Source organism: Nuphar pumila, chromosome 2, assembly GCF_984573655.1.
Source record: "Nuphar pumila chromosome 2, dmNupPumi1.hap1.1, whole genome shotgun sequence".
Lineage (NCBI taxonomy): Eukaryota > Viridiplantae > Streptophyta > Magnoliopsida > Nymphaeales > Nymphaeaceae > Nuphar > Nuphar pumila.
The window spans coordinates 128,480,358-128,707,582 of NC_143250.1; the positions used below are offsets into that span (position 1 = coordinate 128,480,358).

Here is a 227,225-nt window from a genome sequence, read left to right on the forward strand (position 1 = left end):
ATTTTTTGCAAAACAATATATGTTCTCAGATCTGTATTTCTCTGTTTTAATGTCAAAAATGTACGTTTTTATAGTCATTGAAAAGCTGAGACACAACCTTATGACTTTCATGTTTTGAGTCAGAACTGAAAACCCTTTCAGGGTATCTGTTTATGAGTTAAAAAATCAGAATAGAAACATACTTTAAAGACTGAAACAACCGAATAATTGGTAGTTTCAGAGGACGTTTAAACCTAGTAAATGAATGATACCGAAAAAATATAAAAATAAACAAAAAAGCTAAACAAAATTACATTTTCAATGATTCCTGATTTGCTAAAAAACAATGAAGAAGCACTGAGATACAACTCTATCAGCATTCTTAAAACTTGAGAAAGTCCGCATAAAATAAGTGTTTACTTTCTCAAGTCTGCATATATTTGAGGAAGTTTGCACATATTTTATGCGAACTTCCTCAAGTCCTCTTATATTTTATGCTGACTTGAGGAAGTTCACACATATTTTATGTGCACTTCTTCAAGTTTGCATATATATGCAAACTTGAGGAAGTCCACACATATTTTATGCTAACTTTCTTAAGTTTTAGGAATATTGCCTTTTATCATTTTTCAGCAAATCAAGTATCGTTGAAAATATATTTTTGTCTAGTTTCTTTGTTCTTTTTTGTATTTTTTTAGAATATTTCATTTTTGGGTTGAAACGTTATCTAAAAATACCAATTATTCGGTTGTTCCGGTCTCCATAACATGTTTCTATTTCAATTTTGGACTCAGAAACAAAAATCTTAAGGAGTTTTTGGTTCTGACTCAAAACATGAAAGTTATAAAGTTGTCTCAACTTTTCAACAACTATAAAAATACAATTTTTTGACATCGGATTGAAGAGATACAAATCTAATAACAGATACTGTTCTGCAAAAAAAAGTCACATATTTGAGAGAAAGTTCACATATATAGGAGGAAGTTCACATGTGCAAAGGGTACAAAGATCTTTTTAAATCTAGATATTTGTGATTTTGGATATGTGTATAAAAAAATTATAGGATTTTTTTTAAAAATATGTCAAATTAGTCGTACAGTACAATCATTTTTGAACGCGTGAGTCTAGCTAATTGCCATTTTATCCAACCCACTGTTCATCTATTTCTACCAAATATCTCCTGTTTCCAATCCCCCTGCTGTCCAAAACATGCAAAGAATTTGGTCAGTCCCTCCAAATTTCTTAGAACCAACCAGTCTTGAAGAGGGGCGGTAATTCCTGGCAAGACTGAACAGAGACATTTCTCACACAAAGCTACTCAAGTGATACATTGTTGCACTTCAAATATTGCAAGCGGTTCCTCAATACCAGCATTGCGCTCTAACCAAGTTGCTCACCATGTCGTGATCTGCCAACATCGCCACACGACCCTCCACAGTTTCGAAGCACAAACGGCCTGTGGGCAAGCAAGATCTCACACAAAAGATGCCTCACGCACTAGCAGGGGTGGTGTCACCCAGGAGGCATTTGAGCATTTGCTGGAAGTATTCGCAAGCCTTGAATATATGTGCTGCAAACTCCTCTGTGTGAAAGCACATAGGGCACAAGGATGCCAGATACCATCCCCTCTTGCCGAGGTTACTTTGCGTCAAAACACCAACGTGGAGAATGAGACAAGGGAGCACCTGGGATCTTGGAGTGGAGCCAGATGCGGAGATGAGAGAGCTGGGAATGATATCCATTATAGAACAATTAAACAGAACTCACCACTGGTATTGCAAATCCAACGTAACAGTATCATTCCGTGAAGGGATTGTTTTAAGAACCTCCAAGCATGTGATAAGCTCTAATAGCTCAATTTATTCCCCATTCAGTGAGAGGCCTCTCAAAAGAGATTTGCCAACCACCTTCCACCGACCAGAAAGCACACACAACTACCCCAGGGTGAGAGGCTGCCATGAAGAGAGATGGGAGCCACTCAGCAGAGGCAGCATTGCCCACCCAACATCCTGCCAAAATCGAATGTCTCGACTCCTACCACCAGCCTAATGAAGGCTTTTGAAGTAGGACCATACCTAAAACAAACCAGACCAAATAAAGGAATGAGAAGGTGTGGCATGTGATGCCAAAGCCATGGAGCCGAGAGAATGCAGTACTTGGCTTTGAGGAACGAGATCGGAATCAGACAGAACCATTCGTTAAGGTAGCCAACGTTTACCATTTATTGGGTGCTATTTGGCCCAGGTCAATCTTCAATCCTTAGAGAACAACCGGATCTGATACTTATTTTACAGGCGGACCTCTCATCAGCCAACTTGTAAATTAATGAATTTTTCGTTTTTCAAAAAAACAAAAACAAAACAAGCGGATGACTAAAACTAGGAATGAGACCCGGGTCAGAAAGACGTCTCAGTTACACATGCCAACATTGGATTAAGGCTTTGGTTAACCCTTAACATAATGCTCCAATGTCACCAAATTTGTTAAAAGAAGCTTTCACATTTTTGATAGACAACTCGTGTTATTTTGCCATATTATTTGCATTAAAAGGGGTATACACTTCATAAGTTGTCATTAGCATCTATATGCAACGAATACTTAATGTTTCCAATCGTACAATAAGTGACGCCCTACAAAGAATAGGTGTGCGGTATGTACAAATTGAGGACGCAACTGTAAGATGCATCATCGGTTGCCATCAGCCTATGCCCTTGAAAGGGGGATCACTGTTGTACCTTAAAGAAACAAGGTACCTTCATCCCATGCATTTGCCCTTCTGACGTTCAGGTAATTACAAAAGGCAGCAGCTACCAACTACGAGGATAATCGTGTGAGAAGACTTCACCAACAAAAAAAGTCCTGAAATGCACATTCTCCTGCACCATCTTTGCTTCCATTTCCATCCCACATGGAAATCTATCTAACAGCCATGGCACAAATATTAATAGAGAAGGCACTTTCATAGCAATAACTCATTTACTACTCTGCACCAAAATAGCGATCATAAATTGAAAGCTGATCAAACGCATCAAAGTTTGCCTTCAAACCAACAAACTGGCTTCCGAGCTGCGCACATCCAGCATCAGGCCATCTGCAACCTTCTGGAGTCCGAAACGGGCATAGATTTTCACATGCCTGCTTGAAAAGATTGGCAGGGACACCACTGTCTGCCACAACTGATATAGCGACAGAAAGATCACTGGAAGTTTCTGTCAGTTTCTCATCACGATCTAATTCTTTTTGGGATGTACGGATGGCCCTTTGCTTCACTTCCTGCTCGGGGCTTACTATGCTCAAAGTACAGTCACCATTGCTTGAGAACTGCACCTTGCATCCAAGAGATTGCATTGCCCGTTTTATGGCAAGATTCTCCCTGCAGATTTGTGCTGTATAATTCATTGCTGAGCTCCTGAGCTGCTTTTCCTTCATCAATTCTGCTGTCAATGACTCCACACTCATCATGACACCATTCACCTTCTCTTCTGCCCGCTCTTTGGCCTGCACAATCCACAAGAACCGAGATTCAGAGGCACTACTGAAAAGAGATCCAACTCAACAGCATTTTCCAGTTGCCTGTCTGGTCTTACAACTCTAATAAGAGGAATTATCCTTAATGCTGAGAAATTCGATGCTGAAAGCAAGAGTAAGAAAACACTAAACATGGATAAAAGCTACACACACATTAAGTTGAAATACCTAATGCAGAAACAGGTGGAAACTCCCAAACAGTAAGGATAGCGGTTGACCAATCAAGGGCATTTTAAATTGAAGATGGATTATTTCATCAATGACACTATTCTAATTTATATTCCTTACCGGAATATGGCCTTAATATAAATGAGATTTCTAATGTGCATTGGGGACTAAGGGCATCTATGCAATTCCTCTCTCTTCTTCAATATTGAAATCATTAGTTTTTTATCATTACCAAAAGCCTCCTGTTCACTCTTTTTAATTTGTTCATCCTTTTTTTGTTTCCTTCTTTCATTTCTTTACCCCATTTTGCTTACTTTCTTGAATCTCCCTTTTTCATCAATATTTGATTGCTCTTTTGATCCTCACTACATTATACTCGCAGTAAAAAATATTGCCAACTTTTTGAAGATAGCGTGTGATAAAATTGGATGTTTTCAAAAGGCAATATTATACTGAGAAAAGAGAAATGTTTTAAAAATATCACCTGTTTCACAAAAACACCCTTCTAGCCCTTTATATTTCCAGATCGTTTAGGTGCAATATACCTATATTATTTTCTAATATTTTTTGCAGTAAAAAAGGAAAAAATCTGTACTGATGACTGTGTTGGTGCTGATTGTTAAGTGTGCATATATAGGTTTTATTTGTATTTCTAGCTTTTTATTTTCTTTCATTTTTTACTTCATAAAGCACAATAGGGGCAATTTAGTCCTTTTGTTTCTAGCTGTAGGCTAGCTAACGGTTAGTCTACCTAGTTAGATTGGCCTAATGGCTAGCTCAACTAGCCGTATGCCCATCTAACAGCTAGTCGATCTCTTGGTTCTCCCTGAAATGAAATGGGGATCTTCGAAACACGAGCTTTGATTAACAAGAGCAAGTGTCAAGAATGACACTAAAGCATAACCCTTAAAAAGGGTATAACTGGAAACAAAATAAAAATAAAAATGTATTCTTTATTGATATGAAAAACCAATTGCTTAAGAAGCATTGGAGTGAAATACAAGAGGGGCTGCACCCCTTTATATACACAGCTGAAAGAGGACTCAATAGAGCTGTTGGGCACAGTCCAACAGCTCTATTTAGAGCTGTTGGAATGTGTCAGTCCAACAGCTCTATTGCTAGTCAAGTCTGGACAGGACTTGACTAGCAACAGTCATTCTAGTTCAAACTGAACTAGATGACATAAAGACAAAAAATAAAAATAAAGGAAAAAAAATACAGAAAAGAAAGAAATTAAAAATGTATTTATATATATATAATAATATAATATTATTATATATACATATATGTACAGTTTTACATTTTAACACTCCCCCTCAAACTTACGGTACAATGAGCGAAAGTTTGTCTAAGAGAAAGTGAAATCGGGGAGCAGCGAGAGGCTTTGTAAAGAGGTCTGCTAACTGATATTCTGAAGTGACATATGGCAGATCAATTATCCCGTGTAGATATTCCTCTCTGACGTAGTGACAATCCATTTCGATGTGTTTGGTGCGTTCGTGGAATGTTCTGTTACTGGCAATGTAGATCGCACTTTTGTTGTCACAACACATTTGTGAAGCCTTTGTTGCTTCAACTCCCATGTCAGCAAGCAGTCGTCGGAGCCAAACTACTTCCATGGTCGTGGTTGCCATGGCTCTGTATTCAGCTTCGGTGGATGAGAGAGATACCTTCTGCTGCTTTTTACACCTCCACGAGATCAATGATTCTCCTAAAAAGACACAAAAGCCAGTGGTTGAGTGTCTGTTATTGGGATCACCTCCCCAATCAGCATCAGTATATGCAATTAAATCAAGAGAAGAGGAGGAAGATAAGAAAAGTCCTCGTGAAAGAGAGGACTTGATGTATCTGATAATACGCATGACTGCTCCCATATGAACAGAAGTAGGAGCATGTTGAAATTGACTTGCTGTATGAACAACATGTGCTATATCTGGTCTGGTAATGGATAGATAGGAAAGTGCCCCGACAAGCTGTCTGTAAGGAGTAGGGTCTGCAAGAAGTTCTCCATCATCAATCTTCATTTTAACATTAACAACTTCTGGAGTGTCAACTTTCTTATCATCAGTAATACCAGACCTGAAAACAATATCAAAAGCAAATTTAGTCTGAGATAATAAATATCCTCTAGGAGAATAAGCAACTTCAATGCCTAAAAAATATCTCAACAAGCCCAATTCAGTCATTTCAAAATGAGATTTAAGAAGTGTTTTGATTGTTTCAACTCCCTGTTTATCGCTTCCGGTGATGATCATATCATCCACATAGAGAAGAAGCACAATGATCCCTGCATCAGAATTCTTAATAGACAAAGCAGTGTCAGTTAAACAGAATTGAAAACCAATATCAATCATAACACGACTAAACCTATCATACCAAGCTTTTGGTGCTTGTTTAAGTCCATAAAGAGCTTTTTCTAAGCGAAGGACTTTACCCTTAGGAATACTTAGACCAGGAGGGGGTTCCATATATACTTCTTCAACTAGCTTTCCATTTAAAAAAGCATTTTTGACATCCATTTGAAAAATAGACCATTTTTTGATAGAAGCTAAGGCAATTAAGGTTCGGACAGTAGTCATACGAGCCACCGGAGCAAAGGTTTCTTCATAATCAATCCCATATTCTTGGGCATAACCTTTGGCTACTAAACGGGCTCTATATCTTTCAAGAGTACCATCACTCTTGGTTTTAATTTTATAAACCCATCGACATCCTATAGTTTTCTTCCCTGGAGGAAGATCTTGAATATTCCATGTAGAAGCCTTTTCAAGTGCATCTAATTCAACTTTCATGGCTTCTATCCATTTGATATCATTTTTTGCTTGAAAATATGTGGATGGTTCTTCATATGAGTGAATTAATGCAATAACTGCCCTATATGTGGGTGAGAAAGACTCGTATGATACAAACTTTTCTGGAGGCCTCGAGATTCGGGATGATTGTCTAGTTGGAATGTTAGAATATTTCTCAAGTGCACATGGAGTATTAGACTCTTGTCGCCTGGAATATTGAATACTAGTATCTCTATGAACTTCTTCATTTTCAACATTTAGATCAATAATTCTTGGATCATCATCAAAGTTACAATCAAGGTCATATTCATCAGATGTTGATGTTAGATCTAGCAAAAAGGAGTACTCAGTGACGTCTTTTAATTTTCTAAAATCAAAGAAGCTCTCCTTTTCAAGAAAGGAAACATTTCTAGACACATATAGTTTATTATTTTTGAAGTCAAAACATCTATAACCTTTCTGGTTTTCAGCATATCCTAAAAAGGCACAGGGAATCGCACGAGGGGAAAGTTTATCATTTTTGTCAGTAAATATGAAACATTTGCACCCAAATATTCTTAATCTAGAGTAGTCTGGAGAAATGTTCATAAGTTTTTCAATGGGAGTGATATTTTGTAACGAAGAAGATGGCATCCTATTAATGAGATAGGTGGCAGTTAAGGCAGCTTCTGCCCAAAAGTCTTTAGGGACTTGATTTGCTATTAATAAAGTTCTAGTGGTTTCTATAATATGGCGATGTTTTCGTTCTGCCAGTCCATTTTGTTGAGGTGTATAAGGACAAGATCTTTGATGTGTGATGCCATGCAATTTAAGATAATTTTGAAAATCTGTGGATAAAAACTCTCCCCCTGAATCTGTGCGAAAAATAGTAATATCATTTTGAAATTTGTTTTTAACCATATTATGAAAAGTTTGAAAGTATGAAAATACTTCAGACTTATGTTTGAGAAAGTACATCCACGTATGTCGGGAGAAATCATCGACAAAAATAACATAGTAAACAAATCCTCCTTTAGAAATTACTGGTGCAGGACCCCAAACATCCGAGTGTATTAATTCAAGTGGTCTTGAAGAGAAAAAGGTTCTGTTCTGAAATGGTAATCTTTTCATTTTGCCGAGAATACAATCTTTACAATCAAATGATTCAGAGTTACAAAATTTCCCTAGATTTGGAAAATGTTGGATTTTGGCTATATGTGGGTGACCAAGTCTCTTATGCCACAGTTTCAACTCTATTTTTTGAATATTATAACAAAAAGCTTTCTTCGGCATTTCCAAAAAATCCATGTAATAGAGTCCTCCTTCTCTATGGCCTTCCCCAATCAGCTTGCCTGATTGGCGATCCTGTACCCAACAACCATGAGAAGAAAAAGAAATATTACACCCATAATCAGAAATTTGAGATACAGATAAAAGATTTAAATTTAATTTGGGAACATGTCTAATTTCTGGAATAAAAAAATTTTTTGTTTTATAAATTTTTTCAAAATCTCCTATTCCTTCTATTTCAAGAGAAGTCCCATCAGCAGTAAAGACCTTTGACACACTTGTTTTATTTTTAACACATTTGGATAGACTTTGATTATTTGGGGTCATATGAAAAGATGCACCAGAGTCAAGAAGCCAAGAAATTTTACCTAAATCAGAAAAAGATGAGGCTGCTGCGCCGGTTGAAGCTTCAGATGAGGAAGAGGCACCTTTGATGAGAGGCTGAAGGATCTCCATTAGTTGGGCCAGGGAAACTGGTGCATCCTGATCTTTAGGCTCCGATCCAGCAATTGCAGTTCTTTTTTCTCTCAGCTCCTTAAGTTTGGGACATTGTGGCCTGTAGTGTCCCGGTTCATGACAGTGATGACAAATAACTTTCTTCTTATCATAGTCACCATTTTGTCGGTTAAAGTGAGGAGGCCTATATGATCGAACATGATTCCCTGGTCTAGACACGGCTAAAACGGAATCATCTTCAATTTTTAAAGAACCTTTCCGGAGACGATTTTCTTCCATTGTTAACTCTTCAATAGTTTCAACAATAGAAGGAATTTTTCCCCGGTGAAGTAGGGCCGATTTAGTGGTTTCAAATTCCGGCCTTAATCCAGTGATAAACTGGTAAAAATGTTCAACATCGAGTTGTTTCTGACGAAGCTCGATGTCTTCGGCACAATGCCACTTTGGTTCTAAAAGGGAAAGTTCTTCCCAAAGTTCGGACAACCCATTGTAATATTCACGAATAGTTTTGTCTCCTTGTGTCATCATTCGAACTTTTTCTTGGAGGTTGCACACGTGTGCAATATCTTTAAGGGAATACATATTCTTAAGGTATTCCCATGCCTTATCGACATGATCAAATTTGGCAAGACTTGAGCATTTTTTAATGTCAACGCTATTGATAAGCCATGACATTATCTTCGCATGAGATATTCTCCATTCTTTCCATTTCTTCTCGTATGAGGCAATAACCTTGATTTTCTCTTCTTCCGATAGAGGGACGTCTTTATCTCCCTCCTTTTTAGTAAGAGATAGCTTAGGTTCCGAATCGGAACCATCCACAATCCCCCATAAGCCTTTTCCCCATATATGGTGCTTCATGATTGAAGCCCATGTTACATAGTTCGTATCACTTAGTTTCATAGGCATGATGGTGACTTTATCATTGTCATCCATCGATTACAAGGAGAGAAAGAATAGGGATAGAAGAGAAACAAGAAGGAAAATGAGAAAGAAAGAAAAAAAAACAATACAACAAGATGTGAAATCTTCTCCAATGAAGTGATAAAACACTTCTCTTCAAGTGGCGAATACTTTTGCAAACGGGCACAGAAACCGAGGCAGCTTTTCCTCAAGATTTAGTACTTCCGCGGCTCTGATACCATGAAATGAAATGGGGATCTTCGAAACACGAGCTTTGATTAACAAGAGCAAGTGTCAAGAATGACACTAAAGCATAACCCTTAAAAAGGGTATAACTGGAAACAAAATAAAAATAAAAATGTATTCTTTATTGATATGAAAAACCAATTGCTTAAGAAGCATTGGAGTGAAATACAAGAGGGGCTGCACCCCTTTATATACACAGCTGAAAGAGGACTCAATAGAGTTAGAGCTGTTGGACTGTGTCAGTCCAACAGCTCTATTGCTAGTCAAGTCTGGACAGGACTTGACTAGCAACAGTCATTCTAGTTCAAACTGAACTAGATGACATAAAGACAAAAAATAAAAATAAAGGAAAAAAAATACAGAAAAGAAAGAAATTAAAAATGTATTTATATATATATATATATAATAATATAATATTATTATATATACATATATGTACAGTTTTACATTTTAACACTCCCTTGTGTGTGTGTGTGTATATATATGTGTATGTGCGGGTGTGTGTGTATTCTTCCTCTTTCTAAAGTATGCTTCTCTTGAGCATTTCATTTGTTGAAGGATGGATGAGAAGCACCGAACCTTGGGTAGAGGAAAAGAGAGAGAGAGAGAGAGAGAGAGAGAGAGAGAGAGAGAGAGAGAGACGGCTGCACAGAAAGTAAACTTCGTATCTTTTTAGGGCAGCTACTCTCTATGTTAAATAGAGAGAAGCCAAAAAGAAGAAATTACATCTAAGTCCATTATTAAATAAAATTTCAAATAACCTCTAATTTAATAAGGCTTAAACTTAAAACCACCTATTCTCAACACTCCCCCTCAAGCTGGAGCATAGATATCGATCATGCTCAGCTTGTCACAACAATGAAAGAAACTAGGCCTCGCAAGGGCCTTGGTAAAGACATCAGCAACTTGATCTTCGGAAGATACATGATCTGTGCAAATATAACCAGCCTGAATCAAGTCACGTACATAGTGACAATCAACTTCAATATGTTTAGTCCTTTCATGAAACACTGGGTTGTTGGCAATATATGTAGCAGCCCTATTGTCACACATCATCAACATAGGTAGGGATACTTTCTCCTGAAGCTCGGTCAAGACTGATTTTACCCACATAACCTCAGCTGCAGTCTGGGCCATTGCTCGGTATTCAGATTCAGCACTCGACCTGGCTACAACAGTTTGTTTCTTACTCCTCCAGGTAACAAGATTTCCTCCTACAAACACACAGAATCCAGATGTTGACTTCCTATCTTCAACCGATCCTGCATAATCGGCGTCAGTGTACGCAACAATGTCCAAAGATGGATTTCGTTTAAACAACAGACCTTTACCAGAAGATGCCTTTAAGTACCGAAGAACCATCATAGCTGCATCCCAGTGAACTTTTGTAGGTTTGTCCATGAACTGACTGATTTTACTCACAGCTAATGAAATGTCAGGTCTAGTAACAGTCACATATAGCAACTTACCCACCAAGGATCTAAAGCTGACACTGTCCACATACTCAGACTTCTCATCGAACATGTGAGTTTTGGGATCCATTGGAATATTAGTTGGCTTAGCTCCTAGCATTCCAGTCTCTTTTAATAAGTCCAACACATACTTTCTTTGAGACAACACTAAGCCCTCTTTGTTTCTTGCAGCTTTGATACCCAGAAAATATCGAAGGTGACCAAGATCTTTAGTAACAAAGTGTTTCTGAAGATGATCTTTTGTGACAGAAATATCTTGGGCACTGCTCCCTGTTAATATGATGTCATCGACATATACCACCATAACAACAATTCCAGCACTGGTTTTCTTGATAAACAAGGAGTGATCTGAAGCTCACCTGACAAAGCCAAAACTCGACATTACCTCAAATAATTTGTGAAACCATGCCCTTGGACTCTGCTTCAGACCATAAATAGCCTTCTTCAACTTGCACACCTTCTTACACTCCCCCTGAACCTCGAAGCCTGGGGGTTGTTGCATGTAGACAGTTTCATGCAAATCCCCATAAAAAAGGCATTCTTGACATCCAACTGAAACAAGGGTCATCCATGGTGCACAGCAACAGAAAGAACAAGACAAATAGTGCCAAGATGAGCAACTGGGGAGAAAGTTTCAAAAAAGTCAACACCGTAAGTCTGAGTATATCCTTTTGCAACCAACTGGGTTTTGTACCGTTCAATTGACCCATCTGAGTTATATTTAATGTTATATACCCATTTGCAGCCAACAATATCTGCATCAGTAGGAGGATCAACCAAGTCCCAAGTGCCCCTAGAACATAGGGCATCCATCTCATCCTGCATAGCCTGCATCAATTTGGAGTCGAATAGAGCCTGATTGTGATGAAGCGGAACAAAGGAGGCAGACAAAGCCGAGATAAAATTCTTCATAGAAGCCCCAAGATTAACTTCAGAAACAAACTGAGAAATGGGACGAAGGGTGCACTGTCTTTTCCCTTTTCGCAGAGCAATAGGAAGATCCTCATCAAGAGCAGAAACTTCAGTATGCTCAGAGATACTTGCCTCAAGAGAAGGAGATAATGGGGGCATGGAGGTAGGCGGTAACCTGTGAGTATACACTATAGGAGGGTTTCTGTATCGAGACTCCCCAGAGGATGGAGCCACAGGCTTTAGAGTGAACGAGTCTAAAGGAAAAGGGGGAATTGGCAGAGGAAGGCCATCACCCTGACTCTCCTGTACCCTTGGAGTAGTACTCAAAAAATAAGAAATAGACTCAAAGAAGGTAACGTCTGCACTGACATACTCTTTATGAGATATAGGGTCATAGCAACAATATCCTTTTTGGTTCTTAGGATACCCAAGGAAAACACATTTAATAGACTGCGCAGCAAGTTTATCTCGATCAGGACCCAGCTTATGCACAAAACACACACATCCAAAAACTTTAGAGGGGATAGGAAAGAGAGGAGCCTCTGGATGGAGAATTTGAATTGGGATCTGGTCTTCTACAGAACTTGACAACATGCGATTTATAAGAAACCCGACTGTCAAAACCGCATCGCCCCAGTATGTAGCAGGCATATTGGATTGAATCATAAGGCACCGAGCAACATTAAGGATTTGTCTATGTTTCCTCTCAGCCACCCCATTTGGCTGGGAGGTATGGGGACATGTAAATTGAGGTTGAATCCCATTAATAGAGTAGAATTCAAGTAAGCCTTTGGATTTGAACTCAAGAGCATTATCAGTGCGAACAATTTTAACACATATGTCAAATTGAGTTTTTATCTCTGCAATTAAAGATTTAAGAATGACAGGACCTTGAGAGCGATCTTTTAACAGGAACACCCACGATAGTCTCGAGAAGTCATCAACAATAACTAGATAATAACGACACTGAGACCTATTCGGAATTCTACTCGGACCCCACACATCTACATGAAGAAGATCAAACAATCCTTGACTTGATGGACTCTGATTGGAGGGAAAAGAGCTTCGACGATGTTTTCCCAATTGGCATGTTTCACACTGAAAAGAAACTGAGGGAGGTATATGAGGAATGACACGACGAAGTTTTGTCACTGGAAGGTGACCCAAACGATGATGCCACAATAGAGGACTTGAGGATGATGTAACAGCAGAATAGGCTGAAATCTCTAGTTCGTGCAGGTAATACAGACCACCTTCCTCATAGCCGCCACCAATCCTTCTCCCCGTCAGCAAGTCCTGAAAGGTGCATCCCATAGGATAAAAAATCACTCTACAATTCAACTCTTTTGTCATTCGACTGACGGATAATAAATTCTGTGGAAACGAAGGAGCATGAAGAACATGTGACAATTGAAGAGTAGGGGTAATAGTCATGTTTCCCTTCCCTACAATTGGGGAAGAGCTACCATCAGCAAGACGTACCCCTTTTTGACCTGTCACAGGTTTTAAACTCAAAAAATTGCTCGAATTTCCGCACAAGTGACCAGAGGCTCCAGAATCAATGATCCACCTACCACCTTGACCAGATAGGCCATCACCTGCCGAGCACATAACCTCCGCAACAGAAGACTTCGAATTGGATGATCGTAAAGCAAGGAGCTCGTCATATTCAGCCCTGCTAAGAGTTACATAATCATTGGAGGAATCTGCATCTGATTTAACCACTTGAGCCATAATATAAACTAATGAGCTTAATTCACACAATGCAGAAGCAACCACACGCACATACCCACAATCAACTACGAGCCCGACTATATCAAGTTTTGACTTCACCAATGAAATCTGAGAAACACAACCTTCGACTGTTCAGATCCAAACTTCAAATATAATTTTAAAGAAACTTGACCAAAACCTACCACCTCACCCAAGGATGGCTATAGGTTGCAAATCAAGATCACACATCCAACACGACTTAGCGTGTGTTACCATCACACATCCGCCACTACGACAACCAGTAGCATTACTCAACTTAGACTCCCACATCAAAAGACAAGGATCCCACAAACTGAATATTTTTCAACACCGCAGGGAATCACGCCTGCTGATTCCAAAAAAAAATATATTAACATGTTGCTTTCGTGTTGGATGTGAAATCAGTCAGATCTAATTCTTTCTCCCCACGCTTGCTGCTTGCACGACATGAGCACAACCAAAACTAACATGTATCTTTCACAAAAAAAATTACGACAGCATGGATGGTAGGAGCTGTCAATGCAGTCTCCTTGTGGTGATACATTAGCAGGTTCAAAACTCAGAGGTACGTTGAATAAAAACTGGTAAGGGCCTGCCTAACTTAGCTTTCAAAGAAAATCACAAAAAAAAAATCATGACCCAGCAGGTAATCACGACGAGTGCTGAAATCACGACAAAAGCTGAACTTATGACAACTGTAAATCATGACAGTTGCTGCTGAAATCATATAGGTAGATGTTGTAACTCACGCCAGCATGAAAAAAAAATTTCACGACCTTGCAGAAATCACGGTAGATGCTGAAATCACGACAGATGAAGAAGGAAGATCATTTCTTCAAGGGACACGATACAAAATCACGGCAGCAGCACATACAATCTGTTATAAGCTGCCACACCCAACAATCACGGCATGGCTCAAGGGTTACGGCTGCCAGATCTGAAGCCACACTCCCACGATGCTCCCTTAGATCTGATGACACATCTTAAAAGAAAACTGACCTGATTTGAATATAGATCAATCGTAGATTGTTCACGATCGATCACGCTCCCACGATCGACTGCATTGATACCATGTTGAAGGATGGATGAGAAGCACCGAACCTTGGGTAGAGGAAAAGAGAGAGAGAGAGAGAGAGAGAGAGAGACGGCTGCACAGAAAGTAAACTTCGTATCTTTTTAGGGCAGCTACTCTCTATGTTAAATAGAGAGAAGCCAAAAAGAAGAAATTACATCTAAGTCCATTATTAAATAAAATTTCAAATAACCTCTAATTTAATAAGGCTTAAACTTAAAACCACCTATTCTCAACATCATTATTAATAAAATATTAACTTTTGTGCCCTTAGTGGTTTGTGATTGTGTTTAATTTGTGCCTTTGTAAGTGCCCTTAGTGGCTTGTGTGATTTGCCTTGAGTGGCATTGTAACTTCGCATTCTTGAAGACATCTTCATCACATGGTGTCAAAGCAATTGGCTCTTTGATCCATGGTTGCCAGTTGAGGAAGCGGGAGCGAGAAGCGATACGGGAAGCGAGGCACTTTCAAAATTTTAGGAAGCGGGAAGCGTGGGACCACTTAGGAGCGAGTCGGGAATCGTCTCGGAAGCGAACCAGAAGCGACCTAGGAAGCGAGGGGGAAGCAAAAAAAAACAACAAAAAATACAAAAAATTTGAAAAAAATTGGGAAAGCGTGATGGGAAGCGCGCTTCCCATTAAAGGGAAGCGTGTTTCCCATTAAAGGGAAGGGAAGCACGCTTCCCATTTAAAAGTGGCACTTCCCCGCATGCTTCGGAAGAGCGACGTTTCGCGCTTCCGAAGCGCGCTTCCCCTTTTACCTAGGCGCTTACGGTAACTCTGCTTTGATCCTCTCTCTTAAGAATCATTCTTTGAACGTGGTTCATGGTTCGTGTGCATAAAAGTTCTCCATCTTATTCATTGTTTACGGATAGCAGTTCGTGGTGCCAACTCTTTATCTTCACTCATCCTTTCTTGTCCTCTCTTCAAACTCAACAGCTTCAACTACTTGATGTGGGCAAACCACTTCAAGAGAAGGAAGCTTTAAGGATATATTAAAAAGGTTGTAAGTATCGTATCATTACCCATATCATTCGGGCCCAAAAAAAGATACATATCATAAAAAAATATAATTTTTAATAAAATTTTAAAAAAAAACTAAAAAAATAAATAAAAAAAAACTAAAAAAATCAGAAAAAATGACAAATTTTAAAAATAATAATACCACATGAAACATTGATGAATTGCACAAAATACAACCATAAAAACACATATGAAGCATTTATGTCTCTATGAGTTGCATAAGACATCATCAAACATCAACTATCTCACAACAATGCAAAATATTAAATATCTTGCAATTAAGAACATGCCACAAGGCTCATACTTTCATATTACATAAACAAAAATATTATGGCAATAGTTGCAATCGATTTTCAATTGGTTTTCACTCATTACTTGGTTTCTACTCATTACTTAGAGTGTGAAGCCTGATTTCTACTTTGATATAAATCTTTAATTTTCGCGAACCCACTTGACTAAAAAAATGGTGAAAATACACTTTTACTTTAGCAAACCGCAAAAGCCCTCTCCCTTGGGCACAGATCGACCCCCCAAATCGCTTGCACGAATCCTAGGGTGTATGGATACCTCTCTAATGGTTTCTACACAAATGAGGGAGTTGACGCTAAAGAGATCTTTAAAACTCCAAACTGAGAAATTATGATTTGACTCATTTTAAGTGTGTTGACCATGTATCATACGATATACCCTGTATCGCACGATATGGGCCTGTATCATACGATACATACGATACGCACTTGTATCGCAATCGAGTGCGTATTGTATCAATATTCCTTATAGTAACAATATGTATCATATGATATGGTAAGATAAGTACAACCTTGTATATTAGTGCTATGTCACATGGATACAGATTTAGGAACGAGAAAGGATTTGGATATACTTGGTACGATAAGCTAATTTTAAAAAATTAGGACATGAGAATATGAATGTACACATATAGATGCATGTATGTGTGTGTGTGAAACAACAATTTCGCGTGTCTAACGTTTGCATCAAGTACGTGGAGCACAATCAGTAACAACCTGCAACAATTGTTTGCACAATCAAATGCCCCCGAAAAGAATATATACTCTAAAGGATTTGGCTCGACAATATACTTACAAGACAAAATTTGCACTAAAACGCAAGGCGACAAGAGTGTGCAAGATTACTATAGTGTTTTGTCCCTTTGCGGGATGAATTGACCCTTCATAAACATAAATGAGAAGGGTCAACCATTAGGATGAGGCAAAGAAAAATAGAAAGAGCAATTCTTCCAATTTCTCCATGGTCTTTGCCCCGAGTTCGAGAAAGTTAGGCCCTTATACATCATTCCCCACCTCCTCTCAATAAAACTCCTGCCAAGATTTGCCAAGAAAAAACATATCTTGGCATGACAAAAGGAGGCGATGAGGTTCTTGTTGTATCTGGACTGAAAAATAATGTGAAGACATACAAGCCTCCATGCCTCCAGATTTTGGAAGACAAACAATAGAAGGAAAAGAAAATTTGTTTGTCATTTTTGTAATAAATTGGGTACATCAAACAAGAGTGTGTTAAATTAAAGAAAAAGGAAGCTTCCATTCGAGACAACTCTACCAAGAAGGAAGATGAAGCAAGTAAAAAGAATGGTGATCTTAAAGATATGTCGATTTCCCAATAGGTAGAGTTTCTTCAACAATTTTTGAAGTCATTCACATCAACCACTAGTGTCATAGTCTCCACATCTTCCTCTCTCGGTATGTCTTATTGGATTTTTTATTCAAGGTCCTCTTTTCACATGACATTTAATGAATCTCTCAACACATTTTTCTAGCGTTTCCACCGTTGATGGAACATCTTTGGAAATTAAAAGCATTAGAAATTTAGAAAATATTTTAAAAGATTCTAAAATATTTTGTGTTCTAGAAGTTAGAGTTATTCCTAAACTAAATTTGAATTTGCTTTTGTTTTCTCAAATATCGGACCATAGGTGCGAGATCTTCTTTTCATCTAAGAGTTAAGTGCAGGATCGCCAGTCAGAGAAGTTGATTGAGAAGGCTATAGAAAAGGTTGTTGAAACCACGATTGAGTACGTAGGAACCGATAGAGAGCGAGAGAGAGAGAGAGCGAGAGAAAGAGAGAGAGTCTATCTCTCTATTAGGGTTTAATTTCTACTTAAATAGCAAATTACAAAAATAACCCTCACACAATATATAATAACACGTAAACCCAAAATGCCCTTATAGCATGTCTCAACACTCCCCCTCAAGCTGGAGCATAGATATCAATCATGCTCAGCTTGTCACAACAATGAGAGAAACTTGGCCTCGCCAGAGCCTTGGTAAAGACATCAGCTACTTGATCTTCGGAAGATACATGATCGGTGCATATATACCCAGCCTGAACCAAGTCGCAAACATAGTGACAATCAACTTCAATATGTATAGTCCTTTCATAAAACACTGGGTTGTTGGCAATATATGTAACAATCCTATTGTCACACATCATCAACATAGGTAGGGTTAATATCCTTGGTGGGTAAGTTGTTATATGTGACTATTACTAGACCTGACATTTCATTAGCCGTGAGTAAAATCAGTCAGTTCATGGACAAACCTACCAAAGTTCACTGGGATGCAACTATGATGGTTCTCAGGTACTTAAGTCATCTCCTAGTAAAGGTCTGTTGTTTAAACAAAATCCCTCCTTGGACGTTGTTGCTTACACTGACGCAGATTATGCGGGGTCCGTTGAAGATAAGAAGTCAACATCTGGATTTTGTGTGTTTGTGGGAGGAAATCTTGTTTTCTGGAGGAGTAAGAAACAAACCGTTGTAGCCAGGTCAAGTGCTGAATCTGAATACCGAGCGATGGCCCATACTGCAGTTGAGATTATGTGGGTAAAATCAGTTTTAGCTAATACTATCCACATAGTCAGACTTCTCATCGAACATGTGAGTTTTGGGATCCATTGGAATGTTAGCTGGCTTAACTCCTAGCATTCCAGTCTCTTTTAATAAATCCAACACATACTTTCTTAGCGACAAAACTAAACCCTCTTTGTTTCTTGCAACCTCGATACCCATAAAATATCGAAGGTGACCAAGATCTTTAGTAACAAAGTGTTTCTGAAGATGATCCTTTGTTGCAAAAACTAAGCACTGCTCCCTATTAATATGATGTCATCGACATATACCACCATAACAATTCCAGCATTGGTTTTCTTGATAAACAAGGAGTGATCTGAAGCTAACCTGACAAATCCAAAATTCCATATTACCTCAAATAATTTGTGAAACCATGCCCGAGGGCTCTGCTTCAGGCCATAAATAGCCTTCTTTAACTTGCAGACCTTTTGACACTCTCCCTGAACTTCGTATGGGGGTTGTTGCATGTAGACACTTTCATGTAAATCCCCATACAAAAAAACATTCTTGACATCCAACTGAAATAGGGGCCATCCATGGTGCACAACAACAAAAAGAACGAGACAAATAGTGCCAAGACGAGCAACTAGGAAAAAAGTTTCAAAAAAGTCAACCCCATAAGTCTGAGTATAGCCTTTTGCAACCAACCGGGCTTTGTACCGTTCAATTGACCCATCCGAGTTATATTTAATGCTATATACCCATTTGCAGCCTACAATATCTGCATCAGTGGGAGGATCAACCAAGTCCCAAGTGCCTCGAGACCATAGGGCATCTATCTCATCACGCATAGCCTGCATCCATTTGGAGTCGAGTAGAGCGTGACTGTGATGAAGCGGAACAGAGGAGGCAGACAGAGCTGAAATAAAATTCTTCATAGATGCCCCAAGGTTAACTTCTGAAACAAATTGCGAGATGGGGTGGAGAGTGCATTGTCTCTTTCCTTTGCGCAAAGCAATGGGAAGATCATCATCAGAAGCAGAAACTGCAGTATGCTCAGAAATACTTACCTCAGGAGAAGGAGATAACAGAGGCATGGAGGTAGGTGGTACCCTGTGAGAGTATACTATGATAGGGTTTCGATAGTGAGACATCCCATACAATGGAGCCAAGGACTGAGGAGGAAGCGACTCTAACGAAAAGGGAAGAATTGGCAAGGGAAGGGAATCACCAAGGCTCTCCTGTAATCTTAGAGTAGTACTCAAAAAGTATGGAATAGACTCAAAGAAGGTAATGTCTGCACTGACATACTCTTTATGAGATATAGGGTCATAGCAACGATATCCTTTTTGGTTTTTAGGATACCAAAGGAAAACACATTTAATAGATTGTGCAGCAAATTTATCTCGATCAGGACCCAGCTTATGCACAAAACACACACATCCAAAAACTTTAGGGGGGATAGGAAAGAGAGGAGCCTCCGGTTGAAGCATTCGAATTGGGATCTAGTCTTCTACAGAACTTGAAGGCATACGATTTATAAGAAAGCCGGAAGTCAAAACCGCATCGCCGTAGTATGAAGCAGGCATATTGGATTGAATCATTAGGTACCGAGCAACATTGAGGATTTGTCTATGTTTCCTCTCAGCCACACCAGTTTGTTGGGAGGTACGGGGACATGTAAATTGAGGTTGAATCCCATTAGCAGAATAGTATTGAAGCAAGTCTTTGGATTTGAACTCAAGAGCATTATCAATGCGAACAATTTTAACACACACGTCAAATTGAGTTTTTATCTCAGCAATTAAAGATTTAAGAATGACAGGACCTTGAGACCGATCTTTTAACAGGAACACCCACGATAACCTTGACAAGTCATCAATAATAACTAGATAATAACGACACTGAGTTCTACTCGGAATCCTACTCGGACCCCACACATCGACATGAAGAAGACCAAATAATCCTTGACTTGACGGACTCTGACTGGAGGGAAAAGAACTTCGGCAATGTTTTCCCAATTGACATGTTTCACACTGAAAGGAAACTGAAGGAGGTATATGAGGAATGACACGACGAAGTTTTGTCACTGGAAGGTGACCCAGACGATGATGCCACAATAGAGGACTTGAGGATGATGAAACAACAGAATAGGCCGAAACCTCTGGTTGATGTAGTTAGTACAAACCACCTTCCTCATAGCCGCTACCAATCCTTTTCCCCGTCAGCAAGTCCTGAACTGTGCACCCTATTAAGATTAATGGTCATATTGAGGTTTTAAGCTTAAGTTTTCTTAAAAGGTAGGTTATTGGATATTTCATAAATAAGGAGGGACTTGTAAGTAATTTTTTATATTGGCTTCTCTCTATTTAACTTAGAAGAGATTAGCCCTAATTGAATTAACGTGTTCTCTCCTCTCACAGCTGATCTCTCTCTCTCTGCCTCGATTCTGGTGCACCTTATTAAGGTTTTCACATGGTATCAGAGTGGTGGATCTCAGGAGCGTGAGCACGTGATTGATCGACATAAAAAAGGCTGAAAAAAAATAAACAGTGTCGATCTACATCAAAAAAGGCCCAAAAAATTAAACCGTAAACAGGTGTGTGTATCCTTGTTTGTCTTCTAATTGCAATAGATCTGATCACATATCTGATGTCTGACTAATGTCATGACACAAATCTATAATCAGATCTGAAGGTCACGGTGATACATATGTTAACTGGATCGGGTTGCGACAGAGTTGGGTGTTGCGAGCAAATAAATTTTTTTATGTAAATCCTGTTTTGTGGGAGCAATTTTTTATGTCGTGGGATTACTGTGGAAGTACAACTGCACATAATGGATGTCGAGTTTGATTCTGTTCTAGTTTTTCAGATCTACGTTTTTTATTTTTATTATTGGTTCTCATGTGGGTTGAATAACCCAATGAGATCGTGAAAAACACTGTCTCTGCTGGCATGAATTCGATTCTGATGTGGTGAAATAGCCTTGTGTGGTCGTGAAAGTGGCTGTTGCGTGATCATAAAACACACGGTTCTTGTATCAGCTGAAAGTGTGTGGTTGATGAACATGCTGTTCCTGTATCAGTTGAAACTGTTAATTCAGCACTGAAGTCGTGAAATAGTCGTGTGTGGTTGATAAACATCCCAGATTCAGAATCTGAGAGATTAATACAGTTAATTTCTTTTGGTTAATTACAGTTGTATCACCGTGTGAGTAATCTTCATTATGGGTGAAGTTTCGAAATTTGATTCAAAAATTGAAACTAGTGGGGAATATAAGGCATTTGCAAACCCCTTCTTGTATGGTTCTTCTGTGAGATTGAATGAAACAAACTATGCCAGGTGGTCCAGAACTTTTATGATGTCGGTATCTGGACATCGTAGAAAACACATTTTGTTGGAAACTGAACCTAATGAAAAGGTGGGAAAATCTATTACTTGGGACGAAGATAATGACATAGTTATGTCATGGATCATGAACAGTGTCGAACCTCAGACTGCAGATTGATTAATTTACTATAATACAGCCAAACAGATGTGGGAAAATCTTCGAGATACGTACTCTCACGAGACTAATGTGAGTCGTATCCTGCAAGTCGAACAAGAGATATACAATTTGCAGCAAGGAGATCAGACCTTGGCTCAGTATTATGCCTCAGTAAAAGCAACATTTGAAAGACTCAATGCCCACATCCCTCTTTGTTGTTCGCAGCAAAAGGATCATCAGGAACAAACTATGGTTGCTCGGTTTCTCACAGGTTTATCTTCAGAATTCTTTGTTGCAAAAGTCCAAATGTTAATTGAATCCGATGTACCTACTCTTGCTGATGCATACAATCGTCTGAGTAGACTTGTGATTTCTCTTCCACAATCTCAACCTATGTCCCAGTCATCTGCTCTAGCTATCCCATCTGGTTATGAACGTGGAAATTTTCATAATATTAGAGGACGAGGACGTGGAAGAGGTATGGGAGGCAGAGGCAAACTTCAATGTACTTTTTGTGAAAAATCTAGACATTTAGAAGATCGTTGCTGGGATAAGCATGGACGACCAACCTCTTCTGCATCAAAGTCTAATGTTCCAAAAGCTAATGTTACTACAATAGATATAGCAAATGTGAATGATAACACTTCTGCAAATGACAATATCATCCTTAGTCGAGCAAAATATGATGAGCTGATAGCTCGTCGTCCTTTAAGCTCCTCTTCTCCTGTAGCTGGTGTGGCCTACTCAATAGGAGATCACCTTCATCTGAATGATAATAAGTGGATTATTGACTCTGGTGCATCCAGACATCTGTGTGGGAATTCACTTTTCTTTTCAGATCTAAAGGATATTATTGTTCATCGAGGAGTCTCATTAGCAAATGGGAGTTCCTCACCTGTTGTTGGTCAGGGAAATATTTCTATATCCTCTTCCTTGCAGTTAAAAAATGTTCTTCATGCTCCCTCATTCCCTCAAAGTTTACTCTCTGTTAGTTGTCTTACTAAAGAACTAAACTGTAGAGTGATATTTGACCCGATGGGTTGTTATTTTCAGGATTTGCTGACGGGGAAGAAGATTGGTGGAGGCTATGAGAAAATGGAGTCTACTACCTACATCATCCAGTGGGCAATGTTTATGCTGCAGTAGAACACTCATCCAGCCCTGTTCAGTGGCATCGTTGTCTTGGTCATCCTTCATTGTCAAAGCTTTGTTATGTCTTCCCTCAAATTCCTTCTACTACATCATTTCAGTGTGAAGCATGTCAGTTGGGCAAGCATCATCGTAGTGCGTTCCCTTCTAGTCAGAGTCAGCCTAGTCATAAGGTTTTTGAACTTCTTCGTGCAGATGTATAGGGTCCTAGTAAGATTCCTACCAGGACTCAGTGTCGTTATTATCTTGTTATTGTTGATGATTTCTCGAAGTTGTCATGAGTGTTTTTATTAAAAGAAATATCTGAAGTTTCAAGTATTATCAAATCCTTAATTCTTGAAATAAAAACTCAGTTTGAATCTGCTGTCAAGATTGTTCGCACTGATAATGCTCTTGAGTTCAAAACAAAAGCCTTGTTGCAATTTTATCAAGACCATGGCATTCTACCCCAAACTATTTGTGCCTATTTCTCTCAACAAAATGGTGTGGCTGAGCGAAAACACAGGCACCTTCTTGATGTCGCATGTACCCTTATGATTCAATCCAATGTTCCTGCATTATATTGGGGTGATGCGGTTATCACTGCTTGTTATTTGATCAACCACATGCCTTCATCTTCCGTAGGAGATCAAATTCCGCTACATATCCTAAATCCTAATGCCCCACTCTTCTCTTTCTCTCCTAAAATATTTGGGTGTGTTTGTTTGGTGCACAAACTTGTACCTGACCGTGATAAATTATCTGCTCAAGCTACAAAATGCATGTTTATAGGTTATCCAAAAAATCAAAAGGGGTATAGATGTTATGATCCAATTTCTCGGCGAGAGTATGTCAGTCCGGATGTATCTTTCTTGGAATTCATTCCATATTACTCTAGTACCGGCACTCAGATGCAAGTTAATCCAGCTGATTCTTTTCCACTTCGTGTACCTCCTTTTCCTTTGGAATCTGAGCCCCCATTACCGAACCAAACTTTATCTTCCTCACGGTTTCATAATCCTCCATTAGTATATGTGCGTAGAGCTCTACCTCCTCCAGTGCCTTCATCTTCTTCTTCTCCTGAGGTAAGTGCTACTGATAACAGATACCTTCATGATGATGATAACAGACCAATTGCTCTACAGAAGGGGACACAACAATGTACCTTATATCCCATATCTCATTTTGTGTCCGATGCCAAAATTTGAAATCAGATGAAAGCATTTATTCCAGCCTTATCAGCTGAAACTATTCCTCTAAACTATCAACAGGCAGAGCTTGATAACAGGTGGAAGCAGGCTATGCAAGAAGAAATGGATGCCTTATTGTCTCAACATACATGGGATCTAGTTGATTCCCCAGTGGATGCTGACATTGTTGAATGCAAGTGGGTATATACAATAAAGTACAAATCAAATGGTTCTATTGAAAGGTACAAGGCCAGATTAGTAGCAAAAGGGTATACTCAGACTTATGGTATTGATTACTTTGAAACTTTTTCTCCTGTTGCACAAATGGGTACCATTCGTCTTTTTCTCTCCGTTGTTGTTCACCACGGATGGAGTTTGTGTCAATTAGATGTGAAAAATGCATTTCTATATGGAGATCTATCTGAGACACTATACATGCAACAACCTCCTGGATTCGAGGTTGAGGGGGAGTGTTAGGTTTCAAAAGTTGTTTAAAGTGATGTCAAGTTTTGGCTTCAATAGGTCGGTGGCAGACCATACTCTATTTATTAAGAAAACTAAATCAGGTATTGTTGTTATGGTGGTATATGTGAATGGCATCATTCTTACAGGAGATGATATGAAAGATATTGAAGCTACAAAGACTTATCTCATAAACATTTTGTTATAAAAGACCTTGGTTCACTTAGATATTTTCTGGGTATAGAAGTTGCCAGGAGCCGTGAAGGGATGGTTTTGTCTCAACGGAAGTATGTTCTTGACTTATTAAAAGGGACTAGAATGTTAGGAGCTAAACCAACAAATATTCCCATGGACCATAGAGTTCAGTTGTTTAAAGAAGGGTCGAAACATATTGATAGCAAAAGCTATCACTCACTGGTAGGGAAACTATTATATGTAACTGTGAACAAACCTGATATCTCTTTAGCAGTAAGCAAGGTTAGCCAATTTATGGATAAACCTACTGAGGTACACTGAAATGTAGCAATAATGATTCTCAGGTACTTAAAATCTTCTCCTGAAAAAGGGTTATTATTCAAGAAAGGTGGAACCCTGGAAACAGTGGCTTACTCTGATGCTAACTATGCAGGATCTGTAGTGGATAGAAAATCTACCACAGGATTCTATGTGTTTATGGGAGATAACCAAATTTCATGGAGAAGTAAGAAGCAAAATGTGATTGCTACGTCGAGTGCAGAATCTGAATATAGAGCTATGGCCCAAATAACTGCTGAATTAATGTGGGTTCGAACAATACTAAATGATCTTCAGGTGAAGGTTTCATCTCTTATGACAATGATGTGTGATAACAAAGCAGCCACATATATAGCGAACAATCCAGTCTTCCATGAGAGGACAAAACATATTGAGGTTGATTGCCACTATGTAAGAGATATGGTTCAAGCTGGTCATATTGCTACCAAATATCTAAAGTCGAAGGACCAAGTTGCAGATATGTTTACACCAAATTTCGCAAAATGTTGTGACAAGCTGAGCATGATTGATATCTATGCTCCAACTTAAGGGGGAGTATTAAGATTAATGGTCTTATTGAGGTTTTAAGCTTAAGTTTTCTTAAAAGGTAGGTTATTGGATATTTCATAAATAAGGAGGGACTTGTAAGTAATTTTTTATATTGCCTTCTCTTTATTTAACTTAGAAGAGATTAGCCCCTAATTGAATTAACGTGTTCTCTCCTCTCACAGCCGATCTCTCTCTCTCTCTCTGCCTCGGTTCTTGTGCACCTTATTAAGGTTTTCACACACCCCATAGGATAAAAAATCATCCTACAATTAACTCTTTTGTCATTCGACTGACGGATAATAAATTATGTGGAAACGAAAGAGCATGAAGAACATGCGACAATTGAAGGGTAGGGGAAATAGATATGTTTCCCTGCCCTACAATTGGGGAATAGCTCCCATCAGCAAGAACTATCCCTTTTTTATCAGTCACAGGATTTAAACTTAAAAAGTTACTCGAATTTCCGCATAAGTGTTTGGATGCTCCAAAATCAATGATCTATTAGAAATCCACCCGTACCTGCATTGAGAAAGAGAGAGAGAGAGAGAGAGAGAGAGAGGCGAAAGCAAGAAGGGGTCTGCGGTTGTCACAATTTATGTATGAAATCGTGACCTAAAACAATGCATTTATAACTTTACATGATATGGATCCGGGTCTGGTGTATCTAGACCCGATTAAAGGTAAATGTATACTCTGTACACAATCTTTACATGGATCGGGTCGACTCGGGTCGGATCCTTTTTCACCTTTTTCATGATCCACCTACCACCTTGGCCAGATAGGCCATCACTTGCCAAGCACGCAACCTTCGCAACAGAAGACTTCGAAGAGGATGAGCATAAAGCAAGAAGCTTGTTATATTCAGCCCGGCTAAGAGTTACATAATCATTGGAGTAATTTGCATCTAATTTAACCACTTGAGCCATAAGGAAAAGTAATGGGTTAAAAACGAACAGGTACAATCACACGCGCACACCAACAACCAACTATGAAACCGACTATATCTCGATTGGATTTTAATAATGAAATATGAGATACACGATTGCCGCCTGTTTAGATCCACACTTCAAGTATAAGTTTAAAGGAACTTGACCAAAACCTTCCACCTCAACAAAGGATTGCTATAGAATGTATATCAATACCACACATCCAACATGATAAAGATGTGTTTGGTTCATATCTGAAACTGTGACACTTCCAGCTGACAATGGTAGACTCAACTCTCCACCACAACAGTCAATCTGATGTAAACTCAGATCAGATCCACAACAATAGACTGAATATCATGACCCATTTCATAACTGAATAATACGAATCCGAACTGATCTACTCAGCAGTTGCTACCATAGACAATACCAAGACCGTGATGCGACTGGTTCATGACGAGCAGACTTGTTCGACATCCACGCTACCACCATAGATATGATCAGAAGATGCAGACAACTAAACCCCTTTCTGGATGATCCCATCAAAACTATTGAGATGCTTATACTCCAGCAAATCAATATTTGAGCAAGCATATCAAGTTGGGAACCTAGGTGTTGGTCTGCAGTAGACGACTTCAATTACACCAAAAACAAATATCAGATATGAATATGATCTGACTTAACATCACCACGTCAACCCACATGAACAACAACCCACGTCAACTCAGAGACAGTTGATCGCCAGCACCACAACGATATTAACAGCAACAACTCACGACCACACCAGATCAGATCTGATCACAACATCTTTAACACACCTGCAATGAAAACCGATCTGGTCCACACCATGCGACAGGCTCAAAATCACCACCAACTGCAACCTCGTCAATGCCACGACTTCAACACACAGATATCAACCTGCTGCTCCAGCTTGCCAAATCACGACGATCCATATCTTTATACAAATATGTGTGGATCTTATGCCCACAACTACCTTACCAATCAATCAGACCCACACCACATTCAGATCAATGACATATGTGAGTCATGCCACTGCAAAGTCAGATCTGCGACCAAATCTAATTCACTTCTACACTTTTCAGATCAGCGACAAGACCTTTTCACGACCACACAACTCACGACTACTGCACTAGGATCTGAGACTAGATCCACGACTTCAACCTCAACCACAAGATTCAGATTAGATGTCAGATCTGAATCACATCCACAACATCAACTTTCAGATCTGCGACAAGCCAGATCTGTATTAGGTCCACAACGTTGACGGCGGGTGCAACTTTGATGTTCTCCAGACGCCACCCATGATGATCTTCAGCTACCCAGAGATTGTTAGTTTTGGATCATGGATTCGACCCGCACCACATTCCAAGGATCCATCTTGGGATGCGTGGGCGGTGGCATGTTTGTAATTAGTTTTTACTTCTTGTGTAATGTCATACTATGTACAACACTTATAAATATTAAGTAAAAGAGGGAAAACCTTATTGCCGCCAACCCCTCTCTTCTCTCTCTTCTCTCTATACCTCATCTCTAACCCTTGCAGGTGGATATTTCTGACATGGTATCAGAGCACAGGCGTGGAAATCAATCATCTAGAAGGCCTCTAAAGACCAACACGTGTTGATAAAGAACGTAGGTTTATTTCTGTCCCTTCTTCCTTAATCAGTTTTGCTTCTTTCCTCCTTTTCCTTATAAATCTTTCACGTCATTCCAGTTTTTATTTTTTGGTTCTTCTCATTCTCAATATTTCTGGTACGCACGTCTTAACATCTTGTTTCAGTCTGCCGAGTTTTTGTTTTCTCCCCAAAATATTTCTGTTTCTTTCCCTTTTTCTGGTTCGCACGTTACTATTCTCTGTGTAACGTGTGTGCTGATATCTTTTTCAGCACACAGTAGCATTGCTGCTTCCTTTTCTCTGAGTAACGTGTGTGCTGATATCATTTTCAGCACACAGCAGCATTGCTGCTTCTTTTTCTCTGTGTAACGTGTGTGCTGGTACCATTTTCAGCACACAGCAGCATTGCTGTTTTCCTCTTTCTCTGAATAACGTGTGTGCTGATATTATTTTCAGCACACAGCATTGATGTCTCCTCTTCAATACACTGTTAGAACAATTTTGGCTTCTCATTCTTCATATAATCCATGGATTCCAAGTTGAACCCTAGTTTTCTTACTCACCTCATGACCCACAAGTTATCTCATGATAACTACTTACTTTGGAAACGTCAGATTGTGCCCTTTATTCGCAGTCATGGTCTTTATGGGCATCTAGATGGGCGATCACCCGCCCCACCTACACATATCATGCAAGAAATAACAGGTGAAGATGAGAAGGTGAGTCAACTTCGAACCACCAATCCTGCTTATGACATATGGGTACAACGGGATCAGACATTAGTTGCTTACATAACTTCCACACTTTCTGATCGTGTTTTACAAACTATTTCTGATGATCAATCTGCTGCCGAGTTGTGGAATGGACTAGCTCATTCCTTTTCTCAGGTTTCTGAATCTCGGGCTTTGCAACTCAAGTGGCAATTCCAATCCATGCGAAAAGAAAACAAATCTATTACAGAGTTCATGGGGGATGTCAGGGTTATTACAGATCAGTTAGCTGCCATTGGAAGTCCTGTATCAGATAAGAACATGGTACAACAGGTATTAGGTAGCCTTGGACCTGAATATCACATGTTTTGCACAACACTTCAGGTTGTCTCAGTTCTTCCATGTTTTGATGATCTTCAATCTAAGCTTTTGCAATATGAGGTCAGTTTAAATCAAGAACATGTGTCAGATGATACTCATCCTGTGATGATGGCACATACGCTTATTCAAACAGGAGCCTTATTTACTCCTCCTCGTCCAAATGGAACAACTATAAACAAAGGAGGATTACTACCTACACCAGCTGGAGGAGGCCTTGGCTCAGGCAGTATACCACGAGGGGGACGTGTTCCTACTTGTTTTCTATGCAACAAGCGGGGACATGTTAAAGCAAATTGCTGGTACAATCCTCAGAACCGGAACAAAACAGAGAGGCCAGGGCAGAGGGCAACTCAGACGTTTGCACGCACTCCTCAAGGACAGGTTCTTCCACAGGACGTACAAAATATCCTTATGACTACTTTCAATCAGATGAACTTGCGTCAAAATGATGATGGTATATGGTATATTGATTCAGGGGCAGCAACACATGTTACTTCTGATGCAGGTAAATTTTCTCACTTGACTCCTTACACTGGAAATGACACTATAGTCAAAGGAGATGGATTTCACCACCCCATCTCTCACACTGGAAATGTCTCCCTTTCTTTGCCTGAATCTCAATTACCCTTGTCAAATGTCTTACTCACACCTGCTATTCAAAAGAATATTCTATGTGTCTAAATTAGTTGATGAAACAAATTCTTCCGTTGAATTTACTCATTCTTCTGTTTATCTTGAGGATCTTCACACCAAGAAGACGCTCGCTAAAGGTGAACGGCGCGGGAACATGTACGTCTTTGAAGAATCTAATGTGCCTTTGAAGACGTCGTCTTCCGTAGCCGTGGCTTCTTCAGCTCCTTCCTTTCCAACATTTTTGAGTCGATCCACAGATCATAGTTCTTCATCTAGAGTCTTGAAACTTAATAAGCCAGACTTATGGCATCTTTGTTTGGGTCATTGTAGTCAAGTTTTTCTTGACAAGTTGTTTGCTAAAGGTCTAATACCCGCAGTCAGTTTAGAGTCAAAATGTCCAAGTTGTCATTTATGCAAAAGTCATGTACTTCCTTTTCATAGTATCAATAAAAGAGCAACAAAACCATTTGAGATTATATGCTCAGATGTTTGGGGTCCTGTAACCACTGCCTCTCTTTCTGGATCTCGATACTATGTACTCTTTCTTGATTCTTACACTCGTTTTAATTGGATTTACTTCATGAAAAACAAACATGAAGTTTTCAAGTTGTTCAAACAGTTTCATGCACTAGTCCAAAACCAATTCAATACCGATGTTGTATATTTCCAGTGTGATGGGGGGGGAGGGGGGGAGAGAATACATATCCCATGATTTTAGTGAATATTTGAAGGAGCATGGCATTATACGTAACATTTCTTGCCCTCATACCCCTCAACAAAATGGAGTAGCTGAGAGAAAACACATGCATATTGTAGAGACAGCCTTGAGCATGATGCACATGTGGGTATTCCCTTCTCTCTTTGGACCGAGGCTTTCCATACAGCTGTTTATGGTATCAACAGGTTGCCCATGACCATCCTTGAAGATAATTCTCCATACTTTGTTCTTTATAATTGTCATCCATCATATGAAGAACTACATCCTTTTGGTTATGTATGTTATGTTCACGTTGATCATTCATTGAGAAATAAGTTTCAAGACAGAGTTGTACAGTGCAAGTTTCTTGGGTATGCAAATGAATATAAGGGATACAGGTGTTATGATCCTCATACAGGCAAAATTCGGGTATCTAGAAATGTTTTTTATGATGAAAATTTTGACACTCTGGGTTCGTCTTCCACAGATACACAGGACAGTTATGATCCTTGGCTCAGTGACTCACTTTTATATGACGCGTTGCCTTATGAGGATTCATCTTTATTGATAGACAATGAACCCTATGCTTTCGATGTGGAACCGCATATGGAAGACATTCCTCCTACAACAACATCCTCACGTTTTTCTGGTCTTGTTTATTCTCGTAGAGCCCATCATGTCAATGATGAGACTCCTCTACGACGTTCCACTCGGATTAGACATCCTATAGATCGCTGGGTAAGTTATAATAATTTCTCTTTGGATTTTCAAACATTTCTAACCAGAGTGTCCAAAGAAACAGAACCTTCATCTTTTCATGATGTTGTACATTCCCGTGCCTGGGTAGAGGCGATGAATGAGGAAATGGAAGCATTGCATGAATGCAATACATGGAAAATTGTACCAAGGCCAGATAACAAGAATGTTGTAGGGTCCAAATGGGTGTACAAGATCAAGCACAAACCGGATGGTAGTGTTGAGCGCTATAAAGCTCGTCTGGTCGCACGAGGCTTCACACAGCAGTATGGGCAGGACTACGATGAAACGTTCAACCCAGTCGTAAAATTGGGCACCGTCAGGATTATCATTGCATTGGCATTACAACATGGATGGTCACTCAGTCAACTTGATGTTAAAAATGCCTTTTTGCATGGTGAACTAAAGGAAGAAGTTTACATGGAGCAACCAGCTGGTTATAGTATGCATGATTCATCCAATTGGGTATGTAAACTTCGACGCTCTCTTTATGGCTTGAAACAAGCTTCTCGATCTTGGTTTGAGAGTTTTTCCACGGAGATCCAGCATCATGGGTTCACTAAAAGTGTCCTAGATCATTCATTGTTCATATTCAAAAGTGATTCAGCGATTGTTTGGGTGATTATATATGTTGATGACATCATTATTACCGGGAGTGATGAAGTTCACATATCTTGGGTTAAGTCCATGCTGATGGCTAAATTCAAGATGAAAGACTTGGGTCCCTTGCGATATTTTTTGGGTGTGGAAGTTGATAGTCGACATGAGACTATTACATTGAGCCAACATAAGTACACCATTGATATTTTACTTGCTACAGGGATGGAGAATTGTAAACCAATTAGCACACCTTGCCTTCTAAATCATAAGCTAAGTGCAAAAGAAGGCACTACTTATCATGATCCTACTTTGTATCGTCGAGTTGTAGGGATGTTACAATACTTAACATTCACTAGGCCTGACATAGCATACTCTGTCAATCAGGCTTCACAGTTTATGCATGCTCCTACAGATGTACATATGGAAGGAGTAAAAAGGATCCTTCGGTATTTAAAGGGTACGATTGGAGATGGCTTGATGTACACCAAGGACACAACTTATATGTCAGGGCATCGACTATTCACCTACACAAGCGCGAACTGGGCGGGTGATCCTGACGAGCGAAGATCAGTTTCGGGGTATTGCATTCTTATCGGCAATAATATTGTAACATGGAGTAGCAAGAAGCAAAAGGCAGTGGCGCGATCTAGTACTGAAGCAGAATATCGTGCAATGGCAGCAGGAACAACCAATGTTACATGGGTGAGACATCTACTGCAAGAATTACAAGAACTAATCTCGTCCTCTATGCTTCTTTGCGATAATCAGAGTGCTATTAATATTGCCTTCAATCCCATCCTTCATTGTCGCACGAAGCATATCGAGATCGATCAACATTTTGTTAGGCAAAAGGTGGAAGAAAAAGAAATTGAACCTGCATATGTTCGGTCAAATATGCAAGTTGCTGACATCTTTACCAAGGGATTATCTACTCATCAGTTTTGGGCACTCAAAGGCAAGTTGAGCATGATCAAAGACCATACTCAACTTGAGGGAGGCTGTTAGTTTTGGATCATGGATCCGACCCACACCACATTCCAAGGATCCATCTTGGGATGCGTGGGCGGTGGCATGTTTGTAATTAGTTTTTACTTCTTGTGTAATGTCATACTATGTACAACACTTATAAATATTAAGTAAAAGAGGGAAAACCCTATTGCCGCCAACTCCTCTCTTCTCTCTCTTCTCTCTTTACCTCATCTCTAACCCTTGCAGGTGGATATTTCTGACAGAGATATGCCAGGCTTTGATACCATGTTGAAACCACGATTGAGTACGCAGGAACCGAGAGAGAGAGAGAGAGAAGGGGGGGGGGGGGGGGGGGGGAGTCTATCTCTCTATTAGGGTTTAATCTCTACTTAAAAAGAGATTAAACAAGAGCACCAAATTACAAAAATAACCCTCACACAATATATAATAACACGTAAACCCAAAATGCCCTTATAGGATGTCTCAATAAAGGTGATCTATAATACATGGATTTTTGTATATTCCTAGTGTTATATATATATATATATATATATATATATATATATATATATATATATATATATATAATGTAACTAGGAATAGTTTCTTTTAGTTTCTTTATTTTTTTGGTTGAATGTGAACTAGTCAACACATGTTGACTAGTCAACAAAGGGAACCCTTAGGGTCCCAACGACTCTCTATGGCCTCCTTCAATTGTGTATAAATATGGGGCAAAGTCCCACTACAATGTAATGTATCTTGCATATGTTAAGATAAATAAAATCATTATTTTTATCTCTTGTTTTTATTTCCATTTAGTGGGTGTTTGTGAGTGAACCCATTTGGGGTTCTTTGAGTGTTCATTTTGGTATTTTGGTGGAACTCTCTTGAGTGTCCACTCTTGGTGATTGAGTGAACATCTTTGAAGGAACTCATTTCCTTACATGGTATCAAAGCTTCATGATCAAGCTGAAATTGTTTTTGGTATATTGGAAAGTGTGTTACTCCAAATTTAAAAGTGTTGAAACTCTCTTGCAATTCATATTCAAGTGTTACTAAGATCGTAATTGTTTTTCAAGTAACAGATTGGTGGTACTTGCGTGGAAAAGGAGTGTCTGTGCTCTTGATCGGTGGTGTTTACTTGGTGGTGGAGTGATCGTGATTTCCACCCTTGCTCTTGTTCTTTCCTCTATACTTTCTTTCCTTCTCTCTAGTCTTTTTTCTTTATTTTTACCCTTGTAAAATGAATGACAATAAAAATGTTACCATAAAACCCATCAAGCTCAATTAGTCAAACTATGTAACATAGGCTTCAATTATGAAACATCTTATATAGGGAAAAGGGTTATGGGGATTAGTGGATGAGACCGATCTGGAATCCAAACTAATCCTTACCAAAGTAGAATGTGAGAAAGAGGTACTTCTTACGGAGGTTGAGAAAAATAAGGCAATTGACACTTACGAGAAAAAGTGAAAGGAATGGAGAATAGGACAATGCCAAGATTATGTCTTGGCTCATTAGTATTGAAGTCTATGTATTATGTTGTTTTACTTTAAGTAATGTGATACCCCTTTGTATTAGGACCTAATGTATATAACCTAATATTTGGGGGTAATTTAGAAAGTTCATTAATTTCATTTTGTTTGTACACAAGGGGGGTCGACCCCTTTATTACTCTTGAGAGGATACCGTCTTATGATAGTCTTTATTGAATACAAGCCTACGATAACTTGTGTGCTTCACTCTTGTCTTCTCCTTTGTGCCCCATGTAAAATACCTTAACCCTAGACCAGACTTGAGTTTCAACATGACTCAAGAAGGATTAGAGAAGAGTTGAAGCTGGTGTTATTCGTGGGTTGGCTGCCAAGCTGACATCAGCTTTTGGAGGGGTGAGTCGTATGGTCACCTCAAGTTATCGTAGATTTGAATTGGGGGTTTGTTAGTATGTGATTTTAGAAATCTTTTGAATAGAAAATCATGATCATTAGAGCAGTGTGGGATTTGTTACGATTTTTCTCAAATTTTTCTGAAATAGCGATGAACAGTGTTCTGTTTTGATTCCTATGCCTATTCTGATCTTATCGGTAGGCTTTTTTGTTTGGGTTTTGTTCCATTTTGGTCATTTTTGTATAGAGAACCTATCAGAACTTGGTTTTTGGCCTGATTTGTTGATTTGATGGAGTTTTGAAGCTTATTTGGTTGCATAGAGGTGACGGTAACAGTGATTTTGGGTGTCAATAGTGTTGTATCGTGCCTATATGTGATGTTTGCAGCATTAATCTTCTTGTGTGGGTGTTGTTAAGCTTTTGGATTGCTCTTCGAATGTCTTGGAGTAAAGATTGGGTCTTTGACACAGAGATTGTGACTCTTAATATTGTGTTGATTGAGTTTTGCTTATTAGGATTGTTGGGTCATTATTGGGTATTACTGTTATCTCGTGTGAGGGTCATTAGAACCTAATCTTGACGTTTCCTGCAAGGAGTTGTGAGAGGTTGATTGGGTATTCCTTAGTAGGCTATATTGGAGTTTCGGTTGCGGTTGAGCATTGGAGTGTGAGACTGCTTTTCAAGTTTTTTTTTTGAAACATGATTTTCAGACCAGATTTCACAAATCTTGAAAATCTGATCTGTTTCTCATTTTTGGGTGCTTGGTTCGCATCAACTAGTAGTTGAGTTTGTGCATACTCTCCCTCTGTTTGGCTCTTGTCTTGTTGTGCTTGTTGTCTTTGTGTAGCACTTGATATTGTAGTTGGAGGTTGTTGTAAGAATGGAGAAGAGTGATCCTATTCAAATTATTCCAATAAAATTGAATGAAACTAATCACGCATATTAGGCTGACTTCATGGAAGCTAATTGTGGGGAAAGGATTGGGAGGCTACTTGAATGGCTTGAAGATAAAACCCAAGGCTTCAGATGAAGAGAATTTGATAAATCTATAGAAGAATGGGTCATAAAAAATGCGAGAGTCAAGGCATGTATTCTCGAGTCTGTGGAACAACGAATTGCCATGAATATTTTAAAATTTCATGAGGCAAAGGAAGCTTGGGGGTACCTCAGGCAAGTCTATAGACAAGAAAATTGAGCAAGGCACTATCAACTCACTCAAGAGTTGAGGAGCAGGCACCAAGGGAGCAAGTCGATTGAAGAATTTTATTATGGAATGCAGAGAATCTGGCATGCTCTGGCTCTTATGGAGGGTCAGAAGAAGTGTGAGAAATGTACTAAGTGTGAATCTTGTACATCATAACAAACCTGTCTGGGGCTTCTTGATCGGCACAAGGAAACTGACAGTTATTGAGTTTCTTATACTCTTAGACCTGAGTTTGATGTAAGAAGGAATGTTATTCTGCATCGCTCCCACTTACCATATGTGACCCAAGTCATTGCAAAATTAATTGTAGAAGAGACTAAGATAAAGCCTCCTAGATTATAGCCATCTGAGGATAATGCTATGGTTGTGCCTAGGCAAATGGGTGGCAGAGGTGATGGTAGGACAGAAGGGCGAGAAGATTTGGGTTTTGGTGGAAGAGGTGAGTTTAGTTCTGTTCAGTGCCATTATTGTAAGAACTTTGGGCATATGAAAAATTATTGTTCAGTTCTTAAGAGAAAGAGAAGTGGGGCATATGCAACTTCTTTTGAGAACGAAGGTGTAATATCCAATGATGCAGTTGGCCTATCGCCTGCTGGTAGTGAGGCATTAGGTGGTGGGAAGCTTCAAAGGCTAAAACAAGTTCAACATAAGATTCAACAACCGAGTAACTAAAACTTCTTGCTCAGTCAATCATTGTCCCCTCTTCTTCGTTCACTCCTGCCTACTCATCCGGTACTGCTTTCTTAGGTATCTTAGATAATTCCTCTAGTTGGCTAATAGATTTTAAGGATTCATGTCATATGACACCTTATGAGTCTGTTCTAGCAAATTGTTGACCCTGTCGTGGTAATTTCCACATTGCGAATGGTTCTTCTATGTATGTCTCCTAAGTATGATCGATTACTTGTGATTCTTATTTTGATAGAAAATTTAATCTCTCAAGTGTATCATGGTCTGTCTCTTTCTATAAATCTTATTTATGTTGGTCAACTTACCAAACTTAACTGTAATGTTATCTTCTCTCCTGTTGGTTGTGTTGTACATGAACTGTTTGTAAAAGTATCTTCAACAATATACTAATAGCAATATTACAATATTCTTGGAAACAAATGTGTACACATACACACAACAAGAACACTTGAAACACTTGTGCACACAAAGTACAACACAAACTCACAAATGCGCAAAAGCATACCCAAGAGTCATAAGATTGAAGAAGTGCATGGGCTATAATCCCAAAAGCATGAGAATACACAAGGGGACAGCCCCTTTAAATAGAGGAGGTGGAGTCCTTGGAGAGGACTCCACCTATAGCCATTGGAGCCCCTCCAACAGTCACAAATGTGACCGTTGGAAGGGGCCCAACGACTAGATGGTGGGCCCCTCCAAGGTACTTTCTACCTTTTACAAAAAGAACAAAAAATAAATAATAAAAATAAAAAGAAAAAGAATTACAAAACATATTCCGAAAAGACTATGTGTAAAAAGACTAAACTACCCCTATGGCTAAACAAATAGAAATATATATTTTATATATAATAAGTAGATACATATACATATATATTAATATATGTATATGTATTACCTTATATATATATAATATATATATAACATTACATGATTGATTACATAATTTAACACCCCCCCTCAAACTTAGGGAGGTATGACCGAGAGTTTGCCAAGAAGAAAGTTGAAGCGCGGAGCACACAAAGCTTTGGTGAAGAAATCCGTCAACTGATATTCTGACGTGACATATGGAAGGTCAATGACTCCTTTGAGGTAAGCCTCACAAACATAGTGACAATTCATCTCTATGTGTTTGGTCCGCTCATGAAAAGTGTGATTCTTAGCAATATAAATTGCACTTTTGTTGTCACAGCATAGCTTGGTAGGTCCTTCGATTGTGATCCTCATATCTTCCAACAACTGATGAATCCATACAATTTCTATGGTAGTAGTTGCCATGACACGATATTCGGCTTCAGTTGATGATAGAGACACTTTTTGCTGCTTCTTGCATCTCCATGAAATTAGCGAATCTCCTAAGAACACACAAAAATCAGTGGTGGAGTGACAGTTATTTGGGTCACCTCCCCAATCAGAGTCAGTATAAGCAATTAACTTTAAATCAGACGAAGAGGATAGAAAAACTCCCTTGTTTAGAGTACCTCTAATGTATCTTACGATTCGTAAGATAGCACTCAAATGGACGGATGTTGTTGCATACTGAAACTGACTTGCAGTATGCACTGCATGAGAGATATCTGGTCTGGTAATACTCAGATACATCAATGATCCTACAAGCTGTCTATAGGGAGTAGGATCTAAAAGAGGAACACCATTATCAATCTTCATTTTAGTTCTCACTATAGCAGGAGTTTCACAAACCCTTTCATCTGTAATACCTGACCTGTCAATGATCTCAGAAGCAAGCTTAGTTTAAGATAAAAAATACCCTCTATGAGAGTATGCTACTTCAATTCCCAAAAAATGAGTTAGAAAACCCAAGTCAGACATTTCAAATTTATCTTTTAAAATTGATTTTATACCCTTAACCCCATTAGAATCACTTCCGATGATGAGCATATCATCCACATACAACAGCAAAATCACAATCCCTGCATTGGATTTTCTAACAAACAAAGCAGTGTCAATAAAGCAAGAAAAACCATTTTCCAACATTACTGAATTAAACCTATCATACCAAGCCTTAGGACATTGTTTTAGGCCATAGAGCGTCTTCCTAAGACGAAGCACTTTTCCTTTTGGAGTCTCCATTCCAGGTGGAGCATCCATATAAACTTCCTCATTCAAATCACCATTCAGAAAGGCATTCTTAACATCCATTTGATAGATGTTCCAATTGTTAATTGATGCAACAGTGATGAGACATCGAACTGTGATCATTCGGGCCACAGACGCAAAAGTTTCTTCATAGTCAATCTCATACTCTTGACTATAACCCTTGGCAACCAATCGAGCCTTATATCTCTCAAGAGATTCATCGCTCTTAGTTTTAACTTTAAAAACTCATCTACACACTATTGTTTTCTTACACTTAGGAAGAACTTGAAATTCCATGTCTTAGCTTTTTTTAGAGCTCCGACTTCATTTTCCATCGCAACTAGCTTCCGCAAAGTTTCATGGTTCTACGTAGGAGTGAATGGCACTAAAACATGTTTTATATCTAGGTGAAAAAGAATCATATGATATAAACCTAGAGGGAGCTTTTCTGTGTCTTTCGGTTCTACGAAGATTTTCCTCACCTTGAGGAATAGTCTGACTATCATCATATCTTTCAAGAGCACTTCTAAAAGTGCTTCTATCTCTATGAGTATAGGTGATGGGATCTCTAGATGGCCCTTCATCAATAGGTTGGTGAGAGGAGTGAAGCAGAGAAATGATTTCCTCAATGTCAATATCACTTGAGTCATTCTGATTTGACTCATCATCACTAGAATCATCATCTTTGGCTAATAGTTCAAACAAAAAAGAATAATCAACATTTTCATTTGTGCACTTTACGTGCATGTGTTCTTCGCTCTTTGTTTGTCTCTTTCAAAGAGATCCTTTGATTATTGGTGCTTCCGCTATTTTCATTACAATGATCATCACTGGAAGTGATAAACAAAGAATTGAACACATTAAAAAGCATCTCAAAACACATTTTGAAATTACTGATTTGAGTTTTTTAAAAAAAAATCTTGGTATAGACGTTTCTTATTCTTCTAGAGGTCATCTGTTGACTCAATCTAAGTTTCCTTTAGATATTATTGCCAGGTTTGGTATCTCAGATGATAAAAAAAGGTTGATACTCCCGAAGTTGCCAATGTCAAAACGAAGATTGATGATGGGGAACCACTTGAAAATCCAATACCATACAGGCAACTTATTGAGGCACTGTCAAATCTCTCAATTACGAGACCTGACATTACGCATGCAGTTTACACAACAAGTCAGTTTCAGCATGCACTTACAACTGTTCATATGAGAGCAACTTTGCATATTATTAGATATATAAAAACTTCTATTTTTTGAGGACTTTTCTTGTTTGCTTCATCCTTAGATTTAGTTGCTTATATTGATGCTGACTGGGGTGGTGATCCAAAAAACCTACACTCAACCACAGTTTTTTGTGCATTTTTAGGTGAATCGTTGATTTCTTTGAAGTGTAAGATGCAACAGAAAGTTTATCTCCCTTCAACTGAAGCAGAATACCGAGCCATGAATGCAACCACTATGAAAGTGTCTGGCTAAGGAGATTGTTGGCTGACATGGGTGTTCAAAGTAAAGAAACATCACGACTATGTTGTGACAAAAAAAGTTTCATCTACATTGCCAGCAATTGGGCCTTCCACAAACGAAGCAAATATATTGAGATGGACTGTCACTATATACAAGAGAAATTCCTTTACGACACTATTGATCTTCCCTATGTTACTTCAAAATATCAATTGGTGGATTTTTTCACCAAACCACTCGTTGCTCCTAAATTTCACTCTCTTGGATAAACTTTTGATTATCCAACCATAAGTTTGAGGAAGAGTGTTAAAAATATACATAAATATATATATATATATATATATATATATATAATATATATAAAGTAACTGGGAATAGTTTCTTTATTTTTTTGGTTGAATGTGAACTTGGACTCCTTGAATTGTGTATAAATATGGGGCAAAGCCCCACTACAATGTAATGTATCGTGCATATGTTGAGATATAAAATCATTATTTTTTATCGCTTGTTTTTATTTTCCTTTAGTAGGTGTTTGTAAGTGAATCCATTTGTGGTTCTTTGAGTGTTCATTTTTGTATTTTGGCAAAAATCTCTTGAGTGTCCACTCTTGGTGATTGAGTGAACATCTTCGAAGGAACTCATTTCCTTACACCTAGAAAATCCTTTTGTAACTATGCCCAAGAAAAGGACATTGAACTTTGGCATAGAAGGGCATCCAAGTGTATCTAAATTGCCACTTTTTTCGTTTTTGGAAAAAATTTGTAACAAAAAATGTCATGATTGTATTTATGAAAAAAAATGAAATCCTTTCCTTTTTCTCTAGGACATATGAAACCAAGAAATCTTTTGAGTTGGTGTCGGTCATGTCAAAAGGGGGATTCTCATATTATGTGACGTCTATGTTACATAGGTGCGGGTGCGGGTGCGGATATGGCACTTTAAAAAAACTTGGGTGCAAGGGTGTGGGGAGGGTATATATATAATTTTTAACAATTTAAAGTTAACACCAATGAAATAAAAACAATTATCATACCATCAATTCACCATGCATGAATTCATGCAATAAATCAAATTAACAATCTACAATTGATATTCCTCATCAATAAAAAAAATAACACCATTGGTGCGGAGGTACGAATACATACATATATGTATGTATGTATACCTGTATGTGTGTGCATTTATGTATTTATAAATATAATATAGATAAAACTGGACTTGGTTAGGGTTAACTGAATCTACTTTTGGACGAAAATGGACCTCAATGGAGTTGACTTCACCTAACACAAAGGAATTTGTGTCCAAGTGTCGCACTGACATGGGTTCGGGTGTGACGTGGGTGCGGTGCCCTGTTAGAAGAGTCTGTGTTACATAGTGTGACGTTTATAGATGACTTTACTAAATATACATGTACTTATTTCCTTAAGACTTAAATCTAAGGTTTTCTAATATTTTAAGGTTTTCTTAAGTTCAATATTTAACCCACCAGATCTGAAAATTGAGTGAGGAAAGAAAAACTTGATTGCTTTAGTTGTTTGCTTTTTTCATGATATTCATAGTGTCATTCCAATGACTAAATCCTCATCTCCAGCACAACCATCACTTGGCCTATTTCTTCTCCATCCATTGTAAGCCCCTTCTATATTTCATTTAAAAGAGAAAATATTAAACTTCTTCCAACTACATAGTTTCGATCAAGAAAAGGTGGAAGCTAGAGGTTTATGACCTCAATCTGGCTTATGATCAACACTTAGTGAGGGACAAGGGATTGATGAGGGTGGTTAAACTCAACCCTAAGTATGTCTTCAAGTTGTAAATCTACTCACGAATACGATGGTTGGCAAGAATTATCAAATTTACACTCAAAAATTGCAGTGCATCATGATGCACTTGCACTGTGCCTTGACGAATTGCAACAAAGGAGATATAGACCTATGTCACAATAAGTTGCTCAGATCAAAGGGTATATGTTATGAACTGGCTATGATAACATAGCATAATATCGCGTATTTTCACACTTAGTCATTTTGAGATTTTTCGAAAATTTGGCTAAGTATAGAAGAAAAATCAGTAGATTCTTGATTTCAGGCTGTTGCTTTTGAGTCTGGGCATGGCCCAAGTCTCATCGACAAGGCCTAAATGAGCCACTTAAAACGTGAGAAAAAGTTTTATTTTCAACCTTTAAATTCAAGCGAAATTCAGGCTATTTTCGGGCGAAATTCGAGTTATATATCATTGGATGCGTCTCAAAATTATGAGCGTAACGGTATTTTACTTTTCTAAATTCGGGCTACGATTGACCTGAAAATTGCATTTTTTTAAAAAAAGGACTGCCTCGACGGGCCGAGCCCATAATTGAATCGGATTGGATCCAATGGATTTGATCCAAATTAATATGGATCCAGACTCTATCCAAGACCCATATTAATCTGGATTTGATCCAGACCTAGACTCATTTAGATTTTTGGATCTTGAATTTGGATCCAGATCCAAATCCATGCCCAACGAAATTCCAACTTTAAATTCATTAGATACCTTTAAATTGAAGTTAATTAATGTTAACAAGTCTCCTAAGTTAATATGGTAACTTTTGAAAGCTTCTAGATATTTATTTATTATTTAATATTAATTAATTAATTTTATTTAATTCTGAAATTTTATTTTGGTATTTGTTTAGGACTCTTAGTAGAGTCCTTAAACACTTGTGAAGAGCTAAGAAGGTTTTAAAAAGTCTATTTAAAATGAAATTTTGAAAAAGTCAACTTAAGAGTCCGAAAATTTTTGAAACTCTAAAGAGAGAAAATAGTCCATCATGAGGAGAGTTCCCTCTCTCCAGCCCATTTAGAAGGGGCTGGAGAAGAGGGGAGCGTCACCCCTACTCCTCTATATACATAAAAAAAAGAGAGAAAAAGAATGAGAAGAAAAAGAGAGAGAGAGAGAGGAGATCATCTTTCTCCAGTCATCCGACGTTCCACTATCAAATTCATGTCTTTTCGATCGACACGTATGGTACGGGTTTCCTCTCTTGATTCAAGTGAGAAATTGAATATAGATTGGAATTCCATGCAATGTTTTGGTGGAAATTCATGGAAAAAGAGTAAATCTAGATGTTTACTCTAAAGTACATGGATAAGGATTTATGAATCCTCTTTTATGGATGCATTTTTTATTTTATACATCTCACCAAAAATAACTTTCTGTATATGTTTATTTTCATAATAAAACAAAAATTTTATTTATCATAAAAGTTGCTTATTAAGTGTGTGCTCTATGATAAAAATCATTTTCCATGATTAGTCTAAAGAATGGATCGTTGGAGGCATGAAAGCATATGAAAGAAATTTAGTATCATGCATGTTTCAAAAAAAATCATGACACAAGTATAATAAAATTTGGTGCAAATCTGGTCAGACTTAGTGCATGTGAAATCTTGATATCTTAATGCAAAAATCATGGGATGCCTGTATGCTGGCGTGGAAACAAAAAAAAAAGATTTCCGGTATAGGCATGTTGTTTAGTTTTATAAATCTGAGTAGACCTGAATGAAGCCTTATTTATGCATGCACAATTGAGACATGGAATCTTAAAAGGATGTATATCTGAATTCGCCACACACTTGAATGTTCGATTTATTTTTCAGCACCCTCATGTTAACTTCTTTTTTTTCGCTGGTTTACCTTACGGTTCGCCGAGCTGTGCTCAACTGGACAAGTCCAGTTACCTGTCCAACCTAGCCGACTGGCTTTGCAGGGTAGGACTGGCAGATCTGCCAACCATCCGAGTGGGTCCTGGCAGGTAGGTTAAAAAAAAAGTTAATAAATAAGTTTTGGTGGGCTGGTTGCCAGACCAGCCAAACCATGTTTGGCTGGCCTGACTTGCCAGGCCCCACCAGGTTCGGCTGGGGTCTGGTCGGACCAGACCAGACCCGGCCAAATTCTGGTTGGACAGTCGGCAGCCCAGCCGAGTGGCTCGGTTGGGCAGGCTGGGCCCTGTCAGGCCCAGTCCAGCTCTCGGTTGGACTGGTGCAGGCCCGACAGCCCCCTGTCAGGCCCTGGTAGGCTGCCGAGCAGTCGGTTGGGTAGGTACCTTTCAAATATATATATATATATATATATATATATATATATATATATATATATATATATATATATATATATATATATATATATATATATATATATATATATATATATATATACACGTTATACATACATATACGTTATGTGTTTTTTGAACAAAAGTTCAGTTATACTCGTTAACTTCCAGATTTGTTATTTGAATTAAATTTGGCTCTATGAATGCAAAAGAATGAAATATTCGCATGCTTGCACTTAGTATATTATGTGTAATCAAAGTATTATTGCATAGATGCTTTCATGTGCATGTGCATGTGCATGTGCATACATGAGATAGATATGTTTTGCATGAAAATGATTGCATGAGTGTTCACATGTTTGATTAAAATGATTCATGAATGAAAGCATGCATTTGACATGAATATGTGTATTGAATGAAAGCATGAACGTGTGAACTCATGCACATGCATACGAATATTGTTGTTTCATGCACATCTCTAAATTGGCATATACGAATGTGCATTGAGAAGCATTTGAAAGGAATGCATAGTGGCATGTAATTCATGATTTTTGCATATGAATGCATAGATGATCAAAATGGATCATCATGAGCCGTGTGAGCCTTGAGCATGTGATGCTCTTTTTTTTAGTTATTTATGCATTGTAAAAATCAAACTTAATGTTATTATTTTAAATGCATTGTTCTGTGTTGCCACAGGCGGTAGTCCCATGAAAAGCTTCACATGTTGATTTGCGAGCATGTGTTATTAATTCTGCATGTTGAATTGCAAATTAAAGAAGATAAATTAATAACAAGATAAAAGAAATTCAAAAGAAGAGTGTAATATACGCTTCCTTGATGTCCCTTCTATAATATGAGAATCTTAAACATTGCAATTTTAGAGAACAGTAAGGATACTAAAACTTCGTGTGCGTTGTTGTTACCCCTTGAACACGATATTGAGGTTTTTCTCCTGGCCACGGTTTTAGGGAGAATATGCTACTTTACTTGACGGTGGTATGTAGACACAGTTGTTGTTTTGGTATACTAAGAAAGTGTTACCTGTGGATGTAGATGTTCCTAATGTCCCAACATTAGATGTGGATTTTTAATGTTCTGAAGGTTATTTCGGTCGAGGGCTAAGTTTAGAACCCAGTAATAAAATACAAATTGTGTGGTAAACTACAATTGAGAACCGACTTGACCTCGAAAAATTTTACCCATTTGGATTATCCGCGGGCAACGATAATCAAAAGAGGAACTTAAATTGTGTATATTTAACAGCGACATGCATATGAAAAGAAAACTCTGATAAAATATAATAATTTATTCATGCATGTGCGTTGAAATCATGTATATTCTTGTTATGCATTAGATCATGCATATTTAATTATTCTCTTATTTGTGGTTTATTAGTGATTGCATAATAATTGCTCCCTATTGCATGATAAATGTCTTTATTGCATAATTGATGTTTCCTAGTGATAATAATTGTTCACTTTTGTTTACCAATTGATCCTTATTCCTTAAATGATTATTTGAATTATGAATTTGTCATGACTGCATCCCTCTAAAATATTGTATGAATTTTATTTTTGTTTTTTTTACTTATTTGTTTTATTAAAGGGATTCGTACACAGAATTCTTTAGATTCTGACACCCCTGCTTTTGTGTTTTTACAGTCTCTGAGGCCCAATGAAGGGATTTGCTTTGCGAGGAGCTACGAGGGTTATGCGACTACTTGGTAGGCTCTTCTTTTTATTTTATTATTATTTTATTTTGCGTATGTCTCATACTCTATGCACTTTACAACAACAACAACAACGCCTTCATCCCAAAACAATTGGGGTCGGCGATATGAACCAACAAAGAAAATCATTCTGGGTCTTCCACATGAATCCTTCTCCTCCATTCATTTCTATCCAATGCCATGTCCTCGGTGAGGTTCAAAGCATTCATATCCTTTCCTATCACCTCCATCCATGTCTTCCTAGGCCTACCTCGACCTCTTTTAACTAATATATTTTCTCATTTCTCCATCCTTCTAACTGGAGCATCATTAGGCCTTCGGCGAATATGTTCAAACCACCGTAAACGATTCTCTATCTTATTTTCAATGGGTGCAACGCCTACCTTATTACGTATCTCCTCGTTCTGAATCTTATCTTTTATTGTATTTCTATCATCTTATTTTCAATGGGTGCAACGCCTACCTTCTTACGTATCTCCTCGTTCTGAATCTTATCTTTTATTGTATTTCCACAGATCCATCTCAGCATACGCATCTCAACTACACTCATTTTTTTAATATGATGTCTCTTGACAGCCCAACATTTCGTACTATATAGTAAAGCGGGCCTAATAGTCGTCCTATAAAACTTTCCCTTCAACCGCAATGGCATTCTACGATCGCACAACACTCCAGTTGCACTCTTCCATTTCATCCACCCAACCTTTATCCTATGATTTACATCTCCATCAATTTCTCCATACTTTTGAATGATAGATCCCAAATATTTGAAAGAATCATCCACCGGTATTTCTTGCTCACCAAGCTTCACTACACTCTCACCAAGCTTCACTATACTCTATGCACTTTAATAAATAAAATTTGTATTTGTTTGGATGATGGGTATAAGATCCCTTGTGGTGGTGGTTGTGTTTAAACTGTAAAAGCCTTAGGTTTCTGGGAATGTTTCTGCAATTGTTTTAAAAAAATGTCACTTTTTCACGGGTACGAGTTGGGGTCGTTACACATAGCAAGCAAGTGATGCTGATAAAGTGTATTACACTCTTAGAGACTTTGGAGAACAAAGCAAAAAAATTTGTGGTGAGAATTACTAACAAACCACCTTATCCTATATTCGAGAATTCTTCCCCTTAACAACTCAATTTTAAAGCGCTTTTTCCATATAAGAAAATCTGATGGATGTGCTTTATGTTGGAAAAGTAGGGGACAATAAAAATGTTCAAGAGGACGAGGACAGCAAAGAGAAGGTGGCAACAAGTTGGTTGCGGCATCCTCCTACTTTGGATTATTCAAACAATGTCGTGACACACACTGAAAGGGTCTAAATACGGGTTTATCATACCATATCATGTCCTACCATATGATACACACAAAAAAAGAAATCTGAAATTGAAAAAAAAATAAAAATAAAAACAATTACTACAAAGGAACCGAAAAGGGTGAAGTGGTTTAGAATTACAGGCCAACCAAATATTTAATCATTGTATTTGTTAAACTTTTAAATTAAACAAAAACTCATGCTTCTCACCCACTTCCCTATGTTGGAAGAATACATGAAATTTCTAACAAACAATTTTTATTTTGCTTTATCAGGAGACCAAACTTCGTGGAGATGCAATCCCACTAAAAAACATGCCCTAAGAGAATCTAGTTGCTAAAACCCAACTAAGAAACTAAAAGTCCCCAAAATCGAAATGCATAATATAAAGTACCAAAACAAAAAGAGAGGAGAGTAAGAAGAAATCAAAGATCCCAAGCTCTTAAAGCAAAATGAGCAATACCTTTTGAGTTTCTGACAACTTTTGTGCCATGTTGCGGCAATGAGCTTCAAGTTCCCCAGCTTGTGACTCTTGTGGACATGCCCAGCGCAAATGAAACTGTGGCCAAAGAATAGGAGCTAATGCTGCTGCAGGAGGCAAGAGTGGACCGTCATGTTTAGTTCTATCATAGAAGAGATTATAATGTCCATGAGAGAATCCTTCAGACACACGGAAATCCTTCAAGTAGACCCAGATGCATCCACTGACATCGACAACTCCAGATAGTTGCCTTTCCTTCTCACTGTTGCATGCCAAAATACAATGACAGAAGGTTTAGGGTTATGCATAAATATTATAGTATCAGATCATCAACTTTAAGGAAGATATTACACCATGTGAAGGACGAAAACAAGCATACTTTATGCATACAATGATCCTGTAACTAGGGGTGTAAAAACCTTGTCGAAATTTAGATTCTTCTCAGTAAGTATTGATGATGCATATCCTTTTCACTTTTCCATTAGTCATTTATGTGATAGAATAATTAAGCATGGCTTTTCATGTAAAGAGAACTTCAATGGAAGACAGCATTTAACTATAAGATGTGACACCTCTATTGGAAGAACCTAGAGCTGATCGGTTCCACCACATGCCTAGAATGATGGCTTTCAAAAAAAAAAAGTAATAGTAATGAATATCCACATCAAGATAAAGTCAAAGGAGAACATCTTAGAATAACAAAAAAAACAAAGGCTTTTCGCAAAATGTCTTGGTTTTGTGAAAAAACAGTGAAAAGATGTGGTTGTATAAAATCACTAACATTGTGAAGATAATATTTTATTTTTAAACATCATAATAATGTAATAGATTCACTTTCCATTAATACTTGCACCACATTTGTTTTCTCACAAGTACTGAACTATTCGTGTTAAAAACACTGGCATGATAAATCACAATTTATTTTTAAATATCATAATAATCTACTATATTCACTTTCCATTAATACTTGCACTACATTTATTTATCCACAAGCACTAAACTGCTCGTGATAAAAATGCAGACATGATAATCAGAATACATTGATAAAATGCATACTAAAGTCCGTGAATCTTTTAACTTGCAAACACTTTGCAAATAATGCGGCCCCACAAATTAACAGAAGAATTTCTGCAAATCTGAGTGTTTTGGGTGCTTAAACTACCAGACCCCATAAAGTTGGCACCCCAATTTTGTATATAGGGAGAAATAAATAAGCAGTGGAGAAAGTAAAAAATTAAAACAAAAAGAAGAAGATGATGATGATGTTGAGGTGGAGAAAACTAGCAAATAAAACAGGAACAAAAAAGAAGAAAGAAAGGGGAAATTAGATAAGTGTGTAAAGAATGCAGAAAACAAGAAAAAAAAAGAGAAACAAGACAAAAGTAGAACTAATCTTCTTTTTTTTTCTTTTTCTAAGGAAACAATGATTGAATTTTCACAAGAAATCTGATGCTGACAAATATCTAAGTAAAAACAGTTACAGGAGACAGGCATGGACCAAAATAGTCACTTTTTCAGAACGAGCACACTGAATAAGAACAGTTAAATTTGCACAACCTAACCATCATGGAGAAAACACTTTCCGCCTTGAGAATCACATGGGACTAGAAGCCAAATATATAAATAAAAACAAAAAAATGCTGCATCATTAATTAAAATATAAATAGAAACAAAATATAAAACATGGAGAGTGGGAACAATGTAAATATTTACAAAGTTTATTTGTAAGAAAACAAATCACCTGTTGCATAAAAAGTTTCCAAAGCGGCAGGAAAGCATGCAGTCAAGGAAATCAACTAGGAATGCCTGGTCCATCACAGTATACAAAGAGAGTAATAAATCCATCAAAAAAAGAAGACAAGGTTTGTGGAGAAAAGGCAGTGGACGAACACTAACAAGGATAACAGTTCAACTAAAACTCTTACCGAGGAAAACTCAAATGCACAGGGATACATCCGAAGTAACTGGGAAACACAATCGATCCACTGCAGGAAATTTGAACAAGTATGACATTACAGATGTAGCACAAAGAAAAATCGAGGTTACAAATACATCTACTGACATGCACACTCAAAGATAACCATTCAATCACTAGTACAGTAATTCAGAACAACAGGTTCCTGTCAGATCCATATCCTTTTAAGGAACCACTTGCCAACACACCCCAACATGCAAACTATTCTGAATTCATTTGTTCAAGTCTCCAGGAAAAGATCATCCTGCTCAGGAAAAAGTAGAGAAGCAGTAGTGTGAACATGTATATTCTCCACATCCATATTATGTGTCACATGGACACTCTATTGTCACTCCTGGACCACATTGTTAAATATATATATATATATATATATATATATATATATATATATATATATATATATATATATATATATATATATATATATATATATTGTAATAGTTTGCCAGGGCAAGGGCATTTTAGTCTGTTCGCATGTAATTATAGCTGTTTATTAGAAACAGTTATATTTTTATTTTACTTATTTTCTTATTTTTTTCCTTTTTTTTATTTTACCATGCCACTGGGGGTCCACTCCATAGAGTGGTTGGCGCCCCAACGGTCATAAATATGACCATTGGGAGGTCCCCAAAGTCTCTATGAAGGTAGCTCCCAATGGCCTCCCTCATGGCTTGTTCTATATAAATAGAGAAGTGTTACCCTTATATTTTTCAACGCTTTTTCAAGCATATTATTAATAACATCCTATAATTTTACTTGTTGGCGTTGCCCTTTGTTGGCGCTTTGTATTGTCCCATAGTGGACTTTTGCTTATGCACTTTTGTGCTCGTATTGTGCCTTTGTAATTGTCCACTCTTAGACTTGTATGTGCTTTTCTGCATACTTCATTAGACACATCTCCATGGGCACTGTTCCTAATGGAGAACTCCAGAAAAGCAGCCATATCTTGTATCCAGTGTGACAAAAATCAGCTATAATTTGAAATTATCACAAAAATATGTGATATTTATAGAAAAAAACTCTGTGATGTTACATCTAGAAGAAAATTATGTGATATTTACAATCATGTCAGCAAAAATGATCCTTTTTCATATTTTTATTTCATTATCTTTTCTAATTTTAAAATTTATTTATTTTTACAGTAAAAACATGAGAAAACAAATAATTTTCATTTCTAGCAAGAACTTAGCTGCAATTATTTTGACACTTAAAACTTTGTTACAATGGTTGCATTTTATGGCTGCATCTATGTGACAGCCCATCAATGCCGTGAATGGAACAATATATTTAAGCATAAAATGATTACGCAAATAACGCAGTTAAGATACTGAAGAAGATAAATCTTGTAAATCAAAATCAGATCAACAAGATCTAACCGTAAGATATCACAAATCCGTGGCAATTTCTTAACCATTTAGTTGTCAACAATCAGCTAGGTTATTGCTGTATGGTCAACAAGGATTGTACCTGCAAGAATATTGGTGAGTAGTTGTTTGATATCTGTGCATGTGATGAACCACTGACAGAAGCAGTAAGTGGGGATCCGGAAGGTACTCGAACTGGTGAAGGTATGTTTCCACTTGAAGACTGTCTTGATAACTCGCTCATGCCAGTTATCCCAGGAGCAGTTGGCATCCCCATACGATCCGAAAATGGATGCCCAAATGCAAGCCAATCTTTTTCAACAAGTGCCTGTGTTGGAGACAATTTGCATGATGAAGAACCACTCTTGCGATATCTGATGGTCAAATGCAGCCGTACAAACTTATGGCAGCAAAAGCTTCAAATAACTCTAATATTCCATAACACAACCATGTAAATTGTGCCTTACACCTTATCTTATATGAGTAGAATGAGGAAAATTAAAACAGATTCTATTCCAGGGAGAAGCTCGTGTATAAAAAAATCCCAGTTAGACAATCAAATTGACTGCAGAATAGACATTTGGCAAGTGTCAGCCTGATCATGATGTAAAGGATATTCAGGATTTTGCATTCTGGCATTATTAACAGAGAGGATTACCACACAGACTGAGGCACCCAAAGCACTGATTTGCTTTAGATAAGATAGGTCAATTCGAGCTTAAGTAGCATTTTCATTTTTTCTCCACATCAACTAGCTATTTAAGCAATTTTTACAACTATGAGTCAACATTAATGGCCGAGTTCCCCCACTATCACTAGAGACACCATATGACATCAACCCTATGGGTGATTGGAAAAGAAAAGAGAAGAAAACAGCAATAACAAAGTTCGGTGGCATAAACTTCATGAACTTACTGGTATGCCATGTTCTGCAGTAAATGTTAGGAAAAGCATGTATTTCAGACATAGCACAGATACTCTTAAATGACGTGTAATACATAATGCTATAGAAATAAAGGAAATTTGTCTAGATTATAGCAAATGGCTAAATCACCCTTGATACCCAATAAAACACATACTAAAAGTCTAAAACAGTCAAATCACACAAGCATCTAACAGTTGCCATCATTAAAAATCTCTTCTGCGGGGAAAAACAACACATGAGTGGAAGATTGCGGAAGTTTAGCATCAACACAAATTAGAGCATTTCCTTGTAACAAGGAGGAACTTCCTCCTTACATGACGCCTACTTGAATGAATCAAATATAATAAAACCTTCATATCTTGCAGCACAAACACATCTGACACCTAGCCAATAGCACATATTTCAATCAGAGTTTTATCACATACATAAATATATGCAAGATCCTAGGAATATAATGCTGGATTCATTTTGCTGCCGAACATCTAAAACATGAAAAATTTCTCATATGTTTCTTCTTGCATGTTTGCATGCCTAAATTGTAAAGAAGCAAAATAAACTTCATAAAAACAGTAGTTATTTTTAAAGCTTAATACTTGGGAAAACTTAAACAGAAGCAAATTATCCAACTTGTGTTTCAAAAAATGCTAGTCAAATATGATGTCAATCAATAAAAGGATATAAGGAAAAGTAAAGCAAGTAGATGAACATTTCAACTTAAAGAAACTATTCATTGAGTACCTGAAACCCATCAAATGTCCGATAGTGTGGATCAAGCAACAAACTAGCTAATGAGACAAGTTGAGTAGTTCTATCCCAACCATCACTACATGAAAGAAAGAAGATAACAGATATTGATAACACACCCTAGCACAGGCATGACAAAAACAAAAAAGTATGCGGAAGTGTCATGATACATTGTAACAAAGCAAATGTAATAATAAAAGCATATTAAAGAAATTATATGAAGTTATAAACAAGCCTACTTGCAACTGTGACTGACACTGAACAAACAGGTGCAGACCATATGACACAGAAAGAGTATTTGAAACAAGGTCAATGTCATTAGGCAGAGTCTTATGCAAATAAGAAAATCTTGAATCCTGTACAGACTGATTCATTCATATAGAAGCCAAAAAATAAGCATTAAATCACAATATATTCAAAATATCACTCTAAACTTAATTGTCCACGTTTTTATCATATTTATTTAACAACAAATTATAAATCTATGTTGCACTTTTAATGTCAGTAATAAACGTCAAATGTCACACTGTGCTTTCCATTATGACTCACTAAATAGATCAAGGCTAAGTACTGATCAAAGAGAGGGAGACCCTTTCTATAAACAAAGGATGGGTCTTTCCTCCCTTCTCCCACAGACTATGTTACCTTGACACTTCTGGAGGGCCAACGTGTCAATGTCTGACACTTAGTCAACCACATCGACACTCCTAAACGCTTCATGGACACTTCATTTTTCAACAGAAAAGGGCCCAAGGACGAAATGGACACTCTGTGTTGTGTGTTCAACACTTTTGAGTGTCTTAATCAAGAAGTGTTCGATGTCAGACACTTTGTGTCAACCTTGTTTAAATGCCTATTTTCTCTCTATATTTTTTATTGGGTATTAACTCCACGAAAATGAGTAGGCAGCTCCACAGTTCAGCACACCCAAATATGCTAAAGAGCTACTGTCACATGTATTCTCATAAGAATTTCAATAAAACTCTCAAAAATCACTTACACTTCACCCAAGGCCACTACAACCAAGCTTCTTGGTAAAAAACGAACCAAATACAAGTAAATGGCACAATCAAAACCTGCATATATGATTGAAATAGGGAACTTTCAAAAATCTGGACAGAAGAGGATGCTTAAACCAGAAAATATCGGAAATTTCGTAGAAAATCCAATATTTCACCAAATCTCACGATTCCTGATTTGACAATCTTCAAAAATCAAGAACTAACAAATCTCCAACACAAACCAATCAAAATCCACCAACTCGGCCGGATGACTGTGGCATTGATGACATCAGCAGCACACAATCCACGGCAAGGTTCTGGCTGGTACAGAATGAAGCCTTCTTCATGCCGATAGCCCTCCTTTAATATCTCCTTCAGACTTGGTGTGGCTCTGATACCATATCAGAAACCCTAACATCCAAGAAGAGAAAGCAAGAAAGAAGATGAAAGAGGAATACTTCATTCCATTAGCTAAAAAACTATGTCACATAGGTGCGGATTCGGGGAGGGTATATATATATATATACAACAACAACAACAACTACGCCTTCATCCCAAAACAATTGAGGTCGGCGATATGAACCAACAAAGAAAATCATTCTGGGTCTTCCACATGAATCCTTCTCCTCCATTCATTTCTATCCAATGCCATGTCCTCGGTGAGGTTCAAAGCATTCATATCCTTTCCTATCACCTCCATCCATGTCTTCCTAGGCCTACCCCGACCTCTTTTAACTAATATATTTTCCCATTTCTCCATCCTTCTAACTGGAGCATCATTAGGCCTTCGTCGAATATGTCCAAACCACCGTAAACGATTCTCTCTCATATTATTTTCAATGGGTGCAACGTCTACCTTCTTACGTATCTCCTCGTTCCGAATCTTATCTTTTATTGTATTTCCACACATCCATCTCAGCATACGCATCTCAGCTACACTCATTTTTTGAATATGATGTCTCTTGGCAGCCCAACATTCCGTACCATATAGTAAAGCGGGCCTAATAGTCGTCCTATAAAACTTTCCCTTCAACCGCAATGGCATTCTACGATCGCACAACACTCCAGTTGCACTCTTCCATTTCATCCACCCAACCTTTATCCTATGATTTACATCTCCATCAATTTCTCCATACTTTTGAATGATAGATCCCAAATATTTGAAAGAATCATCCACCGGTATTTCTTGCTCACCAAGCTTCACTACACTCCCATCTCAATTTCGTTGCTTACTAAATCGGCATTCCATATATAGATATAATTTTTAACAGTTTTAAGTTAACACTACGTGTATGTGTGTGCATTTATGCATTTATATATATAATATAGATAAAAATGGACTTGATTAGGGTTAAGTGAATCTACTTTTGGATAGAAATGGGCCTCAGTATGGTTGACTTCAACTAACACAAAGGAAGTTGTGTCCAAGTGTCGCACTCACTTGGGTGCGGGTGCGGTGCCCTGTTAGAAGAGTCCGTATGACATAGCTAGCAAAGGGAGAATACAAGATATATGGGGGTCGATGTGAACACCCCAAATTTTTCAAAAAAATGTAAAATTTTCCTTTTTGCCCCTAGCCCCCATTTTCTGAATAATTGAGTCAGTTTCAATCAAAATTCCAGTTATTTCTCGGATTTTACTGGGATCAAGTCCATTTTCTATATCCGACTCAATTTCGGATATGGATCCAGTATTAAAATCCAATTCTGAGCCTCGTTATCCAATTTTTAAATTGAAATACCCAAAATACTTTCTGAATGGCTCAGACAGTCCATCTGGTATCCGTTTAGATCCACTGCTCTGTATTTCTTGATTCCCAAAACTTGAATATTTTCTCAAAATTCCGGATCCAAACCCGTTTTCTGAAGAAATTTTCAAAGAATAGCTCTGAATTCTTAGACCCCCCCCCTCACTTTTTGTAAATATTTTCAATTTTTTACAAAAAATAGTTTAAAATCCCTTGATTTCCCATAGTTTTAGAATTTTTATGTCAAAAACACAAAAAAATATAGAAAATGCAAAGAAAAGAACAAAAAAAAGTAGAAAATATAATTCAGAAAAAGATAGCCTAGAAACCTCTTTTTGAAAACCTTTTTCGTAGATAAAACCCCTTTTTAGAAAAAGTTTTATCAAAAGGAGCCCTGTTTTTGAAAAACTTCAAACCTTCAAAGGACCCCTGTTGCAAAAATTTGCGACGGTTTTCCCTTGTAAAACCGTTGCAAAGGGTCGAAGGGCGATCACCGCTGCTTCTGCTTCTTCCTTTACGGATCCTTCTTCTCCTTCCTATATAAGCAAGCATCGAGAGGCAAAAGATCATCCATCTTCACCCCCGCACCCTTCTCTCTCCTTTCACACATCCATTAGCCTCTCCTTTTCCCTCTCAATCCGCTCTTCTTCAATAGTAGAAAATCCCTACCACAGAAGGAAGGGAGGCCTCCTCTCCTTCTCCAGAATCCCTGAAAGCTACGGTCAGAGATTCTCTTCCCCTTTTCTTTTTATTTTGTTTGCTCTCTCTGGTTTATTTTCAGTTTTTCTTGTTTTGAGCCTCGTAGATGCACCATTGATGGTGTTGAGTTGCCTATAGCAACCTCAACACCTCTCTGTGCGATATTAACGGAATGCTTGCATTCCAACATTGCCTTTGATTGTGCGTTTTTCCAATTTATTTTCTGATTTCTTGTTTCGCATTCGTATTTTAATAATGTACAAATTTCATCTCTCTCTATTGTTCGTAATATTTAGTTCATTTTAATTGTACCTGGGTCTTATTATGGCGTTGTATTTCAGTTTTCATCATCCGATCCATGGGATCGTCATCATATGTTTCCTGCATCACATTCCATCTCCTTTCCTTATCTCAAACTTTGATGTTTTGTTTTACTCTGATTTCTTGGTTAGGATTAATTTCTTGTTTTGGATGTTCCGGATGGCATTCTCATATCTATTTTTCTGATTATTCGGCATTTGGTATCTGTTTTTATCGTCATTTTTTGCTCTGCATTTCGTTTCCAACATTCTCTTACCTTTCTATGCATTCTCTCTTTAACGATGAGCTCGATAGGCCTTTCATGTGATTGGTTTCTGTCCATCGCTTTCTGAAAAGCATGAAAGCAGTAGAGATCGATCTGCTTCACAAGTAGATACGGTATTTGGTGATCTGAGATCAGATCACATAAGTGGTTATGATTCTCTCTTGTTCAGTTTTTGAACTAAAAAAAAAGAAGGGAGAATATGGTTATTAGTTGAGGATCTTCAGAAGGTTCCCAAAGATCTGAAGCCATTCGCTCTGGACCACACGATTGTTGCCGGGATTAAAAATAATATGATAATTAGATTGAGGGGGTTATCAGAGTTGTAATATCTTCAAGAGTTCTAAGGGTTGTTTTTTTAGGGGACAGGGATTGGTATGGACATCGGTATCGGACCAAGCGAGCATAGGCACCTCGTTTTCCCTGATAACATTGGTTGTTGTGTGGCCTAAAGGTAAGTAGCGCCAGGGCCGGGGGTTATGTTCTATAAAGTGTCTATATTCTTTTGTTTAATTAGCAACACCTTTCTTTTGTTAGTTCAATCCTTCGTTCAGCATTAATATAGAATCAATAGTCGACTAAAGCTTGAAGTCGGAATCACTATTTTTTCATATACACTAGTGCTAGCTCCAACCACTGCATCTACAAGGATTTGCATCTTATCATCTTTGGTCTCATTACCTTGTCATACATCCCATTTCATCGATACTGCATGTTGTTTGATCCCGATTATTGATCTGAGTTCCTGTATTTAGCTTACATTTATTTAATCTTTCATATGCTTTGACATTACATCATATTGTTGCCAGACAGTTTCTTTTCATTACACTTTTTTTTTCTTTCCATGTAGCATTAGTTCTTATGTTTTTTTTTTGTGCCGCATTGAAATTTTCCTGTAAATGTCTTGGCTTATTTTGGATCTCTGTTTGTATTTTTGCATGATCTCTGTTCCCCCACATGCTTCTATCTGTTTTCCCAGTGTCATACCACTGTTTACAATTGCCATTTCCACTAATCGGTCCCATCATATATCGTTTTGACATTCCTTGATTGGCATCTCTGATTTTATTTACTGCATCTCATGGCAATTCTTGGTTGGATCCATCATATGGCATCCTGCATCATGCATTTCAGTCTATTAATTAGTCTATTCATCCGTCAATTAACTGGGTTTTTGATGATTTGCACTATACATCCTTTTTGCCTTGTCCTCCGCCTCATATTCACCACCTTTGACCCTGTCACACACGTGCACCATATTATAACACCCTCATTTCCACACATTCCAGCATATGCTCCATCATTGCTATACCCACCTTCATCACTGTTCACTATCATCCACTTCGCATTTAACATGTCACCAGTCAATTGTTGCACTTCATCACACATACGGCACCAACTAACACCCCCCACCCCCACTTATCACCTTTCCACATTCACATTCTACGGCATATGCCACTATTTACACGCACCTACATTACCACCTGTGCATAACCTCCAGCATCTACCTACCATCACAGCATCTAGGCCATTCCCCTGTGTCTTCCACCCACCTGTACACAGCCCCTCCTTCACTTAGTTCCCATCATACTTACTATAGTCATAGCATTATTACAGCATTAATTCCTTTGTCACACCTCTACCACCTGCTGCAAATTGCAGCACACACCTGCAACTTAACCTCACCTTCCACCATCTGCAAAAGTCACTATTCATACAATGTCTGTCATCTCCATTTCACCACTCTAGTACAGCAGCCCAACAGGCTGCAGTAGTCCCTCCAGCTCCTCCAATCACAATCACACTGTTACCCACACTATCTCTGTAGCACCCACCATTTACAGCACCTTCCTCCACTTAGCTTATCCTTTCCAGCATTGCATACCATCATTACCTTGCAGGAATCTTCTGCAAATATCACCTCTCTCATTACATCACCTCACTGCACCAATTACCATTTCACTACTCACTGTCACATACTTAGGTGCATAGCAACTACCATGCCTTGTCACAAAACACCAGCCGTTTGCATGCTGGTTCAGCATAGTATCACATCACCATCCCCTGCACCCTGTTACCTGGTTTTCCCTGCCGTTGTGACACCTTCAGCGCACATATATATCACACTACACTCCATTAACACCTTCCTCATCTCTTACCATATTTCCACATCTCAATCACACCATCACCATTGCATTCATATTCCATCTTCAGTGTAATTCATAGTTCCACGTTGATAGTGCATTCGCATAGTCATTTAGTACTTCTCCATCTTACCTTTGCATAACCTCCTATTTGACATTTCTAGGTTATGTATATATTATCATCATGCTTGCATTTCCATGAGTATACATATATCACATATATCACATATATCTTAGTTCCAATATAACACCTTAATATTTAGCATATTGTTCTATGCTAACCCTGTTTTGCAGGAAAAATGTAAATTGTTGAATTTCTTTTTTAGAATAGGAATTTGAATTTCAATGCAATTTCAAGGATATAATAGCTAGATATTAATGAGAACTTTCTATTTCCAGCTTTAGATTAGAATGTATGAGCATGTAAATATCATGAATTGTTTGTTTCATACAATTTTCCTCTTATTTCAAAAACTCCACAAATGGTGAAACACGAATAGCAAGTGCATCATTCTAATAAGAGGTAACTAATCCTAAGCAAATGATGCACATTGATGGCCATAGTCAAAATGTGAACAATGCTTACGATTTTTATCTTTTATAGAATAACATTGAATCCACATTAGATCTCTTTCAAAAATCATCATATTTTCTGAATTTTTCTTCCTTTATCAGGGTTTAACTTGAAATTAACTTAAAATATATATATATATATATATATATATATATATATATATATATATATCAATGGTCATAGTCAGGACATATTGAGATTTAATTTCATTTCAAACTCTATGCACCAAAATGTGTTTTATTCTTCATCTGAATTTAAATATAGATTATCTTATAATACATTTTATGATCATAGTCAGGAATGTATTATATCTTTAATCTTATTTCAATTCATTTAAATAATGAAATATGTTTTTCAATATCCAATTTTCAAAATTCGTTAATTCATTCATCATTTAGGATAGAATTAAATCATATTTTTTAAATTATTTCAAATTTCTTTAAAAAATCCAAGTGATTTTGAGATGATTCTTCAAATATTTTCTTCATTTCTCAAATCAATCTACAATTCCTAAATCCCAATTCATCTTTCTATTTCTTCTTATTTTCAAAAATTCAAACTTCAATATCCCAATTTGGAATTTTCATATTCATTTCCAAGATTCAAAAGTTCAATTTCAAAATCAATTCAAATCAAATTTCAAAGTTCAAATTTAACTTTGAAGTTCATCTCCTTATCAAGTTTTCTATTCTTCACTTCAAGTTCTCAAAATATCCCAGTTCTTTCTGAAATCTTTTGAGTTTCTAATCTTCAAATCACTTTGAAAGTAAGGATCGAAATTCTAAAGATTAGTGTTGTAACGCCCAAAAATTTTAATCCAAATTTTGAGGACTTTTTTTTATAATAGCGGAAACAAGAAATACTATAGGGCTAAGCATTTCGGAACATTACATTGGAGAGAAAACCCAACACATTTATTTCATTCTCTTTATCAATGAAAATCATCAGAGTTTTAAATGATATGAACAATTAAAAATTACAATAAACCCAAGTGATCCCTGGAACAGTAAATCCAAAATCTCGATCTGATGCCTCATCCTGCGGTCGATCGTACTTTCGATTGTTCGCCTGAAAACAGTAAATTTATAGGAATTAGACTACAATTGTCTAAGTAGGAATTACTGTAATTTTTAATGCATGTATATCATGAATCCAGTATGAGATGTGGGTGTCATGGGTGATTTTTAGCATATACATAAGCAAGTAAGCAGCAACAGTAATCAACAGTCATATACATGAGCAGGTAAACAGTTATGCAATAACAATAACTGAGCAGGTAAAGCATAGTATGCAACATTAATAAGCAAGTGAGGTAGGTTATACAACAGCAATAACAATAACATGCATAACTTTCATGTAATAGTTCAATCATCCTGTATCTACCCATTTCAGAATTTCAGTTCATTACAATTTCAAAATATAAAGCATGCTGAAAGAATATACAAATGTCTCTTTAATAACTCCACTCATTGTGATACCTAACTGTTCTATAGAGTGATTATTTTATCTTATCCCGTGGGTACACACAGGCCAAGGCAACCATCCCAGAAGAGAACGTTCGGGGTATATTATTCAAGGGTATTTTATTAACCCGAATATTCTAACTGAGACTGAAAATCCTAAAGGAGCGGCCAGTGACCGAGAGAACATCTCAAAGGCCAAAACCAAAAACAGGATGCATCCCTAACTTCTACAGAAGACGTGAAACTACCACCTATGACACATAAGTAGTCTGGGTCCCTGACTCCGAGGACGGGGGACCAACGAATCGCTTTACGCTCGAAACCAAAACACAAGTCTTCGAAGTTTTGTACCACCTACTCTCTCCAAGGTAGGCCCAAAACTGAGTGGGTTAATCTTTTCATTTAATTAATTTCTCGAAATACAGGGGCATTTCCCCAACCTCCTTCCACTACCATAGCAGTAGAGTTCCCAACATTAGTCATTTTACCAAGGTGTATAAAACAATCTCAATCCTTTGTCATATTGATTTTATAAACCCACTCAGAGTGCTCTGGTGCCTTTAAACCAGTCAAGCACACAAGCCCTGGTACCTTTAAACCAGTCAGGCCACAGAAATTAAATTTAAGTTTTTCATCAGTGTTATGATCATTGTCCTGAATGCTTCGATACTTTTAAATTGTCAAGCACACAACATTTACCATTAAGTTTTCATCATTTTATTGCCATAGTACATAGCTAATAGCCCAAGTACCTCTATCGGGTAATTCATTCATATTGCCCATTAGGCAAAGCACAAATTCATATGTCACTAAGTACACCATCATATGTTTGGAACCAATCTAACAACCTCATTCCTTAAACACAATTAACATGACGCATACGAACAATTCAAATCATACACTTTCTGACGAGAAGCAGTGCAGTTTAAGCATGTGGTATTTCATGTAAATTAGTCACAATACTAGAGAAAAACGCAACTTAAAGAACTCTATAAAGTCCAACCCACAACAAGGTACAACACATTGAACCGCACATGTTGTTTACATGAGTAAAAATGAATTGGCTAGAGAATATAGAGCAGTACAATTAAGGGAAGCAAGCATATCATAGCATCTCAATAGTAAGCACAAAAAGAAACAGTATACATCAAATTAATAAAATCTAAACATAAACAAAAGGCATAATATAGAGTGCAGCATATAAGTAGGATATCTTTTCCTTTTTCTTCAGGCTAACATAAGAAAAATTAGATCAATCAGTATCATCAAACATAATTGCTAGTTTGACAGCAGCATGAATTTTTAAAAGGATTCAACTTAACTTTGCATACACATGGATCAATGTTGCTCCTGCACATGACGTGTATATACAAAAACAAATCATGAAGGTCCAGCAAACCAAGTCCTTTGCAACTATGATATTAATCAAGAAAGCCAACCAAGTGCTACACAACTATGATATTACACAAATACACAGTAGCATAGGAATTTCCTAACCTAGCATAGGAAAAATGGGGTTCTACAATATCGTGCTATTCTGTAAAACATGATTGTTCAACACAGAATGCAGATTAAACCTAGACTAACTTCAAAATTTGTTTAAACAAATATCTATTTCTAATGCAAGATTTAAACTATTCTTAAAGAAAGTAACTGCAATCTGATAACAGCAGAAATATATGAATATCTGACTCTTCCATGAATTGGAGTAGCTTCTTACACAGGAATATCATCAACCAACAAGAACAACCGTCAATATAAAAAGAAACTAAAGACCAATCAAGAAAGTATGCATATTACAGATTCTTTATATATATATATGGTTAGGTAAAGCAAATCAGAAATTACCAGTCGACATTATGTTTTATGAAGCTAATCAAGAAAACCTGTCTGATATAGTTTCATTATATGTTTTTCTTTTCTAAAAAAAATAGGTAAGACAAAACCAAAATCTGAAGTTAACGTTTCTTGCTAGCTATATGAGGAATCGAGAATCTGATATAAGTTTACATGAGGTAAAAAGAACAAGTGCAGGCTCAAGAAATGGGATTTTTATCAAGAAAAACTCCCAAACTTCCAAGAATGATTATTTCTATTAGTTTTGAGCTTAAGGAATCTTTTAACTTCAAATAATCAGTGCAACCAATAACAGAACAATGAATGAACAAGACAGGTATGAGAAATATTTATACAACTTACATCCTAACCCATGTTTAAATCTCAGATTATAGATCATTAATACCTTTACGTGCACTTTAAAACTTTACGCATTAAGCCATCATGAAAGCAGCAATTCCAGGCCAGATCATTTCAATCAATATGGAGTTGAAACATAAAATCATAAAGCACACAATTTTTGTCAAGAAGCAAAAAGAACACACCATGTGTGTTAATCTTTCACCAATTTTCTCTAGCAAAAAAAAAAACTCAATCCAAACAACATAACAGGTCTAGAAAAGCCAATGAGAATTGAAACATGGATAAATCTACCAACCAATGGCAACAGATGTGATTCTTGCTAGCTAAAAGGTAATTTAGAGAATACCCTAATTCAGCATACGCTATCAAAAGCAAATAAAACACAGCAGCCATCCACATAATCAAGGTTAAGGCCAGATCACAGAAAGATCACAAGGTTCAATAAATAAAAAAAATGGCATAAATCCCAGACGCAATCAATACCACATAAAAACAAAAGGGCAGAAACTCTACACCCCATGTTGGACTCAAGACCCACCAACCAAGAACTCTCTCAGCATACCCTTTGCTCAGATGTCATAGTTACCGGAAACCCCTACTCACGGACTTGGGTTTTCCGGCAGCCGAGAATCCAGGCAGATACTCGTTGCTTGCACAGATCAGGGTCTTTTTTTTTCCTGCGTGACTAACCCAACCACACCTGGACTCAATCCATGGCCTAGCAAGAAGAATCACAAAATCCCTACTTGTTTCAGCGCTCAGAAGCTGTTGTCACAGAAGGAGGGTTGCCGGCGGCATTGGTTGTTGCTGACGGCGGCAGCAAGTGGTCGGAGTCGTCGACCGGGAAGAGAGTGAGAGATGAGGCAGTAGGAGGAAAAGGGAGATGAGAGACGGTGGGGGTGAAGCAAAGAGGGAGGCGAGAGCAGGAGGTGGAGAGGCGAGGTCCTCTCCCCCTTTTAACGAGAGGCGACCCCCGGCGGCTGCACTCCGGCCCACCCCCTCCCATGCGATATGAGTTAGGGTTCACATTGAACCCTAACTTCTTTTTTTTCTGCTTTTATCGGGCAACCCATATCGGGTTACCTTTTCTTCTTCGTTTTTTTTTCATTATGCAAAGTGCGGGCCGGGACTGGGTCCGAACCGCGACCCGCGACGCTGGATCCGATCGCGACTTGGATCCGGATGTTTAGAAATGTGGATCCGGGTCGCGTAAATAACAGAGGATCCATAGGTTGGATCCATTTGGGTCCAACTGTGGATTCGATAAATTGATTTATTATTATTTCCTTATAATAATTAATCTTATTTATTTATTTAGTATTATTATTATATATATACTTTAATACCCATTTATATATTTCTTTTGGATTCGGGTAACGGATCCTAGGCCAAATCACGTTAATTATAAAATATATATATATAAAATTTCTAGGTAACTGCATAAAATTTGCGGTTATTACAAGTGCTAAATCCAAATCCATCTTCAAGTTCTATCTAGATTTCTTGAATCCAATTCCAAATTCTATCTGGATTTCCAAAATCCAGATCTATCTTCAAATCCCATCTGGATTTCCATGGATCAGGTTCATCTTCAGATCTCATCAAGATTTCTCAATATCCAAATCCATCTTCTAATTCCATATCGGATTCCAGAATTCAAATTCAATTTCATCTTGGATTCCAGATTGCAAAATCCAAATCCATCTAGGATTCCAGATTTCAATTCCAAATTTTTCAAATTTCATCTAGGATTCCAGAATTTCAAATCCAATTCCATCGTGGATTCCAGATTTTCAAATCCAATTTCACCTTGGATTCAGATTTCAAATCCAAATTCATCTTGGATTCCAGATTGCAAAATCCAAATTCATCTAGGATCCCAGATTTCAATTCAAAATTTTTCAAATTCCATCTAGGATTCCAGATTTGATTCCATATTTTCAAATCCAATTCCACCTTGGATTCAGATTTTTGAAATCCAGTTCCATTTTCCAATTTGATTTCCAATTCCAAACTCAAATCCATTTTCAAATCTCATCTGGATTTCAAGATTCCAGTTTCAATTTCTATTTTCCAAAACCACTTTTAAATCTATTTCTCCAAGTCCAAATTCAATTTCCAAATCAAAAATTCCTATTTCAGGTTCTGAATTTAGAATTCAAAACCAAAGATCCCTTTTCAAAATCAATTCTTGAAAATCGATCCAAATTCAAAGTTCATCTTGACTTTGAAATTTCATTCTTACTTCAAAATTCTAATTTCGAATTCCAATTTTCCTTTTCTCTTCATCCAAGATTTATTTTCCAAGCTCTGATTATTCCAGGACTTAGAATTTCAAAGTCTCTTCTTCCAGATCCATTGTTCAAAGTTCTAACTTAGATTCAAAAGCTAGCTTTTCAAACCAATTTTCAAACCAATTTCAAAAGCTCTGATCATTTCTCCAAGTATCTTCAAATTTATTTCAAAAATCACTTGGATAAATCCCAAAAGGTTCTAAAATTATTCTTCTCAAAAGCATACATCTTTTGCCTTTGCATTACACAAGTATGATTTTTTGTGCATTTTTAGACTTAGAATAATTTCTTAGACAATATTTAGGCAAAGCAAAAGGCATAAGTTCGATCCTTGGTAAGGTGCCAGGAACGGTCGAACCTCGTACCGACGAGCGAATCCCGTCTCTCCATTTTCCCGCAAATTTTTCAAAAACAGAGGCGAGTAATTTCAAAATATTTTCAAAAAATTAAGGTCAAGTGAAATCTTTGCAAAAGAGTTTCTCTCTCTTCTTTTCTATCTTTTATTCCCCTTAAAAAAGAGAATGGAGGCTAGAAAGGGACAGAGAAGGAAAAGAGGAACGAGAGGAAAAATTTTGCAATGATCACAGTCGACCCCTCAAGGCACAAAAAGACAAAACTTGTTGACTCTTTACAACTAACTATTGTACAAGGATGAAAATACCCCTATAAATATGTACATAAGAGAGGGCTATACCAAGAATGAATGTAAAGACACATATGACATAATACATTTCAACACTTCCTATAAAAGGCTCTATGGATTAGAACAACCAAATATGTGTGAATTAAAATTTGATGTGTTTGTATGACTCTGAATTTTTTTTTTGTGGATCAATCCTAAGGGGGTAGGGTTGAACAGGGTACAAATTTTCTAATAACTCTTCATGCTATAAACGTATACACGTGCCCACGCTTCTTCTTCTGACGCTCCAGCTAACTGGCAGGAGCAGAGAGACTTTCTCAGGAATGCTCTCAACACTCTTGCGGCAACGGTGACTACACACGTCCAGGCACAGCAGACAACATGTGTCCATCCCGCCGAAATTACCAGAACCCCAACATAGTAACGTTCGAGAAGTTCTGCCAACCTTCTCAAAAAAGGACGACCGAGAGGCAGGTGAGAGCTGGATCAAAGAGATAGAGAGAGATTCTCGCGTCCTGTCTGTGTTTGAGGACAGGCAGACTGATTTTGGCACGTACCGACCGAAGGATGATGCGAAAACGTTGTGGACACCCTGCGACGGGTGAAGTACGCAGGTGTGGAGGACATCCCCTGGGAGACGTTCAAGGAGTTCCTAAATGCATATTTTTCAGCTTATGCCCGAGAGCGCATGCAGTAGCAGTTCCTCGAATTGGTTCAGGGAAACATGAGTTTGGTGGACTACACCATATTCCGGAGTTTGGAGCGCTACTGCTTGAACCTATTCGTCGATGATAAGGTGAGGGCAGCGAAGTACGTTTATAGCCTGAAGGACGGTCTCCGGGTTCATGTGATGATACAAAACCCACGTAAAAAAAAAATCGGACCCGGTTGAAAATATGCATGATTTCAATTCCATAGATGTTGATTTTTCTTGATTTGAAAACTGAACATGCATGTAATACATGTTAATGATTGTTTTTCCTGCTTATGCTTACCGAGTACATACATACATACACATGTATATATATATGTGTGTGTGTGTGTGTGTGTGTGCAGGTCGGTTTTCGTGAGTTTTCGATGCTCATGCAAATCCCAATATCTATTCAGGTATGTAGAGCTTTCTTGCTCACTCAAGTTGAATATATATATATATATATATATATATATATTCATGATGGATGACTTCTTAAAGCTGGACATATATGTGTGTGTTTAAGTTTTAACGAGTTGTATGTTCATATTCAGTTTTTGTTGTGTCTTATGTTCATGCCATGGAATTTGCCTATTTCAAACCAGATTTGTCGAGCTATATATGTATTCGAAAATCTGATTATATTTAAATTGATTTAGGTTGTCGAGATCATATGCATACAGTTGATCCTGTTTTGTTGTCTTTGATTTGTTGCTTCGCATATACATGTATCTGAAAAATATGTTCTATTTTCAGATTTATTGAATTATATTTTCATGTACCTGAATATCTTGATTTTGGATCTGTCAGCATGCTGTTTCGGATCAGATCTGCCGATCAGTATGCATGTGATGTTCGAATCAGATCTACCAAACAGCAGTCACATGTCAGTTTCTCAAACATGACAGATCTGGTTCAGATCTGCCATGTTTGCAATGGTCGATGAATATCCTTTATCATGTTCCTGAATGTAGTTATAGGTCAGATTTGTTTGCTCATGCATGTAGACAGACTTGGGCAGATCTGCCGACTTGCATATGTTGACAAATCAGACTAGATCTGTCGTGTGCATAAGTGCACAAATCTGGTCAAATCAAATCTACTAAGTGGATACTGTAATGAAATATGCGGAAAAATAAAGAGTGTGATAAGCACTTACAATACCCACTAATGAACAAACAAAAGAGGTAACACCCAGACCCACAAGAGACAACAACATAAAAATATAAATGTCTCTTATTGAAAGAGAGAGAGAGCTCTCAAGTGTGAAAAATACAAGAGGGGTTCGCCCCTATATATACACAAAAGAAGGAGAGGAGGGATGGCCTTAAAAGAAGAGCCACCTAGGGGCTCCCCATGGAGTCGTTGGGAGCCCCCAACGGTCACACCCTTTTATGTGAGCAAAAAACAAAAAATAAAAATAAAACAAAAATAAATGAAAAAGAACAAGTACCCCTATCGGGTACTTGTGAAATGACTAAAATACCCCTATTGGGTATTTTAGACAATACATATATATACAAACATATATATATATGAATTACATGTATTTTAACACCCTCCCTCAAGCTTTACGGGGATATAACGGAAAGCTTGTTAAGGAGAAACAAAAAACGAGGAGCAGCAAGGGCCTTAGTGAAGAAGTCCGTCAACTGGTACTCAGATGTGACGTAAGGTAGTGCTATGGTTCCTCTTAGGTATTCATCACGTACGTAATGGCAGTCCATCTCAATATGCTTAGTACGCTCATGGAAGGTGTGATTGCTTGCAATATAAATTGCGCTTTTGTTGTCACAACACATCTTCGAAGGAGTAGAGATGACAATGCCTATATCACTGAGGAGACTTCTTAGCCATACAAGTTCTATGGTTGTAGTGGTTATAGCATGATATTCCGCTTCCGTTGAGGACAATGATACTTTGTGCTGCTTCTTGCATCTCCGAGAAATCATAGTCACCTAAGAAAACACAAAATCCCGTAGTTGAGACTCGGTCATTGGGATTTCTTCCCCAATCAGCATCAGTATAAGCAATTAAGTCAAGTGATGAGGAGGAGGAAAGAAAAACTCTCTTAGTTATGGTGTTTTTGATATATCTGACGATCCTTAAGATTGCACTCATGTGCACGGTTGTAGGTGCATGTTGAAACTGACTGACAGAGTGGACGGCATGAGCTATGTCTGGTCGAGTGATGGATAAGTAGGTTAGAGACCCAACAAGTTGCCGGTAGGTAGTAAGATCCTCGAGAGGTGTTCAGCGCATGACTTTGTTTTTAGTGTAATGAAAAGAGGTGGAAGCACCAATAGAGCAAAAAGCACTCTTTACGAGTGACCACAAGAGCCAAGAACACAAACACTAAAAGTGCACACACAAAACTCTTAAAAGTAGAAAATGACTTAAAGTCATAAGTTGGATATTATTGAAGAAAGAAAGAGAAGGGTGAAAACCAATACATTTACAAGGGGGAGCCTCCTCTATATATAGAGGAGGAGAGCTAAAGGAGGACCATAAAGGGGGGCTCCCTTCTAGTCGTTGAGAGCCCCAACGGTCATAAATATGATCGTTGGGGCCCCAACGACTAGATAGGTGGGGCCCCTTATGGTCCTTCAAAAGTAAAACTAAAAAAATAAAAAGAAAAAGAAAAAAGGGGAAAAAGAAAGAAAAAGGAAAAAAGGAAAAAATACATGTGGATTTACCAAAACACCCCTATCGGGTTTTTGGTTTGTACAGAAAAAGAAAAAGAAAAAGAAATATATTATGTATATATACATATATACTTATATATATACGAATGTATATATATAAGTATATGTATATATATATTTATATATACATAATTTAACATGCCCCCTCAAACTTTACGGGGAGAAGACCGAAAGTTTGCTAACAAGAAACATGAATCGTGGAGTTGGGAGCGCCTTGGTGAAGAAGTCAGTCAGTTGATATTCTGAAGTGACATATGGTAATGTGATGGTCCTCCCTCTGAGATATTCATCTCGAACATAATGGCAATCCATTTCGATATGCTTGGTCCGCTCATACAAGGTGTAATTGCTGGCAATGTATATCGCACTTTTGTTATCACAACAGAGCTTGGTGGGAGTGGAAATGGGAACGCCCATGTCACCAAGGAGACTTCTGAGCTATACGATTTTCATAGTTGTCATTGCCATAGCCCGATATTCAGCTTCAGTAGATGATAGTGAGACCTTCTGCTGCTTCTTGCATCTCCACGAAATCAGAGATTCACCTAAAAAAATGCAAAGACCCGTAATTGAGATACGATCATTGGGATTTTCTCCCCAGTCAGCATCAGTAAAAGCAATTAATTCAAGAGATAAGGAAGAGGATAAGAAGAGTCCCTTGGAGATGGTATTTTTGATGTATCGCACAATTCTCATTACGGCCGCCATATGAATCGAAGTAGGTGCATGTTGAAACTGGCTTGCTGCATGAACCGCATGAGCTATATCTGGACGTGTGATGGATAGATAGGTGAGGGATCCGATTAATTGACGGTAGGGGGTTGGATCCTCAAGAAGAACACCATCTTCAAGTCTCAGTTTCGCATTGATAACTTCGGGAGTCTCAACTTTTTTTTCATCAGATATTCCTGATTTGGTACAAATTTCTGCAGCTAATTTCATTTGAGATAGGATGTATCCTCGCGCGGAATAAGCCACTTCAATTCCTAAAAAATATCTCAAATATCCAAGATCAGACATATCAAAAGTTTCTTTTAACATAGACTTTACATCATTTACTCCCTTTTTGTCATTCCCAGTGATGATCATATCATCAACATACAGTAGAAGCATAATAATGGAGTCACCTGTCCTTTTAACAAAAAGAGCAGTGTCAGTATAGCAAGAAGAAAATCCTAAATTTATTAATACATTACTAAACCTGTCATACCAAGCTTTAGGAGCTTGCTTAAGTCCATATAAGGCCTTTTTTAATTTCAAAATTTTTCCATTTAAATTCATACCTGGAGGCGGTTCCATATAAACTTCTTCATTTAAATTACCATTCAAAAAGGCATTTTTGACATCAAGTTGAAAGATTGGTCATTTTTTAACAGAGGCTATAGCAATAAGAGCTCGAACACTAGTCATTCGAGCAACTGAGGCAAAAGTTTCATCATAATCTACCTCATACTTTTGGGTATATCCTTTGGCTACCAACCTAGCCTTATATCTTTCTAATGAACCATCACTCTTAGTTTTTACTTTAAAAACCCATCTACATCCAATGGGTTTCTTGCCATTGGGAGGATCAATGATTTCCCAAGTTTGCGCCCTTTTAAGAGCATTAAGTTTTAGTTTCATAGCTTCATTCCAATGAGCATATTGTTTAGCATCATTGTAATGAGATGGTTCATGAAAGGAGTGAAGAGCAAGTAGGCATGCTCGAAAGTTAGGAGAAAAAGAATCATAAGAAACAAATCTATTTGGTATTTTGGAAATACAATTTGATTTTTTTAAAGAGGTCTCTTCGATCGACTCACTTTGAGAGAATTTTTCAAGGGCACAAGGAGGATTTCTTTCATTCCTTCTAGAGTAGACTTGTATTTGTCTTGAAACATTTTCTTCTAAGTTTTGATCATCATTTGGATGTTCAAAATGATCTTCACTAAGAGGTTCACTAGGATCAATATGATCATCTATGATGTTTTCTTGAGGCAACAAGTCAAATAAAAAGGAATAATCAATATTTTCATTTGGTTGGTGCGAAAAACCATTTTCTTCTTTTAGGATTGTGACATCTTTTGAGATATAAAGTTTGTTCTTAAGCATGTCAAAACATTGATAACCTTTTTGTTTTTCGCCATATCCCAAGAAAATACATTCAATAGCCCTAGTAGAAAGTTTATCATTTTTGTGAGTTAGAACAAAACATTTACTTTTAGAAAGTGACTTGGAATACATTGGGTTCAATAATGAACCCATACTTATGCACGTGGAGTGCAAATATACCCATTAAAGGGAAACAACATAAGCACATAATGTGCTAACACATAAAACCCATAAAAAGGGAAAAATATGACATAAAGTCATAAGTTGCATATCATTGAAGAATAATGGAGAAGGGGTAAAAACCCCATTACAATGGAGCATAAGCTCCCTCAAGAATTAAGAAATACAAAGGGGAGAGCCCCTATTTATAACAACAAAAAGGAGCCTTGGAGGGGCTCCACTCATAGACGTTGGATACCCCTCCAACGGTCACAAATGTGACCGTTGGAAGGGGCCCAACGTCTATTTGAGTGGGCCCCCCAAGGTACCTTTTAGTAATTGAGAAAAAAGAAATAAAAAATAAAAGAAAAAGAAAAATAAAATAAATTACAATCACATTCATAAAGTGAATGTGCGTAAAACAGAGGAAAAGACTAAAATACCCCTACGGCTAAACAAAAGGAAAATATATATTTTATATATATAAATAGGAGGATACATATACATATATACCATATATGTATATGTATCATCTTTTATATATATAATATGTCTAATTACAACAATTGATGGGTACATTTTAACATTTACATCCAAAAATTCTTAGTCTTTTATAATCGGGAGACATATTGTAAAGTTTTTCAAATGGAGAAAGATTTTTCAAAGAGGATGAAGGGGTTCTATTGATAAGATATGTTGAGGTTAGAACCGCTTCGGCCCAAAAGGATTTTGGGATATTTTTTGAAATTAATAACGTTCTTGTAGTTTCTATTATGTGTCTATGCTTTCTTTCCGCAAGACCATTTTGTTGCGGAGTGTTGGGACAATAACGTTGATGACAAATTCCATTTTCTTTTAAATAGCTTTGAAAATCATTGGACATATATTCGCTTCCTAAATCGGACCTAAGAATAGATAAATTTCCCAAAAATTGTTTTTTAACCATTGCATGAAATTCTTTAAAGGAGAAAACTTTGGATTTGCGACTTAGGAAGTAAATCCACGTAAATCGAGTGAAGTCATCAATAAATACCACATAATACGAAAATCCACCTTTAGACAAAATAGGGGAAGGTCCCCACACATCGGAATGAACAAGTTCAAATGGCCGAGTGGTAAAGTAACTTCTTTGAGGAAATGAAGTAGCTTTAAATTTCCCAAAAATGCAATCTTTACAAGTCATGTGATTGTCTTTACAAGTATTGTTCAAAAACGGAAAAAGAGACATTTTTACAAAATTTGGATGACCAAGTCTCTCATGCCAAATTCCAATACTTTTGTCTTTTACAAGATTGCAAGATGACTTAGATGGAAGTCAAAAAGTCCATAAAATAGAGATCACCCCTTCTATGGCCTTGCCCAATCAGCTTCCCTGACTGGAGATCCTACACGGTGCAATCTTTAGGTGAGAAAGAGACTTGGCATCCATGATCGGTGATTTGAGAAACGGAAAAAAGATTTAAATTAATTTTTGGAACGATTCTTACTTTAGGAACGAAAAAGTTTTGAGAATTTTTAAAATCAAGTGTTCCACTACTTTCAATTTTCAATGATGTTCCATCGGCCATTGAAACATAAGAGAATATGGGTTCAGAAAAAACAGTTGGAAGAGAGTTTTTATGAGATGTCATATGAAAAGAAGCAACGGAGTCTAGTATCCATATACCTGGAGGTGATGAAGAATAGGCGATGGTGGCTCCGGATGTTGAAAAAGAAGTTTTGAGAAGATGTTGGAGAACTTCGGAGATATGATTAAGAGTTTCTTTGATATCTCCCTCTTTTGCACTTTCTTCTTCCTTCTTTGGAGAATTTTCTCCAACCGCGGCTATTTTTCCCTTAAGTTTGGGACAAACCGGTCTAATGTGTCTCGGTTCATTACAATAATGGCATATTACTCTCTTTCTAGGCCCATTACTATTTTTGTTAAAGTGAGGAGGTCTATATGCTTTAACATTTGATCCGGGCCTAGTAATGGCCAAAACTTCATCACTCTTAACACTTAAGCCAAGTCGAGTTTCCTCTTTGCATATTTCGGCAAGGGCGTCTTCAATAGGTAGGCCTTTGCTTCTATGGAGAAGATATGCCCTAACTTCTTCAAATTTCGGGCGAAGACCATAAAGAAATTGAAAAAAATGTTCTTTTTCAATTTGTTCCCTTCTTAACTCAATATCTTCCGGAGCCACCCATTTAGGTTCAAGAAGAGCAAGTTCATCCCAAAGAGGGGTTAGAGAGCTAAAATAGTCCCGGACACTCATATCCATTTGTTTGGTGAAACGGATTTTTTCTTGACAAAAAAATTGTCGAGCAAGATCCTTTTGGGTATACATACCCTTAAGGAAAAATCATGCCTCATTGGCCTTTCTAAATTTGGCAATATTAGCACAATTTTTAAGGTCTACATTGTTTATAAACCATGCCAAAATTTTGGCATGGTTACTTTCCCAATCCTCAACTTTGGATTGATGGTCATTGATAGCTTTGATGCGCTCATTGCCATCTAAAGCTTTTTCAACCTCATTTTCGATTTTAGTGAGAACAAGAGAGGGTTCGGGAGTAGTTCTCATAACAAAACCCCAAAGTTTCTTACCTCTTAGATGATTTTCCATAGCGGAGGCCCACATGAGATAGTTGGACCCATTTAGCTTAAAAGAAAGCTCCACTTTAGAATCACGTTCCATCGGCACCAAATATCCTTCTTTTCTTCAAAATTTTGAGAGGCACACGTTCCAAGATAACAAAGAGAAGCCCAATCACCAACCATGCTCTGATACCATGTAATGAAAAGAGGCGGAAGCACCAATAGAGCAAAAAGCACTCTTTAAGAGTGACCACAAGAGCCAAGAACACAAACACTAAAAGTGCACACACAAAACTCTTAAAAGTAGAAAATGACTTAAAGTCATAAGTTGGATATTATTGAAGAAAGGAAGAGAAGGGTGAAAACCCAATACATTTACAAGGGGGAGCTTCCTCTATATATACAGGAGGAGAGCTAAAGGAGGACCATAAAGGGGGGCTCCCTTCTAGTCGTTGGGAGCCCCAACGGTCATAAATATGATCGTTGGGGCCCCAACGACTAGATAGGTAGGGCCCCTTATGATCCTTCAAAAGTAAAACTAAAAAAATAAATAGAAAAAGAAAAAAGGGGAAAAAGAAAGAAAAAAGAAAAAAGGAAAAAATACATGTGGATTTACCAAAACACCCCTATCGGGTTTTTGGTTTGTACAGAAAAAGAAAAAGAAATATATTATGTATATATACATATACACATATATATACTTATATATATACGAATGTATATATAAAAGTATATGTATATATATTTATATATATATACATAATTTAACACTTCCAACCTTAATTTTGCATTGATGACTTCAGGGGTTTCTGTCTTCTTATCATCAGAGATACCAGATTTGGGACAAATGTCAGCAACAAGTTTCATCTGAGAGAGAATGTACCCTCGAGGAGAGTACGCCACTTCAATTCCTAAAAAATATCTTAAGAAACCAAGATCAGACATGTCAAAATTTTCTTTTAAAATAATTCCTTGCTCATCTCTTCCAGTGATGATCATATCATCAACATAAAGTAGTAAAATAACTACTGAAGACCCTGCACTTTTCACAAACAAAGCAGTGTCAGTATAACATGAACGAAAATTCAAACTTATCATTACATTACTAAATCTATTATGCCAAGCCTTTGGGGCTTGTTTCAAACTATATAATGCCTTTTTAAGTTTGAGAATTTTATCTTTACCAATACATACTCATGGTGGAGGATCCATGTAAACTTCTTCATTTAATTCACCATTTAGGAATGCATTCTTAACATCTAGTTGATAGATAGGCCATTTTTTGACTGACGCCACGGCGATAAGAGTCCTAACATTGGTCATCCTAGCTACGGGTGCAAAAGTTTCTTCATAATCTATATCGTATTCATGAGCATATCCTTTTGCTACTAATCGTGCTTTATAGCGTTCTAATGAATCATCACTTTTAGTTTTAATTTTGCAGACCCATCTACATCCAATCGATCTCTTTTCAGTGGGTAATGAAGTTATTTCCCAAGTTTTTGCCTTTTGAAGGGCACTAAGTTCTAAGTTCATGGCTTCAACCCATTGCGGAATGTTTTTGGCTTCATTATAATGTGAAGGTTCATGAAATGAGTGTAATGCAATTAGACACGCTCTATACCTTGGAGTTAGAGACTCATAGGAAACGAACCTATTAGGAGGATTGGAGATTCGGTCGGATCTCCTTAAAGAAGTTTCTTCTATGTTGGACCCTTGAGAGTATTTTTCTAAGGCGCTCATTTAATCTTGTTGACCACGCCTAACATAGGTTTGGATTGGTCTATCACTTTCATCTTCAACATTGTCAAGAGGAATATCCTCTAGGTCATTTAACGACTCATTAGAGATTTCCTCTTCTTGAGGAGTCTCATCTTCTTGGGAGAGAAGATCAAATAAGAAAGCATATTCACTTTCGTCAATATCTTTAGTTTTCATAAAACCATTTTCATTTTCCAAAAAGGTTACATCTTTGGATATATAGAGTATGTTATTTTTCAAGTCAAAACATCTAAAACCCTTTTGATTTTCTCCATATCCTAAGAAAACACATTCAATAGCTTTAGGAGATAATTTGTCTCTTTTATGTGTAAGGACAAAACATTTACACCCAAAAATTCTTAATCTATTGAAATCGGGTGTTCTTTCAAATAGTTTTTCATATGGAGATGTATTTTGTAAGGATGAAGATATCATTCTATTTATCAAATAAGTTGAGGTTAAGGCCGCTTCGGCCCAAAAACTCTTTGGAATTTCTTTGGAAATAAGGAGTGTCTTAGTGGTTTTCATGATGTGTCTATGTTTTCTTTCGGCTAAACCATTTTGTTGAGGAGTCCTAAGACACGATCTTTGATGACAAATTCCATTTATTTCTAAATAATTTTGAAATTCATTTGATAGATATTCTCCACCTGAATCGGATCTAAGAGTAGAGATATTACTTGAAAATTGATTTTTGACTATCATATGAAATTTCTTGAAGTCAAAAACTTCGGATTTTAAATTGAGAAAGTAGATCCACACATATCTAGTGTAGTCATCAATGAAAGTAACGTAATAGGAGTATCCTCCTTTAGACATGACTGGGGAAGGATCCCAAACATCCAAATGGACTAACTCAAAAGGTCTTTTGGACACAAATGTTCGATTTGGAAAAGTGGTGGATTTCATTTTGCCAAAAATACAACTCTTGCAAACAAAATGTTTCTTATTACAAAATTTCTTTCCAAATGGAAAGGAGTACATTTTTTAGAAACTTGGATGTCCAAGTCTTTGATGCCAAATTTCAATATTTTTATCTTGGACATGGTTACAAAAAGAGTTATTAGGAAGTTTCAAATTGCTCATGTAATAGAGATCTCCCCTCCTTTGGCCTTGCCCAATCTGCTTCCCGGACCGGAGATCCTGTATAGAGCAATCCGTAGTTGAGAAGGAGATTTCACATCCATGATCACATATTTGAGCAACAGAGAAGAGATTTAAATTAAGTTGAGGTACCACTCTCACGTTTGGCACAAAGAAATCTTTAGAAAAATTTAAGGTTCCAAAACTTTTTACTTGTAAAGATGTACCATCGGCAGTTGAAAGATAGGAGTTTTTAGAGTTATTACACAAATCGGAAAGCTCATTTTCAAGAGGGGTCATATGAAAGGAAGCTCCAGAATCAAGGATCCAAGAAGACATACCTGGAGGAGAGGAAGAAGCTATGGTGGCACCCGAGGTTGATGGAATCTTGAGTAGAGTTTGTAGTGCTTCCGATAGTTGAGCAAGAGAAAAAGACTCCTTCCCTTTGATAGTTTCCTCCTTCTTTTGAGTAGCTTCTTCAACGGAGGCAACCTTGTTTTTAGGTGCTTCATTCAACTTAGGGCAATTAGGTCTTATGTGACCCGGTTCTTGGCCATGATGGCAAATGGCTTTTCTATAGTTGCCATTATAATTATTTTGCCTTCCAATGTGTGGAGGCTTATAGGCTTTTACATGGTTGTCGGGTTTAGATACGGCCAAAACATCATCTCCGCCTTTAATCAATGCCAAGACGAGTTTCTTCTTGGCATATTTCGGCTATGGCATCTTCCAAGGGAAGAGGCTTAGATCTATGAAGAAGGGAAAATCTAACTTGTTCATATTCGGGCCTAAGCCCATGTAGAAATTGGAAAAAGTGTTCTTTTTCCATTTGTTCTCTTCTTAATTCCACATCCACACTAGAAACCCACTTTGGTTCTAGTAAAGATAGCTCATTCCATAAGGGTCCAAGAGTACTATAGTTTTTTCTTGAAGAAAGAATTGACGAGCAAGGTCTTTTTGAGTAAACATACATTTCATAAAGAACCATGCTTCATTAGCCATCCGAAACTTAGCAATGTTGGCGCAAATCTTGAGCTCCACATTGTTCATGAACCAAGCAAGAATCTTCGCATGCTTACTTTCTCAATCTTCCACTTTAGATTGGTGATATTCAATGGCCTTCATGTGTGCATTTCCTTCAAGAGCTTTCTCTTGATCACCATCCATCTTAGTAAGTTGGAGTTGTGGTTCCGAAATGGTGCACATAACGTATCCCCAAAGTTTTTTACCTTTGAGGTTGTTTTCCATGACAGCGGCCCACATCATGTAGTTGGAGCCATTGAGCTTGAAGAAGAGATCAATCTTTTGTTCCCCTTCCATTTAATCACTCACAAGAGGACAAACGAAGAGAGATACAAAAAAAACAATAATATAATTACTCAACTAGCTATATTAAGAAAAAGAGCATACACAAGGCTTTGATACCATGTAATGAAATATGCGGAAAAATAAAGAGTGCGATAAGCACTTACAATACCGACTAATGAACAAACAAAAGAGGTAACACCCAAACCCACAAAAGACAACACAACATAAAAATATAAATCTCTTATTGAAAAAGAGAGAGAGCTCTCAAGTGTGAAAAATACAAGAGGGGTTCACCCCTATATATACACAAAAGAAGGAGAGGGGGGATGGCCTTATGGCCTTAAAAGAAGAGCCACCTAGGGGCTCCCCATGGAGTCGTTGGGAGCCCCCAACGGTCACAAATGTGACCGTTGGGGGGCCCATCGACTCCATGGTGGGGCCCCTTTTATGTGAGCAAAAAACAAAAAATAAAAATAAAACAAAAATAAATGAAAAAGAACAAGTACCCCTATCGGGTACTTGTGAAATGACTAAAATACCCCTATTGGGTAATTTAGACAATACATATATATATAAGCATATATATATATATATGAATTACATGTATTTTAACAGATACTTGGACAGGTGGCAGATCCGGTCCAGATCTGCCGAGTACATGTTCTTTCAACTTTTGATTCAAACTTGTCTAGTTATATGCATATACAAGTGAATATTTTTGGTCTTGATTCAGACTTGGTTGATTATGTTCATGCATCGGAATACCATGTTTTTGAATTGCATGCTCATGCATTTGCATAGTGCTATTGGTTTAGTTTCATTAGTGTTTATATGCAGCCAATATGTTATACAAGCTGATATGTGCATGCTTTATGGTCTAGTCGACCCATGCACATGCTCCCATGCGCATGCTCTTGAGCATGCACATGGATCAGCCAGCACCTGGTAAAGGCTGTTATGAACATAATCTTGAGTTTGGCTGACCCATGTACATGATTGTGATCATGTACATGGATCAGCCAGCATGCTGAAAATATGTATTTTCAGCATTGGCCGACCCATGTACATGAATTTGATCATGTACATGGATCAGCCCCAGTTGTTGGCTCGATAAAAGACTTCTACATAGTTGATTTAAGACATGAATTTGGTCATGTACACCTTTAATATTAATGTATGCATTCTTTCTGAAATGATACATAAACATGATTTTGATTTGATCCACTTCCAGTTGTGTAAATCATAAGTGATCATGCATATTTTAAGCATATTTGTATATATTCTTATGCATGATCTTGTGCATATTTAATGTTAAAACACCCATGTTTAGTTGTTTTACGTGTGTTTTCTGGTAGGGAAGCCTTTGTTTGAATTTCGCGAGAAATGAAGCTAAAACAAGCAATTTGGAGCAGTTTAAAGGTATTTGGATCAAATCCCGAATTAAGTATCAATCCAAATCCATAATTCGGGATCTGATCCATTCTTTAGAGGGCCTAAAATACTCAAATACCCCTAGTAGGGCGTCAACCACTTTTTAGAATTAGTGTAAATTCTAACCTTGTTTTAGAAAATAGTTGTTAAATTTAGGTGTTTTGTAAATTTTAAAAAACAAGACTCTTTAATAATTTTACAAAACCTCTCATCTAACCCTAGAATGACATATTTAAGCATTAGTAGGGCGTGTGAGAGCTTGTCTTTTACCTCATTGGAATTGCCACCCCCTCCTTCCTCTTCCTCCTTTTTACCCAAGGCCCTACCTCAATCGTAGTGCCATCGGAGCCTCTTTTCCAGCTTTTATGCTGCCATGATACTGGCCGAACCCTTTATCTCTAGCCAGCAACATCATCTTTTCACCCGCACACTTCTCCCACATCCATTGCTCGGCAAAGAAGGCCATACGCAAGTGAGGGAACAGCAAACCTTAGGGATTTCAACTCGAAAGGAAGGCAGCCACGTGCGTCAACAGGTATAGACCGCTCTCTTCTCCTCCAAGCTCCTCAAAGAAGCTGAAAGGTACACTCTTTCCTACCCTTTCTTTATTTTAGAGTGATTTATTTTTGCTTTTCTTCTTGCTGCATATACATTAGGCATTGTTCTATTTATTTTAGCATTAAAAAAATCAGTTTTATTTTGGTCAAAATCTGTTTTTGAAAACCGACAGCTAGGGCAGCCAGTCGGCCCAACCCAATCTGCCAGCCAGGGCTGGTCAGTCACAAACGGTCAGCCAAACCTGTTTGTGTTGATTTTTTTTATTAGTTTTAGGGGTTGATTGTTAACTTTATTAAGCTTTTATATTAGGTTAGCGTGTTAGTTAGCGGTCGGCAGGTTAGGGTAGCAGTTTTGCAAAAGATTCACGCGAGTTTAAGGATAAAAATCTGGTTCTGCACATATCCTATAAAATCAAGTTTCGTGTGTGTTCCGAAACTGTGTTTCACGTGCTTTATAAAAGCAGTTTTTTAGCAAAACCATGTCCGTGTCTGTGTCTTGGCCGTGTCCTTACCGTGTCTGTGTCCTAGCTTTGACATGACTGTCTGTCCTAGTCGTGTCCTAGTGAGAGTTATTTCTTTTCTTAAATTTAATTGCAGCAACCCGTTATAATTAGGTTTATTTCAAGTATTTGTTTCACTTGGACTAGCTAGGGTAGATAGATTAGCTTGCCTTCATATTTTTTTGTGTGTTTTGTGTTTTGCATGAGGTGTTGTGGGCTGATTGAGTTTAGGCCCTACGAGTGGGCTGCAGTGGACATACCAAGGCACGCTCGTACCAACGAGGACAACGGGAGCGAGTTCGCGAACAGACAAAGACTTGCTATTTGTTTAATTTCTTTATTATTAGGGCATTAGGCCAATTATTTATTCTAGATTGTAATAATTTTTATTTTCGCTTGAACATTTGTAATAGGTTTAATTATATATTTGTTTATTCCCAAGGCAATAAAGAATGTGTTTGTGTGGAGTACAAGGCTTTGACTCATTTCCCTGTGTTCGACCCGGACTTCACCACTAGTGTGAACCGGTTATTTATAATTTGATGCATAGTTTACACTGATAATTTTTATTAAAAAATCTTTCAAAAATACTGTTGAGAAGAGTTGCGTCAATAAGCATGAATTTGTAGTTATTTTGATATTTGCAGAAATATAATCATGTGTATGTTTGGATGTTTATGCATGAAATGGATCATGATAATGTATGTTGCAAGCATTTGTTCGCATGCGTATGCTTGGCTTCACGTGCAATCATGTTGTGTGATTGAATATGCATTGTGGACATGTGTTGAAACAAGGTGTTTGCATGTTCACTAAAATTTTGTAAAAGATGCAGAAATCACGTTGAGATGCTTTTGTAGTTAGATGTAAACAACTACGTCTGTGTGGGCCTGAAGCAGGTGTCGCTCCCATGTTGTTTATTTAATTTAGGCATTGCAAAATTTATTTTTGAAAATTACTGGTTTTCCTAAATTAATTGCACTGATAAAAATGTGGTGGGCCAAGGCCCGAGATTGGTTTTGCATGTGAATTTGCAAAACGGTTTTTATGTAAAGAACTTGAAATTGTTTAAAATGGTAAAAGAGACCAAATAGTGTAATTAATATCTTCTTCGATGTCCCTTTCACAGCATGAGAATCTTGGATAGCGGTCATGGGGGACCGTAAAGATACTAAAATTTTGTATGTGATTATGCCACAGAACCCGATGTGGTGGTTTACCTCCTGGCCACGGTTTTAGGAAGATTCAGTCACTTTGCGTAGAAGTGGTGTTATTGACTCAGCTGTAGTTTTGGTATACCAAGAAAGAGACATCAATAGTTGAGGATTTCATTGATGTCCCGACATTAGGTGAGGATTCCTAATGTTTCGATGGAATGTGAGGATTCCTGATATCGATCGAGGAACAAGTGTCGAACCCAATAATAAAATATAAATTTTGGTGTTAAGCTATAACTGAGAACCTAACTTGGACTTCGGAAAGGTTGTGCCCGTCTTGAGTATCCACGGGTTTAAGAAAAAGTTGAAACTAATATTATAGGCATTTAATAGAAACATGCATATAAAAACAACTTTGATAAATAACTTAATAAGTTATTCATGCATGTGCATTGAATCATGCATATTTATTGTTCTGCATTATCTCATGCATTCATATTTATTTTGTCTCGCATGATATTTGTTATTGCATGATACTATTTTAAATGCTTGAATAGTAAGTTGATTATAAAAATTGTTGTTATATTCCTCTGAAATTATACATAAATTTGGTTTATGTTATTTCGTTATTGTTTGAATTTTTAGAGGAATTCGTAAAAAGCACTTTGGTTCTTACCTATTTTCAAAACTGTTTTACAGGATCTGAGTATACAGTGATGGGATGACTTGCTATATGAAAACTGCGAGCTTTGCATGATATGTTTTGGGTTCTTGACAGAGTGGCTCATTATGACAGACTATTTCATTGTTTCTACTTATATAACATTTATTCAAGTGATTATTCTTCGTTGATTCAATGCACTATCTCTTATGATTTGGTATATATTAAATTTGTGAGACCCCGAATCCTTGGGTTTGTTTCCACAATTGTTTTAAAAAAAATTACTTTTTACGAGGATAAGTTGGGGTCGTTACAGGTTCTCTACTATCTGTTCTCATTTTCGCATTATGACCTCTGGCGTGTCCACCCTCTTTTCATCTGTAAGGCCTGGCCTTTCAACTATCTCGACTGCATATTTAGTCTTAAACAAAAAATAGCCTCGGGTGAGTAAACAACTTCTAGCCCAAAAAAATATAGAACAAAACAAAGATCTGTCATATCAAAGTTCTTTTTTAGAACATCCTTGATATGACATAACCGGTGTCGGTCCCCATACATTCAAATGTATTAACTCAAAAGTTCTTTATTGTGTGTTTTTCATAGTTTTAAATTCTGAATTTCTAAAATTTTGGCTAAGTGTTTTATAAAGTTGATAAAAATCATAAAAAATATCCTCAATTATAGGTGGCGTCAGCTGGGTCTAGGCATCACCCAGGGCCCCTGACAAGACCAAAATGAGGCAAATGCTATTTGTAAAACTTTTTGTTTTTAACCTTTAAATTTGAGTGAAAATCAAGCGAAATTCAGGTTAAAATCAGGCAAAATTCGAAAGCAAAAATCAGGCAAGTATACCGTTAGATGCATCTCGTAATTCTGATTGATATTTCATTTTTCTGAAATCGGGTTACGGTCGGCCCAAAAATTGCACTTTTCAAAAAAGACCCACCTCTATTTTTTATCATTTTCTGGATTGGATCGGATCGGATCTGTTTGATCCGAATTGATATGGATTTGGACCCAATCCAAAACCCATATTAACTAGGATCTGGTCCAGATTGGGATCCATATGGATTTTGGATATAGATTTGAATCTTGGATCTTGGATTTAAATCCAGATCCAAAATCCAAGAGTGACTAATTTAAATCTTTAAAATCAATTTAAAGGTTAAATTGAGTAAGAATTCTGCTATGAGAAGACTTCCAGAGGGAGAGACACTCTCTGGAATATTCTAAAAATTAATTATTTGATAATTTAATATTAAATAATTAATAAAAATATTAATTAATTAAATTTAGAAATTATATTTATTAGATAAGGTGGAGTTCTACGTGGAGTTGAACTCTACCTAGATAGTTGTTCTAGATAGATCTCTAATTAAAAAAATATTATATATATAAAATATAAGAGATAATAAGAGGATAAGTAGTAGTTAGAGAGAGAATTCTACATTTTGTAGAACTCTATCCTCTATAGAAAGGACTCTAGAAGACTCTCTATCCTCTAGAGAAAGGACCAGTGTTATTAAAAGTGCGCCTCAAGGCGCAAAAAGCGTGCCTCGTCTCAAGGCGAGGGCCTTTATGCCTTGAGGCGCAGCATAAAAGCGTAAATACCCTAAAGCGTACGCCTCATACGCTTTGAGGTGTACGCCTCGGGGCGAGGCGCGCCTCAAAGTGAGGCGTACATGCCTCAATTTTTTGGTCAAATGGGGGTCAAAGCCCCCATTTGACTGAAAATTAGGGTTAATATTGAGGGCCCTCATTCTCTGCTCGTCTCTCTGTGAGGCAAACAGTCCGCGTAAGCTCACCCAACAGGGTGGCATTTGGCCAATCCCTTCCGCCTGGCTTGTGGCAGCAGCAACAGGGTAGCTGCAGTTGTCGCCAGCAGAAAAAAAAAGAAAAGTAGAAGAAGAAGAAGGGGAGGAGGGGACTCACCTGCGCAGTGGGCGGCGATGACGACGCTCTTGGTGGTGGTAGTGGAGTAGGCAGAGCAGAGGGAGAGAGAGAGGGATCTGAGAGGGAGCATGGGGGGTAAACATAGAGAGGAGTGAACGAGAGAGAGACTCTCATGAAGAGGAAGAGTCGGGAGTGGAGAACGGCTAGTTTGTGGTCCACAGGAAAGGGGGGCAGATCAGGTCCTGTTGAACATGAGCGTTTTTGCTCATGCGGACCGTTTGTTTGCATTTTGGATGAATGCCACATGGTTTTGTTGACTTTTGAGCTTTTTAAAATGCAAATTGAATGGCCACGATGTCGACATGACCTGATCTGCTTCCCAAATTGAGTGTGTATGTATAGTTTGGCGAGTACTAATATATTCACCCAGACCTGTCTTTGATTGCGGATGGAAAGTGAGAAAGGAAATCCCATCCATCCACCGTCCTTTGGTATTAATGCATATCGTACCCATTTCTGCTCGTAAGTATAAAATGAGTGGCTCTCCATTCACTACCACTGCGAACTTAGGGGCAGACACACATTGCTTAGGGGCTCTCCATTCAGCATGACCCGATCTGCTCCCCTTATTAGACTATCCAGTTAAGCGGGTCTGGTTTATAATGGATCCAAGGTCCAACCAGATATAAGTTAATCGGGTCCATGTCCAAGTCCAGGCACAAATGAAATATATACATGAGGGAAAATGTTTGTTATCCTTTGTTGGTTCCAAACCCCTTAGTTGAAGCTCATACGGCGAAGGTCATGTTGGCCAAATATGATTCCATGGATGTGTTCAACATAGTCAAAATAATAAGAATAGACTCTTATATATTATATTTTAATATAAAATTTATGATTTTTTAAAAAAAAAATTTGAGGCTTACGCCTCGACTCAGATTTTGGTGGAGCGCCTTGCTACACCTCAACGCTTTTCACAACACTGGAAAGGACTCTAAAAAAATATATAAAAGGGTCTAACTCATCTCTCTCTAGATTTCGTTTTCTAGAGAGTGAAGGAAAAATGGAAAAGAAAGAAAGAGAAAAAGAGGGGGAAAAAGGAGGAAGATCCGTCATTTTCACCCGACGATTTTTCTAATCTATTTTCATTTTTAATCCAAGGTATGGGTTCATCTCTAGATTCGTATAGGAAGAGAGGGTTTTAAATCAAGTTCATGTAAAACATTAGATGAAAAAGGGAAATCTGACCTAAAAGAATATATATATAAAGTGACGATTTTATATATATATATATATATATATATATATATATATATATTCATGCATATATTTAATTTTTTTGAGATTTGTCGATTCTCCTAGAATATTAAATTCTGAAAATATATATGATTCTGGTTCTATAGATGCTGATTTCTTGATTTGAGATCGAACATGCATGTAATACATGTCAATGATTATTTTTTCATGCTTATGCTTGCCGAGAATATATATATATATATATATATATATATATATATATATATATATATATATATATATATATATATATATATTCAGGCTTGCAAAGCTTTCTTGCTCACGCAAGCTGAATATATATACATATATATATAACTAAATTTTGGGATGGTCGATTTCCATAAAGATGGACATATATGTCCGTGCTTTAGTTTCAATGTGTTGCATGCTCATATTCAGTTTGTGTTATGTATTATGTCCATGCATTGGAATATGCCTATTTCAAACCAGATTTCTCGAGCTATATATGTATTCGAAAATCTGATTATATTTAATAGATTTAGGTCGTCAAAATTCACATGCATAGAGCTGATCCTGTTCTGTTGTCTTTGATTGTTTGCCTTACATATACATGCGTCTGACATTTTTTTTTATGATTTCAGATTCATTGAATTTTATTTTCGTATACCTGAATATCTGGATTTTGGATTTGTGCATTTGCTGTTTCAGATCAGATTTACTGAACAGCATGCAGATGTTGTTTCGGATCAGATTTGCCGAATAGTATGCACATGCTGTTTCAGACTAGATCTATTGAACATGTAGACATGCTGTTATGGATCATATTTTGCCGAACAGCTTGAACATGTGCTGTTCCGGACTGATCTGCAATTTTTTTTTTTCACATGTGAACAGATCTGGACAGATCTACCGATTTGCATATGTTGGCAATTCTGTCCAGATCTGTCAAGTACATGTTTTTTTCAACTATTAATTCAAACCTGTCTGGTTACATGCATATATAGCTGAATATTTTGATCTTAGTTTAGACTTGGTTGATTATGTTCATGCATCATAATACCATGTTTTTGTTAGAATACAATGGTTTGAATTACATGCTCATGCATTAGGATGCAATGGTTTGATTTATTTGTTCATGCATCTCCATATTATCATTGGTTAAGTTTTAATAATGTATATATGATGTGCAAGCTAATATATACATGCTCGATGGTCTGGTTGACCCATGCACAAGCTCTTGAGCATGTACATGGATCAGCCAGCACCTGCTACAGGCTATTATGAGCAAAATTTTGGGTTTGGCCGACCCATGTACATGATATTGATCATGTACATATATCAGCCAGCGTGCTGAAATTATGTGTTTTCAGCATTGGCTGACCTATGTACATTAATTCGATCATGTACATGGATCAGCTCCAGTTGTTGACTCGATGAGAAATTTCTGCATAGTTGAGTTAGCACATAAATTTGATCATGTACTCATTTAAGATTGATGTATGCAATCTTTCGGAATTGATACATAAACGTGATTTTGATTTGATCATGTTTGCATAAATATAATGAATATGATTATGGGCATGTTTCAGAGCTTATGCATAAATTGGATCATGTTAATGAATGTTGCAAGCATCTCTTCGCATGCGTATGAAAATTGTTTTATATGTGCATTTTTGTGGTGTGTGATGGAATGTGCAGTGTGGATATGTTTTGAAAAAGTGTGTGCATGTTCACTAAGAATTTTGCATAAGATGCATATATCACTTGAGATGCTTTTGTGGTCAAAAGCACTAGCGGAGCCAGGGGTGGGCATGGGTGGGCGGTCGCCCACCCCAGAATTAGAAACCAGATTTTTTTTTTCTTCTAACGATGTTAAAGAAAAAATATGTGTCCATGTGTGTTTTCTTCAGACGATGGTAGTGCTAATCTTTTCCCTTAATTTTTTTCACCTTATTGAATTGTGTAAAAACCGCAGAAGAGACAGGTTATTAGAACGAAGATCTGTGTGTTTTTTTTCCCAGCTTCTTCTTTTATCATTTGTTCTTTGTGAAACCGTGTAACCTACGTTTATGGGGAACCCGGCTCCACTCATCCCTATATCATCCTCTGTGGTCATAACTCCATTTGGGATCTCATTGGTACTAAGTTGTTTTGATCAATCTGGCCCTATCGATGGGTTCAGCACGGTTGATTTAATAGAAATCAATCTTTTGATAGTGTTCTTTAACCAAAAAAAAACATGATTTTCAATTTATTTTGACAGTGTTCTTTAACAAAAAAAACCATGTTTTTATTAATGGTTATTGATTTTTGAATCAGCAAAAAGTCCTCCACATAAGTCGGATTTTGTCTATTCAAATGTCGATCTTCACTAAATGGATGATGTAGATCACATACACAATGTCCAATTTGATGAAAACAACTTGGATCGGTGAGGTCCTAATGACAGGAATGGCGATATGGATGACTGAAACCTAAATGTGGTTATGGGTGCCATGCAAAACACTATGTTTGCTTCACTACATGGAGGAAAAGAGGGATTGAAAGTGTGTTGTTATAGCCTAGCCGCGGGCAGGCCAATGTCATGAAGGCCCTGAGAATGATGAAACCAGATGGTACCATAAACTTGATGGCCATCACCTTCTCCGGCCAGGGAGGCCGCTTCTAGAAGAGCACGTCAGCTCTACCACGCACAACCAAATTTTCTTCTGACGATGGGTGGGCAAAAAAATTTTGGCTCCGCCACTGGTCTGAATAAATGGATCATCCCTCAAGACCATAGCATTGTCCCCGAGACTCGAAGTCTGCCCACCCAACGAAAAACTTCTGGCTTCGCCACTGGTCAGAAGTGAACCACTCCATGCCATATGGGTCAGTTGTAATATCGTGTATTTTCATACTTAGTTAAAATTCAAAGATTGATGAAATTTGGCTAAGTATTGTTGAAATATAGGAAAACTCTCGATATTAGGATATGATATTTGAGTTTGGGCTTCGCCCAGGTCTCATCAACAAGACCTAAACAAGCCAATTAAAAGGCAATAAAAAGTTTTATTTTCAACCCTTAAATTCAAGGGAAATTCGGGTTAAATCCAAGCGAATTTCAAAAGTGAAATTCGAATTATATACTGTTAGATGCGTCTCAGAATTCTGAGCCCAACGGTATCCTACTTTTCTGAAATTGGGAGACGGTTGGCCCGAAAATCGTAATTTTTCAAACAAGGCCCACCTCGACGGGCTGAGTCTGGATTTGGATGGGACTGGATCTGATCCATATAATTCAAATTAATATGGATCTGGACTCAGTCTAAAACCCATATTAATTAGGATCTGATCCAACTTAAAATCCAAATGGATTTTTTATAAGAATTTAGATCTTAGATCAGGATCCAGATCCAAAATCCAGATCGAACTAAATTAAAGCTTTAAATTCATTACACAAGTTAAATTAAAACAATTTTAAAGTTAAAAAGACTCTCAAAGGGATAAGGTATCCTCTGAAAGCCTTTGTATAATTATTTAATAATTAATTAATTAAATTAATATTAAATAATAATTAATTTCGAATTTCAGAACTTACCTAATGGTGGGCCTCTAGAAGAGTCCACAATTGCCATGTGACGAGAACAAAAAGAAGGTAAGTAAACAAAAATAGAATTCTATGGAATTAAGAAAGGAATTTTTGAAAAGTCAAAGATAGAACTTTTTCGAAATTGGAAAAAAGGGTGGAGGTCTCTAGCACTCTTTAGAAGATGCTGGAAAGGGGGGGGAGTGTCGTCACCCCCTATACTCATTATGTAAGCTCAAAAAAAAAAAAGAGAAAGACAGAAAGAAAGAGAGAGAGAGAGAGAGGAAAAGAGAGAAAGAAAAGAGAAGGGGAAGAGAAGAAAAGAAGGGGGATTCATCCTCTTTTCCGGTCTTCCGAAGCTTTTTTCAGTATTTTTCGAACTTCATAACAAGGTACAGGTTCATTCTTTTGATTCGAATAGGGAAAAAGACTATAAATCTGATTAAGATAATATTTTTTACGGGAACCATGAATCTGGTTCAATTTTCCGTGTTAGGAAGAATCGATATATTCATGATGGATTCTTTTATTTCAGAATTTGAATCCGATTCCGCATTGAAAAGCATATTTTAGTTCAGATTTATGCATAACTGCGTACATATATATATATATATGAACAGATCTGTCCCATAAGACGTGTGGTCAGATCTGACCAGCACAACAAGGGATAGATCTGTCGCATATGCTGTCCGATCTGGACAGATCTGTCCACTGCAATGGTGGACAGATCAGAAGAGGCGGTTTAATACTTGAAAATGAATGAATATAAATCAAAGAAACAAAAAAAAATCTGTTTTGAATCTATGGTTCTAGTCACTATTCAAGTACGTTTTGAAAATTTATTTTGCATTAAACAAAAAAATTTGTATATATGTTGGGCCCAGCTGACTGTTGGCTGGGCAGGCATCGTGTCAAGAGCACAGCTGACAGTCGGCTGGACAGTTCTCTAAAACTGTCAAAAATAAAAAAAAACTGGGCAGGTAGATGGCCTGCCAGGCCGAGCCGATTCTAGGTTCGGCTGGACAGGTGTGCAATCTGTCAGGCTCAGCCGAACTCGGATCGGCTGAGCATACTTAAAAAAAAAAAAGATGTTTATGTCTTATTTTATTTTTTGAGATAGAACAGGGGACTGTTCAGCCCAAGCTGACACAGTCAGCTGGGCAGAACAGTGCACTGTTCAGTCCCAGCCGACTGATTCGGTTGGGGCTGAAGCTCGGTAAAAAAAAAATGGGCACTGATTTTTGGGCTGAACATCTGGAAAAAAAAATTATATATATTTTTTTGGGACAGTGCTGTCCGGTCCCAGCTGACGTAGTCGGCTGGGACAGAACAGCATGCTGTCCAGTCCAAGCCAACTGGTTCGGCTGGGGCTAGGTCCCTGTCAAAACAGAAAAAAAAAAAAGAGTTTATTCGGGTAGGTTTAAAACAAAAAAAAATGTATGTATAGTAAACAGAAAATTTCTAGACAGATATTCAAAGAAAACATATCACGAATATGTCATGTATATTCAGATTTACATGCAATACATATCCAGAATTACATGTGATGAATATTCAGAACTTCATTAATGTACAGATTCACTTGGAATGAATGGGTAAACTTTACCTGTTACATAGGCTGATTCTTACGTACTTTTGTTTATGTCTCGAATTACATGCATGTTCAGGTTTACATATGTGCTAGGACGAACAGGTATGATTAGACCTACATATTCATACGCATGTACCGAACTTACATGTTTACATGTATAGATCTAATGTTCATGTTTAGACATGGTTGTGTCCATTATTCATACATGTTAAATGCCCCCCAAATTGGTCCAGATTCGCATATGTAAAATGTTCATGTTGTTTCCAGCTTTACATATGGTAAAAGTTAAGCTTTCATGCATGCAAATGTATAGGTTTATGCATACATTATATGCAGTTTTGCATGACTGTACATGTGCAGATTTTTACATGATCATTACTGGGTTGTTATGCATATTTCATGAGAATATGTGAAAGTGTTCTTGTGCCTACCAATGCTGTCCCGTGTGCGGACAGCATGGTTTGGACTCGGTGGGTGGGTGTTGTACCCCGAGTTGGACAAAATGGCAAAAGAATTTCGGTTATGCATGATTTTGACATGCAAAGCGTTGTTTACCTACATATGCATGAAATGAAAATATGAATCTTGAGACTTGGGTCTTTGTTGTTGCACTTGCCTAATCGCATGAATGTTTGCACACCGATTATGAGATGTATCATGAAAAGGAAGTTGTATTTTTGCAATCATGTGATCATATGCATGTGAAATTTGTTATTCGTGTAAATTCTTGTTTAGTGTGTATGAATGTGCATTTGAGAGCATGTTAAATGATTGTATAAGTGGCGTGTTAATTATGGCTTTTGCATTAGATGCATTGGTGGTCAAAAGTGAACCACTGTAAGCCGTTTGGGCCTCGAGCAAGTGTTGTGCCATGTTTAGTTTTCCTGCATCGCAAAAATCGATTTGATATTCTTTGAATTAAATTACATTGTTTCATGTTGTAACGGACTGAGGTCCCGTGATGAGTTTCACATGTTGATTTGTGAAACGAATGTTGTGTTTTACATGTTGATTTGCAAAACTGGTATTGTGAAATAAATCATTTTTATGATAAAAAGATAAAAGGATAAAATAGTGTAATTAATGTATTTTCTAAATATGTCTCTTCCATAGTGTGAGAATTCTGGACTACAATTTTGAGAAACTGTAAGGATACTAAAACTTCATGTATGTTTATGCCCCTGAACCTAATTAGGTGGTTCCCCTATCGACCACGGTTTTATGAAGATTTTGTCAATTTGCCTGGAGGTGGTACGTAGACACAGCTGTTGTTATTGGTATACCAAGAAAGTGTCATTAGTGGATGTTGATTTTCCTAATGTCCCAACATTAAATATTTATTTTTAAATTTTCAATGGATGGTGTTGATTCCTGATATCGGTCGAGGGCCAAGTGAAACCTAATAATAAAATACAAATTGTGTTAAGCTACAACTGGGAGTCTAACTTGAACTCGAGAACTTGTTGTGCCTATTTTTTAGCATCTGCGGGTTTTAATGAAAGTGAAACTAAAATTCTATGCATTTAATAGGAACATGCATACAAAAAAAAACTCTGATAATAATTTAACAAGTCATTCATGCATGTGCATTGATTCCATGCATATCGATTGTTCTGCATTAGATCATACATTTTTACTGCTTTCCTACATGTGATATATTCTTGTTGCATGATTCATGTTCTTAAAATGCATGAATGATTATTTGAAGAATGACATGGTTGTTATATTTCCTCTAAACATGTTGCTTGAATCTAATTTCTATTCCTTTTACTTATTTGAATCATTAGAGGAATTTGTATGCAAAATCTATGATTCTGACACCCTACATTTTATGTTTTTCACAGCCTCTGAGGTCCAGTGATGAGATCAGACGCTTTGAGGAACTACGAGGACTGTGTGATTTCCTTGGACATAGTGGCTCCATTTAGTTTTATTTGACATTCATTGTTATTGTTCTTAGACTTTCATTAATAATGAATAAAGTTGTTTTTTGTTTGTATGATGATGGTGTAAGATCCCTTGTGGTTGTGGATGTCGTTATGACGGTAAGACCTCGGACCTTTGGGATTGTTTCCGCAATTGTTTAAAAAAAAAAAGATTTTTACTTTTCAACGGGGAAGAGTTGGGGTCGTTACACCATGAGCGTGTATTGTTCCAAAATTTGTTTTTATGCATTGCAAAATTCATTTTAGAATTATTAGCTTTCTAATTTAATTGCACTGTTAAAAATGGTAGTGGGCCAAGTCCCGAGTTGAGTTTCGCATGTTAATTTGCAAAATGGTTCTTGTGTAAAGAACATGATTTTGTTTAAAAGTTAAAAGAGACAAACAGTGTAATTAATTTTTTTCCTGAATGTCCCTTCCACAGTGTGAGAATCCAGGATGGCGGTTTTGAAAAAACCGTGAGGATACTAAAACTCCGTGTGCGATTGTGCCCGATGTGGTGGTTCACCACTCAGCTACGGTTTTAGGAAGATTTCAGTCACTTTGACTGGGATGGTGGTATTGACACAGTTATTGTTATTCGTATACCAAGAAAGTGGTATCAGTAGATGCTAATTTCCCTAATATTTTGGCATTAGATGTTGATTTCTAATGTTCTGATGGATGGTGTTGATTCCTGATATCAATCGAAGAACAAGTGTGGAACCCAGTAATAAAATACAAATTATGTATTAAGCTACAGTTGGGAACCTAACTTGGACTTTGGGAATTGTTGTATTTGTTTTGAGTATCTACAAGTTTAATGAAAAGTGGAATTAAAATTGTGTGCATTTAATAGGGACATGCATGCAAAAGAAAACTCTGACAATAACTTAATAAGTTATTCATGCATGTGCATTGAATCATGCATCTTTACTGTTCTGCATTAGTTTATACATTCATACTTATTTTGTCTCCTATGAAACTTGTTATTGCTTGATACTTGTTTTAAATGCTTGAATGGTAAATTAATTATAAAACTGTTATTGTTATATTCTTATGAATGTATGCATTAATTTAGTTTATGCTCTTTGGATTTTTAAAAGAATTCGTACAAAGAACTCTGGTTCTTACCATGTATTTCAAAATGTTTTTTCGGACTAGAAGCTCAGTGATGGGGGTGACTGCTATATGGAGTCTGCGAGTTTGTGTGACATGATTTTGATGTTCTTGACAGAGTGGGTCTATATTGCATACTATTTATTTATTTATGTTTCTATAACATTCATTATATTGGCTAATAAAATTGATTATTCCTTCGATTGATTCAATGCACTATCTCTTGTGGTTTGATAATTATTAAATTTGTGAGACCCCGGATCCTTGGGTTTGGTTTCCGTAATTGTTTAAAAAAACCACTTTTCATGAGGATAAGTCAGGGTCGTTACATTGGCTATTTTCAAAAGGTAGAGATTTCATTTTTTCAAGTACGCAATCTTCACAAATCAAATCCTTTTCATTACACTCTTCAAGAAAAGGAAAAAAATACATTTTTTATATACTTGGATGTCCTAATCTCTTATGCCAATGTTCAATACTTTTCTTTTCAACAAAACTACACAAATTTTGATTTAATAGTTCTAAGTTATCCATGTAGTAGAGGTCTTCTCTTCTATGGCATCACCTAATCGGCTTCTTGGATTGGAGATTTTGTATTAAGCAATCATTAGATGAAAATGTGACTTCACACCCATGGTCAGCAATTTGAGAAACCGATAAGAGATTTAAGTCAAGTTTGGGTACCACTCCAATGTTTGGAACATAAAAATTTTGATTATTTTTAGAAAAAAATTCAAAAGTACCCACGCTTTTAATTTTTAAAGATGCTTCATCGGCGGTTGAAACATAAGAATCATTTGAGTTAATTAAACATTTGAATAGTATGGACTCATTTGGAGTCATATAGAAAGAATCAACAGAATAAAAAATCTAAGAGTTCTTACCAGGGTCCACGCATGTTGATACAATCACACCGAGGAGAGGAATATTGACCTTTGATTAGTAGTTGAAGGATTTCCATGAGTTTAGCAAAGGAGACGTTCTTGGAACCTTCATCTACGCCACTCTTTTCGCTTGATGCTCCCATAGATGCCACATTCTTATCATTTCTCTTTTTGGGGCAAAATGGCTTGATGTGGTCGGGTTCTTTGCAAAAGTGACATATTATCTTACCACTTCTCTTGTACTCGTAGTCACTAGAATTTCTTTCAGTCATTTGAGCTCTTCTCATAATCACTTGAGCTCTTTACAGTCATTTTGACATCTTCCAAAGTGAGGAGGCCTATATGCTTTTGTATGCTTCCCGAGTCTTGACATAGCAAGCAATGATTCCTCATCTTTGATAGAGGAGGTTTTCTTCAATCTATTTTCTTACATAGTTAGTTCTTCTAAAGTTTCTACTATAGAAGGAACACCTCCTCTATGAAGAATGGCCGATTTTGCTCCTTCAAATTCATGCCTAAGCCCATTTATAAAATGGCAAAAATGCTCTGAGTTGATTTGCTTTTCTCGTAGTTCAATGTCAAGTTGGCAATGCCACTTAGCATCCAAGAGAGCCAATTAATCCCAAAGGAGAGAGAGCATTGTAATATTCTCCTATGCTCATATCTCCTTGGGTCATTGATCTTTCTTTCTTTTGGAGATTACATATATAAGCTACATATCTTAAAGAATACATATCTTGGAGATATTTTAAAGCATCACTAGCAAATTCAAACTTAACTAAGATAGAACACTTCTTTATTTCAACATTATTGATGAGTCATCCCATGATTTTGGGATGACCCATCTTCCACTCCTTCCATTTCTTTTCATAGTTGACAATGGCCTTATTCATCTCATCTCCTTGAAGCGCAATTTCTTTGGCGTTTTCATGATTGATGAGCAGGACTTTCGGTTCCTTCTCGGATCCATCCACCAAACCCCATAGGCCTTTTTCCTAAATCTTATGTTTCACTATGGATGCTCACATCACATAGTTTATGTCATTGAGTCTCACGAGTATGGTGGTGAATACTTCTCGTTCATCCTCCATAGGTAGGAGAGAGAGAGAAATAGAGAGGAAGAAGAGAATAAAGGCGGAATTCTTTTGGGCACCACGAGTCTACGACAATACAATCCACAATCTCACAAGCATGCTTTTACCACGATCAAAATAGCAATGACTCTGATACCATGTAATGAAATCAAGGGTTCCTCACACACCTCAAACAAGAGGTCAATACAAATCCCATAAAGAGGGCAAAACACAATAGCCACTTACAAGCTTAGAAGAACATGCATAACAATAAAAAATAATGTTTATTCACTTACAAATGCACACAAAATGCATGGAATTACAAGGGGCTCAAGGACCATATTTATATACAAAGAGGAGTGAAGCTCCAAGGAAATAGCGGTTGAGGGCTCTCCAACGGCTAGAAATCTAGTCATTGGAAGCTCCCAACAGCTATGATTGTTGTATCTGTACAACAACAACAACAAACAACAACAACTACGCCTTCATCCCAAAACAATTGGGGTCAGCGATATGAACCAAAAAAGAAATTCATTTTGGGTCTTCCACATGAATCCTTTTCCTCCAATCATTTCTATCCAACGCCATGTCCTCGGTGAGGTTCAAAGCATTCATATCCTTTCCTATCATCTCCATCCAAGTCTTCCTAGGCCTACCCCGACCTCTTTTAACTAATATATTTTCCCATTTCTCCAACCTTCTAACTGGAGCATCATTAGGCCTTCGCCGAATATGTCCAAACCACCGTAAACGATTCTCTCGCATCTTATTTTCAATGGGTGCAACACCTACCTTCTTACGTATCTCTTCGTTCCGAATCTTATCTTTTATTGTATTTCCACACATCCATCTAAGCATCCGCATCTCAGCTACACTCATTTTTTGAATATGATGTCTCTTGGCAGCCCAACATTCCGTACCATATAGTAAAGTGGGTCTAATACAACAATGCCCTTGACAATACAACAATGCACACAAGATAAAGAAAAATAAAAAAGGTAAAAAGGTCTCCTTAAGGGGCGACAATTATTACAATGGTCAAAAGATCAAAATACCCCTGGATTGTGCAGTTACACATATCTATGTGTGTGTATATATATATAACTGCCTATAGTGTCATCTCATGTCGACATGAGATACACATGCTAAGTGAAGTGTTCGCCTAATATAGATGCAAAGTCATTATTTTTTTATTCCAATTGTCATGTTTGTCAGAGTTATGAAGTACCATCTGGAAATTCCAATAAAAGAACTTTGTTTACTTTAATGTTCTACATCATGTAAGTGTCATTATTTAGATCTCAATATTATTTTTTTTTATGAATGACTTTAATAGATACACTCGGACATTTTTCCTCAAGCATAGAGCAAGAGTTTCCTCATATCCATAGGGTAGCATTGAGTCAACCTGAGTTACCGGAAGCTTTTTAGATAGGTGGGAAGCCCACTTCCCGGAAACTCGCTTCTGAAGCGCGATACTCCTCGCTTCCAAAACTTGAAGGGAATCTTGATTCTTTCACGCTTCTCCTATGCTTTCCAAATGCTTCATTTTTTCTTATTATATGTTTTCTCAGTCTACTTTTCATGTTTTTTATGTGTTCCTCTCACGCTTCTCACTCACTTCAATGTGCTTTCACTAAATTGGCAATCATCATTTTTTATTTTGTTAAAAGTTTAATTCTTACACTAAAAATGCATGAAATTTAAGAATAGTCACTTTTATTTTAGTTTTTAACTTTTTATGTGTTCCATTTTGATTCACATTCAATTCTTATAATCCTTTTTTTATTCCTAGCTTACCGCTTCCTATACATTTTAGAATGCATCGCTTCTCGATTTCGCTTCCCGTATCGTTTCCCTTTTCCGCTTCCTAGTCTAGCAACCTTGAGATAGATCTAACAAAGATCCAAGTTCAACTGGGATTACGGATTGATGAGTCTATAAATCCTAGTGTTGTACTAAGTTCTAATCATTCAATGAAGACTTTTGATTGAGGCTGGAGAAAATCAGAGTTGTGGAGGTTAGGGTTCCTTGGAAAACCCTAATTTGCTCATCTTTCTCTTCCTCTCTTGTTACGATTTTGGGATTGTTGCAACTGGTATCAAAGCAGGCAATCCTATGATGATGTAGCCCTAAGCCATGCGAAGCTGGTGATGGTGTTAACTAGACATTGGTTTGTTAATGAAGGATCAGCTAGTTTTCACGGCTGTAAAACCCGAGGTGTTAGCACTCTCTTCTTTTGCCACAATATCTTAGGATGACACTACATCACATCCTAATGCACGCCCCCTTTCCTCTCTCCACGTCCTTCCAAGTTCTCTCCCACCTCCATTTGTTTTTTTAACTTATGTTTTTATCTTGCTAGTTCTTAAATAAACTTTGTTTGCCTCTTTCATGTTGCAGCCCTTCTCCCTTATTTTTTTTGTTTCTTTGTCTTCATGCCTTACCTACATTCTATCCTTCTCTCTTTTTGTCCTATCTGGGCTATGTACAGTCTCGGTGATGTCAGACCACAACAGCTAGCAGTTTGGCATATGTTGTCCTAAGCGATTGACAGCCCCTAAGTTGTTCAACAGTCAACCTCTTGGCGGAGCACCTTCTCAATGGCTTGAGGCCCACCAGATGAGCTCCAGTCTTGCCCTGCACAACGGGATCACATAACATGAACAAAAGCACAAACATGTTGATCCTGAGTTAGCTTGTTTCATGAACATATTAGTTGTGCCACAGGCCCTAGGTTGCCCATGACAAGTCACTCTGGCCACTTTGCTACATTTATAAAAGCTTTGCTGGCAATCAACTAACGGTACACCTATCTGTTGTCACCCCCTTCCATGTTCATGCATATATGCTCTCCTAAGCTATATCAATGAATAAATAGAGCCAGTTAACGCTGGCAGAATTGCGCCTTATATTGCCAAAAAAGAACATAACAAATAAAGTTACTTTTGATGTTATTATACCAACAAATATCACTCAATTTACAAAGTTACAAAAAGAGCTATCAACCAACGGGGGCTCCGCGTGGTTGGTAGGAGCTGTCAGTGCACGTCTCCTTGTGGTGGGACGTTGCACGTTCAAAACCCAGTGGTACGTTGAATAATAACTGATGGGGGGCTGACTAACCCCAACTTGCCTTTCAAAAAAAAAAACTACCGAAAAGAAAAGTGACATATGATGCTATTTCGAGAATATGCAAATGAAACAGTCAAGTTACTGAACAACTATCATAGTTCTAAAATTATAGTGAATTGTAGTGTTCGTTTTGAAACAATTAGCAACATGTTGCAAACCTGCAATGGACAAGCACAGAAGCAGATTCTAATGCAACGCGAGCAGCAATCCAAGCAGCACCAGCCAAAACACTCTGCACATGTATTAACCACCCACTGTCACCAAGTGTTGAAACAGAGGCAGACATGCTGCTTAAGTTCCCCCCTCCCCAGGTCCATCCACCATTTCTCTACAATTAACAATGCACAAACAGCATCAAAATGCCATGTAACACAACAAGGCATCTATTATATATAAAAGGCACATCGGCAAACCGAACTCAAAAACACCAAAATTCATGCAATAAAAGTACACATAAGATGAGATATGTGAACGGAATAATATTGAAATGCAAGGAACAGAACTCCATATTTTCATAGGCATTCAGAAGATACATAATGCAAGAAAAGAATACGGGGAAACTGTTAATGTGTTTGTGTGTTTGTGTGTGTGTGTGTTTGTGTGTGTGTATATATATATAGAAATCATAGTCGTAGGTTGCATCTTCTCAATCAGACCTTATAGTTGTACTTAACATAGTTTATTTGATAGGAATCATGTTATAGATCATGTTTTGGGGACATAAAAATAGGTTTTTTTAAGTCATGAAATTTTGCTACATTGTGAGCTGCTGATTTTTTATGATCTTAAAAAATCTACATGTATGCCATAATCACATGGTCCAATACTTGTTTCCCAATAAATAATGATTGTAGATCATACCTATAGGGTTTGATCAACGAGAAAAACTTGGAATTTTTGAAATTTTCAAGCTTCTATTAGGAGGGAATAGGTGCCCCGGGAGCACCCTATCATTACTATATATATATATATATATATATATATATATATATATATATATATATATATATATATATATAAAATATGTGTGTGTGTTGCGTGTATGTGCATAGGTATATATAGTATAGATATAACTATGTATTTTTATTTTTTATTAGAATGTAGGTTAGGTGTAAATGTAATTTTATTTTTTTATTTTATTTCTTTATGTTGTGGCCTACTAGCCATTAGGGATTCCTAACAGCTAGCAGTCCTCTTTTGTTGTGTATATATATGGGGTTAAAACCCCTTGTAAGCAATGCATGTTTTGTGCATTTGTGAGTAATAAAATTAGTTATTTGTAGTTGTGTTTGTGAGTGCCCTTAGTAGCTTGTGATTGTGTTCCTTGCCCTTTAGTGACTCTTGTATATTATTTTGCACTTAGTGGCTTTATGATATTATTGCTTTCTTGAAGACTACATCTCATGGTATCAGAGCCATTGGCTCTTGAACCTTCATGACCTAAATTCATGATTGGTGGCTTCATTCTCCTTTCCATTATTTGTGGTGCTCGAGTGCTCGTGGTGTGCATCCTTCATCCATCTTCCTTCTTCATCCCTTCTTTTCTTCTTTTGTTTCACTTCTTGTCTCTCTTTCATGGCCAAAAAGGAGATTGTCACAATCGTTACTATCAAGTTTGATGGAAATAACTATTCCATGTGGCGACGACCATGAACCAGCTTCCTATGGGAAAAGAGTTGTGGCATCTCGTTGATGGCTCCACACTGGAACCTCCACTTGTCCTTATTAGGGAGGTTAATTTAGCAGAAGTAGCTTTAAAAGATGGTGAAAAAGAAAAGGCTATGCCGCGATTACTAGAAAGCCTTGGAAGAATGGAAAGTTGGCATACCAAGGCCCTATCATGGTTCATGAGAAGCATTGTAACACATGAAAATTTTCATAGACTTTTTCGTGAATATAAATGAAAATTTTAGTGAAAACATGTGATTGAATGTGTATTATATTTAATTTAATGTGTGTTTATTTGTGTTCAAATGTGTAATTAAGATACATTAAAATATAGGATTTAAGGTTATTCAAAAATATATTAAAAAGAATTTTGGTTTGGAAGTTGGATTTAGTTTTTAAGAAAGATGCATTTGGGTTGGCTATTTGGGCCTTTTAAAATGGATTGGGACCCAATTGAGTGCCCAACCCAATTTCTTTTCATTTAATGTTATGGGTGGGACCCATTCCTTTAGTCAAACTGACTTAGAAAGGGGGATTTAGAGGGGGGAAGTTCACGTAGTTTTCCCCAAATTCCTTATATATATATATATATATATATATATATATATATATATATATATATATATATATATATATATTTCTTCTAAATATTGAAAGAGGCTGAAATTGGGTGCTGCAAAAAGGGAATTGAAGAGTTGATATTTGGAGGAAGAACCCCAATCGAGCAACCGAACTACTTGACCCTCGCGATTTTGAGGTAGGGGCATAGTGATTGTGCATGAATATGTTTTGTTTAGTGCACATGCATGTTTTTGGGTGATTCAAAATCATATTCAGCCATGAATATGAATTATGGCTGAGATATAAATGAATTTCAAAGTGTAAAGAGGGTAAGCATGTGATTCTTGTGAGTAAGAATACATTTGAGTTAGTTTGCAGGTTTCTGCACTTAATTGGTTTAATTAGTCCTTGAATTGAGATTTTTAAAGTCTTGCACACTATTGCTGTACTTATACACATGAAATTGTGTTTTTGTTGTTGTTTTGCACATACCTGTTGGATTAACCTATGCAACATATTTGTGTTGCTAAATCTGTATATGTTACTTGTGCACATACGCAATATTTGAGAGGTTATGCTGCTGAAATTTTGAATATATGTGTTGTACACACTTTCAGCAAATGGTGTGATCCTTTACACATTACGGTTGTATATATGCATAGAGTTATGTGTTTCTTCTTATGAATTGGTGGTGAATGGATGCACAGATGGTTTGGTGATTGTTTATAAATTTTTTGCTATACACGCGCCAATTACGTGTTGTTAATTTGGATATATGTGCAAAGCAGTCGACCCCTGCTGGACAGGAGTCGACCCATAGTTATTTCATGTTGTGGAAACCCCCAAAAGTCAACTCCATCATTGGAGAGTCGAGCCTTCTTTCAGGTGTTTGGAACCCGACAGTCGACTTCTTTATGGGAGAGTCGACCCTTACATATGAAATTGACCCAAGTGACTCTAAGAGTCGGCTCTCTGAACTAAGAGTCGACCCTCAAGAGCTGAAGAGTTGACTCTCTGAATTGAGAGTCAACCCTTGAGAGCAAAGAGTCGACTCTCAAAACTAAGAGTCGACCCTCAAGGCCCTGATTGCTTTGTACACCTTGGGAGTGGACCCTTCATCCCAAAAAAGTCAACCCTTGAGCTCTATTTTGATATTTTCATGCTATTTTGGTTCAGGTAAGGGCAATTAAGCCCGGGATTGAATGAAATCACTTTGAGAACACGTTGTATGATATGTTTAGATCGTGTTTTCAATTGAAATGCATTTGTGAATGCTTGGTGATTCAAGTAAGGACCCGTTCCATAATAAGATGCACAATTTTGAAATTGTATGGAAATGAATTTGTATCAGAACATGTTATGAACTGTGAAATATGTTATATCCCTGAATATGATGAAGGTATGCTTGGAATGTGTTCATGTGATGAATTATGCATCAATTGTTGTGTTATGGATATGTTTGACACCCGGATATGATGAAGGTAGTATGGTATGACTGGTATCACTTGTATTTGACACTTTGTTATAACATGGGATGTTACAACTGCCGCTGTGATCATTATGCTTGTACGGATGCTGACTACTTTGTGAGCCCTCAGTTCAGAGTAACTGTTGTGCCATATGTGCACTGGATGGATGTGGGTGTAATTTCTCTTATGATGGTGAAGTAAAACATATATTATGCATGCAAATGTAACCCATGGCTGGGTTGGGGGTTGTGTATCACCCCAAGATGTGGTGTTCTACACCCGAAATAAATTAATTCACACACATATAACTAAACAAGGAAGATTTTGTGTATCATTTCTCTTGGCATTCTGAGTGTTTTCCCTTAACTTAAGTTGGGAGATTCTGTGTCGAATCTTTGGTCTACCTCGATATGGGAGAGGGGTATACCATTAACTTGAGTTTTGGAGATCTTGTGTATCATTTCCCTGAACTAAAAATCCTTGCCTCCATGGGAGAGGGGTATGTCTTTATCGGATCCTTGCCTCGGTGTGGGAGAGGGATATGGGACAATTACTGTTGTGGACTTTGTGCCTCACCCAGTCCCCAGTCCTCGGAGTTAGGGGGGCAGGACTACTATTGGTAATTTTATGTCTTATGCAGAGACTTTGAAATGCATCTCATTCTAGTTAAGCCTTTGGAGAAAGATCGCCTAGTCACAGGCCATCCCCATTGGATTCGGTTTCAGCTGAACATTCAGGTATTAAAATTACATAGCATAATGAATCCCGAATGACCTCGGCCTGACTCTCGGTACTACCTTGTGAGTACGCACAGGGGAGGTAAATAAAGAAACATAATGACTAACCAAACAGTTTATTTTGCATTAAGTTTGCATTTGAATTCTTGTAAATTATTTTTTATCAAATTGTCTTGTTAGTTCATACATTGCTTATGATTGACATGTACGATACTTGATGATATGATTTCTAGAACTGTGCATCATGATGTGTTTTCTAAATATTGTTTATGCGTATAATTGTCGTGTTTCCTACTGAGACTCAAATTGAGTTCTGACGGGATTTATCCCAATTAATTTCATATTAAAGAATGATCTGTGTTGAGCAATTGCAGGTTCGTTGAGGATAGCACCATAAATCATACTTTTGGGGTCCTACAAAATTTTGGTTTTGTAATTTTTAATACAATGTAAATATTTATTTTAAATGAATTGTCTTATGAAATGGAGGTTTGGTTTTGGAACTATCTGTAACGTGCTCAAAATGTTTAACCCTGAGTAATTTTGGTTTTCGTTATAACTCTGTTTTAAAAAAAATGGGTTAAAATTTTGGGGCGTTACAAGCATGGATGAGGATACATATGCCAATATTTTGAACTTTGAAAAGGACGACAAAGCATGCACCTTCCTAAAGTAAATGTACACCCAAAAGGATGTTGCCTATAAGTAGGAGATTAGATATCAAATACACTCTTGTATACAAGCTGACAAATGAGTTAGAGAGTATTAAGGGATGAGATGGCTAGACATGACCCTATATGAGACATGCCCAATTATTTAGAAAAATGAAGCATGTATAAGAAGAACAATTCTTTTAATTCATGAAATGATTGAGATCCAAATATGAGCAAGTTCATGTTGTCATCCTACACCACCATGAGATTCCTCCTCTTCATGAAGTCTTGGCGAACATGTGCATGAAGGAAACTCAAAGATCCTATCAAAGCTTGAGTTACAGCAAAACTTGTACAATAGAGGAAGAAGAAGAAGCAACGTGAGAGAGGGTTGTGTTAGAAAGTGACTTTGAATATATTAGGTTCAATAATGAACCCATATACATGCACATGAAGTGCGAATAAACCCACTCAATGGAACAACACAAGCACATCATGTGCTAATACATAAACCCATAAAAGGGGTAAATATGACTTAAAGTCATAAGTTGAATATTATTGAAGAAAAAGGAAGAAGAGGGTAAAAACCCTATACAATGGAGCAAATGCTCCTACAAGGAGTATTCTACACAAGGGGGAAAGACCCCTATTTATAAGCCTTAAAGGGACCACCTTGGGAGCTCCCAAAAGAGACGTTGGAGAGCCCCCAACGGTCACATTTGTGACCGTTGGGGGCTCCCAACGTCTCTATTGGGAGGCCCCCAATATGGTACGAAAAAGAAAAAACAAAAAACAAAAAAGAAAAATATTACAATGCATATTCCAATTGGAATATGCATAAAATGACAAATTACAGAAATACCCTTGAGGGTATTTTAGGAAGAAAATATATATATATTTATATATACATAAATAGAGATACGTATACATATATATATATATATGTATATGTATCTTTATATATATATATATATATATATATGTACATTTAAGGATTATATTTCAACATACATATATGTGTACTCATACACATATTTTAACACCCCCCCCTCAAACTTTGCGGGGAAACGAAAAGGTTGAAAAAGGCGCAAGACTCCAAGAGGCTTCGGTAATGAACTGGAACACATTAGACCAGCATGTCCTAAGCTTAAAGGTAAGATTGCTTCTGTTGGTGAAATCACACCTAAGAAAAAAGAAGTAAGCAAAAATTGAGGAGATATTAAAGACATGCTTAATCCAATATCGAAGACACTTCAACAACTTCTCAACTCATCCTCCACTTCGGGTGCCACCATTGCATCGCCCTCATCTCCTCTAGGTATGTGGATTCTTGATTCGGGTGCTTCCTTTCATATAACACCTCATAAGACTGTTCTTTCCAAAGTTTATTCTAATCGTATTTCATCTTATGTTTCAACGGCCGATGAAACTTCTTTAAAAATAGAGAGTATTGGAACACTTGATTCAAAACATTCTCAAAATTTTTTGGTTCAAAAAATAAGGGTGGTTCCAAAATTAAATTTAAATCTTTTTTCGGTTTCTCAAATTTTAGATCATGGTTGTAAAGTTTTTTTTCACCTAAAGATTGCACCCTGCAGGATCTTCAATTAAGGAAACTGATTGAGCAAGGCCATAGGAGAGGCGATCTTTATTTTATGGATTTTTTCTCTCTTCCACCCAAGTCATTTTGTAATTTTGTACATGTCAAAGTATTGATATTTGGCATAAGAGACTTGATGACCTTAGCTTTTCAAAGATGCTCTTTTTCTTTTTTGGGAAATACATGTAATGAAAAAGACATCTTGTAAAGATTGCATTTTTGGAAAAATGAAAGCAATTTTCTTTCCCCAAATAACTTTTGTTTCTACATGGCCTTTTGAATTAGTAAATTCGGATGTATGGGGTCCCTCACCTATCATATCAAAAGGAGGTTACTTGTATTATTGTAACGACCCGTAAAAAAAAACGGTGTCGGACACGTGTCAGACACGTGCGTTGCACGTGTCGGACACGTGTCAAGGTTGGTCCGTCGTTTCGGACCCGGATCCGAGTTGGACCCGAGCCCGAACTCTGACCCGGCTTCTCGAATGATCGAGAAGCATGTGACTTTTAAGTCACAGGCGTCTCGGGCGAGGGGCAAAACCCTCGCCCCTTCTCACTCCTCTGCTCTGCCTCCTTCGAGCTGTCGCCGGCGATCGGAGACGCCGACGAGCAGCTCCGTCCGGCTGCCTCCTCTCTCGGTCCGGCAGGCCTCCCGACGACGCGAGCACCACTCGGCCTCCCTGACGACCGGCGTTTCTCCCCCTTCGAGCTTCGGTGAGCTCCCCGATCGCTACCCCTTTCTGTCGCCAAACGGCACCGCCGCCACCTCTTCGCTTCCTCCACCTACCCTGGGGCGACCGACGACCAGCGATCCTCCCTGCAGCCGCCACTATGAGGTACCGTCTCCCCGCCAGCCACCGGCTGCCTCCCCACTGGGCTTCGACGACCTGCCTCCTCTCTACGATCGACGATCTCTGGGCGTCGACGACTCCCTGTCCTCGATGCCGCCGCCTGCGACCTCGGTTTCCTCAGTGGCCACCCGCGACCCAGTTGACTGCGCGAGAGCCCCCGATCCCCCTTGTTCTGCTCCCGTGAGGCCTCTTTTCCCCCCTTCAGTCGCCGACGATTCGCAGCCGACGACGACCTGCGTTCCTCCCTGCAGTCGCCGAACGCCGGCGATTCGCCACTCGTTTCCACTCAGCTCCTCCCCCGGTCGCTACGGTCTTCGGAGGTATAACCCTCCCCTCTTTTCTCCTGTGTGTTGGGTGGATCGATAGGGGGGCTGAGCCCCCTGTCACCACCGCTTGTTGGCAGGGGGCTAAACCCCCCCTGCCACCCTTTGTTGTTGGTCGATAGGGGGCTGAGCCCCCTGTCGTTGGCCCTTCTTGGCAGGGGGTTCCGCCCCCTGTCACTCTCTTTGCTGTGGGACGACAGGGGGGCTGAGCCCCCTGTCGCCTCTTGTTTTGGCAGGGGGTTACCCCCCCCCCCTGCCTTTTTGCTCTTGGTCGACAGGGGGGGCTGAGCCCCCTGTCGCCTCTTGTCGGCAGGGGGTTACCCCCCTGCCTTTTTGCGTAGTGCGGCAGGGGGACTGAGCCCCCCTGCTCTTTTGGTGATTCTCGGTAGGGGGAGGGGTCCCCCTGCCTTGGTATTGCCTCTCGGCAGGGGGCTTTGCCCCCTGTCTTCTTTTTGTTTGCCGGCAGGGGGCGAGGCCCCCCTGCCTTCTGCTGTTTTCCCTGCAGGGGGTGGAGCCCCCCCTGCACCCTCTGTTGTTCCTGGCAGGGGGCGGAGCCCCCCTGCTCGCTTGTTGCTCCTCGGCAAGGGGCTCTGTCCCCCTGTCCTTGTGCCTGTCTGCAGGGGATGGTGTTCCCCCTGCATTTGTGGCCCAGCAGGGGGCAGAGCCCCCCCTGTTCTCTTGTTCCTTCTCGGCAGGGGGTTCTGTCCCCCTGCCTCCTGCATTTTTGCCGGCAGGGGGCGAAGCCCCCCTGCTTTCCTGTTTTCGAGCAGGGGCTTGCCCCCTGCATCTCTGTGATTGTTCTCCGGCAAGGGGCCTTGCCCCCTTGCCTTGTTCTTGCTGCCGGCAGGGGGCTGCGCCCTTGTCTCATGCTCTGTCAAGGGGTGTTTTCCCCCTGCCTTGTTGTTGCAGGTGTGGCAGGGAGCCCCTGCTCCCTCCCCTGCCTTTCCTTGTGCTAGCAGACAGGGAGCTCCTGCTCCCTGCCTCTGCTACTGTTGCCAAGCAGGGCTGAGGCCCCTGCCTCTGGCACCCTTGTCTGCAGAAAGCAGAGTTCCTGCATCTGCCTCCTGCAGACAGGAGGCCTTGCTGCCTTGTTGCTTGTGTATTTTTCGGCATATGCTAATGTTCTGAGATCTCCAGGTTGAACGGTGGATCCAGCTCGCCCTCTGTGGCTCGAGCTCTTGCTTGCCTACGCTGCATGCGTACGAGGACCCGCAACCCCTTAAGGTAGGGGATTCTTGCGTGAAAGGACAATGAACTGATAAAATGCTAAAATAAGAAAGATAACTAAAAGAGGACGATATATGTATACGTATAATATATATACGTATGTCTTTACCTTCAAGGACGCGGTTTCGCGATCCTTGTCCTCTTTACTTTCATGCACTTTCCTTTCTGTCGCCATCGCGCTATATGTGCCTAGGCTTTTCATTTCTGTCTTTACATTTCCTGTCTTTTAATTCAAGGACGCGGTTTCACGATCCTTGTCCTCTGTACTTTTCCGCACTCCACTTTCTTGTTGCCCCGCGCTTTGCGCCTCGGCATTTACTTGCTTATGTCTGCTTTGTTCTCCAGGATGCAAGTCCTGGTCCTCCTTTATGTTCATGCACTTTACCTTCTTGCATTTACTTGTTGCCCCGCGCTTTATGCGCCATGGCCTTTGCTTCTCGCTTTATCCTTCGTGCTTTACTTTCTTGTACTGTCGTGCTTGCTCTTGCTCTTGCACTTGCCTTTTGCTTGTGTTTGTTCTTACCTTGTCGTTGCCCTTCATGCATGTATTCTTATCTCTATCGTATGCTTTCTTTCTTACTTACGCTTATCGATCTATCGAGGTGCAACCCTATGCCTCGTGAGTCGTCCTTTACACTTGCGTAGTCAGTATAGGATCTCCTACCTCACGAGTCGCTTGCGTAGTTGCCTGCTTGTGCGTTACGATGATCGAGGTATGATCTCATACCTCGTGTGGAGCTTTAGCGTTCTACCCTCACGGTGCGACTTTGCCCCTCGAGTCTTGTCCCTCGTCGTACCTTTGTATTAATATGTGCATGAGTTTGCCTCTTGTCAGCTTGCACTCCCTGAGTGCAAACTTCGAGTGCATAGTGTATATCGTCTCACTTGGCTTACAAGCCATGACACACACTTATGCACTTCAGTTCTCAAAAGACATCGCCTTAGGTGCAAACCTATTTTCAAGATGTATAGCTTGTAAAACAGAAGTAGCGGTCGAACCGCCCAAATTGATGTATTTGGGATAGATGTGTTACAACCTTGGTTTGCCTATTCGATACGACTTAGATAACCTCGTTTAGGATCCTGTGCACGAATGGGGCAGGGATCCTAGCAAGGTACATGCGCCATCACTAGATCGGCGTTACCTCACCTCTGATACGAGACCTAGTTTCTAGGCTTTCTGGTTCAACCAAGATAGTAGTGTCTTCCATTGTGAAGGTATTGTTGGATCTTTTACGAAGGATCCATGTTCCTACTCTTGTAGTTGTACCCTTAGTCACATACGATATGTTTGGGCTACGAGAGCAGATCGAGAGGTCTATAGTAACCTCTAAACGTGTATTGACACATTAAGCTAATCCTGTTACGTTGCTTTCGCATAATGAGCAGTTTGCTCGCGATTGTCTAAAGGACCCGAGCACGATCAGTTGGGACTGGAATGAGTTCACTGCAGGCTTCTATAAAGTAGAAGCATTGGGATTTCCTGTGAGAGATCCATACCCCTCTCATCGTGGTTGTACTTTTGAACAGGTACGTTGCGTACTACGATGAGTAGGATGAGAGGTCCATGTCTGCCTCGAACATGCAATGGCATGTGTTTGAGATCACAAGAGTGATGTTTCTACCCTCACTGGGGATTAACCCCCTTTCATCGTGATTGTATATGTGAATAGTTACGATGCGTACTGCGGTGACTAGGATGAGAATGGTGTGCTTGCCTCGAACGCGCAATGGCGCGTATAACTCACTTAAATAATAACCATGCGCCCTCACAGGCAAGATGCTCGATTGGGTTGAAAGACCAGAGCATGAGAATGGGACGGCGGTTAAGAAACCCTCCGTCGTGCTCATTCGGGACGGTTCATCAAGAGAGAGGATGGATGGTACAAAACTCCGATGGACAGTCATATATGGCAATCTCGGGCAAAGATCCGACCTTCCCCAGTCATCGGAGGTTAGGGGAAATCCTTTTGGCCACTTCTGCAGAAGTACGGATGCGCATCCATTGGGCCTTTGTTTGCCTTTGGGGATTTACTCTCTTGGTCACAGACCGTCCCCTTAGGAAGCGGACTCAGTCAGTCATTCGGGGTATAATAAAATACATAGCATAATGGACCCCCGAATCGATCTCGGTTGTTTCTATGTTTTGCCTTGTGCGTACCCACAACGGCCTGCTCAGTAATGAGACAAAATATAACTTATACACATGATCATGAGATACGCATGTTGTGACGTGCTTTGCTTGTTTGCTTGTTAGCTCGGTAGTTTGGTATGCTATTCGTTGAGCTAGGTACGTCCGTCGAGGCATTACCCTTGTTGGTTAAACTGCTTACGGAGTTCCTTGCTTGGTAATAACTAGCTTCTCATACTAGTTGATTGCTTATCTTGTATTGCTTATGAATTGCTTGTGATGCAATAGCCTGTGCCTCACGATTAATGTAATCACTTGTCGATGGACTGAGCCATCCTATGGTACTTGTATGTATTACGAGTGTTGTTATGAATACCTGTCTTATGAAATTGCTTTGCTTGGCTGGTGAATAGAGTTAGTTACTCTTCACCTATTATATTTGTGAGATTGCTATAGTTGTCTGTTCAGCACTCTGATCCTTCCTGCTCTTTTACGTAGCTGTCTGTTTTACTAGAGTTTTGCTTACTCCACAGCACATTTGGTTAGATCTGCTAGTCTTGCTTGTTCCTGCTTGAGCTAGCATTTATCTTACTTATTGCAGCTTCTGCTCTTTCTTGTCCTTTGCACCCCTACTAGTCTGTTGTGTGACTGACCCATTTTCATGGGCAGGTGGTGAACAGGTTGAGACAGCTTGTGATGGCATGATGACGCAATGCATTCAAGGCAATGCCCTTTCCTGACGTTGCGCTCCTGGGGATACTTTTGATGGATGCAGTATAAGGTTTCTTTGAAAGCATCTCTTTTGATTATAACTCTGCATTTCTAAAACTGTATTACCAAAATGTGGTTCTTCTTTTCATTTCAATAAAATATATTTTTGAACTGCAAATCGGTTTGTAAGGGGGAATCTGCTTTTGGTTGTAATGTGCTCAAGGTCTAGGGACTTGTTATTTTGAACCTGATCTTCCGCTGAACTTCTGTTTTAAACTCTGATAAATGATTGATTTCAAAGCTTTCAACCTTTTTCATAAAAGGTTTCAAGTCCACGATTTTGGGGCGTTACAATTATGTTATTTTTGTTAATGATTTTACTAGATACACATGGATTTATTTTCTAAATCATAAATCCGAAGTGTTCTTTTTTTTTAAAGAATTCCATATAATTATTAAAAAACAATTCTTAAGCAACCTTTCTATTCTTAGATCGGATTCAGGAGGAAAATACATATCTAATGATTCAAAAAATTACTTAAAACAAAATAGAATTTGTCATCATAGCTCTTGTCCTAGAACTCCGCAACAAAATGGGTTAGCGGAAAGAAAGCATAGACATATAATAGAAACCACTAGAACTCTTTTAATTTCTAACGATATTCCAAAAAAGTTTTGGGTCGAAACCGTTCTAACCTCAACTTAATTAATAGAACTCCTTTGTCCTCATTAAACAATGTTTCTCCATTTGAAAAGCTTTTTAAAATGACTCCTGATTTTAAAAGACTAAGAATCTTTGGTTGTAGGTGTTATCTTCTTACTCATAAAAATGATAAACTATCTCCAAAAGCCATTGAGTGTGTTTTCCTAGGCTATGGAGAAAATAAAAAAGGATATTGATGTTTTGATCTAATAAATAACAAACTTTATGTTTCAAAAGATGTTACTTTTCTTGAAAATAAAAATGGGTTTGATAACAAAGAACCGAGGGATGGCAGTGGACCGGGGCGGGGGGCAAGGTCTCCACCCCCGCCCCGACTTTAAAATTTAACCTCCATCCCCGATCCACCCCCGTGGCGGGGGAGACTTTGGACCTCCACCCCCGCCCCGTCTCAAAATACTAATCCCCGTCCCCACCCCCGCATTGTCCCCACCCCGCCCCCGCCTCGTCTCCGCCACACCTCCGCCTCCACCTCCGCCTCGTTCCCCGCAATTTTACCCATGCAAGAACGACCAAGCACCAGACACCATGGCTTCGCGCATCTAATCCGCAAAGAATGGAACAGAAGCGGGTGAAGCAAAACCAAGCGACATCAGTTTGGGGTTTTTCGGTGATTCGACTGATTGATATGATCAATCGGTAAGATGATAGAGGAACCAAAAGTGGGAGCAGAGCAAATAGAAATAGCAAAGGAAATCAACGACGGTGATCGGAATCGGGGGGGAGAGAAAAGGATACTTGAGGGTACGTGGTTGAGGGCGACGCCGGTGCTGGACGGCGGCGGGGATGCGATTGGTGTCTTCGTAAGCGGAGATGTAGACAGGGCCCCTATAGTCCATTTCGGCGAGGGCAAAGCTTATGTTCTGGGCGATGGCATGGGGGTCAGCCCCGCCCCATTGTTGTTTGGCATCTTCCAGAAGCTCGACGTCGAGGACATGCTGTTGAGCGTGCCGCTGGTTTGTCGCCCCTGGAGTGTCGCGTCCCTCAACCCTCTCTGTTAGACCTCGCTCGACCTCCACACATGGGAGTGCCTCTTCCGCAGGTTCTTCCCCCAAGGAACGACCCAGATCGTCCTCGACTTCGCGAAGCTCCTCAAGTTCGTCGTCGACCGCAGCCGCGGAAACCTCAAGTCCATAGTCTTCCTCAAGTGCGACATCAGTGGTTGGCGACGTCGACGTCGACAGAGATGGAGTGAGGGAAGAAGGAAGGAGGGAGAGATGGCGTTGGCCAACAGTGGTTGGCGACGGCCCGGCTCTAGCGAGAATGCAGATGGGGGAAGGGAAAGAGGTGACGACAACGGCTCTGACGGATAAAACATAGGGTTAGGGTTTATTTTTTTTATTCAGGGTCTTTTAGTAATATGGGGCGGGGCGGGGGGAAAGTGTTGGTCCATCCCTGCCTCCATCCCCATTTCATGCCCTCCATCACCGGTTCAAACAGGGTGGGGCCCCGCTTTCCCCCGGTCCACTGCCATTCCTAGTACCCTCAGGATAGGTAATTATCGAAACAAGATTATCATGCTCACTTTACTTATTCTAAATTGCACATTACAAAAGGAACGCATATGTTAGTCTTGTTCTGAATTTTGATATCTATGCACCTACCAAATTTTTTATAAGTCTGACCCGTTTTATGGGGTACTGGTGATGATTAGGTTGGTACGACAGGCGATGGCGTGATGATATCAAGATCTCACACTTTCTCTGATGTTTCATTCCTAAGCACGTTTTGAAATTTTACATAAGGGTTTCTTTTGAAATTTCTCTTTTGTATAAACTTTAATTATCAAAAACCTTGTTTTGAATCTATGTGGTTTCAATGCTTATATGGAGATACAAATCTATTTTGTAGCTTGTAATGTGCCCAAGGTCGGTAGACTTGTTATTTCAAACACTATTTTTTTGTTGAACTGCCATTTTAAAATCTGAAAAAGGATTGATTGCAAAGCATTTAAATTTCTCCTAAAAGATTACAAGTTTGGGATTTTGGGGAGTTACATTATCGATCCCACTATGAAAGAAGAAGAAGCACATGAGAAATCTTCCCAAACTTGTGAATTTGCAAATCTTGTACATATAAATGAAAAATGTAGTGAGCAGGAAAGGCTTAACTTATGTACACTTTGTTATATGGAGTGGCAATCCAGCCACAATTGTAATCTCATGTACACTATAGTGGAAAACAAGAAAGAAGAGGAGAGGAACAAAGCGATCCACGCGGAGACACCAAAGGTCTCCTATGCGTATGCCGAGGAAAATGATTTTCAAAGCTTTGCTATGATGGGATGTAATACCCAAAAAATTTAAGAGATTCTATATGATTTGGGCCTGGGATCCAAATTTCAGATCCTGGACCCATAAAGGGATCTTTACGAATAAATTTACCTCGTATAATCTTATATGTATATATAAGTGCAATAATTTCAATTAATTAAATGATTCGAGGGATAACTATTTACGATAGTGCATAGATGGGTCCGGGATCCACCCTTCGGATCCATATACCCATATATATATAATCATAATAAAATAAAGAATGCGGTAAATAGTTTTAGACGGATCCACTCTTATAACCAGTCCAGGTCCAAATTGGGATTTGGATCCCGAGAAGCAGAGTTTGGACCCGATATCCGGGAAAGAGAATCAATGAATTTTAGGGGATTTGGGTCTCGGATCCGTTACCGTTATCGGATCCATAAAAGAATCCGTAAATAACCCACAATGGGGTGTTAAATTATACTTATAATATTAATTTTTAATTAAATAAATAATTAATAGTATTTATAAGAAAAAAATAAATAAATTTTGGTACATAGGGTCGGATCCAACTGAGGATCCGTCATTCACAGGCAAACCGGGTCCATTTTAATAATGGACCCAGCGTCGCGGGTCGCGGGCTTGGACCCGGACCCGAGTCCAATTTAAAAAAAAAGGGGGTGTTAAAACAGGAATCGTGCTTAGGGCACGATTCTTGCTTTCAAGAATCAGAAACAGAAAAGGGGCAGGGGGGGTTACACAGAGCGTAACCGACCCCGTGCCTCTCGGCAAGAGGGGAGGGGGTTTGGGCCGATAAAGGGGGAGTGGAGAGGGGGTCTCTCCCTCTTCACTCGGTCTCTCTCTATCTCTATCTCTCTTTGTCTGTGTGCGCACGCTGGAGAAAGGGGTTCTGATCGCCGAAAAACCTGCGGCAAACAGCAGCCATCACCGGCCACAACGAGTCTACCTGCCACGGTTACAGTGAGGAGCGACACGAGCAGCTTTGTCCTCGCGTCTCCAGTCTACGATCGTCGGAAAATCATAAAAAAGGTATGGTTCTTCTTTGGAATCTGAGTGAGGAATCGAAGATGGGTTCGATTCCGTGTATGGATTCGAGATGAGAAATCCAGGGAACTCCCTTAGAGGGTTGTTGCTCTTCAAGCACCATGGGGGCGAACCATGGATCGTTCCCCAATGGCCTGATTCATTTTCTCTCTTGCTTGTTCGCCAATTTTCTTTTCTTTTGTTTGAAAAGAAAATTCTGTGTATGCCAATGAATCCAACTGCTTTTCTTTCTTGTTGAAATCTTGGTTTCTATGTAAATTAAATTCGCTGTCTCAATTTGTGTATCGTATTCTTGGATTGAATACACGATTTCATATTCGATTTATGTTTGTGTAATGGTTATACGTCGGGGGCTTAGGGCAGTGTTTTTTTTCTGAAAGAGGGTTCACGCTGAGTTTGTTCCACCAAGTAATGGGTGATTATGAACCTATGTTAGGTTGCCATTACATAGTTCAACGTGTGTCCTGCTTTAAAACTTAACTGTGTATTCACCTGCGTGCTTCCTTTGTTTTCGGGGAGTTGGAGGTGGGAAATTTGCACTCTTGGAACACCCTTCTTGGTTGTTGCTGCAAGGTTGGGTTTATTTGGGATGCACACCAAATGCTCGACGAAATGCCTCTGAGGGACTCCGTATCTTGAAACACTATGATTGTTGGGTATGATCGATGGGGACCATGGGAGGAGGCACTGGAGCTTTTTGTCCAGATGAGGTGTTCAGATGAGAATGGTTGATCATTTTACTGTTTCTACTATGGTTAGTGCATGCACCAACGTGGGCTTTTTGGACATGGGAACGAGGATTTGCCTCTGTGATCACATAAGCCTGTTTTTACACCTTCAGAAGTGACATTAAGGCTGGGAATGGACTTGTAGGGTACCCACTTTCTTTGGGCTGTATTAGTGCAGAATAGGGATAAAACTCTGTTATAAAACTGTGTTGCGTGGGGATTGTACTGATGCGGCAATAGGGATATGAACAGCTTGAATGCTTGCTGGTATACATGCCCTAGACTAATTATGTTCGAAATGGTCAGCCCTACGTACCATGCAAATTTATGCTTGATAAGCTTGCTTTACCTGCTAATGCCAGAGGGTTATTAATTATGTCTCTGTAGCATATATATCACTAGTTCTGCTAGACAGATTTATCACATAAGTTATGCACAAGTCCCATATGAAGGCTACCTGAAATCGTAGGCCCTGGGTCGAGATCAGTCGATCCTTGTGGTTTCAAATGTGATTACTTTTCATAGTACTGGCTTCTTGCATTATACAAACTGTATTTTTCTTTCCTGAAAATCTATGGCATTTCAGTGTGATTGGTTGATATGTAGTCGGCTGGACTGAATTTACTATATCTTTTGTTTAGCTAGAAGGATGGGAGTTCGAGATTGGTAAGCCCGAATAACTTCTCTAGCATATGCAGAAACTTACACTTCTGCCTGGTGAATATGTGAAGTATTATCTTAGCATATCACTCCACGGGTTGTTCAATCGTGAATGTGATCATGGATCTGTTATTGATAGTTTTGTGAGCATGTATGCTTGATGAGAATCTGTATTGCATGTGTACACTCACACACTCAAAAGAAATATGCATTGGTTAATACACGTGTATGATGTAGGTACCACACATAGTGAAAATGCATATGATTGAGAAATGCATGCATATGATTGGGTTATGTTTGCATGAGTACCCATGTTTTTTGCACTATTGGCCTAGTGTTATGAATAAACACTACTTGGTTTTATTATGTGATGCACCGATAGCCTAATTAGACCATCATCGGCCTGGAGAGTCGTAGGTTTGATTTCCTTTCACATATATTTTTAACTGCATCACTTAAACCACATAAGGTGGTTTGGCACAATACTACATTGTTCTAGTTGTTTATAAGGGCTGAAGTCCCGTAAGGGTCCCCGCAAGGAAGGATGCGGGTTTTCACTTTACTTTTGCATATGGTGTTGCAAACTTAAAGAATTGACTTAAATAAAAATATAATAAATAAGAACAGTGTAATATACATTCTGGGATATCTCATCTGAAGTATGAGAATCTTAAAGATCCGGTCTTGGGAAGACTGTGAGGATACAAAAACTCTGTTTGTTGTAATTTTGTCCCCTGAACCCGATATTGAGGTTCTTACTCATAGCCACGGTTTTAGGGAGAGTCCGCCACTTTACTCGGGAGTAGTGTGTTTGACACAGTTGTTGTTTATGGTAACAAGGAAGTAGCACTTGTGGACGTGGGGTGTCCTTTGTGTCACCGACATTAAATGTGGAGGTCTAATGTTCCGAAGGTGATTCGATCGGAGGGCTAAGTTGGAACCCAGTAATAAAATACAAATTGTGTGTTAAGCTACCATGGGAACCTACTTAACCTCGGAGATTATACATGTTTGGTGTATCCGCGGGCAACGGTAATTAAAAAGAGGAACTTAAAGTTGTATGCATTTAATAGGGCATGCATATGGAAAGATGGAACTTAAATGAAAGATAACAAAAAGGAATCAGGCATTGCACATAATCATGCATTTTCCTGCCACTAGATCATGCATAATTGAATTGTTCTATAAATCATGATAGAATGGTGGGTGTATGTTATTTACTTCCTAAGAAGCATGCTGAAAGATCTTATTACTTAGTTCTTGTCTATGCTTATGCCTTATTGTTTCTTTCTGCTTAGCATATGTAACTGGTTGCATGAATGGTTATTTAGATTCTGCAAATCTTATATCTGCACTAACTCAAATCATTACATGAAATCTTATCCATGTTCTTTGTCTCACCTGTTTTCTTTAGAAGTAATTGTGCTCAGAATTTCGGTTCTGACACCCTACTTTGGTTTTTCACAGGATATGGTGAACAATGAGGTTGAACTGGCTACTGGGAATGGATGAGAGTCATACTTGGGTTTGACAGCTTCAGCAGGAGACATAGTGGCTCTTTCTTTTGTTTCAGTTCTTCTTGCTTTTTTAGTTGTTGTTTTATTTTCAGTCGAATAAAAACATTGTCTCTACAATTTACTTTTATTCATAAATAAAGAAATTGTTTTAGTTCTTATGGATGATGGTTGCAAGTTCGTTTGTGATGTTTGGGTTATCCAATGAAAATTGGAACTGTGAGGACCCTGAATCTTTGGGAAGGTTTCCGCATTGAAAAAAAATATTCCGCATTTTCAAAGGGTATAATTTGGGGTCGTTATATGGAACCCAAAATCATGCCAAATAACATGAGTTCTAAAATTGAAGAACTACTTTGCAACAATGGAATGCCACCGAATGAGGTGGCGTACAAGCCTAGAGTCAAGATGAAGGACTTTTCTCGCCCTTTCAATGCGTCTCCCCGTGGAGATGAAAACTTCTCTAGTAAGGTAGAGTAATAAAATAATTATAGAAAAGATTCATAGTTTTGAATAAATTTCTTATATGGTGGGTGCTTGAGAACAAATGTTGGGTTTCCTTATGATGTAATTGGTTTGGGAACCAACGCTTCACTTCATCCAATTAAAGTGCAAGTTGGGTTAAGACCTTGATTGTAATTGGGTTGGGCCATGTAAATGGGTTGCATATTATAATAAAGGTCGGCCATCATAATTGAAGTTGAGTTTAGATCCAAACAAGACTACACGAGAGGAAATACTGAGATGTAACAAAGACTCGATTGAGTAGATTTGGATGCAAGAAAACTACAAGCAAGATCAAGGCAAACTACACTTCTATGTATCAAAGTTCTTGCCTTGAGGACAAGGTAAATGAAAGCATGGTGGATTGCTGCAAACCCCATGGCTTGGCCTAGATCCACTTGGATTGAATAACTTATATTTGGGCATGGGAAATGTATTTGGATCCATTTAGCTTGTAAGTAGGCCTAATAATCATGTAATTGGGTCTTGGATTTGGGATATCCTTATATTAGAATCCATAATTCATATAGAAGGTGTAAAAGGGATACAAGAGTATTTTGATCCTTTGAGAAGCTTCTTTGAAAAGCCCTACAAGAATACAAGAACACAAACAACAAAGACCACTTATGAGTCAATCACAAGACAACATATAGATAATTCACTCAAAAGCCAATTACACAAGTAAAAAATAAGCAATATATTAAAGTAAATGTGCTTGAGAAAGCATTACATTACAAAGGGGAAAGGACCCCTTTATATACATGTTAGAGGGCTCATAGAGCCGTTGGGAGCACCATGAGTGTGTGGCATGTGTCTTAAATGTGCTCAATCAATAAGTGAAAATACAAAAACAGAAAAAATAAAACAAAATGCATGATAAGGACAAATGTGCTCCTAATGGGCATATCCTATTACACAGGGTGAAATGACCAAAATACCCCTAATGGGTATTGACTATTAGAACCATATAAAAATATATACACATATTTGTATGTATATATATGTACATAGTACATACACATATATATTATAGAACTAAATATATATACTTATATGTACAACTTAACAGCAGCTACCGCCTCTAGGAGGTGGTAGCTATCAATTCCATTTTTTAGTGTAAATACAAAGGAGAGAGGACCTCACTTCCCATCCCAAATGCATAAACATCCATCCCAGCTACCACTTTCCAAACATCCATCGCCAAGGTAGTTTGACCATGTTTTTACCAATTGCATTAACTCCCATCCTAGCTACTAGTTTCCAAACAGAGACTAATACTAGCAAATGAACATCAGAAACAAGAATATGCATACATAAAATCTATACAGTAAAATTTGAAATGAATATTAGAAACTAAGGCACAGTTCACTGAAGAAAAGAGCACAAGGGTATATAATAGCTAACCAAGAAAGATGATAATCCATCAGATGATGTGGCGCCATAAGTATCTAAATATTCTCTCAGTCGAGCGAGACTATCCCTCATGGCATGAATATTGTCAATCCCAAAGAAAACAACCTGAAAGGTGACAGTAAGAAGAAATCGTATGCCCCTGTTAACTACCAGTTTCATTTTGATTGAAATGATCCTCATAATTCAAGGAATTCAGATTAGACATACCTCAGACTGAAAGTAGTTTGAGGATGACTCTGAACCGCCTCCCATAGCACCATTTGCCAATGCATTTTTTCTAGGCCTTGCATCAGCAATATAAAGCTTCCTAGAAAGGAGAATTGAAACTTGATTGGAAGAATGTTTAGAAGAAATAACCAAGCATACAGTCAGCTTTTTACAAAGAAAAGCATTTCCAAATCAGTGGGAGGAAATGCCAAATACCAAAACATCTATATGCTTCTACTAATAGAGTAGTCAGGCAAAAAAAAATAAATCACAAACACACAACAGTTTCAAGACTAAATGATTAATAAGAGCAAATTTTGTTAAGAAAAGAATTATTGACACTATAGATATGTCCTTTGCCTTTGAAGAAATAAAAATTATTCACATAGTGAAAATCAACAGTCTGTTATTTTGTTCATACAGCAAAATTTGTGGTAGATTCTTCTATGTAGGGTTGATACACGATATAGAAATCTAAATCTCATGATTATAACATCAACAAAAAAATCCCATAGCTCTTGCATAATGCATTATAAGACATGCAAATGTAACACATCCTACCGGTGATAAGGCATGGCAGTAATCACACATCACTTAATTAAATCACTGGAGCCACCATAATAGGCAAAACATTGCCTTTATTGTGATATATTATTGAAATCATAAAATATATCAAAGCATGAAAATTTCAATATTCTCCTCTTTGAATTTATCACAAGAATATCATAGTAACGCTTTTTTGGCAATACTTTCCCAAGGACATTTTTAATCCTCCAAAATTTCCAATTTTCCCATACTTATTCATCTTTTTTTTCAAAAACGTGTCAAGATTTGTCACATATTTCCACAAATAATCTTTTATCTCGTGAAAAACTGTGTTATTGACAAAATTCCAAAATTTACCATTATATCACGGCTGTGACACTTAATGAAAACAATTTGTACAAATAGCTCAAAGAAACTATGCAAAAGGAAAATATATCACAGGAATTCAGCAGATACTTATGGAATCAAAGAATGGGAGTAAGATAAACAGAATATACCTCTTAAGCCCTGTATCTCCAGAAGCCTGGGTGCAGAGTGATGCAACAAGCTTTTCATCAGCATTGCTGCAAGATTATTAAATTTGAGAAACAAGGTTAAGAAAGCATAGATGCTCTGTTAAAAGATTCACAGAAAGACATCTTGAAGTTTGGCACTTCAAGGAAATGAGTGACCAGTTCCAAAGAATAAACATAAATTGTATTGCCTTAAAAATTGTAAAACTCTAGAAAACTATTAAAGGAGGTTCATTTTGATGTCCATGTTTATTACTGTCTCTAGGGCTTTGACTGTTTTGTCTGGATAGTTGTATATGGAGACCCTTTATGCAGGTCATATTTGTCCATTTTTTGTAGTGAGAAAAGTATAGCCAATAAAATACATGAGGGGCACGATCTGTTTGCCTTATTCTCTCCCTTTCTCTCTACTACTCTTCTATTCCTTCCTTCTCCCTATCTCTCTCCCCGCTTCTCCTTCATATCTTCTTCTTCTAGCTAACTTTCAGGGATATCACTTACCTTGGAAGCCTACTATTTAGAGAAGGCTCCCTACTAACGTCAGTGTGACATCATGCCTGGTCAGCAGGGAATGGATCTCAGGCCAGAAAGTTAGGGCTTTTGAAGATATTAATTTTGAAAGAATTATTAGCATTTTTCCAAGATTTTTGGGTAAGTTTTTTTAGAGTATTTGATTTGTTTTCTTCCTTTTCTGCCATTGGGTCCTTTTCTGAGTTTCTGGTGATTGCAAGCGGGCACTATAAAAGCTGTTTGGGTTGGTAAATGATGGTTTTTTGCCCACAGAAGGTGTGGATATGCTTTTGTGGACGATTATTGGTAAAATATTGGAGGAGATACAAAGTATTTTCTACAAGTTTGAGGTGGCAGTAGCCAGGAAGTCGAACCCTAATGTGTGAGATACGTATATTGTGAACCCAAACTGTATGGTAAGGTCATTAATGCCTGTGTAGTCATTTGAAATATTGGAAAAGAGTGGGTGAACATTGTGTAAGTGACACATCATGCACAATCCAAGCTAGAAGGATGGTGTACATGTAGACTATCCCAAAATCTATGAGTGGAGGGTCATCTCCAACACATAATGTCATGGGTTTCCAAATCATTAATGTCAGATGGGAAAAACTGAGGAATGGTCCCAAACCATTAAAATTTCGACTAGAGCATGGAGAAAACTATGAGACATCAATGGCAGAGCCAAGAGACCGGATGAAAGTGAATCAAGGTATTTGGACTAGGAATGTGAAAATTTATTTCATCATGACATGATTATTCCAATCTATGGAGCCATTAATGAGTAAGACATTAAACCGCAAAAAAAGTGTGATGCGATCTCTGATGCATACTCGAAAAAAAATAATGTAGCTAAAAGTGTGACCTCATGGACAAAGTTAGCAGATGCAAGGAGTAACTCATAAATGAATACTACAATGAGCTATGAAGATTACGGGAAGAGCTAAGTCATTATAATAAAGGGAAGTGCCATGTTGAAAGTAATTAGAAGAAAAGAAGGTTATTTGAGTTCTAGCATGGGTAAAATTAAGTATTATGAGAAGAAATGAGCTATCTTCAATTGGGACCATGTATAATCTCCTCCAAAGAAAGGAGGATTGAAATTTTTTGGCAGCTTAAATGAGCCAAGTTTGGAGAAAATCCATGCTCCTTAATGATCATGTCTCCCCCAAGGTGTTTGGAGAGAGGGTTAGAGAAAGAGGCATGGGTTTGCATGGACGTGGTAGGACTCATGTGACTATGGATGAGAATGACAATCTGAAGTGCACCTATTCTGGGAAGACCACACCAGATTACAGTGTTCGGATCTAGTAGGAAAAGCCACTAGTAGAGGAACTCATGCATATGAGTTTACTATAAACTAACCAAGGATACCAAAGAATAAAGGAACTAGAGGTGAAGGGAGCACATCGGCCAAAGTCTCCTGCACCACCTCTACTCATATCATGCACAACAATTGATGCATCCGCCCAACTTGCTTCTAGTAGATGGATTATAGATTTTAGAGCTACGGATCATATGAATGACATGAGATCTATGTTTACTTATGATCTATATTTGTTAGGAACCTAAGGTTGGCAGATGGATCTCCATCTCCAATCCTAGCAAAAGGGATTGTTCACACTACTTATTTCCCTCTTAATTATGTGTTACATACTCCAAAATTTTCTAGTAATTTTATATGTATATGCACCATTATGGAAGACATTGACTGCTCTATGACCTATCGTTCTTATTGTGTATTGCAGGACTTGAGGCCGGGGAAGATCGTGACAAAATCCAGCCTCGGAAATCATGTGCTGCAGCCTACTCACTGCAGAGAGAGAAATAGAAGATACATGGAAAGGCACAGGTGAAAGATGAGTCAGGTCCTACTCTCTAAGGATGGCCTTTATATATATTTAACACAATATGTGAGTGTACAAAAATACCCTCACACAGTAAAAAAAACCACATGTTACAGAAATAAAATTACCATAAATACCCCTGAATATATTTCTAACGACCCTTCTAACACGCCCCCTTAAGCTGTACATGGGCTAGAAATAACCATGTATGCCAATGTCGAGCACATGATAGAGCTTTGGTAAAATAATCTGCAATTTGATCTTGACCCTTGACAAATAAGGGTTGAATTTCTTGCTTTCAACCTTTTACTAAACAAAATGTTGATCTAACTCTACGTCCATCATTTTCTTGTATTGGACTGGATTTGTGGTTGTAGCAACTAGCAACTAGCAACTGCACTTCTATTGCCACAAAACAACAATGATCTACTAATAGGTTAACGTAAAGCTGTAAGAACATGACGAGTCCATAAAACTTCTGTTGTCACCACTGCCATAGCCCTATACTCAACTTCAGTGCTAGACCTAGCCACCATCCTCTACTTATGACTTGACCATGAAATTAGTTGATCACCGAGAAACACTCCATAACCTGTAACTCAGAATCTAATCATTGCCCGCCAGCAACAGAATACGCCATGACAACAAAGTGATATGCCTAAGGGAGCTTTACTACCAATTCTTCTATACACTTGTCCATCTATAACAGCCCCCTTGATGTATCTAAAGATTTTTCCTTGGTTGCCTCCATATGACTCTTTAGGACACGCATGAATTGAGAGACTTGATTCACGACAAAGACCAAATCAAGCTGAGTAAATGCTAGATATTGCAAAGTTCCAATAAGACTACGGAATACTTCAGGTCCTTTAAGAGGCTCATCTTCGGGAAGATTTTCAACCTGCTTAGTGTTCAAAGAAATGGGCAAAAACACTGGTTTGCAGTCTGTCATCCCAAACCTATTAAATAGATCAAGGGCATATTTATATTGTGTCAAAACAATGGAACTGGATGTCTGGTCCATAGAAGCCGTCTTTGGATCGGATGGGACGATGGAGTCGAATTGGGGAAGAAAATGGACCTGCTATGATGGAGTTGGGAGAATTGGAACGGATGAAGGTGAATTCTCAAATGAGTTTAACTCAAATGAGCCTAATTTCAAGCCAAAAGGCAACAGTCAAATCCTACTCTATAATTAGAGAGGCCAAAGAGGGATAATTATCATTAAAATGGAAGATAGAATGAGCAAAATCACAAAATTGGGCATATTTATAGACCCCCATGGAGCCAGCAAAGACAAAATTACCCCTCATTAATACCCATGTTACTCCCCCTACGCCCTCTATGGGTCCTGGACCCAAATACAACGTGAGAGGATCCAAAATGCAAATAAATGGCCCAAACAAGAAATGATCGAAAACAAGAAACCCACCTAAGTAGTATGCTATCAAATCCTGCCTTCTTCAAAATGGCCTTGCCCTCAAGGTCGGAACTTGGGAGTTCTTCCACTTGGAATCCATGCTCATGAGGGTGCTTCTTTATGAATTGGTCCTTCTCAAGTAAGAAAGTGTCAACCAAATGGGTCAATGTGGTGCTATCCACAAAGCAAGTGATACATGGAGGTTGGTACTCCAAGGTGACATATGGCAACTCAATGGTTCCTCTCAAGTATTCATCTTGAACATATTGGCAGTCCATCTCAATATGCTTGGTATGCTCGTGAAAGGTGTGATTGTTGGCGATATAAATAGCACTTTTGTTATCGCAACACATCTTCGAAGGATTTGATATGATTACCCCCATATTTTTTAGAAGGTTCCTTAACCACACAAGTTTCATGGTTGTCGTAGTCATAGCTTTATACTCTGTTTCAGTAAATGACAATGAGACTTTTTGTTGCTTCTTGCATCTCCAAGAAATCAAAGATTCACCTAGAAACACACAAAAACCAATGGTTGAAATCCTATCATTTGGGTTTCCACCCCAATCAGCATCATTATAGGAAACTAAGTTTAAAAAAGGGGATGAAGAGAGAGAAAAGTCCTTTAGTTATTGTATTCTTTATATATATGATGATTCTCAAGACTGCACTCATGTGCACAGTAGTGGGAGTATGCTGAAACTGACTTGCTGAGTGAACAACATGGGCAATATCAGGTCTAGTGATAAACAGGTAAGTGAGAGACTCAATTAGTTGTTTATATGGTGTGGGATCCTCCAGTAGAGTCTCTCATCTTTCAATCTCAGTTTTGCATTGACCACCTGAGAGTCTCCACCTTATTGTCATCTCTGAAACTTAGTGCAAATGTCATCGGCAACTTTCATTTGAGATAGGATATATCCCCCTAGGAGAATATGCAAATTCAATATCTAAAAAATATCTTAAAAAACCCAAGTTAAACATTTCAAAATTTTCTTTTAAAACATTTTTAATATCACTAACTCCTTGTTTGTCATTTCCGGTTATGATCATATCATCCACATCAATTAGAAGAATAACAACATTTGTACTTGTACTTTTAACAAAGAGAGCGGTGTCAATATAGCATGAACGAAAGCCCAAATGAGTCATAACAATACTAAATCTATCATACCAGGGCTTAGGAGCCTGCTTATGACCATACAAGGCTTTTCTAAGTCTAAGAGATTTCATTTTCGATATCAAATCCTAACAGAGGATCCATACAATCTTCTTCATTTAATTCTCCATTGAAAAAGGCATTTTTTACATCTAGTTGGTATATAACCCGTTTTTGCTAAAGGCAACCACTATAAGGGTCTTAACACTAATCATCCTAGCTACAGGTGCAAAGGCTTCCTCATAATCAATTACGTATTCTTAAGAATATCATTTAGCTACTAACCTAGCTTTATATATTTTTAGGGTTCCATCTGTAAAGCATGTTAAAAAAAATCGTGTCGGACACGTGCCGAGGTTGGTGCGTCGTGTCGGGCCTGGATTTGAGTCTGACCCAGACTCAGGCTCTCGAACCTTCGCGAGAGCCTGCACCTTTAAAAGACGCAATCTGGGCAAACGAGGGGTAAAACCCTTTGTATCTTTCTCTCTCCTCTGCTCTGCCTCCCCTCTTTGTCCCGTGTGCTGCAGAAAGACGGCGACCGAAGCTACAGGCAGCCTCTGAGCTCCGGCAACCCACTGCTTCCTCCCCTTCCTCAGCGGCCACCGGCGACCTTCACCTGTGATAACCCTCACCTGACACCTTCGCGTTTCCTCTCTCCCTCTCGTCGTCTTTCCCGACCCACTGTTGTCGGCGAGCACTGTCGCCAGGCGACAGAGCCACCACCACTGCCACTGCTTCCCGTTCCTTCGCCCTCCTCCTCCCTGTGTCTGGCTGACACCAGCGACCACCTTAGGGTGGCAGTCTCCCTGTCGTTGCTCCCCTTCTTGAGCCCCCACGACCTTGCCAGCCACCTCGTCTCTCCCTCTCTACTGTGTTTCCCTGCAATCGCCGCCCTAAGGCAACCCTGTCGACTGCCTCCTTGGCTCCCTCATATGCTCTCACTGGCGACCCTTGCTGGGTAACCCGCAACGTCAGTGACTCCCCTAAGGTAATCCCTTCTCCCCTTCTCCTTTTTCTTTCCTATCGCCAGCAGGGGGTGGAGCTCCCTGTGTCGGCTCGATTTTTCCGGCAGGGGGCTCCGCCCCCCTGCCTCTTTTTATTTTTTTTTCAGCACGGGACAAACCCCCTGCCTTCTGTTGTTTTTTCGGCAGAGGGTTCTGCACCCGTGCTTCCTCTGGTCTTTCGACAGGGGGCTCTGCCCTCCCTGCCCCCATCATGTTTCCCCCTGCCTTGTGTTTCCCGGTAGGGGGTGAGGCCCCCCCTGCCTTCATATTGTTTTCTGGCAGGGGGCGAGGCCTCCCCTGCCTTTGTTTTGTTTTTCGGCAGGGGGCTTTGCCCCCATGCCTTCTTGTGTTTCCCGGTAGGGGGCTAAGCCCCCCTGCTCCCTCTCGCCAGGGGGTTCCGCCCCCCTACCTCTTGTGTCTTGCCGGCATGGGGGAAGCTCCCCCTACCTCCTTTGGTTTCCAGTAGGGGGCAAAGCCCCCCCCCTACCTTCTTCTTGTTTTCGAGTAGGGGGCGAAGCCCCCTTGCATCTTGTTTGTTTTCAGGCAATGGGGGAAGCCCCCCTGCATCTTGTTTGTTTTCAGGCAGGGGGCTTCGCCCCCTGCCTTGATCTTTCTGTCGATAGGGGCAAAGCCCCCTGCCTGTCTCCTTCCCAGTAGGGGTTGCGCCCCCCTGTCCTGATTTGTTTTATGACAGGGGGTGTCACCCCTTGTCTTGTTGTGGCAGGTTCGGCAGGGAGCCTCTGCTCCCTCCCCTGCCTTCCCTGACAACCCTCCCCCTACCCTGATCTTGTTGCCGGCAAGGGCAGAGCCCCTGCCTTTCTCGTTTCCAGCAGGGGGGTGCGCCCCCTGTCTTGTTTCCTGCAAAGGCAGGTTTGGTAGGGAGTCGCTGCCCCCTCCCCTGGCTTCTCTGTCCTGGCAGACAGGGAGCATGAGCTCCCTGCCTCTGTGGCTTTTTGTCGGAAAGACTGAGGCCCCTGCCTCCTGCACCCTTGCAGACAGGGTGCAGTGCCTCTGCATCTTTGATGTCTGGGAGCAAGCCTCCCTGCCTCTGTTCCTCTTATGCAGGGAGCTGAGCTCACTGCCTACCCTCGTATTTGGGGTCTGATACCACTGCAAGTCTTACCGGACCCGCTTTTCGTTTGTATTATGGCATATTACTAATGTTCTAAGCATTGCAAGTTGAACGGTGGATCTTGCTCGCCCTCCGTGGCTCGATCTCGTGCTTACCTACACCGCAGGCATGCGAGGACCGCAACCCCTCAAGGTAGGAGATTCTTGCGTAAAAAGACAATGAATGGATAAATGCTAAAATAAGGAAAGATAACTAAAAGTGAAGGAGGGCGATGATATATGTATACGTATAAAATATATATGTATGTCTTTTAACTCAAGGACGCGGTTTCGTGATCCTTGTCCTCTTTACTTTCCTTGTACTTTTCTTTCTGTTGCCGCCGCGCTATATGTGCCAAGGCTTTTAATTCATGTCTTTATATTTTATGTCTTAATTCTAGGACGCAGTTTCGCAAACCTGGTCCTTTTTAATTCTTGCATTTTACTTTCCTGTTTGCCGCCGCGCTATATGTGTTCAGGCTTTTTACTTGCTGTCTTTTTTGTTCCTGCTTTACTTGTTTTACTTCCAGGATGCAGTTTCGCAATCCTGATCCTTCTTTACGTTCTCGAACTTTACTTTCCGCATTTACTTTTGTTGCCCCGTGCTTTATGCGACATGGCCTTACTACTTACTTTTGCTCTTCGTACCTTACTTTCCTATTGTAGTCGTGCTTGCTTTTGCACTTACTTTTTGTATGTGTTGTTCGTCCTTACTTTGTTGTCACACTTCGTGCATATGCTTTGCTCGTGCATGTGTTCTTATCTCTGTCGTATGCTCCTTTACTTGCTTACGCTTATCGTTTAATCGAGATACGACTTTGTGCCTAGCGAGCCACCTTTTGTACTTGCTTAGTTAGGGTACGATTTCGTACCTCGTGAGTTGCTTATGTATTTGTCTGCTTGTGTGTTTCGATGGTCGAGGTATGATTTCATACCTCGTGTGTTGCTTGTGTGTTTTATGCTCGAGGTGTAGGTTCGCACATCGAGTCTTGGTCCTCGTTTGCCATTACACTATAATGTGCACAGGTTTGCCCCTTGTCAGCTTACACTCTTTGAGTGTAGCTTCGAGTGTATAGTGTATACCGTTTCGCTTATTTGTTTTAAAAGTCACGACGCACACTTATGCACTTCGGTTCTCCAAAAAATGATGGTTTTAGGTGCAAACCTATTTTCAAAAATATATAGTTTTGTAAAGCAAATTTTGAAAGCCTTTTTGCGAGATAGTGGTTGAATCTCCCAAATCGATGTATTTGGGAGAAGTGTGTTATAACTTCAGTTCGCATATCCGATACAACTCGGATAACCCTGTTTAGGAGCATGTGCATAAGTTGGGCGAGAGTTCTATTGAAGTACCTGCGCCATCGCTAGATCGGCGCTACATCACCTCTGATGCGAGACCTAGTTTCTAGGCTTTTTGGTCAAACCAAGATAGTTGGCGCACTTTCTTCTTTCGCGAGATTATTATTGATGAATTTCTCAAAAGAAATCCATGTTCCTCCCCTTGTAGTCGTACTCTTAGTTATGTACGATATGTTTGGACTGCGAAGAGCAGGATGAGAGGTTTGTAGTAACCTCAAAACGTGTATTGACACTTTAAGGTAATCTTGTAATGCTGATATTCGCCTAATAGGCAAGATGCTCGTGACCGTCTAAAGGACTCGAGAATGATAAGTTGGAACTCGAATGAGTTCACTGCGAACTTCTGTAAAGCAGATGTGTTGAGGGATTTCCTACGATAAATCCTTACCCTCTCATCGTGGTTGTACTTTCGAACAGGTACGTTGCGTACTGCGGAGAGTAGGATGAGAAGTGTGTGGTTGCCTCGAACGCGCAATGGCGCATGTAATTTACATAATGATAATTATGCGCCTTCATAGGCAAGATGCTCGAGTGGGTCGAAAGACCAGAGCATGTAGAATGGGACGGCGGTTAAGAAACCCCCCGTCGTGCCCGTTCGACATTGTTCATCAAGAGAGAGGATGGATGGTACAAAACTCCGATGAACAGGTTATTAACGGTAGTCACGGGCAAAAGACCCGACTTCCCCAGTGTAAAAACCAAAAAAATTCGCTAATAAATTTTGTTTATATTACGAAATATGCAATTTGGGCCTTGGATCCGTTACCGTTATCGGATCCATAAAAGAATCCGTAAATAACCCACAATGGGGTGTTAAATTATACTTATAATATTAATTTCTAATTAAATAAATAATTAATAGTATTTATAAAAAAATAAAAAATAAATTTTGGTACATAGGGTTGAACCCACAGTTGGATCCAAACGGATCCAACTGAGGATCCGTCATTCGCAGGCAAACCGGGTCCATTTTAATAATGGACCCAGCGTCGTGGGTCGCGGGCTTGGACCCAGACCTGAGTTCATTTTGTATAGGGGAGGACCCGGTGTGTGTTTTATAAAACAATAGGGGAAACAAGAATCGTGCCTAGGGCACGATTCTTGCATTTTATCGAAGGGGGAGGAGGGGGCGGTTACAGCAGGCGTAACCGAACCCCGTGCTTCTCGAAGGAGAAGGGTGGGGGTTCGGTGGGATATAAGGAGGGGGTGGAGAGGGTTTCACCCTCTTCACTCGGCCCTCTTCTTTCCCCTCTCTCGTGTGCTCCCTGCCTTGCATCAGCCGCTGTCGCCGATCGATCCAAAGCCATCGTCGCCGGCAGAGCTCCGGCTACCTGCTGTCATCGAAGCCCTCCTCGAGCACACCCTGTCGCGGCAGTGAGTGGAGCGACACCAACCGGCCCTGCCTTCGCGTCTCCAGCCTTCGATCACCGGAAAACTCATCGGAGAAAGGTACGGTTCTTCATTTGTTCTTGGTGAGGGATCGAACAGGGGTTCGATTCCGTGTATGGATTCGAGATGAGAAAGCCCGGGGGTTTCAGTAGCAACGACAATCGATTTGGGGATTTTGCTGTCAACCCCATTTCAGAAACCCAACGTGATGGTTGGAGTTTTTGTGACTAACCCCAAACCGAAAAATCCAAACCCAATCAATTTGGGGATTTTCTTGTCTAACCCTACCCTGCAAAATCCCTAAATCAAATCGATTTGGGGTTCGGCTGAGGCATCGGATAGACCCAGTCGTGGGATTTTTTATTTCTTGAAGTGGACAACCCCAGTTTTGGGGGTTCCCTATTTGGGACTCGATAAACCAAATACGGAAAAGTGGGGTTGATTTGTGATAAAAAGGGGATTATTGTGCATTTAAATGAATTTACAAAAGAGGGGAACTGATTGTTTTGTTGTTGAAATCTTGGTTTTCTTTTTTGACTTACATGAAATTTGGGTATCGTATTCATGACCGAATGTATGATTTCAGAAATCTGTTTCAATTATTTTGAAGTTTCATTCTATGATATGTCAACTGTGAAGGCCGACTTATTAGGTGCACAAGCATACCCTTGTGTGCAGCCTGTACACATGCTAGTGTAAGGTACGAAAGAGATGTCGTACGAGATTCTGGAAACCTAATTTGGGTTACCACGAGATTTACATAGGAATTGCTGATTTATCAGTGCTTCTAGAATAATAAGGCAATGAGGGTGTAACGGTAAACCGCACACACGAGTGAACTCTATATTTTTCTCTTTTTCTTCAGCCCCATTCATATTTGGTATAACATGTAAACTGGCCACATTTGTTATCATTAGCTCACTGAATTTTTGTTTGTTTGCAAAATCTTATTGAGAGTTTGACTGTTTTCATTAATGTGTTCTAAGTTATCCATTTACAGAAGTATTGGTCATCTACACTGATATTCCAGGTTGTTCATTAACAGGATCTTGAATGAGTTCATCAGTGTTTTTCCGTTAGGCAATCTATTGATAGAAGTTGGAATTTCTTCACTATACTTTTCACTTTCACATTGACAGAATGTTGCACCGCAATCTAATATCTTGTAGCTTGAGGGTTATAAGTAGTGGTGTTATCCCCAACACCGTTGTCGTTGGGATCATCTTTATATCTCTGATCTGCAACATTTGGGAATTCATTGACGACATTGACCGTGTAGTTTCGGTATGATCGGTGGATTTGTAGTCGGTGGAGTCAAAATGATTGTTCACCTAGGGGGATGGGGTTATATGCTTTTTAATATGATGTTCAATATGTGGTGGCATTGAGAGTATTACTGGCTGGACTGAATTGGCTTTAATTCTAGCTAGGAGGTTGGCGGGTCTGGGATTGTTAAGCCCGACTAACTTCCCTAGCATATGGCAAAGCTTACACTTCTGTCTGGTAATTGGTAAATGTTGTTTTTGCATTTCATGATACTAGTTGTGTAATCTTGATTATCAGTATGACTCTGTTAATGTTTCTTCTTGAGCATGATTGCTTTAGGGATATATGAAACTTTAAATGCACACTCACACACTCAAAAGAAATGTGCATTGGTTAATACACGTATATGATGTAGGTACCACACATAGTGAAAATGCATATGGTTAAGTAATGACATGCATATGGTTGGGTTATGTTTGTACGAGTGCACATGCTTTTGGCATTTTGGCCTAGTGTTATAAATAAAACACTACTTTTGTTTTGTTATGTGATACATCGATAGCCTAAATGGACCATCATCGGCCTGAGGAGCCGTGCGTTTGGTTTCTTTTCACATATGTTTTTGACGGAATCACTTAAACCACATAAGTTGGTATGGCACACTACAACACAGTTCTAGTTGTTTATACTGGTTGGAGTACCGTAAGGGTCCCCGCAAGGGAGGATGCGGGTTTTCACTTTACTTTTGTATATGGTGTTGCAAACTTAAAGAATTGACTTAAATAAAAATATAATAAATAAGAACAGTGTAATATACATTCTCGGATATCTCATCTGAAGTATGAGAATCTTAGAGATCTGGTCTTGAGAAGACTGTGAGGATACAAAAACTCTGTGTGTTGTAATTTTGTCCCTTAAACCCGATATTGAGGTTTTTTCTCCTAGCCACGGTTTTAGGGAGAGCCTGTCACTTTACACAAAAGTGGTGTGTTTGACACAGTTGTTGTTTATGGTACCAAGGAAGTGGCATTTGTGGGCGTGGGGTGTCCCTTGTGTCACCGACATTAGATGTGGAGGTCTAATGTTCCGAAGGTGATTCGGTCAGAGGGTTAAGTTGGAACCTAGTAATAAAATACAAATTGTGTGTTAAGCTACCATGGGAACCTACTTGACCTCGGACATTATACCCGTTCGGTGTATCCGCAGACAACGGTAATTAAAAAGAGAAACTTAAAGTTGTATCATTTAATAAGGCATGCATATGGAAAGATGGAACTTAAATGAAAGATAACAAAAAGGAATCATGCATTTTTCTGCTATACACTAGATCATGCATAATTGAATTGTTCTATAAATCATGATAGAATGATGGGTGTATGTTATTTACTTCCTAAGAAGCATGTTGAAAGATCTTATTACTTAGTTCTTGTTTATGCTCATGCCTTACTCGTTCTTTCTGCTTAGCATATGTAACTGGTTGCATGAATGGTTATTTAGATTCTGCAAATCTTATATCTGCACTCACTCAAATCATTGCATGAAATCTTATCCATGTTCTTTGTCTCACCTGGTTTCTTTAGAAGTAGTTGTGCTCAGAATTTCGGTTCTGACACCCTACTTTGTTGGTTTTTTACAGGATATGGTGAACAGTGAGGTTGGACTGGCTACTGGGAATGGATGAGAGTCATACTTGGGTTTGACAGCTTCAGCAGGGGACATAGTGGCTCTTTCTTTTGTTTCAGTTCTTCTTGTTTTTTCAGTTGTTGCTTTATTTTTAGTCGAATAAAAACATTGTCTCTACAATTTACTCTTATTCATAAATAAAGAAATTGTTTTAGTTCTTATGGATGATGGTTGCAAGTTCGCTTGTGGTGTTTGGCTATCCAATGGAAATTGGAACTGTAAGGACCCCGGATCTTTGTGAAGGTTTCCGCATTGGAAAAAAAATCGCATTTTCAAAGGTTATAATTTTGGGTCGTTACACCTAGTCATCGGAGGTTAGGGGAAATGCTATAAAGATAGCCACTTCTGCAAAAGTTCGGATGCATCCTTAGGCCGTTGGGGACTTACTCTCTTGATCATTGGTCGTCCCCTTAGGAGAGGACTCAGTCAGTCATTCGGGGTAGCATAACGGACCCCCGAATTGATCTCGGTTGTTTCTATGGTTTGTGCCTTGTGTGTACCCACAATGGCCAGCTAATAATGAGAACAAGATAGAACCTACGCACATGATTATGAGATATGTGTGTTGTGACGTGAATTGATTGCTTGTTGGCTCGGTAGTTTAGTATGCTACTCATTGAGCTATGCACGCCTGTTAAGGCGTTACTCTAGTTGGTTAAACTGCTTACGCAGTTCTTTGCTAAGTAATAATTAGCTTCTTATACTAGTTAAATGCTTATAAGAATAGCATTATGCTAGTTGTTATACATTAGCATGCGACTTGCTTTACCCCTTGGTCGAACTGCTTGGTGCTTATTGTAATGTAGCACTTGTTGGTTTGCGTCTCCTATGATTGATGTGATTGCATACAACTCGTAATATGCTAGTTGTCATATATTGGCACATGACTTGCTTGGTTGAACTACTTGGTGCTTATTATAATGTAGCACTTATTGGTTTGCGTCTCTTATGATTGATGTGATTGCATACAGCTCGTAATCTACGAGCTGGTTGCAACTAGGACTGATGTTGCCGTTTGTCTTATAAGTTGCTTACATATTGTGATATAACTGTTGTCGTATGATTGCTTATCATGTGTAGCTTATAAATTGTTTGTGATGCAATGGCTTGTACCTTACGATTAATGTAGTTACTTACCGATGGATTGAACCATCTAATGGTAATTGTATGTATTACGAGCATTGTTATGAATACATGTCTTATTCGGTCGCTTTGTTTGACTGTTAGATAGAGATTAGTTACTCTTCACATATAGAATCAGTTGGATTGCTATAGTTGTTTGTTTAGCACTATGGTCCTTACTGCTCTTGTATTTTAGTTGTTTGCTTTACTAGAGTTTTGCTTACTCCACGGCACGTTTGGTTAATTTTGCTAGTCTTGCTTTTTCTGCTTGATCTAGCGATTATCTTGTCTTTTACACCCCTACTAGTTTCTCGTGAAGCTGACCCATTTCATGAGCAGGTGGTGAACAGGTTGATACAGCTTGCAAGGACACGATAACGTGATGAGTTCAAGGCGAGACTCTTTCCCTGACATTACGCTCCTGAAGATATTTTGGTAAATATGGTATAGAGTTTCCTTGAAAGCATCGCTTTTGATTAAAACTCCGAATTATTAAAATTGTGTTACCAAAACTTCGTTGTTCTTTTCATTTCAATAAAATATATATTTGAGTTGCAAATCAGTTTGTAAAGGGAAGTTTGCGCTGTAATGCGCCCAAAGTCTAGGGACTTGCTATTTTAAACGTGATTTTCCGCTGAACTGTTTCAAACTCTGATAAATAATCGATTTCAAAACTTTCAACATTTTTCATAAAAGGTTAAGTCCACGATTTTGGGGCGTTACACCATCACTCTTGGTTTTGATTTTGAAAGCTCATCTTCACCCAATGGTTTTCTTTTTTAATGGTAATGTAATTACATCTCAAGTTTTGGCTTTCCGAAGTGCATCTAGCTCTATATTCATGGCTTCAATCCAATAAGGAGAATTTTGGCTTCATTATAATTAGATGGCTCATAGTAGGAATGTAGCGCTATTAGGCAAGTACTATAGTTTGGAAACAAAGAATCAGAAGTCACAAACCTATTTGGTGGAATAGATACTTGGCAAGATCTTATAAGTAAGGTTTCTTATATAAGAGAATCATGGGAGAATTTTTCTAGTGCACTAGGTGGGTTTCTTTGCTCACGCCGGGAATACAGTTTTATATTTTTAGTATAGCTATCAATGTCATCACCACTTGGTGATGACTCATCGTTCACATCATTAGAGCATTCATGATCATTGCCATCTATGGCTTTATCATTATTATTCAAAGAATCATAATAAGTATACTCATCTTCTTTTGGAGAGAGATCAAACAAAAAAGTTATAGTCTACTTCCTCTTTTTTGTCATCTTTATCAAATTTATTTTCATTTTCGAAGAAAGTCATATCCTTAGAAACATAGAGTTTGTTATTTTTGAAATCAAAACATATATATCCTTTTTTAATTTTCGCATATCCAATGAATATGCATTCAATGAATTTTGGGAAAAACTTATCCTTTATATAAATGCACAAAACATTTACAACCAAAAATCTACAAAAGCTTAAAATCGGGTGTCATTTTAAATAGTTTCTCATTGGGAGAAACATCTTTCAAAGAGGATGAGGGCATTTTATTTATCAAATAAGTTGAAGTTAGAACGGCCTTGGCCCAAAACTTATGAAAATATTTTTTTAAATAAGTAGGTTTCTAGCGGTTTTCACATTATGTCTATGTTTTTTTTCCACTAGCCCATTTTGTTGAGGAGATATAAGGCTAGTTGTGTGCCAAATTACAGATCTAGCTGATGTAGTGTTTTGATTTGACTGAGGGTACAAGTTCAAGTTCTCTTTGGATCAGATGGGGCGATGAAGTCAAATTCAGGAAGAAGATGGGTCAGCTAAGGTGAAAATGGAGGTTGGCTATGGTGGAGTTAGGGGAATTGGAAGGGATGAAGGGGAATTCTCAAATGAGTTGAACCCAAATGAGCCTAATCTCAAGCCAAAAGGCAAGAGTCAAATCCTACTCTAGAATTAGAGAGGCCAAAGAGATAATTCTCATTAAGACGGAAGATAGAATGTGATAAATCACAAACTTAGGTGAGACATCATATACGTAGGAAGGTTGATTACCTTATTACTAAACTTAATATCTCATATGTCAAGTGTATTTAATTGTTACATGCATGCACCAATTCAGACACATGCAACCTGCACTTAGAGTTTTGAGACACTTAAAAGAACCCTAGGAAAGGTATTTTATTCACAAATAATGGTCACTATAAAGTGAAAATCCTTACAAATGTCGATTGCGCTGGTTTATCTGAAGACATGAGATCTACCACAGATATTGTACATTTATACAAGGAAAACTTGTCTCTTGAAGGAGTAAGAAACTTAATATTGCAGCTAGATCAAGCGAACAATCAGATTATCAAGTCATTGAACTTGACTTGCATATGCATTAGATCGGATCTTATGGAAATGGGCGTTGAGGTGTCCCCACTCATGACCTTATATTGTCCTAACAAGTTGGCCATCCATGTTCCTACTAACCCTGTGCATCGTACAGAGGACAAGAACTCAAGAGCAACTCATACACATAATCACTAAGGCTGTCAATAGAGCAAGAATTCTAAACTTATATGCAAGTTGGAAAGATCAGTGTATTCACTTCCAAATTGAGCGTAGGTGCTCAAGGAGGCTCATTTGCATGTTTATGTGACTCGTTTGACTGGTACTTGTATATAGAGACCCTTTATGAGGATCATACCTGTCCATTTTTTGTAGAGAGAAAAGCATGGTTAATAAAATATGGGAGGGGCACAACAGGTTTGCCTTATTCTCTCCCTTTCTCTCTACTACTCTTCTATTCTTTTCTTCTCCCTACATCTTCTTCTAGCTAATTTGCAAGGATATCACACACCTTGGGAGCCTATTGAGTTCGTAAGAATAACATTCAAAAGATTGAAATTCACAACCAAATATGTATGTCTTTTAAGAGGCAGTTCTAATGCATATGGAGAGGCACAACTCTAAAAGCACTAAGCCAGCAATTTCTAGGATTAAAATCACATACAAGGAAGAGTGACACAGTAAAATTGAAAAATAAAACACTTAATGTCACAAGACTAAGAGATTTAACAACTAGAACAGAAAAGATCACATCGAGAGGAACAATAAAGCAGCAAGATAACTGACACAAAATAATCCTCACAACAATAACAACACAAATATAAGAATACTAATCCTCAAGTTGTCAACCAAACAGTCTTATAAAAACCAATCTTTCACCTCCTAGCATTCATCATAAGCCCAATTAATGGTTGAGAAGAACGTGCCAATACGGCCCCTGTCTCTGCAATACATCACAAGAAAGAAAATTAGCATGAAAAAATAGCACCTCATGTACACCTATCATGAATCGAGTACAAGGGAAAAGATTAATTTTGATCAAATGATGCAGGAAACAGATGAAAATAAATGAGAACCAGAAGATTATAAATGCAAGCACATACTAGGATGACACCAAGAGATAACTGGCAATCGACATCTAGCACGGAAGGTGGATGCTTGTAGTACTTCCTCATCACTGGGGAGGGGAGGGCATAAAAGATTTCTACATTAAAAGGCTTTGCTTTTGTCTTTAAGAAAATAACAATGATGTTGATGATTGAGAACTCACCTGATGCAATTAGGAACTATCAGAGCAGATGGATATGTTGAAGACATTGTATAATTGGAATTAATATCACTTATTCTCCACCATTCGTTGGACATTAGAAATGCCTTGTCCACCCACAAACTATCTGAAACATGTGAGTGACCTTTCCCTAATAGCCGTAGATACTCATTTAATAGCCGTTCTTTTGGGTTGGAATTCTTAAATTTTGAAGGCCCACATGCAAATGCATAAAGATCCCACAGTCGCTTTGGCCTTATACACCGGGAAAGAGCTTCAAGAACAGCTCGCCTCTGCAAGAGTCACCAGTACGTGCATTTTATGTTTCATACACAAATTTAGCATTAGCGTCCAACTTCCATAATCCTGAAGTACTCAAAAAGTTATAATGTTTCTACGGAGAAATATAAACATATATACATGAAAATGAGAAGTTTTTTAGCAGATATAGATAAATAATTCATGAGTAATGTGCCTTTTGCATGGTGTGAGTGTGTGTGTGCACCTATGCATTTCTCTTGATTGCACTATCATGTTGCTGTTTTCAAACACTAATTAAAAAATGAATACTTACATTTTTTTGCTACAGCATGCACTCTATCTTATTGTCATTTTTATATCATCCAACATTCAGCTCTATGTAATTGCTTAGTTGTCAAAAGTAATGTTGTACCTATCGTATCGTTACTATGAAGAATATTGATACCATACGCACCCGTACGGTTATACGAGTGCGTATTGTATGTATCATACAATACAAGGTCTACATGTTAAAATTGTACATGTACAACTATGTACTATATATATACAATAATATGCATATACATATATGTATATTTTTTAGTTTTTATTTAGTTATTTTTTGGGCCAGATTTGGACTTAGTCAAACTAAGTTTGACTAAGCCTTCCCAGCCACCAACGGCTAGATTTCTAGCCGTTGGGCTTCTCCCAACAGCTAGAAATCTAGACGTTGGGAATGGGCCTGCTCTCCTTTTCCTTTTTGTCTTTTTCTCTCTAACTCCCCTTCATAATGTGTATATATAAGGGTCTTCCCCTCCTTGTAATGTATGCTTTTGCACAATCTCTCCATTGAATAGAATATATACTTTTTATATTGTCATTTGTATATCACCTTTGTGGGGTTTGTCAGTGTGTTCTTTTAGAACACTTTGTGGTTCCCTTTGTGGGTGTTGAAAGTGTGCTCCTTAGAGAACACTTTTGTTATCTACTCAAGTTGAAGATTGGTAGACTTTTGGTTCGTGATTAAAGTCTTCTTAAATCTTTACATGGTATCAAAGCTTGGAAGTATTAAAGCTCATTTAAAGATCTATCTTCTAAGTGTTGGTGATCTTGCAAGTGTTCAAGTGATTGTGTGAATCATTGTTGGAGGAGTGCTCGTGTTCATTGCCTCTCCTTTCTCCTTTTCCTTTCTCTTTATCTTTCTCTTTCTTTCCTCCTCTCTTAGCCCTTGTAAAAATAGATGATAATGATAATGTCACCATTAAACCCATAAAACTCAATGATTTCAATTATGTAACATGGGCTTCTATTATGAAGCACCTTATTTGGGAAAATGGGTTATGGAGACTAGTAGATGGATCCGATCCAGAACCCAAACTAATTCTCACTACGGAAGAGGGTGAGAAAGAGGTACTTCTAATAAAAATGAGAAAGCTAAGGCTATAACCACTTATGAGAAGAAGTAGAAGGAATGGAGGATGGGACATACCAAGCTCATGTCTTGGCTTATTAACATTGTGGATGTAAAAAAGTCTTCAAGCCTTGCTAAATTTGAGCATGATAACAAGGCTTGGGATTATCTTAAGAGAATGTATTCTCTTAAAGATATTACACATATATGCAATGTGCAATATAAAGTTCGGACTATGGTCCAAGGAGATAAAACTATTGGAGATTATTATAAAGACCTATCCGAACTTTGGGAAGAATTGGCTCTTTTAGAGCAAAAAGTGGCATTGCCTCGAAGATATTGAACTCCGGCAAAGACAAATATATGCAGAGCATTTTTACTAATTCATTAACGGTCTAAGACCGGAATTTGAATCTACAAAGTCTATTCTTCTTCATAGAGGAAAAGTTTTATCTATTGAAGATACTATAGAAGAGTTGAGTATAGAAGAAAATAGATTGAAAAAACATGTAAGCAAAAGTGAAGATGGCTCGGTCATAGCCGTTTTTAGACCGAAAAACTATGTTCGTATGTATAAGTCACCTCACTATAGAAGATAAGGAAATGACTATGAGAGAAAAAAAATCATTTGTTATTATTGTCATGAACTGGGTCACACTAAGCCCCAATGTCCTAAACCAAAAAGGACATTTGAAAATATGGTTGCTTCAGTTGACTCTCAAGAGTCAAAGGGCAAGGACATTATTCCATCTAGGGCGGTAATTCCTTGTAAGGTAAAAAGAACTATATTTTAAGTATTCTTTGCTTCTTATTGAGCTTTTTTGGGGGAAGATGGCATCAAATGATTTGTCATTGAAATGGGGCACTCGAGTACTAAGTGAAAACCAATTGAAAATCGAGTACAACTATTGAAATATATGATTTTATGGTTGCATTTTATGCAATTCATCATTTTTCATGTGTTAAGATGTTTTTAGAATTTTTTATACTTTTTCAAAATTTTTATAAAAAAATTATTAAAAATTTATAATTTTTTACAGTACAATATTTATCTTATTTTGAACCCGACAGATATGGGTAATGATACAATACTTACAATCTTGGTCAAAAGTGCTAGTCGGAGCCTAGGTGGAAGACCCCTAAAAGAACTAAGCAGGACTAGTCGGCCTAGGGGGGGACCAAAAAAATAAAACATCAAGAAAAGCAAAAATATTACAATAAATAGTTAAATTTAGTAACAAACATATGATTTGTAACCATGGATGAAGTGTGCAATTTAGTGAAATATGTCGCAAAATTCAAGAATTTGCATAATATTGAACATACACCAAAACTTGGGGCACACCATCCAATTATTATTATTATTATTATTATATATATATATAGAGAGAGAGAGAGAGAGATTGGGATTATCCTGCCCCTATTTCTATTTCGTTAGGTCATTGTTAGGTCCATCCAAAATCATAGTTTTTAGATGTTTTATGCTAAATTTAAATCCTTTTTTGTTTCAAAAATTACCAACCATGGGTGTACTGTCTCATTCTCATCCAAAAAGTGTTTTGTGAAGGATCTCCAGTCCGGGAAGCATATTGGAGAATGAGACATGTATTACATGGATCGTCTAGAGAATGAGACCTTTACTACATGGATTGTATTCTTCTTTCAAAAAGCAATTTTTTTACAATGTTCAAAAAGTAAATTTAGCTTTATGGCATTAAAGAATGGGGCATCCTAGTTTATTAAAATTATCTCATGTACTCCATTTATACAAATTTTGTAATGAAAATTCTATTGTGAGGATTGTATTCTTAGCAAAATGAAGGCTCTTTCCTTTCCAAAAAGAACATTCTTCTCCTCTAAACCATTTGAATTAGTGTACTCGGATGTATGGAGACCTCCTATTTTATCTAAAGGTGGTTTCGCTTATTATGCAATATTTGTTGATGATTATACTAAATACTCATGAATATCTAGAGCCCCCCCCCCCCCGCCCTATTAAAAAAATAAGGGTTTCCTCGAGCCCTATATATATATATATATATATATATATATATATATATACATACTCCCACACCCTTTTTTTAAGTGCCATATTGATGCACCCGCACCTTGTGACATAGGATAAAAGCTATGAATGAAGAATTAGGGGCACTTGAAAAATCTATGACTTGGGAAATATCTGATTTGCCTAAAGGAAAGGAAACTATAAGTTGTAGATGGTTGTATAAAGTTAAAACCAAGAGTGATGGAACCCTAGAAAGAAACAAGGTCAGGTTAGTGGCCAAAGGGTATGCACAAGAATACGGGATAGACTATCATGATACATTTGCATCAGTAGCTAGGATGACCTCAGCTAGGGCTCTTATTGTTATTGCTATTAAAAGTTGACATATCTACCAAATGGATGTAAAAAATGCATTTTTAAATGGAAATTTAAAAGAAGAAGTTTATAGGGATTCACCTCCTGGATATGAAGTCCCCTCTGGTAAGGTACTTCAATTGAGAAAAGGCTCTTTATGGTTTGAAACAGGCACCCAAAGGCTCGTATGATTGTTTTAGTTCTGTTATGCTAAAGCTTAGTTTTAAATCTTGTTATATTGATACTGTCATGTTTACTAAGAAATTTGATGCAGGATTGTTATTTTTCTCCTTTTTGTTGATGATATGATCATTACAGGTGAAGACAAACAGGCACTAAAGTATATTAAATGTATTCTTAAAAAATATTTTGAAATGACCAAACTTGGATTTCTTAGATTTTTTCTAAGAATTGAGATTGCTTACCCTCCTAGAGGATATCTGTTTTCTCAAACAAAGTTTGTTAATGATATCATTGACAGGTCAAGCATTACTGATGAAAAAAGGGTGGACACACCTGAAATTATTAATGCCAAGATGAAGATTGACGATAGGACACATCTAGTTGATCCTACTCTATTGTTAGACAGGGCAGATATCGTGCATTTGTATTTGTATCTACGTTTGGATCCGGATCCAAACTACTTTTGTGTAACATGTCCAGCCAATATTGGGGCATACTTGTAAATACCTGTAACCTATTAGGGTTACTTGTAAAGTACCTTGTATTATGTTTTGTTATATAAATTAAAAGGTAGAGATCACGATTTTTCCATAAGGGAAAATCGTGAATAGTTGCAGCCCCATTCTCCTTCTTCTCTACAGTTTCTTGATCGTTGATTCTGGAGAAAACTTTCATGGTATCAGAGCGAGTCTGATCCGAAGGCTGAAATTCTTTCCAGCAGGTGTGTCCCTAAGAGATCTTATTCCCTTTTCTGTCTCCCCTCTAACCTTTTGTTGTTCTACGTTTTTCATTATGTTCTTAATCTTCAATATTCTGTTTTCAAGTATTTCTTGCTCTCTAGATTCTCGTTCTTATTAATCTTTTCTTTCAGACCTGATACACAAATCAGATCAGCCATCTGGTTTGCGTCAAATCAGGTTCAGATCTTTCCCCTCTTTTTGAAATCAGTTTCACGACATCCCTTCTATTCCAAATCAGTTTCGTGACATCTTTGGTATCAGATTTGCGTCAAACTGATTTGGGTCGAGTTATTTTTCACACAAATCAGTTTCACGACAAACCCAAACCAGTTTCACGATATTTCTTTTCAGTTTTGCGTTAAATTCATTCTCGTTGTTCATCGGATCTGTGTGATAGATCTGACACCTCATGGTACTTCCCAGATCGATGCATTAAATCTGACTATTGGTTAGAGTCAGTCTGCAGACTTGGTTTCACTTGTTCTCCTCTATTTTCATTATTGTTGTGTGCAATCTCAAAAAAAATATATAGTCTTCATTTTGGTCACTTCTTTAATGCAATCAAAATAGATTTGTGTATCAGACCTAACTTTTCTCATTCACGTTGAATATTCGAGCTCTCTCCTAAAAAAAAGGACGAGACTTATTTGTTGCATCTTGGTCTGAGACCATTTTACATACTGATTGCACACGTCAAAAAAAAACAAATTTTTTAAAGTCATGGATTCTTCTTCCCATTCATTTCTCTCATCTAATTTTCTTGGTCAACTCATTTCTGAAAAGCTTACCAATTCCAATTTTTTGATTTGGAAAAGACAAATTCTTCCATTCATTAAAAGCCAAGGTCTCTCTGGACATCTAAATTGATCAATCTCAGCTCCTCTAGAATTTGTTATACAAGAAACTAAGGATGGAAATGAGGTTGATTTTATACAATAAATTCCAAATCCCCAATACGAGATTTGGATGAAGTGTGATCAAGCTACAGTTGCCTTTATTATTTCTACTATCTCTCATGAAGTATTGGTGGGAATTCCAGACGAGTGTTCAGCAAAGGAATTGTGGGACAGGCTGGTCAAGACATACTCTCAGATATCAGAGGCTAGAATTTCTTTTCTTTAGCGTGAATTTCAACTCTTGACTAAGGGTTCCATGTCCGTCATGGAGAACTTGAACAAAGTTAAGAGTATCAGTGATCAACTAGCCGTTGTAGGGTATGAAGTAACAGATAAAGACAAAGTCAGGCAAACCTTGAATGGCTTGGGACTAGAATTTCATGTTCTTTCGACTTCATTGCTATGTCTACCCGACTTACCGTCATTTGAGGATTGCAAGCAAAACTACTTCAATATGAGATGACTTTGAAGGGGATGTCACATGAGACTGGTAGACAGGTTCTTGCTACTGGGATTTCTTTTGGTCAGGGACGTGGGGATAGTAATTTTAGAGGTGGCAGAGGACGAGGACGAGGTACTCCAGGGGGGCGTGGGTTACTCCCTACTCCGAATGTTTCATTAATTTATAATGTAAAAAATGTACCCACATGTTATCTCTGTAACAAGAGTGGTCACATCAAAGCCAATTGTTGGTATAATCCACAGAACAAAGGAAAGTTCCAAAAGGGTGAGAGGTCGTCAGGACGAAAAGAGAACTCTTCAAAGTTTGGTGGGGATGTGAAAGAGCTTCTCTTGGCCATGTACATTGATTCAGGGGCAGCTACTCATGTCACAGGTAATGCAGGTAAATTCTCTAATTTAATCCCCTATTTTGGAAAAAGTAATATTGTCACTGGAGATGGGTCACACCATCCCATCACTCACATTGGAAATGTTTTTATTCCTTTGTCTAAATCCCCACTTCATCTTTCAAATGTCCTATATGCTCCAGATATTAAGAAAAATATTATTTCTGTTTCTAAGCTTGCTGATCATACCAATTCTTCCGTTGAATTTACTCCATCTTTTGTTTATGTCAAGGATCTACAAACGAAGAAGACGTTCGCTAGAGGGGAACGCCGAGGAAATATGTATATCTTCCAGGAGGATCCTTCTACTTGTGTCTGACCTACCTTGAAGTCTCCTCAATCTATGTCGTCAAAGAGTATTTGTGTGTTTAGTTTGCAATCTTCAAATAAATGTAATAAGCCTGATTTTTGGCATTCTCGTCTTGGTCATTGTGGTCGAGTCTTTGTTGAACGACTGGTATTTAATGGACTTATTCCTGAATCTAGCTTGATTCCTAGATCAGATGATAAAATATGTTTCAGTTGTCAACTGTGTAAGAGTCATGTTCTTCCTTTCCATTCAATAAATGAGAGAGCTTCAAGGCCTTTTGAAATCGTCTGCTCTGATGTGTGGGGACCGGCCCCTGATTCCTCTGATTCCGGCAGCAGATACTATGTTATTTTCATCGATAATTTCTCTCATTTCACCTGGATATACTTCATGAAGAATAAATCTGAAGTCTTCTCTATTTTCCGTTGTTTTCATGCGTTTATTAAAACTCAATTTTCTTGTAATATTTTTTTACATTTCCAATGTGATGGTGGGGGGGAATACTCCTCTAGGGAATTTATCAATTACCTCCAAGATAGTGGAATAAATCGTAGAGTATCTTGCCCGCATACACCTCAACAAAATGGAGTTGCAGAACGGAAACACCGCCATATTGTGGAGAGTGCTATGAGCATGATGCACGGAAGTCGTGTTCCCATAGGATTATGGACAGAAGCTTTTCATTCTGTTGTTTACATCATTAATTGTCTGCCCATGAAGATTTTAGAAAATAAATCACCTTATTTCACTTTATTTGGGAAGCATCCTAATTATGATTAACTAAAAATTTTTTGCTGTATGTGTTATGTTCATATTGACTCTTCTCTACGAAATAAGTTTCAAACTAAGGCATCAAAGTGCAAATTTGTTGGATATGTAGATCACCATAAAGGGTACAGATGTTATGATCCTGACAACAGGCTAATCAAGATATCTAGAAATGTAGTTTTTGATGAAAATGATTTTGGAGATGGAGAATGTGTTTCTGCCCAAACCAATATGAACGCTTTTTTCTATGATCCATGGCTTAGTGCAGAGCTTTTTCCTGAAACAATCAATACGTGCTCTTCCTCCTGTGCTCCAAGGATATCCTGTCAAGATGGAAACAACAGAATACAAGAACTTGAAATAGACAATCCTCCAGAGATTGATAAGGCAAGTTTATAGGAGAAGAGAAAGGTCCCTTTTGACCCCAAATAATATTGAACAAGGAGCTCTTACGTCTTATCCACCCAATGACACCACTACTTCTCCAATTCTGAATACCATAGCATTCCCGATCAGACAATCAGAAAGAGCCCGACATCCTATTGAAAGGTGGGTTAGTTATGAAAATTTCACCATGGATTTTCAGTTATTTTTGTCTCAGATTGAAAAAGAGACCGAGCCTAGACATTTTCATCAAGCTATTAACTCCAAGAAATTGATTCAGGCCATGAATGAAGAGATGGAAGCTTTATACCAATGTCAAACATGGACAGTTGTCCCTCGACCTTCAGGTAAGAATGTTGTTGGGTCGCGATGGGTTTACAAGATCAAATACAAACCGGATGGGAGTGTTGAGCGATACAAAGCTCGTCTCGTAGCAAAGGGATTCACCCAAGAATTTGGACAGGATTATGATGAAACCTTTAGTCCAGTCGTGAAAATGGGCACAATTCGCATTGTTCTTTCATTGGTTGTAGATTATGATTGGAGAATAAGCCAGCTAGATTTGAAGAATGCTTTTCTTCATGGGGATTTTAAGGAAGAAGTATACATGGAACAACCGCCAGGGTACATAGAAGGAGATTCAAAGGAGTATGTCTGCAGATTAAATCGAGCCCTCTATGGCCTGAAACAAGCGTCTCGATCTTGGTTTGAGAGTTTCTCCCTAGAAATTCAAAGACATGTTTTTTATCGATCGCAATTGGATCATTCTCTTTTTATTCATCGAAGTAAGGAGTCTACTACCTTCTTATTGATATATGTCGATGATATAATTATTACAGGAAGTAGTGAGAACCATGTTCAAGAGACTAAAAATCTTCTGAGCCAAAGATTCAAAATGAAGGACCTTGGAAATCTTCGGTACTTTCTTGGAGTAGAGGTGGATAATCAAGAAAATAAGCTTACTTTGACCCAACATAAATACACTCTCGATCTGTTAGAAAAGGTTGGAATGAAGGATTGCAAACCTCTTGCTACTCCTAGTGTGCTTAACCAAAAATTAAGTACGCAAGACGGAGACTTGTATCATGATTCCACCAAATATCGAAGTTTAGTGGGAATGCTTCAATATCTCACGTTTACCAAGCCTGATATCACATATTCAGACAATCAAGTTTCTCAATTCATGCATGAGCCAAGAACGGGACACATGGATGCAGTAAAAAGGATACTGAGATACTTGAAGAGTACTGTTGGCGATGGACTTTTGTACACTAAAAGCAGAACCATAAGTACTGCTCATGACATCATTGCTTATTCAGATGCAGACTGGGCCGAAGATCCTGATGATCGAAAGTCAGTTTCAGGATACGGGGTTTTCATTGGTGCCAATCTTGTTTCCTGGAGTAGTAGAAAACAAAAGGCAGTGGCTAGATCTAGCACGGAAGCCGAATACAGGGCGATGGTTGCTGCTACGGCAGAAGTATCATGGACTAGACATTTGTTAACAGAATTAAAGGAACTGATTGCTAGTTGCTTTCTTCTTTGTGACAACCAAAGTGCTATTCAAATATCTCTTAATCATATTCATCACAGCAAGACCAAACACACTGAGATTGATCAGCATTTTATCAGGCAGAAGATTGAGGAAAAAGAGAATGAGCCCCATTATGTTAGAACAGAAGACCAAGTGGCTGATTTGTTCACTAAGGGACTCACAAAGTGTCGTTTTTGGTTCCTAAAGAGCAAGTTGTCCATGATTCAAAATCATGCACAACTTGAGGGGGGCTGTTAGACAGGGCAGATATCATGCATTTGTATTTGTATCTAAGTTTGGATCCGGATCCGGATCCAAACTACTTTTGTGTAACATGTTCAGCCAATATTGGGGCATACTTGTAAATACTTGTAACCTATTAGGGTTACTTGTAAAGTACCTTGTATTAGGTTTTGTTATATAAATTAAAAGGTAGAGATCACGATTTTTCCATAAGGGAAAATCGTGAATAGTTGCAGCCCCATTCTCTTTCTTCTCTACAGTTTCCTGATCATTGATTCTGGAGAAAAATTTCATCTATATTGTCAAATGATTGGTGCCCTGACTTTTTAACCATTACTAGGCCTGATATTGTGCATGCAGTAAATACTGCTAGCCAATTCCAACATTCTTCTACCATAATCCATACGAGTGTTTGACGAGAATTGTTAGATATTTACGAACCTCTACTTCTAGAGGTCTTTTGTTATCCTCCTCTTCCTTTCTTGAGTTAATTGATTATTCTGACTCAGACTGGAGAGGAGATCTAAATGATTGATGCTCAATTACTAGCTTTTGTATTTTTGTAGGTGATTCTCTAGTGTCATCGAAGTGCAAAAAACAACATAAAGTATCATTATCGTCCACTGAGGTCGAGTATCGTGCAATGACTACTACAACATCAGAAATTGTTTGGTTGTGAAGATTACTTGAAGACATGAGTATTTATCTTCAAACACCCTCGAGACTATATTGTGATAATAAGAGTGCAATATACATAGTTGGCAACCATACATTTTATGAAAGAACTAAATATATAAAAATGGATTGCCACAATGTGCGTGAAGAATTTCCGAGGCAGACCATAACCCTACCTTATGTTACTTCCAAGTATCAACTAACAGACTTCTTCACCAAGGCGCTTTCGTCACCTCAATTTTATTTTCTTCTTGATAAACTTTCAGTGATCACACCATAAGTTTGAGGAGGGTGTTAAAATGTATTGTGTGTATATATGTATATACATATACGTATGTAAACTAAAATACCCATCAGGGGTATTTCAATTATTCCACATTTCTAATAGGCGACGTCCACTAGGGACTGACGACTTTTTGGTATTTTTATTTTTTATTATTGTTGTAACAACAATATAGTTGTTGGAGTTGGTGTTCTAAGCATATGTGAATAAAAAACTTATATTTTTTACTTGTGTTCTTGCTCTCTTTTGAGAGATTGTGTGTTAGCCCCTAGTGGCTCTTTGTATTTGTCTCATTAATGGCTTTTGTACTTGTGGGTGCACCTTTGTAACCACTTTGTGGCATTGTATTTGTGCACTTGTTGTTTCATTAAGGTAGACCAAGAAGTTGGTCTATTTCTGGAGTGCAAGATTCCATAAATATGTTGGTCCAAGGAGGGCTTAACTAGATTTAGCCTAGGCCCTTTGAGGTTTAACTAGAATTAGGATTGCATTTACAATATTTTGTGAATTGTGTAAAGGCTTTATGAAGCCCCTCTTGGTCTATATATGGGCCTTGTTTCTAGCATTATGGTATATAAAAAATAAATGAATCTTGAACTTCTCTCTTAATCTCTCTCTCTAAGGGGCGTGTCCCTCTCTCTCTATCTCACTTCTCTCTCTATATCTCTATTTCTCATTATCTCTCTCTCAAGGGTTCATCTCTCTCACTTGGTGAAGAGACCTCTAGTAGGTTGTGTGCACTCACATTGGAGCTTAGGTTATTGCCCAAGGTCCAAGCAATCAAACGAGTGCCAACCAGAGTCCTGCCGGCCTACACCAACTTGAGCTGAACCCTGGTGGATCTGACCTCAACCAATCAACCCAACCTCTGTAGAAGACCCCCTTTGAGTAACCCTGGCCGAAGTAAGTCAGCCAAGTTTGTTGCCTTATCCCAAAAACCTAAGTTGGAACCAACCCAAACTTAATTCAGCCCACATGATTTTTGTTGAACCCAGAAACTTCGTCAGACTTCACGAATTTACCTAGCTCAAACCTTGAGGGATCTAAGTCTGATTTTTTGGACGCAGTGTTCTTCAGTGTGTCTAGAACTGAACCGCCAAATTTCAGTATTTATTGAGTTCCCAGCTTTGAGAACTCGATTTTACAATTCAGGACTGTCAGATCCAAACCCAACATGTCCCCTGCATAACCCTGAATTTCCCTGCAACTTTCAAAAATCATATCTCCCTGTTCTCGAGCCCTCTTACCCTCAAATTTGGTCAAAACCTAGTCTAGGGTATCTAGAATCATCCCTCAAAATTTGGGATTTTTCTGCTGCACCGTTTGGGAATTCTGGTTTTTCTCCCCGAACCTGCCAGAAGCCAACACCATGTCTATTCGAGTTAGCCCACTTTGACTTTGACTTGACCAAACTGAGTCTACCCCTTTCCCATTTCCGAACCCTAGGACCAAGCACCCATCATAGATGTATGTATGTTTATAAAAGAAACAATCTTAAATCATTATAATTAAAGACATCAAACAACGAAACTAGGATGAAATTGAAATGTGATGTAATTGATGACAAATTTTAAAAGAAAAAAGAACTCAAGTGAAAGCAAAATAAGTAAATAAGATCATCCAGTGAAATATATAAACTTAACGACACAATGTTTGCTGTGTTTGAAACCGATTTGACTGTCCATGAAGTGTTGTGTCAACACGAGATACACATGATAAGTGAAGTGTCCTTGTGACAGCTTAGTATATCATTTTCAGCATAAGAGATGTTCAAAATTTCAAGCAAAAGATAAACCAATAAATTCATGCATCTGACCTGCTTAGTTCGAGGGCGGAATCCATAGACAATGATTCTCATGTCTTTACCTGAAACAAGGGGAAGTTCACCAATAAACCAAATGGCATTGCCAACAAAATATCTTTACAATGGTAAAACCATGTGCTTCCAAAACACTTGGTTATGGGAAGATAATGACTAATATCTAGAAATCCAATCCAAGAAATAGGTCAAAGAATTAAGGCTGATAAAGTTTTGCAAAACAAAGTCGGTAACGTGTGGAGAATTAGGAGAAAAGAGTATTGACTTAGGATTGCTTTGGAAAATAAGCATTCTAGTGTTATAGAATGTACACATCTAACAGCATTAAGCAAGAAGCTTGAGGAATCCTTTCAATGTAGAAAAGTCAGTCTAACATATTGCTAGTTGTGAATAGGTGAAGACCTAAACTGGAATGTAAAGAAAAAGCAGATATATAACAGTACATGAAGGATATGACTTTGTGTATGTACTTGTTCTTTTTAGATATGAGACGTAGGTGCTAGTGTGTGCATAGAGTCCAATAGCAAGAAGAAGAAAAGAGAGGGCGTAGATTTGGTGGCTAGGCCTTAAAGGTGATCATATGCAAAAGTCCAAGAATGATTACCAAAAAAAGGCGACAGAAATTGAAGTGAAATCTAAATATAAATCATGGTTTCTATTAAACAAGTCATAATGCCTGTGTTGGAGAGCTGCAAGAGTAACACACAAGAAACTATGTCATAAAGGTATAGGAATGGGTCCGGGTAGGAAGGGAAGTGTGGGTATGGGAGTACTGCTATATATGAATATAAATATAAATATATAGATATGTATATAATTGAAATAAGATATAAGTTGAAAACAATATAATCTTCTAAACGAATATGCCCTATTGCATATTTTTATAACACAAGAAATTTATAGGTGAAAAAATATAGCGCAAAATAGTTATCCCAGAAACTAATTCATAAGTATCATTAAATATCGAGTATTGAGAGAGAGAGAGAGCATGCTTTACGAAGTCTTTAGTTATTTTCAAAATGGGCAGAGTTTCAAAAGTAAGAAAAAGCATAATTTTTATAACTATTAAATATTAATTAATTACACAATGAAAGAGAATATATTTGTAAAGTTTATTTATGTCCAAGGATGGGATAAGAGTTTCAGAGCGAAGAAAGATTACACCTTTTATCAACTATTAAGCATTAATTAACTATACACTAATCAATGGAGAGAGAAAGGGAGAGCATGTTTCTCAAACCATATTATTTATTTATTTTTTTGAGAATTAAATCATTACTATTAATTAATGGAAAGATAGAAAAAAATAGTACATTTTTAAAACCATTATTAATGTGTAAAGAGAGAGATTGAAAAGACTTAAAAACTAATAATAAAAAAATAAAACAGGTCTGGATATGGTCTGACCCAACCCACACATGTACCTGTGTTGACTGTGACAACACGGGTTACTGGGCCTTCCAGTCCTATCATGTTATATAGATGAGAAACTATGGAGTTGGATTTTTAAGATAAGAAAATGACAAAGATAGTAAGTCATTTCAAAACCGAATGAATTCTAATTCACCATTTTTGCTTTAATTTATTTGGAAAAGGGTATCGAAGATCATCATCCCCCCTCCACAAGTTAAATTTGTCCTTGGGAATGATTCTTCTGCAATTACATGGTGGACTAGTCTCATATTAGCTTTAATTGTCATTTTCCAACATTCTTTTTCCTCATCATAGAGAAGCCACCACCACTTCAACACCGTTGCCCAGTTTAAGATTCTAGTTCTTCTATTAACTAAACCTGCCTTCTTTTATCAGGGTGGTAACTGATTCTAATTGGCTGGTGCATTCCTTTTCTCAGAACTGTTCCCTCCGCTAAGAAAGCTTTCCACTTGTTATTTTAATTAGAGTTCTTAAATGACAACAAGATAAAAGGATATCTTGGTAAGCACATTGAATTTCATAGATACATCCATCCATATGAAGTGCGGTCCAGATACCTCATATATGGTTGCATGACACTTTAGTATTATAAAATGGCAAAACGCTGGTATTTCATAATCACCCAAGAAACTGAAGAATGATGCCCTTGTTTGATCAATTCTTTTAGTACCATGGGCATCACTTAAACGTTCAAAGAACTCAAGTTTTTATATGCTACATGCATGATACCTGGACCATCCTATAAGCCAGCTGTGTTTGCATCTGACAGTTACAGCAACACCTCATTTCCTGTTCAACTCTTCTTTGTAGCATACCTTTGGACTTTTGTTTCTGGATCCAAACATACTTTTCTGATAAATTTTCTAAAATTCCAAGTATCTTGATAACTTTTTTATTCACTTTTTTTTATTTGAATCACTAAAGAAGAAATTATAGGACAAAACTCTAGTCTTAATTTTTTTGAGACTCATAAGTTGCAATACAAATTCAACACTTCCTGTTTGTAGTATTCTACTGATTTTTAGGCTCATACATCACATTACAAATTTGACACTTTCTTTTTAGTTTGATATTCAAGCATGCCTTAGTCTTGTTGTGCATGTGTATATTTGTGTCCATTGTTAAAATGTACTGATTTATATATATATATATATATATATATATATATATATATATATATATATATTTATTTATTTATTTATTTATATTTATATATTTATATTTATATATGAGTGTATATGTATATATTACATATTTTTTTAACTATTTTATTATTGTAATAGGTTTTGCCCATGTAGGTACTGCCCATTAGAGCAGTTTTGACTTTGTACAGTTTTTATATTTTTGGTATTTTTTGTCCTTTCCCTCTTGTATGAGGAAATATTGGACAAAGTCCAATATAATCGTTGGGATCACCCCAACGGCTATATTTGTAGCCGTTGGGAGCATCCCAACCACTATATGGTGACCCATGTAGCCTATGTAAAGGGGTAAATCCCCCCCCCCATTTGTTCCTAATGCTTTTTCTAAAAATTCTACATGTATGTTACCGGGACACGGCAAAACAGTCCACGTGCCCGTGTCGACACAACTGACATGCATACTCATCATGCATATATTTTACATTTTATTCATCTTATTTTATGCATGATCTATAAAAAATCGCATTAAAAACCCATTTTTATCGTTAGTTTCGAGAAACCGCATTGAAATTGAAAATATCGGAAAATCACCAATTTCAAAGCTTGCACTGCGTTTTTCAGTGTTTTGTTTAGTTTAGAATTTTTTCTAACTTTTAGTTTAATTAGATTAGGAGTAATTAATTAATTTTAGTTAGTTTAGAAGTATTACTTTTTTAAAAACACGTTTTCTAGAGGAGACATCTTTTGAAATTTCTAAAAATTATCCAGACTTCAATAGAAATCGTGTAAACCTAATATTTTAGTATAAATAATATTTTTCCAGCACACCACCATGTTTTTTCCTTCTGAGAAAACGTAGACCTCTTCTCCCTCTTCTCTTCTCTTCCTCCTCCTCTTCGTTCCCAACCGGTTCTCCCTCGATCTTTTCCTTTCTCCCTTTGATTCATCTTGCTTCTAACGTTTTTCTATCGGTGGTTCTTCTTGCCTTGGTCGACGGAGATACGTGCAGCTCGGAGAGAAAAATCACCTTCTTCTTCTCAACCCATCCGTCGAAGGTAAATCGTACGGTTTGCTTCTTCTCTCCCGTTTGACCATAGTTTTAGTTTTTCCATATGATAAATCATAGCATTGCATGTAGTTTTATTTAATCCTTGCATATTTTGCATATCTAGTTTAGTTTAGTTTTCTTGCATCTGAAAACTTAAAAGTAAAAAAATAAAATAATCATAAAATAATCATTTTTTTCGATTTGTGTGCCAATAGATAATCGTTTTTTTAGTTGTTAATCTTGTTTCACGATAGTTGTTGTTTTCTTAGATTTAGTTAGTTTAGTTTCAGAAATTAGTTTAATCAAATTAAGATTAGATTTAATAATATTAGCCGATTAGGGTATTGATATTGATTTTTTTTATCTTTTAATATAGCATAGTGTATTTTGTCAATCATGTTTTGTTGTAGCATAGAGTAGTGTTTAATTTACAGTCATTAGATTAAATTTGGTTAACCCAATTACATTTAGTTAGACGTTAGAGTAGAATCCTCGTTTCATCCATTATTGGTTTTTTAGCACAGCTCACGTTATTCTCATCATTGCTGCAGTTTTTATTTTTTTATTTAGTTAGTTTCATAGAATCATTCACGTCAGTCTATGTTAATTGATTTAGTTATTAGAATTTGATTCCCGTTTTTTTTTTAATATATCTAGTCGACCTGTGTTTTTCTCCATTAACGTCTTGCATAGAATAGAATGCAAGACTAGCTGATTCGTTAGTTTTCAATTTTTATTGATAATTAATTAGTTTAGATAATTGCAGTTAGTAATTAATTATTTCCAAAACTAGATTAGTTAAGTTAGATTCATTTTAATTCATTAGTTCAGCCCAGCTTGTGAGTTCAATCTTGCTTAGTTAGGAAAGTAACTCATAGCCGATTTCTCTTTTTTTAACTAGCGTTTTCTTGAGAATAAGTTAGATTATTTTTTATTGCATAGTGTTGTAGTTTAATATTAAGTTAATTCAGTTAGTCATATTTAAGGTTAGTCACGTCAATTGTAGTTAGTTACCTTTTAGTCTTTATCTTGAATATTGCATAGATAGTTTAATAGTTAACTAGTTCAAATATTAGCCAATTTTGTTTAATTGTTTAGTTGCTTTGATAATTAATTAGTAGTGTTGTAGTTTAGTTTTTATTATTTCCAGCATGTATTAATTAGCTTAGATATGTGTTAATTCACATTGGTTTTAATCAGCTTAGCTTAATATTGCAAATATTGTTAGCTTAGAATATAAACTAATATAGCTCGTTGTTACTCTTTAGCTTTTATTCATTGAGTACATAGGTAGCATAAATTAGATAGTTAGTCTATTTTTTATTTTATTTTCAGATTTTGTTAGATTAGTTTAGCTTTACCCTCCGTACAGCATATAATTTATGTTAATTTAGTTTAATTTGTTATTAATTCTTGGCTTTTAGTTAGATTGTTAGTGAGTTTGTTTTGCTATTTTGTCATTTAGTGTTTAGTTCATTCAAGTTAGTTCATGGTTAGTTACATGTTATGAGTTTATTTCATATTAGTTTAACTCATATTTTTATGATTTTTAGCCGAAACTAACATTAAATTTCTATGAGTTTTTGTGTTTCGTCTTTTGATTTTTGCAAGGAAGCGTTTAGACGTGAGGTGAGCCCTCGAAAATACCCCCGAAGAGCCCTATGAGGTCCCTAAAAGGTCCCTTCAAAAGGCCCTCCAGGCCCTCAAAGAGCCTCTCAGGGAGCCCTCAAAATACAGAAAGGACAATAAGCAACTGAAGAAACAAGAAGGGGCTAAAAGCTCAAGCACTGAAGACTTTTCTCTTTTATTTTTAGATTAGGTTTTTATTTTTATTCAATTTAATTAATTTAGGTTTATAATAAGGCACTTTATTTTTATTTGTTTAAGCCCTCTGTGGAGGGTCGTACCCTCATTTATTTAGTTAATTAATTAATTATTTTTATTTTTCAAGACAATAAAGAGTAGCTTAATTATTTCTGGAATACAAAGTATTTTTTCCGTTTCCTGAGTTCCACCCGGACTTCACCACTAGTGTGAACCGGTTTTTATTATTTGATGCAAGGTTTGCACAAACGTTTTTATTGAAAATATATTTTTAAAATGCTTTATTGAAAAAGTTGCATCACGTACTGATGATGAGAGAATGTGTATATTGGAGTGTATACCAAACATGAGTGTGCATATGTAATAGGCTAGACTAATGAGAAAAATGGACATGCATATGCAGTGCATTCCATTGATGAGGAAACCTATATTAGGGGTGCATATTTGATGCATTATATCCATGAAAACACATATATTGCAAGCTAAGCGAGAGGGAATAATATATGCCTAGTAAAGAGCCTATATATTTATAAATAAATATCACATAATCACAGTTGTACAAACAAGGATGCACAAACAGCACTCCTTAAAGCTGACTCTAAATGCAATATTTGAAATGGCTGGTAGGGCCTTAATCCTAACTCTATGGTTCAGATCATCTGATTTCAATCAAGATACGCCAATATACTCAAGCCGAAGCTCGAAGTACGTAGCATATAATATATTTCTTTGATTCTAAGGTAATGGCTTCCCAACGTCCTTGAGCACCTACCAATATACTTCGGACTATGGCCCTTAAGTACATGGTAGGGGGGCGTTAACCCAAATAAGTGGCCCAGTTGTGAGGCTCTCTCCCGAACTATGGTTTAGTGAGACAGCCCAGCAACGTGAATTATAGAATAGTGGATCTAAACGGATACCAGATGAACTGTCTAAGCCTTTCAGAAATTATTTTTGGCATTTTTGTAAATTTGGTTAAAAATTGGGTAACGAGACTCAAATTTAGATTTTGACACTGGGTCCGGATCCAAAATCCAGTCAGATATAGAAAATGAATTCTGATTCCAGTGAATCCGAGAAATAACTGGAATTTAGATCAAAATCTACTCAATTACTCAGAAAATGGGGGCTAGGGGCAAAAAAGAGATATTTACAAAAAAATGAAAATTTGGGGGTGTTCACACGTACCCGTGCGGTACAGGTACATGGGCCTGTGGGTTGGATTGGGTCCAACTAAGACCTAACCCGAAACCTACACTTTCGCTTTTTTCCTATCAAACCTCCCCCTTCCCGCTCTCGACAGCAGGAGGGGAGAAGAAGAAGAAGAAGAGAGAGAGAGAGAGAGAGACGTACCTCCCCTCCTCCTCCTCCATCTTCTTCTTCGTCTTCGTCTTCGTCTTCACCTTGTTCTCCTTCTTCGTACGCACACATAGAGAGAGAGAGAGAGGTACCAACCTCCTCCTCCATCTTCTTCTTCTTTCTTTTTCACGTCCTTGTTCTCCTTCGTTCCCAAAGAGAAACGGTGGGGTTGGGGTCGGCTCCACCTTCTTCTTCTTCCTCTTCTCCACGTTCTCCTTTGTGGAGAGAGAGAGACGGTGGGAAAGGGGGTTACGAGATACTCCTTTTCCTTTATATAAAAAATTTTAATTTTCCCTCTTTTTTTGAAAATTACACATACAAACCCTTTTTTTAAATTTTCATTCCCCTTCCCTTTTTTCAAAAATTACACCTACAAACCTGTTTTTTTTAATATGGGCCTTAACCTTAATATGGATCCACATATGATCCAGACCCAAGCTCTCTCTCTCTCTCTCTCTCTCTCTCTCTCTCTCTCTCTCTCTCTCTCTATATATATATATATATATATATATATATATATATATATATATATATATATACATATATATATACGCATCCCTGTACCCTCATTTTTTGAATTTGACATGTTGTACCCACTGTACCCATACCCGTACCCAGGAGACATAGTTCTACATTAATAAATGATTATTATTTTAAGTCTTTTGTGTTCTTTTGCATGTGTTCATTAATGTTTCTTGTAATCTTGTATATTTGTCATTGATTGGATTGTGTGTTGTCCCTTTGAGGACTTGTGTTTGTGCACATTTAGGCTCGTTGTAGCCATTATATGCACTTTGTGCTTGTGTAGTGCCTTAGTGTCTTCATATTATCCCTTGGTGGATTTATATTTGTGCTTATGCACATTGTATTTTTTGTTTTCCGCTTATTTCATTACATGGTATCATGTGCCAAGAAATTTTTCTTGGTATTTTGCCTCTGGGTTTTTGGGATTGCTGGGTTCGGATTTGTGCCTCGTGAAAAAATAATGATCGACGTATGGCTTAGGTCCAAGGGAGATCTTGACACTTAAATCTTTTAGTTGTTTTTATTTGTATTGTATATCTAAAACATTATGCAAGAGAAAAACACTAATTTTTCTTATATTTGAAGAATTATTTGTTATTTCTTAAAACTTTTTTTTTTTTAAATCTCCTTTGTTTTATGAGTACTAATTAGCAAATAATTGTTTCTTTATTCACTTTAGTGTATGAGGTTATTCGTTAAAATCTTTAAAATGTTTTTTCTTTTCAAAATTATTGTTAGATTTAAATTGCATTCATGTTTGTGCTCATTTATTAAAATGTTCTTTTTAAGGCTTATATTATCTTGTGAAATAATATTTATGACTCGAGGATTTGTCCCCTTTTGTTTTGCAAGAAGAGAGAAAGAGAGAAAGGTTAGGGAGAAAAGAAAAGCAGCAAGGGTCGTTTAAGTTAGAATATGGGTTGTAAAATATATATAGGGTTGTTTTTACTTTAGTTTGTAATATGTTATATTGTCAAGGACATTTCATTTCTGTCCTTGACAATATAACAGCAATATAACTGTTGGAGCTCCCAACAGCTAGATTTCTAGCCGTTGGAGAGCCCCCAACAGTTATATTGTGGGGAGCCTCACTCCACTTTAGTCTATAAATACGGGGATTAGTCCCCTTGTAAAGGTATGCATTTTTTATGCATTTGACACCCAATAAAGACTTTATTTTTTTATTGTGTGTTTAGTTTCTCTAAGCCCATAAGTAGCTGGTGTGCGTGTGTTTTTTGCCCCTTTGTGTGGGTGTGTATGTGCCTTTTGATTGAGGTGTATGAAAAGTTCATGATTTGATTACATGATATCAAAGCCATTGCAATCTTGATTGTGGTAAAGTGTGCTCGTGTGGACGTGAGATCGTGGATCGTATGATTCGTGGACTCGTGGTGCCCAAAAGTTTTCATCTTTCATATATTTCTTCTTTCTCTCTATCCCTTTATCCTTTTCTCTCTTTTGTTTCCTGTATCTATGGAGGATGAACGAGAAATGGTTGTCACCGTACCCGTAAGACTCAATGACACAAACTATGTGATGTGGGCATCCATAGTGAAGCACAATATTTGGGAAAAGGGTCTATGGGGTTTGGTGGATGGATCTGAGAAAGAACCAAAGTTTATGCTTTCAAATAGTGAAAACGGCAAAGAAATTGCACTTCAAGGAGATGAGATGAACAAAGTTATTGCCGACTACGAAAAGAGATAGAAGGAGTGGAGGATGAGTCATTCCAAAATCATGGGATTTAATAGTGTTGAAATAAAAAAAATTCAACTTTGCAAAGTTTGAATTTGCTAGTGATGCTTCGAAATATCTCCAAAATATGTATTCTCTAAATGATGTAACTCATATATGTAATCTCCAAAAGAAAGAAAGATCTATGACCAAGGAGATATGAGCACAAGAGAATACTACAATGGTCTTTCTCTCCCTTGAGATGAATTGGCTCTTTTAGAGCCTAAGTGGCATTGCCCACTTGACATAGAGCTCTGAGCAAAACAAATCAACTCGAAACATTTCTACTATTTCATAAATGGGCTTAGGCCTGAATTTGAAGGGATCAAATATGCCATTCTTCGTAGAGGTGGTGTTCCTTCCATAGTAGAAACCTTAGAAGAATTAACTATGGAAGAGAATAAATTAAAGAAATCCTCTCTCTCCTAGCAAAGATGAGGAATTGATGCTTGCTATGTAAGACTCGAAAATCATACCAAAGCATATGTGCCTCCTCACTTTGAAAAAAGCCAAAATGACTATGGGAAGAGCTCAAATGACTATGAAAGAAATCCAGGTGATTACGAATATAAAAAATATCATAAGATAATATGTCAGTTTTGCAAAGAGTCGGGTCATATCAAATCATTTTGCCCAAAAAGGAGAAATGAAAAGAAAGCGGCCTCTATGGGATCAAGTGAAAGAGGTGGTGCAGATGAAGGCCCCAAGAATGTTTCATTTGCTCAACTCATGAAAATCCTTCAACCACTAATCAAAGGACAAGCTTCCTCACTCTCCGGTGTGGCGGTATCAACATGCGTGGACCTCGATAAGAACTCTTGGATTCTTGATTCCGGTGCATTTTTTCGTATGACTCCTAATAAGTCCATACTATCCAAATGTCTTATTAACTCTAATGATTCTTATATTTCAACCACCGATGAAACGCCTTAAAAATTAAAAGCTTGGGTACTTTACAAAATTCTTCTAAAATTAAACAAAAATTCTTTATCCCAAATATTGGAGTAGTACCTAAACTTAACCTCAACCTTTTATCCGTTTCTCAAATTACCGACCATGGATATAAGGTCACTTTTTCATCTAATGATTGTTTGGTTCAGGATCTTCAATCCAAAAAGTTGATTGGGCGAGGCCATAGAAGAGGTGACCTCTACTATATAAACAATTTGGAACTATCAAATCAAAAAATTTGTAATTTTGTTGAGAAGAAAAGTAGTGAACATTAGCATAGGAGACAAGGACATCCAAATATGTCAAGAATGTATTTCTTCTCTTTTCTTGAAAGTTGTAATGCAAAGGATTTTGTTTATGAAGATTGCATACTTGGAAAAATAAAGATTTTACCTTTTGGAAATAGCCAATTTATATCTAAAGAACCTTTTGAGTTAATACATTTGAATATATGGGGACCGACACCGTTATGTCTAAAGGAGGAGTTTTTTATTATGTGATTTTTGTAGATGATTATAGTAGACACACATGGCGTTGAACCTCACCGAGGACATGGCGTTGGATAGAAATGATTGGAGGAAAAGGATTCATGTGGAAGACCCAAAATGAATTTCTTTTTTGGTTCATATCGCTGACCCCAATTGTTTTGGGATGAAGGCGTAGTTGTTGTTGTTGTTGTATTATAGTAGACACACATGGATTTATTTTCTTAGACATGAATCCGAAGTATTTGAATGTTATAAAAAATTTCAGAATTATGTCAAATTAATTCAAAACCTTCATCAAAATCTTTAGATCTAATTCCGGGGAAAATTTATTGTCAAAAGATTTTAAAAGTTTTCTTAATCAACAAGGGATTACTCATCAAAAGTCTTGTCCTTATACCCCACAACAAAATGGATTGGCAGAAAGAAAGCATCGGCACATTATTGAAACCACTAAGACTCTTCTAATGTCCAAAAATATTCCAAAAAAGTTTTAGACCGAAGTTGCTCTTACGGTGGTTTATTTAATTAATAGAATGCCTTCCACCATTCTTGAAAATACTTCTCCCATTGAAAAACTATGTAAAATCTCTCTCGATTATTCAAGATTAAGAACTTTTAGTTGTAAATGTTTTGTTCTTTCCAACAAAAATGATAAACTTTCCGTTGAAGTCATTCCTTGTGTTTTCTTAGGATTTGCCGAAAATCAAAAAGGGTTTAGGTGTTATGATATTAAGAAAGACAAACTTTATGTTTCAAATAATGTAAATTTTCTTGAAAAAAAATGAATTTGGAAAAATTAAGTCAAGGAAACCATGTGAGTATTCATTTTTTTTATCTAATACAAGAGCATAATGATGATACTATTGATAACATGAATGAAAGTAATGATATCCATGATATGCATGAGTGTCAATGGTAACACTCATGATGCGCGTCAAGGCGATATGACTATTGTTGAACCTCACAATGAACTTCAAACATACTCTCGCGGTACACAAGGTCAACCACCAAGTGCATTAGAAAGGTATATCCAAAGTCAAGACATAAATCAATCTAGTGTTAGAAGATCAACGAGAATATCCCAAGCACCTAGTAGGTTTGTATCCTACAAGTCGTTTGAGCCTCACTATAGAGCTTGCCTTATGGCCATACACTCCTATATAGAACCCCCCTCCTATAATGAGGTCAAAAATCATGATGAATGGATTGCGACCATGAATAATGAATTAGAAGCCTTAGAAAAAGCCAAAACTTACCTATAGAAAAGAAAACCATAGGATGTAGATGGGTCTTTAAAGTTAAAACCAAAAGTGATGGAACATTAGAAAGATACAAAGCTAGGCTACTCGCCAAAGGGTATAGTCAAGAATATGGGATAGATTATGAAGAAACATTTGCCCCAGTAGCTAGCATGACCACAGTTCGAACTCTCATCCACATTGCATCTATTAGAAAATGGTTTAACTTTCAAATAAATGTTAAAAATGCTTTTTAAAATGGAACCCATAATGAAGAAGTCTATATGAACCTCCACCCGGGTTAGGTTTGGCACATGGAAAAGTTTTTCGTTTACGAAAGGCTCTGTATGGTTTGAAACAAGCTCCTAAGGCTTGGTATGATCGTTTTAGTAATGTGATGGTTCAACTAGGATTTAGATCTTGTTATACTGATATTGCTTTGTTTGTTAAGTCCTCTAATGCATGCAGATATAGTTAAGGTGCTCATCTATGTAGATGATATGATTATCACAGGAGGTGATAAACAGGGAGTTAGTCATATCAAGGATGTTATCAAAAAACACTTTGATATGACAGATCTTGGCTTTCTTCAATATTTTCTTGCGATAGAAGTTGCTTACTCATCCCAAGGGTATTTTTTGTCTCAGACTAAGTATGCAACCGAAATAATTAAAAGGTCAGGTCTTACAAATGAAAAAAGAGTGAACACATACGCTAGAGGTCATCAATTCAAAGATGAAGAAAGATGATGGAAAACCTCTGAAAGATCTAACTCCAAATCTCTAAATGATTGGTGTCTTAACTTATCTTTCTATTACTCATACTAATATTTCTCATGTTATTCATACTGCTAGTCAATTTTAGCATTCTCCCACTACAATACATATGGGTGTTGTAATGTGGATAGTTAGATATGTTAAAAATACTATTAATCATGATTTATTTTCATCATCTTCATCCTCATTAGATGTTATTGCATATACTGACTCCGATTGAGGAGGAGATGTAAATGATCGTCGCTCAACCACTAGTTTATGTATTTTTGTAGATAATTCATAAATATCTTTGAGATGCAAGAAACAACAGAAGGTGTCCCTATCTTCCACAGAAGCCAAGTATCGTGCAATGGCCACTACGACTTCTGAATTAGTATGGTTGCGACAGTTACTCAAAGACATGGGGGTTTTCATATCGACACCCTCGAGATTATATCGTGATAATAAGAGTGTCGTCTATATCGTGAGCAATCATACATTTCATAAGCGAATGAAGCATATCGAAATGGATTGTCATTATGTCCGTGAAGAGTTCTTGAAGAAAACTATCACTTTATCATGTGTCATTTAAGTATCAATTGATGGACTTCTTCACTAAGGCACTACCATCTCCCAGATTTCACTTTCTTCTTGGCAAACTCTCGGTTGTCATTATGTGAGTTTCAGGGAGAGTGTTAGAACATGCATTGTATAATATATATATAGGGTTGTTTTTAATTTAGTTTGTAATATGTTTTATTGTCAAGGATATTTCATTTTTGTCCTTGACAAAGCTAGATTTCTAGCTGTTGGGGAGCCCCAACAGCAATATTATGGGGAGCCTTTCACTACCCTTTAGTCTATAAACATGGGGATTAGTCCCCTTGTAAAGGTGTGCATTTTTTGTGCATTTGACACCCAATAAAGACTTTTTTTTATTGTGTGTTCAATTTCTCTAAGCCCATAAGTGGCTGGTGTGCTTGTGTTTTTTGCCCCTTTGTGTGGGTGTGTATGTGCCTCTTGTTTGAGGTGTGTGAAAAGTTAGTGATTTCGTTACAGTTTCTTCCTCTAGGTTACGCCCAACTCTTTATATATATTAATAGTGTACAAGAATGCCCTGATAAGATAAATGTAACCTTTTTATGTATTTTCATATATATATATATATATATATATATATATATATATATATATATATATAAAATATATTTTTATGTATATATTATATATTTTATGTATATATAATATTATTTATATATATATATATATATCTTAGTCGACATTTGTTGACTTTATCTAGCCGTTGGAGCAGATTTCTAGCCGTTGGACTCTCTCCAACGGCTAGAAGGGACCCTCCTGGTTCCCTCCTCTCCTCTTTTCCCTATAAATATGAGGGTGTGTGCATATGTGAGTGTTGTGAGATTGGTAGTTTTTAGGCTTTTGTGTGATACTTTCATAGGTCATAAAATTGTGTTTTTTCATCCAAAAGCTGGTTCCCACTATTTTGAACATGTTGAATCCATCCATGAGGTTGGTTTGGATCAAAACAACTTGTACATACAAGAACCAAACTAGTTTGTAAGTATTGATGCCATTACCAATCCATTGCCCTATAAATGAGTCTTTCTTTTAAAATAAGATTTAAAACTTGAAAATTTTTGAGAAATTTTACGTACTAAAAACAAAGTCATGCGCTAACGGGTTTTCTCACGTTTTTTAGCTTGAATAAGGGTAAAGTGATCATTTTTACTCACCTTTTTGCAAATCAGTCTGTCTTAATTGTTTTTTGCAAAATGGTCCTTGGATGAGGGTAGAAGCATCATTTTCGCTAGTTTTTACAAATTAATCCCTACCTTATTCAGATTTTGCAAAATGGTCCTCCGTAATGGCAGAACCGTCGATTTACTTGCTCTTAACAGTTTCTGTCAGTTACCATAACAGACGTTAACCACAGGGACTAATTTGCAAGAGCTAATTAAAAGGATGGTACAGATTTGGAAAAAATGTAAAAGGCAAGGACTACTTTGCAAATTGCTGAAAAAGCAGGGACTAATTTGCAAAAAAACCCAAAATTATATGTGTGTGAGATAAACTGAACATATTGTTGTGATATATTTGTCTTAAATTGGTTTTATAAATATATATATATATATAGAGAGAGAGAGAGAGACAGAGAGAGAGAGAGATATAAGTATATATCTCTGTGATAAATCAATAAACTAGTAATATTTTTTGTGATATATATGATAAAGATAAACTGATTTCTGTGATAAATATTTCTGTGAAAAACTGATAATATGATTTTGTGATGATATTAATGTATTATGTAATGCTTTATGTGATTCATGGTTAGCAGTGCAGTTTTTATATAATGATCTATGTTATACATGTCTAATTAAGTAATTTATGTGATTAAATGCATGTTTGATTTGACCTATTTATTGTATCTATACATGTCACTATTTTTATTTAATTTATTGCATTGTACACATTTTGTGTATAAGTATTATTGGTTATGGATGCATGTATTTGAATGTTGAGACATTTATTTATGCTTTAATTGTCTAGTTTCATTCATGAATTATGCATGCTTTTCTTCCAGTTGTTTAGCATCAAATTCAGTATTGAATGTGTTTTCTATTATTTAAAGCATTTATCTTAATTTTGTATTTTTTTTTAAGTCCCCGACTAGGTTGACTGGTCCTGCTTAGACTACACCTTTTAGGGGTCCACCGACTAGGTGTCAACTAGTGTTTTTTACTACATAAGCGCTGAACCTCCTACACAATCGAAGTCCATCTGAGCATTATCTACTCTAATATATGTTTATTTTAATGTATTCACTAGCTAACAGTGTTAAGGAGTTGTAATTGAAAGATTGAGAGAAGAAGATGAGAGGGAAAGGCGAATCGAAGTAAGAAATTAGAGTTTCTCAGTCATGTCCACCTGGTTACATTGTTGAAAAATATATTGATTCATAGTCTCCCGTATCATTTAAGGTAATTTCTCGCTCAGGGCTTTTCTCAGAGAGATTTTCGATAAGCGGTTTTTCTCAGCAAAATCTCGGAAAAATCTCAAAAAAAAAAAATTTAATATGAAAAATAATAAGAAAGATAAGAAAATAATATGTTTTGTTTCATTTTTCTTGCAAAAATATAAGGAAATAAGTTTGAAAAGTTTTTAAAATACAAAAGAAACAAAAAGCACAAAAATTGGGGTTAAAATATATAAAAATAACACAAAATTGTCGTGACATTATTGCATTTGTGATATTTTGAAAATATTGTGATATTTGCTGAAATTACCTGCTTACCTTAGATAATATCTCAATATTGTCAAAATATTGGCAATAATGGTGACTAGGATTGAATACTAAAGTAGGTCGATAAATGACCAAGAAAAACCAAAACAAGTACACTGAAAATTGGTCAATGGACAAAGCCACCCCTAACGGTTTACATAAACAACATAAAATGTCTCTTTAACTCATCGCCAATAACTACAACAAATTGTAGAACAAGACAGCATAGAAATGAATAACAAGTTCATATTGTTTAGCTGACAGAATGCAGATCTTGCAATAAATTCACCTCATTCAGTATATATCCACATTGACAACCATAAGTAAATTGAACACGAGAATATCCATAAATGAAATGAGAGGAATACTCAATAAGTTAATCCCACAGCACACAAAATAAATCAACTCAAACAGAAAATGCAATTAGTACTATGATTTTATAAATGTCTGAAAGCAGATTGCTCTAAGGAATTACCTATAACTTGGAGCAGGCGGCGTGATGGAGTTTTCTCAGTTTGACGTGGGCCAGAAGAAACTTTTACCACCTAAATCATAATCTGAAGATGAGAAAATATATGCATGTAATGCCAACACATCATCACCGTATTTATCATAGGTCATTATGAATATTAAGCATATACAAGATCACATTTATTCCACAAGTAAATTTACATTCGTGTGTATCCTATAAATAATCAGATATTTACAAAAGGTCACCTAATTTATCAGCTACTTAGTAAAAGCAGCCCAACATTTCAGTAATTACATTTAGTGGCCAACTTTTATAATTTATGTTTCAAAGACATGCTTGGCCTTAAAATCATGTGTTATTTGCACAAGCATACAAGGTTTTCTTTAATAATCAAATACATACCTAAAAACTTAAATTCAAAATTATACACAGTTTTATCTTTAGTTATTCAAATTCATACCCCTGGTGATTACCCTCCCATTAAGCATAGTTAATTGTCAATAAATTCAAAACTAACCAGTTTTACCCTCTTCTCTTTGCTATACATATATATATAATGTAAAATTGACTTTTTTCTAAAGGGAAAAATCAAATTATTTGAGCATTTGAGTGAGAATAAGAAAGGCCAAATTAGGAACTACCACATGTATGCTTTTGGTTAACCATAACATAAATGTGGTATTCATTTGAATCACCAAATTTTCTGTGTAAGAATATGAATTATAAAAAAATGTTTAGCCATAATTCTGTAACTTTAAATTATTGAGTTGACTTTTGTTAAGCAAACAAAGTAACTAAAATGCCCTCATTGTTGATTTGTTTAACACAAGACAATAAGATGACACAAGATGAGCTGCTATACAGTAAAAGGACAGACATATTATCCTAAAGTGGGTTTCTGAAATGCAATCAGATAAATTGAGCAGCTGAATGTAATAACCCAAACATTGGATGAACTTCTGTAAATAGCTGATAAATTAGGTGCTTTTTTACATAATTAAATGTGTATATGCATATACATTCATGACTATCGTATTAACAATTAAAAGGCATTCATACACGAATATAGATTTCTGATCCATGAATATGTGCATCTAAAAAAATTTGCCACATGCCACACAAGCTGGAGTTCCATACCAAATCCAACATGCAATTTTCACTAATTAAATAGGATGAGCTAAACTTTATTTCTAATTTATATTAAACACAATGCCTTCAAAACACTCAAAATCCATCTAAAATGGTGAAGTTTTAGAACATCCAACCACTTTGTGCTTAATATACTTGAAAAAGAACCACAAGGTCAAATAATTTTACTTGGACATAGCAACAGTATGGAATGTTTTTTATCATAAAGAATAAGTATCACCAGGTGACTTGCGAAGACATAGTACAAGATAAAAGTGTAATTTCCCCCTAGCCTGGAAGCAACTGTCACAAATTGTTAAAGTGACACCATCCATCATTTGTATGATGATTCTTTTTAGAATGACAGAATGCACAATCCTTAACAGGGTTATTCTAAATAGATCGAGACCTAACTAGCCTCAATATATGCTTAGGCGAAGAAGAAGCATCTTCTGATACTCTTGTGCTGTTAAGGGAGCATTTTTTTGTTTTTATTTATTGTGTTAAGATCGCTTTTTCTTTCCATCTCTCCCTCCCTATCTCCTCACTTGTTATCAGGATCTCATTGGCATCCCTCCCTTGTTCAAGCCACATGACGTGGCTCTACTCCATCTTTGCCAAGGTGCTCAAGGAGGCCCAGTGAAGCTAAAGGCTATCATACCCCCGAGCTCACCTCCGACCACCTCAAATGCTAGATGTCAAGGGTGATGACAGAGGAACTGCTTCCTCAATTTTCAAGGACAACCTTTTCCTCTCAATAGCATTAAATCTGCAACCCTTTTTCAGCAGTTAAATTCTCCTTTATCTCCTCTTCCGTTTCAAAATTCAGCCCTTCCTATTCCCGACTGCAGCAAATGTTACTTCCAACCATTTACAATCGCCAAAACCCCTTCTGCATCTCTTATCTGTCTCCTCCACTGGACCTTTGGTGAATCAATGCCACCAACGCCCTTGCCACCACCAGTCCTAAGCTATGTCACAGGGATTCGGCTAGGAGGGTGCCGCACCCGCGTCGACGCGACTCGACGCGGGTGCGGGTGCCGCACCGGGTGCGGTCAACTCGATCCTGGGTGCGTTGACCGCACCCAGGATCATTAATGTCCATTTTAAAAAAAAAAAATTTGCCCAAATGGGCTTCGAAATTTTTTTAAAAAAACTTTATGCTAGTCTGTCAGCTGCTGACAGACTAGCATAAAGCAAGTTTTTCGCGCACAGCTGCTGACAGCAGCTGTCAGCACAGCTGCTGACAGCAGTTGTCAGCTGTGCTGTCAGCACAGCTGCTGACAGCTGCAGCAGCTGTCTGTCAGCTGCTGACAGCTGCAAAGTTTAAAAAAAAAAAAACCGCCTATTCCCCAACCCCCTTTATATATATATATATATATATATATATATATATATATATATATATATATATATATATATATATATATATATATACTTATATATATATTACTTATTACATTTTTGCCCCTGCCGCACCCCCGCACCCGGGTTTTTTGGAAGTGCCGAATCCCCGCACCCGCACCCATGTGACATAGGTCCTAAGGTCATCATAAAGCTCCTATGGATGGTGTTGATGCTGGAAGGTACAGTGAAAGAGCCTTTAAGGATAGCATCTTGTAAAGAAGTTCAGACAGTTTTTGCTCATGCGTATTGGCTTGGCATTCTTTTTCCCTGGTATCTATGTCGCATAGGTGTGGGTGCGGGTGCGGGTGCGGGTGCAGGTGCGGGTGCGGGTGTGGGTACGGGTGCGGATGGGGCGATGCGGCACTTTAAAAAAACTTGAGTGCGGGGAGCGGGGAGGATATATATATATAAGTTTTAACAGTTTTAAGTTAACACTGCGTATTTGTGTGCAATTATGTATTTATATATATAATATAGATAAAAATGGACTTGATTAGGGTTAACTGAATCTACTTTTGGATAGAAATGGAACTCAATGTGGTTGACTTCACCTAACACAAAGGAAGCTGTGTCCAAGTGTCGCACCCGCCTGGGTGCGGGTGCGGTGCCCTGTTAGAAGAGTCCGTGTGACATAGCCTGGTAAAAATGACACAGTAGAGAATTGAAACTGCATTCACTAGGTGCAATGGGAGTGGACTAGATGCTGAGGATGGTGGTAGTGGAACTGTTAAAAAGATGAACTTCCAACAGTTTTATATTTGTTATTTATGTAAGTCATAAATAACCTTCCATTTATTATTTATAAATGGCAATTAAAAGTGCATCCAAACAAGATGTAAGCTTCATGTACATCGAGCAAAGGCCTCTTAAGGTCGAGTAAGAGAAACCTAGAGTGTCACTAGATTACCTGTTCGGACCCTTGGACAAATTGCTATACACCATACACGATTTTGCCCCTAGTAGTTTGTCATTACAGGTAGAGCTGTAATGATTGGATCATGCCAGAAAGCAGAACGGTCAATTCTTCACATCCCATCAGGTCAGTAGAGAATCAGGGAAAAGATACAAAGAAAACAAAATCAATTGCTGCCTTCAAGATATACAATTCAGCATCATTCTCAGGAAACAAAAACTTCAACTACCTTCTCGGCAAAAGATACATTTTAGCATTTTAATATGGTAAGGTTTTCCTTTGTTGAGTTTTTTTTCTTTATTTTGAGAGAGGTGGAGAGAGGGTATTACTTGAAATCAACTACAGGAATATCAGGGAAACTCTTTGTCTTTCTTTCTCATGCTGTTCTCAGGGAAAATGTGAAATTGGATAGCAAACTTGGAAAAAAAACTATGTCAAACAATGCATCTGGCTCCTGATGACTGTTGATTTAGACCAAAAAAATATTAGTCCCCAAGCCTGACAACCTGAATATTAGCAAGCCTACTTTGTCTATAAGAGAAATTAGCAGGATTTTTTCTTCTTGGTTACATATATAGTGCTAAACTAAACACAAAATGCCCAAAATGAGTTGAGAGAAAATTGGCTAACGAAAAAATATTTATTATCAACATGTGAAAAAGCTTATTTTTTGTGCATTGCTGAATCGGACAACACATTGTATCCCTAGAACAGAACTGCCAATTAGGCACCCTAAACAATCAACACAGCATATTAACATCTAAGGTTCGTCCACCCATGTATCAAACAATCAAGAAAGCATCTGAACCCTCAATATAAATGACTGTATACGATAACAACAGTAGCAGCTGGTGTTTGGCAGGACAAACTGTTAAATTATGTACATAATCATATAATGTAATATATATATATATATATTATATATATATATATATATATATATTATATATATATATGGTAATACATATACATATATTAATATATATGTATATGTATCTACTTAAATATATATATAAAATATATATTTCTATTTGTTTAGTCATAAGGGTAGTTTAGTCTTTTCCTCTATTTTTGCGCACATTCACTTTATGGATGTGATTGTAATTATTTTTATTTTCTTTCTTTTTTGTTTTTTTTTATTTCTTTTGTAAGTGTACCAAAAGGTACCTTGGGGGGCCCACCAACATAGACGTTGGGCCCTCTCCAACGGTCACATTTGTGACCGTTGGAGGGGCTCCAACGTCTATGGGTGGAGCCCCTCCAAGGCCCCTCTTGTGGTGTTATAAATAGGGGTTATCACCTTTGTATTTTTTCATGGCTTTGAGTCAAAGCCCAAGTTCTCAATAAATTGATTCCATTGTTTTTATGCCTTTGTGCATTTGTGAGTTATTTGTGGGTTGTGCTTTTTGTGCACAAGTGTTCTAAAGTGTTCTTATTGTGCTTTCGTGGTGGGTTCAATATCAAGAATATTAAGGTCTTGATATTAGTATCTTGTTGGAGATACTTTCACATGGTATCAGAGCCTCGTTGGAAGAAAAAAGATCGTGTATCTCGGCTCTTGTGAAGCACCTCGAAAATCGTGCCCTCAAGCTAGTGAAGTTTTAGAGTAAAGCATTTGCTCCGGGCAATATTTTAGAAGCAACTTTTGTCAAGAGAAGGTTGAAAATCCGTTAAGGTACGCTTTATTTTCCATCTTCTCCTCTCCATAATGGGTGAAAAAGACTCCCACTTCTCCCTTGGTTTTAAACTTAGTGGTTCGAACTACCATGTTTGGGCCGGCAACATGGAAGCCCATATCAAAGGGAAAGGTCTTTGGGGTTATGTTCAAGGTTCCATATCGGAACCCGAACCCAAGCTTTCTATTATAAAGGGGAAATTAAAATTCTTGAAGGAGAAGATAGACAAAAGGCCTTAGAAGAATATTCCAAAAAGCATGATGAGTGGGAAATGAAGAACTTCAAAATATTGTCTTGGATTTTTTCGTCCGTAGAAACCAAGATCAATGCAAACATCATCAAGTTTAAAAGGGCCTCCGAAGCTTGGTTATACCTTGAAAAAATGTATACGTCAAGGGACTTGTCTCACAAATACTACCTCTAAAAGAAAGCCTTGACTCTTCAACAAAATGATTTATCTATTCGGGAATATTTTGCCGAATTATCTTCTATTTGGGACGAGCTTGCCATGCTCGAACCAAAATGGAGCGGAGAAGCTATTGAATTAAGGCACAAGCAACTAGAGAAAGATCGTTTCTTCAACTTCCTAAATGGTCTTAGACCCAAATTTGAGCAAATTTGGTCCTCCCTTCTATCGGCTTTTACCTCCCCATCTATTGAAGATGTCATCACCAAGCTAAGTGGTGAGGAAACACGTATGGGGATTAGTAAAAATAACCCAAGCATTCTTGCTACACCTTCTCAAAAAGACTATGAAGTGGTCAATGCCGTGTCAAGACCCGGTAATAATTTGAAGACCTACAAACCGCCCCATTTCAAAAATCAAGGGAAAAATGATTGATATGGCAAGAGAGATTATAGCAAATTAACTTGTCATTTTTGTAAAGAACCGGGACATATCAAACCCAATTGTCCCAAATAGAAGAAATTCCTCGCCGCGGCTTTAGCATCCCAATCGGAGGAACGGCCTTCAACATTAAATGAACCTCTTTCGCTTCATCAAATTATGGATGCTCTTCAACCTCTTCTCAAAGGAGGCAGTTCTGGAGCCGCTATGTCATCTTCTTCCTCTCTTGGTAAGACATCTTGGCTACTTGATTCTGGTGCTTCATTTCATATGACTCCAAGTCATTGTTTTCTTTCTAATTATTCTGAAAATCGCCTTCCATCTTTTGTCTCAACCGCGGATGGAACCCCTCTTGAAATTAAAGGAATGGGCAATTTTGAAAAACAAGACTTCTTTATCCCAAAAATTCGCCTTATTCCAAAGCTAAACTTAAATTTACTTTCTGTTTCTCAACTCTCGGACTATGGTTGCGATATAAAATTCTCTTCTAATAAATGTTGGACACAGGATCGCCAGTCCGGGAAATTGATTGGGGAAGGCTTTAGGAGAGGAGACCTCTACTATGTTGATTTTCTTAAAATTCCCAAGAATCAATTTTGTAATGTTGCTCAAAACAAAGATATTCATGTATGGCATAAGAGATTGGGTCATCCCAACATTGTTAAAATCTCTTATTTGCCTTTTATTAAGCATCTTTGTAATGAAAATTTTGTTTGTAATGAATGTATTCTTGAAAAAATGAGAAGACTTCCTTTTACTCAAAGATCCATGTTTACAACAAAACCTTTTGAAATCATTCACTCCGATGTATGGGGTCCAGCTCCGGTGATATCCAAGGGAGGCTTTTCTTACTATGTTATCTTTGTGGATGATTTCACTAGGTTTAGTTGGATATATTTTCTTAAACATAAATATGAAGTTTTTTCAACCTTTAAAACATTTCATATGATGATTTTAAATCAATTCAATGGAAATTTTAAAATTTTTAGAACCGATTCGGGTGGCGAATACCTTTCCAATGAATTTAAAACCTATCTTGAAAACTACGGAATTCTCCATCAAAAGTCTTGTCCCAAAACCCCCAAACAAAATGGGTTGGGTGAACGGAAACATAGGCATATTATTGAAACCACACGAACTTTGCTCATTTCTCAAAATATACCGAAAAAACTTTGGGCGGAGGCCGCTCTTGCTTCTGTCTATCTCATAAATAGACTTCCATCTAAAAACTTGAACAAGATTTCCCCGTTTGAAAAATTATACGAAAAAGAACCTGATTATAGCAGGTTAAGGGTTTTTGGATGTAAATGTTTTGTCCTTACTGATAAAAATGAAAACTCTCCCCTAAGGTCATTCCTTGTGCCTTTCTTGGTTACTCGGAAACTCATAAAGGTTTTCGCTGTTATGATGTTAAGAGTGATAAACTTTATGTTTCCAGAAATGTAAGCTTCTTGGAAAATGTTAGTGGTTTCGAAAAACTTGAAACTAATGACGAGAATATAGACTATTCTTTTCTGTTTGATTTATTAACTGAAGATGATGATACTAGCGATGATGAAACAAATCAAAATGACGAAACTCATTCTGATCAACCCATTAATGAAGAACCACATAGAGATCCCATAACCTACTCTCATAGAGATAGGAGTACTTTTAGAAGTGCCCTCGAAAGATATGATAGTGAGTCTACCCCTTCAAGTGAAAGAAATCTTCGTAGGACTGAAAGATCAAGAAAACCACCTTCTAGGTTCATCTCATATGAGTCTTTTTCACCAAAATATAGAGTCTGTCTAAGCGCCATTCACTCGTACATAGAACCTAGGGATTTCGAGGAAGCACGAAAATACCCGGAATGGATAATTGCTATGAATAATGAACTTGAAGCCCTAAAGAAAGCAAAAACCTGGGAGTTTCAAGACCTTCCTAAAGATAAGAAAGCAATAGGATGTAGATGGGTATTTAAAGTCAAAACTAAGAGTGATGGGTCTCTTGAGAGATATAAGGCCCGCTTAGTTGCAAAAGGATATGGTCAAAAGTATGGGATTGATTATGAGGAGACTTTTGCCCTCGTTGCTCGAATGGTCACCGTCCGATGTCTTATAACCGTTGCTTCAATAAATAAATGAAACATCTATCAGATGGATGTTAAGAATGCGTTTTTAAACGGAGATCTAAACGAAGAAATATATATGGATGCTCCTCCTGGAATGGAGTATCCTAAAGGGAAAGTGCTTCGTCTTCGGAAAGCACTTTATGGTTTAAAACAAGCTCCCAAAGCTTGGTATGATAGGTTTAACTCCGTGATGTTAGATAATGGTTTTTCATCATGCTTTACTGATACTGTTTTGTTTGTTAGAAAGTCTAATGCAGGGATTGTTATTCTGTTGCTATATGTGGATGACATGCTTATTACTGGGAGTGATTCTAAAGGGATTAAAAGCATAAAATCCATTTTAAAGGATAAGTTTGAAATGTCTGACTTGGGTTTCTTAACTTATTTTTGGGGTATTGAGGTTGCATACTCTCATAGAGGGTATTTTTTGTCTCAAACTAAGCTTGCATCTGAGATTATTGACAGGTCAGGTATTACAGATGATAAAGTTTGTGAAACTCCTGCTATAGTAGGAGCAAAAATGAAGATTGATGATGGTGTTCCTCTCTCCGATCATACTCCCTACAGGCAACTAGTAGGCTCGTTGATGTATCTAAGTATCACCAGACCAGATATCTCACATGCGGTGCATACGGCAAGTCAATTTCAGCATGCACCAACTTCTGTTCACATGGGTGCTATCTTGCGTGTCGTGAGATACCTAAAGCACACTATTAATAAGCGAGTTTTTCTGTCTTCCTCTTCTGAGTTAAAATTAATTGCTTATACTGACTCTGATTGGGGAGGAGACCCAAATAACCGTCACTCCACCACTGGTTTTTGTGTATTTTTAGGAGACTCATTGATCTCATGGAGATGCAAGAAGCAGCAAAAGGTATCTCTATCATCAACTGAAGCTGAATATCGTGCCATGGCGACTACTACCATGGAAATTGTTTGGATTCATCAGTTGCTGGAAGATATGGGAATCAAAATTGAAGGGCCTACCAAGCTTTGCTGTGACAACAAAAGTGCGATTTATATTGCTAAAAATCACACTTTTCATGAGCGGACCAAACATATAGAGATGGACTGTCACTATGTTCGGGAGGCGTATCTCCACGGAATCATTGACCTTCCATATGTCACGTCCGAGTATCAGTTGGCGGATTTCTTCACTAAAGCCTTGTGTGCTCCGCGCTTCAACTTCCTTCTTAGCAAACTCTCGGTCATCCTGCCCTAAGTTCGAGGGGGGGTGTTAAATTATGTACATAATCATATAATGTAATATATATATATATATATATATATATATTTTATATATATATATGGTAATACATATACATATATTAATATATATGTATATGTATCTACTCAAATATATATATAAAATATATATTTCTATTTGTTTAGTCATAAGGGTAGTTTAGTCTTTTCCTCTATTTTTGCGCACATTCACTTTATGGATGTGATTGTAATTATTTTTATTTTCTTTCTTTTTTGTTTTTTTTTTATTTCTTTTGTAAGTGTACCAAAAGGTACCTTGGGGGGCCCACCAACATAGACGTTGGGCCCTCTCCAACGGTCACATTTGTGACCGTTGGAGGGGCTCCAACATCTATGGGTGGAGCCCCTCCAAGGCCCCTCTTGTGGTGTTATAAATAGGGGTTCTCCCCTTTGTATTTTTTCATGGCTTTGAGTCAAAGCCCAAGTTCTCAATAAATTGATTCCATTGTTTTTATGCCTTTGTGCATTTGTGAGTTATTTGTGGGTTGTGCTTTTTGTGCACAAGTGTTCTAAAGTGTTCTTATTGTGCTTTCGTGGTGGGTTCAATATCAAGAATATTAAGGTCTTGATATTAGTATCTTGTTGGAGATACTTTCACACAAACCACATCAAAGTTCATGTGAGACAAACCAAATAAATGTTACACATCCCACATTGTCCTAACTGTAGAAGGAGAAATGTAAAAATAGTTAGGTACTTACTTGTTTGTTGAACCTCTCAATTGTTGCCAATGGTATGGTGCCAAGTGCATTAATCTTTCTGGATCCTTCACTCTGGGGGGAGGGGAGAAAAAACAGTGGCTTTTAAATAAGCAAATAGAAGAGTGAATGACAGCATGGAAGGATAATGGGAAAATAAACATGAATGCAGATGAAATAGCCAACAAGAAAAAGCTAGACTGGCTCATATGTTCCCAACTTTTCTGGGGCCATAAGTGTTAACTAGGGTTTATTGTTTAAGGAATGACAACAATGGCCCCTCATACCAGTTAAAAATCTACCCAAGGCACGAGATATAATTTGGCATCAACTACACTGAAAACCATTCTTTCTGCATTTTATTTTTGTCAAAAAACTGAGTTCAGGAATATCTACAGAGGAACCATAAGCAAAACAAATGAGAATAACTAGGAAAATTACTTGCACCAGTGAAGTGTGGTAAGCAAGCAAATTGACAGCACATAGTACCATGTGGACTCGTCCTAACATATTCATACACCCATGACCCTGCATTGTGCTAAACTTATTTTCATATGCATTCTCCCAGTTTAGCCAAAGCAGGATCTTAATACTTAGACAACAACAATGATACATGAAATAATGATAGCATGACTCGCTGTAAACCATAAATGAATAAGAAGTTAAGAACTATCTGAGAACCTCTGGAAAATCAACTGCAGCAAAGTTCTTGCCCTTGACAAGAGCGCAGTACATGTGGAGTTACAAAAGAATTCCTAGCTAGAAATATAACAAGAGAATCCTCTCACTTGTTATACACCTAAAAGCCTGGCGGTTACTGGAGAACACTGTTGCATAGATGGGCATGGACACTTATTTCGTTGGATGTACAATTCTACTATGAATGTGATCCCAATAAACAGGATGGTGGTTCAGTAATGAGAATGTTAACGTAAGAAACTCCAATGTGTTAAGATTATGGTGTTAAGTTCTCTTGACCAAAATTGCCTCAAAATTGTCCTTGTATTTGAACGTTATGGAACCATAAAAACTAACAGGAGCATCAAAAGAGAATCTAACATCATGGACAGATACAATACAGATAACTATAGAGCATATTTAGGAAGCAATTGCAAGGAGGTGCTAAATGTACGTGAAACATTCTTTAGATAAAATAGTTCCTGACAGAAATATGGACTGAGTCGGCAGAATGGAAACCAATCAACCGATCGAATGAAGCACACAATCAACATAAAACAAGTTCGCTAAACAAAACAATGTGCCACAAATATTAACAAAAGCACAAAAGAAGGCTATTAGCCAATGACAGGGCTGATGCATACCACGAAGAGCAGACGGAAGTTGGTAACCAACAAGGTACCTGCCTCATCTGTATTTACAAGGACCACACCAAATCCCTGAAAGCAATGTCCAAACAGAGAGAATAAGCAAATTAAATGTATCCAAGATAGAAAGAAATGTTCCAAATATACGCTGCTGATGAACCTAGGAACAAAAGCATTTTAATAACCGCACAATATGGGCCATGAAAATAGGCCGTCAGACAAGATTCTCATTATTTCGCATTTGAGGCCTGAAAAAGGAGCAGGACCAACAAAGAGCCATTTATCCATGACAGCAGAAGCCAAAGCACCAATTGGGTTACACCAAAGTTGCAGCTTGCAGTATATGGACGATGTCTAAGAATATGAAGATATATTGATGCATTACCCAAGTTGCAATAATCATCTTCTTCTCACTATAAAGCACAACAAGAAGTGCTCGAAAATTTAGCAGCTTAAGGGCCAGCAAACATCAATCGCTCTGATTCAGTAAGGCTGCACGGGTAGCTTTTTTCACTTGCTCACTTACCGAACACAGGGGTTCACGATCAAGCACCCAAACATTTGTTCCCCAACAGTAAATAAGTTATAGAGGATTCCCACATCACTGTTCCCACTCAACACGTGCACTCGAGTTTTTTGCACGACGAATTGGTGAATGGGGTCTCTGATAGTGAAACGAATATTTCGTCAACTTTGATCGGGAGTGCACGTCAATGACATGTCTCCCCTGATGTTCAACATGCAGATAAGCGGGATAAGGGATCAAAAGAGTAACTTTGATTACAACATAAACCCTACAGGAGGCAATGGTTCATGGGAGGTTATTAGTTAACCAGATCCCCGACAGAAAACCGAATCTGCGATTCGTCTTGGGACTAACACGCACGCAGATGGGGCGTAGAGAGGAGAAGGAATGACTACGATTTTGGAGAAGAAGAAAGAGGCCGGGCTGCAAATCTTTTAGGTGATCCAAATACTAATAGTTCCTACTCCAGCCGCATGGCGGGGAATTTGCCTCCATAGCTTGAAGAAAATTTTATAATAATAATAATAATTTAAAAAAAAAAAAAAAACAATCAGGAAGCAGAGCAAAAATCAAAACAAGAATTGAAAGGGTCGTCCCACATACCTCAACTATAACTTCCTCGGCCTCTAGAAGGAACTTGTTCATGCCATGAGAGACCGACCTAGTGACGGGCTACGCAACACGAAACCCAACAAAAGGAATCGCGTCAGTTAGTTAGGATGAGAGGAAGCAAAATTGAACAAGGGGAAACCTTTAGGGCCTGATGGTGCGGGCGTCGGATCAGACCTCAATTTTCGTCCACTCGAGCGCGTCCCAACTGCCCGCGCCGTCCATCGGTTCCGAGGGTCGAGAAAGACCCCTCCTCCCCCTCTTTAACGAACCAACAAAGCAGCAAGCAACCCAAGGGGGACCAACCGAACAAGAGAAGGGAATCGATCGAACCCGACTCCTTCCTCTTCCTCTTCCTCTTCCTCTTCCTCTTCTCGCTTTTTGTGCGCGTTCGTTTCCGGAGAGAGAAGAGACGGCCGGCCGCCGTTCAAATCTCACTGGCGCACCGCGTCCTCTCTTAGCTCCCGCGTGACTCGGGTGGGCACTGCATCAGGAGCCTTCCCCTTCTCTGACTATTAGGCCGCTTTGTTCACCACCCAACCACCCTCTCCCTCTTGGCCCATTCACCACCCGTCGTTTTATGTGAAGGGAGGTTTTCAAAATAGCGCCCAAATTTTAGCACAATTCAGAAAAATGCCCTAATGATGGAAATCATAGAGGCGCCCTACTTTTCGTTGGGTTGATTTTTTTACCAAAACAGAAATAAAATGACTTTTTCAAATTAATTGAGTTTCCTGCTAACCCATCTCGGTTGTTGCAAAGTCAAGAGGGTTACCTTTTTACCCTCTAACAATTATAAAAAACATTCTTGATCTTGTTCTATGTATGTTAGTTTATGATTGGATGCTTATCAATTTTTAGTGGATTTTGACCAAATATCATTGGTGCTGGTTATCTTTGATTCGCGCCTAAAATATGTTGATAAACCCCAAATTCTAAAAGACCCTGCTCCAGATTCATTGCTTCAGTTAATTTGAAGTATATCTTGGAAGACCCCGACCCGCACCCATTGGTCCAAATAAATCTAAGTTTGGCATACTCAATCAATATCCGTTATACCAATTGATGTTGTAGATCAAAAGTTTGAAGACCCTATGCAAGTTGTGAAATACCCAAATCCAAGATCCGTGGTCTAAACACTTGATGGGGACCCAATTCTTGGAGATCTAGATCCAAATTCTGTCATCCTGTGGGATTCACCCCTGTGCCACCACATCAACATTACAGCCTCCTCAGCCAAGTGGGACATTTGGTTTGTAGTGTTACCTCATTCTAACATTGAAGGCAAATGGGATTCGGATTGAGTTAGACCCAGTTTTGACATTTCAATTAAGACGTACAACCTGCTCGTGTGGAGTCCACCGATGGGGGAGACTTTCTTATTTTTAGGAGAGCATAAGAACGTATGAAGGAAGTAAAAAGGGTTGTTCTCCCTAATTCTAGATAAGTCAACATGGTGGTACTTAAGTAGGAAGAGGACTTACCTGTTTTTTTTTTAGGAGCTTGGGCGGTGTTACCTAGATTTAGGTTTTCGTTAAGTAGTCTTCTTATTCTTTTAGAGTAGTTTTATTATAAGCTTGTAACTTGTATAGAGGTGTTAATACCCCTTTGCGCTCTATATAAACACTTGTATTGTTTTTTGAAAAAATATCACGAAAAGAATTAAACTTGAATTGCCTCGCTTTCTCCCTTTTTATAAATCGCCCATCTTTCCTCTCTAGTTCATGCACCCCTCTAAGCCTCCCTCCCCCCTTATATCTCTCTAAGCCCCTAAGCTTCTCTCTCATTCGCCTTTAGGCCCTCTCTCATGTTTCTCTCTTGTTGCACCAAGCTCAGACCTTTAGTAGGTCGGGAACTTGGAAACTTGGCTCAACTCAAGTATGATGAACTCAAGCTCCACGGTAGTCGAACCCTTGTTGCACCAACTTGCATCCAAACAACCACCTGACGTGCAACTTTGTAGTAGAACTCCCCAAAAGTGTTTACTAGGTCCTTGCAGGTTAAACCATCCTTCACTCACCTTAGCCCAAACTAACATCTGCACCTATTTGACCCAAACTGATTCCAAGAAACCCAACATAGTATGTATACTGTGAATTACAGAATCTGACCAAACTTTCCTGAATCATATCTCCCTAAACTGACCTAATCTAAGTCAGAGATGTTAATCTTAGGTGCTCCCACGTGTCCCTAACCAACCCTCAAAAAATCAACCTTAGAACCCAACCTAGTAGAGAGAAGCAATTTTTTTATTGAACCCTACCAAGCCCAAAATACAGTCCAGACCCAGTATGAACTCAGTTTTCTGCAACTTGATCCCAAGCATATAAATCTTGAACCAAGTAGAGTTTGGCCCTGATATTTTAATAGGACCTACTTTCACGTGTCTTAAACATCTCCCTGCATTTGCAACATTTTATCGAATGTAATTTGGGTGTACTAAACTTTTTTCCAAAACTTGTCAGAATCCAAACTTAACCTGACCTTGTTTCTAACCTAACCAACCTATGTAAACCAACCCTTGAACATAGACCTACCTCGTGAGCCCAAGCACATAAAGTATCAAATCAAGGGCAAGGCCGACCACTCGTGATGAATTTTGAGATCATCAACAAGTTTCATAGAAAACCAAACACCAAGTGTGGCATTGTTAAAAATGCTTTGTTGGAAAGTGTTTAAACGGTGTCATAAATGACATTGCAAGCTTGCTGCGGAAAAATGCAGGAGGAAGTCCGGGCTGCACATCTACTACTTTGACCCACTTCTCAAGGAGGAGATATGCTTGAAAAGCATGTTGAAGTCTGAGCATATAAATTAGTTCTATTGCGACAAACCATAGACGAAACTGATGAAAACAAACTTATCGTCATTAGCGAGGTCAACACAATTTCTAAAGAACTACTAGAAGAGGCGCTCAGACCCACAAAAGCGACAAGGGGGTGTTCCACTTCAGCAAGTGGAAAAAAACTCATTCCCCCTCTATATCTAACTTGCATGATGAGTTCTATAGTGTAAAAATGTGATCTATAAGCCTAATGAAATTTCTCGAAGATAGATTATGGTGCACTTTAGAATGCCTCAATGTCGAGAGTTTAAAGTGGGATCAATAGCACGAGCATTGCATTGGGACATATACTAGGGTCACCTTCGAAAATGGACTCCTAAGGGAGTTTGAACCCTTGATGTGTAAGAACCAACATACCATGAGTGAGGTTTAGGCCAAACACACCTCAATAAACGTATTCGGAAAAAAGTATAGGGTTGCAATACGGGATGAGCGTATGGATTGAAATTTTCAAATCCTAGAAGGATGTTTAGTCAAGGCTATGGTAGAAGATGAATTACTAACACACAACCTTCGTAAAGAGGCATAGTCAACCCCCAGATTAATTGAAGGTTCGCAAATCAAGAAAGGAGGTTCTCATTAAGCTTGTCAACATGATCGCCAAAATTACTTTATCTCATTCACATGATTCTCAAGATCCTCGGATTCCCTTCAAAAAAAATGTATTTGTGGTCCTATGGACCCCTTGCAATTCAGGATATCCTATAGTGTCTTACCATGGCCATGTGAGGGACCAACAAAGCAAAGGTACATAATCCAAGAAGATCGAAGCCATGACCTCTTGACCTAAGCATGCACCCAACAAAGATTGTGAGACTGTTCCTTTGAACCATCGTGGATGATCAAGGGAATATAGTGGATGAAGGGGTTGTGATGGCTTTCTTGGGGATGCCTATGTTTGGATCAAAAGACTGAGACTCACCTTTGGGTAACTCAAGCAAGCAATATACAAGGTTACTTTGCTTGCTTTACCCAACTTCTTCAAATTGATCGTTGTGAATTCTAATGTCGATGACATCAAGAATGGAGCCCAATTAATGCTAAAAATCACTCAATGACTTTTGTCAACCTCGTCAACTATGTCAAAACTTTGTTAAACAACCTAAAAGGAGTGTTGAGTGATTCAACGAGTAACACAAGATGCAAAAAAAATGAGGTGATGGTTCAACCATGGCCTCATTCCTCCACGAGGACGTGAATATAGATGGCTCAAGTGTGTTAGAAGGATGCATAGTTGTCGCGTGGTGTTCAAGGGTGGAAGACGGTTTGCAAAGGAATATGAAGTGTTACGCAAACCTTCATATTTGACTATGATATTCGAAGTGGATGCTTGCCTAGTGGACTAGACATTTATCATTGTGGAGGGGATGATATGATCCAAATTCTAGAGGACTCTGTTCCAAATCCATTGCCCGAATCAATCGAAGCAGATCTCAGTGTGTAAGACCCGACCCACATCTTTGCCCAAATAGATCTAAGTTTGTCATACTCAATCCAAATTCGTTATACCAAGGGATTAGAGTGGCTCCAATTGATTCTACAGATCAAAAGTTTAAAGACCCTGTACAAGTTGTGAAATACCCAAATCCAAGATCAATGGTCTAAACACTTGATGGGGACCCAATTCTTGCATATCTAGATCCAAACTTTATCCTGTAATTAGACTCAACCATGTGACACCATATCACATTGCAACCTTCTTAGCCAAGTGGGCCATTTGGTTTGTAGCATTACCTCATTCAACAGTGAAGACAAATGAGACACAAATTGAGTTGGATCAAGTTTTGACATTTCAATTAAGAGGACCTGTTGGCTCAAGTGGAGTCCACTTAGGGGGAGACTTTCTTATTTTTAGGAGAGCATGAAAAACATACGAAAGAAGTAAAGACCTACACCCATTGGTATGTTTGACATACTGAATCCAGATATGTAATACCAAGGGATTAGAGTGGATCCAATTGAAGCTACATATCGAAAGTTTGAAGACCCTGTACAAGTTGTGAAATACCCAAATCCAAGATCATGGTTCCAAACACTTGATGGTACCCAATCAATTGAAGCAAATCTCAGTGTAGAAGACCCTGACCCACACCCATTGGCCCAAATGGATATAAGTATGGCATACTCACATCCTGATTTGTTACACTAAGGGATTAGGGTGGACATGATTGATGCTACAAATCCAAAGCTTGAAGACCATATACAAGTTATAGAAGACCCAAATCCAAGATCAATGGTTCAAACACTTAATAAGGACCCAATTCATGTAGATCTAGATCCAAAATCCATCATGCAGTGAGATCCACACTTGTAACACCATATCAGCATTGCAACCACTTCAGCAAAGTGGGGTATTTGGTTTGGGGCACCACCTCATTCAGTATTTAAAGAGAATTGGACCCAAATTGAGTTGGACCCAAACCTGACATTTTAATTTAGAAGACCAGCTGGCCCAAGTGGGATCCACTTGTGGGGGGGGGGGGGGGAGAGGGGGGACTTTCCAATTTTTGGGAGAGCATGAAAATGTGTGAAAGAAGTAAAGAGGGTTGAAATTAGGTTCTCCCTAATCCTAGCTATGTAAATAGTGTGGCACCTAAGTAAGGAGAAGTCTTACTTATTATTGGGTAGGAACTTGGGAAGTGTTATATAGATTTAGGTTTTGGTTAAGTAGTCTTCTTCTTCTTTTAGAGTAATTTTATTTTAAGTTTATAACTTGTGTAGAGGTGTTAATACTCCCTCTGCACTCTATAATCTTTATATTGTGTATGGAAAAATATCTTGAAAATTTTTGAATTTGAATTGCCTCACTCTCTCCCTCTATAAAAATCACTCATCTCCTCTCTCTAGTTCACGCCCCCTCTAAGCCCTCCACTCTCTCTATCTCTCTATGTAATGACCCCAACTCATAACCCCTAAAAAGTGTGATTTTTTTTTAAACAAGTGCGGAAACAATCCCAAAGACCTGTGATCATTGCAATTTTTTTCCTCTTTTTCTTCATTTTTGCTTTCTAGCCTATGTTCCCACTTTAAAGGGGAATAAAAGATAAAAAAGAAGAGAGAAGAGAAAAGAAAATAAAGAAGAGATGAACACTTTTTCAATGGTCTCACTTGACCTAAAAAAATTAATTCAAAATTACTTGCCTCTGCTTTTGAAAATTCTGCTGAAAAATCAAGATGCGGGATTTGCTCGTCGGTACGAGGTTCAACCGTTCTTGGCGATTTTACCAAGGATAATTGAACCAAGGATCAAACATATGCCTTTTGCTTTTCCTAAATAATATCTAAAAAAATATTCTAAGTCTAAAAATGCATAAAGAACCATGCTTATGCAATGCAAATGCAAAGATGTATGCTTTTAAGAAGAATATTTTTAGAACTTTTGGGATTATCCAAGTGAGTTTGAAAAAAAAAATATTTTGAAGAAATGATTTTTGAAATTTGATTTAAAAAAGTTAGTTTTTGACTCTAATTTAGAACTTAAAATAGATCTGGAAGAAGAGACTTGAAGTGCTAAGATTTGGAATAATCAGAGATTTGAAAAATAGATCTTAAATTGAAGAAAGAAAGAGAAAATAAGAATTGGAACTGAGATAGAAATTGAAAAAATGAAGTTCAAAGTCAAAATGAAGTTTGAATTTTGATTCTCAAAATCGATTTTGAAAAGGGATCTTTGATCTTGAGTTTTGAATTCAGAACCTGAAACAAGTATTGGATTTGAAAGTTGAATTTAGACCTGGGAAACAGATTTGAAAAGTGAATTTCAAAAATAGAGTTGGGATTAGAATTGAAGATCAAGGTGAGATATGGAGATGGAATTAGATTTGAAAATTTTAAATGGCATCTGGAAATTGAATTGGATCTGAGAAATTCGGATGGAATTAGAAGATAGAATCGGATTCAAGAAATACAGATGGAATTTGAAAAATAGATCTTGGAAATCGAGACGGGATTTGAAAATAGAATTGGATTTCAGAGATCCAGATGGGATTTGAAGATGGATTTGGATTTAAGAAATCCAAATAGAATTTGAAAAGGTAGTTGGATTTGAGAAATCCATATGAGAACAATGGAGTTGGATTTGGGAATTCAGATTGAATTTGATTTTGGAAGTGGATTTGAGAAATCCTAAATCGATTTTGAATTTGGGAAGGAAAGGAGGATGAAATTTAGGAAAAAAATGATTTTCAGAGTAAATACCAAGTTTTGATCTTTAAAATATGATTTAGGTTTTAAGAGATAAGACTTAGAATTTTGAAAAATAAAGAACAAAACTTGAATTCAGACTAAAATTTTGAAATCAGAAGATGATTCTGAAGATTTGAGAATTTGAATTAAAGAATAAAGAATAAAACTTGATTTTCGAAATCAACAGATAAACTTGCAATTCCAAAGTTGAATTAAGCTTTGAAATTTGATCTGGAATATTGAATTTAATTTGAATCCTGAAAAATGAATTTGGAATTTCAAAGTCTAATTGAACTTTAAAATTTGATTTTGAATTGGAAAATGAATTTTGAATCTAAAAATGAATTTGAAATTTCAAAGTTGAGTTGAACTTTAAAATTTGATTTGAATTGGAAATTGAATTTTGAATCTGAAAATGAATTTGAAATTTCAAAGTAGAATTGAACTTTGAAATTTGATTTGAATTGGAAATTGAATTTTGAATCTATAAATTAATTTGAAATGTCAAAGTTGAATTGAACTTTAAAATTGGGATATTGAAGTCTGAACTTTGAAAATAAGATAAAATGGGAAATAGAAAGATGAATTTGAATTTACAGATAAGAATTGAAGATTGATTTGAGAAATGAGAAAAATACTTTAAGATTTATCCCAAAATCACTTGAATTTTTTAAACAATATGAAAAAGAATGCAATTATATCCTAAATGATGAATGCTTTGAAAGAATTTTGAAATTTTAATTTTGAAAATCATATTTCATTCTTTCGGAGAATCGAAATAAGATTGAAGATATAATACATTCATGACTATGGTCACAAATGTGTTATAAAATAATCTATATTTAAATTATGATAAAGAATAAAATACATTTTGGTGCCTTTATAGAGTTTGAAATGAAATTAATTTTCAATATATCCTGACTATGACCATGAATATATATTTTAAGTTAATTTACAAGTCAAACTCTGATAAAGGAAGATTTTTTTTAGAAAATATAATGATTTTTTAAAGAGACCCAAGTGTGGATCCAATATTATTCCATAAAAGATAAAAATTTTAAGTATTGTTCGCATTTTGACTATGACCATAAATGCAAATCATCTACTTAGGATTAATTACCTCTTATTAGAATGGTGCACGTGTCATTCTTGTTTGACCATTGTGGATTTTTCAAAAATAAAAGAAAATAATATGAAACAGGTAATTCATGATATTTACATGCTCCTAAATTTTATTTTAAGACTGAAAATTAAAGTTCTCATTAATATCTAAGTTATTACAACCTTTGAAAATAAAAATAAAAATTTTTAATTTTAGGAAGGAAATTAACTTCCTTCAAATTTTTCTGCAAAGCAGAGTTAATACAGAGAAAAGTTGTAAAATATGAAGGACGATGGAAAATGTCAAGTAAATGGCATGCTTAAGTTAGGTGAAAAATGTATATACGAAGGCATGCATCTAAATACGTGGAGGAATGCATTTATCTATGGGGAAATGTATCTCATCAAAATGGAGAAGAGGATGCATTCATGTAGATGCATATGAGAGTATATTTACTTAAATGCACATGGAAATCAGGACTCAATGTTCATGTGGAGATGCAGTAAAGGAGACATTAATGCAATGAAGCCGATCCAAGTGACTATGCTACATACCCTTTCAAAAGTTAAAGTCTTCCAGAACAGTTCCTCAAAAAACCCCAAATTTTCCAAAGAAGGGTCAACCGACCTTCTTGTCTATGGAGATTTGCAATACTATCAAAAGAATTTTACTTTTTGTTGAAATTCTCCAAAGCAAAATATTCTCTAGCCATTAGATGGTTGGAGGTGTGGGTATGGTTGTGAATTATAGCAGGATCTAATGTAATGGTAGTCAGGTGTTGTTGGTGAAATGCAACAGTTGGAGTGGCTGGTAGATGCAGAGGATGGAGTATGCATACTGTATATGTGCATCCTAGCAGAGATACAAGTGCTGCTCGGAATGTAAAGAGGGTGGAGATGGGAATATAGGGGAAATGGGATGTTGTGCAGGTGGATGCTTGTGAAAACAGTGAATAAAAGTGTAAGTATGATAGGTATAACATATGGACATGGTGACTAGTGTAATTTGCAGCAATGGAGGGAATGTTGTGCAAATTTGCATACAGAGATAAGTTCAATGACAAATGAAAGCAGCCAACAGATGAAAGAATAATACCTCTCTTTATGTTTGGGCAACCAACCCAATTAGGATTTTGAAGCAACTAAAAAAGGCTCCTCATGGATCTCGATGTTTAGCACCTCCATCTAAGCTCACATGTGTAAGATGGGTACAACAAGCAAGAATCTCTTCAATAGGAGACTGACAGACACTCCTACAACTTCAGGACCTCGAGTTGCACATAACTTTCTTAACTTTGAGAGTACACATTTCACGACTCTGATGAGTCATTGCCTTTGTCATCCCATATTACTTACAACAGGTGGCTTTTGGGCACATTTCTCACTAAATTAAACTAGAATACAACCTCAAACACAGGGTAACCAGTTCACTAGTTCTATGGAACAAAGTTCTCTTCTTGGATTCTCACTTATTATGTACGGTTAAACGCAACCTGAATTTGACAATCTTCAATATATATGCCAAAGGATAACAACAAGCCGTGAAGCAACCACCATAGACCTATTAAATTGCTCAAATATCTCGACATTCGAGCAAAGAATCAGTAGGTATGTGCCCATATTTTATGTGATTGCTGAGAAGTCGGCCCTTAGGAGGAAGTCCCATCACTGTGTGGTTGCTGATGTTCCAGACTTGCCTGTGGAACCCCTGACTGAGAATTGTAAGAGTTTGGGTAGCCAGGAGCAGTAGTGTACTAAGATGGTGTAGGTATAAATATTAGTGAGGACATGCACACAGAGACTTATAGAAAAAGGTTGGAAGGCAAGACATTCAAAAGAATCTAATCAGACTTTCAGAAACCAAAGGCAAAGAACTAATTACTATGATGTTAGGTGAGGAATCTGGAATAACATAAAGCACCAAGGCAATTTGTGTTGTTCACCTTAGCTCAACAGTTGAAAGATCAGACAGGTAATAGCTTTGCACCCAACAATTAGCGAACCAGGAACCAGAATGAAAGGCTTAGTAAACAACAAATCAACAGTTAGAATTCAACAGTGAAGAGTTCTACATGTAATATCAACAGTAGAAGTTAGAACTCAGAAAGTAAAAGTTCTAAATATGACATCAAGGCATCAACAACTAGGACTCAAACAATCAATAAGAATTCAATATTCAAGAATCAGTAAATCGGTCAATGCTGGAGATCAGTTGATCGATTTTCAAACAAATACTCGCAGAAGATCTTAGTAGATAATACCTGATCAAGCCGAAAAACTCAACAAATCATTGATCATTCAAGCGAGAGATCTGTAAATGATCGATCAACACTCGAATTGTTATCAACTTTTAGGAACGATCTTTCAACAGTTGATTATCAGTAATCAGATCCTCAAATCGTGAGGATCTGATCATCGGGAACAACCATGAAATAAATCACTCTGATAAAGGAACATGACACAGTAAAATCAGATTGTTCTTTACAGATAACCAAACAAGGTAATCCAGGTTGTTTTGATAAAGAAACAGGATAAAACCAAATCAGAATTTATCTGTAAAGAAATTCACTTGTCGGAGGCCAAATGGTTGTTTCAGACACTAAAGTAATCGCTTGATCGAAATCAAACAATCAATCAATCAATACCAGAGATGAGTCAATCAAAGTTCAAATACTACCTCAATTGCTGACAATCAGAAGACCGACCCATAACCTAAATGAGTAAATTTGGAAATAAAATGATTAATTCAAGAACTCACGCAAGTCTAGCTTCAAATATAGAGTTGTTATTCAGACGATGGATTACCAGAGTTATGGCGATCAACGATCAAACAGTTACTCGCCAAAAATCAAATTACTATCAATCAATACTCAGATAATCAATCGGATCAAGCCTTAACAAGACTCCAATGGATCAGAATCGATCCAGAAATTTGATTGATGCCAGAGATCACTTGATATGTTTTCACAAAAACATTCGCCGAAAATCTAAACAGCAATAACAATCAAGAGGATCATGGCAGAGGCCCGATAACGCTCATTGAAGATTGAGTGGAACTGATTAAAGCTTCATGCATCCGTTTAAAAAATTCCAACGACCTTTGATTAGATCGAACAATAAAAAATTTCTGACATACCTTTGATCAATCTGATCCAGACCTCCGATCTAATCGGAGATCAGTAGATCAGACGCCTGATTCTAATACTTTCATCAATTGGATTGAAACAAACGGAAGAGGCTATATGGATGAATGAATAAAAAAATGATATGCCATCGAATACTACTAAAGCAAGAAAATAAATGCGAAACACATAATCAGAGAAAAAATGGAAGAACGTAAAGATCTAAGAAAATGTTGGGATGATACCATCCCGTTGTTGTTGCACAAGAGTGTGTTGAAGTTGCTATAGACAACTTGATACTATCCATGGTGCGTTAATGGGGTCCAAAACCGAAAATCAAGAGGAAGACCAAAAAAACCAAAGGGGAAAAAGTAAAATAAATAAAGAGATAAAATTGATGTTCAAAACCAAGATGAATCGGCGATGCCATTGCAAGGCATTGTCGGTCATCAGAACGTAAGGAAAGGTATTCAACAAAAACCGAAAATCTACTGTGAAACAGAATTAAACACGATAAATTGAAATGCAGGTAAAGAGTTATATGTAAATGGACAATGAAGGCAAAAATAGAAAAATCTAACTATGAACATGAGTTAAAAATCCATGAAAATCAAGAAATTTGTGAACAAATGATGAAAGGGGGAGGGATTTCTTACCTTGGTTTTGTAGGAATTTTGAAGGAGGTAGGAGAGCTCCATTCAACAACTCAAAGGGGAAGAGATCGGAGGGAAAAAGGATAAGTAGAAGAAGAGGGATGAAGAGACGATGGTAGGATGAAGGCGGATCGAGAAGGAGAAGGGGAGGTGAAGAGGTGATGGTAGGGTGAAGACAGAATGACACAAAAAAATGGATGATTGACCCCCTCCATGTGGTCTCTCTTTTATAACGAGAGGCCGTTAGGAATTTTGCAAATTGAGTCTACGAGGTTTTAAAAAATTTTAAAAGAAAGGCTCTTTTCAAAAGTTTTCTAAAAAGTGGTTTTAGCAAAAAGACAATTTTCAAAAAGGGGCTTTTACATCGTTCTTTTCATATCTTTCTTTTCTATTCTTATTTTTTTGTTCTTTTTCTTTATATTTTCTATATTTTTTTGTGTTTTTGAAATAAAAACTCTAAAACTATAGGAAAATAAGGGATTTTGAACTATTTTTGTAAAATTTGAAAATATTTACAAAAGTGGGGTTTTCTGAGAATTCAGGGCTATTCTTTGGAGAAATCTTTGGAAATTTCTTCAGAAAATGGATTTGGATCCAGTGTTTTGAGAAAATGTTCAAGTTTTGGATCTCAATATGAGGAATATAGAATAATGGATCTGAATGGATACCAGATGAACTGTTTGAGCGTTCCAGAAAATCTACAGTTCACAAGACCCCAGGCCTTACAGTTAAACACAACCACCACCATAAGGAATCTTATACTCATTTTTTAGACCAAAACAATCCAAACTTTATTTATTAAAATGCATATACTTTGAGACATAGGTAAATAAAAGTAAAGAAAGCAAAAAGAAAGACCCATGCCATCCCAAGAATCTGCCATGTAGTCGTGTAGTCCACTCGTAACTCTTATCAAAATCAAGTCCTTCCCACTAGGCATCTGAGGTTGGGAAAAACATAAAAATTAGGGTGGCAGAATCCAAAGAATCCTGTGTATGGATCTCTCTAATGAAACAAATAAGTATAAAACATACATATAAGATTCATGCAATAATTTAGACAGATGCATTTATGACAAATTCATAATTCAATTAATCATTTATGCAATATGGAACAATTGTTAAGCATGAGGGACAATTTAACAATCAACAGGGACCACAAGTTAACCAATATAGACATTTAGCATGCAGTAGGAAAGAAACATCATACATTTATCAATATATCACAATTAAGAGAACAAGTAAATATGCATGATCTAATACATAACAGAAGTATGCATGATTTAAATGCACATGTATGAACACATTATTATTTTTAGTAAGTTTTTCTTTTTCATATGCATGCTCATATTAAATCCATTTAATTTATGTTTCTCTTTTTAATTATTGTTGCCTGCGAATACACCAAATGGGTAAAATCTTCGAGGTGAAGTTAGGTTTTCAGGTGTGCTTAGCACACAATTTGTATTTTATTATTGGGTTCCAAACTTAGCCCTCGACCAAAACAACATTCGAAATATTAGACTACCCATCTAATGTCGGAGACACCCGGGACCACCCATCCACAAGTGCCACTTTTCTTGGTATACCAAAACAACAACTGTGTCTACACACCACCCCCAGGCAAAATGACAAATTCTCCCTAAAACCGTGGTCACGAGAAGAACCTCAATATTGGGTTCAAAGATAACAACAACGCACACAAAGTTTTTGTATCCTCATGGTCCCCAAACCGCTAAGCCCAAAATTACCTTTTTATACAAGAAACATCAAGGAATCGTTAATTACACCGTTCTCTTTATTTATCTTGTTATTAATATCAATTTTCATTCTTTGCAATTCATCATGCAAAATTAATAACATAACCTTGCATATCCACATATGAAGCTCTTCACGACCTTCCACCCATGGCAACAATAGAAGAGTGCAATTCAAACAATAATATCACATTTCATTTTTGCAATGCATAGAACAACTAAAACAAAGAGCAACACATGCTCAAGGCTCACACAACCCAGGATGATCCATTTTGATCATCGATGCATTCATATGCAAAAATCATCAATCACATGCTACTATGTATTCATTTCACATGCTTATCAATGAACATTCATATCTGTCAATTTAAAGATGTGCATGAAACAACAATATTCATATGCTTATGCATGAGTTCACACACTATGATGAATGCATGTTTTTATTCAATTCACATGTTCATGTCAAATGCATGCTTTTATTCCTGAATAATCTCAAGTAAACAATATAAACACTCATGCCATTATGCACACGCCATGACACATCCATTTAATGTATGCACATGCACAAGAAAGCAACCTCGCATTAATACTTTGATTCAACATAGTATATCAAGTCTAAGCCTATGAACAATTTCATTCTTTAGCATGCATGAAGCCACATGTACCATTATGATTATGCAAACGCATATCAACGTCATTATGTACTTGTACATGACAACCAGTTTTGCAACAACAGTTGCTTAAGCATGATATACTCATTACGCACATGCAAAACTTCCACCTTCTTACATAAAGGTTCAACCCTTTATATGCAACATACACTTCCATGTTGAGATTTGTTAGGCACATAAAGCGACCATAAACTGAGCATATATGAAATATATATATTGAAAGATAACAGTCAGTTGCACCCATCTGCTCAGTCGAGGCCACTCAGTTGGGCCTACAATGCCCGACAGACCTGGTAACCAGGTTTGTCAGCACCTGGTTGGGTGCTGGCCATGTCTAACCGGCTAGCACAGTCCAGTTGAGTGGTTGGACTGACCTGATAGGACCCTGCCAACTCGGCCTACTCAACACAACAGACTAAATCTGTTGTGTTCACAGGGTTCAATGTTTTGTTGTTTGCCAGAATGTGGTTGATGACTGGCCTACGAGTTTATATATATCCAGTTGCGACAAACATAATGTATGTCATAGTGTCCAAAGGAACAATAGACTGGGGATCGTGCAAGGAGAACACATTTATTTGTTTTTTTTAACAATAAGACCCCAATTAAAGCCTCATGTCTTTTATTATGCATTTGTAAATCAGATTCACATAAAGGTTTTTTATTCAGCAAACCATGAGCATAAATGCTAATGCCGAGCTGACTACCCTATATGAAATCCTTTTAGTATATATTTTTTTCAACCACACTACTATCAGTCAGTAGTGTATGCTTAGGTATATGATGCACACTACATTCCATAACTGTGCATCTCACATTAGGGTGCAAGTGTACAAAACGATCATGGTCAGGTGGCAGTCAAAATACTTATACAATTGCCCCACCATATTTGTGTATGCCAGTTTTAAAAATTATTCAAGGGTTTGGTATAACATTTTCATACCCCTTGATTCTCAAACCTGGATTCATCTGATCCTCAAGTTCGGATCCATATATTTGAATAGGGTCGAATGGTCAGACCCTTATGACCGGTTCATGACCTAATCCAAGCCTTTCACCTGGAACCCGATCAGTGTATGGATGTGGTCTCAACCCACTACCATCTCTAAGTTTAATTAGGGTACTATACATTGAAAGAATTCACACAAGTTAAATCGATTCCATAAACAGAAATCACAAAACATTGTTTCAAGAATTCATTATTGTTTTTTTCCAGATGCATACAATCATGAATAATATAGGGAATCAGAGCATTCCCTTTTATTCATATTATTATTATTTTTCTTTATTTTCTACTGGGGTTAGACAGACCCACAACCAATCACGATTTGCATCAATAACTACTTATATGTAACATAATACATATATCCCAGTTGAATGTTGTCCTTGAAACACCTAACATGGTGTACACTCATAGAACTCGGGTGTACCTACTGACCCAATCAATAGAACATCCATGGAGAATAAAAAAACTAGCAAAAGAAACCTTTAAATAAATACTTTTACCACCAATAAAAATTATGTTTTAATGTGTACATAATTTTTATTTCTTTGAAAGAATAGAAAGAATCGAGAATACAACCATGGAGGAAGATCCATGCCTCATCCTCCATGTGTTTTTGCAAAAACATAGATATAAACACTTTTTTCATGGATTTTCATCAAACTATTTCATGAAAATCCAATCCATATCAATTTGGCACTTGTTTCAAGAGAGAAAACTCATACCATGAATAAAAACTTGAAGAAAAACAATGGTGAATGTTGAAAAACGTGGGTAAATGGTTGGAGATGGCCCAAACTCCTCCTCTTCTTTTTCCTTTTTCCTCTCTTTTCCTCACTTTATCTCTCCTCTTTTTTTGTCTTTCTCTTTTCTCTCTCTTTTTTGTGGTCTTTTAATAGTACCTATAGGAGAGGAATCCAACCCTTCTCCAGCCCATCTAAAAGGGCTGGAGAGAGAGAGAACTCTAAAAAATCAAAACACTTTTATATGAGTTTTTCGAAAATTTTAAAACTGTTCAAGTTTGACTTTTTTAAATTTTATTAAAAAAGAAGTCTTAGTCTCTCAAATCCTCTTTAACTCTTCCATAGGTGTTTAAAGGCTTTTTCAAGAGTCCTAAACAAACCTCAAAATAATTTTTTGGAATTGCATAAAATTAATCAATTAATTAATTAATTATTTAATTATTTAATATTAAATTACAAAGAAATTTTCAAAATTTTCCAAAAATTACCAAATTAATGTTGGAGGCTTTTTAACGTAAATAAACCCCAATTTAAAGGTTTTTGATGAATTTAAAGTTAGAAAATTTGTTGGGCATAGATTTGGATTTAGATCTAGATCCAACATCCAAATCCAAATCTGAAATCTAAATGGGTTTTAAACTGGATCAAACCCAGATTAATATGGGTCTTGGATATGGTCTAAACTCATATTAATTTGGATCAAATCTATCAGATTCGGTCTGATCCAAGTCCGGATTTGAACCAATAAACTGCTTAATTTTTGAAAAAATGCATTTTTGACCCAACTGTAGCTCGAATCGGGAAAAATAAAATATTGTTGCTCTCAGAATTCTGAGATGCGTCAAGCGACATATTACATGAATATCAAATTCTGAATTTCACAAAAAAATAACCTGAATTTCGCTTGAATTTATAGGTAAAAAATAATTCTTTTTTTCACGTTTCGATTGGGTCTTTTAGGCTTTGACAGTGAGACCTGGGCTAAGCCCAAATTAAAAAACATCAGCCTAAAATCGAGAATCAAACGATTTCTCTTCTATACTTAGCCAAATTTTTGAAATACCTGAAAATGGCTAAGTATGAAAATACATGATATTACACTCTAAGCCCCTAGGCTCCTCTCTCTCTCTAGGCCATCTATTATGTTTCTCTTGTTGCACCAAGTTCAGACTTCTATTATGTTAGGAACTTGAAAAGTCAGGTTTGTCGGACTCAAGCTTGAGCGTGGACGAACCCTTGCTGCACCAACCTGCATCCAAATAACCCTCTGACCTATAGCTTTAAAGTAGAACTCCCCAAAAGTATCTAATAGGTGCCTGTAAATCAAACCAGCCCTCACCTTAGCACAAACTCACGTCTTTACCTACTTGACCAAACTGATTCTAAGAAACCTAACATATTTTGCATGTTGTTAATTGCATAATCTAACCCGACTTTCCTGAGTCATATCTCTCTAACCCAACCTAATCTAAGCCTGAGATTTTAACCATGGGTGCTTCCATGTGTCACAAACCAATCCTCAGAAAATCAAGCATACATCACAACCCAGTATGGAAAAACAAATTTTCTAATGAACCCTACCAGAGCCAAAACACAGTCCAAAACTAGTATGAACCCAATTTCCTTCAACCTGATCTTGAGTGCATAAATCCCGAACTAAATGGAGTTTGGCCCTGATATTTTAACACAACCTACTTCCACATGTCCTAAACATCTTCCTAAATTTTGCAGAATTTTATCAGATGTATTTTGGATGTACTGAACATTTTCCAAAAACCTGTCAGAATCTAAACCAAACCTGAACCTGCTTCTAACCTATACCAACCCTGACCTACCTCATGAGCCCAGGCACATAACACATGTTTCCCTGCCCTACTTATATGTAGAGAATAATGAGGCACAAAGTAACGATGTTTGGTTCTAACAGTTTGTCTATATTTTATGAGGGAGGCTCCTTTCTTTCCCGATAAGATGTGTGTCAAATCATAAGCACTAAGAACTGCCGAAGCAGATCTTGTGTTCGGTCATGCGAACATAAGAATGTACTAGGTATTCTAAATCCCTCAGTAGTTGTCACACATTTTGCCCATGGAACCCAGTGACAGCAGTTAGGGGTGCACATGAGCCAGGCTCGAGCCTCGACTCAAAAAGCTCGGCGTGTTTGAGGTTGAGCCTAGCTCTTTATGTACAAGCTCGAGCCTGGCTTGGCTCTTTAAAAATATATATAACGGAAATAAGTGGAAAGGGCAGGCAGAACCTACAGGATTTGAACCCCAGACCATGCACGCAAATGCCAATCACCCTACCCACTTAAGCGGAACGCTTTTTTAAACAAATGGTTGGGCAAACACTTTACATATCCTTGAACGGCCCACTATATGACTCTATTGGCTAAATGTGATTGGGTTAAATGAGCTTAACTATACTTGAATGCCGTTCAAGCAAACCTCGTTTACTTACTCGAACAAGTCTGAGCCATGTTTAAATGAGTCGAGCTCGAGCTAGATTGGCTCGTTGTGCAGCCCTACCAGTAGTGCAAACGTACTTAGTTGGGGCGATGTTAGCCTTTGACATTTCCACCTACCCCTTTGCCTCCTCTTCCCCCCCCCCCCCAAGACACATTGTTTGCTACAATGCATGTTCGGGGGTCTGAATGAGCACCACATATATAAGCTTGTGGGGCTCGTATCTCCGTGTGTGTCGGCATCACTTAGCATCGTCATCCAGTGCAGTTGCAAAGACTTAAGTACCCTTTCCCGCCATTTTCGCCAAGAAACGATGGTTCAAAAAAAGAACAAAAATGTCTCCATTTAGAAAAGTGAAACGACGGTTCGAGATCCTTCATCTAGAAAAGTGAAAATGTCGGTTCTAGAATGATGTTAAGTCTTCAAAGTCCAAACGTTCTGTTTTTGCCCTAAGCAGAAAACTTTTGCACCATCTGTTGTAACAGGAACACCCTTTGACGATGCACCCTTTGCCATCGTCTGCAGACCCCGGACCCTTCTTTGTTATCGTCTGCTTCCACCGGAGCACCCTTTGTCATCGTTTGTTGCCGCCGAAACACCCTTTATCGTCGTCTGTTGATGTCGGAGAGCAGCCTTTGTCATCGTCTGCTGCCGCCAGAACATCTTTTGTCGTCATCTACGCAGTGGCAATATTGTTGCCACCATCGACTGCATCTACCTTATGGGTGTTTCTCCTCCACTGTCGGATTACCAAAACTCGTATTGTTTTGGTGAGTTTCGTGTAAGGTTTTGTTATGCAAACAAATCAATTTGTAAATCTGAATGCTAAATCTTACAACTGGTATTACTATTCATGCTAAATAACACCTTTTTTCATATTGAAACAAATCAATTTGTACCTATCCACCTTATCGGCATCGAAAAACAGTTATCATGATTTGTTTTTATGAAGCAACAGCGATTTATATGTTTGAAGCAGTAATGATTTAATGAAATTATCATAATTTGTACTTAATATTGATAAATCATACAATAATGTTTACGTATGAAGCTCAAACGTTACAACAATATGTACTTATGAAGGTTGCGATTTCTACAACGATTTGTAAGTTCAAAACAAGAACAATTTAATCAAATTACCATGATTTGTACTTAAGTTTGATAAATCGTACATCGATGTTTACGCATGAAGCCCAAACGTTACAATGATATGTACTTACTTATGAAGGTTACGATTGCTACAACGATTTGTAAGTTTGAAGCAACAACAATTTATACATTTAAAGTAGTAGTGATGTGTATTTATGAAGTTACCTCGATTTGTACTTAAGTTTGCTAAATCTTACAACGATGTTTACTTATGAAGCCAAATATTGCGACAATTTGTAATGTTGGTGATTGTTTAACGAATGAGATAATATGTAATGTTATATACTTGGGGAGGCGGTTCTAACATATAATGATGCGGTTAAATTTATGTGTCGTGTAGGTTAGCAATATTTAAAGCTCGTCAGACAAGAAATCCCCTATCGTTCGATTTCATGAGACTTAATGAAATGATCTACCATTCTCATCTATATGAGCGTTGTGAAGGGTATCAAACTATAACGAATATTGAGAATGATAAAGAAAGGGACAAAGTGTTGGAATTGTATTATGCAGAACAATATCCATCAAATATTGAGGCTGAGATCAAACAAAGAATGAGGAAGAACTAAAGATGATGAAGAAGAAGGATGACGAAGAAAAGGAAAAGCAAAGGAAGGAAGAGAATGAAAAACAAAGGTAAATGAGGGAGGAGAGGGAAAAGCAAAGGAAGAAGGAAGAGGAGAGGGAAAGCCAAAGGAAGAAGGAGGAGGAGAGACAAAGGCAAAGAAAGAATAAGGAGAAGGAGGAGGAAAAGGAAAGTCAATTGAAGAAGAAGGAGAAGGTGAAAGAGAAGGAAAGGCAAATGATGAATATAGAAGAGGAAATGCAAAGGAAGAAGCATCAGGATCAGAAAAAGAAGAAAAGGCGAATGAAGGAAAAGGAGGACAAGGAAGAGAAGGAAAGGCAAATGAAGGAGAAATAGGATGAGGAAGAAAAGGAAAGACAAAGGAAGGAGAAGAATGACGAGAAAGATAAGAAAAGAGAAAGGAAGAAGCAAGTGGAGGAAGAGAATGAAAGGAAAAATGAAAAAGCAAGAGGAAGAGAAAGAAAAAGAAAAAAGCAGAAGGAGGAAGAGAAGAAAAGGGAAAGAAAGAAGAAGGAAGATGAAGAGAATGAAAGGGAAAAAAAAGGGAAAGAAAAAGGGAAAGAAAAAAGCAGGAGGAAAAACAAAAGGAAATGAAAAGGAAGAAAGTAATTGAAAAGCGGAGTAAGGAGCTGAAGGAGCAAAGGAAGGAAGAAGAAAGTCAGAGGATAGAGGGAGGGGATGAAGAGGAGAAAAGTGTGACCAAGGTACGTAAATCGATCATGTCTGTCATAATTTACTGTGAGAATTATTACTATGTATAACGATTAATGTGATAGCGATTACTGTGAACGATTTATTGTTATAGATATAATTATGTATAGCGATTACTGTGATAGCGATTACTATGAACAATTTACTGTGATAGCAATTACTATGAACAATTTACTGTTACAGGTATGATTATGTATAGCGATTTATATGTATAGCGAGTGTGCAACGATTTTTATTTATAGCGATTATTGTATACAACGACATATAGAAGTATAAGTGAGACTAATTTTGATTTGATACGAATAATATGTTATTTTGTGTTATAGGGAGGTCACAAGAGAAGTAGAGAACCAGGTGAAAAGCGCAGAGGGCGATATCAGTGGCCTGCAGTTCTGACGTGGTATGGACCAATATTCTTTTGAAACGTGCCAGAACACCACGACCCACCTTGTGAAAAAGTAGAATAATAAGGCAAACACATTCTAGTTTGATTCTTTTGAGATCACCATGACCCTATAAGATGTGACACAGATTACGAGCCTTAAGTGTCATGAAAGTGCTGACCTATTACGGGATTCAAACAATACCACATGGGACAAGTACATGTCCCTTCTAGGAATGTCGATGGAGGATTGGAGGCAATGTACTTCTGGTGGAAGCAATTCTACATCGATGAAAGTTTATTCTTTTCATAATAAATGAGAACGTCGTTCTGATACTTGTGCATCTGAAGGAGTTGCGCAACTTTCTTCTTTATTTTTTTGAACTTACTTTATTTTCTGATTTGTTTAGTTTGAGAATATGTTACCTGTGGCTGCAATTCTTGGAAGACTTAGATAAAGTTGACAACTATGCATGGAGTGCTGCTATGCTTGCACACTTGTACAATCAACTTTATCATGCGAGTAACTGTACAAAAACCATCGCAGGGTTTTGGCCATTTGCCCAGGTAATTGTTTATTACATATTTTATAGTTGTAGACTAAGATAGTTAAAGGTTATAGTCTTACTAATATATATGATTTTGTAGGCCTAGTTGTGGGAGCATATTGTCGCCTTGCGTCCTCAGTGTGACCCTGCGATTTGTGGTTTTTCAAAGATCGGTCGGTGGGCTAGAATAAATGCAAAGTAAGATAATGCTAAGTTCATTTTAGATAAACTGTAATTAAATAAGGTAAATTGTTTAAAATTATTTATAATCATTTTAACATTTATCATTCATTAGTATAAATCGTTGAAATATTTAGCATTCTTAAGAAATCATCGCTGCAGGATTTTAACTTTGTTAGTATAAACCGTTCTAAAATTTAATATTTTTAAGTAATAATTGTTGCAGGATTTTGTATTCCTTAGTACAAATCGTTGTAATCCTTAGCTTTCTTAAGTAATGATCATTGCAGGATTTTGTATTCCTTAGTACAAATTGTTATCACTTTAGCATTTAACTTTCATTAGTGTAAATCATTATGATCGTTGTAGGAATTTGTATTCCATAATACAAATCTTTATCACTTTAGCATTTAACTTTCATTAGTGTAAATCATTGTAATAGTTAGCATTCTTAAGTAATGATCGTTGCAAGATTTTGTATTCCTAAGTACAAATCATTATCACGTGTAAATCATTGTAATCGTTAGCTTTCTTAAGTAATGATCATTGCAGGATTATTTCTTCATTATTATAAAGAATTATCTTTTTAACATATAGCATTCGTTATTGTAAATCATTGTAATACGTAGCATTCATTAGTGTAAATCATGTTAATACAAAGCTCTCATTAGTAACAGTCGTAATATATTTAGCACTCGTTATTATAAATCATTTTAATATTTAGCATTCATTAGCATGAATCATTATGTCTATACCTAAACCATAATCTCCAACGTACGGGTTATGTGGAGACCTTTTGGAGGTGGGGAGGATGAGGACCAAGAGATTGTTGATCAAGCTGCGAGACTGTCTGACTACGATATTTGGCTTTTTAGCAATTATGAAGCTGAGTTGCAACATGATAGTCGAGTTCTCCTACAAGCTAGCTTGGGATAGTCTACCACAAAACAACCTTTGGAAGAGAGAATTGGCATGATCACTTCAGGGAACAATTGGATAACTGGAACAAAGGGGGTGTTCGTGTCATAGCGTATGATTATAAAGAACGACAATATGACCCTAACTATTTCAAAAAATATTTAGAACCCATGCGTCAAAATCTGAAGATTGAGAATAAGGAATGTAGAAATGTTGGGAACTTATGCGTCCCTCCTGTCCCCTATCATGTTGCTTCCCAGCATTGAAAACACGTCCATCATGTCCCTCCGTCTATAACAATGATTCACTTAATTGCAGTACATGATGAGGAGCGAAACAGTTTAGAAAAAAGAAGGTAGACTCTGCCACAAGGTTTGAGATGCTTGAGAAGGAGAATAAGGAGTTAAGGAAGCAGGTGAGCAATTTGGGGAGACAAATGTGGTCACTGGTAGAGTTGATTACCAGTGGTTTTAATAAGATCGTGGGAACTAAGAGGCCACCAAGGAAAGAGAGTCCACCAAGAAAAAGAAATAGGTAATTTATATGTCATAGTCCATTTGAGTCGTCAAGTTCCACTAAATAAATATTATATGATTTTTTATCCTGATATTTATTTGTTGTAATTCTATAATTCTTTTTTGTAAACTGACATTCTATAAATATATAATTCTTTTTTTAATAAGCGTAACACACAAGTGCCATTGAACAAAACATTGTAATGTTCGACCTTCATTAAAAAATTTCGAAGAAGCGTTTAGCGTTGTGTACTGCGTAAATTATGAATTGCTTTTATCATCATTCTTCATATCGTGATTTATACAAACATTGATAAAATGATGAAACAATTTGTACGTATAAAGACTCTGTACTATCGCGATTTGCTACTTCACGATTTGTACAACCATGCCACCAAAACCCATCAAATAATTGAACAAAATCTCTTTGAATATCCTATTGCGATTTGCCTTTACGAGCTTTGTCTAAGTCAACGATACATTTCATCATGATTTACATAATTCGACACGATATTTAGACCTAGTAAAGAACAAATAGAGTTAACTTTAAAGATACATACATCATTGTGTAAATTGCGATGAGACAATATCTGGTATAACGATTTGTCTTATCGCGATTTACAGTAATCGATGCAAGGCGAATAAATACAAATCTACTTAAAACCATAATTCTCTAAGTATCATAATATAATAATATTTTTCCTCTAGCGATTTGCTTTTACGAGCTATGTCTATATGAACGATATGTCCATCACAATTTACAGAATGATTGATTTATAAAAGACGAAAAAGAAAAATAATAAACAAATCCACACCATGTTTAAACTTGGTAAACTACAAATCTTGAAACATTAGCAAATAGATTTCACTGTAACGATACTTGCTATAGCGATTTGCTTGATACCGATTATCCTCTCGCGAATTAATTTTATGAGTTTTGTATATGTGAACAACATGTCCTACCGCGATTTACACAATAACTGATTTATAAAAGGCTTTAAGAAAAAATTATAAACAAATCGATACGAAGTTTAGAGTCAATAAATTATAAATCGAGTTAACTTCAACAATAAATTACAACCACATTCATTTGCTAAATTCATGAGTATTTAGTTACAATACATGACCTTTGCTAGTCACTGGGAATGATAGAAGGCAAATCTATCTACCAATGGAGGTCCTTATCTCATAGCTAGTCATTGAGAATGACCTTCACTGCTTGACTTTTGTCATGCATAGACTTTTACCAAAATATGTAGCTGCCCTTTGACATCCACTTCTACCAAATATCTTAACATCAAAATCCAAATTACCACTATACTTGGACACCAAAAATTATCCAAATTGCAAGGAATGACATGCAACAAATGCTGGCCGGCCATTCTTGAGAAACATGGCACCATCTCTAGATGTTCAAGGTGACATTAGCACATTTATCTAACTTGATACGTCGTGCAAAGGCTGCAGGAATGTACTCCAAAAGCAAATGGTCTTTCAGGTCATGCATTTATCACTAGCCAGAGGAGAATTTAACACTCAATCAAATGATCCCCAAAGTTCTCAAATTCTCATCTCAGATAGAACTCCACAAAGAACAATTGAAACAAATGAATATTTAGTTACAACGCATCATGGGAAGCTATTTATGGGAGGACATTTTTTAAGAGATCACCAAAATATCCATATCGTTCATCGTCGAGTTCATTTCTTGGTGCAAAATGATTGTATGTGCAGCTCAGGATACATCCTCTCCAAGAAAATGAGTTCATTAGTAATGGCAGCCCACTTGTAAACACCCTAAGTTTTCCACCTTCGCTCACAAATACTTTGCTCTTGCCACTGGGACCTGCTCTCAAAATTTTTCAGGGAACCAGTTGGTCGACATCTGAGCCAGAGCCATTCAGAGCCCAAATTTTATCCCAAATTCAATTATTTCAGAATTCAATCCCCATTTTGGCTCAATTTTGATCATCAATTTTTGCCTTCAAACAAAAATGTTCAATTCTTTGTTTCTGTCAGGGGTTTGGGACTTCAAATCCTTCATCCCGGGTTGACATTTTGTATATCATTTCAAGTCATTTCGTATCTTTTTATTGTATTTTATGTCATTGCATGTCATTCTCTAGATCCAACACCCTCTTTTTTTTAAATCTTCCAATCCAGATTCGATGTTAAAACCTTTCTTTCAAAATCTATTTCAAATACCTGGGTTATAGATCGATATTTGCCATTTGTCAAACCCAGGATCTTATATCTCAAAATATTTTCCTTAGAAACCAATATGGATTCCTTTAAAAAAAATTAACTAATCTGAACTCTCAGATGACACCCATCTAGGTGGAGTCGCTTTTGGATCCCTTCTTTCATCCAGATCTCTCAAATTTCAGAGTTTTAGTTGATTTAGGACTCTGGCTTTTCACCTTTTAAACCTTTTAATAACTCCATTTTGATTTTAATCCAGAACTAGCTTTATACTCTATCTATTTCCTTCATTTTGGCCAAAATTTTAGAATTTCAGTCCGAATAGGACTCTACCACAGAGCTTCAGTTGGATTAGGACACTATCTTTCGTTTCTATTTTTACCTGTTTTCAAGAACATAGTTTAAAATCTTTCATTTTGGCCAAAATTTTAGAGTTTCAGTCCGACTAGGACTCTACCATAGAGTTTCAGTTGGATTATAACTCTATCTTTTAATTCTATTTTTAAGAAAATCTGTCAAAATCTTTCGAAAGAAGTCAAAATTTTAGGGTTTTATTCAGATCAGGACTCTGTTCTAGAGTTTTAGTTGGATTAAGACTCAAACCCTGACTTCATTTATGAGAGAATCTTTCAAAAACTTCTTTATTTATCTTTTGAAAAATCAAATTTCAAAATTTTAGGACTTTATTGTAGAGTTTCAAAACTTTAGGATTTTATCCCAGAGTTTCAGTCAGTCCAGAACTCTTCTCTGATTTCATCTTTTTACTTTTATTTTACTTATTTTTCGAAAACATATCCAATTCTCAGAGTTTCAAAATTTTGGGACTCTATTATAGAGTCCGAGTTGATTTGGACTCTAACTATGATTTTGTCTTTATGTTTATTTTTACTAATTTCAGAGAAGATCTTTCAAATCCTCTTCGTTTGTCTTTCAAAAACCCAAATTTTAGAGTTTCAAAATTTTAGGACTCTAGTAAGAAGTTTCAGTATGTCAGAATGTTGGTTTAGTAAGCAACAAAGTAGTGATGGGAGTGTAGTGAAGCTTGGTGAGCAAGAAATACGGGTGGATGATTGTTTCAAATATTTGGGATCTATTATTCAAAAGTATGGAGAAATTGATGAAGATGTAAATCATAGGATAAAGGTTGGGTGGATGAAATGGAAAAGTGCAACTGGAGTGTTGTACGATCGTAGAATGCCCTTGCGGTTGAAGGGAAACTTTTATAGGATGACTATTAGGCTCGCTTTACTATATGGTATGGAATGTTGGGCTGCCAAGAGACATCAAATTCAAAAAATGAGTGTAGTTGAGATGCATATGCTTAGATGAATGTGTGGAAATACAATAAAAGATAAGATTCGTTACGAGGAGATACGTAAGAAGGTAGGCATTGCACCAATTGAAAATAAGATGAGAGAGAATCGTTTACGGTGGTTTGGACATATTGGATGAAGGCCTAAAGATGCTCCAGTTCGAGGGATGGACAAATGGAAAAATATATTAGTCAAAAGATGTCGGGGTAGGCCTAAGAAGACTTGGATGGAGATGATAGAAAAGGATATGAAGGCTTTGAACCTTACTTTTAACCCCTTTATTTTCAGGTTTTTAAAATCGTTTTCTGAAAAATCAAATGAGGCCCAGAGTAGGTGGCACCACATTTGAAGTAGTTTTGTTAGCTCAAGTTTAGTTAGTATTCTAGTTAGATTAGAAGTTTTGGAAAAGTCAAAATTGATTTTAAAACCCCATTTTTATTTAAATATTTTAAAACATTGTTTTTAGCTTTAATTTCAAGTTTTAAGAACCAAATGTGGGCCCACACAGGCGGCGCCACATTTGATGTTATTTCAAATCAATTAGGATAGTTAGTTAGCATTTTAGTTAAGTTAGAAGTCCACCAAAAATTGCCCCCCTAATTAATTTAATTATAAAGAGTTTTAAAGGAATAAAAACTCCTTAATTAAACCTAATTAAAGAGGTTTTGAAAAACTATAAAAAGGGCATCAAAGGGGGGGGGGTCGACTTTTCTCTCCCTCTCCCCTCTCTCTCTCTCTCTCTCCCTTAAGCCTTCCTCTTTCCTCCATTGTTGTTGGCCAATGTGAGCGCCCTTTCTCTCTTTTTTATTTTTTTTTATAATTCTTTATGTGTTTTTGCTATTGCCGCTTCTATGCATGAGCCCTTTTCGCTTTCTTTCATTCAAGATTCATGCTCCATGACCCAAGAAGATGATCTACTGATCATTCATGGGGTTTTACAAGTTTTTGATCCATTGGAAACATTGATAGTTCGTTCATTTTGTTAAACGCCTAAAAAAGATTGAGATTAGACCGTTCAATGGGTTGAATCCCTCTTTTAATGGCTAAATCAAATTCTAACAACGTTTTCTTGATTTTTTTTATTTCATCACGTTAATGATTATTTTGTTTATTTAAGCAACAAAGCATGATTCGTTACATCATTTGCATTTTTTTTTATAAATTTACATGCCTAGATTCTGGGTTTATATCAGAATAATATTCGATAATTTCTAATATTTTTGGATAAATTAAGATAAACCTATATTTCTGTGCTAACATTGTTTTCTAGTTTTGCAGGAACCTTCAAGAAGAAGATTTAGTTATTTTATTTCTTTTTTGTATTCAATTCAATGTAAAGATGTAATAATTTGGAATAAGAATTTACATTTCTACTTAGAATAGGACTGCATTGCATATAGTTTGATTTCTGTAAATTCTGATATCTGACACATCATTGATGCACATTTTCCAAAATTACTATGGTTAACACGAATGGCACGTGCACAAGCTATTATGGAGTTTATAAACTTGGTGGAATTTATATTTTTGGCCAGTCAGAATACAAATGAAACCTAGATTTATGATATTTCTATTAGCCACATTCAACCTACACTCTTAGGCTAACTTAAAAAATGCACTGCATTTCTCAAAACTTCAAAATAACTTCCCAATTGTTCAAAATTTTCTCTTTTAAAATTCATTCATTCATCAAATTTGCATTTTTTCAAACTGTTTTCCCAATTCCATTTTAGAAAAAAGTGAATTCTGAAATGATTTTCTCAGGATTTGATTTTCTCAGAACTCTGAATTTTCAAATGAGATTTTGAAGTATTTTTCAAGTTCAATTTAAGATTTTCCAAGATTTCCACATTCTCAATTTCATTTTCCAATCTCAAAAATTGATTTTCTCAGAGTTCCCATTTTCCAAAAAATCCATTTTCCAGTTCAAAAATCATTTTCCAATGAACTTCCTCACTTTCTCAAGATTCTCAAATCCATTTTCACAGAAAAGCAATTCCAAATCTCAAAAATAAATTTTCTCAAGATTCAAGTTTTCCTGAGAATTCATTTTTCAATCCATTTCTGATTTCCAATGAAATTCAATGATTTTTCCAGGAATTCCATTTTCAAACACTTTTTCAATCATTTTCCAAGCATATTTCAATTTTCCAAGCAAACAAAATATTTCTCAAACTTGCATCTTTTCAAAATTCCATAGCACATGCGTGATTCTCTATGCATTCTAGGAAAATAGTGCATAATTTAGATAATTTAACTTAGTCAAAGCGCACATTTGATCCTTGGTTCAATTGCCCATAGTAAAGGCGCCAGGAACGGTTGAACCTCGTACCGACAGGCGGATCCCATTTCACGGAATTTTCCCACAAAATTTTAAAACGGAGGTGAGTAATTTTTAAAAACCATTTTCAAAACTTTGATCGAGTTTGACTCGCAGAATCGTTTCTTCTCACTCTCGCAGAGGGAGGGAGGGAAAATTTTGTGATGATAACACCTCTCTCTCTCTCAAATTCGTGGCTCTCTCTCCCGCATGCCTTCCTCCATTGTGGCCGCCCAAGGTGCGCTCCTTTTCACTCTTGTTTATTTTTTTTTTCTGCCATTGCCTCCCCTATGTATGAGCCTCTTTCGCTTTGTTTCGTTCAAGATCCATATTCCACGACCCAAGAAGATGATCTACTAATCATTCATGGGGTTTTACAGGTTTTTGATCCGTTGGAATGATTGATAGTCCATTCATTATGTTAAACGTCCGAAAAAGATCGAGATTCGACCGTTCAATGGGTTGAATCCCTCTTTATATGGATAAATCAAATTCCAACCGTGTTTTCCTAAATTTTTTTATTAATTTCATCACGTTAATGATTATTTTGTTTGATCAAGCATCAAAGCATGATTCGTTACATCATTTGCAATTTTTTTTATGATTTTAAATGCCTAGATTTGGGTTAGTCATGTGCTCTATCGATAATATATGAATCTCAATTGTGGGCATGAAAAAATAATATTAATTTATATAAAATCTATTTTTTTGGGGTTGAATCATGCGTGTGTCAGTGACCTTAAATAAAAAATTTGGATTATTTTGAGTTATGTAACCTTGCTAAAAATTGAGAATCTGAAACCCGGTTTCTGTACTATGAAAACATATACATAATTAGGTACATTTTGTCAAACCAATTTATCCCTCACCAAAGATTCGATCGACAATCCGTAAAAAATAGTGGGTTTTTCAAGATGTCTAATATATTCTGTGAAATTTTCATATTTTTTCATGGTCTTCTGGTATTTTTAATTTATCAGAAATCAGAATCTATTTATCAGAGACCGTTATGCATAGTTCAAGCCCTCGGTCAACTTACGTGGATCGTATCTCTCTAACCGGAGATCATTTTCGGATCCGTAAGATGCCACAGATTCAGGAAGATGTCTAGTTTTAATAGTGTGATTTTGGTAATTTTTTTAGCTCTCTCTATTATTTTTATTTAAACCAAAATCAGAACTATTTTTTCTTGAACCATTATGCGTTCGCCAGAATCAAGCGTATATTGCCAGAATGATATCTTGCTAACCGAAGATGATTTTTCTGATCTGTAAATAAAAATATCTTTGTTCAGTGTTCTAGTTTCTTTATGTGAAATTTTACAGATTTTCATTACTGTTTGATGTCTGATTCGGGTCTGACACTATGATAGGTACATGCCCGTAGGCAAAATTATATATTTTTATGTTTTTATTTAATTTTGATATCAAAATAATTCCAAAAATATATTTGTTTATTACACTTTCATTTTAGGGTTACTAGAAGTGCCCATGATGATTTTGGAATTTATTTGATGTATTACTTAGTTAAATCATAAAAATAGGATGCACGTAGAGTCTCAATTCAACTGAAACATGGGCAAAAACTGATATTTTTATGATATTTCAAATTGTTCCTAAAAATTTTATATTTTTAGGGTTTTATCATTTTCATAATCATGCTAGGGTATTCCACACTGTAAACACCCCAAATTTTGCTCATCCATTCTCAAATAACCCTCCTCGTATAGTGCCAACCCTGTCAGGTCAGTGTAGGAGTCAAAGCCCGAGTCAGTTTCAGAAAATCACCATTTTACCCATTTTCATTAGAAAAATTACCATTTTACCCCTAGGTCATCCCAGACCCCAGTCAGTCGTAGTCAACCAAGCTCATTGGTCAGTTCAAGACAATTAGAATATCAGTCATCTCAAGCTCATTTGAACTCACAATGAACAGACCATTTCCATTTCTGACCATTCCTGTCAAGATGGGATCATTTCTTCAGAAATGAGCTTATTTCTCACTCAAATCCAAACCAATTGTCTCTGAGTCAGTCATTCATAGTCAGTCATACTCCCCAGAGTCTAACTTGAGCTCACCACGAGTTTGAGTGCTCCAGTTTCAGTTCAAAACCATTTTCAAATGTCTAGGAGCCCATTTTAGTCCATTTTAGCTCTTTCAGCTGAAATTAAGTTGAGTTCAGTCAATTGAGCTAGTGTTCAAGCTTTGATTTTAGTTCATGTCAGTATCACTGACCTTTGTTCTAGCTCAAACATAGCTCAGGTTCGTAATTTACTTTGCTCCAGTGATCATTTCGTACCATTTCTCTAAAAATGGCAACTTTTCTTGAAAATTCAGTCGGAAAGGTCAGTTGAGTCAGTGCCTGGTCAGTTCATTTGAGTTCTGAAACTCTAAAACCCAGCTCAATCTAGCTCATCTCAGTTCAATCCAGCTCGAACCCCAATTTTCAGTGTCACTCTGACCCAGTAGAGTCCCAAAAACCATTTCTTGAGCTATTTTGCAAATTTTCTCAATTTTAATGTTTTTTAAAACTGATACAAGTGTCAATCGGGGTCTGACATCCAAAATTCTTCATTCAGGATCTGCATTTCGCATAGCATTTCATGTCATTTGATATCATTTCTCAGCATTTCATAACATTTCATCACATTTCATTTCATTTTCGAAGTCCAGAACTCCAGTTTTATAAATTTCAATCCAGATCGAGTTTTAAAAGCTTTTAGAAATCAATTTCAAACCCTACGTTTCCAAAATTGACATTTTACCCCCAAGAGTCTAAATTTGGAAATATTTTCTCAAGAAAAATAATCTGGATTTATTTCAAACTCAATTTTTTTGAATTCTACACTGCATTTGCTTCGCAACGGGGTATTGAACTTCAAAATCTGAGCTCGTTTCAAAAACTGCCAAAAATAGCTCGTTTCGGTTGGAAGCATTTTCTCGAGAAAAACAATCTGGATTTCTTTCAAAATTACATTTTTAAATTCTACTCTGGATTTGCTTCGCAACGGGGTATTAAACTTCAAAATCCGAGCTTGTTTAAAAAACTGCCAAAAATAGCTCGTTTCGTCTAGAAACTTTCTCAAAAGACTATTTTACCCCTCTAATCTTCAAAATGAATTTCAAAATTGAAATTTGGACCCGCTCTGAGATGGCCCATTCATTTGCGCTTCTATTTTATTAAAAAAAAAAAAGATGCTTCTTTTTATTTGTTTATTTTTGTTTTTATTGATTTTTATTTTAGAGAGGTGGGACCCACAAGGTGGTCGCCCAAACCTCCAGCCCCTCTTTTTCTCTATTTCCTTTCTCTCCTCCTCTCCTTTCCCTTTCCTCCTTTCTTTCCTTCTTTCTTTCTTCTTCCTTTTTCTTTTCTTTCTTTCTTTCTTTATTTCCTCCTTTCTTTCCTCTCCTAGCGACTCACGTATGGGATTTTCCAGCTTCCTTCTCTTCCTCTTTCCCTCTCCTTTCTTTCTTTCTTTCCTTTCCCTTCTTCCCCTCTTCTTTCCTTTTCTTTCCCTTCCTTCTTTCCCCTTTCTTCCTTACTTCCTTTCCATATTTTTCAAAGCAAAAGCTGCGGCCATAGCCATTCACGTATGGCTTATTAGATAACAATGAAAACTTAGGTTTTGATAAGAAATCAAAACCTAAGTTCAATACAAAAAAAAAAAGAAAGAGACGGATGGAATTTTTCAACTAACGTCTCTCTCTCTCTCTCTCTCTCTCTCTCTCTCTCTCTCTCTCTCTCTCTCTCTCTTTTGGCTGCAGCTATCCTTGGCTGCAACTCTCAGCCATTGAAGCCACCTCCAGAGTTCCTTCCTCCAGCCAACAGCCGGCCTCCACTTTGAAGCACCATCAACGTCTTCACCTCCAGCCCAGCCAGCTTCACCAGGGATCCACAGCAGCTTTTTCTTCAGCCACCACAGCAACCAGCAACCTCCAGCCAGCAGCAAGAACACCCAGCCATCCACTTTCAACAACCACTCCAGCACAACTGAAGCCCACCTTCAAACTTGTGGCGGCAACCTCCTCCATCACGCCATCTCCACGGCTACCTTTTGGTCCCCAAGCCACAACACTATTTCCTTCAACGTATGACCAAAAGGCCCCTCCTTGGTGTAATCCCTCCAGTGGATGCAGTCATACACCACCAGTTGTGGCCCCCAGCCTCTGCAACTTTGAAGCCTCTCCGGTTGGTGCCTATTAACACTCCTTCAAATAAAACTCAGTCAAATCCTAAGGTAAGACCCCTTTGCTTGGTAGATTTTTAATATTTGCATTATTTTGCCATGCTTCTTTCTATGCGATTTTTCCCTTTTGTCGCATCTTGACATGAGCACTCCAAGATTTAAGGGTGATGTGCAGTTAAGCTCGATCGGATCCAAGAGTATATAAAGAGTTTCTTCCATGGTCGTGAATAAAAAAAAAAAAACACATATCACATGTGTAGGCTATGTGAAGGGTGAGATCCATCCATTACATGAATTGGATCTTTCCTTTGAGAGCCAACAACAAAATTGATCATACCCCTGTCATTTATCTTTTTATTTTTGTTATCATGTAGTTTTTATGTTGTATTTAGAAAAAAAAAATTTAATTTCATAAGCATTTAATTTAGTTTTATTGATATTTAATTTAGGTTTGATTTATGCATCATGTCCAATTATGATCTTATGTGTAATTTCCTATTAAAAAATCCAAAAAAATGCATAGTAGTCTTAGTCATATGTTTTTGTTCTACTGCCGAAAATTTGATTCAATTCGGGTTTTGGAACCCTATCAAACAAATCAAACCCTAAATCGGGTTTTCTGTCATCCAGAAATTTCAATTCCTGCTTTAGCAGACAAGAACCTCCGACACCACCCTTGTGGGAGATTTAAATCGTCCTCCAAAAATCACAGTAGATTTATGATTGAATCTACTAATGATCTGGAAATTTTAAGGTTTTTCCAGTCAGTTTTGACCTCTGTAAAAAATCAGATTTCTCAGACCCTTGGGAAAATCTCGATTTTCTTTTGTCAGGATATAGACAGATCTTAATGCACCGATTCCTCCAAATATGTAGTCCGTCTGCAAAAACTTTCAACATGAAAGTTGTTCCTAACATGATTTCCTGTCATTTCCCAAAATTTGGGAATTTTTGGATCTGTTTCATTATTTCTCCCGGATTTTCTTTTTCTGTCTAACAGATTCCAATGTCCAGAAATTCCAGAGATTTAGGTCTCTGATAACAGTGTGACCTTTTCCAAACCGTAACCCGAATCCCAATAGTGTCAAAAGATAAAAATTTTCTACATTTGTCAGGGACATTTTCCCACAATTTCAGCCATTTTCCCATCTGTCTGCTATTTTTACTACATTTTCTACCGAAACCTGTCTGTTTCCTTCATTTACTAGAGTCGCCGGATTCCGATCCGATTTGTCGGAGTGGTACAGCTCCGACCATAGGTCAAAACCAGAAAGTGTAAAAGGAAAAAATCTTTGCCTTACTGTTCTCTGTCATCCCATAAAATGTGGGAGATTTTTATGGAAGTTTGATATCCTAAATCTCCTTTATAATCAATATTTTAGGCAAAAATCATGAAATTTAGGGTTTTTATTTGAATTTTCATATTTAAAAATACAAAAAAATTATATTTTCGAGCTTCATTCTGTTTTTAGGGTTATTTTAGGTGTCCATGCCAAATTTGGTTTAATTCCAAGTTCATTTTCTCTATGTGTTAGTTTATCTTTAAATTCAGAAGCGAAAATCAAGCGAAAATCAGGTTAAATTTTATATTTATGATATTTTCGCCATTTTAGGGTTTTTATCATGTACATAAGCATGTAGAATCATTTTAGGGTTAATTTCAATGTCATTTTCATTTCATATTTTTCAATTTTACAAAATTTATTTCAGAAAACCTTGATTTCAAGGTCATAGTCTTGTTATCGGGGGTATTTTGGTCATTTTGACCTAAATTTCGAAATTTCAATTTCTAATTCTCCAAAATTTCATGCATATCATCATATTTTATCATATTATGCTTGATTTATTTCATTTGATTTTCAAAATTCCAAAATTTATAAAAATTCTTTCAAAAAACCCTGATTTCAAGGTCATCAGGGGTATTTTGGTCATTTTGACCCCAACTTCGAATTTTCAAGTTTATTTTCAAAATTTATTCATTATTTATTATGTTTATATCAAAGGGGGTATGAATTTGGGTTTATATCTGAATAATATCCGATAATTCTCCATATTTTCGGATAAATTCAGAAAAACCTACATTTTTGTGCTAATTTTATTTTCCAGTTTTGCAGGAACATTCAAGAAGAAGACTTAGCTTTTATTTTTTATTTCAATTCAATGTAACCTCAAATGTAATAATTTGGAATAAGAGTTACTTTTCTGCTTAGAATAGGGTTGCATTGCATATAGTTTAATTTATACAAATTTCAATATGTGATGTATGATTCATGCACATTATTTCAAATTCACTATGGTTTACACGAATGGCACGTGCACAAGCTCTTATGGAGTTTATAAACTCGGTGGGATTCGTATTTATGGCCATAGTCAGAATACGAAGAAAACCAAGATTTATGATCTTTATATCAGCCACATTCAGCCTACACTCTTAGGCTAACTTCAAAAATGCACTGCATTTCTCAAAGTTTCAAAAGGATTTCCCAATTCCTCAATGAAATTCCCTTTTCAAATTCATATTCATTCATTCATATCATTCAAATTGCATTATTTTCAAACTCATTTTCCAATTTCAATTTCAGAAAATTCAATTTTCTCAAGAATTTCCAAGTCTTTGTCAGGATCTGATTTTCTCAAAATCCTAAGTTTTCAAATGACATTTCAAAGCATTACCCAAGTTCAAATCAAGATTTTCCTATGTTTTCGAATTCTCAAATTTCAAAATCCCAAGTTTTCAGAAATTCATTTTCTCATATTTTCCAGTTTTCTTGAGAATTCATTTTCCATTTCAAAAGTCATTTTCCAATAAATTTCTTAGATTTTCTCAAGATTCTCAAATCCATTTTCTCATAAAAGCAATTCCAAGTTTCCAATCTCAAAACCAATTTTCTCAGATTTTCAAGTTTTCCTGAGAAATCACTTTTCAATGCAAATTTCTGATTTCCCATGAAATTCAATGATTTTCCCAAAAACTCCAATTTCAAGCACTTTTCCAATCATTTTCCAAATGTATTTCAATTTTCTAAAGCAAACATCATATTTTCTCAAACTTGCATTTTTTAAAAATTTCATAGCACAAGCCTCATTCTTTGTGCATTCTAGGAAAAATAGAGCATAATTTAGATATTTGAGTCGAGTTAAAGCACATAATTGGTCCTTGGTTTAATTACCCCTGGTAAAGGCGCCAGAAACGGTTGAACCTCATACCGACAGGCGGATCCCATTCTACGAAATTTTCCCGCAAATTTTCAAAACGGAGGCGAGTAAATTTTCAAAAATCATTTTCAAAACTTTGGTCGAGTTTGACTCGCGAAATTCGTTTCTCTCTCGCAAGGGAGGGGAACAATTTTGCGATGATAACAGGTTTGGCGACCGTGATGGGACCTGTCTTCGCCTGATCAAGTATGTGCTTTAACTTAGCTCAATTATCAAAATTAGGCTCTATGGAATGTCATCTTTTAATTTCTGATATCATGTGAACCTAGGAGCCTAGACTTGAACCCAGCTGACATGGATTGCATATAGACTAGGCATGGTTTGGTAGGACCATATTGAGGAGAATTATGCATGCTCACATAGACTTAGGTCTGAAATACAACACTCCTTAATCTAGGACTGGTATGAAAACAATGTTTGCTTCTTCAAAAGTTTTCAAAATTCTATCTCTTTAGGACTTAGAGCCCACTGTTTGCCTGCATGTGATCATATTTCAAAAACCACCCCACCTATGTCTACCCGGTCTTCACGTTGCTGGGCTCTCTTCCAGAACCATAGTTTGGGACAGAGCCTCACAACTGGGCCACTTATTTGGGCTAACGCCCCCCTGCCACGTACCAATGGCCATAGTCCAACGTATATCGGCAGGCGCTCAAGGATGTTGGGAAAACACAAGCCTAGACCCGGAGATGAGTTTTAAAACCAGTGTTGTTTTCAGAAGCATTTGTATCATTTTTTCCAAAATTACAAATTGTTAAGTTGTTTATTTTTATTATATTTTCAATTTTGCATCATATTTTTTTATGTTTATCACAAAAAAACATAGAAAAGAGCTTAAATCTGGATAAAACTCTCAATTTCATATATTGTTGGATAAATACTAAAAAGCCCACATTTGTCCACTAACGTGTTTGCTAATTTTGCAGAGACACTCAAGACTGTATTTTCTTTATTTTTTTTCTTTATTTCAATTTATTATTGATGTAAATTGTAAAAAAATTAAAATAAGAATTTAATTTTCTTCTTAGAATAGGGCTTCATTGCATATAGTTTATTTTAAAATAATATGTTAATGTGTGATGGATGATGATTGATGCATATTCAAACCCACCGTAGACTTCATGAATGTCACGTGCACTCGCTTCTAAGGAGTTAATAAACTTGATTGAATTCGTATTTATGGTCATAGTCATAATACAAACAATATCCAGATTTATTATCTTCTTCTAAGCCACAAACAACGTACACTCTTAGGCTATCTTCAAAAATCATTGCATGATTTCAAAACTTTTCTAAATATTTTTTCCTTTTAGAATCAAATGAACAATATTCATTTCATGTTTGTGTCTATAGTTAGGAATATGTGTTGAGTTTATTTCATCTAAATTCTATAAGGCACAAAAATTCTTTTATCAATGATTTCTCAAAATTTCTTCATAAAATATTTTCTCAAAAATGCATTCATGCATAATTTAGGTTAGATCACATCATAAAAATATTTCATAGGGTCACACACTCATCCTTTTGATCCATTCCAAAATCATATCTCAAAATCTTCTTCAGAAATCAATTTTCTCAAAACCTCAGGATTTCTTTAGAAATCGATTCTCTTTTTATTCCAAATACTTTATCAAATGTGATTCACGATTTTTAAAGTGTCCTTTTTCAAGTATTTTCCAATATTTGAAGCATACATCATGTTTTCAACATGCATTTTTTAAAATTTTATAGCACATGTCTGATTCTTTGTGCATTTAGGAATAGAACATTGATTTAGACAGTTGAACAAAGCAAAACACATGATTGATCTTTGGTTCGATTACATATGGTTATGGCACCAGGAATGGTTGAACCTCCTACCGACAAGCGAGTCTCATTCCTCAAAATTTTCCTGTATTTTAAAATAGAGGCGAGTTATTTTAAAAATCTTTTTCAAAGGTCAGTTTGACTTGCAAACGTAAGATTTTGCAATGATAACACCAATACACCATTTTTCCATGAAGTATATCGAAGATTAGACAGATATTTTTTCAACTGCAAAGTATGGTCTGCGAATAATAGAGGGACCGACAGTTGGAATAGATCAAATAGATGGACAACGATTGACGATTTGTGACCCCCTGTCTATCATGCAGAATATTTGTGATTGCTTCGGTATGACGACAACGATTGGAGATTATTATGGTCGTTATATTCTGTGTAAGCTTCGATATACTTCATGACAATATGCTACAGTCGTATGTGTCATGAATATATTGATGTATACACAGAAGATAATAACCATAATCATCATTAAAGATTATACAAATCTTTCCTCATGATGTGAAACAACTACGTTATCAGCATCAAACTCCATCTATCAAGTACAGGTAGAAGGAACACAGAAGAACAAATAGGAAAGAAAAATACAAGGAAGAAGAAGACGAAGGTGGAGGAGAAAAAAGAAAAAGAAGAAGCTGCGCTACCACAGAAAAGAGGAAGAGAGGTTAAATAGATTAAGGTTTTAGACCTGGACAATGAGTCGGGTCGGGTAGGGTAGGGTTTTACATAGATCTATATTAGGGTTTTACATAGAATAGGGTTTTATCCACGTGTACTCAAATTGACACGACGTTTAGACTACGTAAAGTACAAATCGATTTACAACTTGATGTAAATATTTAAGTAAAAGTTGTAAATCACTATCATTATTTTATAAATCTATCATGATCTGTACAACATCGGACATAAAGCAGAAATGATTTGTCCTATAGCGTTTTGCATTTATGATATTTGTCTATGTGAATGATGTCCTATCGTGATTTACACAATGCTATATTAGTATAAACCCGTTATTATAAATCGTCAACTCACGTTTAGCACTCATAAAAAAAATCGTGATTTACACAATAATGCTATATTAGTAAGAATCAAGATTAGAGTTTGTTGTCCTATCACAATTTGCTTTTACGGGCATTTCCACATGAATGATATGTCGGATCGTGATTTACACAATGAATGATTCATAAAGAAATCGACACAATGTTTAGACTTAGTAAACTATAAATCGAAGAAAACAAACATCATCATATGCCCAATCACGATTAGGGTTTTGGATTTTAAAGGTTTAGGCTTTATGGTTTAGGATTCAGGGTTTTGGGTTTGTGGTTTAGGGTTTAGGGTTTAGGGTTTAGGGTTTAGGGTTTATGGATTAGGCTTTAGAATTTATGTTTTGAGTTTTAGGGGTTTAGGGTTTAGGTTTAGGGTTTTAGGGGTTTATGGTTTAGGGGTTTAGGGTTTAGGTTTTTGGATTTTATGTTTTAGGGATTGGGGTTTAGGGTTTAGGGTTTAGAGTTTAGGGCTTAGGGCTTAGGGTTTAGGGTGTAGGGTTTAGGTTTTAGGATTTAGGTTTAGGATTTAGGGTTTGTGTTTTATGTTTTAGGGATTGGGGTTTTGCGTTTAGGATTTAGGGTTTAGGGTTTAGGGTTAAGGGTTTAGGTTTTTGGTGTTTTATATTTTTGGGATTGGGGTTGAGTGTTTAGTGTTTAGGGATTAGGGATTAGGGATTAGGGTTTAGGGTTAGGTTTTAGGGTTTAGGTTTTAGGGTTTAGGTTTACGGTTTTAGGGGTTTAGGGTTTAGTTTTTTGGGTTCGATCTAAAGTTTGCTGAGTGGTCCGGAACGTACTATTCTGCCAAACATAGCTGAGATTCTTTTGTTACTCTCACTATTTTTCGTGGTCTTGAGTGTCTTTTGATTATCATGAATGGTGACAAATTATTTGTCTGCCCCTCTATCAAGTCTATTATTAATAAAATCATTTTTCTTCAGCAAATAATATTTTTATTATGGTTTGATGACCTTGCCTAGGTAATAAGGCATATTTTAGTTGTTTATTTCCTTTACAAGAATAACAACGCAATTATCGTGATTGCAACGATGACCCAATTCCTGATAATGAGATATTCTTTAAATTGTCGACCAAACTCTCATCAAATAATTTCCCCTTATTTGTTTTATCCTAAAGTCATTTTTCGAATCTAATTGCCCATCTTATTCTAGAGAGAGCATTTGCAATTCTACATGGTGCAGACAAGGTCCGACAAAAAGACCGCATCTATCCAGTATATTGATCACTCTTCCGTATCTGAACAAGAAATACCCTCTCCACAATCTCCCACGGAACAAGGCCAGCAAGACAACGATGATGTGAATCCCGAGATGTATGTGTTGTTCCAAAAGATGATGAAAAAGATGTTGACTGAGCAAACATGGGCTAGTTCAGGCAAAGCCAAGAAAAAGGCTAAGGGTTATACAGTGAAAAAGCATATGCAGATTTGAAAAAAACAGAGCAGTCACGAAGACACTTTTGAAGAAGCTGAATTAGTAGGTGACACCGATGAAGAATATGAGATTCAACAGGCACTTCAAAAGTTGACTCAAGGGCAAGGGTCGGCCTATAAGTCCAAGGATCAGTCTGTTAATGACTCTGATCAACCACAACTCAAAGACATGGTCAAAATGGTCAAGGTTCTACAAGCTCATGATAAGGGCAAGAAGGTCTTCACAAGTGAAAACTTTTACGATGAATTAGAAGGGGATGACAGTCTCGACAATCTCCTCAGGAAATTTATCAAGTTCGATGGTTCTGGTGATCCTAAAGCACATCTCCCCATGTTCTTCGCAGAGTGATCCAAGTTCAAAAGAAACAATCGAGATTTGTTCCTTTATTTTCCCCACAGTTTAGAGGGTATCGCTGCCAAATTATACTCAGAGCATATCAATCCCATTAAGTTGAAGGAATTCGACAATATGGTTAATTTATTTATTGAGCAATTCCTTTTTAAGACAGAGGCACTACCAACCCTCACCCATCTCTGCAACCTCAAGCAGAAAGAGGACGAAAAGGTCAGAGACTTCATTCACAGATGGATATCCACTTGCAATCGAAGGAGGGATCCGATATCAGAAAGGCATGCATTGTCAGTGATCCTAAATAATTTCTCCCAACCTCTAAGGGGCCTGATCTCTACCTCGCCGACGTGATCCTTTGTCGAATTAATAGAACGAGCTGAATGGCTTGAGATGGGGATGAAGAACAGTGTCTATGAGGGCATTACTATCGCAAAAATCAGTCAAGATGCCAAGAAGAAGACTCATTTCACTCTTTCTACCAATAATAACAAAAACAACAAGAATAATCGCGATAACAATTTAGAGAGATTCAAAGGCCAAAAAAAAAGCCTCCAATCTAGTTCCCAGCATAAAGAGAAAAAATCAGGAAAAACTAAAGCGCAAGAACTAGAGTACTGACCGCAAATTCACCCCTCTTGATCAAACACTCGAAAGTGTTCTGGGATATATGCTCGCAAGAGATATGATTTGTTTGCCTAAAGTCATTGATCTCCTAGCAATTATAAGCAGATTCAAAGAACAATTTTGCAAGTTTTACCAAGCAGTGGAGCACGACACAGAGAACTGCTTTGTTCTTAAGAACATCGTCGAGTACTGCATTGACAAGAATATTCTGGTGGAAGACGAATGGGAAGAACAACCGATCGTCATGACCAAGCCTTTCCTGGACCACTCAAAAGAATGACAATGCCAGAGTTTTTTTGCTTTTTTTCTCTATTTTAGACAGACTTTTGCGTCCTTTTATTAATCCCTAAAAGTACTCAGTCATTGTCATCATATTGACTCAATCAATAAAAGTATCAATTTTCCTCACTTTCTCCTTCATTACAAAACGACTTCCTGCGAGGAGTGACCCCTCTTAGAATGCCTCGCGAATCGATCAAGAAGTCGCTTACCTTCAGAGAGCATTGTTCAAATATCAATTATTTATCCTTTTTCCAATATCTTACTCCCCAGTTACACTGCATTTTTTTTTAAAAATTGGCTTCACTTCAAAACTCCTGTATGTAGAGAGGATCAAACAAAATCTTTTATCATCTGTTTGTATATGTTCACATTTGTCTGCATTCGTCTACATTTTTCATTTATTTGTATTCATCGAGTTGCATCAAATTCATCACCCATTCAGGATAAAGGGATAATCCTGAAAGCAGGCCACGTACAACTAACTATGATGGTCTATTCAAATCATGAATCCTCTTGAAATAAGAAATTATCTTCAAGAATCTTTATTTTCTAAATTCAGCCTGCGAGTTGAATTCTTTGCAAAACCAATCTTTTTCAAATCCAATATGTGGATCAAGCTCATTTTATTGAGAACTATTTTCATTAATCCTGTTTTAAAACCTAGTCTCAGTGTAATGGGCCATTTCCAAAATTGTCAATCTTAAATCGAACATATTTTTAAAACCCAACCCTCGTATTGATTCATTTTCTCAAAATTGTTGTTCTAATTGAATCTATGTTGTTCTTAATTGAACCGATGTCATTCTTAGTTGAACCAATATTGTTCTAAGCGAACCTATGTTGTTCTTAATTGAACCAATGTCGTTCTTAGTTGAACCCATGTTGTTTTTAGCTGAACCTATATTGTTCTTAATTGAACCAATGTTGTTCAAAGCGAACCTATGTTGTTCTTAGTCAAACCTATGTCATTCTGAAGTGAACCTATGTGGTTTTTAATTGAACTGATGTCGTTCTTAAATAAACCTATGTTGTTCCTAAGGGGACCGATGTTATTCTCATTTGAACCAATGTTGTTATTAGCTGAACCGATGTTGTTTCAAGCAAACCTATGTTGTTCCCAAGTGAACCTATGTTGTTCTCGAGCGATCCTATGTTGTTCTTAATTGAACCTATGTCATTCTTAGTTAAACTGATGTAGTTCCTAGTGAACCTGTGTTGTTCTTAATTGAACCAATGTTGCTCTTAAGCGAACCGATGTTGCCCCAATTGAATCAATGTTGTTTCAAGCGAACCTATGTTGTTTTTAAACAAACCTATGATTGTTCTTAAGTGAACCTATGTTGTTCTTAAGTGAACCAATGATGTTCTTAGTTGAATCGATTCAGGTTCCGACTCAAACTTTTCTGTTCTTCTTCGGAGATCCATGTTCTGACTCAAATTTTCTTTTCAAAACTCAACTTTTGAGTGAAATTCTTATCAAATTCTGAGTCTTTTCAAAGCTCAATTTAGCCATGGATGTTTCAATTAGACATCAAGCGATTTCTTTCATCAAGGATTTTAAGAATATTTTACCAATTTGTTATAAAAGGAAAACAATCATTGATCTCAAAATTTTATTGCACAAAGATTTTATCTCATATTACCTTGAGTATTCCCTCCAAAAGGACAAGACTTTTGCGAAGGAACAAGAAAATTCAAGCTTTGTATGTTGTTCAACCAAAAGGATGAAAAAAAAATCTCGATATGACTGGTAAAGGAAAATTCGATGATGTTGAAAAGTCATAAGTGAACTGATATTGATCATAGCTATGACACATGTTTAAAGACTATTCATCTGATAATAACTCAGTGAAAATATCATGGGTGATATAAAAAGAATTCACTCAATTTCAATATCTCTTTAATCAATCAAGCTATAATCAACTATTTGCAAAAGGGATCTCTCAATCATAGTCAAGATGAAGACTGATGGATGAGTTAGACCCCTCGGGCCAGAGGAGGCTCGGATCATCTCCAAGTTGAAGGAGTATGTGACGTGTCCTTCCAGGAAAAGTTCAAATCATCGTCAAGTTGAAGGCTGATGCGATGAACCTATCGTCAATCCCTAAAAGATATTCAATCATTGTTATCATAAAAAGATTTTCAATCAAATGAGACAATTTTATCAATATAATTCTTGAGACCATAGAAGACGCGGATCATCTGCAAGTTGAAGGAGTGTGTGATGTGCCCTTTCAGAGAAAATCAGAACATCACCAAGTTGAAGGTTGATGTGATGAAATTCTCGCTAAATCCCAAGAAAAGTTCAATCTCTATGTCTCCAAAGAGTGCAAAAAGATCATCATGGGTAAACCCGAGATATCAAACTGCCAAACTACCAAAAATTATCTTTATTTATGTGAAATTCTCTTATAAATATACTTTCATTAATTGCGTTTATGAAACTGAGAACAAATTTCTTTCTTTTCATATCAAGAAAATGGATAGCTTTCTTGAAGAAAGTCAATAGTAATAAATTTGATTTTGATTTTGGATTCTACGAACTTAGCCCATTTGGAGGTAATAATCTAGGTAGAAGAGGGAATATATTTTTACACAAATGTGCTTATATTAAAATTATTTTTCAATCAACTACAATTTCTATCTTATTGACAATATTTTTAAGTTATTCTGACATGAATTGAGAACTTGATGTCTATTTTGATATATTCTGACGTTATTTTTATTCCTCATTAGAACTTGATAATGAAAGTTTTTGAGATCCTTCTCGTCTTGTTTTAATTTGAGCGCACGGGCTCTCATATTCACACACTTCCATGTGATTCTCACTGTCCCAACATAGACAGTTCTCGTTCAGGGTAAGGGTTAAACCTGAATTATTTTTTATTGAAATGTTATTTTTTTAAAAGCCATTTTGTCTCAACAGTGAGACGCCCAAGATCAACCTCTTTTCAATCTTTAGAGACCCCTATTTCCTTCATTTTGCAAACTCCTCTTGGATTTATTATGCAAATTACCAAGGTTTCATCATGGTTTTTTCAATTCAAGAATTTTGTGCACCCTTCAGGTTAAGGGTCAAACCTGAGCCTCGTTCTGTCATGAGCTATTTTTTGTCTCATCCAGGTTAAGGCCTATGCCTGAGGCTTATTTCGATGAGGTGAATTTTCTTTTTCATTTTCCATCCCATATCTACCACTATCATCTGAGCTAATTCTTTCATATTCAGTCAGATTTTTCTAACTATGGCATTTTTATAGTCCAAATTTGGTGTGTTTTTCTTTGCACTAAGATCGGCTTTCAACAGACTTAGTTATAAAGAGGGGCATTTGTAAACACCTTAATTTTTTCTCGTTCACTTCCAGACACCCCTCTGCCATAGATGTTAAATCTGTAGGTCATTGTTGGAGTCTAAGCACAGGTTTGTCTCCTTTTAGGTGTCATTTCACCTCCTTTTTGTCTGTAAAATTCTCATTTTACCCCTAGGTCACCATAGATCCTTGTCAGTCAGAGTCGACCAAGCTCGTTTTTAATCTCAAAACAATTAAAATGTCAGTCATTTCTAGCACCCATGAACTCACGATGAGCGAATCTCGTTCATTCCTTACCATTTCAGCTAAAATTGGTTCATTTCCTCAGAAATGAGCTCAATTCTAGCTTAAATTGTAGCCAATTGTCTCTGAGTCAGTTAATCTCTGTCGATCCTAATTCTCTAAGCTCATCAGAAGTTCAAGTAGCGCAGTTCAAGTTCAAATCCATTTTCCACAGTCTATGAGTCCATTTTAGCTCATTTCAGCTGAAATTGAGTTAAGTCCAGTCAGTTGAGCTAGGGCTTGAGCTTCAGTTTTAGTTCATCTCAGTATTATTGATCTTTGTTCTAGCTCAAACTCTATAATTGTTCGTAACTCACTTCACTCCAGTGGTCATTTCTCATCATTTCTCTAAGAAATGATATCATTTCTCGATCGTTTAGTCCAAGAGTTTAGTTGAGTCAGTGTCTTGTTAGTTCATTTGAGTTCTGAAACCCTAGAACTCAGTTGATTCTAGTTAAAACTCTAGTTTTCAGTGTCACTCTTGGCCCTAAAGGGACCAAAACCATTTGTTGGATCATTTTGTTCATTTTTGTCAATTTTATCACTTTTTAAACTAGTATAACTATCAATCGGTGTCCAATACCGGAAATCCTTTATCTAGGGTTTGCATTTCACATGACATTTCATGTCATATCTCATCATTTCATATCATTTTATTGTATTTCATCCCATGTTCGAGATCCAACACTTTGGCTTGTCTAAACATCTAATCTATATTCAATTTTAAAACCTTTCTTTCAAAAGCAATTAAAAAAAAAACTCGGTTTTTTAAATTGACATTTGCCATTTGGCTAATCCCCAGAGCTTCATTTCAAAAGCATTT

At 37.3% G+C, this 227,225-nt stretch overlaps 1 protein-coding gene across 2 annotated transcripts; it reads right to left on the reverse strand.

Moving 5' to 3' along the window:
- Positions 1-2,480: 2,480 nt before the first annotated feature.
- On the reverse strand, positions 2,481-181,018 carry MTM1 (Myotubularin-like phosphatases II superfamily). 2 transcript variants are annotated; one of them, XM_089996794.1, is made up of 19 exons: positions 180,641-181,018; positions 180,458-180,526; positions 179,326-179,400; positions 178,007-178,078; positions 167,959-168,028; positions 151,682-151,731; positions 138,995-139,284; positions 138,828-138,901; positions 138,604-138,667; positions 121,522-121,587; positions 120,479-120,578; positions 120,263-120,376; positions 99,637-99,806; positions 53,002-53,086; positions 51,442-51,666; positions 49,925-49,984; positions 49,741-49,805; positions 47,982-48,261; positions 2,481-3,477 (listed from the first exon to the last, which is right to left on the reverse strand). In XM_089996794.1, exons 1-19 carry the CDS (start codon positions 180,686-180,688, stop codon positions 2,959-2,961), a joined length of 2,496 nt encoding a protein of 831 aa, XP_089852920.1. In that variant the 5' UTR covers positions 180,689-181,018; the 3' UTR covers positions 2,481-2,958. The 2 variants fall into 2 exon arrangements, with proteins under 2 accessions (XP_089852920.1, XP_089852921.1); XM_089996795.1 differs by lacking the exons at positions 179,326-179,400; positions 180,458-180,526; positions 180,641-181,018 and having other exon boundaries at positions 167,959-168,040; positions 178,007-178,055.
- Between the last annotated feature and the right edge of the window lie 46,207 nt (positions 181,019-227,225).

Bases quoted from the DNA above. Each gene is read 5' to 3' on its own strand.
- MTM1 (XM_089996794.1), bottom strand. From the start codon at position 180,688: ATGGACGGCGCGGGCAGTTGGGACGCGCTCGAGTGGACGAAAATTGAG. The intron at 138,902-138,994 runs GTGAGTTCTCAA...TCCCCTCCCCAG, and splicing joins ATAGTTCCTAATTGCATCAG to TGATGAGGAAGTACTACAAG. The intron at 51,667-53,001 runs GTACTCAATGAA...TCTCCAACACAG, and splicing joins GGACATTTGATGGGTTTCAG to GCACTTGTTGAAAAAGATTG.